The sequence below is a fragment of the Mugil cephalus genome, chromosome 23, assembly GCF_022458985.1.
Source record: "Mugil cephalus isolate CIBA_MC_2020 chromosome 23, CIBA_Mcephalus_1.1, whole genome shotgun sequence".
NCBI classification, from domain to species: domain Eukaryota; kingdom Metazoa; phylum Chordata; class Actinopteri; order Mugiliformes; family Mugilidae; genus Mugil; species Mugil cephalus.
Genome location: NC_061792.1, coordinates 9,782,745 through 10,043,445, shown reverse-complemented (window position 1 = coordinate 10,043,445; position 260,701 = coordinate 9,782,745). Strand labels below are relative to the sequence as shown.

The following is a 260,701-nucleotide window of genomic DNA, read 5'->3' as shown; positions in this document are numbered from 1 at the left end:
GTTTACAAGCTATAGTACTTGAAATGCTTAGCCTCCAGTTAAGCCCCGCCCCTCAGAAAACGTCACACTGTTTACAAGTTGTGAAGGGGTCAATAGCAGCATAAGCAGTTAATGAGTGCGTTAGCAATTGTTGCAACGCTGAACTAAATGGTAAAAAGCAATATTACATAAAATGCCATGCTAGTTTGCATTATGTTATAAAACTGAATTTCAAAATGGATATAAATTAAATATTGATGAAGTTACATTACATACTAATGACTTAAAATGAACACAGTAACTAATGTTTCATATCATTGTTTTATTCTTATATATTTACACAATTTGTTTGCGTGGCCATTTAAATGAAAAAGAAAGAATGTCTGAAGGCATCTTCGGGGGGCTATTTCTCATGTTGACCACTAGATGGCGGTATATCCTTATGTATCACGGTTCACACATTTTCTTTCCTATTACTATTTATTTTCTACAGTCTATGTCTATATCTTTCACAGAGTCTTAGATTAATTGCAAAAGTGTAAACATTTAATCTTGTCTTGTGTAGTCCCAAAAAATATTTCTTACTCGAGGACTTCATAAAGTTATTATGATTTTCCAAATGGACAAATCAGATTGAGTAATATCACGTTAGATTTAGTGTCCGCCCAACAGAGCCAGCCTTGATGTCTTTTACTTCTAGTGTTTATGCTAAGATATGCAAGTTGGGGAAGCTGGAAAGTGGAATGTGAACAGGTGCCTCAGTGAGGAATAATGGTGTGAGATTCATCACCTGTCTCAGCCACATGAGAGCACTATAGGTTCAGTTTAGATAAATGATTAAAGTCCATAAATGTGCAGAAGCACAGAATTTAAAAATATATGTACAAGAGTATGGATTCCAGCATAAAAGGTTGATCATCAGAGTTAATATGATCGCAAAAACCTGTTGAATCGTCCCCACCGCAGATTAACATGCTGTCCACATCCAGACAGACGGATGGTTCCAGCAGCGGGTTTGTCAGTTATAGTAGTTTGACAGCAATTTCCTCTATGTTGCTTTGCCATTTCATGCGGCCTCCCACAGCAGAGCTCTCATAACTCCTACTCATTTTTCCCTTTTCTCTGAACCACAGATCAACTGACCTGACATTTCCTGTTCTCGTGGGGTCTATTTTACTGCCAAGGCTGCAAGACATTTGCACAGGGGCTGGCCAAAGAGGAGACACTTATTGAGCCCCGAGCTCTTCTTATACCAATAATTTGAGAAATTCCAAAATGTGTCTTCAATGTATTAAATGTATAGCCCCTAAAGTTAAGAGCACTGCAGCTGTATGCCAGCACAGCACATGCACATCAGACAGAATATACTGCACGCATGCAGTTTTCTTCCTTTCAGTTAGCTTTTGTATAATATTAGCAAGTTTTTGAAATTATATATATATATTTTTTATTTCTTTCATTTACCAAGTACTTTTTAGCTATTTCAACCACATCTGTGACTGGAACAGATTCTTTATTACCTTTAGCAAACTATTAAATCTAATATCAGTTAATAGTCAGCTATTATATTTTATCCATTATACATTAGTCACATTTCAGCTATTAGCCAACATCTCAGCAGTTTGTAAATTACCCTAAGTAATAGCTACTTTAACCGTGTGTATTATATGCATATTAATATGTTTAATATCTATTGCCTCATTTTGCTTTAGCTTATAGGTCTTCAACATGGGGTCCGCGACCTCTAGGTGGTCCAGAGGCACTGCAGAGGGGTCGCAAAATCTTTGGTTGATTAGACATTTTTATATATATTTTCCCCTACAAATTTAGATTTCTCTGAACACATGTTAACGTGATATCGTTATTAGGGATAAGGGATGGCTTAATATTGGATGCAAAATAATAATAACAATAATAATAATGATGTATATTTATGAATAGCACTAGCTTAATATGAACACATATAATCCCTATTTAATTTCTCCATAAATTTAGGGGTCCTTGCCCCCCCAAAAAAGACCCATGCTTTAGCTGATTCTTGCTCATTCAAAATGGCCCTTGATACCCCCGAATCTCCACTCCATTAGTACCAGGTTGCACAGTTTCATGCTAACAAGTAGCTATACGACATACATTAAATTAGCATGAACTGTGTTGCAAAAACACGATGTCCACTTCATAAAAAAATTAAGCAAATCACGTTCATACTTTTTCCTCTTCCTTTTTATTCCTCAGTCACAAAAACATATGCGTGGACTTCAGCCGCTTGTGTTTTTATTGAGCAGCCACCGCTAACCAACACCGCAGAGACCCGTCTGCGTTCTCCCTGTCACACGCTCAAATGAGCGAGATGCCAGCCTCCCTCCCACATCTCTGCTGCCCGCTCTCCTCCACCGTCTCACTCTATTTATTGAACAAACTGGCATTCAAACTCGCTCTGAAATGGTCCAGCGACTTGACACCGTCGGCCAAAACACCATCCACCCCGCACGCAGGTTCGTATGCACCGGAGGCCAGACGGCAGCAGGAAGTTGAAAGGGGCGGCTAAAAAAAAAAAAAAAAAAAAACTGGCAAGATGCATTTGTTGTTGCTGCTGCCTCGGGGAGAACAGAATAGGGATTGCCATTGTGCACCTTTTAGACGTTTGACATAAGAGGGAAGGAGAATAATGTGTTTACATGCTCCTTTTAGTCTGATGGAGAAGCACAAACAAGGCGCTACACAAACTAACATGCACACACAGCGGCGCGATGACTCTGCATTCTTAACCTGCGCCCCCTGGACACACGTGTCACCTCCCATCCATCTTGTGCAGTCCGTCGAAAAACACAAGCTCTCGCGGCCATTGCGTTTCTCGACGCGAGGCGAGGCCGCCGCATCTCGTGAAAACCACATTAAATTTTAACGCCGCCATATGAGTTTCTTCACACGTGTGCCGCAGCGTTTTGAAAAATAGTCCGGGGTGTTGGGGTTTTCTAAAGGGAGAAGCTGCGTGGGAGCAAATTAAAGCCAAGGAAATAAGAAACAAGAGCCAATTGGCAACGTGTCAGCGCAGCAAATACAATGTGGCTTTTTTTGAGTTATGGCTATCAAGCCTCAATTATGTCGTGACGGTGCCACACATTTGTTGTGTATAGTGGCTGAAACTTATTATATAGTTAAAGGGAAGGTTTAGAGCATAGGTCTCCAACAGGGGGTCCGCAGCCCCTAGGGGGTCCGCGGAGGTACTGCAGAAGGGTCGCAAAATTTTTGGTTGATTGCATATTTTTTATATATGTTTTTTAATTTTCCCCAAAAATTTAAATTTCTTCAAATACACATTAACATGAATCCAACATAGTTTAGCAAAGAATGCAAAATGATATTGTATCTGTATGTAATTCCTACATATTTATCGTTTCATAGCAGGTAAAGACTCAGATACATGGATGAAGTGAGTTTAATGAAAGGAGGCAAGCCCTGGGGGTCCTGGTCAATCTGAATGTCCATGCAATAACCTGACACTAAGCCAAGGAAGGGAGTGATGTAGGAAGCACACAAATCATTGCTCTCTTTCTTTTTCTTTTTTTTTTCTTGTGTTCAAGAATCTGTAAAATAGTCACAAATGCCAGATGGCATGCGAGATGCTCCCGGCATTTAGCAGATATCACTCTTCTTCTAGCTGTTTTTTTTTTTACACTCTTTGCATCCGTATTTTTTAAGAGTTTCACCGCATGAATCATTCATAAACACACACGTGTAAAGTCCCATCTCTTCCTTTCCTTTACAAATGTCTTTGAAGTTAACATTCTGCAAATAAAAAAATCAACACTGCTGTGGTTAAATAATGAAATCCCTGTGCCCTTTTGTTTAATTAAATCCAATATGACCATCATCTGAGGGGAAAGCACATCTCAGCGTTAAGAAGCCGACCACTAAAAAATCACAATGCAGACACACAGCAAAATATATACATTGTAAAGGTCAGCCACAAATCACAACTTTATTTGTGCTGGTGATGATTTTCCAGGGTGACATTTGATTTAATTAGCAGCAGGCAGGATGTAAATTTATATATATATATATATATATATATATATATATATATATATATATATGTATATATACACACACGTTGTGGAGAGCTGTAAGTATTTAGTGAAGGAGCCAACAGGTTGGTTATGACTCACCGCCACTTTAACAATTCCTCAGAGGGAAATAATGTGAAAAAATGTTTCCAAAGTAGCACAGGAAAAGTGCGAAAATTAAATTTATGCATTCGTGTGATTATGCTAAGTAACGGCGGCAACACAGCTGCACAAACACACACGTGTCGAAATCATCGCGTCGCTCCCACACAGGACATCCAGCCGTGTGGAACCCAGGGCGAGCCGGCGGTCTGATTACCTGGAGGGAGAGGAGAAATGAGGCTGTAAGGAACACTTAAAACCCTAGAGCAGACCGACACACATTGATTATAATCAGGGAGGTGCTGAAGCGTGGAGAGAGTGGAGGGAAGTGTTTGTTGTGGAGAGAGGAGAACAAAGCCCCAGAATGCATGTAAAAACAATGCTTGTATGCACATTTGTGAGTCAAGTAGCTCTTCTGAATCACAACCTCATTTCAGCATTTATTTATTTATTTTTTCCTAGAAAGCTTTCAGTGTGAGTTTAAACAGGAGTACGCATTTGACTTCCTCGACAACCATGACATCTTCTCCATATAACTGCTGCAGGTGAATTATCCATTATTCTCGAAATAATTAGAATTTCCTTCCCGGTGCTAAAAATGTATCTACAAATCGACTCCTTTGGCCTTGAGGCAGATGGAGGAGGTTGGTTTTAAACTGCAAAATAGCTGCTGCATCCTTTTTTTGGCGCTGCCAAATTGTTCGTATTTTCACTTTAATCACACAGACAGAGCCGTCACCTCTGAAGTGGGTCAATATAAACTTGGGGGGTTTTGGATTAATGGTGTGCAACAGGAAATGAGAATGGCAAGATCTGAGCAGTTTACCGGATTATGCTTTATCAAATCATTACTGACTGGAAATAAATGCATTGTGTCGCCTTATTGTGACGTCACAACATTAGCTGGCAAAACTGAGGGAAGCTGGAGGCGAACGCTATCACTTTCAGCCATGAAAATGACGTCTTACTGTATTTTTGGGGCCAAAACTGAAAAATAAAAAACACTAACTTGAAGTTTTATCACTGCCAGCCTGTATTACCCTATGGCTTAGACTAAATTGTGACTGATATTACCTTAAGTTAATCATTATTTGGAGGCTTATCGTTACAGGTTAATGCTAATGCTAATCGCTAGGCTAGCTAACACAACATTAGTTGTATGTTTCAGGGTTGTCCAAGCAGAAGTTCCTGTAATATCTTTGTTATGCGTTTTCCTCGTCCATTCTTGCCAAAACAATCCGTTGAAATATGCTAACCAGCGTTTACAAGCTATAGTTCTTAAGATCTTTTGCCTCCAGCTAAGCCCCGCCCCTCATAAAACGTCACATTGATTACAAGCCGTATTGGGGTCTATAGCTGCCTTGGCCCACGTTTTCACTAGTTTGAACGTTGATTGGTGGTCCCTCCTGTAACCAATCCTGCATTGTTCTCTGTATTTAGCCCATTCGTTCGTACACACAAAGAGTTGTGAGCACGATAGTGGTCAGCCACACGTGGTGATTTGGTTTCTTGGTCAAAAGTACTTCAAGTGTGTTGAGGAGATTTCAACTGCATGATCCCAAGTCTGTTTCTCTCACAAACCAGGTCACAGCTTCCTATATTATATTATTCCTATCTTATATCAGATGCAGTCAGTGAGTTGACGCCTCCTCTATGCCCATAAACTAAATACACAGCTGCTGGAATTTAAATTCAAGACAGGTGCCTTGGGAGAGAGAGGCTGGCCTGTCTTTGCTTAAAGCTAAAACCTACCAGCGCCTCTAATAAAAATAACACTAATTACCAGCATGCATTTTGTTTAATCCTTCCAAAAATGCAAACAGGTTGAGGTTTAACTGTGTGGGATGTTACTAGCCCTCCCGGCCTAGTGCCGCCTCTTGCTTCATATTTACAAAGAAAACGTGTTTTTCTTTGCTTCAAGTGAATATCAGGTTCACAGTCTGCTTGGTTTGGAGTACTCCTGCAATACGAATGCAGGTGAAGAGGTTGAGAGGAAGGCAGGTAGCTGAGGGTGATAGACATATTTAGCTAGATGTGCCCTGTATACCATGCTTTAGCTTGGTGTAGTTCAGAAGTGAGGCCCTCTGGGAACTGTTATTCTTCCTTAGAATAACAGAGAGAGCATATAAGACACAGACAGTAAAAATAGATTAGCAAGAATGTGGAAAGTCAATTTACAGGATGAATAAATTGTAATTAGTCTCCTTGCGTGAGCTAGACGATCACTGGGCAATAAACTGTGTCGGTAAAACGTCTGAGTTTTCCTCAAGTGATGAAATATTACTCCCACGTCTTCAGAATGTGCTCGTCCTGCCAGTCAGACACTTTGAAGAGGCAAACAGAAAATACTTCAACTGAAAGTTTCTTAAGCCTTATGACTCTATCAAAATTCTTTCTTTCCCAGAAGAATATAATTCATTCACCCTCAACTCTCAGACCGTAATCCTTCACGGTTAAGGATGGAGGGGGGAAAAAATGACTAATTTTAAAAAAAGGGGCTATTCTTCAGAGCAGAGTGAATATGTTTACGAAAAAGCAGGGGGAAAAAGTCCCGTCTGTCCTCAAAGTATTGAACGTTTGTTGCGTTAAATGTGTTAGCAGAGGTGACTTCCAAAACATTAAAACTGTGCGAGAAAATTTATAGCCATTAGTTGGTGAAGGCCAAGAGATTTGACAGTCAGAACATCAGCTTGATTCATCCCTTTTGGAGCTCGGCCTCAAGGACGCAACATTTGTCTGCAGTGAAGTGTGGCCTGGCGTAGCTTCTGTTAGCATTAAGATGAACTGTCTTTGCTTCGTTGAGGTTGCCATAGCGAAACTGGACAGAGCCGTATATTACAGAGAGTTTGTCCAACTCTGAGCTATCTGAGCTATCCCGCTGTGCTGATTGGTTCTGAGCTGGTCACATGTTTCATGGGCGCCTCGTTAGATGTATCTAACCAATATTCACCCATGGAGAAGTGGCAATAATAGAGAATAAAGTTGGATTAAAGATTAAAATATGTCACAGTGCTAGCGTTACGGCTCCAGCACAGGATCAGGAAAACACAGAGGAAACTCCACCGTTTCCTCAGTGAACAAAATCAGAGCAGAAGATGAAAAGGAAGAACTGGATGTCAACTGATGTGAGGTAAATGTCAAGGTTTCTCTTTGTGAACGTTGATCTCAAAAACGCCCAACAACGCTTTACAAATGAATGAAGCTTGATGTTAACCAAGCCTTATGCAAGCAGCTAGCATAAGGCTTGGTTAACTTTGAACTTAGCTGCTATTTTTAGATAACTAGCTAGCAGCTAGCTAGTTACTTAACATATATACTGTGAAACCAACGTGTGCATGTGATTAATGTCCATGTACATAGACAAGTTTAACTGATACGTAACTTTACCTTAGTTACTACTAAGTTATGTCTAGTGTGCTAATGTTATAATGGATAATACTAATGATAACAGTAAATTTGTAATTTTTCTGATTAATTTCAAACTTTTAACAGTGATAGATGAACACATTTTACAGGCTTGTTTAAGATATTTACAGTAAGTAGACTCTGGGATATTTTGAGTGAGGACCTTTTACATAATGACAAACGTTAGCAGTAACATTTATAGACCCGTGAATGGTGAAAATAAGACATTTATTTCAACATAGCACATCCACCCCATAAGGTTGAACTGTAGAATCTTCCCTCCGATGGATCCAACATGGCGCCATGAATTGAGTTGAGCAGACTCTGAAATTGACAACACAGCCCCCTGGTGGCTGGTTGCAGTATAGCTCTAATGTGCTGTCAGAATGTACATAGCCAGAATAAATATAGTGCTAAGTTGTCATTGACTTGCCTCCTTTCATTACTGCAGAGTTGAAAAAAGTTCAACTCGGATCTTAAGCATGTCATGTGTTGGCCTTCAGTTTAGCTAAAAAAAAAATACTTTGCAGGCTAAACAACTAGCAATAAGGCTACTAATCTTATACTGAACAAAGACATTGCGAATATTGAAGGTTGAACTTGTAGCCAGCAAGAATTAAGTAGCATGTGATCTGAGAGTGAAAACACAATGCTGCGTAGGACTGAAACTGTAACGTAAGAATGAATAAAATATGGCGACAAACACACTAAAAACACGCGGGACGGTTGCAAATAATGTAATAATGCCCAAAGCTATAGTCGCACACGGAGCAGATGGCGACACCGTTTACTGTAATTACACCTCAAGCCCTGTTTGCACGTCTTTGTCAGGAAATTCCTCCTCCAGATGGTTTGGGCTGGTTGGGGATAGGTGTTAAAACTGTGTGTGTGAATGAATGAATGGGAAGGAAGTCAGCTCACGTCGCGTGCAACATTTTGCACTGTAAAGAAAAAAATGAACAGTTGAATTTTATTTTTACTAATAATAGCGCCACACTATAACCTCTCTGTGTTCACATTTTGCAGAATGAAATCGTCTATTCTCCCTAAAGAATCCAAAAGAAGCTTTAAAGTTTTCAGTTCATACTGTGCCTCTTTCACAAAAGCGTGACATGTCACCCAAGTGACAGTCAAACAAAAAGCCTCTGCTCTCTGCTTTGTTTCCGCCCGCTGGATGATTACAATACAGTAAGTTTTATCAAAGATGCACAGGAAAAACAAGTCAAAGAAGGAAAAGAGCACATTGCGTCGGGGGCCACTTAATCCAAAGAGCAGTGGAAATGTTTTGAGGATGCTCATTTGCAAGGCCGCGAAAAAGGCCCCGTCTGCTTCCGAGAAATGTCGTGTAAACATTTCAAACCATTATCTCCTCTTTGAAATGACAAAAAAAAAAAAACATTTCTTTGAACTTAGAAAGGAAATATTATTTTTTTTTGGAGCATTTTCTTTTCTTTCAGAGCACTTAAACTGAGTCAGACATGCAGTAGCTCCTGTACATATGGCGCTCCCATCTGGAGGTTTGATCTCGTCCGAGGCGACTGATGCACATAGAACAGGCAAATCTGGACATGACCGCGTGGAAGATGGATTATTTCTTACAATGCAAAGGACATTAGAATATTCTGTTATTCTCCACTGGTGTGCAGCCTCCACATGCATGATCTAACTGTCTAATATACAAGTTTATTGCCTCAATTTTCTTCACGGTGCCCGCACAGGGAGCATTAATCTTATTCTTTTCGGCTGCATAATGAGCAAATTAAAAAAAAAAAAAACACTTCACACTTCATTGTTCTCTGATTGATCTCCTTTATTAGGACACGCATCTGTATAACTGCCAAAACTCACTCTTTTACACTTAAAACCTAATGATGCATGAGCTCATTTTAAGCCTAACCTTGACTCATCTGGAGAGGCCCCTGTGCAACTCTTAAAAGACTTAGTGACGCTTGTTTCCACTGGACAGAAATGGAGAAGGGTTAATTTCAGGAGAGCATTAAAAGGAAGCAGATCCTCGGCCTCCTCACAGTCATTAAAACTGTTATTTGTCAAGCACGTGTGTTGACACCTGATGAGTTAGGAAGTCTGCGACGAAGATATCCTGTACTGTACTGTTCTCTGCCGTGCTTGTTTAAGAAAAAGAAAGGGAAAAAAATGGACGGAGCAAATCTTTAAAGCAAACCATACCTATTGACTTAAGACATGTACCTGTTATTTGACTTGCCGAATAATAAACAAAGTCAAATGTTTGTCGATTCCTTGCTCACCTTTAGCGTGATAGCGCTTACAAAACATTTGCACAGGGAAATAAGAGCAGCGGCATGTGACTCGGCATGTGTTGAACAGAGAGATGTATATATATAAGTGTTTTCTTTAAAAGCACTGGTTTGATATTAACACTGGAGCTGTTAGCTTAGCTTAGCTTAGCTTACCTACAAGCTAAGCAGTGACCTTCTGGAAGGTTCTGCGTGAGGTTGCCAAATAAAGATCTAAGATCTACTGTTGCCAGATGTTTTTCACCCCTGGTTTGGGCACCAACACCAACAACTTAGGCTGTAGTCCAATGAAATCCTCCTCCTCCTCCTCTCTTGCACGTAGCATCCGTTAGACTGACAAAGCTCAGCGGCTCAGCTCTGCACGCCGTGCCTGATAAATGGTGACTGTCAAAAACCAAATGTCACACCAGTTTGTTCTTTTTTTTTAATAAGTAAGCTGAAACTTTCTCCCAAAAAAACATAGAGAGCTGTGACAAAGAGATCATAGCGGTGATATATTGACAGATACACAAAACAACTGACAGAAAGTTACGAATTAACCATCTTTCATGTCATGACTCAGTAAAAATCTAATTAAGATGCGTTTTTAGGGTCTGTGTGGATTTATTTTAGAGTGAGACTCTAGCTCTTGCTCTAGCCCAGGGATGTCAAACATAAGGCCCGGGGGCCAAAACTGGCCCGCCAGAGGGTTCAATCTGGCCCGCGGGATGAATTTGCAAAAATTACACTGAAGAAATTAGCTGAAAATTTATTGACAAAAGAAATTTCACAGTTGTTCATTACATGTACCTGTACCTTTTTTGCACTAAAGCAAAGGGAACCATTTGGAGTTGTCGTTATTTACCAGGTAATAAGCTATTGGGTAACAGGTCCCGCCCCCTTGAAGTCAAATCGGGCTGTATGTGGCCCCTGAACTAAAATGAGTTTGATGCCCCTGCTCTAGCCTCTTAGCAACAACGACGACAACAAAAAATGAAATTATAAAAGTTGCTGAAATCGATGGGTCAGGTCGCTACGCTATGAACTCGTCCAGCCTCACCCTTTTCGCTCCTCCTCACTTTCTGTCCCCAGGGCCCCGTGTCTGTCGGGATGACTGACAGCATCTCTCCAGGCAACTCGAGTCACGGCCACTTTGCCGTATCCGTCACAGAATGATGTTTTCCCCCGGAGGAGTTCAACTCCATTTCATATTTCACGAGCCACTCGGAGAAAAGAGGGGGTTCATTTAGACACGGTGAATTATTACAGTACGTGTTTTAATTTATTTTATATTTTTTTTACATTTTAGGCAGCGACCGATCAAGGCCTGTGTTGGGAAGAATGAGAGGGGAGTTGCTGTTACCACGGCAACCACTTTTCTGCCAAACTTTGACGAAACAAACTTCATTTAAGTGCCTCTTGCTCTGCTTCTTTTTCTTCTCTCTATCGCCTCCAGAGTCTCACTTCTACCAGAGAATGTGGACGTTTTGAGAGTGGAAGTAGCAGAGTTAATCATGCTAATAGCTAGCATTAAACTAATAAGGAATAACTACCTGTCCGCCCCCCGGTGAGACCGGAGAAAATGTGGAATATCAGATCAAATTAAGAACAATTGGACTCGACAATAATGCGTACGAACTAGTATGGATTTGGAGAAGTGGATTAACCTCAGTTTCAGTTAGTTTTATGATGAATGTAGCTAAATGCTAAGAGTGAACCACAGCACCAGGTTTCTGAGCCTGGAGTCCGGTTGTTTCTTCTAATGCAGCGATCCACTTACTTCTCTTTTCTTTGCTACAGTCAATCGCACAACAGCTCTTCACCTTTTTTTAAATTAATTTCACAATTTATACGCTATTAAAGCCATATTATTCAAGCTAATGCTGCTAATCTCCATGGCCGTAACCATGGAGACTAAAGCTTGCTGTGACATCACGTGCATACCCTCTATGTGCAGGAGTAATATGGTTAATGCTAATGTTTTGCAAGCTAATAAACTGCTAACATATTTATTAATTGCCAGTTTAAACCAGCACCCTTCTGGGTTAAGGAGATTAGTCTTAAAACTTTAAGTTATGGCTAACGCTGTGCTGCTGATCACCTGTCCTTCATCTCATACTCGTGTGCTACTACTGCATGTTATCAGCTGAGAGTCCTTCACTTCATCTCCAAGGCTCTTTAAAAAAAAAAAAGAAAGCACCGTCTCTCCTTGGGGCTTGCTTTGGCAGTTTCAAGGTCTCGTTTCTGTAAAAACATCTGGAGACACTTTGAATAGTTATTGAAATAAAATTGATTTGGGCTTTTTTTTTTTACGACTTTGGAAATCACTTATGAGAAGAAGAAGAATTTATTACTCAAAGCGGTCTCTTTCTACGCAATATCAATCCGCTCTCCTCAAAAAAAAAAAAAATCACGCTGCACAAACACCACCAGTATGTTTCTATCGGCGTCTTTATCTCTGGAGTCTGTGGCATCAGAGAGCTGTGAAGGGCTCAGGCCGAAGCTTCTTTTCTCTGTTTATGTTGAGCTTAATCAACCCCTAATCCCGCTGCTTTGATGTCACTCTGAAGGGCACATTCATCTCCGGGGGGAAAAGTAAGCAATCTGAACCCAAAGAGGCTGCATTAAAGTCGATCTGAGAAATCCTTTCGGAAGAAGCTGAGGGGGCATGTGCGGTATTTTCAGCCTCTGCTCTTAACCGCTGACTGTTTCTGTTTGTGGGTAGAAACCTCATCTTTTCGGGGTGATTTATTGTGTGTAAGTTCTGCGCGTTCACCTTTGCTGTCTTTTCTGTTTTCCGACACACATCCTCCGGCTTAGCCGAGGCCAGGGCAGCATCCTCTAACCGCCACCCCTTATATAGAGCGCCTCGGTGAGCGGAGCCAGCAGCAGACGGCCTCGTGCCACCGTGCCATGTGGCGTGCCCCCGGAGATCACCGTTTTCATAATGAGGTGTCAACGAGCATGACGGATGATGCCTCGGCCGGGGCTCCAAGGTGCGGCGACTTGGCAAACGGCGGCAAACCGCGAGGGCGAATCAGGAAGCGGTGGAAACGTGGGAGATGTGGGCGGCGTGACTGGACGTTTTTTTTTTTCTCCAAGTCTCCAGTTAACGGGGCGGTGACGCAACCGCGGAGAGGAGCCAGGAATCAGTCTGATCCGCTGGTCTTAATAATTCCATTCCCACCGAGACATTGCCTTTGATCAACACTTTGAAAATTGCGTTATGGTCATTTTGTTCTGCAGCTCCACTTTAAATGTGGAATGGATTGTGTTATCACTCCTGCCTGCACCTGCTTCACTCCCATGTGTTTCAGCTACAGGTGCGTGTTGCCTATACAGATCTCCCTTTATGAAACAGGACCTATAGCCCTCGAGATAACGTGGATGCTTTGGATTCACCTTGAAGGCCTCTGTGGAGGCGTGATGTGTACAAGGAGAATAGTTGTTTACAAAGGTGCAGAAGGACTTGTAGGAGAATATGTAGAGAACAACTGAGCTCAGACGGAAAGCAAAGTGAATGTTACATGGTTATTCACGAAGCTTTATAAATCTTGCGTTGTTTCATATTCTCATCCACCACAAAGAGCAACATCTAACGCTAGCTGTTAGCTAGCTAGCAAGCTCTTCTGTCGACAAGACGGCCTCCAGGTTGATTTATTTAAATTTAGCCCCTGGGATTTTATGTTTTGTTTGTTATTTCGGCACAGCAGGAAGTGGCGTTGAGGCCAGTGATACAAACACTAATCCAAATGTGCAATGAGCTTCACAAACCCAGAAGCAATGAAGTCTGTGTGGCTCGTTGCTATCCAAGTGCATCCATGGCAACCTGGTTGCTTCAGCATTCAGGGGGCTGGTTCAGACAGTGTTTCAAGGTTTCTCGTGGATATTCAGATAACAGATATATTATGGGCCAAGGCTTCCTAATCATTGCACTTGTCTTGTACGCAGTTGGGTAGACGCAACATGTGAGACCAAGTCTGAACTTTTACATCATACTCTTCTTTGAGCCTTATGAGTTGGATCATCCCACACATACTTGATAAGTTTGGGATCTAGTGAATTTGGAGGTCAGGTCAACAACTTGTGATGTTTTTTGAGCTGTTCTTAAGTCAATTTTGTGGCTGCTGCCTTTAAGGAGTTTTCATTGCTGTGTGGTTGGGGGGCGCCTGGTTTGGTCTAGGTGGGTGGTACATGTCCACATGAATGAATAAACTGACAGTCGGAATCTCGCCATGCCCCTGCGACTAATTATTACTTTACTTCCAGCGCAATAATCAAAATGAGGCGAAACTTAATCAAATTACTGACCAGCGTGTGGAAGCCCGAGGTGTTCCCTGTGTGAACTGCGCAGGAGCCGGAGTTGTTTGATGTGGGCTCAGCCTCTCGGGCAGATTTCTAATAGAGTTCAGAGTACAGCTGGGTTCGGTAATTATTTTACCCAGTCGAGCATTCCTAATTAGCAGATCGCTCTGATGTTAATTTTAGTTTGTCTCACACACACACGAGCCTGAAAAGCTTATATTTGTGTGTCGCAGGTCGCGCACGGAGGACACGCTACGCCTGCACCTTACACACGGGGTGTTTGTATGAACAAATTAAAGAGAGGATTATGTGAACAAGACCTCTGATGTGTCGCTGGTGCCGTTATGATCAATTTAATGAAGGTCCTTGTGATGACGCTCATTACCAATCACTGGGGAAAATAGACCCTTAATGTGTTACAGCTACATTAAGATACTTTCACCGGTGCAACCGCAGAATGAATCTGTTTGTTCTTATGAAGAATTTCTTCTGTTGGCTACAGACTTAGTTCATTGTGTCTCCAGTGAGTGTGTTTTTCATTAAAGATTGGATCTGACCAAACCTTATACATTTCTCATGACCGAGCATCAGCACGAACCAAATACTGATGTCATAGCTCCATGAGATACTCAGGACTGTGTCATCACTCTGTTCAATGAAAAGTAAAAAATTGCAATCATTCTTCTTTGCTGTGTGAAATTGCAACTTGTTGTTAGCATAGCACCGTTCTGCCTAATTGCTCATGCAGATCATCAACGTGCCAAATTTACCCAAGAGACAACAATCTTAGTCATGAAGTGCAGATTTATTTTGACAGCGAACTGATGGCATTTCTAATCACAAAGTCATCAGACAGCAGAGGGTTTCTGCTAAGTATTTTCCATTTTTTCTCTCTCTCTTTCCTTCTGTCCCATTTGAATACATATTTATGGATGAGGCTGTTGATGGATCCGTGTATGTCTTGGTCATTGTATTTACCATTGAGAAAAATTATATTAACAAAAAAACATTTTAAAATTCAAGGTACTTTTCTTTCAACTTTAAAATTGGGTCCATTTTCATTTGCTGTTTCTAAAAATAAAAATCGCTAGAAGACAAACAAAAACGTCATTTTTTTTTCATATTTTGCAACCGGAAGTTGCCGTTTTCGAATTAAGAGCACGTACGAGGACGGTACTGTGCTCCTGCCCAAATTTATGACTTATGTGTGGTTTCCCTAGCTAGCCCAGGCTAAAATGTCTTTGACGTGATTTCTGACATTGCAAAACAAAGCTTGTCATCTGCAGAAATCTCTGCACGAACATCACGCAGAGCATCACATTACGCAGAGTAATGCTAGCTAGTAGCTAACCTGATATTGTTATTATATATCTTATATTGTTTCGAAAAACATTGTTCTGATCCATGTCCATCAACTAGTTTCACAGTACCACCATCATACGTGCTCTTACTTTGAAAACGACAACTTCCGGTCACACAATATCAAAAAGAGCGGTTTTATTTTTTAGTTTTACAAAACTAAAGTTAAATTCTCGAATGCCTTGAATTGCAATTTTAATTTATTTTGGATTTTTAAAACGAAAATCAAACAACCACTCATTTTGTTTCTTTATATCCTAATATCCTTTCCTGAACGTAAAATCCAATGACGAAAACATACTACATGACCCTGATGCAACATGTGACAAGTTCATGTGAAACATTCTTAAAGAAAAACATAGTCATTTTCACTGAGGTTCATTTAGACTCTTATTGGGTTCCCATGGCTGTCGCTGGTTTTAAGATCCAAGCTTGAAGTCACAGAAATAGTTTTTCTCAAGAGGGCATCCCCCATCTGCGACGCACCGTCTCGCGGTAACTGTGGTTAAAGTGTGATTCTTGAAGGTTCAAGTGTCTGTTGGGGGTTTGGACTGAATCTGTATGAAAGAAAAAAAAAACGAGGGCACAAACCTGTTATAATGACACTTCTTCTTCACACTTCCCTTTGGTGTAGAAAATGAATGCACATCCCTTGCCAAATGCAACAAACTGTTAGCCACAGCTTGGAGATGGCCAGGGAGGACAACACAAACGCCAAATGATTAAGGTGAAATCTAACCCCATTTCAATTAGAACTTACAACACAGGCCAAGTCATTTCTTTCTGCAGATTAACACAACAATGCACCAATCCTATTTCCAAGCAGAGATTCTCACAACTTATTTTCAGAGATGGTGTGTGGTTGGGTTATAGTAACATGGGAAAATGTATGTGTGCACGCTATAGGTTTCATTCCCATGCACTCCAGGCCACACGCTCCAAATTTACCCCGTCACATATAGACTGTTCTTTTCACTTCAGCAAATGTATTCAGAAGTGGTCGCAAGGAAAAACGAAAAACTTCAGAAAGCAGAAGGACACGACAGTGACAGCAAATTTATCTCCAATGGGCCGACGGGCATTTGAGGTGGGAGTGGAGACCTTGAGGTTTTCCGCCCACGGTGACAAATTAGCGCCGTCATTCTCCGCTAACAGAAGCGATTAAAGCCACCCAAGAATGACAACCGGGCTGTCAGAACTTAATTTAGGCATCTTCAGATGACACTCGGGCTGCGCGTCATGTCACCAGCAGCAGACTTGGGTGCAGGAATGTGGTTTGACAGGCTTTGTTGTTGTTGTTGCTCGCTACAGTTTCCTGTGGGCCAACATCCCGGTCTCCTCCTTTGCTAACGAGCACCGCCTTAACTTCTTCATAGGGGTAAAATCACAATAAGCCTCAATTAGGACGACAGGGGAAGTTCTCCTGGTTGACATTTAGGCATTTTTCCAGCCCTGGTTTGGAGAATTCTGCACACATAATAAAATAATGATGAACCTATCACAGTGCCCACTCACCCTTTGGATATATTACACACTAATAAATTGAAAGGTCCTTATTAGGTCTGAACTAGCCACCCAGGACACAGTGGGTTTTCTAGCACCTTTCATCTGCACGCTGTGTTTTGCTCACAGTGATAGATGTGAGTATAACAAGGGAAAAAGAAATAATAATTCATGCCCTGAAGGCTTTTATCGCTCTCTTTGGCTTTCTTTTGTAGAATCGAATTGAGTCACCAATGCAGAAATGTGCAGAGCAGCTCGTGGTGCACAAAAAGGAATGTAATGTAAATGTGACCTTTAGCTACTGATGACACTTTATGTTAAAAAATGAAAAACCCCGCCTGTGGAGGTAATATGGTTACTTTCTATATCTGTATCATTCTCTCTTTTTTTTGCAGTTTGATTCAACGTGAGAATACAAGGAGATAAAGCGGAGGAGAAGAAGAAGAAGAGAAAAATGCCAGCGGTGGAGTTAGGTCATTAGGAATACCTGTTACAGAGTTAGAAAGAAGATAAATTAGCTGTCTGTGCTGCTCGGTCGGGTGGAGGGGGTTGAGGGAGAAGGAGAAGCTGCATCCATTTGCTAGACGCTCTGCTGTTGACTTCCATCACCGAGCCCCGTGGCGTAAAGCAGACATGACAAATAAGGTAGGAATCGGCAGGCTAATGGCAAACGGAAACCCGGATGGCCACCTGCAGCTTGCAAAGTCATTGACAGGAATTGCAGACGACTGCTTCACAGGTGTAACAGGGCCGAGTCTGACACCTCCTAGGATGCATCCTTCAGTCTGTTATGAATCCCACTTTATGGAAAACATTTTTTTTTTTTTTTCCCCTTTAAGAATTCCAAATAAGCTCATTTGTTGTGGAAATGCTCCTGGGACAATTTGCGAGTTTCGTACGCTGTATGTGAGCATAATAAATGGTAATGGTGTCCAATTTCACAAATGAGTCGCACAGAGCGAAATAAGGCCTCGAGGTCTTGGCTCCTGGAAATTGAGCTTACTTTTTTATTATTAACAGACTCTGGAGACGCTAATTCAGACAGTATGCGTAATGCCCATTTGTAGCAGCGGGAAACAGTTTAAGGATTTTGCTGCTGTAAGCTCGAAATGTTGTGTTGTTATTGTCGTAGTGGTGTTGCTCTCACTCTAATGCTAGTTTGGGGAATAAAAGGGTCAAAGAGGGAAACTAATGTTCTTTGCTTTGCTGTAACATACTGCAGTTGGATTATGCATCCTGTTACTGCATTAAGAAAATGTCGATACTGTAGACAGGGACATGCATGAACTTTGTACACCCGTCCTCCACCCCGACCACCTCCTGCAGCCTGCTGAGAATTTAAATGCAACTGTGGCATATCATCAATTCTTATGAAAGCCTGTATATGCATCTTGTTAACATAAACACATCTTTAAGGCTCATGTTAAATGTTAATTTGAAACATGGCGGCATGTTTCACTGCGACTCCCTGGCCGTGTGAAATATTTAATGAGCCCACTCGGTCTTTAAGAAAAAACCAATGTGTTTCTGTTTTTACACAGAGCAACATCCACGTCTCTAAGGGATAGCTTTAAAAATAAATAAAAAAGTGTATTTTCTCAGTTTCCCGCTCCAAGACGATAACAGTGAAGTTGTGGCTGGGCTCGTTGCTATGGCGATGACTTCCGAGCATTCAGCCTCGTCTCCTTCCCGGTGCCTGAAATGCGAGTTTGAACTTCCTGAGGGCTTCTCTTCCTCTATGGACTTTGATTCGCACCAGAGTGTATTCACTGGGGATTTGTTTTTATATGGCTGTTCGCCCTTTGCCGTGTATTTAACGCTGAATTTTTATTCACTGTCCGACTGTGCTGCGTGTTTCAAGTGACTGATTCAGGTGAGTTCATTTAGCAAGACAACAGGAGCGCACGTTGTTAATCATCAAACTAGAAAGATGTACGAGTCTGTAGAGTCTGTGCCGTCGGTTTGTTATAGCAGCAGAGCAAGTGAGTGGTTGTGGCTGAGGAGGAAACACAGTAGCCTGGGAGCATACTGGTTTTAGTAGTTAGTAGTAGGGCTAAGCTAATATCTTGGTTGAAAGTAACAAGGTTGTGTGGTGGCAGCATTGAAGAAGGTGACTCAAGGATGCTGGAACTCATGGTTAAGTCTTTTTCACGTGTCGTGGGCCTAACTTAACGTTTGTTTTATCATTTTTGGAGGGATGTGCTGCATACTGCCTACTCCTGCTGGCTAGGCTAGTCCCCCCTACTGTCAAGGCAGTTGAAATGCTGGCATTTCCCACTCACACTGGGGGACGAGATAACGTGGGCCTACTGCCATTGGCTGGGCTAGTTAGCTGGTGTCTTCTTGTTGGTTGCAAGCTGGTAGCTGACTGCTAGCCTGCTGGTTGGTTTTTCCAGTTGGACTCGGCTTCTAACTGTGTTTTGCTTCAGATCTTGGCACAAGTGTGTCATAATGAATGCTTGTTATGGATTGTCTCAATCTGATGTGCGCAGACACGAAAAAAAAAACATAACTGTAACTGGACCCAGATGTGCAAATACTTCCCAAGAAAGAGGATGGTGAGATGGTGGGACTCTAATAAAAGTTTTAACTCAAACTCAGTGGTTTTGCACCAAATGCACCACAGATAATTTAACCTAACTACACATCCTTTATTTGTATTCGGGTACATTTCATTTCAGTGCCACTACTTATGATATTGTGCATGAGAATTTGATTTGCAGCCATGTTTGTTTTTTTTGTGTGTCATTTCCAGCTGCACCACTAACAGTCGTCTTGATGGTCTGACCTTTGCACGTGATATTTTTAATAAGTGGTGGGAGCAGAGCAGGATAGGCTGGGGGGTCACGGGGGTGAAGGAAACTGGTTTCTGTGCCCAAAGGGAGCTTTATTCTGAACATTATAAGTTGGACTCTTGTTACCATACCAACGCTGACGAAGCATAATCCTCACAGTGGTGTTGCTCCGTCGTATCGCGACTCCAATCAGTGTTTCAAGTCAAACATGTCAACGTTTTAATGACTTCACACCTTTAAGGGTTCAAGTTGACCTGCTCTTTTCATTATCACTTATTGGTTGGCGTTTGGAAAGTCCACATTTCTCACAGCCACCACTTCACGGTGGAGTCACACCGTACCCGATTGACACAGCTTTTCTAAAGCTGCCTCGATAACTGAACTGAGGTTGTGCGGAACATACAAAACGCACCGTGGACACGTGACCAGACCCGAGAGTGGCATATAGATGATGATAGGTGCTAAATATATGGTCATCACCTCCTCATTGGGAGGCCTCTACAGGCCTCTGTTTAACTGTAGAGTCTGTTGGAGGCTTTACCCTGACACACACATGTGAAGGTATTAAAGAGCGTCTTGAAAAGAACAACTCTCATCTTTCTGAAGCCTTTGAGTTTGAGGGCTGTGCAAAAAAATAAAAAAAATCAAACATGAAAAGGAACAGATGAGAGAGTCAGTTCTGTGGCAGCTTAACACGCAGGTTGCAGTACCTGCACAGCTAAATATTTCATCCTGCACGAGCCCGGGGTGGAAAACTACAAAAACTGCTCTTTGCAATTATGAATTATTCTGCAGAAAGAAAATCCATCGGAGGCTCATTTCACTCGCTCCACGAAGGCGAATAACAGAGAAACAACTTGTGCTAATTTACTTATACGGCTGCTCTGTCAGTGTTGGTCATGGATGGGGGGGATTGTGTAACTTTTTCCAGCATGTGCGAGGTCTTAATTAAAATACATATATAGTCCTATCTTACGCAGAATTATCCGTATCCTCAGATCTGCTAATCTCTCAATTAAAAGGAAAATAAAAATCCTTCCCAGTTAACTGGGGGCGAAATCATAATGAATAGCTTAAAGAGCAAAAGAGGCTTCTGTTTATACCCTGACCGAAAGAAATTTGTTCCGCGCATTATGTGCAGAACTAAAGACTCAAATTATGTTTGCTTATTTATTTATTTATCCTTATTCTTCCCTTCCTCCTGCGCCGCCTGGACCAGCCTAATGGGGTTTCTTTTTTGTTTTTTTGTTGTTGTTGAGGAAGGTAGACGAAAGAGAGGAACTGTCCCGTGCCTCGGACTCATTTCACTTTCAATTTGCGTCAGGCATTTTTCTGGGGAAAGGGGTCAGAATTGGATTTCTCACCCCTGAAGGGACTTTTTTTTTCTGTTAACCTTGTTTTATGTGGTTTGGCTGCCACACTTTTTGAGCAGAGGCCTTCGAGGAACTCCAGGAAATACACCTGTTGAGGGCTAAGAAGCAAATAACATTGTTTGGGGCTGATGGAGAGATTAAGTAGGGACCCTCTACCTTTTATATGGTATTTGGTATGTGGACCACATCCCAAACAGGTTCGCTTAGCTCTGTCTGTACCCCACCCTCCTGTGACAAATGCGATCTTAAAAGTTTTTTGCCACTTTCATCCATAATGCACATGATTGCGAAGTTGCTAATCTAATCGGCGAGGTACAAAACAAAGCTAACATTATCAGAAGCCTTTCTTTCATTACTCATAATCTCCTGTGGTCATTTACAGTACGTCATTAGGCCACAGTTTCATCATCTCAGATATTGTGCGTTACTGGAAGAAGGAACAGTGAAATAAATCCTCAAGGTTCTCCAGTGCATCGTTCATTGTCTGGGACCTTAATTGCAAACACACACACGCACAAACACAGAGTGTGCAGGTTTCTCTCCGTCGAGGATTTTTAGATCTCAGCTGTTGAACCCGCTGCCTGTGAACTGCCCTCGTCTGCAGATCTCAGCCGTCGCCCACATGCTTTTGTCATTCATGAATTCATACGCCTCTGCTGCAAAGCGGACAGAAAGCTGGGTGGTGGGTGGGTGGCCGGGGGGCGGCGGGGACTCGGTGTACTTAGCTAACCGGAGGGACGTGAAGAAGGCCCGAACTTGATGGCGACACAAAGCTGTCCGCACACACGTTATTACATCACGCCGCTTAACGCCGATGAGGTTATTTCTGTTCCTCAGAGTGATACAATTCGACTTATACCGATGCAGTGTTAAATTATTCACTGTAACAATATCTATATTTTGGCATGAGGGATTGAATTCATGAATGTAGCTGTGAATCATTTGGAAGGTTTGTCACTGGAGAAACAATTATTTTCCGGTTCGTACGGTGAGTTTTGGGAGTGCAAAATCTAGAAAAAGGTAAACCTTTACATCTTTTTGGTTTCCCTGGCTGTCGCGAAACCATGCAAATTAACTTGTGTTGCACCCTTGATAAGCCACTTTCTTTAAAGCCCAGCAACTACATAAAAAAAGCAGAATTCACCACTTTCTATTGCTTTTACGCTACAATTTTTGTCTATTGTCGTCGATTCTTCTCATTTTCACCCATACTTTGTGCGAAGCCTCTTTTAGATCTAGTCTGTCGTTATTATAAAAAGGCCCGATGGCTCACATGTGGCGTGTTAGCGGAGCCATTTGTCGCCGGCTTCGCGGAGGCACGCAATTTGCTCCACGGGAGAGGAGCCTCCGAGAAACACCTCGTTAGACGGAGGCCTGGAAACGGGCGCTTTGTACTTAGGTAATGCTTAGAGTAATTGGCAGCGCTGCGGCGGGGAAGGCAGAGAGAGAGGCCGCGGAAGACATCAGAGATAATTGAGCAGAAAAGGTGAGTTTGACTATAGCGCTTCTCCGCGGCATTTGAAGCAAGGGCAAGCAAGAGCAACGAGGAGCTGCAATCAGCCCTCCCCAGATTGACTATCTGCACCTCTTCTTCTAATTCCCATCCCTCCGTAATGATACGGCGCACATTAGTATTCAGCGTACATTTGCAGCAGCACCGACTGCAGATTCAAATTCAGAAACCACACCCCTCTGGTTCCGCAGGGCGACTCAAAGAAAAGTGGCTCATTCTCTTCACCTGGCTCTCTTCATTCACCATTTCAGTCCTTTTGTGGAAGGGCGCACCTGCCTTATCGGCTTTAATTAAGAGCAACGCCGCGAAAGAGTCAAGAGCATCCAGAATAATCTCATTTTGCCGGTGAATTCCTGCAGGAAGTGTGAAAAACTTGTCAGTAAGCCACCTAATACACCTAAACCCTCACAGGTTTTTAGATTTCTCAGGAGATCGACTCTAGTTAAAGGGTTTACTGGCAATTACTGAAGCGGTATTCACAGGATTCATTCGGCGCAGACCTAATTAGGAAAAATTATACATAGTGCAGAGTAGAGATTGCAACTGGAAATGTAAATGTGTTATAACTGGCTCCAGGAGACCCAGCGACAGGGTTACTCTGAAGCAGCTTTCGCACACAACGGCTTATTTTTTCCACAATAAGTTGAATTCAAGGAAGTGTGAATGTTTTTCTTTTTTGTTCCATTTTCACTCTTGTGCCGAGTGATAAAGGAGGCAGGACTCAAATGCAGACGTGCACACGTTGAAGGTTTAATTCTGACTTGAAAATGTAACAAAAAAAGCAAAGTTCAGAACACAGTGATGCACAAAGAATCGAAACAACTGCACAGACGATTTAACAAAGAGAAAGGCACGGCTTTATATACACACACACACGCGGGCAGAGGGGTTGACGAGACACAGGTGAGACCGACACACAGGGAGAAACTAATCATAATCAGGGGCAAAAACACCAAACACCAAAGATGAGGATACAATATGCAAAACCCCGATGGCGTGACATTCACTGTAGAAACCAAAAACAGAAAAAAAAAGAAAAAAAAAACTGCTCCGGACTCGGGGTTGTGGGCATCTTCTTCAAAAGACTTTTTCTTTAATTGATTTCTCAGTTGAGGACAAAACAGCGTACAGAGTACAATACAACACTGAACAAACAGTCGTCTAGAGTAATTCCAACAGTCCACACCCTGCGTTTCTTCATTTATCTGCACTCGTGTAATTCATTCACTTAAGACTAAATATCTTCCTCCTTTTACATTATCCCAGAAAAGGCTTCAGGGGACATCTAGCATCACTGCGTTATTCGCATTTTACACCATTCTTCATCTACAGTCTTCCCATTTGATGATATCCCCCAGCTACAATATGAACTATACCTTTCATATCACATTTAATACATACACAAAGAGTCTAATATATTCTATTAGACAAATGTCCATTTACCTTAATTCTGGCACTCTCTTCTTATATATATGTTTTTAATGCACTAAATTCTGCTTTGGTTGTGGACATTTTTTTTCCGTCGCTCTTCCTGACATTCCATGAAAAAAAAAGAATAATAAATAAAATATGAAAATAATCAAACGTAACATTAAAATCAAATAAATGCTCGTAGACCAACAGAAGAATAATTCTCATCAAAGAACGGAAGAACAAAAAGAAGAGAGATAAACACCTGAATGAATAAAGAAGAAATAAAATGAACAAAATTCTTATTCACAAGTTCAACAGTATTTCTCTGTCAGAACATTTACCTTTGGCACACAACACAGAGACAGTATTTATATGTACACAGGACTTTCTGATGTCCCCCCTAAAGTGTCCACCAGCTAGTGAACGAAGCGTCATGACAAACGAAGCCACACAAAGAGCACAGGCACTTGATGTTTTCTTCGGGATGCAACAAAGCGGATGCTGCCAAATTTAAACAGAATGAAAAGAATGTCACTAAACTGAAAAAAAAAAGAGTTTTGTTTCCCCCGCTTGCAACCATGCACACAGAATATGAAGGAGGGGCAGGAACATTACTCAGCACGTGACTCAAAGCTTATTAGGCCGCAGAGTGACAAACAGAAGATTGAAAAAAACAAAAAAAACAGATGGTACGCACAGTAACGCCCGACAGCCACTGACGCGACCACCCCCACCCCGGCTCTCTGCGAGGCTCAGCATGTGCCGGTGGTGCTGACGGTGGTGTAGCTGAACTTGGACATGGAGGTTGCCATGGATGTGGCCATGGAGGTGGCAGTGGCGCCGTCTTCTCCTCCCTCCCGCCTCCTGTACCAACAGCACTTGCGGCAGAAGCGGTTGTGGCAGCAGCAGGAGAAGGTGGAGAGCAGGGCCTTGCGGAAGCGCGTGTTCATGAAGCAGTAAATGATGGGGTTGACGCAAGCCGAGGTGTACGACAGCAGGTGGATGAAGGAGATGGGCGCCCCCGAGAGAGCTCTGGCAGCGGACCTCAGGTCAAAGGCCTTCCAGGTGTTGACTGAATACAGGGGCATCCAGCAGATGAAGAAGAGGGCTACGATCACCATCAGCATGCGGATGACTCGCTTCTTGGCCTGCAGCTTGGCTTCGGAGGTGTTGCTGCGGGCACGCTCGGTCTTGGCTTGGGTCGCACCCGACGAGGCGGACAGGGTGGGGAGCTCCACAGAGGAGGCGGGCTTTTTGGACACCTGGACATAGCAGCCATCATCATCGTCATTCGCTGCCGCCGCTGCTGCAGCTCTGCCTACACCATTCTTCTGGCCTGTGGAGGATCAGAAAGAAGGTGTTTTAGGATTGTTGTCAAGGCAAACACATTAAGCTATAATCTCATCATAGCGCATACAACAAATAAATAAAATGTTGCCAAGTGGGAATATTTAGTAAACTAAAAACAAGAGGACCAAGAGCTGAGCCATTTTGGAACCCCGAGAAAAGTTCTAGTTGTTAGTTTCATCAACCTAAAGTATCTTGAACAACTGCAGCCAAGCCACAATGAACAATTCAGGTTAAAGTTGATTTGGTGGATAAAAAACAATCTGAATTGTCAGAAAATAGGTGCCACATAGAAGTAAATTCACAGCGGTTTGTGTTTCATTGGTCAAGGACGAGTATTAAAAGAATAAAACCCTGAACATTGAAGGACAGTATCTCTTAATTTGCTGCATCACAGATGAAATGAAAAACTATGTGTCGGTTACAGTCACTTCCGAAGGATACTTCACATGTTCTCAACCTTGATGAATCACACACAAGGCTCGACGCCATGGAAACTGGAGCCCTGGCACACATAGTTAATCTGTACCTGATGCATTTATTTAATTTCTATGGGAAATATCAGCTGTAAAGAACAGATATGTTCCACACTGACAGGAAAAGAAGGAGACAAGATATTACGAACAAGTGGGAAGCGGTATATTTTTGTACATAACAGGTGCAGGGCCTGCAGGTAAAAACAAAATATGTCATCCTCCGCTTGAAACAAAAAAGACAGCGGCTTATAGAAAGCCGAATAGGTATTTTCACCACAACTATAAGGTGGAGCAAGGTAAACTAGAAGCCCTTTGCAGTTTGAATTCGATTTATGACGGATCTCACCAGTGGTCTCTTTGCTCTGGTCCATTTCAAACTGCATGCCTCGATAGAGCTCTCTGGAGATCAGACCATAGGCTATAATCATCACCACTCCCGGGACGAAGAATAGAGTGAACATCAGGAGCACATACCTGAAAAACAACCACAATGGGAAGAGAGTGCTGTAAAATATAAAACCCAGAAGTAAAGAGTCACATCTGAATCTGAGATGAATCTTTTAGCTGGGAAACTGGCTGCAGAACTTCAAACAGTTTCCCCGGATACATGCGCTGGAGCTGTGCTAGAGGGGCTGCAGATGGTTGTAACCTCCCCGCAGCTCTTTTTTACCCCCATGCATTTTGGAAAAAGGCACAGCATCATCACGGTCCAGCACTGCAGAATCCCACTGCAGGCACTCAGTCTCCCCGGCACCCCGCGGTTTAACCCGTTTTAGAGATTTGTTTATTTACCACTCTGTGCTTACTTGCTGATGCAACGTTTGCATATGTCTACATATTTTATATGTGTCCGCAGCTTTGGCAGGAGAATTTTTTTTTAAAGAACGATAACATGCAGCTCTGTTCTTGTTGTTGTTAGTGTGAGCCAGTCTACTTCTTTCACATTGTACAAAGTGATGAAGCCATTATTCCACTGAGGTGGAAAGAACAGGACATGATGATTGCTTGCAGAGTCTGTTCAGTGAAAGTTCGTCATGACATTTAAAAATCAGACTGCACTCAAACCGGAAACTCATGATGCTTCAGCCTCAGCTACATTACGATATGGCAGAACGAAAGAGGGTGGAATACTTTCGTCTTCTCATAATTCAGCTGAGATCAAAGACAGACTGTAGCCTATACGTTTAGATTTAGCTGGAAATAAAAGTCGAAAAGAGACGTGCGTACAGAGTTATGTCGTCTGTATAAAAACATATTGTATGCATCTAATCAAATTTAGCGTAGATCAACTTTAATCCATTTCAGTTTGTAAACAATGTGACGTTTTTTGAGGGGCGGGGCTTAACTGGAGGCAAAAAACTCAACACTTGATACCTTGATAATTGTCTCACTCCAATCCTTTATTTTAATCGCCAAACCCAAAAGTTGTGATAAAACTTCAAGTTAGTGTTGTTTTTGCTTTTTTGGTTTTGGCACCAAAAGTACTTCAATACAACATTTTCACTGTGACAGCGTTTGCCTCCAGCTTCCTTTTGTTTTGCCTCCAGCTAACATTGTGACATCGCAGTGATGTAGGCCATGAAAGGGGTCCATACTAATAAAAATGCACAGAATAAGTGTACGATTCTAAAGCTATTCTGTTTGAATCCTCAAATTTGCATTAAGAAAAAAGAAGGTTTATCCTTAATGGTTCCTTGTGATATTTTACAACCTGTCACAGCAATTTGTGTATTAGACACAAGCATTGTACAAAACCCGACATCCGCTGCGGGAGGGAGGCCTCGATGTGATTTAAGCAGACAGCCTTGACAAAATGTACACTGTGTATACTACCGGCGGCAAAAACAGCAGAGGTGTGTCTCACCTGCAAGATGTCTGACTGAAATGGAGCAGGTTTTTGGGATTCCCAGCAGCTCTGCTGGCGTCGCAGGCTGACGTGCTGTCACATGAATAATTGAAAGCGCTGGATGCTGCATCTTTATCTCACAGCACCATAGTTCACCCGCTCACATCTCAGTGGAGCCGGTGTGATAAGTGAGCACAAGTGGGCGACTTTGCCAGCTGTCACTCCAAGATCGAACGTTGGTAGTCAACAACGAGGCTATGATTCAGTCGACTTGTGAAATAAATACCCGGATTACTGCTGATCTCTAACATGTGGAAGGATTTAGGACATTTTTATTCACTTTATGGTGATTTTGAAACCTGATTTGCACCTGTATAGACTTTCATTCATAAATTGTTCAGAGAACCTGTGACTTAAACTTGAACTTAAACTAACCTGGAGCTGCAGGAAATTGATTCCAGTTGTTGTGACTTTTTTTCCTAATTTTGCAGAAAAAACAAGATTTTAGAAAGTTGGCAAATAATCGAATCGAAAATGGAGCATCATGAGTGCTGGCGCTGATTGTTGTCCTGTGGTTAATGTACCGGTGTTCTGTATATCTGCTCCGGGAAGCGCCTGCATTTGGGCTGAGGCAATCCTTTTTAACCGGGCTCAAATTGGATCATTTGTTTCTGAGTGTGATTGCTGTGTTCACACAAGAACAAACAAAACAACCTGAGGGATAAACGCTCCTGGCTTCCGAACAACAACCTGGAACGGAAAGGAAAGGAAAGCACCCTAAGTTCATTTGTCCAACTTCTTCCTCACTGTTTGTAAAATTGGGCTAAAGCAAATATTCATCATAGAAGCTCCACATCCATATATCTTTTCATTTTCAAATCACTGGCTGTCGATGGAGGTGAAAGATAAAGACTTTCACAAGTGGCTGAAATTAGCTATGGACCAATACCGGGCTGTAGACTTACATGAACGTCTACGGGAATTGACTCAGTCTTGAAGCCAGCCTCAAGTGGCCATTTGAGCAACTGCAATTTTTCATTTTTGTTAGCCTCGGAGGTTACCACTTGGTTAAAACTGGTAGTCCTCAATCATGGCTTCAAGTGGCAGCACTGGAGGACATTTTCATGACTACGCACAGCTCCCACAGGAGACGCACTGGAGTTCCCATTAGCTGATGTAGTCAAATTAAAGACATGCTCTATCCCGCAGGAAGCAAAAACAATGCCAGCACCTTTAATTATAGCATGACACTCCTTGGCAGCTGCTGATAGTTACATGCAAACTCAGTTCGGGATCAGCAGAAAACACTTAGCAAATCACCTGCTTGATACGCACCCAAAGTCAAACAATGTCATTTCCGACACGAGGTCTCCGTATAGGAGCCAGTTGGACCAGTCGAACCAGCTAGTTCCTGCACATCTAACAAGGCAGCACATTGTTGGAGAAGGCCGGCAGGCATCCTGTTTAATCCACGCAAGGTTTTCAACACAACCTTAGAAAACCACTGAGCCGACATATTGACAGTGTGTATATTGACATGTGGTTACAGCAGGGCCTTAGACATCTTCTACTCTTTTCAGGAGCAGCAGTAGATTCACAGCAGTTGAAATAGGACAGGTTTTCTGGTGATTTTCTGATGACTTTCTCACACACAAAGGATAACAATCATGGCTCCCTCGGGTGTCAGGATTGATGACATCAAAGGGAAAGTTGTGAAGTATATCGTACAAAAAAAAAAAAAAAAAACCTTGAGAATTTATGAGCAGCGTATAAAACTCAAACACCTCAGTCATGATCTGCAGCAGAGCTACAAAAAAGCTGGGATGAGGGTGATAAAAGAGAGGAGGAGGGGACAATCAATGTAAAACAAACCTAGAAAGAAACTGCACAGATGTCACTTTGATCAATGTAAATCTTTACCGATCCGCAGCCTTCCTTTTAAAGTGGTGGTAATGAGAGAACGCTCTTCTTAAGCACCGATGTCTGCGGCTCAAATCAGGCAGCACATAAAAGAGACGGCGTTCGTTCTCTGATATTCTAATGTCTTCCTGGGCAACTCTCTGAACTCCTCACAGTCCCTTTCTTTCAGAGAATAATAATAATAAAAAAAGAAAAACAGCTGGTTGTTTGATACCAAAGAAAATCTGTCTGACAAAAGCTGTGTGGAAATGAACAGTGTGGAAACAGCATTGAAAAAAAATGCAGCAGCGGATATTAGTGGTTGTTTCTCCTGGAGGGGTTGGAAGCCCAGATGGAGCCGAAAACCTGATGAACGCATGAACATGTTGAATATTCATAGATACCTCTTTGGACTGCTTCCATATCACCTTAACACATTTCAGCCAGAGTTTGGCCATCTTCAATCATGCATGAAAATGCCATGCAGATGTTTTTACTGCTTTGAATTTCCCTTCACTTCCACACCTGTTCACAAAACTCATGAGATGGAAAGCAGCGCGGAGAGGCCATCACTATACCGGTATTTTTTTCGCATTTCGAATTTGATCACAAAGCGATCAGAAAGTTTTCGCCAAGATACACTGTTTCCGACCGGACCACTTTCAATGTAACACACGGTGCGACTGCGTCACTGCCCAGCGTGGTGAAGATGCTAAGGTCCAAAAATATGAAGAGGATTTATGCCACAATGTCAGCTGTTTGTTTCTTTTTTTTTTTTTTTTAGGGTGACCAGACGTCCCCGATTTCTGGGGACAGTCCCCGAAAATGTCCGTCCCCAATTTTAGCTTTTTATGAATGAGAAAAAAATGTTGCGCGCACCCTACAGCTATTACGGTAGTGTGTCGCGCTGCGATTGACATTACAACAGTTTAAATATGTTTAAATCTGAATAAAATAAATATGTCAAAATAAATGAAACCGGTTTCTTTTCTCATCTCGATAACATTTCTTTTTCTTTCTTTTTTTTTTATCTCCGAGCTGTAACTGTCCCCAGATTTCCACGTTAGCAGGCAGTGCTATCCCGTTTTACTGCAAGTGTGGAATATTATTCTACTCATCATCACAGTAAAATAATCCATCCTTAAGTCAATCTACTGCATTAATTGTGTGAACACGTGATAATGTATGAACAAAATTACCGTAATATATCGTGATACCTTCAGAATTTTTAAAAATCCGTAACATACATCTCTGGTCATACCGTCCAGCCCTATTACAAAGTATCTTTATTTTTGTTGTATCAAGTTGGGCAGAGTTGCAGCTGAGATAGATTTTTTGGCATCAGCGTCTACCGCCTCATTGCTCATTGTTGTGAAGCTGTTTGTCGTTTTTCATTAGGCGGAAGAAGAAATAATCTGGCTTGGTGAGGAGTCTGTGGAGCTAGTACGTGCAAAAACTCTTTTTAACCCCACATTTTATTAATCAACCACTAGGGAAGGAGAGTTTTTTTTATTTTTTGATGATGATCGAGCCTGTCTTTTTAAAGCAAATCCTCACACTGAAATTTATCCATCATTCGGCTCATTTCCTTCAATAAATGAGATCTGATCTGAAGATTGTCTCATTTTATGTCTCTTTTGTGCCAGGTTTTTACCCGCTCCCCTTGCTGTACTTTAAAGGAAGGTCAGGACAGGTGTCATCGTATTAAAACTTGAAAGGTACTCTGTGACACGGGAACGTTTGACATCCGCGCCTCCACTTTCCTCCTCCTCCTCCTCCTCCTCCTCCTCACAGAGCAGACTAATTAACTGGTCTCCCACTGCCTCCTGTCTCCCCGTGAGAGGAGAGAGTTATTTCACCATGTGGAGCGTCGGCAGAAGTTGTTTTTGGACACATTTGAGAAAAAAACAACCCCAGTAGTTTATCAAAAGACACGCCTTGTCTGTGACTAACCTCCTGCACTTTAATCGAAAAAGCATTTCATTGATTCTCAGCAGGCGTGTAGATGGATGGATGAATTTCCTTACCCGTCTGCAATAATCACTTCTCCTGACCTTTTCCCTGAGCTTTGCTCTCACCTCGTTCGCAGCAAACATTAATTTAAAAGGACGGTAAAACGTTAATACCGAGGGCAGACACATTATATGTCTTTGTCTAGCGAAGTACAGTAGATTCCTTCGCTACATTTCGAGTTGAACAAAAGTGAGAAGGGAAATCAAGTCTGTTATGAACTTTTAACTAGGAAAACAAAAACTTTCCATCTTCAGATTTTGCAATAAAAATCAAATTATTTTTTCATTCCTATAATTGCAGTTGCTTTGAGAGCACGGGTTTACAATTTAGCTTTGATCATTATTCTCACGAGGAAGAATGTAAATAATAAAAACAAGTGAAATGAAAAGTAACCTCAGAGGTGTGGATTGTTCGTTTTGTTGTTCTTCCGCTGGCATCAAGAAAGTTGCTCTGATCTTTTGACTTGAATTGAGCGTATTACAGTGAGCCGCAACTGTCAGTCATTCATTTTATTCTCATTATGATGAATAAAAACAGAAATCCTTGGCATAATTCATCAAAAATCTCTTTTTTTAGAGGAGTTCATGTTCAGCCTGGCTCCTCTGTTTAGTTGAGTTACATGACATAGACAAATAATTTATGTAGATTAAAAACAATTAAGGGCCCAGGATTGATCCCTGAGGGACACCAAACACGATTGTAGATTTCTTAGATGGAAAACCATTCAGATGCACATATTTCTCTCTGTTAAGAAGGTAGTTCGTAAACCCTTTCAGGTAAGTGTCCTCCACTCCATATCATGACTTACCATATCAAAGGCTCAGGTCCAGAAAAACTCCAAGGGCAAATTTCTTACTATCAAGAGCTGACGATATATAATTTACAAGCTGTATAATTGAATGCTCAGTAGAATAATTTTTACATGATATTTTTACAAAAAAAATCAACAAAACTAAAAATTCGGAGCAATTTGTGAAGTATGAACTTGCACCAAACTCTTCAAGACCACCCTTTTTTTAATTATTTTGTAGGCACATTTATTTATGTCAAAAGGAAGAAAATTTCTCTCCATAGCTTAAAGACACTTAAAGCTATAAATTACAGTGTCTTTAATTTTCCCCGTGAACACATAAACTCACTGAACAGAATCACCTTCCCACACTCAGAGACGAACATTACTGGCGCTACACTCTCTGGCTCTATTCAGACCTTATTGTTTGAGTAATCTGATCGCAAGCTTAAAATATAGGTGTGAACACACCCAGAATACACTGAGGATTCATATAATGGATCCGATTTCAGCCCACATTTAGAGGTGGTCTTTTAACTGCATTCCTTCGGCGGCGTACGTACACATTGCATCATCCTGGGTTACGTCAAGCAGTGATGCCTGTTCAAGAGTAAGATCTGTTTCTCAACTTGGTATTTATAAACGAGTTTGTCTGCCTCTAGCGGCACCTGTGCTTACTTCTTTGGACCATGACAGTGAAGATGTCGTCTTGCTGTATTTTTGGCTGCCAAAACATTTTCAGCCTCAATAACGTTAATAACGCAACATTATTTGTATGTTTCAGGGGGTGTCCAAGCAGAAGTTACATTTGCTACATTCCCCTCCACAGTGTTTCCACTTACTTCTTGTAATATCTTTGTTGGAGAGGTTTCACCTGATAAAGACAGACCAGACTTCGTCCCCTCTGTGTCCTCCCTTGGTCAAATTGTCCATCCAGTGAGAGTCAACTTTTTAAAGACACTCACGGTTTCGGAGAGTGAATGTATTAGTATATTTTCTAAAATATTATTTTTCCTCGTCCTTTGTTGTGAAAAAACAGTACGTTGAAATATGCTAACCACCGTTTACAAGCTACAGTGTTTGAGCTCTTTTGCCTCCAGCTAAGCCCCGCCCCTCAAAAAAACGTCACTGTTTTCAGACTCTGAAGGCGTCTATATCTCTCTAGTGGAACGTGATGTTACGTGCGAAGGGTCAATATGCTACGACTACTCTGTCTTTTGCTGATGGTAAAATGCAAATTTATTCCCAAATAACTGGCTTCACAAATTCTTCTTTTTATATTAAAACATTTTCTGCCACAGTCGAGGATTAGGTGGCACAATTCAACCCCCGAGCCTTTATCAATTGGCTGCTCCGCGAGTAATGAGCAGCTGAAGGTTTGAAGCAGGAAATGTGACCCCATATTACCAAAATGACCCAATCAGCATGCGACTTCGTCTCCAGCTGTGAGCAATCAGTAGAAAGTGGCCTGATTGCACCGCTTCAGAAATGAAGCTATTGGTAACCCATATGTAAATTACTCAATTACTGCGAATGAAAATCAGAGTTTCTCCACACACTCGGGAGCACGGCCGAGCAGACTGTGTTCAATTCACTTTCACCCTTACTCACTTATCCATGTCGTGGCTGTGGAGGCACGTCCGGCAAATGAGTGTCATATGACATGTTGACTTTCACAGACTGTGCTGTTCCCTCAGAATGACAGAAGTAATTACTTGTCGCCCAACAAGCAGTCATGCCGCCAATACAGATTTTCTCTAATGTGAATTTTCTTCGTCTGTCTATGTTTTTCCCCCCCAATGCTGCCTCGCCTCCGTGCACTTACCAGGCCTGCTCAGCTTGCTGACTGGGCCAGTCCAGGCGACACATGCGTCCCACCGTGTGGTTGCCCTTTGGGAAAGTCCTGATGACGCTGAACACCGGGTAGGGCACCATGATCACGAGCGACACTGCCCAGGTGGTGGCGATGACGCGGTAGGCGTGGGACCGGGTCTGCCACGCGCGGGACTTCAGAGGGTTACAGATGGCGCTGTAGCGCTCGATGGCGATGGCCACCAGGCTGAATGTGGAGATGCTGACCGAGACCCCTGGAGGAGAGAGGAGACATTTATACAGCTGCTGCACCCAGGTATGAAATTGTTATTCATGATATTCATGGTCCCCAGCAGATAATTACAAATATGGGTGACCCCTTGACCACTCTCCTAACGATATCATCTCATTTCTAAAACTCAATAGCTCTAACTGATGGTCTACACCCACACTTCACTGGGTTAAAAACTCCTTTTGGACTATCCACAAGATTTCAAAGATCCTACCCAAACAATAATCCATCAAACCAACGGAAGTCAATAGTGACTGTGGATATAAACATCCATCTCCACAGGCCGCAGCCTTTTTCCATTATTTTACAGCCGCCCTCTCTACGTTTAATCACACATCGCTCCAGTCCTCCAACTTGAAGGAGGCCCTAGGGAGCCGGGACCAGGAGGTCACCCTCGAGGAAAAAAAAAAAAAAAAAAAAAAAGAAGATAACGGAAACGTTTATTGAAAATCTTTCTGGGATTGAACGCTGCAGCCGAACGGACGACACTTGTCTCCTAATTTCCTGTCTCCTCAATGATACAGATAATGATTTTTAATAAATGCTTGCACTGTAAATTTGCTGTTTTTTCTTGTCTCTACCAACACCTGGTGGAAATCATGAACCCCAAAATTAAAGTCCAACCATTTTTTAATACAAACGTATTGACTGCAGCTTCTTAACTAGCGCTGCTATTTACAAAAGAGATTATGGTGCTAATGAACACGCCCTTGCTATACAGTGACTCCCAGTTAAAAACAAAAACAAATAAAGGCCTAACCCCTTTCACTTTCACGTCAGACTGACAAGACAAAGGGACTATTATTTAATATATACAGTAATTAATCCATATCTTGTCAACGTCGTGCTAAGACTCCTGACTTTCAAGAATGCTGGTTTTATAGGGATTAACAGGAGGATAAATGTTTGACAATCCAAGGGCAAGCGCACATCCTGTATGAATATGCATATTCTGCGGTAGGGGTGCGAGATCAGTCAGCGCGTAGCCTGTGTACTGATGCTGAGGCAGAGTGAGACAAATAGCATTAATTTACCCCATAAAGAAGAAGCCCCACCCTGCAGGAACAAATTCCCCCTCACAGATCCTCTGTTGCTGGGAAGCAGCATCCACATTAATCCCCCAATCATTGTTCAGTCACCGCGGAAGAATGTATCCTGTCTAAACCATAGCTTTATATTATCATTCAAGAGAGGAAGTCATTATGCATACATCGGCGAGCATGCAATTCAATTTACGGGGGAACAGTATTAAGCTTTTTGAGTGTGGGGGGGTGCTCTCGGTTAGTCAAAAACTATATCAATTTGTCCTTTGATGCCGATCGCTCCTGCAAAGCAGTGATCCTTTCTATTGTGACGAGCTTTGTTATCACAAGCCAATATATTGCTGACTAAACCATTTTTCAAAAACAACAAACGCAAGGAGCGGAAAACCTAGAGAGACAAAGAGCAGCATTAACCTATTCCTGCAGCTGTATAGATTCCCAAGAACAAAGAGCATTAGCGTCACAAAAAGACGTCCGAATGCCTTTTCGGCTCCGAGACTTGTGTTGTGCATTATTAAAAGCATTACAGCTCCATGCGAGAGGGCACATTTTTTTTGATTGCTGCTACACTGACATGAAAGCCGACAGGATACTACATCAAACCGGAGCCGCTGCTGCTGCACGGAGCTGGAGAATGATGGTTACCCAGCGTAGCTCCAGTTGCATGAGTCTTTGACACGCTCCTTCACGCGGCCTTTCTTTCTGGCTTTGCCCCGCGTCCACAGTCCTGACTGGTCATTTGATGGCCTCCTTTCCTTCCACCTCCACCTCTGCTGGGCAGAATGAGGTGGGTGGGCGAAGAGAAAGAGTCGTCTCGCGCAATAACTCTCTCACACCCACTCTTCCTTTTTTAAGTGCAGACACACAGAAAAGACCCGGCCTGGCTGACACTGATAGTGTGTAGGTTTTTATTTTTTTAAAAAGGAAAGAGGAGTACATCAATTTCGCCAACACATTTGCACAGATTATCTTTTTCATTGTTGTACATTAGTCAGGCCGTATTAACTTCCCACGAGGTCAAACACAATGCCTTCTTATATTTGTCAGAAAACGTGCCTAGATGCAATTTTCAGTGCATGGATACATGGATATAAGTGTTGTAGGACACACAGTAACGAGGGAAGCCTGCGTGAAATAGGGCCATCCATTCAAATGAGTGATGTCTTATACACTTAGAGGCTGGTAGCTGGGAGGTTGTGCAGATCGCAGGTACACCGACAGATAAGAGAAATCCCGAGCGGACTCATCTGATCTGTCGTCTGAGGGATTAGATTCTCTTCTGGGGGCACGGGACCCAAATTCATCAACATTTCAGTCCAGGACCAATTGACCGCGTGTTTTATCGCAGCCATTAAAGTCAGCACTGACGTGAGATCAACGCCTCTACTGGCAATTTCTCGGACTCCCACAGAAGAGCCATGAAACGCGATTGGAAACACTTTAATAAACTGCAATGAACTCCTCCTCTGTGCATTAAAGAGCATTTGAATTTCATCTTGTTTCCTGACAACCGAAACCCATAAACCTCACATTTATTTTAAATATCCCATTTAAATTCTAGGGCCATACTGTTCCCTGTCCTCGCTATCCCTGCATCTTTTTATTGCCGCATTCTCTGTATTAGCCGGAGTGGACACTTTTCTATTCATTGCATGCGTGTCTCATGTGGGTTTGAGGATTCAGACGGGCGCGCTGATCAAAGCTTCGCTCCCCGGCATGTGGCGGCATTGTGAGGGTTTTTCGGGGAGAAGATCCCTCAACGATTCGGCGCAGGGCGAGTGCCAAGTTAATTACCAGACAACTAACGGAGCCGAGCGCTTACATTTTTCCCCCCACGCGCCGTATCTTCGCTCCTGGAAACGACGACGCTCTAATCCCTTTTCTTGTTCATTAAAGTCGAGCCGGGGCTCACGGTAGTCCACCTGATAACTGGCTTTTGAGGGGAGGCGGTGAAATTTAAAGTCTCTCGGCAACACCTCGACCTGGCGGAGGAAGGAGATTTACATTCATAGCTTAATTCTTCGCTGAACGTTGTCCCATTCAAAAAAATTAAAATAAAAGAACTTTACAAATGGAATTAAAGGTGCCAGTTAATAGATAGAGGTTATCTTACCAGCTCCGTAAGTTGTTCGGTAATTGAATCACAGGACCAGAGAGAAATACACAAACATGAGTATATGGATGTTGATGACTGAAAACAGCACTCACCCATAATATTACAACATCGATCTCATAACTGTCGCCAAAACAGTGCTTTGGCTATGATTCACATGATTATCGAGCTGGGAGCTGATGGATGGATGTACGGGCGAAAGGGCGAGTGCAAGGATGGATGGTGTATTGGATGTCTAATGAGCACGCGCTGCCAGATGACTCTGTTAAGGGTAGATGAGTTTGTTGAGCCCATATGCCACAAAATCAATAGCCCAGGATGGTCTCAATGGTCCGGCTTATTGATCGGCTTCGGCTGACAGAAGGTCCTGCTTAAGGGAGGCTCCGGTCAGACACTCCCACGTTTGTCGATGATCGTTTACGCGATACAGTCCCTATAATCATGTCACAAGTCACAAGGCAGATAGATGGAGGAGGGAAAAAGAAACGAGGCTCACATTTTGGCAAACGAGATCAACCAAGAATCAAAAAAAAAAAAAAAAAAGCTGCACCATCAGTGAGACTGTTCCAGCCACGAGTCCATAAATAAAGGTCCCTTGTTGGTCATTCTTTTCCACGGCTGCCCGGGAGTTCATTTCTCAATTTGTGCTCTCATATAACAGGAACTCTTACCTGACTTTTCAATGAGGTTATATCACAGACTTAAGGAAGATCTTCACAGATATACAATCACCAGCCGCTTAACTCTTCGTGGCGTATCTTCAACAAGGTGTTGGAAACATTCCTCAGAGATTTTGGTCCATATTGACATGATAGCATCACATAGTTGCTGCAGATTTGTCTGCTGCACATCTATGATGAGAATCTCTTGTTCCACCGCATCTCAAAGGTGTAATACTGGATTGAGATCTGGTGAACTCACTCTCATGTTCAAGAAACCAGTTTGAGATGATATGAGCTTTGTGACATGGTGCATTATCCTGCTGGAAGTAGCCGTCAGAAGATTGTTCACTGTGTTTATAAAGGGATGTACATGGTCAGCAACAATACTCAGGTAGGCTGTGACATTTAAACCATGATCAGTTTGTACTAAGGGGCCCAAAGTGTGCCAAGAAAATATCCTCCACACCATTACACCACCACCAGCCTGAACCGTTGATACGAGGCAGGATGGATCCATGCTTTTATGTTGTTTGTTTTGTTGCCAAATTCTGACCCTGAAATCGAGATTCGTCAGACCAGGCAACGTTTTTCCAATCTTCTATTGTCTCAGTTTCCTGTTCTTAGCTGACAGGAGTGGCCCCCGGTGTGGTCTTCTGCTGCTGTAGCCCATCTTCTTCAAGGTTTGACGTGTTGTGCGTTCAGAGATGGTATTCTGCATTCCTTGGTTGTAACCAGTGGTTATTTGAGTTACTGTTGCCTTTCTATCATCTCCAACCAGTCTGCCCATTCTCCTCTGACCTCTCACTGGATGTTTTCTCTTTTTCGGACCATTCTCTGTAAACCCTAGAGATATTTGTGTATGAAAATCCCAGTAGATCAGTAGTTTCTGAAACTGATTTTGCACTATATCACATTCTAAGTCATTTAAATCCCATTTCTTCCACATTCTGATGCTCGGTTTGAACTTCATGGAGTTGTCTTGATCACCTCTACATGAATAAATACATTCAATTGTAGACATGTGATTGGCTGATTAGCTCTCTGTGTTAACAAGCAATTGAACGGGTGTACCTAATAAAGTGGCAATTGAGTGTACAGCATTTATTTAAAAAGAAAATCACATCTCTGTGCAAGAAAATGTTAAAATGGACAGACTGGGAATATTTTTGACACTGTACCAATGTTTGACCAATAGTTCTAGTTAAATAAAGAAATAAATATATAAATACCATCTCACACTAGACAGTTTTTAGATCATGGTGCCCGATCTGGGAGCATTGAACGCACCACCTCACATCATGAACTCCAACATCTTGCTCCAACGGTCCGTAGTGGTAACTAATGAGACAGCAGGAGGATTTGCAAACGCCAGTCAAACCAAAGGGGGAAAAGGAGCAGCGAGCAACAAAAAACAACAAAGGGAAGAAGAAGAAGGGATGAGAAACTGGTCTGGAAGCCGTTAAACATGGTCCTTGCAGACACATGTCTCATCGGGTAAGTTTAGAAGTAGCCAATGTGTCAAACACATTCAATATTAAATGGGGAAATCATCCCGAACCTCTTGAAGACTGAGCTCAGTTATTAAATTGGGCTATTGTACTATGTCAAAAAGTTCCAGAGAATCAGCCGCCTAACAAAGGAGACCAGACAGGATTTTGACTGGTCTTTGGCTGCTGTAAGGACCAGCTCACGTACATTTACAGTGAAGATAATGACTACAGGTTTAGTGAACTTTATATAATTGACCACCTGCTGAACCTTAGAGAGAAAGTCATTGCTACAGAATGTCCAATGGTACAAATACATCTATTTAATAAAATGGGCTCTAAGGGTCCATTAGCAGCTGAGTTAAGCAGCTTGGTAACTTACCTGAGAACTAAATACAAAGTAGAATTAATTAGTGGACTGACTTAAGCCGTGACTTTATCATCAGTTAAGGCCTTTAATAATTGTTTCGCATATGGCAGTTTTGAGATAAGTGAAGTCAGGAAGGAGCATTTATCACATCTGCAGAGGAAGACATCCTGGTCATTAATCACCGTTGCATAAAAGGTCAATACTCCCCAGATTAATTCATTTCTCAATGAATCGTAATCAGCTGAATTGCATAGTAGATCTCACCCGGACTGAAACAACAAGGGTAAGATATTAAAAACGGCCAAAAAAAACAAAAAAAAAGAGAGAAGTTTGTATTTAAAGTCCGAGGCAGTCGGCTCTCCTCTTCTCCTTATCACAGCTCAGAGAGTCCAGTAATTGAAAAGGAGCTTCGGCGAGCCCGTTCCCACAGACGCTGCATCGCATTTCTGAGAATAATAGGATTGTGAGCCTCACCATTCAATAGCTTCTCTCAACCATTCAACGCTCACGGCGAGGTGGAGAAACAAAGTCCCGCAGCGGGTCTCGGTTTTCTTCGCCCGCCTCTTTTTGCTCCGGTCTGACTCAGGCCTCACGTGGAGCCTCGACTCCGGGAGCCAGCTCATCGGCAAGTCACACTACTGAAGACGTGTGATGGTTATATTTCTGACAGGCAAAAAGATTAATAAGACACATATGAGCCCAGTCACAGATCGACCTCAATCAGTCGATCTCTCCCTCTGTGCTGATTCCCTCTGTAAGATTCCTTGCACGTCATATATTATTTCATCTCAGCATTTACCGCACTTTTAGGCCACTCCACCATGGCGCGTGTTTTTTTTTTAACTGAGCTTGGCGACTTCTGACTTTTCACTTGAGAGGATGTTCCCTTCAAAATTATAAAAGAAGGCGATTCTAGTTAGTCGGCTCTGCAGAATATCTCCCTTAAGTTCCCAGTTTTATTGAGGAGGAAGGTTATGTGCTGACATTTGCAACAATGGTTACCGCCCACCGAATTTTTTGTTGGGGAATTATGGCCGTTTATATCAAATTGTTTGGGGTGGGCTTTATGTGATGACAGAAGAGTAACAGCAACGTCTCTGATTGGTTGTAGGACTATCCATCTGGATGCAGATGTTTATTTATTTACTAACCCAGGCGTCTTCAATGTTTTTCAGGCCAAGGACCCCAAACTAATGGAGAGATTAAGTAGGGACCCCCTACCTACTATATGTGGTATATATATTTATATATATATTGGGTTTATATGTGTATTTAAAGAAACTTAAAAAAAAAAATAAAAAAAATGTATAAAAAATGTCTAATCAACCAAAAATTTTGCAATGCCCCTTTACTAAAATATATTGGATTTATATTAATGTGTATTTAAAGAAACTTAAATTTGTGGGGGAAATTTAAAAAAAAATGTATAAAAAATGTCCAATCAACCAAATTTTTTTGCAATGCCCCCTGCTGAAGACCTATGTACTAACCCGTCCGTCTAAATAACGGCCAACAACGAGCTCGCTACCCACTCACCCATTAAGTATGTGACGATCTTGCACATGGCTGCTCCAAAGATGAAGTCCTCCAGGATGTTGGGGATGAGGGTGAAGGGCATGCAGAAGATGGCCATCATCAGGTCGCTGACCGCCAGCGACAACAGGAAGCAGTTGGTGACGGTCCGCATGCGCTTGTTGAGTATCAGGACCACAATGATCAGCAGGTTGCCAAAGGCGCTGAGCAGGAAGATGAGTGTGTAGAGCAGGATACGGAGCGAGTCCATCTCTGACAGAGACAAAAGAAGACAAAGGGCGTCACCGGTTATATTGAATGAACATATCCGGTAGTTTAGATAAAATCTCTCCGTGCAAGAGTAGGTTGTTTTTCTTGCAGTAATGAGAAATAAAATTTGTTTAATGTCACTAATAGCTGTGAAATGGTTGGTGGATTAAAAAACTTTTAAATGCTAAATGACTTCAACCGTTATTTCTTTTCATCTGTTTCCAAATATGAGTTCATTCACGTAACCAGATTGGTAAATGAAACATGAAATAATAAAAATGAAAGAGATGAGAAATGGCCACACATGAAGAGAACGAGCTGGTTGTCCACATGGGAAATAAGACTTGGGGCACATTAAAAACAAACAAACAAACAAAAAAACACACAGCAAAGTCTATCACGAGATAGAATTACTCTGCATAATCAACACATTAAATTGCGCTGGTGTCAATATTTTCCTGCTTGCCCCGTGAGCAAAAACAGTAATTGTAATAATCTGCATGGAAAAAAAAAAAAGACGAAGACAAATAACATCCTCTCGGCCGACTGCGTCAGGTGGTTCAACTGGGAAAACAGCTCGAGACTGGAAAAACAAGATCAATTTTAGATTTTCTGTTCTTTGTGTCAACATCCCTCTTGTGGGACGAATGATTAAGTGATTGAAAATAAATGCAAGGTGAATACTAAGACATTGATAATGCGGAAGCGCCATCACTGTGAAAAGAAGCAATGCAACTACAAAGAGACTCATTATGGCTACAAAGAGACAAGATACAACTACAAAGAGACTCAATGTGGTTACAAAGAGACACAACATGACTACAAAGAGACACAATATTACTAGAAAGAGACTCAACGTGGCTACAAAGAGACAAAATACGACTACAAAGAGACTCAATGTGGCTACAAAGAGACGAGACATAACTACAAAGAGACAAAATATGACTACAAAGAGACAAAATATGACTAGAAAGAGACATAATGTGGCTACAAAGAGACAAGATATAAATACAAAGAGGCTCAATGTGACTACAAAGAGACAAGATACAACTACAAAGAGACAAAGTGTGACTACGAAGAGACACAATATGACTAGAAAGACATAATGTGGCTACAAAGAGACAAGATACAACTACAAAGAGGCTCAATGTGGCTACAAAGAGACAAGATACAACTACAAAGAGACAAAGTGTGACTACAAAGAGACACAATATGACTAGAAAGAGACATAATGTGGCTACAAAGAGACAAGATACAACTACAAAGAGACTCAATGTGACTACAAAGAGACACAATATGGATAGAAAGAGAAGCAGTATGGCCACAAAAACACAAAGTATGACTACAAATAGACGCAATACTGATACAAAGAGACACAATATTGATACAAAGAGATACATTATGACTACAAAGACATTCAATATGGCTACAAAGAGACAAGATACCACTACAAAGAGAAGCAATATGTTTGCAAAAAGACGCAAAATTATTAAAAATTGAAAACAGCTATAAAATGATGCAAAACCGAGTTGAATTAAGACAAAAAGCAAAGCAACAGTCTTCTACAGTTTTCATATGTGTTCCTTCTTTCAGCGCTGCCACACAGCCTGAGCATCAGTCAGAGCAGGACGGCCCAGCCAGGGGGTTTTTGGGATGCTCCCTTCACTCACACTGGCCTGTCACTGTGCGTCGGTTTGAGAATGAGAGTATCTGACAAGACAAGGTCGGGGGCGGGCCATGTGCTGCGCTGACAGAGTTCTCTGATTAAAGACGGAGACATGGGCGAGGTCTAAAGGTCTGCAGCGGGACCTGCAGACGGAGCGCTGTGCATCACCTTGAAGGCAAGCAGGATCGGGAACAGGACATGGGCAGTACACGGCATGTGGGATTCAAAGTGATTCATTGTGGCACGGTCGAATGGTGGAACACATGAAATCACTTGTTGAAGATGCAACAGTAGGACACTGATTTGGTTTTTCATCACCAGAACAGATCGCAATTTTTAAATCAATATAACCAGCCAGGATAAAATTGCAATAAATTGGCACTTATTGGACAGTTGTATACGTCCCAGAAAGAGAAGATGAAAGCAGGACTCGAACCCACACTGAACTCTCCAAGATGCATGCTAATCAACTCCGCAGCCTCAGAGACCTACAACTACAAATACGAATTATTCTTTTGATGAGGGAATTCTCGGATGACTTTCAGGGAGCTATTCCAGTCAGAACCGTCAATTTGTTTCAGTCACCGAAAGATGCACTTGACAAGTCCGACAGCGGAGACGTGCATAATCAGCATTATCCTCTGGGACTTCCTGCAACATGTAGGGAGCTCCCACTGGCTCAGCCACTGTTGTGTTACATTCGGTGTGATCCAGTTGAGTGAAAATGAAATTAAGTATTCACTGAGCACCAGCGGTGTGCTGGCTCCCCTGAGCTTAATGACTGCAGGACAATTCACTCTGGTTCCTTTGACTCCCTCAAGCGTGACAGCTGCGTTCAAATTGTCTGAAAATGCAAGGCGGATTAAAAATACAGCGTTGGCGTCCGCGGTGCTCAGAGAAGCAGGAGTTGTTGACATGGAATATTTTCGGCTTGACCCAGAGCTCAACGATCAACGCTGCTGCTCAGACGGGATTTTTCCTGTTTATTTAACCCCTGTTTGCTCCAATAGCCACATCCCATCAGCTGGAGCAATGCAAGCTGTGATTATGTTTCCCCACTGGGTTCATTAAAGTTTCATCACATCACTTCACTTTGTCTTATATTTAGCAGGCCGCTTGAAAGCTTCGTCAGTCGTTGCGGAGAAAGAGAAAGAGGATTTACTATGACTTGACTGACAGGCTGAATCTCATCATGGAATGTGAATAAAACATCTCAAAGATCATGAATAATGAGCAGTAATAACCTCGGAGGTGATACCGCTTCAAGAAATAGATGTGTGAACCGTCTGTTTAATCACTGTGTAGCCATGAGGCTTGCCCCATGCAGCAAGCCTCCGTGGGATAATGAGACGTGCCAGATTGTTAGAAATGACAGCTCCTTCTAATCACAAGTGATGTGAACCTGAGGAGCAACAGGCATGAGTCAGGAAGTGAGTTCTGAACTTGTGGGAGTCCACAGCTGATTTCTCATATTTCTCAAATTTGAAACTTCTATTCGTCAACTTATGCAACAGGTGCAAAAATAAAGTTTCTTCAAGGTCATGAATAAGCTTTCAGTGAATGTTTGACAGATTTGCTTAATGAATGGCCCGCCATATTTATTGAGCATTAAATGAGTTAATTAACTTAGTGCTGATCAATTACTGGGCTAATCTGCCCTGCACTCATTTAACTTCTCCACATGCTGCCTGAAAGCTGTGGCCTCGTGGTTAGAGAAGCAGCTTTGTGACTGTGGTGTCACTCGTTTCATCTCCTCTACGTCCGTGCACCGAATGCATCTAAAATCCCCTGCAGGGTGGATCACTTGCAGGGGTTAAATGTAGAGAACAAATCCTTTGCATATGTTTACATAATGCATATACAAGGGATTTGATTATAAATTCAGCGTGCATCAAAAATGTCAGCATCCTTTATTTAATGATATGCCCCCTTTAACCAGTAGTGGCATTATTGACTGGCATCACTGCATCACTGACTCTATATAAAGAACCGTCGGTTTCTGGAAGGAAAAGAAGGGAAGCAACTACCAAGAGACACAACATCTCTACAAAGAGGCGCAGTATGGCAACAGAGAGACAAGATATAACTACAAAGAGACAAGATATAACTACAAAGAGACAAGATATAACTACAAAGAAACAAGGTACAACTACAAAGAGACAAGACATGACTACAAGGAGACGCAATATGGCTACAAAAAACAAGATACGACTACAAAGAGAAGCAGTATGGCTACAAAGAGATAAGACACGACTGCAAAGAGACAAGATACAACTACAAAGAGACAAGGAACGACTACAAAAAGACAAGATATGACTGCAAAGAGATGCAATATGGCTACAAAGAGACAAAATACGACTACAAGGAGACAAGACACGACTACAAAGACACAAGAAACGACTACAAAGAGACAAGACATGACTACAAAGAGATGCAATATGGCTACAAAGAGACAAAATACGACTACAAAGAGACAAGACATGACTACAAAGAGACAAGATATGACTACAAAGAGACAAGATATGACTACAAAGAGACAAGACATGACTACAAAGAGATGCAATATGGCTACAATGAGACAAGATACGACTATAAAGAGACACAGTATGACTACAAAGAGGCTCAACATGGCCACAAAGAGACAAGATACGACTACAAAGACGTTGGACTGGGGAGAGGTTTTAAAGCTCAGTGTTTTGGCTCTGGCTGTCTCCGTCTCAGCAACTTAACATTAAACCACTGACTGACAGTTGCAAATGTTTCATCCAGAAGAAAAACGCTCTCAACATGTTCGTTGGGCATCAAGGCCACACATAATCCTGTCAGGGAACGCGTTTCTGTGAGAAAAGGTGAGCGGAAACTGTTGGTTTGAAAAACGTCACATGGTTGTTTCGCCTAAAGAGATGAATGTAACTCATTTATATATGTTGATGGATTTGGACTGCGCTGTGTTGAGACACTTCCAAGCCATTTAAATCTGCCAAACTGAGCAAAACCCACACTGTTTTTATGGTCTCTTAAATTTATTTATTTTTCTAAGAGAAGGATTCTTCATCTCATCCCACCTCATTTTGGCAGAAGGGCAGACACAACCCCTGTAACTTTAGCTCGTAATAATAACCCTGTCTCCATTCTTTGCTACCATCTATGGTGCTCATCTCCAAACGAGAAACTGAATTGGCTGAATTCAAGTCGGACCAGACAGTGTTTTCAAATTGATCCCGTTTTTATTTTCTGATAGGCTTTCCAAGCAGAAGACCCTGCTGATTATAGAGTCAGACACTCTAAATTGTGAATAAGCCACTACAAACACGCCTGGAGTGAAAAGCTTGCTGTAATATCTCCTCATTTGTACCCACACCGTCAAAAAAGTCAGTGTGTCACATCAAAAAGACTCCCTGTCTCTCTTATCCATATCACTCCTTTGCAGGTTGTCACGGCTTATCAGATGCTGCCTTTTTTTTTTTTTAGAGAGAGAAAATCGCGAGGGTATGTTCAGAGATGCATGCCCCGTGTCTTAAAAGATTCAATCAAGAGATAGGAATCAGGGCATGTTGTATATGACCTCTTCGTGTTCGGATTGCTGGCGGAGAAAAATCACCTGATTACCAACGACAGATTTCACCTCGCGTTAGATATATGGATTTATTTTAGACTTGTCAGAAAGGATAAAAATGAAACGGTGGGCTTTTTGTGCACAACATGTGGTGGAGTGGCCGGCAATTTAGCCTGATGCGCAATATGCAGAGCTGAAGTCCATCGCTCTATCGCATTTTATTATTCTAATGAGTCTGGTTACAGTAACAGTCAGCACAATTCTACTCAATTAGTCTTCCCACCATGCCTCCCCATGAGAGGTTAATATTGATCCTACATTAACTCTGAATTTTTGGGGAAGTTGGACAGAGCTTGTTTGTCGCGCACTAACAAGCTCAGTACATATTCAATTCCCCACCAGGCGTGCTCGGACATTAGTGTCTGAGGCCATTAATTCCTCTCTCCTCTTCTTCATCAACATATTTTAGCACACTAAAAAAATGAATGTTAAACTAAGCTTGATGGCACATGTGCAGTAGGTGGGAGCTTGTGTCTATTTAAAGCAATGCATTTAGCACAAATAGAGGCACACTTACTGCATTGCAGCCTCTCTGGAGGGTGACAAATTCAGTGAATCCATGTCCACTCTGCTGCCTCTGCAAACACAATGACAGGAAGACCTGCCAATGTTCGACACCCAGGCCGGCTCCGAAATGTAATTTATACACCCATGGAGTCCGCGGACACAAAGAGTCTGCATGTCAGCGAGGATCAGGATCACGACTGTCCAACAGTAATGGCTTCATGACAGCTGCTCTCAAACACCAGGCTCCACTTCAGATCCATTTCCAAGTCCGTAAAACACCTTAAGCTCTGGAATCCAGTCAACCCCTCATTGAAGCTTTCGATTGCATTCCCCGTTTTGTCTCTTCTGCCTCTCCACAAGCATCGGCATCTGCTCAGCGCAGATTACGGAAACCGCAAGATGATGTGTTCATTTGCACTGGTTGGCCCATTGTGTTCGTTTTTTGACAGATGAGCTGTTTTCCTGCTCTGAGGAAAAAGGATAAACCTCCGACTAGAAGTCAGTGTGAAGGCGCCAGAAACAGCTCCTTCAGTAGACACCTGAAGCTAGAGGCCATCCCCATGGAGCTCCCTTTAAATGCAGAAATTGACATTCCTCTAGTGCATCAATGAGCCACGTATGAACACATCAATGAACCTGATCAGCTGAGAAATCCCAAACTAAAACCGGGCTTCGTATAAGCAGTCGGGTTAGCTTACTGACTGCTCGTACAAGGGTCTAATTATTTGTCAAGATTTAAAATTCAGTGCCTTCACAGGTTGCCAGGTCTCCGCGTGGAGTTCACCCACCTGTCTCCATCTCTTGGCTCATTTGAATTAGCCAGTTAAAGATTGAGTCAGGCTCTGCCAAGTTGGCAGCGGCCAGAGTTTGTCTATGCTCGTATGCAGCCAATGTTGACGGCTGCCTCTTCGGTGTCGACTCAACTCGATCTTTCTCTTGTGTTTCTTTTGTCAACCCTGGTTTCAGTAAGCAAACAGCCATGAAATACCCACATGCGGCATTAGCACACCAACGTCCGATCATAAGCCAAAGGATTAGACTCTCAGCATCGCAATCAAACTCAAATATAGCGACGCTACTTGCTCAAACTTTACATTTGATGCACGCGAAAGACCATTTACTCGTCTGTCTGCGCACAAGAAGGAAGATGGGAATAAATCTGTCATCTGAGATGCTGTCAATCAACGCAGCCTCAGACGAACCCCCGGGAGTCTCAATAATTATTTAATGGAGAATTAATTTTCAAAACCGGGGTCGAAATACTGATTAAAAGAAGCCAAATGTCGTGCCAGTTGTTACCCCCCAACATCTGACTCCCTGCATTCCTCCTTCACTGCAGCTGTAGTCTAATTGGAGCCAACGCCTCTTAGCTATTAGAAAAGCTGCCTCTTAAGGGAATGCCGTAGTATTGAATTAAACATTCGGCCGAGGTGTTTGCCACTTGAATCCCATGAATCACTATTTAAACTAAGCTCAAAGGCAAGGCACCGGTTCCAGTCACTAATTGGACTTTCTCTTGGACTGCAGAGAGAGAGAGGGACCCCAAAGTTCAGACGTAAGAATCGATCGACGCCTAATGCCGCATGGCTGCTTCGTCACTTACACTAAGGGTTAACCGACAGCGAAATTAGCCGCCCATCATATACACCGAGCATATTATGAATCTGCCTCCAAGTATTACAGAGCGTTAGGGATCAATACAGCCATTCCATGGTTGACGGACTGCGGCACACGTTTGGGGTGATCTTTATTAAGATCTGTGATATGCAGTGGTGTATCCTTGCACACCAACATGTCAGCCTCTGACTGGCTGAAGAAAATGAAGACTTTTGAATGGCTTAGTCGAAGACCTGAAAGTCCTGCTGAGATGATGTGGCCTTAAAAAGGTGCATGAAAACCCTCCAACGTGGATGAATTACAACAATTCTGCAAAGATGAGTGGACCAAGATTCCTGCACACGGCTGGAAAAGACTCATTACACGTTATCACAAACGCTCGGTTGCAGTTGTGGCCATTAAGGGTGACCCAGCCAGTTATTAGGTCACTTTTTCACACGGTGCCTTGTAGGTATGGATTTCGCTTTTCCTTCCTTGCGTTATCTTTGACTAATACTTAAATCTGTGTGACAAACATGCAAAAAGAGAATAAGAAATCAGGAAGGGGGCAGCACTTTTTCACACCGCCGCACGTACTCTTCCGTGGAGTGAGCTGATGAGATAAAAAGCCATAATCCCTTATTGATTTTCCTCATTAAATGAACACTAACTCACAAGCCTCGGTGAATTGGATTGTACACAAGAGGCAGCAGCTCATTATCAGGGAGGGGGATGCGTCGAATACTTTACTCTCATCGCCTGTGCGCTGATTGTTCCGCCTTACCAGGTCGCTTCAGAATTTTCCAATTATTTGATCTGATTACCGGGGATCATGTTATGACAGCCTTCATCACCGTGTAAATACCCGTAGGGAACAACATGCTAATTCCTTCCACAAGACACCTCGTTGCAGAAACTGGTTAGATATTAGAAACTCAAGAGCCGCCACGCCATTACCAAGGCAGCACACTGCTTCTCTATAAGCATTATTTTTTTTTTTTTTGTTCTTTTTTCTTTTGCTCAGTGCCTCGGGCGACTGCTTAGCTCCCCTCTGAAAAACTGTCTTCATTTAATGCTTATGAGATTCGCTTCATGATAGCTCGCGTCCCGTGAGATCGAAGGGACAAGGTGAGCTCAGCGAAAGTGCCACTCGGAATCAGCGAGGGGGAACGAGCGGCGTCCGAGCCACGAGACGAGGCGCTACGGATGTTGCTCCACATAATCAGAGCCCCCGACTGCGCTGGACTGTCTGCAGTGATTACCTTGTGGTAATGCATGTCAGACGCCGTTTCATTTCGGTGATGGAGCGTCAGGCAGCATATGGAACATACTTTTTTTCCCCATATACTGACGCTGATGCCGAAACCAGTCCATTACCATCTCTTATCCCAAACAATTAAGTTGTCACTGCGCACTAAATTTGAGGTGTTGGAAGTCTCCGACGTTGCTGACAGCCCTGCTCGACTTTTCTTCTTCTTCTTCTTCTCCTTCTCCTTCTTCTTCTTCCTTGAGCTCAAAATAACTCAACTGACGAGATGACAGAGGTGCTGACAGGTTTCACTCAGCGTCCTACCGCTGCTGTTCACTTGACACACGCTGCTCATTTGACACGTCTCTCTTTACGACGCGTTGCGCACACATAGTGAAGTCGTGGTGAGATGTACACACTCGCTGTTTTTTTTAGTGTGGGAGCTGCACGGGGGAATATAGTCCGAGATTAATGCAGCACATATAAGAAAATACGGACGGGTCATTTGCATTCATCAGCCAGGAAGGACCGGGTGAAGACAACCCTTCAGAAAAAAAGAAAAAAAAACAGCCTCCTGACCTCTGAATCACTTAGTCACATTGGGGAAGTCTCAAACAGTGCAAGATGATTCAATGAAAGTCTGCGCCCATTAATATCACATGAGACGAGGTATGCAAACTTCTTCCACCTCGGTATTCCCTTGGCGTGTGCACCAATTGTCATATTTTATCTTGAATGCCTTTAAATTATCAAATATCGTGCACCACGTCAAGAATGTAAATTTATGTGCCGCCGGAACTGTACGTCCCGTGCAAGAAGTTTGCAAACTCTGCGAGCTATTGGTTTAGTGTAGGGTTCGCTTGAGCAATGTAGTTCTCAAAACCGGAGGTGCGATGTGTGAAAGAAAAGCACTCACAAATCTGGAGAAGTGACTATGAATAAGACAAAAACCGAGAGCCATAAAATACAGTTGCCCACGGCTGGCTGATCAGGAAGAACACTTTGAGTTTATGCTTAAAGTTACATGCAGCTGCAGCTTAAAATCCTGTTTTAATCAGCCCTCTGGGGTAGACAAACACACCAGCATGTTTAATTTAAGACTACATTTGGGATAACAAGGAGTAGAAATATGCCAGAATCTATACGGCCTCAACTTGAAAAGTTCTTACTCTCACGATATTTATTGTAAATGACTCACATCCGGAGCTACGAGGCCGAGAGAAGAGCTTGATAAAGACGTCTGGTGGGTTCAAGTGTCCGTCTATATTTCTGTTTCTTCACTTTATATCAAACTGTGCTCTGTGGTAAACCTCTCCGCGCGGCTCCTTCCTGGCCTATCGCTGATGTCTGTGCAGAAGACCCCAGCATGAGGGCCCCCACGGGGAGGAGGGAGTGTGAACGTTACCGGGGCCTGCTAAAGGACACACTGTGTGGCATTGCAGAGAGTGTGATGTTACCCTGTGAGTGCCGTTGGACAGAAACTGTTCTCAGACAAAATACATGGCAATGTAGTCGGATTGTTTTTAAAGCATTTGTGAAGTCATTTGCACATCTCTCTTTTACGTGCATCGGTCTCACATTTGGTAAAAGTTGAATTTATTATGCATTTATTCGGATATTTTAGACCAAAGAAGATAATGCCGAAACCCGGGATCGAACCAGGGACATTTAGAACTTCAGTCTAACGCTCTCCCAACTGAGCTATTTCAGCACAAAACATGCCTCACAATGTACTCCGAACAGACAGGCCCCTCTGAGCATCAATTTCTCTGACCTAATGGTTGTGATACTCCAACGCAACGCAACCCCGAGAAGACATGTAAACTGCTGCTAAAGCCAGACAATTGAAACAGAGACGCCAACAATGTTGTTTTGTACATCACAACTCGGGCTCTGAGCCGGCATGCTACATGAAAGCAAACACACATATAGACACACACACACAGGGGCGGCTTTAAGGCAGCTTTGTTTGGTTCAGTGCGAACGTGCAAAGGCGGCATAATGAAGGGACACACTCCAGCAGGATTACAGCGTGAAGGGGATTCACCACCATCCAACACACTCTTACAGTATGAAGACTTTCAACTGGGCGTCTATGATATATCTATAAAAATATTTGATATTTTGAATCTAACGACTGACAAACATGTTAAAGAGCAAAGGAAAGTCAAGATAAATGAGTGTGGGAGAAAGTCTCTGAATTCACAGATGAGATTTCAAATGAATGTTGAAAAGAAAAGGAGTCGATTCTGCCGAAACCCGGGATCGAACCAGGGACCTTCAGATCTTCAGTCTAACGCTCTCCCAACTGAGCTATTTCGGCCTGTGTCAACCTCATTATGTACTTAAAAATTTTTTTTTTTGATAATTATTTCGAGATTAGCCGCATATTAATACATAGCGGCCATGAACCGTTGCATTTTGACCCTTAAGGCCACCATAGATAGTAGTTTCAGTTTGCAGTGCGACCATGGCTAACAGATCAGATCCGCTTATAATACAAACCTTGACAATGTCTATACGCCGAGACACGTACATTATCTGGGTGGGAAAAAAATATCGATAGGGCAATATATCGCAATACCTTTTCTTCCAATACAGTATCGATTTTTAATATCTTAATATAGATTTTTTTTAAAAAGAAGAAAAAGTCAGATCATTTTTTAAAAAAATTCTCAATGAACTGTGTAATATTGCAATATGTCGCAATATCATAATATTGCAACAATGTATCGTATTGTGACTCAAGTATCGTGACTCAAGTATCGTGCTACGTATTGTATCGCGACTCAAGTATCGTGATATATTGTATCGTGAACTACTGAGAAACGTGTTAAAGAGCGAAGGAAAGTCAAGATAAATGAGTGTGGGAGAAAGTCTCTGAATTCACAGATGAGATTTCAAATAAATGTTGAAATGAAAAGGAACCAATCCTGCCGAAACCCAGGATCGAACCAGGGACCTTCAGATCTTCAGTCTAACGCTCTCCCAACTGAGCTATTTCGGCCTGTGTCAACCTCATTACTTATTAAAAAAATTTTTTTTTTGATAATTATTTCGAGATTAGCTGCATATTAATACATAGTGGCCATGAACTGTTGCATTTTGACCATTAAGGCCACCATAGATATTAGTTCCAGTTTGCAGTGCGACCATGGCTAACAGATCAGATCCGCTTATAATACAAACCTTGACAATGTCTATACGCCGAGACACGTACATTATCTGGGTGGGATAAAAATATCGATAGGGCAATATATCGTTATACCTTTTCTTCCAATACAGTATAAATTTTTAATGTCTTAATAAAGATTTTTTTTAAAAAGAAGAAAAAGTCAGATCATTTTTAAAAAAAATTCTCAATGAACTGTGTAATATTGCAATATGTCGCAATATCATATCGCAACAATGTATCGTATCGTGACTCAAGTATCGTGCTATGTATCGTATCGCGACTCAAGTATCGTGATATGTATTGTATCGTGAACTACTGAGAAACGTGTTAAAGAGCGAAGGAAAGTCAAGATAAATGAGTGTGGGAGAAAGTCTCTGAATTCACAGATGAGATTTCAAATGAATGTTGAAAAGAAAAGGAGTCGATTCTGCCGAAACCCGGGATCGAACCAGGGACCTTCAGATCTTCAGTCTAACGCTCTCCCAACTGAGCTATTTCGGCCTGTGTCAACCTCATTATGTATTTTAAAAAAAATTTTTTTTGATAATTATTTTGAGATTAGCTGCATATTAATACATAGCGGCCATGAACTGTTGCATTTTGACCCTTAAGGCCACCATAGATAGGAGTTCCAGTTTGCAGTGCGACCATGGCTAACAGATCAGATCCGCTTATAATACAAACCTTGACAATGTCTATACGCCGAGACACGTACATTATCTGGGTGGGAAAAAAATATCGATAGGGCAATATATCGCAATACCTTTTCTTCCAATACAGTATAAATTTTTAATGTCTTAATATCGATTTTTTTAAAAAAGTCCGATCATTTTAAAAAAAAATTGTCAATGAACTTTGTAATATTGCAGTATGTCACAATATCATAATATCAACAATGCAACGTATCGTGACTCAAGTATTGTGATATGTATCGTATCGTGACCCAAGTATCGTGATACGTATCGTATTGTGACCCCAGTATCGTGATGCGTATCGTATTATGACCCCAGTATCGTGATACATATGGTATCGTGACTCAAGTATCGTGATGCGTATCACATCGTGACTCAAGTATCGTGATACGTATCGTATCGTGACTCAAGTATCGTGACTCAAGTATCGTGACTCAAGTATCGTGATACGTATCGTATCGTGAAGTCCTTGCCAATAGCCACCCCTGGTACATTATATTCAAAAGGTGTTTAATTTTGCACCTTTAAAGAGAGAACAAAGCCAACATCCAGTACTGTAGTTGCACAATATGGAAGAAATCCCCGTTTGAACCCATGTACTGTACATTTACAGCAGGGATTTTAGAAATTAGGCCACAAAAAAAACAACTTGGGATTAAAGCAGGGACGTTTAGATCACCTGACTTCACGCTCTCCTGGCTGAGCTGTCACAACAAAATATCCAAAGTAAATAACAACCGAGTGTGATTATGGACACAAATACTACCAGCCTAACTTAGCTCTTTTTACCTTTCCAGTATCTTTGCCTCTCTTGTTTCAATTCTCCCATGCCTCCGCATAGAGACACGCCCTGACAGTTTAAAAACCTCCTATAGTATCTACAGGAACTGAAAGAGAAAGAACAACTCATGTAAAGGCGGCACTTCTGACACGGTAATTGTTTGAAATCTGATCTCAAGTCTTAGGCTGGCTCTCTTAACAAGACAAAGTGGAAAGGTCTAAACTTGAGGAGCCACCGCCGATAGTTTTTTGATTGTTGCCCGGTGAAAACAAGCCACTTAAAAATGCAAACTCGGGCTGTGGAAAAGAAACTGGGCTCAAAATAGAGTATAAATGAAGTTTTCTTCCACATGAGAAACTGCAGTTCCACAAGTGGTGGGATAGGGCTTTAATTTCCTGCCCCAGAGGTGGAATAAAACATCCGAGAGCCACAATACACATGCTTAATCAAGCTCCATCGGTCTCCCTTGGCCTGAAGTGCAATTGCAAATGTGCACAGAAGAAGGAGAATGTGAATAAAGCCAGACTGTTGGTGTTTCTCCTCACAGACTTTTCAGAAACAGAGAGGCGGGGATGAGATGAAAGCAGGGATATGCATATTTCTTGGTCAAACACCGAACATGGCCCACAGCGCTTGATTGCTCTCCGGGTATTTGAGCCCATACTGCTGCTGATGCTCATGCCTAAGGTCAATAGAAGTAATGCAGCGCAGGAGGAGGAGGAGCGCCTGTGAATTATTTAGAGGGGAAAGATTTGAAATGTTTTCGATACTGCACCAGGGACTGCGGGGGGGAAAAATAAAAAAATAAAAAATAAAAAATTAGAAATAAGTCTTGCCCATGTTGAGACCTCCCTACCAAATCAGATCAACCGGGGTCCTGATAGAAGACGTAGCTCGCGGGGGTGTTATCTCCTCCGCTGGAGGGGCCGTATCTCCGTCGGTGAGTTATTAGGCAGGAAGGACAAACTGAATTAAAACTGCGCTTTCCGTGCTGCTAATGCTCATTCTGCAGGGCGTTATTGATGGAGGAGGAGGCAGCTGTAAATTGGGCTGCTCTCTGATTGATTGCGCACAGTGAAGCAATGGGGAAGTTGGCAGCAAATCATTTTCAGGTGAAAACACAAGAGGACTGATGAAGCTCGGAAGTCAGATTAGGTGATCATACATACAGGGGGTCCGCGGAGGGACTGCAGGAGGGTCGCACAATCTTTGGTTGATTACACATTTTTTATATATATTTTTTTTAATTGTCCACCACAAATTTAAATTTGAATCCAACATATTTTAGTAAAGGGATAATAATAATAATGTATATTTATAAATAGCACAAGTTTAATATAGAAAATATATAGTAGGTACCTGAATTAAAGTGCAATTACAGTGCTTTTATTTTGTAGAATCATTTCTAAGTGGCATGATACGATTGAGCGCATCTATAAACAAACAAATGTTGCACGATGGCTCTTGGACGCCACCTGAAGCACCTCAGCTTGGACGGTGCACTGAACAGTTTGAGGCGCAGAAGGAGAGACCTGGAGGGTACTTACCTTTGGGTCTGCTGGAGGGTCTAGGGAGGACGGACACGTTGCCGCAGCTCATGCTGTAGTTGCCAACTTCCACGCTGAGGTTCCCCAGCTCCGCGCAGCGCGCCAACACCTCCACCGCGCTCCCGTTCTCCGCCCGCGGATCCATCCTCTCTGGCCACAGGAACAATTATCTGTGCGACTAATGTGCAGGGCTGTTCAGACTGGAGCCGGGATCAACTTGCCATCGTCGGCCCTTTCCTTCATAACAGCCGGGGGGGGAAACTTGGAGGGAGCCCAAAGTCTGAAAGGCAATGGATGTCAAAGTCGTGGCGGGAGCCCGGTGGAGAGCTCTCTGCGGACTGAAGCGCGACTGTGGAGGAATGAGACGGCGCTGCTAAGGAAACTGAGAAGCTCTCTCCCTCACACACACACTTTCTCACACTCCCTCCCTCCCTCCTTTTTCTCTCTCCATCTACTTAACTCACGACTGTCGCTGCTCACTCACTCAACTCAGATATGAATAATCTGCCTCTCCATAACTTCAGGTTTGCACCGCCTTCAGGATCTGACAAAGACCAATTGTCATTTATTTTCTGACTGAGCCTAACGTGCAATTAAGATTTCACACACTAACAGTGAATATTTGTGTAACAATATATATATATTTTGCAGCTTATAAATCAGTGTTTGTTTTTTTACACATTAAAACCCGTAGCATACCAGCTGTGTTGTGTCAAGGTCTGATTACCTGGTGACATCGCGCGTTTCCTCATACCTGCACCCAAACTACCCATGACTTCAAATGGGGTTGTATTTAAGGTGCTCCTTATGAACTGCGCCCTCTAGTGGTGTGATGCTGCCTTCAAACGACAGCGAAAGGAAAAGCGTTGCTAAATTATGCGCTAACAATGAAAACACACAGATAATAATTTCCTTTTAAAACGAAACAAAAAACAACAACATCATTTTAGTATCACACAACGTTTAACTATTTGCTTACCTGTTGCATTTGCCCCTTACCTGAACCTGAACTCAACCTGCGGATCGATATTGAAATGTGGATACGCCCGATACCAGATATGCACGCTCTAAAATCGATCATCAATTCAAAATATCGATACTTTCGATACTCCAGTCATTGGAGGTAAAGTAGGAACTCAGTGGAAAGTGACTAAACCATTGAGTTGTGGCAACACTACAAACCTTGTTAAACCACAACACAGAATATGAGGCATTTATGATGAGGAGGACAGAAGAGGAGAGCACAGAGTCAGAATTAAGATACAAGTTTTCATTTTATAGTAGTTCTTAATAGTTAAACAATAATTTATTTTAATGGTCCTATTATCTCACTGTTTTTTTTAGTGTTTGAAATCAATTTTCAGATATTTCATATGATTGTGTTCTCTGTTGTTTTTTTTTCTGTTATATTTCAGCGATATATAGTAAATGAGGCCACTACCTCAATAGTTTAAAATAAACAAATACATCACTCTGATGTCTTGTGTTCTTTATGAAGCTATGATTTGGGTGTATTTACTCAAAGTATCGGTATCGGATTGGTATCGCGGATACCACCCTGAATTTTACTCAGTATCGGACCGGAAAGAAAATCGGTGGTATCGAACATCACCGGCGTCTACAACTTATTAACAAATAATTAAATTTTTGTCCGTTAACTATTAAACTCAATTGCGCCCTCTTGTGGTTTTCACAACTTCTGTGACGTGCCAGCTGGTTGATACTGTGAGAAATTATTAACATTTTCAGTTTCCTTCATACATTTATTGTAGGTTTGTGATGCGTTCAAATACCGAGAAAAAAATGTAAAAGTAACAATACCACCATCCACCAATACTCTCACTAGAAACTCCTGTTCAAGAAGTCAGAATTACTGTAATTCAGTATTAAATTAATCCTTGTGAAAATAATATTTGTAAGCAGTAATTGGTTTAGAAATAGTTCAGTAGTTAAGCTTTCCAACTTAGTCAAGCCAAGATTTATTGGAGAGACAATTAAAGTGTCAGTAAACACACTATTTTGTAATTTCTTTCATGTTGTTCTTAACCGAGCGGACGTAGCGGACAAAATAAAAGTGTTTTCTCAAAGTATTGTTAAATGAAAACATCCGAGGAATGATTTGAAAAGCGTCTCGGCCCTCAAGCTGAGTGCCATTTATTTTCCTAAGGGTTCATGGACAATGAGCCACAATTCAGGAAGGTTTACAGAAGACTCCTTTTCTTAAACCGTCTGCAGATTTATGGCCGCGAACGGAGCCAAGGTTTCAGAGCAAACAGATATTGCACATCCTGTGTTTCTGATGGAAGCATTTTACTCGAATGCCACCGACTCCACCGCTTCAAAATGATTTATTTAAAACTGGAGAATGCGCTGGAAATTTTCCATAGCCGGTGGAATAACTTCTAAATTTTTCCATTTTGTTATTTGGGTGACCTGCAGGAACGAGGTGAGTGGCTGTGGGACTCCTGATGTGCAGCATGATGGCTTTGTTTATGGTGAACAATCTGACAGCGCCTCAGGGTTTACTTCAGTTCATGTGTTACCGCTTGCGAAATGATGCTTTGAAAAGTGTCCAGCGGCAGCACGGGAGGACTTAGGAGATGGGGGGGTGGGGAGGCGGGGAGGTGGGAGGGGGCTAGTTTGCACTGTGGGGGAGGAAGGCTGTATTATTTGTGTTTGTTTCGGCGGTTGTTGTCAGTCCTGGTGATGGTTTTACAAGTACTGTTATCGCTTTTATACTGCTCTTATGTGTGGGAGGTGTGTGCGTGTTGTGCTCCAGCTTGGCTAACATGTGCTGGTGGGGTTGTTTTCCGAGCATTTTCCAGAATAACGCCTTATTAAAGTAATGCCAAAAGTCTCTCCACTCCTCTTCCTCTCAAGCATTCAGTGTTGAAAGTTTGGCAGCTGCACCACATTGATTTTTACTGTATCAAGGTCTTCACACAGGCCGTGGCCAGCATACTTGATGAGACGGGGAATTTGTCCTCTGATACTTAAGGGTGTGAGAACATCCTGCTCCATCCTGCTCCGCTAATTTTGTTGGCAATTATACTTTTGGACAGGCAAAATCCATTGTGTGAAAGCCCAGTGTAAAAAAAAAAAAAAAAAAAGCTGCTAATGTGCATAAAAGGGAATGCCGTTTCGCCCGTTTTAAGACTTTACATTCGCCTCAGGACAGCTCAGCTGAGGGTCATGCGCAAAAAACAATGTATCCTGAAGCTAAAAACTGACATTTGACTTTGCGAAATGACCGACTGCTGCACAGACAGTGTAAATGTTCACAATTACGACGTGTTAACCAACCCTAGGGTGTAATAACGACAACATGAATTGTGTCTAATGACAATGAATTATGTACTCTCCAATGACAGATCTATTGACAACTGTTCCATATAATAAAACCATCTAATTGGTTTTAACAACTCTATATAATAAAGTGCACTCTATTGCAGGGGCGTCACTAGGTTTTAATGACAGGGGAGGCTTGGCCCCCCCGGGGGGGGGGGGGGGGGTGGGGGGGGGGTCACAGGATGTGAGCGAACGTAGCGCGTGAGCACAACATTTCACAAAACATCTAACAGAGACTGAGAATTGATTTACCGTTATTATTTCAGTCTGTTTTTAAACAACGACAAACACAAATTCTAACAGCAACTAATAATAACTGATCAACACGGAGGCGTGAGTGCGGCTCGCAACACAATTAATGTTTGCTCTCAAATATTTTGAAGCGGCACAGATTACACGTGTGACTGAAATGGTTGCAATTACAAGCCAATTGCCAAGGACGCACCTTATACAACAGATTTATGATCTGGCCATTTTGTATTGAATTTGCAATAAATAAATAAATAAAACAACACAAAATTATTTAATTATTCAGCCCCTGTGAAATAGTCGTAACGACGCCAGCGCTCTGTTGCCTGTGGTAACTTAATTGCTAAGCCGGTTAAATCATATTGAAGTCATTAGCAAGCATATTAGCCGCATCTTATTAAAGTACGGTGCTCCACATGGATCAGTTTTAAAACCTCCTGATATATGTCAACGATCAGAATGTGCAGCTGATTGTGAGCTCTCCTGTTCCTGCGCCGAACTACTCAGCTCTGCTGGAAGCTGCCAGCAAATACTAATCCAAATCCCTCAAGTAGGCGACGGCCAACGGTTGGAACACCTTCAAATGCATCAACTCAAATGGTAAAATGAGGTGTTTTGTCTGCTGATTGTGTGTGTGTAGGGGTTCCTGGCATAAGCGCAGCCAGGAAACCCAGTGACAGATGATGTGAAATGCATCACGAGCAGCAATGCTTCTCACATACAGTAGATGGGACGGCCGATGCCTCGCTGAAATGTAAAGTTTCATAACGTCAAATGGTTCGTGGGTCTGTTTAAATGACTTCTTAAATATTGTCCGAGTTAATCACCGGTCTTTGGATCTCCTCAAGCGTAAGCTGACAAGAAGAAAAGCTCTCTAATGGGTGCACACTGCCGTAGGGGTGGAAACTGAGACGTTACTGACATAAGAATATTTGACGTTTTCCTCTCCGGGGTTTCTTTAGCATCTTAGGTTATTTACCTATAATCATAATTGCGTTAAATTTGCATAAACACAGAAAGCAGAAAGGAAACAGACTGGTTCGGTCAAAGGTTTATGAAACGCCTCACGTACTCCTGGACATGTTGTTTTGAACCTCCACCTGTTCAGAGAGGAGCTTTCCAGCTTGACACGGACGGAGGTGGAGTGAGACATAAACTGCCGTCACTTTACAACGCAGTCTTAACATCTGTTCCTATAAAGTCTCGCACCTGTTTACATCTGGAGGCTGGAGTCTGGAGGCCGGGAATGGGTCGCACCATTTACTGGGGAACGAAAAGGGAAACAGTTTCCTTAAAACTAGAGCCAAGTTTGTGGTTGTTAACAGACGCTTGTCATGCGAGTTCCTGATGTTAAACCCCAGCAGCCCATCGGTCCTTTTTTTTTGTTTTTCAAACTCGGCCTAGTGCTATTTATAAACATTATTTTGCACTCAATATTAAGCTATCCTTGATCCCTTTAGTAAAATAGGTTGGATTCATATTAACGTGTATTTAAAGAAATTTAAATTTGTGGAGGAAAATCTTAAAAATGTATGAAAAATGTCTAATCAACCAAAAATTTTGCGAAACCCCTACAGTACCTCCGCTTTATAGTAGGGGTATTCAACATTTTTCTGGTCAAGGACCCCAAACTGATGGAGAGATTAAGTAGGGACCCCCTACCTACTCCATGTGTTATATATTAAACTAGTGCTAGTTATAAATATACATTATTATTATCATTTTGCATTCAGTAGTAAGCTAATCAAATAATACACAGGTTCAAATATTCATTTTTTGTTTCAAACATGTGCAATAATATGGTGTGTGAGGGGGAAAATTGTGGTTGAAAATTAAAAAATAATAATAATAAAAAATATATAAAAAATAATAATCAACCAAAAAATTTTGCATCCCCCCTGCAGTACCTCCGCAGACCCTCTAGGGGTCGCAGACCTATGAAATAGAGGAAGATGGATGAAACGTCTTGTGGAAACTCTACCTGTTGCCCTTGCTCCAACAAATTTTTTAATTTTACCACGACCTCTAACAAAGTATAAGTTAACTTAAACACTTCGAACTAACTGAACTAACAACAACGCCTCCAAAAACTCATTGGCACTTTCATCTCTGCAGTCAGTCCAGATGTTAGCACAGCTTTTCTTAGTTGACTGCACCTCATTAAACACACTGAAATAAACTGTCGGAGTGATTAGAAAGTCTCTTCCTTCTAATGATAACGGTACAAAATGGCATTTCAGCCTCGATTCCCAAGAATAACAGGTTGTGCACATTCCCCAAAATCAAACCGTGAGACGCTATCTGAAGGATTAAGACATGATTACGTGTTTCCACACACAGATACAGTTTAAGAAATGGCGTAAGCTCGTGAGGCACCGGGGCGGCCTGCCTCTCTCATCCAAAAGCATTAGTACTTTCATCCATCATTATGAAGAAAGAGACCGTGATGGGTGCTTTGATTCCAAATCTGGGACACACACACACACACACACACAGGCGAAGCTCAGACAGGTCTCGTCTCTTGTATCTTATGAGCGGCTCACAAACAGGCACAATGCACATGTCAGCAAAGGAGTGGGAACAAAGGCTGCCGAGGCGTTGCCAACACGCGAGCGTTTTACTGTCAGCGTCTGACCACGCAGCAGCTACACGGAGACGCTCAGAAAGAAGAGATAGGACTCCCACACTAATTAATCTCAAGGGGCTTCAAAAAATAAAAACCAAGAAAAAAAAACAGTGTGAACGCTGGTGTGAAAAGGTAACATGAGGTCTTTAATGAAAACACAGAAACTTATGCTCGTCCTGTTTGAATAAACTTTTGCTTCTCGGCCGCATGGACAGGTGTAATCCTTGGAAAGCACTCTGGTCAGATATGAGCCTGTGTTCGGCTCATACACTTTGTGCTATACTAAGCATTGTACTGACCTCTGCTGGTCTTCTTTTACATATAAGAGTTAAAAGTAGAATGGGAAATGTGGATTTAATTTTCTTGAACAAATCTAAAATAAAAATGAATGAATTTAACCTGTATGCCTGGAGAAGAGGTAAGATTTTTCACTGCATTAGATTAATAAAGGTATAGCTCATCAAATAATAAATATACATTATTATTTTGCATTTTGCATTCAATATTAAGCTATCCCTTTACTAAAATATGTTGGAATCATATTAAAAAAATAAATAAAAAAATGTCTAATCAACTAAATATTTCAAAATGTTGCCATGCATCAAGGGTCTGCTACAAGTATGTAAACTGATGCATGACGTGCACCATTACCGGATCAGTGTTACTAATGAGGATAAAAAGTTGTCATTATGTAAAGTTCATGGTCCGCATAGAACATATAGCAGCACTTAATGAAAATTACACTGCTAAGTATCATGGGAAATTGAAAAACTTTTTTTTACCCAGTTATTTACAACGTTCACGTGGCATCAGCTGCAAGAACCTGTTTGAAATAAACAGAAAATTCAGATTAAAAAGCCCATTACAACCATTTAGTACAAATAAATAAACCAAACGTGATCACAAACGAGGACTCTTCAGGGGCACTCCGGGGATACGGCGTTATTCTAATAACGGAAAAAACTCAATCAGATTCAATCAAGTCCACCTGAGCAGCTTCATTCTAGACATGAATTAAAATGTTTTCTACGTCTGTGGTGAATGAGGACGACTGGAATCTAATGCATCTTTAATGGTAACGAACCATTCAGGGATTTTTAAACACATAATAACTTTCTGTCAATGAAAAGAGTTGAAATACTACCTACGTTGCTATCTCCTTCCTAATTTAAAAAAAAAACTTACGTATGCAGCACATGCCGTTTATGACCCAGGACCGTGCAGGCCTTGTAATGTTCCCTATCTTATCTTCTCCCCGATAAAGATCATAAAATAAAACAATGATAATAAAAAAAAAAATATCCTGTATCAATAAACAGCTACTTTCAAATACCACTTTTCCAGCTTGCGCCAAGGAAGTTATCAATGAATATAAGACGACGGGAGTTTATTTTGTTCTCCTGATGAATATTTTAACAGACAGGACTCAGATATAACATAAGAAGTTTTGTTAATCTGTTAAAAAAAAGGCCACACACTTTGAGGTTGAAGACAAGATAGCGAGAAGCTTACACAGCATTTCAGAAGGACACATTGTGGACCTACTCCTTGGTTTATGGCTATGTTTTTTGCAAATGTCAGTCATTTGACCCTGGTAAATGCAAGCACAAGACAGTAACGTTAGAGGATTATACATAACTGTGTATAAACAAATGTTTTTTCCATTCTAAGAGATATCGGCTCTGGTTAAACATCGACCAGCTGAGTGATAGCAAGCGTTTCATCCTCTGGTCTCCGACGCAGACAAAGGTGTAACTAGCCCCTTATATGACTCTATAAGACTTCAGTGAAGCAGACAGTTGCAAACATTTCTTTTTTTTGTTTCACACAACGGGACTATGCTTAGCTGTGCGGGACTGAGCTTTGTGGTGCTGCTCTCGGCCGTGGGAGCAGCAACAGTAGAGAGGTGAGTTTTATGGGTAAAATGATCCACCATTGGATTTTCCAATTTAAATATATGTATAGCATTAATCAAAAATAGTGTGACAGTAGTATTATATATTGTATTACTGAGCCGTTAGAGCTGATAAAGTAACCTGAGCATCTTGTGCAAATGGACAAAATATTTAATTATGTCAACTTTTTAAGACATTTTTTCATCTTTTTGGAACAAAGTTGGAAATAAGTTAATTTTTGAGAATATAACCAATGTATGTGTGTGACATTAAACATTCCTCCTAAAAGGGATCAATAAAGGTACCTTATCTTAGCTTACCCTACCTTGGCTTAATTTAGCTTAACTTAGCTTAGCTTAGCATGGGAGCTTTGAAAACATCAAGCCTGCCTACAAGAAGGACCTCCGAATACATCGGTCCATTCAGCACCTCAGAAACTCGCCTGTTCTCGCGTTCTCTTTGGCGGCCTCTGTAGGTGTTAGTGGAAACTGCAAGCTAACATTACCTCCACCTATGAGTATATTCTCATCAGCAGGCCACGGATGCCTCAGCCTTCTTTCAATATCGATGAAGCAGTAGTAGTGAAATATTTAAAATAAAACCATGTATTCTCATGTATTTCCTGTGCAACAGAGCGGAGTATGACTACTACAAGTACCACCCCATGCAAGAGGTGAGAAGGCCTGACCACTGCTCTCACACGCAGATCACTTTAAACACATCCCTGCAAACACACACCTCCTAATTCATGATCACGTTCCATCTAACAGATCAGTGACTGGATGAATCAGATGGTAAAGGAGCATCCCGATCTTGTGACCATAGTGGACTATGGAAAGACTTACGAAAACAGAAAGATCAGCTTGCTCAAGGTAAATCAAATATATAATATTTAATATAGAACACATATAGTAGGCAGGAGGTCCTTGGAATGAAAAAAAAACATTGGATGTGTGTTGATGTTTTTACAGATTGGCTTTAATACCGGAGAGAAAAAGAAAGGTATCTGGATGGACTGTGGCATACATGCCCGAGAATGGATCGCCCCAGCCTTCTGTCAGTACTTCGTCAAACAAGTAAGACATCTGCACGCATCCGAATACGTCCTAAATATATTGGTATTCAAGGGTTCGTCAACATTTGAACGTGGTGTTTTTATTCGCCCAGATTCTGCAAACCTACAAAACAGACGCCAAGATGGAAAACATGCTGTGGAACATGGACTTCTACGTCACTCCGGTGCTCAACGTGGACGGCTACATCTTCTCCTGGACCAAGGTCAGAGCCTCTTGATGGATAATTATCAAATTACTTTTCCTGGGTTCTGCGCACAAACCACAGATGATGCGAGGAGGATATGAGAGGATGATTGTCTAGTTGGGGAATGTGCCTCAAGTACATAATCATCTAATTTTCCACATAAGATGAATCACAGCGGCCAAGGATGTTCTTAATGTTACCTGATAACTTTTATTTATCACTAAATTTATTTATGTCTGTTGGACATTTTGACATATTCAGGACCGGTTGTGGAGGAAGAACAGGTCGCCAGGACCTTCCCCCAGCAGCTGTTTCGGCGTCGATCTGAACCGCAACTTTGATGCCAACTGGGGCAGTGAGTGTTGTTACGGCTCTCCAATGATATCTCCAATTAAATCAGCATCCGTATCATTGATGCTGATCATTATCAGCATCAAGCAACAACCTCTGGCTGCTACATCAAACTGCAGTTGCTCAAATGACCACTTGAGGCTGGATAAGATTAAAACCCGATGGACCAGCATGTTAAAATACCCAACGTTACAGTTAAAATAAAAGGGTTTACAGTAAGTAATGTTTAAATAGGGTGTAGTTGATTTGAGTCTCAGGTTGCTAGCTGTCCGTCTAGCTCACCTCCACTCGCGCTCCATCTCTCTGACCTTTTTTCCTGACCACCATCAACTGCTTTTCTGCTTATTGCTGCTAATGTTGAATAACCGAGTGAGTCTGTGGAAAAAGCAAAAAACAAACAAATTGTAAGTTGCATGTTCAGTTGCCACAAGTAAGACACCAGATACCGGTGCTGCTTTTTCAGATTTTCATGAATTTAGAGTTAAAGGACCAATGTATAGAAATTAGTGACATCTAGGGGTGAGACTGCAAACTGCAGCCCTTTGCTCCACCCTTGGTTTGTCCATTCTTAGCAACAATAGAAACACAGCAACTCTTTGAACGTTTCTGTAGAGATAAAGAGCTCATTTTTACACACTTTTCTTATTTTTTGCACCCAATGAAAACAAAAAGTATTATAAAATTCCATGTATTTCAAGGTTGAAATTGAGAGTAAAGCTGACTAATTTCACAGATATATTCAGCAAAGTCAGCAAACAGAACAAATGTTTGATTTATGCCAACATAATCCCCCAAAATCATAAACCCTCCTCATTTTTGTGTAGATTTTTGATTAAAAAACAACATTTATAAAGTGAGCCTGAGAAAACTTTAGTTACTGCCATATCTGAATCTATTTGTGTTAATGCTTTCACAGCGGTCGGAGTGTCGTTTAACTGCAGCTCCAACATCTACTGCGGGACCAAACCGGCGTCCGAGCCGGAGACCCAGGCCGTGACTGATTTCGTGGGAAGCCGAAAGGACGACTTCCTGTGTTTCCTCACCATCCACTCCTACAGCCAGCTGCTCCTCGTTCCCTATGGACACCCCGACTTCACCGCCTCCAACTACTACGAGCTGGTATTTACCACAAACACAAGTGATGTCCGATGCTCACACATCATTCAGGACAAATGCATTGCTGCGGCCTTGTTGGTATAATCGCTGCATTCCTGCATATTGCCATAGAAACTGAGCTTGTGCAGATCACAAAACGTGCATTAACTGTCCACAGTATCAGGGGGTGAATGGTGCACGGCTGAACGCATTAAGGCTTATCAATCACACTCATCAGAGAATGACAGATGTCGATAGCACACTTCAAAAACGGCCAGATCAGAACAGGAGGACGCTGCAAAACCCTGAGAGAGGGAAACTTAAGGCTTGTTTGTTGTTAAGGAGGGAGCTGATGCTGGAAATGACCCACCGGAGCCATCTCACAGAGAGAATTATGCAAAACAGGATTTATTTCCATTTGCTTTGGCCCTGCAGAGGCTTCCGATTATGAAGCTCGAATGAATGAGCCTTAACCTCCTGAGACCCGGTGTCCTCATATGGGGACATTACGTTTTAGGTTTGTTGCAGCTTATTCTGCTTCATTTAGACCTTTTGTCCTCATAAGGAGACACTTTTGTCTGCCATATCCTGGCAGCAAAGGGCCGACAGACTTGTTTATTTATGCTTATTAACTCTTCTAGTTTGATAAATTTAACAAATCCGCAAGTGCACGTTTGGGGACGTTGGGATTTCATTGTTTCCAATTCTGCTTTTGGATTAAAATGAACAGTTTTATATTTTGGTTTACATTGGTGACTTAAATTGTAACATACAGTGAATGAATCCCTGTATTCATTCAAAAACAACTTCCAGTTCAAAGATGATCCTTATTTTTTATACTTCTATGTTGTACTAATCCCAAATACCTGAAGGTTGTGGGTCTCTTGGGTCTCAGGAGGTTAAGGATGACAGGTTAATCAACGCAGAGACTTCAAACGTGATGGTCTTATTGGTTAGCCGATGGTTAGCCAGTCTTAATTAACTTAATTTATTCCTAATTGTAAAAAAAATACAGTTTTAACTCTTATAAACTCATAATACCGCAAATATGGAAGTACAATAAAATACATGTGGCTGAATCCATTATGAAACATAGCGGGGGGGAGAAAAAAATAACACCTAATGACTGAAACACGTTGATATATGTGGAATTACACTGATGCGATGCAGTGTTTCTTCACCGTGTTTCCACACTCCCCCACATCAGTGTTAGCGCAGCGCATCAAAGATGCCGTCATACCCTACAACCAGCGCGCACCCAGTTCCACCCATGTCCATCACGGCCGAGCGTAAATCTCTGCTTATTTTGATGCACTCCATCAATCACAGGACTGATGACAAATCGCGCCATTGCACAATAATGACGTCAAAGGAGGTAAAACTCCCTGGTGTTTCCAAACCACCTGTTTCATCACATCATCATCGATTCTCTTTAGATCACTTGGAGGTGAAGGGCCCACACGTTTAGCCTGATGTCACTAAAACTGCTAAAAACAGAAGCACAGCAAGATTATGTGGATACACTGGAGCAACACCTCAAGGCACCAGCCTGCAAATGGGTCTTCCAGATGGATAATAACGAGAAAAATGTAACTGGCTTTGTCATAAACCCATGCATGCTGATGTGGTTTCTCAGATGATAGTGGGACTGGGTGCAGCTGAAGCCATTTGGAAGGTCCACGGGATGAAATATCAGGTTGGAACCTCACCAGATGTATTATGTAAGTTTACACTAAATCACTTTTCTTTTATCTGCAAATGAATTTAAACTGATAAATAAGAAAAAAAAACTCTATCCTCAGACCCAAACTCCGGCTCATCCAGAGACTGGGCTCGGATGCAGGGGATCCCCTACTCCTACACGTTCGAGCTGAGGGATAACGGCACGTACGGCTTCGAGCTCCCCGAGGACCAGATCCAGCCAAGCTGCGAGGAGGCCTACAGCGGCGCCCTGCACATCATCACCTACGCCCACGACAAGACCTTTAGCGGCGCGGTGGCCACAGCCGCCGCAACCCTTTGGACCATGCTGTTAGCAGTGGGTGTCACAGGAACCTCCCTGATGTGAAGCGGGAAGTTCTTGCATCATAGGGCACTGGTATTTAGTTATTTAGCTCGGAGCCTGAGCTTTAAAGATCCTCACTGGATGTACAATTTTTTGTATTCATAAATAAAATGACAATGTATGTATGAATGTGAACCAAGATCCATAAAGTCACATTAAAGTTTCTATTACTATCCTCGAATATCACAACATTCAGTTCAACTGGATATCACATAGAGGTTTTAATGAGGTTTTATTTGTTGCACTGTTTGCTTCATTGTTGCTAGCGATCTGAATGTCTGGAAATATTTGTAATTGCAGTGTGTACTGTAAGATGTGATGTGTGAGGACAAGGCAGAGGCTGAGGTTTGTCTGTTTTACCCTGTGGGGGGGAGGGAGGTAAAGAGTTCTCAATTTAAAGGGGGTTTCAGGGTCGAGTTTCTGTGTCTCTGAACGGCTGGAAGCCTTGTTGCCTCAGACAGGCCAGCGGCAGGAAAAGCTGCTGCTCCGGTGGAAACTCATCCCAGCGTGTCCATGTCCAGCCTGCAAAAAAAAAAAAGTTTTCGTCTCAGGTGCACGGCTTCTAATGCGGACAAAAAGGACACCTCCCATACCTTCGTTCTTCTCGGGTTCCAGGTTCTCGGGCTCTCCCGACTGCTCCCGGTCCAGTTCTCCCTGCATGAATATGGTGACGTAGTGGTACTGCTCCTCCAGTCTGATGGAGTTCACCACTGAGGCGAAGCGGACGTTCACCAAACGCACCCCTGCTTCCTCCAGCACCTCTCTGTGAGCGCAGTCCTCCCACGTCTCCCTGTGGATGACATAAAAATGGGTGTCACATTATGCACTGGAGGGCATCACGTCCCATCTTTCTGCTACTCACATGTTAGGAAAGCTCATATGTTCTTAACACAGACATGATGTTTCTTCTGACCCTCAATTATTGAATTAGACTTGCTATCTTTATTGAGAAACACTTTTCCTTACCGCACACCAAACTGCATTCAAAAATACTGTAAATTAATATTTGAGCGCTTTGATTTAATTTCAAATGGAGGCACTTGCAACAGTATAAGTTCAGAACATGCCTGAGGAGTTTCTGAACACATCGGGACAAGACTAGTGTTTTTATGTCCACGAATGAACCAGAGTTTATGCTGTCAGTCATGTTTATGAATGCAGCATGCTAGTAGCCTGTTACCTACCCAAACTCCAGGTGACCACCGGGGAGCTGGTACATCCCTTTGCCCACAACACTCTTTCGTTTTCCCACGAGAACACAACCTGGGTGGTTCGAGTCTGTAACCAGCACCCCGACCCCTACCCCCGGACGTTTAACCGGTTTATTTGACATTTAAAATAACTTAAAACGACTCTTAAATGAAGCTTAACGAAGCTAAACGAAGTTAGCTTGACGGACAGAACGCGCTCATTCAAGACAAGATTTTTCCCTGCTGTGTACTTCCGGGTTGGTCTAAAAAGTTCTTGCCCTCCTTTTTATCCAGTGACTTATTTGTATTTATTTATTTATTTTTTATTGTGTCAAACAGCGTGGCAACACTCATAACGCATTTATAAGTCGTATATAAGCTGATATATATATTTATGTAGATAAATTGTCCCTATTTAACTGGTTTCGGGAGTACAGGAACGCTCTCTTGACAATAAAATACTCTTTGGCAATCTGGCTCCTCACTATTATTTTTCTTTTAAGTGAAGATTTCTTCATAATTAATTATTTAAATAGATTAGATTAGACTGTATTACCTGATACTAAAAAGAAAAGCAACACTGGCATCTAGTGACTATTCAGTTGTCTATAATAGTCTATATTCCAATAAAAGACCTAAAGGATGATGCTAATGGCTAAAAGTTAGCTGTAATCAGATCTATCAGCAACTGCTTATTGTTTAAACAAAATTAGACAAAATGTGCAGTCATTAATAGAATGCATTAAACATAAGTAATTTAAATATAATTGATTCATCTTAAAACTGCTGCTCAGTAGAAGTGATGACAAAGTGAGGAAAAATAACTGGATGTGTAAGACAGGCTATTAAAAATAATCAAAACATTAAGGTATCATGTGGATATATCTGAACAATAATATCTCATTCTGACTGGTCATTTGAATGCTGTCACGTGTTATTTGTATTTATTATTTTTTGTTATATGTATAATCTCGTGACCTCTCAGATATTACTGGTTTTACTTCTCAATGAATCGTCTACGTTGATACTGTTGCATTTGAGTGTACATTGTAGGACATGAGCACCTCTCCACCTCTCTTTTGATGGAAACGATTAGTCCATTTATGCCTTGAATCTCCTGGCATTCAGCCGTTTTCCACCAACACCCGTTCTCCCCGCTAGACCTGCCTGGCGGCTCTGGCCCCACCCAGTTCATCTCTACCTGCTCTCACCTGAGAGTCAAGCATTTCCTCCTGTGAAGCCAGGCTACACTCTTCCTCCCCGTATCTCTGGATCTTTCTCAGTTTTTTATTCTTTTTAAACCTGAGTGCTGTGACTCCAGACCGTTTCTATCTTCTTCTTGTTTGACATCATCACCATGAGTGCGAAGCTGTGGACAGAGGAGCAGTTTAACTGCCCCGTGTGTCTGGATCTCCCAAATGATCCAGTCACCATCCCCTGTGGTCACAGCTACTGCATGGCCTGCATTAAGGACTACTGGAGCAAGGACGACCCCAAAGGGATCTACAGCTGCCCCCAGTGCCGACAGACCTTCTGCCCAAAGCCCTCCTTGTCCAGGAACACCATGCTGGCTGAGGCTGTGGAGCAGCTCCGCAAAGGGGCCCTCGCATCCGAGGTACGCGAATCCATGCGAAGCGCCCGTGGCAAGGCCTCCTCCTCATCTAAATCCAAAGGCAAGCTGCCCTCTTCTGCCGTGCCCTGCGACATGTGCAAAGGCGAACGGAAAGCAGCGGTGAAGAGCTGCCTCGTGTGCATGAGCTCCTACTGCGACGCCCACCTGAAGCCCCACCAGACCCAGAGGGACCTGAAGCCGCACGAGCTCATCGCTCCCACGGGCAATCTGCCCGACAAGATCTGCACCCAGCACAAGTATCTGCAGGAGTTCTTCTGTCGCCAGTGCAAGATGTTCGTGTGCTGGCTGTGCACCAGCAACCAGCACAAAGGTCATGAGTGTGTGTCCACCAAGGCCGAGCGAATGGAGAAACAGGTACTTGAAGGGTGAAAGGAATGAGGATCCCAGAGCCTGTTTCTGTTCATCGACTCAGTATTTCGTTTGGGTGAAAGTGTTGTACAAAAGAAATGACTTGTCTACAAGACTTTAGGTCCTTGATGTGTCTGGCTTATACTGACCTAATGTGACTTATGTTTTCTTTAACTGATCAGCTACTTTTACCTGTTAAATGTGAGATGCTATTGTCTAACTGTTAATGCGCACTCAGTGACGTGTTTCTGTTTAAAGTGTCGTCCTCTGTCCCTTTGTGTGTCGCTGTATCTCCGGCCAGACTGTAAACATTCCTAACTACATTCCTATCCACTCACAAAGCTCCACCCTCTTGTGTTGCCTTCTCTGTCACCTGTGCGGCCGCTTCCTTGTGCTCGTGTTCATCCGCGTCCATTGAGGTCTTCCGCTGGATTGTTGTTGATGTCACCTGACGTCTCTGTGTGTCTTCCTGCAGAAATTGCTGTCGGAGATGCAGACGGAGAACCACCAGAGGCTGAAAGAAAGACAGCAGGAGCTGAAAGACTTGAAGAAGATGATGGAGGTGGTGAAGGTTGGTCAGCAACTTTATTATTTTCTGAAACTGTAAGACAATTCATCATGGTTTTGTGTGCACATTGTGACATGGCCATCACCGTTCCCACAGCGTTCTTCAGACAAGGTGCACGACGATGTGGACCTGGTACTGTCGGAGCTGCGTCGCTCGGTGGAGCGTCTGCAGGAGCTGCTGGAGGAGGCGCTGGACCAGGCCAGCATGGAGAAGATGGGCCAAGCCCAGGAGGTGGCCGACAGCTTGACGGCTGAGATTAAGGTGCTCAAGAGGAGGGACGCTGAGATGAAGGACATGATACGCTGTGAGGACCACATCTACTACCTGCAGGTCGGTTGGAATATGAAGACCACAGATTCTGTTGTCTGTTCTCTCTAAAGTTTATAACAATTTTACAGATGCAGTTTTACTGCTTATGCCAAGCTCACACTACACTGTAGGCCCCCTAGCGGGTGCATGGAGGTACTGCAGAGGGGTCGCAAAATCTTTGGTTGATTAGACATTTTTTATATATTTTCCCCAACATATTTAAACATCTTTAAATACACATTAACATGAATCCAGCATATTTTAGTAAAGGGATGTGGGTAGCTTAATACTGAATGCAAAATAATAATGTTTACTTATAAATAGCACTAGGCCGAGTTTAATATAGAACACACATAGTTGGTAGTCTCTCCATCAGTTTGGGGTCCTTGGCCTGAAAAACTTTGAAGTTACAGCATTTTCTGTACCCTGTGTGTTGGTGACACAACACTCATTTCATTCACCCAGACATCCGAGGTCAATAATGATGCTCCCCTGACACCAGTGTTTTTTTTTTTTCTTTCTGGGGGGATAGCTGGGCAGTCTGGAATCTGTTGGGAACTGATTATTCTTGTTCCCAAATGAGCAGCTTTACACCACAAATAAAAATTGTTTTGAATTCCAGCCTGAACATATACTTTAGATTTTTAGCATCTCCACATATTCAGATGCTACTTGAAGATGATTTTTATGCAGCAGCTAACAACTGATTAATCTCCATTCTCCCAGACATACGAGTCCATTTGCAGTCCTCTTGAGTCCGGGGACCTGCCTCCTGTGCAGGTTAATCCTGAAGCTTCTTTTGAGCCTGTGCGAGACGCCATCTTGGACCTAAGGGAGCGAGTGGAGGATCTGTGCAACCAGGAGCTCGGCAAGATCACCAAACAAGGTCTGTCACAACGGTCCCTTCTCATGAAGCCTCTTGTTGTTTAGATACGTTCTTTTCTTTTTTTATGTAATGCTCTTTATTCATCCTATTCTCTCTGATGTTCTCTTCCAGTCAACGATACGACTCTGTTCACTTTGGGAGACGGTAAGTTCTATATTTTTATTTTCAGCATAACAAAAGTTGTGGTTTTTACTTAAGTTATCCTCCTCTTATTTAGCCAACCGGAACGCAGGACAGAAAGGAGGAATCTTTAAATGTGAGTTGTTAAATGTTTTTTTTTTTAATAAAATCTTTTACCATAAGAGGAAAGAAAAATACTGATTATCACTTGTCTGCAGTGTTTTCTGGTTTGGGTGCCCGCAACACAAACACTCGTTCACCAGGTACGTTCAGTGTCTTTCTCCTAAATATTTCAACCATGTCGTTGTTGTATAACTATTTTTAATACTTGGTTCTGTTCGTTTCCCACAGCTCCTGTACCCTCCATCTCAATTGGAGCGCGGAGTACAGACAGGAGAGGACTCGGTACTGGACACTGACGTTTGTTACACCACATATGTCAGTTTCAATATGATTTCAAAGATAGTGACGGTTGCGTTTTCTTGTTCAGGTATCGGCCTCAAGAGTCAGGATGTGAGGAGCAGAGACACTCCACGAGGTGAGATGTACACTGTTGAATTTAAAGGAAAAAGATGTGTGCTAACAGCCTTAAAGCCCAGATGAATGATGTAGTAGTAGTAATGTGTGTGCATGTTCTGAAACTGTGTGTCTTTCTTTGTTGTAGACAGAGGTAACACAAGCTCACCCAGACTACGGGACAGACAGAGGAGAGAGGAGCCAGGTAAGTCAGCACTGACTGCAATTTAACGTTCTTTCTTTAAGATGTTTTCTTTTTTCCACTTAAATGTCAATGTTTTTCTTTTTTTTTTACATTGGACATTAGATCTGCTCAGTGTTTAGTGCTTACAAGCAGACATTAGCATGTTAGCCCGCTAAACTAAAAGTCATTTATGCACTTCCGTCCAGTGGGGTGCCCCAAGGCTCTATTCTGGGTCCTCAAAAGTTTGCTTTGTTAGTGCTTTCTCTTGTGCAGAAAAATCTTTTATTATTATTTTAATTTATTTATTCATTCTTTACATGAAAGCGGACAACAGAATTTGTACATAACTACCCCCTACTTGAACACCACATAAAGTTGATTTTCAGTAGCCTACTACGCCAACAACAATCTCAAAACAATTCATTAACATCAAGTTTCAGGTGCATATTGACCTTTTTTTGTTTGTCTGTTTTACATTTTTCTAAATTAATGTATGTATGTTCCAATAGGCCCTATGTAATAAATAAACTATCGGTATCTTCTCTAAATTTAACCATTTGACAGTGGTGATATCACCTGGCTGTTATCTTAACCAACATTCATTGTATAATCCAAATAGCGAGAGAAGCCAACCCCAGATCTAGTCCCACTCCAAGCCGCAGAGAGTCTCAGTCTCTCTGGAGCAGGTCCAACTCCGTTGTCTCCACTGCATCGATGGCTCCGAGTCTCGCCCCATCATCTGCAACTCCTACTCCCACTCCCGCTCCTACTCCTGCTCCTACAGCTGCTGCTGCATCAAGTGGACGTACGTAAAAACTATTGTTAGCATTTGCTGCCACCAGGTGACAAACCTTGCGTAGAGCAGCTTCGTCAAGACTTTCTTGTTTTAATCAGCTTTCAGTCGGATGGCGTCGATCAGCAGCATCTTCCGCTCCCGCCGTGGCACCAACCAGGCCACCCCGGCTACTCCAGCTGCCCCTGGCAACAACACGCTGTCTGCAGGAGGAAACCCATGTAAGACTACAACTCCCACACTCTCTATCTAATAACTGAACCAGCACAGGTGTCTGGTTGACTTGGTGCACAAGCTAGAAAATGAACACTTCTTGTTAATATCTTACAAAACAGAAAAGTTTGTGGTTCAGCTAAACTTCATACTAGACAGAAATTACTTCAAGGGTTTGAATTACAAGACGACGTCAGGGGAAGTGTCAGCTAGTTGGAGTAAGAAGAGCCTGATTTAAGGAATCATTCGACATGTTAGGGGTGAATGCAGCTGAAATGTCTTTTTTTTTTTTTACTAACTGAACTCTGCATGCCAGCCTGCACCTGTCTTGTGTAGCTACTGTCATAAATTGCACATACAGTAGGAAACTTTCAGCCAAAGCAGATTTAACACGGCTGACATTCTCTTTATCTCAACAGGGGGGATGGCTGCTCTGTCCGAAACACCAACAGAAAGTAAGTTGACTGCCTCTTTCTACATACAATGAATCCCACTACTTATACAACCTCACACTGTACACGTACGTCTAACGCTGTTTTCTCACGTGTCAGTTGACCCCAGCCTCTTCTTGGACTCGCCAACTCCGGACACCATGAATCATGCACCTGCTTTCCCCGCACGTGAGTGGACGCAGCTTCTTGAGACAAGAAAGATGAAGGTTCATGAACGAAGTTCATTTTTATTTATTTATTTTTTTTTATTTCCAGTGAGAGAGATCAGCCTTGACAGCATCCAGGCCCCGGAGCCGAGGAGCAGAGAGGAGTTCCTGCAGTGTGAGTCTCAGTATTACTATTACAGTGAGCAGGTTAAAGCCACTGACTTAGCATAGTGACAGATGTGTCTCCATGGCAACTGAACAAACTGCAAATGAAGATATTTTTTGAGTGTGTGTTGTTCTACAAATCTCTTCTCCAGATGCGGTGACCCTGACCCTTGACCCCAACACAGCCCACAAACGTCTGGCTCTGTCCGAGGGCAACACCAAAGCCACCCTGCAGGTGGCGGCGCAGCCTTACGCCGACACCCCGCAGCGCTTCGACGGCTGGACCCAGGTGATGTGCCAGAGCCCGATGTACGCCCAGCGCTGCTACTGGGAGGTGGAGTGGAGAGGGCGGGGCTCCTCGATGGGCGTGGCCTACGCGGCTCTGAACAGGAAGGGCTCGGACGCCAGGTCCGGGCTCGGGTACAACGCCCAGTCGTGGACCATGGAGCTGTCGGACACCTGCTGCTCGGCCATGCACGACAACCAGAAGAAGGACATACCGGTCGCCTACTCCCCCCGTCTGGGCATCTACCTGGACATGACGGCGGGGACGCTGACGTTCTACAGCGTGGAAGTGAGCATGACGCACCTCCACACCTTCCGGGCCAACTTCACCCAGCCAGTGTACGCTGCCTTCGGGGTCGGGAGCGGAGTCGGGGTGGGTTTGGACTTCGCCCTCGGCCAGTTCAACTCCAGCTCTGACAGCATCAAGATCTGTCCCCTGTGAGGCTGCAGCCTGGAGGACTGACCAGACTCGCTGGGACAAAATGACTGAAAGTGTTTGTGTCGTGTAGTTGCAGCTGATTCCTTCCTTTTTTTTTTTTTCCTGAATGAATTTAAATGCACTTTGTGAAAGAAAACTAACCCTTCTAAACTTCTCAAAAGGCAAATATTGTATTATATCTGGAAAAAGAAACGCATGGATTACTTTGTTTGTTTTGAGATCGTGACCCATTTTCCATAAAGTCCGAGTCATAAACACACACACAGACAGTCACTTTGTTTCCATTGCTTTATTTTAAAAAAAAAGAGGCAACCTATAATAGCCATGAGAGGATCGAGAACTCAGAGGGGAGGATATGAAGAAGTCACGGGACATTTTCTATTTCAGCCAAAGACAAAAAAACCTGAACTTCCTGCTCGGCAGGGACAGATATGACGGCTAATCTGAACATTTTATGACCAGAACTGAATGTGCTTTCCTTCTTCTCTCCAATCCCATGAATCCCGCTCTTCTACCTTTTATTTTGAAATATCGCCAATAACCTTAGAATACATCACATGATACATTATGTCTAAATAAAATAAAAAACACCTTTAGCTTAATTTGGATTCCCTTCATATGGAAAGCAAAAAACAAAAAACATACATATATTAAAATCTTTACAACTAAATGTTAGCTGACATCGTTACAACAGGCACGCCGTTACGCTAAATGTTCTCGTTAATATGTTAGAGTCTATAATTCAAACAGTGCCGTCAGTAAAAGAAAAAGGTTAAATACAAAAGGAAAAGTGCAGTTACTAAGTGGGAGGGTTGTGGGTGGACGTTAGGGACAGTAGCACGGAGGGCTGAATGGTCACGGGGGTCGTAATCAAGATCATAATCATAGTAGCATGTGGAATTAACTGACGGGTGTTTTCCTAAAGCAACACTCCCATCTGGTGGCCACTGTGTGAACCGCGCATGTCCTTGAGGAAAGCTAATTTTAAACTGAACAACCTGGGTGTGATATGCAACTAAAATAAGTGGTTATTCCCCTCTTAACCGACTGAACCTGAATGTCACACGGGCCTGAGACAAGCAAATAAATCCTCTTTTTTACGAGCCGTGGTGAAACGTTTTCGACCAAGCGGTGATCCCCCAAAATGAACACGACCTATATACAAACATGGCTTCGCTGGAACTCAACTCAGAACAGTGCTGGCTTCTACTTAAGGCCTCATACCATTTAGAAAAAAAAAAAACACACGCACACACACGCACAAATCACAACCTGAAGGGAAAGGCTTTCATCTTCCCCTACCTCGATTTGGTTTTGACCTCACCTTCAGCCTGGCCCCACCCGTCTGCAGACAGGTGCATGCTGGGACTTTGTAGGCAAAGTTGTTTTCCATGCACGCGCTGGCGCACGCCACGTGGACGGTTACCGGACATGCGTGCACATCACTGTAAAATCGTTCTAATGTTAATACTGGCGTGTTTCAAGGCTCTCAGGTTAGCCTGGCAGTACGCTATTAACCCAGCAAGCACTTAAAAGCCTCACAGCTCGCCCTCAAGTCATAAAACCACCTCGGACTCTAAAAGGTTTCGCTGAAGATGGTGCCGTTTAAGAATTTGCTGCGTTACGGGTTGGTGTGATACCGTCACAGACTAGCTTATCCAACCCTCAAGCCCTTGAAATAGCAAAACCCCGGATGCTCAATTGTTCGTATCTCTTCACCGTCCTTCTCTTCTGACTCAAACTAACATGCAAAGACCTCTCTTTACGCCGCTGCAAACACTTCCCTCACTCTTTTCTAATCCACTTTCTCAAACCCTCATACACTTACACTTTGTCTCATCTTTCCCCTCCCCAGCTGAACATCCGGAGCCTCGCCGGGGAACCCTATTTATCACACGACTGAGAAGCGGAGAACCCGCCCGGGCAATGCTAAGGCCTTATTAACAAGCGTCATGGCGGACATCTACACAGACACTGCGGTATCACTAAAAACAGTCAGTATAGTTCAATTGTGCTTTAAAATGAAGTCATAAAAAGGAGGGATTGTTCTGCTCACTGATGCCCTGACGTCTCTCTCCGAAGGCGGAAAGGAGAAGAGATGGTGGGGGTGGAGTTATAAAGGAGGCTTCCCTCAGCGTTTGGCTGAACTCGGAGGGGGGTGGGAGACGGGGGCAAGGTGCCGACGGCGTTCCTTGAGGTTCCCCCATGATGGTGGGGGGAGAGCCAGGGACGTGGGGTGAGGAGGAGGAGGAGGAGGTGCGGGGTTAGCGGTCGACCTTCCCGCCCGGGCGCCGATCATCGCCGGGAGGCTCTGGTTGCGCCTCAGGCCGTCCAGCAGGCTCCCCCCGCCCGCGGACACGAACGTGGCGGAATCCTGGCGCGGCGCCGAAGCGTCGGACTCCGAGCCGTGCAGCACCTTGGCGAAGCCCAGGCGCCGCAGCTTCTCCACGAGGCCGACGCTGACCGCGTCGGGCCTCACTCGGACCGGCCTGTGGGAGGGGGCGAGGGCCGGGGTTTCCTGGGAGGAGCTCGGCAGGTCGGGGTGGGGGGCGCGGCCGAGGTTCAGGCCGTAAACGTCCTGGAGGAAGAGCTCTGCGGGGCGTGAAGCCAGGAAATTGTCAGCAGCTTGCTTGCGGGGCTCCATAGGCACGGGGGAGGGACAGGGGGAGTGGGTGGGGGAGTTAGGGGGTGTGCTGGGTAGGAGGTTGAAGAGGGGACGACGGGGGACGGGTTTAGGAGAGGAGCGGGGTTTGTCAGTGGACACTTGTGCAGAGATGCCCTTTTCCAGGACCAGCTTGGCCAGGCCGCAGGGGGCCGCGGGGGGGCGCCGAGGGGGGAAGGAATCACCCAGACTCAGTCTGCAGGGAGTCACGGGGGTGCTGGGACCCGTCCTCATGGAGCTGGGCGTGTTGGCCAACTGGGACGACTGAGCGCTGATGAACGAGGTTAAAAAAAGGAACGAGCGGTTACGTAAACAGAACTCAGAAGATGGACGAGGAACGAGTGCGTGGGATTTGAACTTACCTCGAGGTGACCTGCGTGACGTCACTGGGGTGCAGGATGCGGCAGGTCGTGAACGTGTATGTGGAGAAGGTGGAGCTCAGACACTTCCCTGGGTTTGGAACTGAACCAGAAATCAGAAAAACAAAGTCATGAACACCGGCAAAATGAGAGGTAACGCGTCGGGAGTCATTCATATATTTACCAGATGAAGACGCTGTTGTTGTCGTTGTCGTTGTCGTCGTGGTGCACATCTGACTTGATTGGACCGTTGCTGTGGAGACTCCTGGAATGGGCTGAGGTGGCAGGCTGGACGTCTCTACGGCGTAACGCGGTGTCAGATCCGATTGGACTGCGGAGGAAGTGGCAGGCGTCCCAGACGACGCGTCCAGGGAGGAGGACACAGATTGCTTCCTGTCCTTTCTGTCTTCGGGCGTAGACGAAGAGCGCACCTTGAAGGTGATGCCGCCTTCGTCCTCTTCCTCGTCCTCCTCGGCCTTACCCTGCTCGGCCGCACCCTTCTCCAGGGCGGCGATTTCTCGGAGCTCTACGTCCTCCTCGTCTTCCTCCATGTCGGACAGGTGGTACACGGCATCCTGAGCCAGTGGGCGGAAACCTTTAGTCACTACCCCTGGGTGCGGGTCCAGGATGGTGGCCAGGTGAGGCTGGGCCAGTTGCTGCCAGTGGTGGAGTGTCAGTGAGCCTGGGAAACAGTCGTCATGTGTTATATTTCTACTCTTTTATCCTAAAATAAATGATATTTCACAGATGACAAGGTCACAAATGCAAATCTCACCTTCCATGGGTTTGACGATCTGAAGCTTCTCGGGCAGGAAGGTCTTAAAAACGCTGATGGAGAGGTCGGACAGGTTGGAGAAAGAGTGCGCGCTGCCCATCGGCGAGCTGTAGCCGCTGCCCTCCCCGTCGGCGTCCAGGCCCGACAGGCCCTGCAGCTTCCTCTCGCGCTCCGTCTGAAAGAACTGCCGCTCGGACAGGAAGTTCTGGCGCCGCAGAGACAGGCGGTGAATCGCTTTGGTGAGGTCGTTCCCTCCCGACGAGCCCGGCGGAGCCGCTCGACCCTCGTCCCTGCAAGACACAGACGCGACGTTAGCGGGAATCCAAAATGAAATTTATAATATACATGAGGCGTATATTATTTAGAACTCACGTGGGAGTGGACTGGAAAGGCTGTGCAGTCATCACCAGGGAGCTCTGCCTGGAGCCAGGGATGGGAGGAGTGGCTGAGGCCGCCCGTGATGCGTTGATAGATCGGACTGTTTGGAAGACGCGCTTCTGGGAAATTCTGCAGGGAGATGAGGCCAAAGGTCAGAAAGGACGATAATGACCTGATGCTCACGAATCTTAAAGCATCTTGTGATTTAGGTCTTTAACCTTTGGTCCTGAACAGCAGTCTCTTCATCCACGCTGAGCTCTCTCCTCATGGTGCCCTCGATCTCTGCAGCCAGGGAGTCCTGTACACAAACACGATTAACAATGCAACCTTATTCTCTGAGAGGTTGCATGAAAACCCCCGGGATGTGTTTCCCCCCTCACCATCGGGTAGAGACCGTAGGAAAGGTGCCGGCGCATCCCGGCGGTCGGGGTGTTTTTGCTGCGAAGCTCCTTGATCTCCTCCTGCGACTCGTGGAGCATCTCCACGCACTCGGCGTTCCTCTCCGCCAGCTCGTTCAGCTGCAACGCACGCAAACACACGCGGCCCTTTTATCACAACCGCTGGTTTCTTCATTTTACAATTAAGGATGAAATTACGGTCGTTTAAATTAGGCTTGAATTCAGAGCCACAAGTGTGTAATTTAATTTGTCAGTGGAAAGGTTCTCAATTAAAGTAATTCCCAAAGATATTAAGGAATTTGTTGAATTAATATAATTACTAATTTAATTATGTTATTTATTTATTTCTTTATTTTGCTACAAGTGGACAGTAAAATACCAAATATGAGATAGGATACACTAGAAATCGACCCATATGACTTTTTTTTTTTTTTTTTTAAGGGCCAATACCAATTTTAATTCACCAGCAGCGATTTTTTTGAGCCTATGTATGGGCTGCACGGGTCTGCACCGTCTCTAGCAGCATAGGGCTGCCTGTGGATGCGCCTGTCTGTAAATCTCTACTGTATCGATATATGTGTATCGATACCAGTAAGTATCGATGTGTATCGACACCAGTAAGAAACGCAGATATCGGCCGATATATCGATCGATCTCTAGGACATACGAATGTTTACATGTACAGGGACAAATGTAAACCAGTGCAGGTGTGTTGTACCTCTGCCGTTAGCTGCCTCTGAGCATCTTTGGAGGCCTGCAGGTGGATCCTGAACTCCTCCTTCTCCAGAGCCAGCTACAGAAAAAAACAACAATCAGCCCCGCGTCCAAACACAAACACAGGGGAAGGGATCTGCAACGGCGGTAAAGCCCGCCCACCTCTTTCACTCTGTGCTGCAGCTCGACTATCTGCGAGAGCAGCTGAGCGATTTCCTCCTGGTGCCTGAGCAGCTCCTCGTTCTTCTGAGACAGTTCATCCGTCAGAGACACAATCTGACCGTTGGACTCGCCTGAGGAAACGTAGGAGAAACGCAACATTAGATTCCCAGACCTGTGAATGTCACTTTTGAGGATGTCGGCGTCAGGGTGCGCGTCCGACTCACGGAGCTCCTTGACGCAGTCGCTCACGAGCTGCTGCTCCTTCTCCTCGTAGCAAATGGTGTCTCTCTTCAGTTGGCAAGCCTGGACGAGACGCGCATTAAAACGTAAATTACAACAGCGGTGATTAAAACTCTCAAAATGTCATCTTGTGTTAGCTCTTCTCCGTACCTCAGACCTCAGCGTCAGGTTCTCCTCCTCCAGCTCCTGCAGCTTGCACTGCAGAGTCTCCAGCTGGCTGAGTGCGACGGCGGTGGCGGCGGCGGCGGCGGCCCCCGGCGGGTGGGGCAGCGGGGTGGACACGCTGGAGTCGGTCTCGCTCTCCTCGGAGGCGCTGGCCACCATCCGCAGCAACTCGTCCTTCTTGTTGAGCTCATGCTGCAGTTGGTGCACCTAGTAAAAAGAGGGCATTTACTTACAGCACGGCGCGTTAAGGACCCTTTAAACGAACGAAGTCTTGTACTGGAGCAGCTACCTGGTCCAGGGCCTGCGCTATCTGCTCCTCCAAGGCCTCGTTGCGTTCCTGCAGCAGGTGGTTCCTCTGCAGGAGCGACTGCCCGATCCGAGCCGCCAACTCCAAGTCTCTGTCCCTCTGTTCAGGCAGCTCAACGTCAATCACACCATTCTTTGACGGTAAACAAACTCCGACCAATGAGGGAGCGCCACCTACCTCAGCCAGGAGATGAGTGACCACTTCGATGTCATTGTAGGTCCTGCTCATCTGCTCCACCCGGTCGGCGCTGAGGACTGGCCAGAGGGGAAAACGGGAAACTTTAAGGTGCAGGCTAAACTCGATCTGTGGCGCGTTCATGCAAAAACGTGCATCCAAGCAACTTCACACAAAAACTAATTAAAATCAAACCACTCCAGACTAGTGGGCACACATCTTCAGCATGCTGGGGATGTTTGCTACGGGGATAAAACGACCACAAGCAACGTGAGCAGCCATGTGCGCGTGCTAGACACAAACTTGTGTGATTCGACTGCACGTCGGGTGTAAAACTACGATAAAGCCAGCGTGGGTCGTTTAATAAATCCAAAGCATGTGGCTAAGTGGTTGCTCGTGGTCTCGATGCAAGAGCAAGACTAGATTTATGAAAACATAAGAGGACACGCGCACTACGATTTGCGCTACAAGCCGTCTATTATTAGGCAGCAGACCTATATGGTACAGATGTGCTGTCGACTATGTGCAAAAAGCAGACTCACACCGGCACTAAAAGAGGAAGATGAGCAGAGCAGAGCTGAACAGGCAGGCAGCAGGTAAGGATTGAAAGATACCTTTGGAGAGGCTCTGAGAGCCGGGGTGGGAATAAGAGGAGGGCTCCAAAGCAAGGTACGCTAGTGAGAGATGGGAAGAGAGAGAAGATGGGAAAGGTTCACAAAGTGTGGAAGAGACCGGCCTGTTTAAAGACAAGGAGGAAAGAGATAAGAAAGAAGACGACACACACAGATGAGAAGCGGAGTAAAAAGCCGAAGCTTGAATCGAATGAGCTTCACGTGGAAACATTAGTTTGACAGTCGGAGGATCTACACATCTATTAGTTCCGTCCACTTTTAGCACCTGAGCGGGTGTCGCCAGCGCCGCACGGCTCCCACTTCCACCTGTTCAAAGAAAAGTGGCATCTCTAATCAGTGAGCCATCTCACTTGACTTGGGAACCCAGTTTCGCAAAACACTGGCACGACAGCATCATTGATCATTCACCTCGTAAACCGAGAAATAGGGCAAAGATTAAATTATACGACTCTTATGACCCAGTTGTGTAATACATTGGATCAGTGAGGGATCATCAGGTGAGCTGCGGGAAATTATCCAATTTCATGTTATTGGTCAAAAAAAGTATTATTTATTTACTGCAAATAATGAGTCTTTATTCGTCCATGACAGCGACGTATAGTGACAGGCAGAACAATTAACTACTCCTCCACTAGGGGGCAGATGGTGGATAACTAACCTGTCAATCTACCTGCTGCCATTCAAAAACAGAATAAATGGATTTCGGATTTACTTTAACTGGGGGATCGACTGTAACAGGTCACAAAAGGCAGATACAGTTCACACCAGTATGTAACAAACGGCTCAGATATTATTATAATTATTATTATTATTAGTTTATTATATTGGGACAATGCGCATTAACCAACATTGATGCGTTAGTCATCAGCGTAAATGTTCCGGACTAAGCACAAATGCTAATTTTCGGTCCAAAGCGAGGCACACAACACAGACAGAGAAGACTTTAGAACAACAATCACACAATAGAGTATTACAGAACCAGACACAGACAGACAATGTCAAAACAATTCAAATAGGACACAGTCAGACATGGACAAAGAACCAAATAATATGTGTCAGATTAAGAGAAGTATTTAGTGAGTACACGTCTGATTCTAATCAGTTTTCACTCTGATATTTACAATATGTAGCTCAATAGCAGCTGAATCATTTTACTGTAACTGATCGACAAATCATTTCAGCACTAAACAAACGAACACTGTGGTCATTGTGACTAAACCGAGTGCTGCGGTAAAATGCAATCAAACCACCAGCAAACCACAACAGAGTTGACTTTTCGCCCCCGTAATACGCTGGCGTCTGCATCCGTTTCTTTCGCCGTTTTATCTTAACACAACAATCTACATTTCAGAGGGGATTAAATGGCAGCAGAGTTAGACAGCTGCTTAAGCAGATGAGAGCATTTGTCTAGTAATCTGAGGCCCTGGGTGACCTCTGGATCTGGACACTGCACTCTCCTCCAACAACCAGCGGGTAAAAATAACCTCTGCCCTGTGCAGCTATCTTTGTTGCTCACAGGAAGACGGTACAGACGCTACATATACACAAATCACACACAGTCTAGTGTTACTGCTCAGCTCATACACGTATCCCTTTACCTTCTTGGTGGAGCATGGCGTCACTGTATGGATTGCGTGGCCCGTGGTCGGTTCTTATCATGATTTCTCAAAAAGAGCTCGAAAACAGAAAAGACTTTCGCGTCCTCACGCATGTCGCACACTTCTACGTTTAGTCAAAAGAGAAAGTGTGTCCCGACCTGTGTCCACACACCCGCAAAGTCCAACAAAGTGGGCGATGTCATTTTGGTATGACATGATATAACATGACTCACGATAATCAATGCGGGGCTTGTTATGAAACACTACTTAGTCACGGCCGGTTGGACCTTTAACACCAATAAACGCCGGCTGCAACCGACTGCATTTGACAAAAGAATAAGAGGTAACCCATAGAAACATGCCACAAAAAAGAGAAAACTTCTAAAAATAAAAGATCAGCTTGATAACCAGTGAATAAACTAATAAAGCATCGTTACACTAACGTCTGTCAGGAAGCTCCCTCTTCCAGTTTCACAACATCACGCAAAAAGAGGGACAACTGATATTTGAGATGTTATGTGACGTGAATCGGAAACGCTGTCAGGATTGTCTGAATACTGTAAAATATAAAAAACACACACACTTCTCCAAACGTTCTCACACTTCTCATGTGCTACGCCTGTTAGAGGAGAACCAGGCCAGTTGAATATTAACGCGCCGTGCGAGCGCATCGTCCTCTATTAATAGGCCGAGTCTGAGTTTACACTGCGGAAGTGGAGCAAACAGAAACGTGAGACCCAGACCCCCTCAGTGTCCCCCTCCGTTCACACGTGCACACTTTATTTCATGTTATTTTTAGGTTAATAGTCAGCGTTTTGTTATTCGTCTTATTACTGCTACTTGTTCGTCCGTATTTATCTGTTGTGCACATCACTCTCGAATGGATCTACTCTGAAAGTTTTTGGAGAAGCTTAACCTTTAAAATAAATACATGGGAAAAAAAATACAAACAAAAACAAAAAGAGAAGCGAAGTTTGATTGCAGCTGTGCATGTGCGAGAAAAACAGGAAGTGGTGCCTATTCTGACTCCGCTCCCGCATACCATGAATTTTTGAATGTAAACGCAGCTCAAGATTTGCCCACTTCCTGTCTTTCAGCGAGCGACTTTCCCCTCCGCCCCGTCACGTTCTGCCTGACCTTGCCCGGAAAGACTGTGGCTGCTCCTGCAAGTTCAAACGCTTCTGTCTGTCTGTCACAAACTGTACGACGCCGAAGCCTGCTCTCACCTTCAACCGCAAAGTTATCGTACGCCTCCTCATTGTGGATGTTAAAGAACGGCATGATCCTCCTCTTCCCTCTGCTGTCCTTTCTTCATCCTCTGTTTTTCCACTCTGCAACTCCCCCCCCACCTCCACCGAACACACACACTCTCCCTCGTTACTGTCTGTCCCGTGACGCCGGCCCGGGATTTGAACTTGGCTGCGCTCAACTCTTACTTGATCACTGATTCCTCTCTCTCTCTCTCTATCTCTATATCTATCTTACATAAACACACAGTGTCACACAGAGTGTCACACACACACAGGCAGAAACAAATAGACACAAAGACAATCCCTGTGACAAATAATATCCACAGTAAAGTGATTTCACATGATTTCAAACGAATCCCCTCACGTGCCCTAATGCGCTCGGACGCACCATCTGCTCGCTGACGTCGCCGCCGCCCGGCTCAACCGCTCGAAATGCGCGCACTTACTCATGTAGCGGAAGGTCTCTTCGGCCAGCATGGGGGAGATGGCGTTGAGCTGGGCCGGGCCTTCGTCCGGGGAGCAGCTCGGGGAGACCACCCAGTCCTGGCTGTCGGACAGGTACACGGAGCCGGAGCCGACCGAGCCGGAGCCCAGCGAGCCGGAGCCGTAGTGCCTCCCGCTGCTGCCCAGCCCTTCATCTGGAAGACACACATTTAACACTTCAGGGTCTTGTAGCTACTGTCATTATTGATACACTTTTAAATGCCAAAGGTAGCACAGGACATGTTTAGCTTAGCACAGAATAGCAAAGCATGGTTCCTTGCCTGCAGCATTATGCTATCAATTATTAAACTATTGATTTAGTTTCCTGTAGCTGTCAATAAAGCAGAAAATCTTCATTTGTTATTTGACATGTGCCTTGATTCTGCATAATTTTGTAAAATTAATCATGTGGTGATTGGTAAAAATAAAAAAGTCTGATGCACAATAAGGTTATCGTGCAACAAAATAAAAATCTTAAATGATGCTTTTATTTTGTTAAACCAGTGCAGCCCTGCTGGAGCATTCGACTGTGTGTTCTTTTGGCTCAGGCGCTATATCAGCCAATGCCCTTCCACTTGAGCAAATATGTGGTTTACTGGGACAGACGGAGCTAACTATAGCTCCACGCTTTAGGACTCAGGATGCTACACCTCGGGGAAGCTTGGCATCGGCAGCGCTGCATCTCAACGTGAACACAAAGCTCGCAGACGCGGAGCTATTTCACATCGCGTCCGCAAACAACCCACCTGTCTCCGTGCTCGACTCTTTCTTCTCCACCGCCCGGGGTTTGACTTCAAACATGTCCAGCCCTCCGAGCGGGAGGCGGGGCGCTCCCCACTCAGGAAAAAAAGGAAAAGGCAGAAAGCTGGACAGAATACGGGAGCTGCTGCGGCTGCGACATCACATCCTGGCGCCCGCGTTCGACGTGTGGCGCCCACACACACACACACACACACACACCTTTACCTGCGACAGGAGAGAAAAGCACATGGTGTTAAAGGGCTCATATGCTGTGGTTGACTTGGTGGTGTTTACGAGCCGAATTAGAGGCAGTAAAGGCATCAAGTTAATCTGGGCAGGAGCTAATGAAGCAAATTGGAACACCTCTGACTCCAGGCTGCTGCTGGCAACATCTACTTCTTGCTTGATTAATGAGAATACAAAGCTCTACAGTAGAAGCACATGAATACATGGATAGCTAGAGTGAAAAACTGGTATATACGATGGAGGAGGACAGGTGCTCATTGCATCACAGGAAGTCACCAAGCAGCCCGGACCTTTAGCACCAACTATGGGATGGTTCAGGTTCACCTGACCAAGCCTTTCGTGTGAACTATTGGCAGAGTTCCTCTTTAAACATACAAGGTGTGGCTGTGCTATTCTGTATGAACACACAAACTGACCAGCTTTAAAGAGACAATGCCGGTGCCAGCTCCGTCTCTACACATGCATGTCAGTTTGAGTGCATGTGCGTCCGTGAGATGTCTGTGGAAGGAGTCCTTCGGCAAAAACCAGCCATCCTCCGCTTACATAACAGTGTTGGCTCCGTGAAGGAGATTAAATGAGATGTGATGCACACGAAATATCCTGTGCGGATATCCTGTGCTGACCTACTAATAACGCTGCCACAGAATGGCAGTAATACTCACATTACGCATTAACGTGAGGCTTCTGGGAGATTCTGTGCACATAATATTGTAAGTATGAATCAATAAGTGTCTGGAGGTTCTGCTTCCATTATGTTTTATTTGTCTTAGCAACAAACGCTTGCTTCTTCTTTTCCATGATTTAAAATGCCAGGGCTGTGAGTCACGTCATGAGTAAGCCTGTAAGAGGCTACACATTACCTTCTTGGCCACAATAAAACCAGAAATTAAACAGGAATATGCGGTTTGCGCTTTAACGGCCGCGCAAACGCACCATCCACCGGCTTGAAAAGGCTGAACAAAGATGTCTCGACACAATCCGGAGATCGCCACTTAATAGTGGGCAGCAGTGAGCGAGCAGCCCTGGAAGTAACACCGTGAAACACAGACAGCGCAGCAGCATTACACGCAGCCCGGGCCTGTCACAGCTGTCCCACAGGGGCCGTCTGCTTACATCAGCTTTTTACAGACTTCACCTCCTTTCACGTCCAGTCAACTGGACTCGCGACAGAGGAAACCTACAACCTGCGCAGCAACTGAAATGACAGCATCTAAATACCGTATTCAAATAAGACCTGTATTAACAATGAGATGTGAAACTGATTTCCCCTCAGGCCTGCTGCCTGATTTATTTTTCCAGATGTTTGCCTTGTCTTTTCAATGCGGCATCTGCACTGAAGTTATCCCACACAAAACTGGAGAAGGCCTGAGGGGTTACTTTAAAGCTTCAAAGGCATCAGTACATGAGGAGCAGCATGTGACCCTGACCAGGATCAGATGCCTTTCATTGTATAACTAGAAATCTGTGACTGGAACATCAGCAAACATTATTGCCAAAGGCATGATAAGGAATTTACACCAACAACATTGTGAAATATCCATGTCATCTGGCGGCCAACCAACATCCAATCAGCTAATGACCACCATAACAATTTACTACTGTATTTTAGAGATGCTTTCCTAGTAAGTAAACACACACCATTTCACATAAAATTATCTCCAATTCGGAGGAACAACGACTAATCAATGCTAATGCTAAATTGTTCAGATTTGTTTATGAGTTCCTATGACAAGACGTCAAACTGTGTAGCAGAGGTTGATATTGAGTCTTCTTAGCAAACAGACATTTATTTTCATGTGTCCCTAAGCTACAATTTATGTTATAATTTATATATGTATATATTTAGCTATTGCAGCTAGTTTGTGAAGGCTACACGAAGACGACGACGACATTTGAATAAATTATGTTAGCGAAAGTTAACGAAACATGTTCAACAGGCCGGGTGATATATAAACCCCGCGAATTAGTTAGGTTTAATATTGCTACTCTGAATTTATTGCTAATTTAAAAACATTTCTATGAAATGATACATGCTAATACTGCTGCTAATACTTAATACTCTGGCTGTCTACGGTGAGGTCGATGACAGCTTCACCGTTGCTTAGCATTGCCTTAACGTTAGCTAACGGCAGAGACAGATATGGCTAACGGTGCTCAACCGCACACAGCATCCCTCGGGCGGCTGGTCCCGCACATTATAGGTACTAAATAAAACCTGTTAATATTTTAAAGCTTACCCTATGTCAATTTTGTTCCCCCGCATTGACAATTCCTGCGGTCCATGCGGACGACCGTCAATCTGTTCACAAAAGCCTCAAACAAACAATGGAGGTAGTGATGTGTGGATCGATACTGAAACGTCGATATATCCAATACCAGATCCAACCGCTCTTAAAATCGATTCTCAAATCAAAACCGATACCTTTGATATATATATAATCATTTCAGGTAATATAACACTAACGAAAACACGATGGAAAGTAAATATACTGTTGAGATGTCGTCTACGTGGTGCGCGGTCGGTGGGACCTACTTTTTCTTCCGCCTGGGTAATACACCACTTTTGTTTAAATTTACCAGGTTACTTGCACAAAGTATCGCCGATACCAGCCCTAAATTTCACTCAGTGGCGGACCGCAAAGGAAATCGGTGGTATCGATCATCACTAAAAAGGTGGGGAAGGAGGGAGCTCATCAAAGGGCGACGCTCAGCCCGGTGACGTATCTATTATGCGCCACTTATCTGTGTCAAATTAAAAGTCCCCCTCCGAAGATTACATTTACGCTTGGGGGTTATTCTGCGGTTTGTTTTTGAAAGTAATAGTTTCCCCGCAGCGCTTATCGTTTACGTTTTTGACACGGATCGGCCGAATATGAACAGTTTGGAGGCTGTGTCGCGCAGGATATCGGACTCTCGTTCGTATTTTTAACTTGTTTACGTCGAAGCGCCGGAGCTGCTGTCGAGGGGAGAAGGTAAACAGCAAACTAATATGACTGACAGAAAATTACAGCTACGCGAAATATTGTCAACTCCCCAGCGAAACATATTTGAATCGGCAGCCTTAGCGAAAGATGTAGTATTGCTTAGCCTGTCGCTTAATTTCTCATGCTTAAATTACCGAGCAATGTCAGCTAAAATATGATCAGTGCACACTTTAGCCGTGTGTTTGAATGATGCTTTGATTTCCCTGAAATGGCTGCAGCTAAACGAACCAGTGCACGCTGTGATTGCGTTGCGAATTATTTCTGGACGTTTTTTTTTAGCGCAGCCTTGTTATCATTTATAGCACACAACAAGCAAAGGCTGCAGTAAACGATATTAAAAAAAAAACAAAAACGCTCAACTCAACAGGAATCACCCACGTTTTTCACATCCCGATGCGAACGCCGCCGAGTCGCCTCTGGATCAGCTGATTGCAGCCAGGTGAGCTGCAGGCGGATGGATGAAAGCCCGTGGCTGGTCGGATGCTGGATGCTGGATGCTTTCTAGTCTAGCGGGGGATCCTCCGTGCGTCTCGTATTACAACGCATCGCAACGCAGTCCTCCCTCCTCTGCCTCCATCGCGACCGGTCCCCTGCGCGCCCGTGAGCGGATGAATGCCTGTAAAGTCTGTGATCTCACAGTCGCCAAAGGGACTCCATGTCTTTCTTGGTAAGGATTTCACGCCGCATGGCTTTCGCTTCGATGCCTCCGCGTCGCTGAATTGTGACCTGGCTGGTGGATGTAAATGTAGTTATAGTCACGAAGCAGTTGGTTCATGCTGATGGTGGGATATGATCAGATCAAGCCAGATAAGATATTATTATTATTATTATTATTATTATGAGTTATATGAGTGTTTATATATAGCAATGCAAAGTGGAAAATATCAGATACTAATGTAGCCTCTCTATAAATCTCGCACATGTAATGGGCTCATCTAATTATGTATGCAGCTCTTACTTTGCTCTGCTGGGACACATCAGTCAGTCAGTTACCTCTTATCATCGCTCTAATCCACTCACCATTTCCGATAAAATGCCCTGTGAGTGCCTTCACAGCCCATCTTTCCCGATGCTTGCTCCTCTGCCTCCATCCCTGACCCCCCTCCTCCCTTTCAAGTCGCTCCACAGCCTCCACTCCCAATCTCCATGTTTCCTTTCCCCTTTCCTTTCCTTTCCCCTGGGCCCGTCTCACCTGTGCTCCCTCCCCCCCTTCCACCAGGACTGTTCCTGCATTTCCCACACTCAGGTCCAGCCCATGGACATAGAGGAACCCTATGAGGACATCAGCCACCAGTTCCTGGTCAGTAGCCGAGACGCTGTCAGCATGCAGACAGGTGTCACACTGATGCTCTTCCCTCATATCATCACTCTTCATGTATGTGGAGCTCCTCAAGACTTGACTTAAAGTGCGTACTGGAAAAAAAATAAAAAATTCCAGCTCTGACTTTCCAAAAAATTGGGAGATTTGATTAAAAGCGGGCTTACTACAAGCCCCACAATGCAACAGTAGCATTTATTCTATTAAATCCTGATGACTTCCCTATGATGTCATCAGCCTAGACGGAACCCCTCCACCCCACACCCTAAAATATATTCTTAATGCAGTACTTCATATTGGTTATTATGAAGTACTACTTGAGAATATATATATATTACTATTATTATTATTACTGCTTATGTGTGACATCATTTATTTCCTCCTGGTGATACAGGTAAGATGCTGAGGCGGTAAGAATGTGCACGCTTAAAGTCAGCGAAACACATTCCGCAAGTGTCGCTGTAAAACTACTGTAGCCAAAAAAATAAAATAAATAAATAAATCTGTCTGCATCACCGAACACTGCAAGCATCCTCCTCCTCCTCCCCTCCTCCTCCTCCTCCACTCCCTCCCTCCCTCCCTTTGCTCTGCTCTGTGTCGAAGTGCCACCTGCTGGATGCACTTATCACCTCAGCGCGGCGACACCAGAGCAGAGCAGACTCGACTGAAACTCACACCGTCACACTTCGGCTCCCGGAGTGCCTGGAGATATGCAGCGAAGAGACCGAAAGGGCTGCACCAGAAATATCACACAACAAATAATACATTGCAGTCACATATAGCTATATATAACAGAATCAAATAGTTATCACATGGCATAAAACTGTAGTTTTCACAGGGTTCAAATGTGTGTACATATATACATACATATATATATGTGTATGTGTATATATATGTATGTATATATAATCATTATTTAGTGGGTCTACAACTTTGGAGTCAAATACCTCCTTTGCTCATTAACAGAGACTGATTAGACTAATTAGAGGAGCCATTGATTTAATGTTCTGTATCATGTTTATTGACCGGATGAGCCTGACCTCCCGTTCTGATTTATCTCATATGTGCCGCGTGCAGAGTTGTGACGGCTCCGAGTACACCCTGCAAGGCCCGGCGGGCGGCGATGACGTCACTGGGCTGTCGGCCGAGCCGGCCCACTACCAGCTGCTGTGCGAGCTGGGTGAGAACGCCACGGTTTAGAAGTTGCGTTGCCTCGTTCGCCGTCCGAGCGTTCGCAGCAATTTCACTGTGTGCTGATTCACTGTGTCCCTCCCAGGGAGGGGCTTCAACAACCTGAGCAAGGTGAACATGGCGCGCCACATCCCCACCGGGCAGCTGGTGGCCGTCAAGCAAACCAACCTGGACGAGTGCACGGAGGAGGAGCTGCTGCAGCTCATGGTGAGCTGGCGTTTAAGGGACGAGCTTTTCTCCATCTGGTTTTGCTCCAGTTTTACTGATTGTGTCTCCCACTGCAGAACGAGGTTCTGAGGTCCCGGCTCTTCCGTCACCCCAACCTGCTCACGTCCCGCCTGGTCTTCAGCCCCTGCTGCCAGCTGTGGGTCCTGACACCACTCATGGCTTATGGTGATTCAGTGGCGACTTTTAATCCCTAAAAAGCATTTGTGCCAAATCATGCCCTCGTTTTCAGGGATTTTTCTCCGAGGTGATTCATGAGTTACTTCCTGCCTCTCCTTTCGCCTGCAGGCTCTGCGGACACCTTACTGAGGACATATTTTCCAGATGGAATGAGTGAATCCCTGATCGCGTACCTGCTGTATGGCGTGCTGAAAGCATTGGAATACCTGCACCGCATGGGCTACGTCCACCGGTCAGCTGGACACACACACACAAAAAAAAATATAATAGTGGTATCTAAGCAATGAGATAATTAAAATCTTCTCGTCTCCTGTCAGGGGCGTGAAGGCCAGTCACATCTTGCTGTCGGGAGAGGGGCGTGTCTACCTCTCGGGGCTGCACAGTGTTTACAGCATGATGCGCGAGGGGAAGAGGGTGAGGGCCGTGTTCGACATGCCTCACCACAGCCCCGCGCTGCTGCCCTGGCTCAGCCCGGAGCTGCTGCGACAGGTCAGGACTCACCGGGGTTGGTGCGTTATTTCCAAATGTGTCACGGCCGCACGTTTCAGCCTCACTGCGTCTGCCCCCTCCCTTCCTCTCCCCCTCCCTTCCTCCTCCCCTCCCTGCGCTGTTGTCCTCAGTAGGACCTGCACGGCTACGGAGTGAAGTCAGACATCTACAGTCTGGGAATCGTGGCCTGCGAGCTGGTCAGTGGAAGGGTGCCTTTCCAGGACATGCCTCCCACTCAGGTAATGGTCTAATCTAGAGGTGTTCAAACGGGGGATCCGCTACCCCCTAGTGGCCCACAGAGGTACTGCAGGGGGAGGTCGCAAATTCTTTGGTTGATTAGACTTTTTTCATATATTTTTTTTTTAAATTCCTCACAAATTTAAATTTCTTTAACAACACATTAACATGAATCCAACATATTTTAGTAAAGGGATAAATGATAGCTTAATATTGAATGAATATTTATAAATAGCACTAGTTTGGGGTCTACTTACGTAGCTTTTCAAATTACAAAAGTTGCTTCGTCCGCTCAGATGCTCCTCCAGAAGCTTCGCGGCTCCCACTGCTGCCTGCTGGACGTGGCACCCTTCCCCCTGGGCGAGCTGGGGGGGCTGAAGGTGTCGCGGTCCGGCGTGGACTCCGGCATCGGGGAGAGCGTGGCCACGGGAAGCCTGACGCACAGCGCCACCGCGCCGCCCACCGACCGGCCGCAGAGCCCCGCCCCCAAAAACCACTCGGCCACACTGCACAACCTGGTCCAGCTGTGTCTGCAGCAGCAGCCTGAGCGCAGGTCATTACAAGAAAAATGTGCATTTGACAGTTTTAATGCGACTCACACTCGCAGATTTTAATGCTGGGTTCGTTTTTGTCTTCCGCAGGCCGTCTGCATCCGAGCTGCTGACCCACGCCTTCTTCAAGCAGGTGGGTTCGCCGCACAAAAGTGTGTGTGAATGGGAGGTGTGGATTATTAAACTGCTGTTTTTGCAGGTGAAGAGGCACACCAGAGACTCCTTCCTCAGTCTCATGTACCCAGCAGTACCCCTCACCAGCCCCGAGGACCCTCCAGTGTCCAGCCCCCCGGCCCCCTCCTCCTGCCACGCCCCACCACCACCACCACCCTCCACCCCGGACACCACAGAAGCAGTGTGGGACTTCTCCTAACCCCCCTTCCACAAAACCCCCGACTAGCAAACCAAACACGAGACAATCAAAGAAAAGCAATGAGGCCAAATCCTACTGTGCTTTTATTTTTATTTTATATCACCATTAACCCCCGACTCTCTGAGCCTTTTTAAAAACAGTTTTGTAGTTGTTGTTTTTTTTGTCATGTTTGTCTGATATATAATGGGATTTTTGAGTCAGGTGACTGTGAAAGTGCTGGAATCGAAGAAGCTGCTCCACTCGTACACGGATCCATACTAATAATAACGGACTGGATACGAGTGGTAGGACATAACACTAATAATCAAACACTTCCTCTTTAAGTCGCAACTTAAAGGAAAAAAAAATAAATCACCCTGGAAATACGACGGTATGTCTGGTAACTTCCATTCATACCAGTCACATTCAGTTCAGGGTGGTGACTATAGTAGCTGCTTTTATGCTGCAATGCCACTAACTGTACCTGAAATAAGGAAGTGAATACACCGAGAAGTTGTATCTTAATAGGTACTAAAAAAAAAAAAAAAAGTGAAGTAAGAGAGTACATGAAGGTGGATTTTATCTTTTTAACCTGCTATTACGCGTTCAGACTGTGAATAACGAATACTGAGATACATAAAAGGTCATATGTGCAGTTTTTCAAATTAAGAGCTTAGTATTTTCTTTGGCGTCTTCAGTGAGAAAATATGCTCTTTATAACTCCTATAACTCGTTTATCAGTATTGAGGTAACTCGGAACGAGTTGTCTTTGAATGCATCGGTACACTACAAAGTGGAGGAACGGTCAAAATAAAATATGACTCCTTTTTAACGGCGACTTTTGCCAAAATTTAAACAAATACTGTATAGGCTGTAAATGCTAACTACCTGACTCCATGGCAGCTTTATACTATAATTAGACTTGATTTTTTTTTGTACCACACTATCCCTGTACAACGACGTTCATTAATCTACCCGTAATCACCTGTAAATATGTCTCTGCTGTATGTTTGAACAAGTATGAACACAGTGTTCATGTGTAGGAATTTTAAAACTTGCCATCGTGCCCGAGGGACAAACTGTGCAGTGAGCAATAGACTATATCTCCATGTAGCGGTTAGAAAATAGAGGAAAATCTTTCCCCGTCCTGGTCATCGGTGACTCTCCAAGAGAGTGTTTCTACTGTGCCCCCCTGTGCCCACCTATCCAGCAATGCCTTTATGTTTGAATGAAACCTGCATTCAGAATATGACGATATCTCTGTAACTGTGATTACGTGTACTTTGTGTGAGAACTGTGACTTGCAGTACATATCAAACATGATAGCTGTGTGAGCCTTATATATAAATATATACACACATATTATAAATGATATGATACAAAACTGGATTTCCAAACTTCCTGTTGGCTTTTAGTTTTGTTTTTGTGGAAAGTGGTGCAGTTCATGTGTGAATTCTTCTTCTTCTTCTTACTATTATTATTAGTAGTAGTATTTATTTGACTGACCATGATAAATAGCAGTTCTCTTCTTCTCCACTACGCGGCATCACACCATCACTCTCATGAGGCTCTGCAACAGTGCCCAGCCCTTAGCAACCACGTAGGTCCACATCGACAACGTAAAGTAGAGAAACTGTCGCAAACTCACTTTAACATTATGACGAACGTTTGAACGCGCATTTTGACCGCTGTTTTATTTTTATTTATTTATTTTATTTTTTCCTTATAAAAAGTGATACAAAAGAAACTCGTAGACTTTCCTAACACGAAAGCAGTTTAATCCGGAACATGGCTGGAAGCGGTGTTGTGCTTGAACTGCATCCGGTTTACGTAATCCTATAAAATAAGAGCCGTCCTTATTGTTTTCCTTTGAATTTCTTTAACTTAAAAGTTTCACACCTACTTTTGAAATAATTATAATTGAATATTACATATGCTGCAAAGAAGAAGTGTAGTCTTTTAATGCACCCGGAAAATTAAATAGGATTGCAGCAACAACAAAGATAGTGGTGATGATCACGGACTACAGAGTCCTTTCCTGGGCACCATCATATCCCAAATGGGTGCAACTTCCTGTGGCAGCTGAATAAATTTAACCTGCCAAAGACAATGATGGTGCACTTCTTCGCTTTCATCAGTGAGCCCATCCTCGCCAACTCAGTCACCAAATGGAATGCTGCAGCGTGCCATTCGCTCTGCAGAGAAGCTGATCAGCTGCAGTCTGAAGTCTCCCGATGAGCTGTTCGCTTCCAGGACTCTGAAGCGTACAGCTAAGATTGTGGTTGATCGCTCTCTCCTTGCACACAGACTATTTAACAGACTCGTCTCGGTTTATGTTTTGTGTGTGTATACATACTAAAGTCATCCAGGTCATGGTATATCCAAAAAGCATTTTTAAAAAAGGCAGCTGAACTTGTACAGTTAGTTTCTTCACTTCTAAGGGACTAGTGGGAAGTTCAAGCTTTAAATAGGAAAATCTGTGGGTATAACCCATCAAAAACTTGCTTGACTTGTAACTGGTGCACCTAATGTCCAACAACGGCTAAAACCACAACATATGTCAACAATAATACACAACAAAAAGTAAAAAGAACAGAAAAAAGAAAGAAAATGGCAGTTATAGAATAAGTAGAAGAAAATAGATGAAATAAATATGGCTGCAAAAATGACAGAGTTATAAACAAGAGGTAACTGTGGATATGATGAGACGGTGCAAAACATCCTATTATCCGGACTCTTATTCTGAAATAAATCCGTGAAGTTGCTTCCCGGCGCATGCGCGTTGTCGTCATCGAGGCTAGTTTTGACACAGTGAGAGGAACTCTGGAAAACGGCGTCAGTGACAGCTGCTCGCTCGGCTTCACAGGTGAGTGGTCTTCCAAGTCCTCGACGGTTTCGAGGTTTTGCTTTTTTTTTGTCATCGCAATTTTGCGCGCGTCGGTCGCTTTTACAACGAGCCTCCTGTATCCGGACGGGCTCGCGCGGACGAGGCGTTTCTGTCACATGAGGAGGTGGAGGAGGAGGAGGAGGAGGAGAAAAGGGGGGCTTAAAAAATAGAAATGGTCTCTTTTTTTTTTTTTTGACAGCTAGTCTTTAGCACAGTAGTGTTTATCGAGGGTGAGCGAGGGCGTTGTGCAGCTTTCACGGCGCGGAGCGAGGCTTGTTTGCAGAGAGACACACGTTAACGACTGTGTTTGCTTGCGGTTGTGTAGTTAAAGCGACTCGGTGCGTCCAGCTCAAAGTGCACGGGGAGCAACGTTTGTGGAGGTGTTTTGTTGCAGTGAAAAAAAAAAGCTTCGCCATTTGACTCACCGTGACCAAACATCCGCCTACCGCGATATGTAATCGCCTGTGTTGTTATTCTTGATAGCGCAAACACTGCTGGGAATACCTCCAAGAGGAACTGGGGGAGAAGAAGGAAAGAAAAAAAAAAAGAGGAGTGGAAGACCAAGGCCCAGCTGATCCAAGACCTCTGCCATGGAATAATTTTGGGAAACTTTTCTTTGCTTTCTTTTTGGTGCATTTTTTTATTATTATTATTTAATTTTGAAAGGATTATTATTATTATTAGTTGGGACGACCATGCAGTTGAGCAGTGAAGCCGAGGCGAAGGGGTTCAGCTCGTGACTGGAGACCATGAAGCTGCCAGGGAAGTGACCTCGGTGGGACACCGCAGCCTGACGGGGGTGCCACCTCCCGAGGCACCATGGCCTCCAAGGAGAGACTGTATGAGGTCTGGATGCTCTACTGCACCAAGGTAAAGTGTATTCCTGCACACACACACACACACACACACACACACACACACACACACACACACACATGTTTTGCCTCATGTGCAAGAGCCAGGGAAATGTCAGAGGGTGAAGTCATGGGCAGTGTGATGGCATTTCCTCCTTGTAAAAGGGCTTATTCTTCGCGTATTTATAGCAGATTATTGGGCATATCTGCATCACCGGGTCGCGGTTAGTTAATGCAGTGATAATGTCACTTTTCCGGGTGCAAAAACCTCTGAAGTCCCTCGTAAAAGCTAGTATAAACCACTGCGGTAAAACTGCAGACTAATGAAACCGCTTACAACATCACGAAGCTCCTTATTGGCAGGGGGGCACTTTAGGTTTATAAATGAATAATTAATTAGAGCGACGCTGCAACGTGATGTCTGCTGCGAATGTTTCATATCGTGGCTCACTAAGTAGTATTTCGAACGCCACCACCTCAAGGGATGCTGGTAACGTGATGACGCTGCGTTGGCTTTACGGCGGGGGTGAATGAATGACACTGTAGCGCGGACAGTTGGCTGTTGGCTAGATTTAATTCACTCGGCCTGAGCCGCTCCTCACGCGAGCCTGGCTGCAGCCACACACTCGCTCCTGATGGTAATCCTCCACAATAACACACGGTCCTCTCACCCCGGTGGATGCATCACATCTGACAGGACAGGACAGGACAGGACAGGACAGGGATGGAGCTTCTTGCACCAGTGTTTGCGGTTGTGTTTTGGTCTTTCTCCTTTAACGGGAGCGTTCAGCCACACACACTTGTCACAGTCACCTGTGAAAATGCCAGCAATTACTGCGAGTGTACACATAGCAGGGCTGCGTATTTGCATTGACTGAGTTTTATTCTGCCCAGGGAGGATCATTTCATTTCATTATGGCTTTGAGCCAGGGTGCACCAGTGTTTATGTCTGCGTGGAGTGAAAGATGCTGAGACGTCAGGTCGTCTCTACGCTACATGTGTGTGTTATTGTTGCCGTTATATGTCGCCTGTAGGGAGAACCTGCAGTCACGTGGCCTAAATCGGATGAGGAATGTTTGTGCGTGAGGCCAGATTCTTGTCTGACCCCCCCCGTGTCCCACCGAAGGGTTAATTATTCCACAACCCACCTACCTCATTGTTCAAAACTATTTTCTTATCTTTGCGTGCGCAGGGAAATGCCCGTTTGCACATCACGCGCGACACCGTTAACAGCATCTCTGCGTTTTTTCCGGCGTTTCAAGTCATTAAATTGGGACGAGAGCCGCTCGTAACGACTCGGAAGGTGTTTGTTTTATTATTTCCCCTCCCTCGTGGCCTCCGACCGTTTAATGATTTACATTACAAACACGACATTGCTGCAATTCCTCTCAGAGGTCAACACTCGTTCCGTCTGAGGAGACGCTTTTTTTTTTTTTTTTTTACAATACACCAGCCGCCCTGCGCTTCGCTGTGGGAAACCAGCTCGTCCGGTTCTGCGCGGCGGCCGCCTGACTGATTGTTTATCTCTCGGCCGACATTACCATTCACCTGATCGTCGCCCAGTTCCTCGGTGCGAAAAGAGAAAGAGGCCGAGTTTGCGTTCAGACAGACTCTTGTAAAGAGTAAAAGCAGAACTTTGTACATTGTAAAGTCACATTTTTTTGCTTTTAACCTGTAATATAATATCTGTGTATGGAGGATCATGCTGTAACTTCAAAGCTGCACTTCTGATTTAGTATATGATGATACACCGATCAGCCATAACATTAAAACCACCGACAGTTGAGTTAAAGATGGAGACGTTCTCCAGGCATTCGTGTGTGACACGTACCACCCACCTAAACATTGTTGCTGACTGAACGCACCCGCCACCCGTAGCAACAGACACCCCCCCCCCCCCCCCCGCCCCCCCCTCCCCTCCTCCTCGCTCGACACCAGCCACCTCCCCCCCCTCCCAGTAGGATAATACTCCCTGCCGTACTGCAGCTAAGAAACGGCTCAAGGAACGCTGCGAAAGGCTTTAAAGCGCTGATCTGGCCTTCAGACTACCCCCAATCCGACCTGGCATCTGCAGGCCGCGCCGCAGAGACCCCCACACTGCAAAACCGCCGGACCCAAGGGATCCATCCCTGAGACACCACAGGAAGTCCGTCGTCCGTCCCCCTGACGATGCATCACGAGAATTGTTTTGGCTGTCGGGGGTATTTATGAGGCCATAAAAGACACATGCGCTGCTCGCTATCCCCTCTTAAATATTGGATTTGTGGAGATGCAGGGTTTCGTGTAGGTTTCTGATCGTGGCAGTGAGAATATGCAGGGGTTGACTCCGGCTTGTGGAGTTGTAGAGGGCTAAGAGGTCGAGACGACAGCTAAGACCGTTATGTAACCTACTATCCTCTTAGTTGCCTGTCATTGGTTCATGCCTCAGCAGACGGTGCCGCCGGTCGGTACAGTGTCCACTGTCAACAACACTCCACTGCAGAGCCTGCTCTCCTTTCCCCGGTATATTATCCACTTCTCTTGGCGGAGAAAGCGGTGGATTTAGCAGACTTCTGAATAATGCCGGTTATATTTCTTAAAGCCTTTGTCTGCTGCGGCAAAAGCCCCGTTAATTCGCAGCCACGGGGCACATGCCTCGACAGCCAGGGGCATGATTTCACCCTTCAAGGGCTTTAAAGTTGAGCCCCGGTATCTTAATTCTAGAGGAGAAATCCACACTCCCTTTTAGCTGTCCACAAAACCAGGGATTTTCTTTTTAACGCTCGCAGAACCCGTCATCCCGTCATCCGTTGTCACCCCCGCCCCGCCCTCGTCGGTGAGTTTCATTTTGGCTAGACCGGAGAAAACGTCGGTAATTTGCATATTACCCAACCTCTGTGCAAATGTCAGTGCGCTTACTGGAGGAGGAAGCGTGGAAACAGTCTGAGGAAGAAGTGGGAAAATGAATTTTAGCAGTCGAGGAGGAGAAAGTGCAGTAGATTACTTGGATCTTTTTTTTTTTTACGGCTTTGCTGCTTGTTTCCTTGTTGCTCTCTAATCTCCGCTGTTCACCACACTCCGCAAAGTTAGTTCCCTCAGGCTAGCTTTCTTTCTCACTCTTAAAACCTCCTCTTTTTCCTCCGCCGCGCTATGAATATATCTGGAACAGCGCTGATGTCACCGACGCAACGTATCAGACATGCCTCTTGTGGTTTTAACCCCTCCCGCCGCCCTCTATAAATACATCTCTGCCGGCGACGTCATGGCCTGTCGCTTGGCAGTGATGCCGGCCAGCAGAAGCAGGCAGACCGCGGACGTCCTTTAAAGCTGCAGGGAGGAGACCTTTGTGGTTGCAGTGACTTTGTGCCAGGTCGCCCTGAGATGAGCAAGCAGCCGGCTGACCGCGCCTGTCTGGGCGGCTCGGGCATCTACGTACAAGCGCTTCGCACACTGGCACCTGATAACAAGTCGATCAAGTAAATCAAACTATGCAACCAGTTCTACGGTGGCTGCATTGAATTGGCACCGATACCTCGCTGTGATATGGTTGTGGGATTAATTGATGTAGGTGTGCATTTGAGACTCTCTTTTAATGGGTAGTTATTGTGTTGACAGCTGTGTAACCAAGAGGCAATGCAGGTGTCCTCATTTGACTGTTTTAGAAACGTTGTGTGCACTTGCTTCCTCAATCAGAAATAGCGAACATATGCAAATTCCACCTCTGTGTATGACAGAGAAAGCGTTTTCATTGCATTTATTGATGAGAAAAACTAGTGACTAGTGGATATTTGAATGTTCATATTAGAGATATTTGCGTTTTTTTTACTGGTATCTGTACCCCCTGTCTGTATCGGTGTCTGTATCGGTATCGGTATGCATAAGAGCGTTAAATATTCTGTGAGTTCAATAAATGTTTTTGGTTAAATCGAGACTTGAGACTTTGTTATCGTTGTGTCATTTTTATTATGTAAAAGGGAGAAAAAGCAGAACCAGCTCCAAGTATTGGCTCAGAAAAGCCGGCAGCATCGGCCAGTATCAGTATCGGCTCTAAAAAAAAATCTATATTGGTCGATCTGTAGTTTCTCTGCAGCTTTATTTGACTCTGAGCAATCGTTGTACATAAAAATAACAATCACAGTTTTGCACGGATGGATTAGAGGTGGATATCGGCACGATACGTATCATGATTTTCTTTTAAAATTGATATTGTATCAGAAGAAAACGTATATTACCACATCTGTATTTATTCCCACCCCTAAGCCAGATGCAAGTCTTCCAATACAGCGAGTATAGTGTGACAAGAAAACCTGCTAACGCTCTCATTCAGCCATCAGGCAGCAGGACTGATCTGTCTTTTTTAGAGCGTAACAAAAATGAATGAGAGCTGTCAATAGACCCTGAGCCTCAATCAGCGCTCTCACCGAGTGCAACCTAACAGCGCGAGTCAATGGGGGGGATCTCGGTTTCAAGATGGGAGCGCATCGACCTTGTTTGATTTACAGAGGTCGGCTCAAACAGATCTTCGACAATGCGATGTAGCAGTTTGGCGCAGGGCCTAATATGATAATGAGAGGCATGCGATGCTCTCACGGGAAACGTTTGGATCCACTTTCGAGACACAAGATGATTGTGAGGGCTGGGACAAGGTGACTGTTGTTGAGTCAGGATTGCTACTTGTAAGCCTCTAGATCATTGTGTGTGTGTGTGGGTGGGTTTGCCCGGTGGCCCGGTGATGAAGGCCAAGGATAAACAGAGCCATTGGAGAGCAGGGTGTGCCCCTGCCTGCCTCCGTCCAAACCCTCAATGGGCATCTGTGCTCCCAAGCTGCTGCCGAAAAAAGAGGACATTCTTTCGGAGGTTCGCACACCGCAGTCATTCAGTTAACTGCAGCCAAGAGGGAAGCTGTTGGTTTAAATCATCCTTCTTCTAATTTAATTATTTAATTTTTTTCGCGCTAACTGCTCGAGCTTAAAAAGCGGCGTTGGCAGGAGACGGTAATGAGTGGTTTTCTCTCATTGTTGTCAGCAGTCTGAGTGATGATTAATGTTCTCCCAAAATTCACACATGTGGCTGATTCTTATTCCGTCTTCCCCTCTTTTCCCGATTCCTCACACACACACACACACACACACGCATGCAGGCCGGCGTCGCCGAATTGTTCTGATGACTTCACTAGGAATAGCACAGCGCTGGCTTCCTGCTTTGTTCTGGCTGAGTCCCACTCTGACACGCAGACAGAAGCAGCCTCAGCCCCTCTCCCACACTTCAGGCAGACTGCAGTCCTCAGAAACCCCCAATTTTTTTTTTATTTTTCTTCCCAGTGGTTTGTTCCTTCTTCAATTTTCAGCAATAATCCACAAATTCTTTCTTACTTAGGCAATAACCTGGTGGCTAACTGAGTAAATTGCCCTTTTAGTTCTCATGTCAGTCTTCATATCTATCTACTGTTGGCACCGTGGGATGTTTTCACAGTCGTACTTTTCACATGGCCGCACAACAATGTGTATTTCTGGCCGTGAACCTCATTTGGGTAGCGTCAGATAGGGTAATGAACACTTCGCTGAAAACTAACCTAGTTACCTCTAAATTATTGCTCTGGGAAATGTGTTGGCTCATTTACAACTGGTGTTATCGTAATCTGCTATCATCACCTCTTCAGCCCTCCTTGACCTAGATTGCACCCTCCAGATGGTCCGAATTTCCTTGTACGGGATCCGTTGATCCCATATGATGAATTGATGATGGGGGGCAAAGCTTTGCGTGGCCAAACCACATCCCATAACCCTGCATGTAGCGGAAATGAGCCAAATATTTACCTGTTCAAGCTTCAAATGTGAAAACTTAATAGTTGTGTTCGTAGATCCATACTACATTGTGTGACTACTTGTAATCATTAATGAGATCAGGTATGAACACTCCTAGTAGCAGGTGGTAGGGAGGTATCTGATAAAATTAAAAGACATATTTACTAGAGATCAAGCGATATATATCAGCCGGCCGATATTTGTGTTTTTATTGGTATCTGCCGATATGCGGGTGCATTCGCTGATACATATATATTATTTTTTACCCCGGCAAGATTTACAGACAGGCGCAACATCAGGCAGCCCTGTGCTGCTGGAGGCCCCGTGCAGCCCATACATTGCCCCTCTACTGACGTGTCGAGCACCACTCGACGCACTTTGTTTTTTTTTTTAACGGTTATCAAACGAAGATCGATTTACTTTATCGCTCAGCACCAACACATTAGTCATTAGCAACGGTCCTTACTTTTACTGTTGTTGTTAAGTAGGAGTTTGCTCGCTGATGTTTGTTTTTCTCTCTCTGGGAAGCTAATAGTGCAGTTTGTTGTTTTTAGTTAAATTGAGACACGTAACATCTGTTATCATTGTATTATTTTTATCGCGGTGGGAGAAAAAGCAGTATCAGCTCCAGATATCGGCAGCACGTATCGACCAAATGCTGACGTAAAAAACAAAAATCATTATCGGCCCTAAAACATCCATATCGGTCCATCTCTAATCTTTACAGTCCCAGGACCTTTTTCTGTCTGGTTTCCTTTGTGTTTGCTCCTGTTGCTAAGGCTAGTCCAGCCCTCCTCTCTCATGTTGTCATATCGCTGATGTCACCGTCCAATCCTCCTCGGGGCATTGTTCCAGGAATTTAGGAAATGCTGATCAGCCGTCCGTTAGAAACTCGGCCTGAGAATGCAGCCGGGCCTGTTTTCCACAGCAACAGGTGCGCCGTGGGAAGACTAAGACGCTTACCCACCCTGAAACATTCCTGCCCTCGTGTGTGTTGATAAAATATGTGTTCTTACAGTGCATACAACATCTCGTCTCTCTCGTCCTGTAATTGGCGCCTGAGGATAAGAAACTGGCATGTTTACATATTGAAGTTGATGAAGCGATGAAAACGTAGCTTTAAAAGATCCGCTGTCTGTATCCGTCTGAATTACAGAGAGTTAAAAAAGTTTGCGGCGTATTGTTGTCTGGGAGTGGAAGTGACACAAACCACACGACGACACAGAAAACAAAACATTTATTAAAATTTAAGACGCCGCTGTCAGACATTTCTTTATTTTAAGGATGACAGCTTTTGTCAACAAAGGAAATTAACTATATTGTCTCCTATCTCTTTATTTCTTTTTCCCCTCCTCCTCTATCTCCTCTTTCCCGTCTCTCTCAGAGGGATCCGGACTACTTGAAGCTATGGCTGGAGATTTTCATCAGCTCCTATGAGCGATGCCTCGACGTGGACTTCGAAAAGCCACCTTCAAGGTAACTTGTTTTCAGTCGCAATCACTTGACGCCCCGATGATAACAACCATGGGAGTAGACCAAAACTTTGCTCAGTTTTCGAGCTGCTCGCAGCCCTGGAGCTTCTACAATGACACAGTCTGACAGGCAGGTACATCAACGTCATTGTGTAAATTAGCGGGTTGGCGCGGCATTCCTGTTCACATCGAAGCCAAGCCAATAAAATCCCACAGTGCAGTTTTCTCCTCATGAGGAGTGGGTTAAAAACCACCTATTACAGTACGCGTCATCCACAGCACGAACCAAAATAGCACCACAACAGATGCTTCTGTGCAGAGCTGTTACTTTTCTGTTGCAGGTGATGCTCTGACTTGTGTTGCTCATCCAAAAAGCCTGTATCGTGTGTTTAAATTGTTTGCCGACACCACAGCGTCGGTGCTGCCAGTCGCATTTTATAACATGTGAACGGGTGGAGGAATTTGGCCGGTTAAATCTTCTTCCTCCTATATCCTCTCCTGCGTTTTATCTAATTCCCTCCTTCAGCTGTGTCTTTGTCCTCCGCCTTCCACTGCAGCTGCCACATGTGTCCTTCTTTCCCGCTGACTCTCGCTGCACGGATTTGGCTACGTGCTCGCTTTCTCATCTCTGTTGATGCAGCATACATGCAGTTATTCTTTCCGAGTATTGAGTGCCTGAATTCACCAGGGATTCATGTGACTGATTGTCTGCTCCTTCAAATGAACCTGTCTTTATATACGCTGCAGTGCCTCCATTATAAACTCCTATGCCTGTGGTGTGAGCTATATGCTTCTGTGCCTCCAGGCCAGAGGAGCTCCCCCCGGTGTTAACGCTCCTCCCAGACAACATCCTGCAGGTTTTGCGCCACCAGCTGCTGCAGTGCGTCCAGAAAGCCTCCGATGGCCTGGAGCCTGAGCAGCAAAACCTGGCGCTGCTGCTACTAAAGTTCCTCATCATCATCTGCAGGTCAGGTTTGGTAAACACACACACACATATGTTATATTCAGGATTAATTAATGTAAGTGATGGAGAAATTAACAGTTGACTTGCTTCTTAAAGGAACCTGTCCAACGTGGAAGAAATTGGCACTTGCTCGTACATCAATCACATCATCACCATGACAACACTTTATATTCAGCAGGTCAGACTCTGTAAAAATGTTCTGTAAAATTTAGTTTCCAGTCCACTGGATGCACAAAATATACACGTTAAAGTGACGTCTCAATGAGACGCATTGGGGGTAATTTCTCTGTGTGTCGTGTTACAGCTGAAGAGTAAGACCAAAGAGAAGGAGATGGCCGACCAGAGTCAGGCGGAAGAGTTCGTCCGTCATGCGCTGGCGTTCTGCGAGAGCCTCTACGACCCGTACCGCAACTGGAGACATCGAACATGCGGGTAAAAACGCCCAAGCATTTCTTACCACAACAGCACAAGCACATATCTAAGTAGGCGATGTGTTTTCATCTGCCAAACAGCCCATGGTTTGAAAAAAAAAAATCTATAAACAATAGCTCCTCTGAACGTGCTTGCTTTAAACAGTTAACACCCTTTAGGCTGTGTTTGAGGTTTTCCTTTAGTGTTTGCTGACTTTAAAGTAGGAAGGAAGTGGCAGTGAGACTAAAGTAGGATGTAATAGAAGTACTGTATGTCAGTGTTAAACATCTTTTCATTATTTGGAGATGTGGGTGTTTCAGAGCACACTGATGCCACATCATCAAAATTAAAAAAGCTTAGTTATAGACCCCTTCATGGCCTACGTCACTGTGACGTCACGACGTTAGCTGGAGGCAAAACAGAGGGAATTTAGTCAGTTTCAACCATGAAAATGTCGTCTTGTTGTATTTTTGGTGCCAAAACCGAAAAAATCAAAAACACTAACTTTAAGTTTTATCACATACCAGCCACTGCCAGTCGTAGACAACTTTGGTTTGGCTTTGGGGATTAAAAGAAAGGACAGGAGTGAGACAACAACACGCACACATCATATCAGATAAGATTAATATGTAATACATCATCAGTTTCAGTCTTGATAATGTTATGTGTTAGAATAAATTGACTGAAATTACATTAAGTTAATCATTTTTTGGGGGATTATTGTTAGATGTTAATGCTAATGCTAACCGCTAGCTAACACAACATTAGTTGTATGTTGCAGGGGTTCTCTAAGCAGAAGTTGCATTTACTATGTTACCCTCCACAGTGGTTCCACTTACTTCTTGTAATATCTTTGTTGGAGAGGCTTCATTTGATAAAGACAGACCAGACTTTGTCCCCTCTGTGTCCTCCTTTGGTCAAATCATCCATCCAGTGCGTCAGAGGGATAGGGATTAATATGGTCCCATCTTTTTAAAATAACCCTCACAGTCTCAGGGAGTGAGTGTATTAGTATATTCTCTAAAATATGCGTTTTCCTCGTCCATTCTTGCCAAAACAGTCCATTGAATTATGCTAACCCCTGTTTACAAGCTATAGTGTTTGAGATGTTTTGCCTCCAGTTAAGCCCCGCCCCTTTAAAAACGTTACACTGTTTAAAAGCTGTGAACTTTACCTCTACTCTGCAGTAGATCATTCTATATTTTTTTTTCTCCTGTTTGACTGGCAGTAGTCATCCCCGTCCAAAATGGTCCACACTCCGCAGACACAAACCGTTACTGTGTTTTCTGTAAATTTACTCCACTCTCCCCCCGGGGCGACCCACACACTCTCGCTCACATTTACATTCTCGTCTTCCTGCAACAACTGGCGCCCCCCGGGACGTCAGAGTGCTGATGTTGGCCGCTCCAATGTCTCGCTCGGGATCCTTTCGAATAATGTCAAACTTTTGGTTTTTTATTGAAGATGCAGATTTCCACCATCCAGGATCACATTGCTGGAGTTTCCACATATAACACCAGTCTCACTGAATTATTTATACCCAAATACATGGGAAATCCCCAAATTATAGTTCATGTTTGTCCAAGAAAGAAAGTTAAGAAGATTAATTGCCCTTCACTTTTTGCTGTATGTGTTTTTTTTTTAATTTTTCCAGGGAACAGCTGGGTACAGTAGAGAGGAGCAGGCAGAAGTACAAAGCAGCGCCACTCACTGTTGAGTTTGTTCCTTTCTTTTACCGTAAGTCTCTTTTTTGTTTTTCACCAATCTGTTATTACTTTACATGTAACACTATTGTGGTCCGGTCTCCTGCTGTTTCCCAAAGATTACAGAACAACCCGTTCTTTCCTCTTCCATCCACCATCTTTTCTCTAAGATCTCCCCTTTTTGCAGTCACTCTCTATCCCGCTGCCTCCCTCTCTGGTTCCCCTTCAATCCACTCTTTGTGTCCCTTTTTTTTTTTTTTTTCCTGTTTGCCAGGCGTCGGGATGAGCAGACAGCGAATGGTGTCTGTAAAGCTACTTCAGCTGGCGGCCATTTTGAACAAATACTCTCTTCTGTCCTATGTCTTGTGTGTGGCTGCTGTGGTTTGGCACTAAAGATAACACGCGAGGAGCAGCCAGAAAGACTGTGTGTGTCTTTTCGTGTGTGTTTGTGTGCGTTCCGTATGTTAATTTTATAGTAGTTAAAGAGTCTAGTTTGGTATTTGCATGATTGGATTAAAGGACGTAGACGTAACGGAGCCAAAATGCCAAAATGTCAGATTCCTTCCCTCCAGTCGGACGTGTTGACAGATGAGTTAATGGATGACTGGGACCACCATGACCCAGAGGTTACCAGCAGGGCTGCTACATACCTGTGTGTCTTTGTGCGTGATAACTGAAGTCCTATCTCTGCTGTCATGTCAGTTTGTACATAACAAATAAAGCTGTTTTGTTTTTTTGTGTGTATGTGTTTGCATTGTCAGATTATAGATAGTGAGGGAACTTTGAGGAAAGTTTCCTGCGAGCTGATAGCTTGTTTGGCGGTGATATTTGCATAAATGACATAATCCCGTCATAACATTTATGCTGTGTTTGTGTGTTACAGAGTGCTTCCAGGAGAGCGAACACCTGAAGGAGAGTTTGAAATGCTGCCTGCTGCACCTGTTTGGAGCCATAGTGGCTGGTGATCAGGTGAGAGGACCCTCTAACTCACAGGTCACAAGCGGCAATCGGGCCTTTTAACTTTCTCACCGGGCTCACTTTCCTCCCTTTCATCTCCCCCCTTCTTCCCCCCGCCAGAGGAACGCCCTCCTTGCCATCTCCCCGGCCACCATGGAGGTGCTGATGCGGGTGCTGGCCGACTGCTCCATGGGCAGCTGCTCGTCGGACGAGGGCGAGGACTGGGACAGCGAGGCCCCCGACCGCAAGGCCCTGCTGACCCTGGGCTGCCTGAGGGAGGTGGTGCAGCGCCTCCTGGCCTCCAGCTCCGACCAGCGGCAGGTGGAGATCGCCTCCGTGCTGGAGAACTACTTCAAGCTGCTCAACTCGGACCCGGCGGCCGTCGTCGCCGCCCGGCAGCAGCAGCAGCAGCAAGCCAAGGGGCGAGTGCAGACGCTGGGTCGACACTGGGAGACTCGTTTCGTGGCGCTGCAAGTAAACATGCTAGGTAACGGTTTCTTTTCGGGTTTTTTCGTGCGGTTCTCCGCGTCTTCGCCGGTCTCTTACGGTTTCTCCTCCCGCCCTTTCAGACACTATCAGGGACATGTTCCTGTGTTCGGACAGGCCAGTACTCCAAGCCATCTTCCTCAACAGCAACTGCTTCGAGCATTTGACGCGGCTGCTGCAGAACAGCAAGGTAAAAGCACGGGCCTTTATTTCCACGCCTCAGATATGATAAGCTCTAACCTCACTCCCAAGTCTTTGGTTGTACTTGATCGTATCTTGAATCTCATCCAAGATCCTGGGGCTGTTTGTTTTTTATAATCTGATAAGGAGGAACTGCTGTGTAGTAGTGTGGTACAGCTCGCTGCTCTTCTGCAGTTGTTTTATTCCGGTTGTGTAAAGGAGAAATGTAGCAATCGTGTTTTTTGACGACGGGCTTCTTTTATAGAAGGCTGGTTTCAGATCTTGCCAGATCTTAAAGTCATACGCCACCCCTGTGTGAAATTTAGTTAGCTGGATAAGTGAGAAAAAAAAGCATGTCACGGTGCAGCTGTTAGCTTTAGCTAAGCATAGACGCTGTAATGTAGTGTTGCAGTGTTGTCGTTCGCAAAAGTGATAAATAAACTCAAGAATTTCCCTACTTGCTTGAAAGCCCCCAACTTCCATCAACACAAAACACACACACATGCGTGACTGGTTTTCAGGTGCTGTGTGGTGTCTTTGCGCCTGGCAGCAGTGTTTTCCTGGTGCTTTGCCAGAATATAGTCCCATCTGCCCTAAACAATCCCTTCATGTTAAATACACTGACATTTGTGCTCGATGTGAATGCACAGGTCACAAGAAGTAATTAGGACAATTCTTGAGTTTGTTTTTCAAACGGCAACTCTACATTACAGCGCCTATGCTAAGCTAAAGCTAACAGCTGCCGGATTAGGACAATGTCTGGACCAGTTTAAAAACGCTTTTTCTCACTTATTCAACTCTGGGGAAAACGACAAGTAACTGAATAACACGTTTTTCAGGCCAAACCAGTGGAGAGATTAAGTAGGGATCCCGTTACTGCTGTAAACATACATAAACATAACTGGTGTGGTTTGTTGACAGATAAAGAAAATAACTGACTGAAATTCAAGTTTTAACTTTAAATACGGCTAAAAGTAGTAGGGACACAGTGGGATTTCACTGGATTCACGTTAATGTGTATTTATAGATATATACATTTGTGATGGAAAAATTGTAGCGGGAAATTATACGTGTATATATATATAAAAAAATGTCTAATCAACCAAATATTATTACTGATGTGTATAAGCAGCATTTTACTCTATAGACCACATTTGATTGTATGTCTTTATTATTAAATCTGCAGTAGTTATATGTTCTGTAGTTAGGTCATTTGGAAACACATTTGGTTTATCTCGTGTGTCATGTTCTTCCAGTGTCAGTGTGAGAAAGAGCATTTTGCCACCTTGCATGTTTGCCTCCCCACAGCAAGGCTGGATCACCAACACGCCTCCTCCACGCAGCGCGACGCCCCTCGCCGAGGGTCATGGCTTTTAACCTCTCAATCCCCCCGTTCCCACCGTCCCGTCCCCCCCGTCACTTACAACATCTTTCGTCCCTCCTGCACTGTCCTCCTCTGTCTGTCCCCTCGTCTCCACGTTCTCTTTCGACAAAGCCTCCCCACGTGCTATGTTGACATGTTGCCTGTTGTGTGTGTCAGCTGGTTAATGCTAGGTGCACGGCGGCAGACAAGGACCAGAAAGATATAACCAACAACAGGTTACTGACAGGAGAGAGGGACACTCAGGTACCACGAGAAAGACCCACCCGTTCCCCACCTGAACCTACCCCCCCTCAACCCCTTCCTTCCACCAAAATCCACCTCCCTGCCATCCTCATCCTCATCCTCATCTGCTGCTGCTGCCAAGTCCCACAACCTTCACCTCACCAGAGCCGCTCCACAGCAAGACCCTCTCGATGCCTCGTCTCGGATAATAAATTGGATCCCAATTTTAAAACTTTTATCCAAGTTATTATTAGAGATGCGATAATCTCCTTTCACCGATCTGACCCAGCAGGTTATAAGTTAAATTACGACTCTTGTCAAGCTCATTTCATTGGATCATCTCGCACACAGAGAGGTTACTTGTTCCCCTTCGGGAGTAAACCCTCTTCCATTCTAGTCTTTGTGCGCTCTTTTTCTATTCACAGAGCAACCTTTTATAAGGTATAATCCCTCCATTGATCAGGATAATGCGAGTACAGGTGGACAAACCTGCACACACAGATGTGCCTTTGTTTTTATAGCAGCTGTAACTTGATGCTACAAGCTGCTCGTTGTGTTTAAAGCATTAAGCTTTTGTTATTTCCAGGGTGAGCGCCTATATGAAAAAAAAAATTGTCAAGTAGTGGCCCGTTCAGAGTGCAACTTTTGGTGTCTTGCTGTGGAGCGACTTCTTTACCTCCTTCACAGCTTTTGTCGTTTATTTTATTGCCATTTTCCAGTTTCCTCCTCACACTTCCCCGGCCCTCCCTTCTCTTCCCCCTCCACATCGTCCTGGTTTTGGTTTTCTGCGGTATATACTGCCTGTGGGCTCTGCTGGAATGCTATCACAATGGCCTTGTGTGTGTGCTCTCACAGAGTTCAGCGGTGTTGAGGTGATCTGGACTCCGTGATGATCATGATGATGATGATGATCTGAGTTTTTTTTTTATATCATTATTTTAATTTGTTTTGCCACAGTACCTCTCCAGCCGGTCCGAGACTCTCTGTCGGAAACACCAGTCCAAAGCTGCATGTTAATTTCTGTCTGACCCAGAACATGGTGGACATGAGCAGGACGGAGCTGGATAGAGATGTGTTTGTGTTTTTTTTACGGTCACGGTTTCGCTTGTGTTCATGGGTTGCATGCCTTTGTGTGTTTGTGTGTGAGAGTAATAAGTTAAAAAATAAATAAATAAAAGAGAAGAGAGCTTCCTGTTCCAGTGACATCTTCATGCTATTAAAAGGATTGCTTTTTACCTGGAGCAGAAAGACAACACTTTCTTTATCTTCGCTTTCACATCTGCAGTAGAGGCTTTGAAGCCAGCCTCTACTGCAGTGAAACACAGGGTCCTAACCATCATCAGCGATTTTACTCACTTTTCACTAATTGAATCAATACCCGTATCGATCTATATATTTTACGGCCTTTAATACCTTGACTATTTTAGCGTTGTGGCTTCAAATTGATTGCATGCTTTGAAAAAAGAGCAACTTTGACGTGTGACCAATCATCTTTTACTACCAATCTGGTTTGCTAAAAGGTTAAATGATCAGCTGTAGTTTGTTAATTTTTCAATATTTTTTTTTTCCAGGTGTTTCAAGGGCGACTAGACTCCCTTGCTGTAGCAACCATCAAAGCCCTGACGACAGTCATGCACAAATCTCCAGCTGCAAAGGTAATGTTGACGTTTGCTGTTATTTGCTTATTTGATTAATTAATTCGATTGAAAATACAACAAAAGTTTAAAAAATCACATTTCATGCTGACTAGAGAAGAAGAGTTTAGTTTTAAGAGTGAATAAAATTACAGGAGTCATACATTTTTCCAGATCAGAAGACAAATAGTTTAATTTTAAGCAAGTAAATTGGGAAAACCATAGGGCCTGAAACTGAGCCTTGAGGTACACCACAATTAAGTGGGTTAAGATTTTAACCATGTCCCTTTAAACTGTGCACTCTGACCAGAAGTTAGATTATTTATCCTCCTTTTTTGCCACCCTGTAGGAGGTTTTTAAGGAAAGGATTGGTTACAATCACCTGTACGAAGTGCTCATCTCTCTCGGGCAGCCATCCCGACACCTTCTTAAAGAGCTGATGAACATGGTGAGATTGATTTCCTCCATTATTTGTTGTTGTAGACTTGTCTACCATGTTAATTATTATTGATCAATTTTAAATAATATATGTAGTTACCTCATCCTCTAACCCGCAGTGCTAGCTCTCGTTATTCTGGGTGTCTATAATGTTTCCTGTGTGCATACATCCAGGCAGTGGAGGGTGAGCACTCCTCAGTCGGCCTCCTGGGCATTAGCAACGTGGAGCCTTTGCTGCTGCTCGTCCAGTGGCTCCCAGAGTTGGAGTCATCAGAGCTGCAGCTCTTCACGGCCGATTGGCTGCGCCGCCTCAGCTGCCTCAACCGCCAGACCCGCGCCACCTGTGTCAACGCCGCCATGGTCATGCAGGCTCTGGCAGTGCTGGATCGCCACGAACGACTCCACCGAGCTTGCGCCGAAAGCCTGCTGGGACTCGTGGGCTCGCTCGGCTCCCAGTCCCTGAGCGCCAGGGAACTGCTGGGACTCCTGCGCCTCCTCAGGCCTCCGGAGCCGAGCCAAGCGCATCCGCACGTAGGTCCCGCCTTGAGAGCCCTCCTGGCCATGGTACGCAAGCAGGGCCTGGAGTGTGCCATGCAGTACTTCGACTTGTCACCGAGCATGGCGGGAATTGTAGTTCCAACAGTGCAGCGTTGGCCGGGGTCTGCGTTCAGCTTCCTCGCTTGGTTGTCGCTGGACCAGGACCAGCTGGGCCCACTCAGTAAAGACAAGAGGAAACAGCTCTACAGGTGGGAGGAGTGTTCGCTTTCACCACACTCTCAATTCAATACATGATGAGATCGTGTTCGTGTTAATCATGTTAAACTCTACATTTAATTCTGTGCAGCTTTTTTACCCCTGGTGGGACGGGGTTTGAGGCCTTTATTAGCTCCGCTGGTGTGCTGGTGGTGGCAGTGTGCACAAAGAAGGAGTACGTCACCGTCATGCTACCCGACTACTGCTTCTGTGACTCACTCTGGGTGAGTCAAGTGACACACTCGATTAATTTTAATTGGTTGAAAGGGAGGCACCACTGAAATATTAACATGTTGACAATATAAAAAAACCTTCTTCTTGGGCTAAATGTCTGAATTTCTGTCTACAGCACAGCATCGGTGTGGTGCACGTACCTGGAAAGAGGCCGTTCGGCCAGAGTCTTGTCTACATTTATGTGGATGGACAACAGAAACTGTCTGCCCCCCTCAAGTACCCCACCATGACCGAGGTGAGGCCCCCAGTTTCTTGGCAGCTTGGATTAATTCACCAATCCAATGACATTTTCCTCCTTCTAATGTATTTTTGTGTCGTTCTTATCTCCTCTCCGCTCGCAGCCGTTTACCTCCTGCTGCATCGGCTCGGCCGGCCACCGCACCACCACCCCTCCGCCCTCCCAGATCCCCGACCCTCCCTTCTCCTCCGCCACCACGCCCACCACCCGCTCCTCGCTGGGCGGCATCCTGTCGCCGCAGACCTGGGGAGGGCTGCTCGGGGGGAAGCCCGAGTCCGTGACTAAGCTGATTTCGGCGGGGACCCAAGACAGCGAGTGGGGAAGCCCCACGTCCCTGCAGGGCCAGCTGGGAAGCGTGATGGTGTTTCACGAGCCCCTGCAGCAAAACCACATAAAAGCCATCTGTAGCGCCGGTAAGCACGGGGAGGAGGAGATGAAGAGATTTTAAAAGAAAAGTGTAGCGGGATGAGACTAGATCCAAGCTTGTTTTTTCTTCCCTCTCATACAGGTCCAAACTGTATCTCCCCATTTAAAACCCAGGAATCAGAACTCGGTGATCTATCCACCAAACTGCTGCTGCACTACTCACCTAAGGCAGGTTTAGCTCACTAAAACGTTGTTTCCCCCACGCTGATAACTGCTCACTAAAGTCGACCATTCTGGTTCCAGGCGTGCAGAAACCCCATCTGTCTGGATCTGTCTCCGAACATGCTGCACGGACGCCTGACGGGGAACAAAGTCGTCAACTGGGACATCAAGGTGGGTGCAGCTCACGGCTGCCGATCGCTCAGGTGGACGTATTTACACGTAAAGCATTTATTTGAATGTGTATCGATCTGTGGCAGGACATGATTAACTGCGTGGGCGGCCTGCCGGTGCTCTTCCCCATCCTGGAGCAGCTGGCTCTGGTGACTCCGGACCAACAGGGCAGCGACCCTGCAGCCGGGTCAGACTTCATCACCCCTGATGTGACCACACCTGCTGATGGAGACTGGGTCATCCTCCCATCTAACAGGGCTTCAGGTGTGTTGTGCCACATAAATACGTTTTTTTCGTGTGTGTGTGCAGCATGTTCGAACAAATGTTTGTTTATTTCTTGTCTCAGAGGCTCGTCTGGAGAAGAATCTAGTGGCCACTTTCCTGTTAGTGTTGAAGCATTTCCTGCAGAGGCACCCGATCAACCAGGAGACTCTGCTCCACTCGCACGGCGTCGGGACTCTGGGAGCTCTGCTGCAGAAGGTCTGTGTTTAACTCCAACTGATTTACACACAGCTCGTATGAGCGGGGAGGAATAATGGACACTGTGCAGAGAAATTACTCTCTGGGAGCTCAAACACTTATTTCTGTCCGCTCGACTCACCCAGAAGTATTTAAAACCGCACTCAGGCCTCATCCTGACATTGTCATACAGAGTATTATCCTGCATGAATCACGCTAATGAACGTTAGCCTATATGTCTTTTTTTTTCAGTGCTTTCAGAGAACATATGGTTTCCTGTTTTCCTTCCTGCACTTATATATAAATGTAGAAGTGAGTGGAAGTGTTTTATTAACACTTTTCACTCGTATGCACGAACAGCATTGGCCGTTTTCTACACAACGAAATGTATTTCGCTAATACTTTCGTTACCAAAAGGCTTACGTCCCATAAGCCTTTTGTTTTCCTCCCTGTTCAAACTGGATTATTCCGACTATGAGAGAGCTTGTAGTGGATTAATTATGAGTCCCCGATTTACTGTTTTTGTTTTTATGCATCCACTTTGACCCCCGTCTGAAGTTGCGTCCGCGTTCGTCCGTTTCCTCCGCGAGCTCGCACTTTAATCCTCCGATCCCCTCCTTCCTTTCTTCTTCTGCCTTTTGTCTGCTGCGAGTGCCTCCGCGTTTGTTTGTGTAGCGAGGTACTTGGAAGTGTCTCAGTCAGCATTTACACCACGGGGGAGAATAAAAGCCTCCGCAGAGACCCAGATAAGCAATGTAAATGTTTTAGATGTGGTCGCGGTGGCTCTAGGCAAAGTAACCACGCCCCGTAACTGGTAAATGCCCAAATAAACCACAGTGTTTCCTCAGTCCTACATGTTATCTTATTCATGGGTGTCACAATATCTTATTCGTGCTTGTTAACGAGCCTGTTTGTGGTGGATGTGTGTCTTTTTCGTCTCGTTTTCATATCACCTGACCCTGTGTCACCGTCTGTGTGTATTTGAAAGGAATCGGTCGTGTCATAAATCCGTGTTTGTGTGCGTTTAGCTGCCGGCAGGTCACGCGGACGTCAGCGTGCTGGTTGCCATGCAGCTGCTGATAGAGCAGGTGACGTACGAGAAGAACCAGGCGCTGCTGCAGCAGCTTCACACACATCTGCTGTTCAACTTCAACATCTGGAACAAGGGAGACTTCCCTCTGCGCATAGGTTCGATCTTATTTGTGTCTTCGAGAGCGTCTTTGATTGTAGTTTTAGGCAAAACAGTAATGGATCTTTTTTGTAAACTAATTTTTAGGTCACATCCAGTACATGTCCACTGTCATCAAGGACAACCGGAAGCAGTTCAGGAAAAAATATGGGGTTCAGTTTCTGTTGGACACCATGCGCCTTTACTATGGGTACGACTCCTATTTCCACACCTGTTTTTATGTCGTCAAATGTTTTCAGGCTAAACTCAAAAGTTCGCCGTCTACTCTGCACTTTAGGAAGAACACTAGCAAGGAGGGAGACCTGAGCGAGGACGACATTCGCACCATCCGCGCGTCCTTGTGCGGCCTCATCAAGTACTACATCAGCAAGGGCATGTCCCATGAGGAGATGCAGAGCATTCTGGGATACATCGCCGCCATCGGGGATGAAGACCAGGTACGTTACAGATACGTCGCAGACGAGGCACAGAGGAAGACATGAGCATGCTTGTTCTGGACCACAGGAATCCAACATTCACCTGGAACAAAATGTTAATTAATTTTCACGGAGCCAAGATTAAGATGTGTGAGGCTATCAAATATGGAGTAGGTCAAGTTATTATTAGTGTATGCAGATGACCCATTTATTGTAAAACTGGTTAATCCGTGATAACAACAAGCCATTAGAGGATTGTAAAAAAGAAAAAAAGCGGAGATGACCTTTCACTACAGGATTTCCATTGGAGTGAGGAAGCTGCCTGCTCATTTCCCGCCTGGCAGCTGTTTTGCCATCCTCTCGTATCCCCTTAGTTATTTTTAAATATTTTCCTCGCTGTAAGCAATATCCACGAGTGGCTGAAAAAAAAGGACTTTTTTTGTTTTTTGTCAGTTACTTTGCAGTAGTCTCTTTGTATATCCTCTTAAACTCTACATATGCCCACCCACTATGAACATGTGGTCAATACAATCACCTTATCCTCATACGTTTAATGTATGAGAATCAATTAACAGAGCATCATAATTGCTGCTACACTTGCAGGAAAACTGCTGAATTTCTGATTCACATGGTGCTTGATGTGGATAATAAGTCATTTTCATGGCTCTTTAAAAAAGTCAGAATAAACACCTTTGGGAATAATATCTGTGGTTGTGTGTGTTGCAGCTTTGTGGGGTCCTGGAGTTGTTACTCAGCCTTCTTCAGACCTGTCCGACCAGAGACCAGCTCGTCCTGCTCCTCTTCGAGCCCGCCGCCGCCGACTCGAGTTACGCGCTCCTTCTGAATAACAAACACTCGGATCGTCTCCGGGAGCTCGTCTTCAAGGTGAGTTGCGCCGAATTGATGCCGTCAGTCACGTCGTCCGTCATAGGTGCATTCGCCTGAATTCTGCTCACCTCTGTGCAGCTGTTTGAGCGGATGTTGCGCTGCGACCGCGTCTACGAGAAGAACAAGCAGCGGCTGCGGCTGAGGGAGGCGGGCTACGCCGGGCTCTCGCTGCTCTTCTCCGAGCTTCTCATCACTCCCACCCTGATCCGCTGCCTCCTCAACCAGGTCCTCCACACAGGTCAGAACCTCCATCAGGTTCATCCAGACTTAGGAATAATTATTTCCAACCGTACGGGTTGGTTTATACCAGGGGTCTTCAACGTTTTTCAGGCCAAGGACCTCCAATGCTAATGGGGACTGAACAGACTCTCGGCCAATTGCAGGGAACTTGACAGAGTCGGTGTGTAATATACGGCCTCGTGATTGGCTCAGCAGCGATGGGGGCGGAGCCTACTGTGTACAGGAACCTTAGATTGACAGGTCTAGTGTGGCGCTCTGTGTGAAGTGAAGTGCAGTGCTGATAACGTCTTCAGCCTCCATTTATCCCTTTACTAAAATATGTTGGATTCATGTTAATGTGTATTTAAAGGAATTTAAATTTTGGGGGAAAAATTAAAAAAAAAATAAAATAAAATGTATGAAAAATGTCTGATCAACCAAAGATTTTGTGATCCCTCTGCAGTACCTTCCCCTGTTGAAATTTGTGGATGCTTTAGTCTGCCATTTAGTGGTAGCAAAGTGGTAGCAGCATTTACCATGTTAATGTGCATTTAAAGAAATTTTAATTTGTGGGGAAAATTTTAAAAATATATTAAAAAAAAAAAGTCTAGTCAACCAAATATTTTGCGACCAACCCCCCCCCCGCAGTACCTCTAATTTATAAAGTAGCCTCCTGTATCTTGCATATATTAAATGTATTCAGTCAATGACTATCAAAATGAATAGGGGTCCGTTGATTTTTTTATTTATTTATTTATTTTTTTTCCGTGGTCCATTATGCTGAGTGCCATTACGTGATTACACCCTGAATTAATGGAATCAATTTTGTCAAGCCAGTACATTTTTCTTCAACAGAGAAGCAGCAGCACTCGCCAGTACACAAAAACACCATAAACATATAATGTGTATGTATATATATATATGTGTGTGTGTGTGTGTGTGTCTGCAGATCACGTGGTGAACTACAAGGACCTGATGGCTCTGGTCCAGATCACTCATCGAACCGGACCGAACGTACGCCTCATCGTCTGCAAGAGGGTGAGAGAGCGGCTGCAGGCTGTTGCACTATTAATTACACGTATCGAACTGTAGCAGACACAGGAAGAAGAGAGTCCCAACAATCGATTTGTATCCACTTTGCTTTCCATTTCCTCTCTTCTCGTTATGCTGTATTATTACAATCACACCGACCTGCAACTCTTTAATTAGTTTAATATTTTTCCTTCCTTGTCTTCAGGTGTACCAGCTGCTACAGTCCCAACAGGAGGCTGCCGTCCAGATCTCAAGGCAGCAGTGTTGGCAGGACACCCTCATGCGTCTCTACCTGAGGGGCGACGGCGCGTTGCCGCTGCGCAACTCCGACAGCATCAGCACATGCAGCCTGGAGCTGAGCCGAACCAGCGTCGGCAGCACCAACAACCGGCTCGAGCTCCCGCTGGAGAGGAGGACGCGGGCCGGCAGCTCGGGCCGCTTGGACCGGCTGGACGACGACCGGATCAGCATCGGCGACACCCGCTCCGTGGACAGCCTGGATAACGGCGACGTCATCTCGCTGCTGGACACGCCGTCGTCCTCCGCCTCCACCGAGCCGCCGCCGCCGCCGCCACCGCAGCAGCAGCAGCACGTCAAGCCCTGGGTGGTGGGAAAGTCGGGCGGCTTGACGCTGGATCTGTCCCACCTTCAGGCCTATGAGGGCGTGGATAGCGGGAGCCAGACTCCCGGGAGCGGGCCCAGCACGCCTTCGCCGCTGGAGAACTCGAAGCCTTTCCCGGGGAGCTCAGGGGATCGAGATGCGACCTCCTCCCTGGCTGAGGACAGCTTTCTCTTCAGTGACAACATCTCACTGGGAGAGTCCTTCAACAACGCTGAGGTGAGATGGGAGATATTGAACCGTTAAATATTCACTACTAGCGGGCGGTCCCACTGCCTTAATGCTACTAAACAGCAGGAGCTTCCGACTGACTCAGTGAAATGTCATCGCCACCTCAGGGATTCGAGCACTGGCTTTCATCTATTGCACTCTTTTCATTATTTCAGTGTCTCACTGGAGGAGAGAGGTTGAAGACAGAGACAACCTGTCTCCTCCTACAGCAGGAATCTGTTAGTTACATCGTGTACTGTTTGAGTTTGAGTTGTTAGGATGTAAACGTCCCCGTCATTCAAGAGACACGTTGTGTGACGAGCCTTTTTTTTGGTGTTGTGTCGCCCCCTAGCGGGCGGAGGAGGAGCTGTGCAACATGCTGCTGGAGATCATCCTGTGTGTGATGTGGCGAGGAGTCGAGGGGTCTGATGATTCTGCGTGGCTCGAACGTGGTCAAGTCTTCTCCGCTCTCACCAAACTGGGAACCGCCAACGAGCTGCTGCTTCCTGTCGACCAAATAAAGCTCAGGTCTGCTCTCCACTCAAGGGATAAATTTAAAGTTTTAAAGTCTGGAGTTTCAGTAACTAACCGTGCCTCGTTCCTCCTTTAGTTTAATGGAGCGTATGTTGGAGTGGGCGGTGAGTGATAACCGGGAGGCGTCAGCTGCTACTTTGCCACAGCACACGGAGAACGCGGTGCGGCTGCTTCACATGGTACAAGACTTCCTGCAGGCGGAGGGCCTGGTCAACCCGGCGCTGTGGACGGAGAAGGTGCTGGAAGAGACTGTGACGTTGATGGACAGTCTCATGGTGTGGTACTCTTCAGGCACGCAGTGGTTCCAGCTCTCCCAAGTTGGACTGAGACTGCTCCTGGGCTTCATGGCGCAGGAAGACCCCGAGGTGAACTTTTATTTACAGTGGTGATTTGGTTTGATACCACAGATTTTTGTTTTGATTTGAGAATCGATTTTTAGAGCATAAACACCTGGTATCGAAAGTATCATTATTTTGATTTGAGAAGCGGTTTTAGAGCATAAACACCTGGTATCGATTTTAGAGCTTAAAGACCTGGTATCGATTTTAGAGCAGAAAGACCTGGTATCGAAAGTATCGATGCTTTAATTTCAAAATCGATTTTAGAGCATGAAGACTTGGTATCGGCAGTATCAATATTTTGATTTGAGAATCGAAATCAGAGCATAAAGATCTGGTAACGAAAGTATCGATATTTTGATTTGAGAATCAAATTTAGAGCATAAAGATCTGGTATTGATTTTAGAGCACAAAGATCTGGTATCGATTTTAGAGCATAAACACATGGTATCGATTTTAGAGAATAAACACCTGGTATCGATTTTAGAGCATAAACACCTGGTATTGATTTTAGAGCATAAAGACCTGGTATCGAATTTAGAGAATAAAGATCTGGTATCGAAAGTATCAATATTTTGATTTGAGAATCGATTTTAGAGCATAAAGATCTGGTATCAGAAGTATCACTAATTTCCAGTTATCCTCAATTTCTTCATACCATGCACACAAAATAATAAATTAACTCTGTCCCAGGTGTGCGCCATGGCCACTGCCAAGCTAAACGGCATCCTGCAGACCAAAGAGATCTCCAGCCAGGACGAGGCCTGCTACCTGCTGGGGAAGGTGGAGGGGATCCTGCGGCGCTCTGTTCAGGAGCAAACAGAGGAGACGTACTCCTTCCTGGTTCCACTGCTGCGAACGCTGCTCTCTAAAGTCCACCGCCTCCTCTACATGGAGCTGCACCTGCCGCAACTCCCCGACACCAACGGAAGTCCGTCCTTCTTCGAGGACTTCCAGCTGTACTGCAACTCACCTGAGTGGCGCGTCTACCTCGACAAATACGTAAGAGACTAACAATCACGGTTGCTTTTGTTAGAATTTAAAACGATAAAAGTAAAACGATTGATTATTTACTTGTTTTTGGTCTTTAGATTATCCCATACATGAAGCAATACGAAATCGAGATGTTCAGCCAGGGTCACGAGACCATGGCTCTGTATTGGAAAGAGTGCTACGAGGCCTTTATGGTCAGCTTGCACAAGAGAGAGCGTGAGCGGGGCGAGAGCAAGATCCGCTTCCAGGTTAGTTGATTCTGCAACACCTATAATAACTACTGTGAAGCTAATCTGTATCAGGAAATAACTCGAGTGACACCTCTTGTCCTGTTTTTTTATTTCTCAGGAGCAATTTGTGGAGCCTTTCTCCCGCCGCAGCCGCCAGGAAAACCTGCGCTACAACAGCATGTTAAAGCAGCAGCACAGCCAGAACAGCGCCATCATCAGGCAGTGGAAGGCAGCGCGGCGGGGTCTGGTGTGTGAGAGAGGGCCCTGGGCTGACAGGTACTGGCTTTATCTAATATCTTCTGCATATCTGTGCAATTTAGGGATTTAGTTAAGTTAACGTAGGTCAAATTTGATTACAGGAACGATGTATGTATAGATATATCACAATGTGTTCTGTAACCGTTCCTAACAGGCAGCAGGATGAGATGCACTGGAGGGTGTCGAGTGCTGAGAACTACTCCCGAATGAGGCTGAAGCTGGTCCGTAATTACAACTTTGATCCACACCGGGAGGCGAGCGCTCTGAGAGACAACCTGGGTAAGACGACGCTAATTCAGTGGTCTCTGAAACTGTCTTGGTGCTAGTTTAGACTAACACCTGGCTCCTTCGCGGAAAACTAATTAATAGTTGTACTATTGACCAGTGTTTTGCATTTAATATTAAGCTATCCCTTATCAATTTACTAAAATATGTTGGATTCATGTTAATGTGCAATTTAAGAAATATAAATTTGGGGGGGAGAAGTAAAAAAATATATAAAAAATGTCTAATCAACCAAAGATTTTGCGCCCCAAATGCAGTACCCCCTTCTTGTTGAAGCCCTATGTTTTAGACTTTTTGGTGGTACCCCAGCAGATGTATTCAGAGGACGGTGGTGGTGATTATAAGTGTGTCACGAATGCAGCCGTCCAACCTCCCCCCCCTTGATAAACAGATTAAAAAGGACTGACCTTGAAAATCCTCTTTAAGCCGAACCCATGTCGTCCTCCTCCATTTACTTTATAAGGATGAGCCACTCAGCGTGGAATTTCCTAATTAAGTGTTCTCCATGTTGCCCTTTTTTTTCTTTTTTTTTAATCTGTACTCATTTCAAGTTTCAAAAGACAACATCTTAGAAATGCACGTTGACTGTCGGACACATCACGAGTGTGTAAAGCTTCTATTAATGAAAGAAAAACACTGAAGAGAGCTGGATATGCATGATGGTTCGCTCCTGCCAGGTGCATTTTTCATAGTTTGTCAGCCCTCAACGAGCGTGCTCAGAAGTTAATTTTCACCGCTGCCGTATGATATTAACCACTCCACCGTCTCTGGATGCTGCGTCACAGTTTTTAATCCCCTCTTGTCTGTCTTGCTCTCCTCAGGTGTCCATCAGCAGCGTGTAAACCCAGAGTCTCTGCTGCTGGAGGCTGTGAAGCAAGTCAAAGTCAGCGACCTGGAAGATGACATCCTGGAGCTCCCAGAGGAGGACCCTGCTGCTGCCAGCAACCAGTCAGTCTCCAAACACAGAACAACCCACCGTGTTCACATAATACAATACATGTGATGAATTATTTAGATATTTCGTGAAACTGTCTCCATAAATCTTTGCGTCCTGCAGGGTTGAAGCGGACGATGCGGGCCAGAAGGAGAAACTGGTGTTGTTGGAGGACTGTGAGCTGGTGACGGTGGTGGACGTAGTCCTTGGACGCCTGGAAGTCACCACGCAACACATCTACTTCTACGACAGCAGCCAGGAGAAAGAGGAGGGTGAGGAGACACTAGTAGATAATACAGGGATGGAAAAAGTGCCTCATTATCGTGTCGCTTAAATAAATGCTCCTTTTTCTCCTGAAGGTGTGGGACACGACTTCAAATGGCCCCTGTCTCAGATTCGAGAGGTCCACCTCAGACGGTACAACCTGCGGCGCTCTGCTCTGGAGATCTTCCTCATCGACCAGACCAATTATTTCCTCAACTTTAAAAAAGAGGTGATGAGCCACCAGCATAACACTGCTACTGCGCTGAACGATGTTATGTTTCCCGAGAATGTGGTCGCAAGAAAAGTCACCATTAATCCCAAATTTTTCCCTGGAAAATAAGAGTAAAGAGGCCCAGTGATGTGACCATTCACACTAGTTACATAATATTGATATAAGTTATAGGAGACACTCTATTCTTTCATTTTAAAACTTTAATTAGCTACATTAAGTCAAACTAACACTTCAAAAGCTTCCAAAAGGTTAAAAAAAAAACTATTGTTGCCAGTGGGATTAAACAGCTTAACAACACCCTCGTTATATTTATTCTTACCCTCCTGAGACCCTGCGTCCTCATATGGGGACGTTAAGTTTTAGGTTATATTGCAGCTTATTCTGCTCCATTTAAACCCGTTGTCCTCGTTTGTGGACGCTTTAGTCATCAGCCATCTAGTGGTAGCAAAGTGTTAAAACTTATTTATTTATGCTCATTAACTTTTCTAGTTTGATACAAGGCGCAAATTTAACAAATTAGCAGTTTTTGCAAATAAGCAAGTACTCGTTTGAGGACGTTGAGACTTCATTGTCTGCAATTGTGTCATTGTACAGCCATGTTCAGGTATTAAAATGAACAGTTTTACATTTTGTCACACATTGGGTGACTTTATTATAATATAAATAATGAAATAATCCCAGCATCCACATATGAGGACATTGTTTTTGTTCAAAAACTACTACTTCCTGGTCAAAGATGAAGAAATTAAAAATGCGTACCAAATAAAAGCTTGGCTCTCAGGAGGTTAAATATTTGGTGTGTAGTTTCAGATGCTTATGACATGTTTTTAATCACAGGTGAGGAACAAGGTGTACAGCCGCATGTTGATGCTACGTTCCCTCAGCCTCTATGGAACCCGTTCTCCCCAGGAGCTGCTCAAGGCCTCCGGACTCACACAGGTCATTATTATATACGTTTCTGTTCATTAGTGACTTTAAATGTCTTCAGCTTCAGAGAATATTGTGTTCATTCTGATTTCCGTCACAGAAATGGGTGAACCGGGAGATTTCCAACTTCGACTACTTGATGCAGCTCAACACCATCGCAGGCAGAACGTACAACGACCTGGCTCAGTATCCAGTGGTGGGTTCACGGCTGAACTGGACAACTTATTTGATTTATTTAATTTTTTTAGAGAATTAATACGCTTGAGCTTGTGTGTTCAGTTTCCCTGGATTCTGGCCGACTACACCTCAGAGGAGCTGGACCTGTCTGATCCGAGGGTATTCAGGGACTTGTCGAAGCCGGTGGCCGTGCTTAACGAGCGCAATGCCAAAGCCGTTAGAGAGAAGTATGTTCCATTCAGCTGTAAAGTGACGTTTTTTTTTTCGTCAAAAGCTCAGATTGACCTTTTTGAAATGTGTCCTGCAGGTATGAGAGTTTCGAAGATCCAACAGGCACTATTGACCGGTTCCATTACGGCACCCACTACTCGAATGCTGCAGGGGTCATGCACTACCTGATCAGAGTGGAGCCCTTCACCTCGCTGCACATCCAGCTGCAGAGTGGACGGTAAGGACCATCAGATCCTGCAATGTCTTCGTAGCGTCTGTGCTGTAGGTCAGAGCCGTCCGCTTAACTTCCTGCCTCGACCCAGATTTGACTGCGCCGACCGGCAGTTTCACTCCATCCCAGCGACTTGGCAGACCCTCATGGACAACCCCAACGACGTCAAGGAGCTCATCCCCGAGTTCTTCTACTTCCCAGAGTTTCTGGAGAACCAAAACGGTGAGAAAACCCTTTAATTTTACCTCAGTGGGGTAATTGCATTCATCGGTTCATGCTGAGGTTTTAAATAGACCAGATTTGTATCCATTTAGTCGTCAGGCAGTTTCACAAATAGCAGTTTTGGCCTGATTTAAGTTACTGCATGGAAAACATTTAAAAAATAGGTTGTCAACATGGGGTCCGCAGTCGTAAAATCTTTGGTTGATTAGACATTTTTCTATATTTATATATATTTTATATTTTTATTTTTCCCAACAAATTAAAATTTCTTTAAATAGACATTAACATGAATCCAGTGAATTCCCAGATGCATGCTGCAATATCAGCAGATGAGAAGCTAACCGTGCAGCTCGCTAACATCAGTCCCTACTACTTTTAGCTGTGTTTAAAGTTAAAACTTGGATCCGTTAAATTATTTTCTTTATCTGTCAGTGCACCCGTTAGGTATGTTTATGTTGCACAGTGTTCCTACTTAATCTCCCCTTCAGTTTGGGGGCCTGAAAAACTGGTTTAAAAGATTAGCAACACACCTGAATTCAGATTTTACATGTTTTAAGAGGAGAGACTCTGACTATATTGAAGAATGAATGTTTATTTTGAACAAAAAATTAAGTAAAAAAGTTCGAAAAGGAGCAGGGAGAAGTATAAACTTGTAAACTCCTACCTTCTTATCACCCTATTTATAATGAGTGGATTAATTATGCTAAATGTATTGACATATAATTAATTAACTTCACCAATATACATTTAATCGTCCCAGTTCCCGTCCTCACTTGTTCTTAATGATTCTCGCTGTAATTTTAGGTTTCGATCTGGGCCGCCTGCAGATCTCCAAGGAAAGGGTTAATGATGTTGTTCTGCCTAAATGGGCCAAGTCCCCCGAGGACTTCATCTACAAGCACCGCAAAGCTCTGGTGAGATGCAGTTAGAAGGATTACTCTCACCCTGAGAGAAAACTGTGAAGTAACAAGTCAGCTGTTACCTCTGATTAAAACCTGAACCTGAACAGACTGAAACTGTGGTGGGGTATTTATTACTTGTATGTGTGTGTGATTTTTCTGTAACAGGAGTCGGAGAACGTGTCGGCCCACCTTCACGAGTGGATCGATCTGATCTTCGGTTACAAACAGAAGGGCCCTGCAGCGGTTGAGGCTCTCAACGTCTTCTACTACTGCACGTATGAAGGTAAAGAAGCATCGCAGGCTGCATTCACACCGTCATGTCACATCATAGTTTTATACATATATATACATATATATATATACACATATAAATCTGTTTGGTGTTGCAGGGGCGGTGGACTTGGACGCCATCACCGACGAAAAGGAGCGTAAAGCTGTCGAAGGCATGATCAACAACTTCGGTCAGACGCCGTGCCAGTTACTCAAGGTGCACCTAAAGCAAGACTCAGTGAAACTCTGTTGTTTCTGTTTTCATGCCTAGTTACACATGTTTCAGGCTAAGGAGCCCAAACTGATGGAGAGATACTATATGTGCTCTATATTAAACCAGTGCTACTTATAAATATACATCATTATTATCAGTTTGTATTCAATATTAAGCTGTAAAAATAATACACAGGTTCAAATATTAATTTTTTTTGTTTCAAACATGTGCAACAGTGGTGTGGCCGACCTAAACATACCTCCAGGTCATTCCCTTGATTTGACTTTGTGCATATGTGCCTCTAGGAGCCCCACCCGGTGCGTCTGTCTCAGGAAGAAGTGGAGAAGAGGAAGGCTCAGCTGGACTCGTGTCCTTTCAGCATGTTCGAACACCTCAGCGATCTCAAGTCCTTCTTCGTTGAGGTTTCATCTCTCTTCTTCCAGTTAATGAAAATCACTTCTAACTAACTTGTATGAAAACTATAACTTGTTGCCGTTGGCGTTGCAGGGCATCAGCGACAACATCCCGCTGGTAAAGGTGGTGGTGCCTAAGAATCAGTCCCATTCTTTCATCACTCAGGGGAGCCCTGACACCATGGTGAGCCCTTGCTAATATTTAAATATCCCACCGTTAATAATTGGGCTTTTAATAATGTGTAATATGTATTTTTGTTAGGTGACAGTGAGTCAGAACTGCCTGGTCGGGACCCATGGGTGGCTCCCTTACAACAAGAACATCTCCAACTACTTCACCTTCATTAAAGACCCCACGGTTTCCAACACCAAGTAAGAACCGAGCAACCAAACGGCAGCACGTTCAGAGCAATAAGGCTGGGAAACGAACGTCCTGTTTCTTTGTCCGTCTTCACCTAGAACTCAGCGTCTCCTGTCGGGACCCTTCGCCCCAGGCGTGGAGGTCACGGCGGGGCTGTTCGTGGCCTCGCACGACGGGAAGCTGCTCTTCAGCGGCGGCCACTGGGACAACAGCATTCGCGTCACGTCGCTGGTCAAGGGCAAGACTGTGGGACAGCACATCAGACACATGGGTAAAGAAAAGACTTCACGCCGCATCCGAAAAGCAGAAGCGTGTAGGTGGCTGAAAAATATTTATTTTTATTATTCTCTCCCTCAGACATCGTGACCTGCTTATCAACAGACCACTGCGGCATCCACCTGATCTCTGGCTCCAGAGACACAACCTGCATGGTGTGGCAGGTTCTGCAGCAGGTTAGGACAAAAAAATACACATTAACACACACTGACATACATATTTACTCTTTACAGGGCAACAATTCTCATCGCATTTGCTACTTAGAATCATTCTGTGCCAAGAGAAAAGCACACGTCTTCTCTGAGAAGGAGGGGAAACTTTTTACGTTGTGCGACGCTGCACTTGTGCTTTGTTGTTGTCTTTTTAGCGCGTTAATGTTAGCGACTCCAACCAACACAAATAATGCAGTGTATTTGGTTTAAAGGAATTTATGATTCATTAGATTAATATACTAATACATTATCTTTAAACACACTTCACTCTTAAAAAAAAAAGTCACTCCAAGTTAAGTTTAACACTTGAGAGCTCTGCGTATTTAAACGTAGCAATGTTTGTGTGCGCTACTAATTTTTTCTTTATGCGACTAAAATTTTTAACTTGGCATACGACGAGTCTCAACCGGAGGGATCTGTTCAAGAATATAACCTTGCAACAAATTAAATTAAAAGCATAAAAGCAAATAAAACACATGTTTAGGTAGTATAGGGGTTAAAAGAATCAGACTTGTCACGTGCATTGCGTTAGTAGTCTGATGTTTCAGTATATGTGAAGTGATGTGATGGAATGAATTCAGCGCGTCTCCGTTCTGTCCTCTGCCTGCAGGGTGGAGCTCCCGTGGGTCTCCATCCCAAACCGGTCCAGGTCTTGTACGGACACACGGATGAGGTGGTGAGCGTGAGCATCAGCTCGGAGCTGGATATGGCTGTGTCCGGATCACGGGTGAGAGAGCGCGCACACATGCACTCCCTGTAGACGTAGTTGTGTTGATCTGCGTAGAAATGAGTCATGGTGGAAAACTCTGCCTCTGTCTGTGCTGCAGGACGGGACAGTGATCATCCACACGGTGCGTCGGGGTCAGTACATGCGCTGCTTGCGGCCGCCGTGCGACAGCTCCCTGCCGCTTTCCATCCTTCACCTGGCCGTGTCCTGGGAGGGACACCTGCTGGTTCACACCTGCGTGGAGGGCAAAGCGACTCTTAAGGTGCGTGCACAGACCATGACGCACGGAGGGAGGGGAGTCTGAACTGTAGCTGGTGGGTTTTATGTTTTTTTTTTCTTTCTTCCCAGGATAAAAACGCCCTCCACCTTTACTCTGTGAACGGGAAGCACCTCCGCAGTGAGCCTCTGAAGGAGCAGGTCACAGATATGTGCGTGTCGGGGGAGTACGTCGTCATCGGCAGCGAGCAGGGATACCTGTCCATCCGGGACCTCTACAGGTTTGTGCAGGAAAAGCTGACTGTGCATTTAATTTGTTTTTTTCACCCGCTGATCAATTTTGAGATTTTTTGCTATTTTGCTTCATTAACATGTCTTATATCTAAATAATTTTAAAACTAAATCGATCAAAATGCACATTTATGTGCTCGTTTCACTGCACTTTGTCTGTGTTGTGTCTCTAATTTACTCCTAAATTCTCTTATTCTTTCCACCCCGACATATGAGGTAACGTTGTGAAGCTTTTTTTCTCCTGCAAAAGTCAGTCACATCCAAATATGGTCATATCTTTTGTATTGGCAGTCAATCATGAAAGTGGAAAGGCTGATCTGAAGCTAAACTCTCACTGGTTGGTGTCGATTTCTGACAACGTGATTCATTCAAAAGTGTCACATGACTCTAGTCTGTGTTTATCTGTGAGGGACATTTAAAAAATGCCTCTAAGAAGAAAATTACAGCTGAAATTAGCAAGAAAAGTCAAAGAAAAGGCAGACGAAGGAGAGGAGAGGGGAAGTCTGATTAGAAACTTAATCTGATATTTTGATATTATGTGTTAATATGATTATAAGATATGTTTTAAAGGATCTGGTTTTGGTCCATAGTGGTTTCCAATAAAATCATGATTTTAACGAATCCATTGTAAAATCATGATTTTACAATGTAAAACTTCTCAAAATTACTTTTTCTACATAATCTGAGCCTGATTTATTGAACATTTTACCCCTAAAAACATGGCAAAAATGGGTTTATTTTAGACTGCTGACAGTATATAAAGTGATAAAAAGAAAGAAATCCAAAATTCTCTCTTTAAATACCTGTAAATATAACATGTTAACAAAATTAAACAAGAATTTTGAACCTCACTTTAGAAGTAATTCAGATTTATGTTCTGGAAATCTATGCAAATTAGCGCATATTTAAGTACAAAGGTCCTCATTTGCATATTTAAATATAAATTCACAGAAAACTTGCAATACAAAAAGTTATTATATTTATATAAGTGATCACCTGGAGAAGTTTGATGGTGATACCTGTTAGTTAAAGATTTTACCCTATTCCCCTGTAGCGTCTTTGCCTTTAAAGTTTTCCTCGTTTCCTCCCGTTGCAGCCTGTCTCTGTGCGCCGAGCCCATGGCCATGCGCGTCCCGGTGCGCTGCGTCTCCGTCACCAAGGAGCAGAGCCACGTCCTGGTGGGCCTGGAGGACGGCAAGCTGATCATCGTGGGCGTGGGCAAGCCGGCGGAGGTAAAGAACTCGCTGCGGAACTACATCGCTCAGAGCCTGGAGGGATCGCCGCTCATGGCCTCCCCCCTGCTGGCGCCACTCCGAGCCCGCTCGCCGACGCGCCTCCTCCACCAGCGCGACCAGCTGGTGTTCAGCCCCACCTCCAGCTCCCACAAACCCTAACAGCTCTTTCCTTTCCATTTGCTGTAGCTCCGACACACACATAAATATATATACATATAAATATATTTAAATATCCCGTATAGCCCGGTGTTCTCAGGGATGGTCGTCGCCCGCACCCATTCGGCTTCACTCCCCCCTTTATCAAACACAAACGTCTGAGCCACACAGATTTTTAACACATTCCTTCAGCACACGGCTGAGCAGACACGACTGTGACGTGGAGCCGACAGCCTTGTGCTTTTACCTCATTCCGTCCCCCCCCCCCCCACGAACGCATTCGGCATCTGTGCAATATTTGACTCGATTAGGCCGCCCAGTGCTGTTTTACCTGAAGTGTCATTACGTTCTGTGTCTTGCCCTTTCGAACCGTTAACGAATATGCTGTGAAACTAATCGACGCTTCTGCAAAACCCAAGCCATAATAAGCTATTAGGTGTAGCTACACAGACTAATAACCTTAACGTTAGACTTAAATGTGAATCGTGTGGTAGTTCCTCTGAATAGTTTGCTCTGAATCACTGCATCGTCCTTATTTATTTATTATTTATTTATTATTTTATATTGACTCACGCTTTGTTTGCCTCACAAGTCAATCAAGCTCCAGTGAACTAATCAACCACTCATGAATCATATCCCTCCTCCTTCCCTCCCCTCCCTCTCTCCTCTTTTGTTTCCTTTTGACTTCACACTTTTCTTTATCCCACCTCCTCCGTCCTCCTCCTTTCCCTCCGCTCTTCCCAGATGCGTTCGGGCCAGATCACACGGAAGCTGTGGGGCTCCAGCAAGAGGCTGACTCAGATCTCCTCGGGGGAGACGGTGTACGACACGACCACAGCCGACCCGTCCCAGTCCCTGAGCCCCTGAACCGTCCCCCTGCATTCTTCACCTCCCCCACCCCCCACAGTTCACCCTTCAGTTTGTCATTTTTTTATTTTTTATTTTTTTGATGCAATATCCTAAATCCCCTCGTGTCCATGTTTGTGTTTTCTGTTTTCTGGGTGTGTGTGTTCTGCTTTGGATCGATCGGACGGTGCTGGCGCCGTTGTCCCAATGCAGACGTTACCACCACCACATCTGTCCCCAAAACTCTTCCTTTACACATCATGTTAACGTCTTGTGCGGATAAATGGATGGATGGATGTGTGTGCATGTGCAGTGTAATGCCGTGCGCTATCTGAAAATATAGTTTCAAGTGGCCTTTTTGTCCCTTCCTCCTCCTCCTCCTCCTCCTCTCCTTGGTTCGTCCTCGGTGCAGACAGGCCGGCCTGTGCTCCCTGGGCCTTTCATGGTTGCCTCAACGCTGCCCCCTGGCAGCCTTATGCAGTAAGACAGCTCCACCACTCACAAGACCAAACTCTCTACCTTTTCTATGTGTTTTTTTTATAAACGTACGTGCGTGTGTTGTTTTCATGTTTTTATTTGATGAATTAATGCATGTGTGCAGCCACTCTCTGTCAGCCCATATGCATGGCATGTTGATTCACTTTGAGATTACGTAGGGGAACAGTTATGAAGTGCGGTAGTCATGCAGTTTCTTTCTTTTTTTTTTATTTTATTGTGAATTTTTACAGTTTTCTGGCTTGTTTAGTTTGAGAACCATTTTACTCACTCAACGTAAGATATCATCTGTCTTTAAAGTTTTTTTTTATTATTATTTAAGAGAAAACAAAACACTACTTTCTCAAACAGACTTCCACGTGGAGATTAATCGCAGCAGCGCGGAGGGAAAAAAAGCAGCATCTCTCTTCATTGAGCTTCATTGAATGTTCTTGAGTTACTTGAATCCGTGTTTATTTATAAGTAAAAGTAGCATTATATTTAAAAAAACAACAACAAATGGCATAAACTCTTCTGACTGTTCAGATTAACCTGTAATAGAAGGACAAAGAAGAAATCCTCAAGGGCTTTATGAGATGTCAGTGTTAAAACAGCAATACGGCTCCTTTCTTCCCGTTTCTCGCGTGCGTTTGCTCGGCCGGCCCTCGATCTCCAGTCTTCCTGTAGTTTAAAACAAAAAAGAAAAAAAAAAAAAATAGATCTAGCTCTCATCACTGCCTCAAGCCACCCTCTGTTGTTTCCTCATCCGTGCTGATTTCTTTACTAATCGGATCACAAAGTAGGAAGCTGCTGCCTGGATGAGACTGTGCGGCTGAGTTTGAACCATATCTGTATCTCTGAGTGTGTGTGTGTGTGTGTGTGTGTGTGTGTGTGTGTGAGGATCATGGCAGCCTCTGATTGTCGAGGCCCGTCCATGTGTTCTGCATCGGTTCTCCTTATTTTATTGTCGTCTTTGTGTTTAGTTTTATATTTAAATGTCACAGCGAGGCCGAGTGCAAAGACCAAACTGTGTCCTTCTTGAAGAGATTTCTGTGAAAGGTGCGTGAACTGTTTTCTAAATGCAGTTTATGTTGTTGTTTTTTTGTTTTTTGTTCGTTTTTTTTTCCATTTCAACCACATTTGTCATTCAGACAAAAAAAAAAGACCACTGTTTGATTTGACTGCAACAAACAGACAGAGTGCCTTTATTCCAGAGCGGTGTTAACATAGATTTCTCTCATCGTCGCCCCCGACTTCTTTAGCCTAAATAAAAAAAAAAAACGGAAGCAGCATTCCTACAAGATAAACCTCGACGACAGGAACCAAGAAAAATCAAAAAAGTACTATTTTGTGTCTTAGCTACGTTCTCTGTGACTGTCACCAAAATGGATGTGTGTGTATATCTGTGATTATTTATGAATACAGTATATAATGTACAGCCTGATTTTTATTTCTTTGAAATGTTCTTTTGCACTTTCCAGGTACTAAATTGTAACAAATTGTTTTAACTTGGCTCCCTAATCTGTACAAACTGCTTTGTATACACAAGTGGAAAATGATCATTAAAGTCTTGTCTAAATTTAACATCTGTCTCGCCGTGCAAATGAATGAATGAATGAATGAAAGGAGAGGAAACGTGGTGTTTGCCAAGTTTTATTCAAGGAGAGGTCGTCGATAATGTTTCTCTCATGTTTCTCTGTGGTTTTCATGCAGCGATCGGGTACGAGCAGATGGACGCTCTCTTCAGGTCGCAGTCGGCGGCCGTCCACCAGCTCTGATCTGCAGCAGTGGGTAGGGACAGATAAGACAGGTGACCTGAATGCAAATTCACTTTCTATCGCCTTATCTAGTTTCTGTGACGCATCCGCTCAGTTATCTAGACTCTGATCCACGGAGCTTCAAATTAGGCACACGCCTCACAATGGTGCGTATCTCACCTATCCTGAACATCTCCACACAGACAGGTTTGGTGGTATGAATGTTAGGGTGACCCGGCATCCAGTCGCTGTACGTCCACTCTGAACCGTCGACCCACGACCCCTGCTGGTTCTGTTACATGCAGCAAACACACAATATGTTTTTTTTTTAAAAAAAATGTATATATATATGATCAGAAATGTTAATGGTACTCGTATTTTGTCGCAAAATTTTTGGTTGATTAGACATTTTTTATACATATTTTTTAAAATTTTCCCCCACAAATTTATACTTCTTTAAAAACATGAAACCAACACATTTTAATAATCAAAATCTCTCCAACCTAAGCCTCCTGTACAAACTAGGCCCCGCCCCCCTATCGCTGCTGAGCCGTCCAGACATTACACGCCGACTCTGTCCTTGGCCTGAAAAGCGTTGAAGACTCTAAAAGTCAAAGACCAGTGCCTCTAAAGATTTATTACGTTCTGGCCTCACTTACAGACGGGACAGAGACAGATGGAACATTTTCAAACAGGAGTTCAAAGGTCAATGTTTTCACCAAGGTGAGAATAACACTATATTATCTCCTGTTGATAACGTATCTGATGACGCTCTCCTTGGCCTCCACGCAGTGCCGCAGTGCAAGACCAGACTGCTGGCGTCACCGTCGGGAAGCAGTTGAGTAAAATTCCCTGTGTTAGATGTGATAAAGTCTAAAGCGACAATTATAATGCCTTTGTTTTTTTTAAAATATGAGCTGCTGCCTGGTGAGAGGAACTTGCCTTGACCGTGGCTCCCAGCCACGTCAACACAGGATTTCTCTCGCCACCCCTGGTCACCAGGGAAACCAGGCGGGATTGCAGGTCGCTGTTGGTTACAGACGCAAGCTCAGCGTTTTTGGCGCTAGCTCTGCAAAGGTCCTGTAGAAAGACAAATGAGTTTAACCACAGACACTCCAAAAGAAAAATCTTCTTCTGTTCCTCTTCTCACCTGAGCGTCCTGGAAGGCCAGAGGTACGGGGTTGAACTCGTAGCAGTTCCCGTTGATGACCTCTCCTAAACATGTCTCTGTCTGGGTGTGGATGCTGCCAGTGGAGGGTTCGGTTCCCTGTCTAAATCCATGTAGTATTTTAAGAATAGGTTCAGTTCCCTGACTGAAACCATCTGGAATAGACTTGAAGGTTCCCTGTCTGAAGTCCTCTGGGATGTTAAGAGAAGGTTCGGTTCCCTGTCTAAAACCATCTGGGTTTGACATGATGGGTTCGGTTCCCTGTCTAAAACCATCTGGGTTCGACATCACAGGTTCAGTTCCCTGTCTGAAACCCTCTGGGATGGAAATTAAGGGTTCGGTTCCCTGTCTAAAGCCCTCTGGGATGTTAAAAGAGGGTTCAGTTCCCTGCCTGAAACCATCTGGGATGGAAATTAAGGGTTCAGTTCCCTGCCTGAAACCATCTGAGTTTGACATGATGGGTTCGGTTCCCTGCCTGAAACCATCTGAGTTTGACATGATGGGTTCGGTTCCCTGCCTGAAACCATCTGGGATCAACAACATGGGTTCGGTTCCCTGCCTGAAACCATCTGGGATCAACAACATGGGTTCGGTTCCCTGTCTGAAACCATCTGGGATGGAAATCATGGGTTCGGTTCCCTGTCTAAAGCCCTCTGGGATGTTAAGAGAGGGTTCGGTTCCCTGTCTGAAACCATCAAGGTTTGACATGATGGGTTCGGTTCCCTGTCTAAAACCATCTGGGTTGGACACCATGGGCTCGGTTCCCTGTCTGAAACCATCTGGGATGGAAATTAAGGGTTCGGTTCCCTGTCTAAAGCCCTCTGGGATGTTAAGAGAGGGTTCAGTTCCCTGCTTGAAACCATCTGGGATCGACAACATGGGTTCGGTTCCCTGTCTGAAACCATCTGGGATCGACAACATGGGTTCGGTTCCCTGTCTGAAACCATCTGGGATCGACAACATGGGTTCGGTTCCCTGTCTAAAGCCCTCTGGGATGTTAAGAGAGGGTTCAGTTCCCTGCTTGAAACCATCTGGGATCGACATCACAGGTTCAGTTCCCTGCCTGAAACCATCTGGTATCGACAACATGGGTTCGGTTCCCTGTCTGAAACCATTAGGGATGGAAATCATGGGTTCGGTTCCCTGTCTAAAGCCCTCTGGGTTGGACACCATGGGCTCGGTTCCCTGCTTGAAACCATCTGGTATCGACAACATGGGTTCGGTTCCCTGTCTGAAACCATCTGGGAGCTCAGGAGTAGAAGGTTCCTCCACACGGACCCAACCACCATCCCCATTCCTCTGGGCTGGAACATCCACAGAGACTGGAAGACAGACCCACTCTCAGTTAGACAGGTTTGTTCAGCTTTAGGGGAACTGACAAATTTTACTGTACTTTATTATTTATTGGTTTGAGCTGAAAGTAGTGTTTATGACTTCTTACTGTCATCTATCAACCAGTGTCTTCTGTCCATCTCTCCAAATCCACTGTTGGAAACTAGTAGATGGAAAAAAAAAAGTTAAGTCAATCCAGCTAATAAACTCAAACTGGATGCTACATTTGCACATTATGCAAAATCCCACATAGTTTCGATAATTAGTCGACAGGTTGTGTGTGTCTCTACTCACTGTACACCTCATTGTCGTGTTCCTTCGCCACGTCGGCCTGGACATCAACAAGCTGGTTGACTGGAGGTGACTTGTTCAAGCCTGTGGGAGCTGCCAGTGAGGCGGCTATGAGGCCTGTGAAGACCAAACATGTAAAGTTAAGAGTTAAACTTCCTTTAGATTAAATCTATACCCTATCTTTGATCTATTATATCGATGATTAACTATTTTGCCAGAGAAACATATAGGCCACAGCTTTTCTTTAAGAGTGTAAAAAAATCAATAAATGTCAAAGTCCATCACTGTTTTTTATTATTTTCTCAATTGTTCCAACTCAGAAGATTTTTATTTGGGTTGAAATGTCTATATATTCCAAGTAATACAGTGTTTTATGAACCCTGCTGTCTCCTCGTGCCAGAATAATTAATTTTTGAAAACATGATCTCAAGAAAATCGTGATTATCATGTCTAGACTTTGAGAAACACATCATCTGAAAACAGAAATTAACCTTCCAGACTTTCTCCTGCTGAACATATTATATATCAAGTGAAAGGTGAAGACTGTGAGATCTTACCTGACAGCGTCAGGACCAGCAGCACCAACTTGGACATCCTGTAAACAATCAGAGCAACGTTTATTTTTACCATATTTTTAACCAGTTCAACTGGTCGGCGAATCTTTTCTTCTTAACAGTAGTGAGTGTAGGTCGCTGTGCCTTACCTGAGACGGCTGTGGTGAACAGTGAGCGACTCAGGAAGTAGAGGGGGCCTATTAATATGTCCCCATCTTGGTGATAAACCTCAGTCTTTGAAGGAGATTACTGGTTAATGTGCGTCACCTATAGAGTGATGATTATTGATTTTTTGATGAACTTTGCCTCCAGGTGTGACACAACCCTGCAACACAATGCTGATATATATATTTACATACGTTGAGCTCCTAAAGAGCTGCTGACCTCTGACACGAACCCACCGGGACAGTTTTCCTTGTCGTGCTGTTACGCTGCACGCATCCTGTTTTCAGGGGGATTGCAAACACGCGAAGGGGTGAATGGCACTCGGTTTAATCGAGGGTGGCTCGATCGATATTTGTGGACATAGGATTGGAGGAGGTTACAACAGATGGTGGAGGTAACTGTGGAGGTCACTGAAGGTTGTTTTGGTGGTAACGGGGAAACTTTTGACGTAGTTGTTGTGCACGTTTAACTGACCTAAAGACGTGGTTGTGGTAATATTTTAAGCAAATATACCTAATTCTTTAGGAAAATGGGTTATGTATTGTGGTACAGCTCTGGCTCCACCTGGTGCATGTGTACATTAACCTACACACTACTGTGTGTTATGAATAAGAGAGGTTGCCACACATAAGTTACTCAACCTACTCCTATTACCTAAAGTGTGTGCTGGTTTTAAACAGTTCTAAAGTTCAAGGTTGCCCGTGACATATTATTTCTTTACCCTGTGATAATTTTTATCAAAAAAATTTAAACTTTTAGGCGTTAATCGAGCAAATCTTTGACCATTTTTAGGTTTTAAATGCTCGGAGGGGCGGCTACACAGAGCAAACTGTTAACTCCGCTCCCCCGGCTGACGCTGTAAGTCAAAACGAGCACGCATGCGCGGAGCGTATTCAAGTGTTAAGTTAACGGAAGTTAAGGCCGAAGCACAGCGCAGCCTCAGCCTTCAAAATAAGAGTGAGACCTAAATAGTCCCGAGTGTGATTAAAAAAAACAAGCAGCCCCAGTGTTGTTATATTTACCTAGATTATGATAACTATTCCTAGCCGTTAACATTGGTGGTTAAAAACGCTACATAAATGTTTAGATGGTGTATGTTTGCTCCACATTAGCTGTTCGAGCTTTTATGTTGAAATGGAGGCAGGAAGTTTCTAGTACGCATTACGCTATGTTTTGTTTGTCAGGAAGTACGGTCAAGGGTTTCGTTTGAAGAGTGACCGAATAAACCCGCACAGTGACATTATTCAGAGTCACCATTAGTGCTCGTCTTGTCAGTGAACCAGTTGTTTATTTTTATTTTTCTGTTTTTTAGGGGGGGAAAGCGAACAAATGCCGCTACCTTATGTTACACGTTACGCAATGAGCGCGACAGTGACAAAGTGACTTGTGGCAGCTAAAAGAAGCTAGCCTTAGCCTAAGTAGCTCTAGCTCGGAGACAACTTTGCCTGAGTGTGTCTCTCTCTCTCTGTCGGTCCTCGCCACAAGTGTGCCAAACAGGTCCGGACTAAGTGACCGTCCTCCCTGCAGCTCGTTTTAGCTTCTCCTCTCCACTTCCAGCCTCTCGCCTCTTCCTCAAATGGCGTTTGTATCCGCTTTAAGGCGACTCGCTTACGTTAAAGTCCGAGAATATTCTCTGAGGACGGCGGCGGTGAGTTGGAGCAGCCCACTGACTGGACAGAGGAGTTTCACCACCGGAACACAGCCACTCAGGTATGTCAACCCACTGGAAGACGTGGAAATAATAACGCAAGGCAGTGTTTAAATGTTGAGTCTTGGACGAGCAGCCGCGCCAAACTCCATTCAGAAAACGAGCGTTTTAAATGTGACCTTTTCTTCCTACGTGCCTCAGGTGGTGGGACGTAAATGTCCACCTTTCCCCTATTGTCTTAACAGTTTCCTTCTCTACGGGCATTTATTTTGTAATAGTTCATATAGAAAATGGAAAATACTAGTGCATTTACATTCAAATTTTAACGAGGACTTTATTTGCAGAGTAAAGAACAACGTGTTTAGTTGAAATGTAGTTAAATGTAATGTTTTCCCAAGGTTGCCTTTATTTGCAACATAAGAACACCACACTTTTCACTACTATTCAGGCCACTAACTATCTGCTGGAGTGATGACACACAAATGACTACCCCAGGAAAATGTACAAGCTCAGACAGAGTTGGCAGATTTTTTTGTTTTTTTGCAGAGTTTGCAGCAGAGAAAGATCAGACTGACTTGTCCACAAGGCTAAAGTGATCCATCTCTCCCGGGCCATGTGCAAGGCTCTGACCACAGCTGGTCATCCCAAGGCCAAACAGGCTTGTTTAATTGCATAATAACTTAACCGCAGAGCTGCCACTCAGGTTGAAGGTTCGGTTTTTCCGGGGCTGGCCTCAAACTGGCCCGCGGTGTGTGTCCCTGGATGACTCTGGACGCCCGCGGTGGCTGCCTGTCTTTTCCAGAAATCCGGTTTCATGTGGCTATAAGCAAATTAAACACGTGTTGGTCTTAAAAGGTCGCGTAGTGTGGGAGAGGGTGTAGAGTTAACCATAGTAAGAGGATTACTCTGGTTCCCACTAGTTTCCAAAAGGTCATTGAGTTGAATATTAATGGTCTGTCCGTAGAGACTCGATGTAGGTTAATAGTGCAGCCGATCTACACTGATGCACGATTAAAATCACTTAAATGCTAATCATCTTACTGTGTAATGAGAGCTCATCAGCACAGACGCAACATTAAATAAGTTAATTTGAAGTGTTGCTGACGAATCAAAGGCGACTTATGGTCATTTAAATGTTGTTTTTCTTTTCAGACCTTGGCCACTCGGTTCACACGCTACTGAGTTATTCAAGCATGTGCTGGGTGTGAATGCATTATTGAAGGAGATGCGGTGACTTTATTTATACTAAAGGTCAACGTGAGCGTTAATTTGTGAACTGTGCTCCTTTGTGGCGGAACAGAAACCGTCATAATCCCGTATAAATAAGAAATAAATCGAATCGTTTAGGAAATGCACCAAAAATTCATATTTCTGTTGAGTTTACTTCTGTATTTATTTAGTGTCCCAGTTTAATGTGTTTTATTTATTATTTGCTCCCTTTATTTGGAGGTCACGCGGTCAACTCTGTTTGGAGGAAATAAATAAAAGACTTGGGAAGTGCAAACACACAAGGAAATGAATACAAAAGTTCAACAAAAATGGGAGCAAAGTTAAACAAAGTTGAGTAAATGTGCTTTAAATACAATCAGTTAATGAATACGTTTAGTATTGATGTTATTTTACTACATTTAATGTCATAATTCATTGATTTATGTATAATTATGCCCTCAAAACTTTAGAGGCATAAATGACCAATGGTGGTAAAGAAAGTCAGTTGATCAGATGGTTTCCAGTAACCTCGTTGTTACCTTGTGTCAAACTCAGCTTTGTTGTGTTTGTGCGTTTTAGGTCAGACAACAAGGTGACGGTCCACTTCATCAACCGGGACGGGGAGAAGATAACAGTGAAGGGTTCGCCCGGAGACTCGCTGCTAGACGTCGTCATCAACGAAGACCTCGACTTCGACGGCTTCGGTACGTAAACACACGGGCTGCACGGGTCCCAACTTGTCGTGTCAGATGCCCCGGAGCTAGATCTCCTCCGTCGGACGCGAGTGATTAAGACGTGTCTGCGTGTGCCGCAGGAGCCTGCGAGGGAACCCTGGCGTGCTCCACGTGCCACCTGATCTTCGACGAGGAGGTGTACAAGAAGCTGGGACCAGTCACAGACGAGGAGATGGACATGTTAGACTTAGCCTACGGCCTGACCGACACGTAAGCATTTAAAAAAACAACACAAACACATCTAAACCTTAATGTGGGAAAACATAGATAACACGTTACTGGGGTGAAAGGACTGATTGGTTTGTCCGTTTGCCGAGTGCAATGATTAAAAAGGATAAACTGTTCCAGTTTTAATCTTTTTAGTTGGTGGCTGTGCCGCACTGCTCGGTGCTGATGAGAAACTTCTGTTCAGATAATGAGATTAGTCAGGAAGTGGGTGTCCTTCCAGGACTGCAGAGAAACGCCTTTCAAATAGGTTCAAAATACTTATTAAATGTACAAAGAACAGTTTTTTCTTTTAAAATTGTTAGTGTGAAATCATCAACTCTTTATTTTTATTTGTTTTTTTTGTGTACAGATGTTAAACTCTGACTAATAACCTTTCACTCTGTCATAACTTTTTATTTTTATCTTATCAGACCTTAGCTCACATGTCATATCACACTTTATATTGTATTAGTTGCATTTTATTTAAAGGAACAGTTAATCATTAATGATGTACTTCCTCTCCCCACCAGGGGTCGCTGTTTCTGTTGCCACTTTATTCATGATGTGTGAGTGGGCCCTTAAAATGTGTCTCAAAAAGGAAATTTAAACCAACACTTGTGGTTTAAAGTAGCAGCGACTGTGTTTTAACCATTGACTCAAATATACAAGAACTTAAACTCATTAATAGAATAAAAAGAAAAGACTTCTTCTTCTCTTGTTGCTCACATGTGCCATCTTGTGGTAGAAAGCAGCACTATTACTTACTTTTTTTTTTTTACTGACCTTACATATTGCCAATTTAAAATAGATTTAACTTCTTTACGCACTTTGTGGGAAATGACATTACACGTAATCGGGTTATTTGACAACTTTTGTAACGTTTTTAACGTGCGTCCCCTCTCGTTTCCTCCCAGATCCCGCTTGGGTTGCCAGATCTGCCTGACGAAGGCTCTGGAGGGCATGGAGGCCAGGGTACCAGAGAGCGTAGCGGACATCCGGCAAAGCAAAGACGAAGCTTCTTAACTGAGGACACGCGTCCCGAGAATCACGGATGTAGAAAGTGAGGGTATGACGTATGCACGGGGGACGATGGTAGGAGGCCACTGTCTCCTACTGTTGTTTTTTTTATATAATTATATATATATATACACATATATATGTGTAAAACATCCAAATCATAGCAGAGCTAGGGTCAATAACCAGGAAACAACAGTAGGATTATCCAGAAAGTAAATCAGCAGCAGAGCCCTGCCACCCTAGTCCTGAACCGTGTAGTATTTATGAGATATAAACCTGTGTTAACACATAATCACGTTTGTTTATTTTAACCCCCGTCAGAAATAATGGTACATTTCTAGTTTGTGGATGTGCCGTCCATCATCATGATGTAAGAAAATTGTCTTACTGTCCTGCGGCGAAAGCAGAGCTGGACATTTGAAATGATCCCCCCCCCAGCACCACTTAGCCGACTGAATGAAAGTTAAAGAGGAGATGCTAATAACGACACCCTCCCTCCCTCTTGTTTTATTTTATTTACAACATGTGTATACCTCTAGTGGTTCGATTGACTCCTTCATGTAACTGTATAATTTCATCATGTGATTGCACATAGCTCGAACAGAGAGAAAAACTAATAAAAAAATGGACCCTTCTGATACCGAACTGTCCGTTTACATCTATTTCTATTACTTAAAATATAAAAAAACACACATTAAATCAGATTTTAGCACAAAAAAAGTCAATTTATTTGCAAATGCACAGTAACAATGAGGCAAAGCACGGAAGCAACAATCCTACTTCAAACGCGTTAATTAAAATTCAGCACAGGCGTGTGTGGAAAAACCGCGTCGTTGGCAACGGATACAAATCGAGGAGAGCGGGTCTAAACTAGAGGCGTCGTTCAAGACCTCCAGCGCCGTCTAACCAAATATTTAAAGAGCTTAAGTGGTCGCGTCTAGAAACGTTTGCTCAGTAATAATATTCCCTCCGTAAGACGAGCACAGTTGGCAAAAAAAGCAGCGCAGGTGTCACTTCAACAGCATAAATAGTGAAAACTGCAAAATTCACAAACCGTTTCTTTAAGCGAAGCTTCCAGCAGCAACATCGAGTGGATTTCTAACTGTGTGAGCTTTTATTGTGAAATGGCCGCTCCGATAAAGACGACATGAAGGAAAAAAAAATAAATTAATAAAAGCACAATGTAGTTCTATGTAATACCACCCAGGCTGTATTTACACTACTGCTAATTTTAACTGTGTTATGTAGCGGCTGGATGTTTAACCCTCATACTCCGATAGGGACAAAAACTTTTTTGTACTTTTTTTTTTTTTTTTTAATAATTTAGAACCTAAATTGTTCCCGTTAAGGAACGAATCAATCTAAATTTACTGTTGCTTCTCATCCCGTCCAGAAGAGAAATTAACTCCGCATTTGGATTATTACATTTTTCAATATTTTTGTTTTTTTGAGATAAAATTTGCGACGCCGTCACAAACACTGGCACGTGAAGGGTTAAGATTCGGAAATATTTTTGTCCCTTAATGGTGATTACGAGGGTTAAATCCGGACCAAAAAAATGTAAAAGCAGAAACAATGTACCTTCATGGCATGAAAGAGGTTCAGTATTCAAACATAGTGCAGCTATGAGATGAGCCAGTGAAATAAAATGTGCGTAAAGGAAGGCAACACTGGATAGTTTTAAATTGGCAGGTTTTAACTTTGGCCTAATGCTCGTATTTCTAAAAAAAAAAAACAAAAAAACAAAAAAAATGTTTTGCACACAAAAAGACCAAGAGAACTGCACTCAATGGATTATTGCTGTGTAGCGTCCTCTACGCATGTACAAAACCAATCACGTTCCCTTAACGCTAATTAGCATATGTAAATCTAGACATATACCGATCAGGCATAACATTACGACCACCTTGGTTCAAATGTTACTTCTATGAGTGGTCATAATGTTGTGGCTGGTCAGCTTATGTAGTTTTCCATGTCATTAAAACAAATCCGACGAGTTGCTCTAATTGTAGTTGAATTCCAGGTGGCGTTTGCCGCGAGACTGCGTGAGATAAGAGCGTAGTGTTTGTTTGTGGTGTCCGTCGTGCTGTTGTCGTGTTTACCTACAGTCGCGATCAGACAAAGGATTCTTCAGCAAACAGGAGCTGGTCGAAGTCCGGCTCTTTCGTGGGGTCGCTGCATCTCTTCAGCCACTCCCTGCGACTCTCCACCAGGGCGAGCGCCACCTGCTGGCTGCTCTGGGGGTTGCTGCGCGGGTGCGAGGAGAAGTAGTCCTTCACCGCTTTGGCGGCGAAAGGCGAGAGGCAGAAGCGGGACTCCGCCGGCGCCTGTCCCCGCGAGTCCACCTCGGACACCTTCAGCCCGGGGTCGCTGGGCAGCCGGGCTCTGGTGAAGGTCCTTTCCACCACCTGGCGCCCCGGCTCGGACCCCCGGCGCTGGAAGAGCCGGGCGTTGCCCTGCTCCTCCGCGCACTGAGGCTTGTTCCTCCTGAACAGAGACAGAGACGGACCGCTCTGCTTGTAGAACAGAGACGGCTGCTTCGGCTCGCCCTGGACGTCGCCGTGGACGTCGCCGTGGACGTCCCCGAGCTGCCTCGCGCTCGGCGGCGTCTCTGAGGGATGTGAGCAGGTGGATTTGGTGAAGTGGAGGCTCCCTGTGGAGCGGTGGTGGGAGGGGGGGCTGGAGGAGGAGCCCTGTTTAAGGTGGTGGAGGTTGTCGGGCTCCTGACTCGGCCTGTGTTTGCCTCCTCCGTCTCTGGAGCCTCGGCGGGACGTCTTGTGCTTGGTTTGGCTGCTGGACTTTCCTTTCTCGGGGACGTTCTTATCACCGGTTCCTCCCTGTTAGCGGAAAAAAAGATCAGATCAGGTTTTTGTTTTTTTATGCGTCCATGCAGGATGCTCACAACCTGTGCGGCGCGTATTTTTAGCATCTTTGTTCGCCGAGACAAAAGCCACTTGTTGAATTAATTGAGTTCATGTGACAACACACGAAGATAAAGAATCACAGGTCACCACGAATCCTCTTAAATAGTTGCTACTAACACATTTACTCTAATACCAGTCACATCTTTTTGATAAAAAGTAACTTTTTCACTCACCCCCGTCTTGTCCTTCTCTTCTTTCTCCATGTTGTCCTGTTGGGTCAGGGACAGCCTCCGTCCTTTCCTCAGCCAGGAGTTTGGGTGGAGGCCCCTGCAGCTTTTTAGTGCCCCCCAGTTGAGCGGTTCTTTAGGTGGGGAGAGTTTTTTGGAGCAGCCCCTTCATCGGAGGGGTAGTTGGAGGGCGTCTGTATCTGGGTTGGGTGACGCCCCGTTCTGGTGGCTGACGTTTGGTCGCTGCTCAGGGAGTCGAGGGAGTCGAGGGAGGAGCGGGTGGGTGCAGGGGAGACGGGGGTGGAGGAGAGGCTGGAGGAACTTGCTTCCAGAGCGGCCGACCTCCCACCAGACTCACCTCTCCGGGCCTGACTCCTGGAGTGGGTGAGTGTGCGGCTGCTCTGCTTCTTATGAGGCTCTTCTTCTTCTTCTTCTTCTTCTTCTCCCTCCTCGTCCTCGCCCGTCAGGCCGTCCGTGCTCCCCGAGACGCACGGCCGAAACTTGGCCACGTACGCGATAGCCGGCTCCGAGCGCCGCCGCTGCGTGTGCCGACCCCCCAGGGACAGCGAGTCGAGGGCGGAGGAGGCGTCCGCGACGGCCGCGTCCCGCGTCCCGGGGCCGGACAGGTCGAGGCCCTGTCTCCTGCGTCTCTCCAGCGGGTGCAGCCTGAGGCCGTGCAGGCCGTCCGTCCGGTTGTGGGGCACGTCGGGGTCGGTGTCCTGGTCGTAGTCGCTGTACGTGAGGATGGAGTCCAGGCTGCCTTGCAGCAGTTTGGGTCGGATCAGTCCTCTGCTGCAGAAACCGGGCGACCCCCCGCTGCTGTTGTCCAACTCGTTCTCCAGGCTGTCGTAGGACGAGTCCGTCAGAGGGGACACCCAGGACTCTAGTGACCCAGAGAAAAGAAAGATTCGCAACTTCTAAATTGAACCGTTTCATAGTAAACATGTTAATCATTGATCTTCATTAAGTAGGAACCTCCTACCTACGATATGTGTCCACAAACTGCTATAAAAACTTAACAGATTAATATTTATTCAGCATAAATGTCTTAAAACATTTCAGCACTTTACAAAACTACCAAAACATCTGTCATTTAGAGGAATAGAAGCTCAGTGACACAAGCACAAAAACGAATGAGATAAACATTTTATGAATAGACCCTATAATGATGAAGTAGCTGATTTTAGTAATAAACACTAAAAATAACAAATTTGACCATTTTTCTCCTAAATGAACCACTAATACTGCAGAAAGAATGATTTTATTGGATGAGAGATCAAAAAATACAGTTTTAATGGAAGTCAATGGGACAAGCTACACAAAAACTAATAACCCAGTCAAGTCAATATTTTAAATAATCTTGGTTATACCTAAGACTGATCTGAGAAAATACCCGTCTCCCAACATTAGTTTGATAGAAAATAGCAAATTTTTCACGTTTTTGTTTTCATAATAACAACAGTTACTATAAATAATTAAACTGGCATTTAAAGGGTTTGGATTCCTCAAAATTACTGAATTTTTGGTAGTTTTGTAGAGTTCTGAAGTGGTTTAAGAAATTTATGCAGAAAGAAATATTAACCTGTTAAGTTTTTTATGGCAGTTTTTGAACATGGACATTTTTATCCACTATGGTTGCAAGAGGGTGGTAGAATTAATTTTGTTTTATTTCAAAATTTCTGTAGAGATGGGTTTTGTTACAACAAATTGTGCCATATGCGCCAAAATAGCAGCCAAATGAAGAGGAACATTTTGCCCAAATGGACAAAAATGTCCCCAAGGTTTAAACTTTGCCTAATACTATTTATAAATATACATTATTATTATCATTTTCATTCGTGATCAAGTTATCCCTTTACTAAAATATGTTGGATTGATGTTAATGTGTATTTAAAGACATGTAAATTTGTGGGGAAAATTTAATATATATGTATATGTATATGTGTATATATATATATATATATATATATATATATATATATATACATATATGAAAAAAATGTTGAATCAACTGAAGCCCTATGGTGTTGATTATAACTGTCATTATTACCTGATCCCTGCTCCTCACTGTTGAGTCTTTGTGGCGGTCCTCCATACAGAGACACGGGGTCCTCTCTGAGGATCTGCTCACAGTGTTCGATCATGAACTTCACCAACTCACAGACCTGCAGCACAAAATAATACTAATTCATTCATATGAGTCATTTCTGTGCAGCTACTCAAAAAAAACAAAAAACTTTAAGTCTCAAGAAAGTAGCCAGAGAACCTCAGGGATTAACATATTAAACACAAACATTCAACTCTTTAAGCCGGTCAGTTTACTGCTAACTCAAATCTGATGTAAAGCATTTTTTCTTTCTGTAATAAGCTCTTTAAATAACACAATAAAGACACATTTAGTCCTCCATTGTTTCCTCTCCTGAGCTGCTACTCTCTGCTTTTACGGCACAAACCTAACAAACTCCTCTTTGTTGCTCGGCTGTGAGAGGGCTCAGAGAGATTTAATTTATTTGTGTTGCACCATTTTAACAATCCCAAATGTCAAAGTCATCATAGCGGCGGGAATGGCCAACTCAGTTTAAGGTCAAATTCCTCAACGTATTAGCATTAGCTAAATCGATATTTGCCCTAAAAATCTGTTTCGCGACTCCTCCGCGGTTACGTAACGACACCGAATCCTACCTTTTTAGTTCCTTCCCCCTCCACCTCGGGGCTGCACGGGGCCCCGGGAGGCCAAAGCATGCTGGGGGCGATGCACACGGACAGGTTAAAAGTCGTCATCTGGTTCTCGAGGGCGTTGCCTTGGATACCGTGCAGCATGGCTAGCAGGTAGCGCAGAAGGAGGCCGTTCTCTTTAGGCAGACGACTTATCATCCTGCAGCAAAGACGCGGATTTTAAACCGTTTCACCTCCTCAGGTCGACATTAAACTATTTTTAGCGTTTCGTTACCTCTGAACGTCCTGCACCTGCTCGTCCTCCTCGTCCTCTTCCTCCAGCACGTCCATCCATTCCTCATGCAGCTCGCAGCACAGCAGGCTCCCCGGGATGCTGCGTAGGAAATCCTGCGACGACGAATAAACGTCAGCTTTCAAAGAACTGTTTGTCGTTCCCATTCATTGCATATAGCCAGAAATCACCTGACGCATGCTTTAAACGCTCGTGCACAGAAGCCGTTATCCCTCCAGATAATGAGAGATCATAATCCAGATTACATTAACGAGCCCTGTGAAGGCGGCTCTGCTGTGAACAGCTTGTCCCGCTACGCGCTGAGGCTTGAGTAGGAAAGAAGCAGATTAGCGTGCTCGCAGATGTGGGTCAATGAGACGCGGCACACGACGGACGCACCTTAAAGACTCCGGCGATGATGAAGACGTGGTCCCTCGTCAGAGGGAGGTGAAACTCCCCCGAGTCCAGGGAGTCCCGCAGCTCCCTGACGGCCCGGGCCCCCGCCGGACGACGGAAGATCCCCCGCGTCCACGAACCCTCGTGGTACAGGAACGCCAGCATGTCCTAAACAGAATGTTTCTATATCAAATAATTGGATGTAAATGTGGTCTGTAGCCCGCGGAGACTATTTATAGACGGTCAAACAGACCCGGGATGACAAAGGTTGCATATATGAGGGTTAACAAGGGGAAAAAAAAACATTTCCGCGAATTCTATGCAAAATGTTTTTTTCTGTGCATGATTAACAGCAGGTGACGAGGTGAAGCAGGTGAAAACAAAAGAGCTCTGAAAGAGCAAACACCGTAAACTGGATATTGAGTTCACAGATCAGCCCTGCTAGTTTTTCAACAAGAATCAGACCCTGTGACATACGTAGTGAGGTCACTGTGAAGCTGACCTTGCACCTTTTAGACGTCCATTACTCTACTTTCTGTGTTTGAAATTGTGTCATAATTATAACAAGAACGTGAAAGTCACAGCTAGGGCTGGACCGGACCATTTTCAGGATGTGGTGAAGACGGGAATGTCCGACAAACGAGGTGGCAGAGGGAGAAGAGCCGTGTCAGATGTTTCTTTTGGGTTTTTTTTAGACCAGATGTCCCCGTTTTGGACGACCTGTTCACCGGCTAAAGCTGTCTAGGTAAATGTCCCCGTTTTAGATTTATGAATGAGAAAAAAAACAAGTTGCGCCCACACTACGATTATTACGGTAGCAGCTATTAACAGTTTAAATATGAATAAATACGTAAAAATAAATGATTTTTTTTTATATCTAAGCTGTAAATGTCCCCGCAGCGGGGATTAATTCCTCTCTCAACTAGTAGAAAATGTTGTGAACATGTGATTATGCATGAAAAAAAAATTACCGTAATATACTGTAATACCGTCAGAATTTTGAAAAATACACATTGTGACCCTCCGTCTAACCAACAAGGCTTTTTAACCAACTTTAATCAGAGTGCACAGATGTCACTCTCACCATGACCGGCTTGGGCAAAGCGTCCTCCACGCACACGGAGCTGAGCGGCTGCCCGAACAGGCAGCCTCGGGACGCCCCGGAGAGCGACAGCTCGTTCAGATGAGAGGAGGAGCCTCTCCAGAAGGCCCAGGCGATGAGCGAACGCCGCCTCTTGAACGACTTCTGGGGCAAATCTGAGGGGACGACACAGACACAGTGTGTGAGCGCGGGCATTTAAGGACATGTAAGCTTCGGTGCTTCCAGGGCGCGGGTGGCGGGTTGTTTCACCTGCAGATATTTGGTGCTGCAGCAGCTCAACGGGTCGCGGCTTCAGGATGAACTGACACTGCTTGTACACCTGCATCTGCTCCACCTGCATGGCCTTCTGTCTGTCTTCAGGTGGCGTACCAGCATCCCCTCCTCCTCCACCTCCTCCTCCTCCTCCCTGACACGTCGAGTGTCTCACATGACTCATCTGGATACTGAAGGGAAACTCATGACCTGGGACAGAAGACGCAGAGACCATATTTCCCTCTGGAGGCCTGATAAGAGTTGCTACAGCGCGCGCACACACACACTAACACACACACGCGCCTCCTCTCTGCAGGAGCTGCATCACAGTAGCGCTAGTGTGCTCCAAAAAAAAAAAAAACATCTCACCCCTGTGTCAAGGCTTAAAGGTTCATGTGGACAGAGATGGTGTGGATGAAACTCACTGACCAATGAGAGGGTAGGGCGTGTTGTCCCTCTTGGAGATGACCCACAGCTGGAAGTCCTTCACATTTCCCTGTGTAAAAAGCGAGAGGTGAACGGTTACATGTCGAAACCCCGAGAGAAAACCGCAGAGACGTCCTTTAGGATGCTGAGACGGGACAAAGGGTCGCATTGAGTTTCAGTTTTCACATGCTGTTTGTGCTCTTTGCTGCTGTTAATGCTGCAGGGCGTCAGCGGAGATCTTTTTTTTTTATACTGAAACTTTGTGCCTGAAATACACCTAATAAATCCCGACGCTCCAAATACATGGCTCGCATCCAGTCGCTAAAACACCACTCTGGTATCCGGGCAACAGCGAAGCAGCTACTATTTAAAAGTGATGTCTGCGCATCAGAAAATTATTCCCTCTTAGAAACGTCAAAGGTTTGTGTACAAAGTTCGCTTTTGCAACTCACTATGATGCCAAACTGCTGCAGGGCCAGGCGGATCACCTCGTTGCTGGAGTCCCAGTTGCTGACCGGGAGCGTCTTGGTCTAATCGGAGGAGCGCACACACACATAAGGGAGATAATAATGACAAAATACCGGGCAAAGGAGGCATCAAATAAGACAAACGCATCGACTCACAACAGCGAAGGTGTTTATTCCCTTCCCGTACACTCTCAGCGGGATCGTCTTGGGCTCTTCGTTCTCCTTCTCCTCTTTGATCCGGCTGCACAGAAAACAAACAGGAAACGCCGCTCGTGAGATTCGCCTTCTCTCGCAACAACGACAAGTCTTTGTGTCGACTCTCGGAGGTGTTTTTTACCTCTTGAGGACGGAGAGCCACTTCTCCTTCTGTTCCGACGAGCTGAGGGGAAGCGTCAAAACCGTGTCAGATTATCAGATAATGCTCCTACAGAAGACTTGTTTACGCCTCATCCTTAAAACCAGGACCGAAGCGAGTGACTGTCAGTATTTTGCCTGGTCAGGGGTCAGCACTTGATAAATACAAGCCCTCATGTGTTTGTCGACGCATGCTGGTGGGACATGTTTTCCATTTCTTTGGCCTTTAAGGTCAAGTTTACATGATCACCGGCATATTTTCTGTTGAAACACAAACACATTTACGAGGCTGCGATATATCTGCTGGGTTCGCGTTCGCAACCCGTTACCTGAACGTGGCGACGCAGTTGCAGGTGGGCCACCCCATGACGAAGCTCCTCTCGGGGCTCGTGCTGCCCTCGCACACCTCGTCCATGCACCCCGCCGTCCACATCTCGCACACGCACACCTGGGCCTTCTGCTTGAAGTGGTTGGCCGACCTGGGAACGAAGAGGGGGGGGTCAGTCAGCGAGACTTCCGGACGTTCGGGGACGCAGAAGCACACCCCACTTACTTGGCTTTGGCGATCACCAGGATGTCGGTGAAGAGGAAGAGGTGCCTGTCCTGCGTCTGCATCCCCGTCTTCAACTGAGAGTGTCCGTGGAGGAGGAACGAGCGGTCGCCGTCGGCGAGGAAGGACTGCACCAAAGGACAGGTCTCTGGACTCACTGGAACCAGGAAGCTCTCTCTGGAGTATTCACAAAGGAATCGGAAAAATGGATTAGAAATTGATTAGAATTGGGTTTAGCGGCTCACAAGACACTTTTTTGCGCTTTTACTTTGAAATCTGGCAGAAAGGCAGCAGCAAAGTGGAAGCTGTTCTGTCCCAATCACCATCAATCAGCTCCCGAGTCCCTAGAACTTTGATAAGGCACGTTGTTTTTGAAGCAGCGCGACTGACTCATTGGTCTCATGAGGAGATTCTTTGAGGTTAGTGTATGTGAAGGCATATTCAGAGAGTCAGCCCACTGGGTGTCTCTGATATTAGATTTCAGATCTGTGTCCCTCTTGTCTCTCGTCGTCGTCGCCGCCCTTCAACACTAAACACAAGATACTGAATATGTACATTTAATTTGGATCTCACTCGCATGCGGTTTTGGGTTCGTGAAATCGTGGAAGCCTGTTACGTATAAATCCACTTTGCTGCATGAGCTGGACGATCCGTTTCATCAGACACTTTCACTCGTGTACCTAATGATGTGGCACCGCTGTCGTTAAACAGGGATATAAAAGCAGGAGCTTTTAACAAGGTTACAACTTCTTCACTTTCCCCGTCCATATGTCCAGAGACGGAGACTATTAATAGGCGGCTGATCCTCTGATGAGTCTCACAACAGGAGGATTATCTACCCCAGTGGATCCAACACCTCATCAGGGTTGTGTCTCAACCAAGAGAGCGTGCGTGGGTGTGTGTGTGTGTGTTTTTTTTTGTAGCCTAACCTAAGGTGACGCTGAACCGATTTAAAACAGCACATGCTCGATAAAAAAAAAGGGAGATTTCTTCAATTTAATGGATGATTTTGATCAAAACGTAACCTTTTACATTAAGGTTAAATAATGATCTAATAGGATACATGTGTTTACATGACCCAGAACAGCAGTTATTTGTCTTAGCAACATCCTGGTGAAGGCTTCATTCATTCATCGATGAGTCATACAGTACCTGGAGAGTGTCTTGGACCTGGTGAGGGCCTTGGTGATGACCAGAGACGGAGCGGACTGTCTGCGATAACTCTGAGACTTGAGTCGCTGGAAAACAATAAGACAAAGAAGGAGATTGATAACGTGAATCTATGAAGGAGTATTTATCTGTAGTGGGGAGCAGAAGCCTGCCACCAGTTGTTAGCCTCCATATTTCCATCCTATTATTCTTTGCTGGATCCTATTATGTTTTGTTTCCCCATGCGGATCATTAAAGTTTCCTTCGGTCTAATTGGAGGAGGATCGGTGTGTGGGAAGCAAGGTGACTTACAGACATTACATCACGACTGTTTCTTTTATTGTGTGTCAGATTAGCACACTTGAAGACACCGAACATGCTACAGATTCTTGCGTAAATGCTGAAATGCTAATGGCAGCATGCTAACAAGGTCACATGACAATGCTGAGAGGTTGTTGTTTACAATGAAATGGCTCTGGCTGGGGCTCCATCCCACCATCCTACAACCACAACTACACATTTGTGACTTTTCACAATGTAATATGACTGGTTTAGTTGGGTCACAGCACGGTGAAACATTCCCTGCACTGCAGCAGTGTTACCTTTAAGTCCTTATCTCTATATATAGTATATATATGGGGGTGGATGTGGGATGAATTAGGGGATGTACAGTGTTTTCTGTATCTTTTTAAATCAGAGCAAACACATGAGAAGCTGGAGGCGATTTGTGCCGATCATTAATAAAAGGACAAAGTCTGTGCACATGGAAGTAGAAGAATCGTCCCTGTATTAGCAGGAGTTCTTAAAAGACCAGAGACTTTGTTAATAAATTAATTACATCAGCAAAGACACAGAAAGTCAGACTGGAATCAAGTTGTGTGCTACTAATAGATTATTTTAGAATATATTTTCATTCAAAGATTGTTAGTACATGGGCAAATTTTGAAATGCTCCTTTATATTAAATTATTGGCTGGATGATCACTGGAATTTACAATTTACTCCCTTAAAACGCTTTTATTCAAACGCGAGATTTCTTTATTTTTCATTTTCCTGCTGCGCCGCCGTAATCCACCCCGTGTTTGTGGTTGGCGAAGTGTACACCGACATCCCTGAAATTCCGAGGACTGCTCCGGCTGTTTGACTTGTCTTTACGGGGGCGGGTGACACTCAGGTAAAAGCTCTGAACTCTGAACTGACCTCCAGCTCCACCGCACCGCGTTCAACAACACAACCATTCATGTGTCAGTTGTAAATAATGTGGCACGGAGACGAGGTGTCGCTCCGATGCGCGCGGCGAGTTTTGAGCCAATCAAGCCAAAAACACAAGACGATAATTTATATGATATTAATCGTCTGGTACGATTAAATTAATAATCGTTAAGAATTCAAGAAATAGTAAACGGCAACCTGGGCACGTACCCGTTTGCTTTCCGGCAGCCCGCCGCCTCTGTTGAGACTGTCCTGTTGCTGCTGTGGAGACATGTTGTCCATCCAACCTCCAGACGCCCTCCGGCTCACTGTCCAAGAGTCCTCAGGTGATGCAGAGGAGAAGGAAATCCCATTAACAGCCTCCCTCTCAGGGACACCATTTCAACACAAGCGAGGTGGAGTTTCCCGGGAAACTTTTCTTTTTCTTCTTTTTTTTTTGTCGGCGCGTAAAGAGGAAATCTGAGGAGGAAAATTTAAAAAAGTTAAAAAGAAGAAGAAGAAGAAAAGTTCTGAGGCGCTCAGCTGATCAAACTCTCACTCGCCATCAGTGAAAGGCTGCGCTGCGACCTAAAGCGCCTCCTGTCTGGATTATCAGCCGCGCTGCCACTTCTTAATGCGTCTTTACGCACGGAGCAGAGGCGGCGTCAAAACGCTGCAAAAATAGGTCTGGCTATTTTTAACCGAGCTGTTCCATTCATCGGACAGACAATCAGATTTAGCCTAAAAACAAACAAAGACACATGTAGGCGTCTTAGATAATGAGAAATGTTTGTTTGGAAGATCAGGGAAATTTGAGACAAATTGGTTTAAACAAACAAAAAAAGAGTTATTATCAACTATTGCAATATTAGTGACACATTAACTGTTTATTATACAGTATAGTATTATTCATACTTCCTAAAACTTATCTGAGTCACATGCAAATATAAACGGCTAAAATTTAAAGATGAAACTTGTTTGTTTGGCCTCTAAATGCCACATGTCTAAAGGTCATAAGGTTATAATTGAAGGCTCATTCAAGACTTAATCATTAAGACTCAACTCAACATTAATTTGATTTATAATCAAGACATTCATTATATTAGAAATGTTTGGAGAAAAGGAAAATGACTATTGGCCCAAAGATTGATTGTTCTTCCAGAAGAAGAAGTGGGCCACAAACTGGGCTAAAGAAGAACGAGGCCACCAAGTCAAGAAAAGAGACACGGAGTTTTCATTCCCCAAATTGGGCGCAATCAGCCCCGTTAAAAGTGGATCATTTCAATGATTACCTTCCCTCCTGTTGATAATGAACAGCCCGGGGCACGGCGAAGAAAAGCAACGCGGCCCCCCTACTCCCCCCTCCGTCGACTCCCGACCTCGGCGCATCCACACCCTCGGAGCATCAATCAGCTGCTCCCGCCGAGACACAGAGACAAAAGTAGCACCGCACATGCAACTTGTGTCGAGAGGAAAAGTGAAACTGTCAAAGATCAGGACACAATGTAACAGTCTCAAATATTTTATGTAGTCAAAATCGGCAGAAATCAGAGTCACCGACCACAACGGTTTTTAAATGATCTTTATTTGGTGTAGATACAACATTGTGGGAAATGTACCTGTGGAGCCACACATTTCAATGCTTGGACAACAAAAATATTCTAATATTACTAAAAATCTGAAGCTTCCAGGAGATTATTATGGTTTAAAGCAAACCAAGGACCGCAAACTGATGGAGAGATTAAGTCGGGACATTATTGCATTTAATATTAAGCTCTTTTATCCCTTTACTTAAAATATGTTGGATTCATGTTAATGTGCATTTAAAGAAATTTAAATTTGTGGGTGGAAAATTAAAAATATATATAAAAAATGTCTAATCAACCAAAGATTTTGCGACGCCCTCCATCTGCAGTACCTCCGCCGAACCCCTAGGGGTCCCAGTGTCCCAGCTAAAGGCCTATGCTTTACAGCTTTCAATTAAACATACACGTTAAAATGATTTGCAGTTTTTAATTGACTTATTTTGAAGCTAAAATACTTAATTCTCTGCATCTTATGTTGAAAGGTCAATCTTAAACGTTGTAAAATGTGTACTCTAATTTACCTGCCGCTTGGTCGCATCACAGGACACAACGCACCACCAGAACCTGTAAAAGCTGAGAAAGACGACAACTTAGAACAAATCTGGCACTAAACATTCAACTGTATTATCTCATGTAGGATGTGGACATAGAGTCCTTTGAAATAATGGAGTAATTTGTGTGTGCTTTACAACTCAGATACACGAGAGGCAACATTTACATAATTTATCTTGAATCTCGCACGAACACTACGGGAAAAACTACGTAATATATTTATGAACCAGTCAGTGAGGTTTTACATGTTGTACGGGTTTGGTTCATTTGTATTTGGACACGTGTTTTTATTATTTGCATGAATTTGCCCGTTAGGTAAAAAGGTATTTCTAGTGTCTAGTGTGCGGACACATTGTGACACCATAGTTTCACGCGTTACAAATAAATACAGTGAAATAGTGACTAAATAAAGGAACCAATATAATCTTAACTAAACGTTAAATATTGCTCTTTCCATTACAGCTTTGTTAACCCGGCAATGTTGATTAATTCCCACTGACCCATATTAATAATTGAATGAAATTAACTGTATAATTAAAAAGAACAAATATGTTGTAGAGAATATATATATATATATATATATATATATATATATATATATATATATATATAAAAAAAGATGAATCTTGACTGTAAGTCACTGTCCAACACAGGAATTTTTAGAGGAAATCAGTCTGGATCCACTTCAGCAGAAACTAGGTCTAAAATAAAACTTATTTTCCTCCAAAAACTCCATATTTGTGGGTAGTTTATAAACGTTGAGGACCTTTGGAGTGGGAAGTGCAGGCGCTCTCTTAGTATCTGAGTACTCGCAGCATTTCACCCCACAGTAACTTTTGCTCGCTACCATTTTGGGTATTTGGAATGCACTTTGCTACTCAGGCTCCAGCTCTCACCCTCCATGACCCCGAGTCCAAAGCAGCAAATCAACAGCAACACTGCCCGGACCTCCTCCCTATTTACTGTTTGTGCAGAGCAACAGTGACGCTTGTTTAATGTGCCGTTGCTGTTGTCGGTCTTGTTTATTACTGACATCTAGTGGACAGTTGCGGAATTGCAAAAATAAAAATAATAATTGCGCTTTTAACCCATGATGTCACTAATTTACATACACAACAAGTGAGCTCAGGAACCATTTTTAGTTTATGGATCAAAGTACTTGAGGTTACTTAGGATGGAAAAGTGGCATATGGGATGTGGAAAGTATTTCAAATCAAAAACGAAGACAAATTCCTACAAATATTTTTTTATTTCTCTTGATCATGACATACAAGATGAACTGAAGCTGCAGAAATATTCATTCACACAAAATAGTCTTGACACCTAAAAAGCAAAGATAGACAGAATGTGAAGAGAAAAGGACAGAAAGGTAAAGAAACTACGAACCACCGGTTTATTAATAAATTACTATTTTTTTTTAATCCAAGTTATTTTCAGCTCTGAGAAGAAGGGACGTCATGAAAACCAATACAATAGGACCAAGTTGATGGCAAAAATGAGGAAAACGTGATGTTACTTGCACTGGAAGTGTAGACAGTGAATGCCGTGCACACATAAAGAAATGTACATACAGAAATTTGAGTCACATGATCAAATATGGTGGATGTACCTGTAACTAAACCCTCCCCATAAAGGTCAAAATAGTGTCTTCCCGACAACAGCAGCTGTGGTGCAACATCTGCAAAGTTAATTATGCACAGAGGGATCCCTGAACATGCTGTGAACCATTTCATTCAGACGACAGAGGGAGAGAATAAACATATTCTGCGTAAAATACGTGGAGTCATGCAAAGAAGTACAAAGCACTGACTGGCAATTTTCAATCAGACAGTAAATGATAAAAACAAAAATATATCAGATTTCTTCAAATGCACAGGAACATGGTTGGTCAACGAGGGAGAGGAAATAGTCCTGAGTCACAGATCCATGAGAACCACAAGTGGTTATTTATCTTCGTCGGCTGTCACTTAGCCCAACACAAAATTCCCAAGTCCTGGGGAAGGTCCAGCCCAACGGTTTTATTAGCAAAGAGACAAGGGAAGAGGTGGGACAGCAAGTGAGTCAATGTAAAAACACTCTACTAACCGATGGTGGTTAGTATCTTCGACGCTTGTTATTTGGCCCGTCAAACATTGCCCCAACTGGACTTCCTCTGCCAAATCCTGGGGGCGGTCCAACCTGGGGGCCCAATGGCGGCTGTTGCTGCTGCTGCTGCTGCTGCGGTGGTTGTTGATGTTGCTGCTGTGGTTGTTGATGTTGCTGCTGCTGTTGTTGTTGCTGCTGCTGCTTTGGGGACTCAACTTCTGGTCGGCCTCCCATTGATGCAGCCTGCGGGTACCGGTCATTTCGCTGTGGTTTTATGAGGTCGGATTAAAAACGCACGTGACAAACGATGACCAACCACAGGATTTTCAAGAATGCGTTTCCAACGTTCATCCGGTAAAGGTTTAGTTGATCCGTATATCCAACAGTGAACCACGTAGACAGAGGGAAAGAGAGGGATAGGTCCATTAGATATTGGGAAATATTTTTATTGGAAATGTTTGAATCAAATGTTTGGGTTTTAGGCCAAGATTGACTTTTGATTTTTTCCCCATATACGTTACCGTGGCTCCATTCTCTGACATCAATGGCGTCCCCATATTTGCCGTTCCCTCGGGGCCAATGGCTCCTCCCCTTCCACTCATGCCCATCATTTGACCCTGGTTAGCACCGGGCCCCGCAGAGGCCGGGTTATAGCCATCTACACGCAAAACAACGAAGCACGGCTTGGTCATCTGGTATTTCAGTGGCTGAAAGCTACAGCGTTTTTAATTTACTACTTAACGTTGGCTTTTAGTCAGAAACTAAAATGTTTAGGAACCTCTCCCCATTCATGACGACAGGGTTTGGATATTCTGAACAAACGGGACATATCGCATCAATGTTTAGACAAGATTTCATGGTAATATATGTATCCTTAGTGGTGAAGAACCACAGAATAAAAATGTCTTACTGGTATAAAAACATAAACTTACAACATAGATCAGACCTGTGCACCCCCCCCCCCCCCACACTAAAAACCAACGTTAATCTATAAAAGTCTGATGGAAAACTGTATAAAAGATCTAGAAGAAGGAGTCTAAACAGAAAGACCAGGCAAAAGTGGAAGATGACGAATGAAATAACAAGCACCGCTAAAATTTGAGGACACTCATGAACTGCACATCACCTTATATATAAATAGAGACCCACTGTCCTCATAAGTGGACGCCTTTATCTACAATAGCCAGTGTAAAAAAAGAAATAAATATATCTATATATATATATGACAGTATTTATTTTATTTTTATGGTTGAAACTTGTCTATGTTTATGCTTTATATTTTAAATATAAAGCATAAACATATAGTTTTATATGAAACGCAGGTTTAATAAATTCAATCAGTAGTAACGAGCTGCAGCGTCGCTAATTAGCAAGTAGCCGTTTGCGGCGGTTGGGATTAGAACCCTTTAAAACCGAACGGTTAAAGCCGTTAGAGCACGTGGTTTCTGAATTACCGTCACTCTCAGTAGTTTGCGCAAAGTGTGCAAGAGCTAACTAACCTCAGTTTTACCGACAAATTCCTCCAAACAACTCTCTCCGGTCCTTCGCCCCCCAAGTCAAACAGCAGCGGTACGTTATCGTTACCGTAATGGCAGCAACAGCTCGTTCAGCCACACTTTGAATTATGTACATCGGGGACTTACGGTAATTTAAATATCGCAAGCATTTTATTTATTTATTTATTTATTTTTACCCGCGGGTGTTGAGGTGTTACAGGGTTAAACGTCGTGCTCAAAGATGACGCTTAGTTTTTATAATTCTTAGGTTCTTGGAGAAATTAACAACACAACCAATAAAAGGGTCTCGGGAGGTTAATGGTGGTTAAGGTAATGCAAAATGTAAAAAACAAAAAAGAATATGGAACTGATAATCATAAACGTTTTGCAGAAAGAACAGTTAAGACGTACAACTGTGCACAAGTGAAATATTACGCTACATATAATGCACTGTTCTGACGTTAAACAACGACACAACCTTTGCAGAGGCCCACACAAACAAGGTGTTTATAAAAGGTGATGTGCAATCCTAGGTTACAATCTTAATATAATAGACTCAAATGTCGGCCCCCAGCCTCTCATCCTGCACTTAACAGACCAATATATACATATTTATACTTAATTTGCGTTCCTGATCCATCCTCCAGTCTTTAATTATTTCCCGCCAATAATGAACCATGATCATGAGACGGCTACAGCTCATAAAATCATACAGACTGGTTAAAAGGGAAAAGTGTCAGATCTGCACACAGCTCAGGATGAAAGCTCAGGGACCAAATATTAGTCTATAAATCCCCAACCAAATAAAAAAAAGACCTCATCTGGTACATACATTACTACACAACTGCATGTTGTCATGTGAAATATTGTCTCTACCTCTGTGCATTGCATCCCAAGTGACTCAGTTTGGGAAGTAAAAAAAGAGAATTATGGAGAAAAGGAGTCACTCGGGATGCAAGACAAAAAGACTTGTAGGAGAAAATAATTCACTTATCATCATTTTATCCGTCTTTTTTTTCTATCAGTCAGTCCTGAACACAATCATCGTGCCCGTACCTCCCATATTAATGGCTCCACGAGGGCCCAGCTCACCCCCTCTCATTTCCTGTTCTCTCTGAAAGAAGCAAAGAAGAGCCTTAACCATGTACATGACCTCACATGATAATATGGATGTGACGGAAAACACGGGCTTCAATTTCAGCTTGAATGCACCTTCATATCCTCCAGGCCTCACAGAAAAGTAGAAAGAGAATCTGAAAAACTGTTATATAATAAACCGCAGATAAGCTTCACTTATATAATGATTGAATGTTGCTGCATGGACGATACATTTAACGGAGGAATAAGCCCTAAATGTATGAACTACATTAGTGATACAGCAGGCGTGCAGATTTCATTCACACACAAGTATGGAGTTAAAGCTAAGCCACCACACAATCCTCTCTCAGTCTCAATCACATAATCCTGCAAACACAGAAAGTCAAAAGGGTTCAGTGACAAATTTATCTCATAAAACATAAAATAAAACCAGAAACATCATATAGCAGTGTGAAGTTGCATAAGAGAAGACTGCACATTGTGCTAAATACATGTTTTCTATCGAGTGCTAGAGGCAAAACCACATGAACTATGACATTTAGTTTTCTTTATGTACTTCCCTTTTAAATGGCCAACATGCTGCCATTACAATAAGTAAAATATACCGGTTAAATATGCTTTAAAAGAATGTGATTAAACAGTACTTGTAACTTGTACCTTTAAAGCATCAAGACTGATAATTAAAGTGGAGCTAATTGACCACTAGATGGCAGCATTTAATTTTACACTTAAAATAAAATATCTGATTTTGTTTTTGTACATAATCTCTACCACTCTACAGATGGGACCTCTAAACGAAGCAAAGGATTTGAAAAGTTGTAACACAGTAAACAGTCAAATACAGCATCACAATACACACACACTCAATTAAATAGCCAGAACTGACCTAAACTTTGACTTTGATAGAATAAAACTTTATGATTTTTTTTGAAAAATACACGTTTATCCCGCTAACTTTCACAGGAATTCAGAGGTAAGGACCAAAAGAAGAAATAAAGGTGTAAATCTGGTGGAAAAGACTAAAAATAGTGTTGTTCTTGTCGTTTTTGTCTATAAATTACACTCGTAAACTGTCGTGTGCCGCTGACCCTCTGGATCCAACATGTGAGCTGAGTCACTGTATTGTTGTCAACTGTGCAGGAAGCAACAAAACAGTCCCACAACACCGTGCAACCCTGCAGCATATGCAACTGTGGGAATTGTAGTTTTAGGGTTGAAAGTCCCTCAGCATGTGTGTCCCTGAAGGGCTCCACTTTTCACTCATTAGATCAAAGTCAAAGACTTAAAAACCCAAATCCTGTGTTTTAAATGGCCACTGGAAAGTTTCACTCGACTACGCTTTGATGTGTCAGTACAAGAGCTACAGAGTTTTAGGCAATGAGCACTATTTTAGAAATGTTTAGGATTTTTAGTTTTAAATGTGAAGCCTAAAAAAAATGGCAGTATAGTTTATGAATGACGTCTGAAACGCTCCCATGGACTCACGTTTTCTACGTAGTTTGGTTTGAAGCCATCTGGTTGCCGTCTCAGGTCCTCCTGCTCTCTGTGTCTCATCATCTCTTCCTCTCGTCTCCTTCTCTCCTCCTCATGCCTAGAGACAAGAGGAAAGATGAACCCTTGCAGTGCGATACATATTACATCACAGAGCCCAATCTCACACACATACACACACCTCATCTCTATCTGCTTTCGTCTCTGCAGCTCCTGATTTCGAAGCTCTTCCAGTCGTCTCAGCTCCTCCTGGCGTCTCATTAAATCTGTAGGGAACAAGGAAGTTCAGTACAGAAGGGAATAAGCGGTGTTTCCTGCAGCTAAAGCAGTCACAGCCCTCACCGTGTCTCATTAACATAAGCTGGTGTTCATGTTTGGCCGACTCCAGCTCCGCCTCCAGTTTCTCTTTGGCCTCTTTAATGTTCTTGTCCACCTGCTCTCTTTGCTGTTTCTCCATCTCATCCAGGGCTTTCCAACGTGACGAGTACTCGAACTCGAACGTGCCCGGCTGGGCGTACCGAGGCTTCTGCTCTCGCTCCCTGGGGAGAAAAGCAACAAGTATAAACGACAATTCCAGTAGACAAAGAGTTATTGTATCATGGTGTAAAACCACTTCACTTACTTATAATACTTTGGGGTCTTTGGCAGCAGTTTTTCAGGCAGGCCTTCCTCGTCATCAAAATGCTCCGAGGGCTCAACAATAGCAGGACAAGGCGTGCTGTATAAATAACAGTAACATCAGTGGACAATGTGAGTCAGTGATGCTCAGACTTGTGTTCCACCCATCAAACGTCCCCGACTCCTCACGTTGTCAGCAGCAGCGCTCCCTCCGTGCAGCGCTCCAAGGCTTTGCGCGCCGCCACTTTGTTCGCAAACTCCACGATGCCTCTCCCGGTGGGCCGGCCGCGGTCGTCCGTCACAACGATGGCACGTTCAACGGGCCCGAACTGAGAAAAGGCCTGAGGACACAAGGTGATTTTCAGACACAAACGGACAAACGTGTGATTGTTTCTGAAGTTTTGAGATTTTATTTCCCGCACCTGCTCCAGTAGTTCATTCGTCACTGCGGGCAGCAGATTGCGCACCGTCAGCGCGGCACCGTGAGTAGCAAAGCGGACCCTGATGGCTCGGTTGTTCACGATCGTCCCATCAAGCTCAGCCTTAGCGATCTCGGCCAGTGTCCGAGTTTCCTGAGAGACAAAGGGAAGAGGAGGAACGGGACAATGACACTCCAGGAGGTAGGGAGGCTGCAGTGTGACATAAAACCTGTCAACGAGCTGTCTGTCCTCATTTTATTTTAATCTTGAACTGAATAAGCAAAAGATTAAAAGTGCAAATCATGCTTTGTGTTTTGAGGGGTGGCAGCAGATTTAAAATGAATGAATACTGACAGAGGACAACTGTTTAAGACAGTCATGTATTGGTGAGTGTAAATGCTAAATGCTGCAGAAACTAGACTGGAAAAAGAAGGACACTAAGGGGACAGAAATATCAGTTTAAACCTGGCAACCATTCACTAATTCTAATAAAATGATCAGTTCATGATGTAAACACAGCACCTTCTCCTAATGCTAATGCTAACATTGCACCTTGCTAATCTCACTTAACCCACGCATTTTGGTACACGCACTTCAAAATAACAAACAGAAATAGAAATAGCTTTATAAATATAATTATTAACCGAGAAATGCATTTTAAACGTAATAAGTTTTTGACGTACTAAGCGAATGAAGCCGAAGCCCCGTTCTCTGTTGATGAACACCTCGTTGACGTTTCCATATTTCGCAAACATGTTTTTGAACTCCTCCTCCGAAATATCCACGGGGAGACTCCCCACGAACAGACGACAGCGCTGCGTGAACGTCTTCTCGCCCGGTTTCCGAAAGCTCGTGATGTCCAGGGTCATTTCTGCGGGGCCTTCGCCGCTTCCTTCCGCGGCTCCTTCGCTTTGCTCGGCCGCGGGGGATGGATGAGACGCCGGTGCCGGACTGTCTTTGTTCCCCGGCGACTGCTCCGTGGCCGGCGACTCGGTCCCGCGTCTCCCCGGTTGAGGAGAAGAACTGCTGCTGTGCGTGGTCGGTTGTTGCATATTCCGGTTAGCCATGTATTAAACGCTGTGGAAATTAAACTTAGTTTGTAGAAAGGACCACAACACCGGGGATGCTCGAACACACCTCCTGTGAATTTCCAAGATGGCGGCGGATGCGCACGCAGCTTGTTGTTAGTTTTTATGACAGATTAAAGGCAGCGAAGGCGCGGTGCTGCCCCCACAGGCCATTTATGTTATTACACCGACTAAACTAAATGTAGTGTACCTGCTGTTTTTCTTTCTTTTCTTTTTTTTAAATCAACATTATTCAGATTCAACGATACAAATACAATTCCACAATATTGATTAATCTATTTATTAATTTTCTATAACAATAATGCATAGGTCTTAAACAGGGGGTCCGCGGAGGTACTGCAGTCGGGTTGTAACATCACAACATCTTTGGTTGATTAGACATTTTTATTTATTTATTTATTTATTTTTAGTTTCACCCCACAAATCCGTCAGTTTGTGGGTCCTTGGCCTGAAAAACATTGAAGACCCCTGCGGTAATGCAGTGGTGTTTAAGTCCAGATAGGGCTCAGAGTTGAGCAGATGGGTGGCATGAGGATAGAAACTCTTCTTCAGTCCCTCAGTCTTTGTCTTCAGACAGTGGAAACGTGCTCAAGGTAGCGGGGCTTTGCCAGGACCTTCTTGGCCCGTAACCTGAATGAAATGTTACAAGCAAAGGGGTTACTTCATTGTGCATGAGCCCCAACTGAGACAGCTTTTGCCCTCTTGCTCCTCTCCCATACACACAGTGAATGATTTGTCACAGTTTGTGCAACGCAGATCTAACGTTTTAAGCATTCTCTACTTGTCATTTGAGCAGTGCACATTTGCGTGGAGTTGCCGTTGAAAGCTTTTTCCACGGTGGACTGGCCATCTGTCCAGACATTGTAGCACATCTGTGTGCACAAACTAAAGCAAATTCCTGTGTCTGACAAGGATCTGAAGGCCTGCTATCTCCCTCCTTGCTTTTCATGCCAGAGATCACATATCCATTCAGGTCAGAGAGCTGCGCCCACTCATTGATGAGTACGTGTATGAGTCTGTAGCAGCATACCATGTCTTTCAGTGCAGGAATGTGAACAAGGAGGCAATTTGTAGGGTATGTAAGAAAAAGCGTGAGGGCTGACTGAAAATATTTCTGAACAAAGCTTAAATCAGTGCAGTTTAATGTGCTTCGGTTGCAAACAGGAGTCAGCGATTAGTTAAAACGGTTTCCACATACCTCCAACCAGTGAAATGTAACAGGTAAATGTATGCACCGTTTAGTACAGGGGTCTTCAATGTTTTTCAGGCCAAAGACCCACAAACTGATTAGAGAGATTAAGTAGGGACCCCCTACCTATTATATGTGTTCTATATTAAACTCAGTCAAGTGCTATTTACATTATTATTATCATTTTGCATTCAATATTATTATTGTTATTTCAAACATGTGGCTGTGCCAGAAACCCATTGGGAAAATAAATAAATATATATATATATCTATAGTCTAAATATTTTGCGGACCCCCTGCAGTAACTCCGCGGACCGCTTAGGGGTCGCGGACCTCCTGTTGAAGACCTATGGTTCAGTAGTTTCACCAAAAGAGTACATTATATGTTGTAATCCAGCACAAATTGTGATTCTGAACTAACATCTTACAGAATTATATAGAGGAGTTAAAAGTGGATATTCTTCTGAAATTTGTTGAAACTATTATTCTATACATACGTAGGATAAATGTATTAAATCCATGGTGGGATTCAAATTTAGATTATTTTTATATATTTTTTTTTCGTAAATAAAAATGTACTAATATCTAAATTTAATTTAATAATTAATTAAGTATTTATTTAATGTCTAACATGTAGAAAAATGTGTAAATTCAGTTAAAGGGTGGTTAAAAAAAAGGTGTATTATTTAAAAAATAATAAATAAAGCCTAGACAAAAAAAAAAATGTATAACCACATGAGGAAAATTATATAATTTTTCATTTTTAAGAATATTTTTAAGAACTACACTAAGAATACACACAGTTTGAGTGATATTACCGTATTTTATGTCATTATTTTCATTGTAAGCTGCTGCTGATGGGAGTGGTGATGACGTCCCTGTGACGGTGCAGCGCCCTCCTTCAACCTCGGAGCACCAGCGGCGCAGTTTCTGATCATTTCACCCCAGACGAGTCGAGTCTCCTCCGGCTTCATCAAGAAACTAGAGTCGGTAAGTTTTTTTTTATCTCACTGTTGCATGTCAGCCGTGTGATAGCATGACCACTTTTAAGTCAGCTGCAAAGCTTTTTTTCTTTTTTAGTTCAGCCGAGCTTTGACGGCGCCAATTAAAAAGATGAATATGAGAAAAAAAAAAACACTGTGATGTTGGGATTTAATCTGACTGCATCAGATAAGATCAGCCAACATAGAGTTTTTCAGAGGATTTTGAACATCACGTGAAGGAATGTAAGAGACATGATAAAAGTTGGGTCAGTGGACTGTAATTACACTTTTATAGCTGTGCTGCCACATGTGTTGTGGTTCTGCGTGAAGACTGTGTGTAACAGGGATGTTCATTAAGAGGAATGTGACTAAGTATATTCACTCAAATACTGCACTTAAGCACAATTTGGACACGTTTATGCTCTGATTTGACTTATAGTTTTTTGCAGACTCTTGTACCATAATTCCCTATAATCAGTGTTTTGCTCTGGTCCTCTTTGGGGTTTGGGGTTTTTTTCATTGTAAGATTGCGGGATGAGGAGTTGGGTTTTAGCAAGTTCAGTAAACAACTACGTAAAAACACACAAACGTGAGTTTGTTGGAATTTATGTTGATGGGTTGGAATCAAGGCCACTATCTATCTCCAGATGAAGGGACAAAATCGCGGTCCACCCTTTGACACATAATAAACGTGACTTAATTCACTTAATTCCACTTAAAAATGGCTGATTTATCCCATGAATTCTCAAGTCTATTAGTTAATTTTATTTAAATAATCACATAATAAAGCAGATATCATGTGTCAAATCCTTGAAAACGAAGCCCGAAGTGGGCGGAGCCCGCGGTCGCCATATTGGATAACAGGTAACTCTCGCTACCTGTTAGCTCAGGCTACCGCCCGTCACTCACAGCGGGAACGCCCTTAATTAGACCGAATTTTAGACCTTAATAAAAAATAAACTATTGAGACCGAAACTATTTTTTTGTACCAGGTTGTAAGCTTGTTTAATGCTAATGCTGTAACAATGGGCTTTTGCTCCCCTTTGGAGCCTCAAGTGGCCACTCGATGAACTGCAGTTTTTTGCACTTACCAGGTTTGATGTGCCTGAATAGACTGACATGTTCACCATTGTTCCTCCAAAAAACAAAACAAAACAAAACAAAAAAACAAGATGACGACTGCCAAATAACAACCTCAAGTCTTCAAAACAATAGGCATTGATGCACTGATCATAAGGACTTGTAAGGGGGGGCTGGTTTTAATGATAAAGTCAACGAGAGCGTGGTTTTAAGGCAGGAACTCTTACAACTACAGGGTTCATTAAGACGTACTGGCGACCTTCTTCATTGGTATTAAACAGTCCAGTTAAGATGTTTTATGAGACGCACAACTCTGCAAGAACCTCATAAAACTCCTACAGTCATGTAGTGACTCAGTAAAACCCGGATGGAAATGCCTGGGAACAGCGTCAACATTTGAGCAGCTTACAAAAAAACGAGACACGCGAATCCAGCTGTAGTTTTCCAGGCTGGAGTCTCTGACCCGAGCGAGGAGAAGGAAGAAGGAAAACACAGAAGTTAAGCCCTGCCACATGTGTCTGGTCGACGGAGGCGAGCTGCTGAACTTCAAAGCCAGCCCCGGTGGTCTGAACGCTGATCAAGTATTCCTTTGACACACATGACCAGTGTGGAGCAATTAGCCTTCACCCCAGACCACTGAGAGAGCTGCACGTTGGATCACATGCTTGTTCTTAATCATTTTTAACATTCACTCAACATAATTAATATGGCTTTATGGCAATTTATTGTTCAACCACGCAGAGGTGCCTCAGAGTATTTAAACCCTTGTAAGAAATGCTGCTTTCATGTAGTTTACTCCTTCACATATTATCTAGTGCAAAGGACTTCAACAGGGGGTCCCCCTAGGGGCTCTGTGGAGATACTGCAAGGGGAGGGGTCGCAAAATCTTTGGTTGATTAGACATTTTTTTATACATTTTTAAAAATTTTCCCCCACAAAATTAAATTTCTTTCCATACATTTAACATGAATCCAACATATTTTAGTAAAGGGATAATGAATAGCTTAATATTGAACATAAAATGATAATAATAATGTATATTTATAAATAGCACTAGTTTATTATAGAATACATATAGTAGGTAATAGTAGGTCCTTGGCCTGAAAAACACTGAAGACCCCTGATCTGTACATTTCTGCACATTGAACAGAGTTCTGTTACAAATTCAACTTTTTCTGCAGAGAAAGAAACACACAAAGCATGAAGTTAATGATGCAATGACAGAGTATCAGTACTGGATAGAGGGTTTTACTAGGATTTACAAGCTTTGGGGGTCATGCGTGGTTTTCAGTCATAAATAATGTATTTGTGAACTGACATTTTTACAACTTAACCTCTGACCTAACGATGGCTGATTCATACACTTGGACTTACAGTGCGATTATCAGCAGCAGTTGATTGATGCGACTTTTTACAAAATCTGCAAACTTTATCGCCCGCTGTGAAGGGAGGCCGACACTTTTAAAACCTGCTCTCCTTCAGATTCTTTCAGCCTTCTTTCACCCAGGACCCGGAGGAGTTGGTCGGTGCTGAGTGAACCCCGAGTGATACAAACCCTCTCCATCCCCCTCCAGTTGTAACAGGGAGCCATTGTACCTAATCCTGCCCTCTCCTTCTTCTTCTTCTTCTCCTTAGACTCGAACCAAATTTTACTGCGGTTCGAGGCCTGGCATTCATCACACAGCTCAAAGTCGGAGACCTAATCTCGAGTTCTCCTTTCAGCGTACAGCATATCATTATGAACTCTACAGTAGTGCAAGTGCTCTGAAGAGCTTGATGAATTCAAGTGCATGGACTGGGAGACTCTCTGGGAGCCTTTCAAATAATCATTAAGTCCGGTGTCCACATCTTAACCCCGCTTTTGTGGTGGAAGCTAACCGTACGCTAATGCTATTATGGCACAAGCTTTTTTGTGTGTGTGTTGGTTGGTTTCTCACATGCTGAAAAGGAAAATCGAGAGGAGAGGCTTTAATTATTTTAAAAACACACAAAAACAGGTGCATGGTAAGTAGGGCCACAGTAAACCTGCACATCTAACACGAGAATCTAGTTTTGCTTAAATATTAAGCAAATATTTAACTTAATATCACATATAACCAAGAAATTCCCAATATGCTTTTGATGCAAAGCATAAGAGTGTGCGACTGTTTGCGTGTAGTGCGCAGGGATCTTGATGCATTTTACTGGAGCATGCATAATGCAAAGAAAACAAGCATTTACTACCGCGCCGCCTGCACAGCGCCCGGGGACGAAACGCGAAACAGTGTCAGAAGCATCCGAAGTGAGAGCCTGCCGATCTCACACTGACGTGCTGATCTCAATTCAGGAGGAAAAAGCAGGTCATCTGGTGGTTAATTCATTGACTGACGTCTCGGTGAATCCGAGAACAGTGTTCGTTGGGAGGGTTTTCAGCCTGCGAAATTCTTATGATTTATTTCAGGCAATGAAGCCTGGACAAGAAATAACTAAAACAAAAAACGCAGAAAAAAAACACTGTAACACAACTAATTTTTAATGCGAGTTGTTTAATAGTGATGGAGACGGTAGCTGATTAATTGATGCAGAGTGTGGTTCGTGTCACTGAATCTAAACTAACAAATAGTTTCCCACTGCATAAACACAGAGCGCAGAGAAGGGGAAATATTCAGAGGCATGACATAGATGCTCAGAGGAGATTTTTTGCCTTTAAATGCCAGTTTGATCACAAAAACCTGAAATATTTTCCATGAAACTAATGTCAGGTGGCTTTTCAGAGCAGTCTTGGTTGTTTCATTACTCGAATCTGTTCCCAGTCGTCTCTAATAAGGTTGGAAATAATGTTTTTGCTTAAAAGTTAACATTTTTTATTACTATTTAAAGGTAGATTTTAAAAAATGCTTATGATGATGATACTATTTTCTTGCAAAAAGGTGAAAATTATTCAAATTTGGAGTGCAAAGCAGCTATGAACTACAACATAAGAAATAATAATAATAAAAAAAATCCTGCTTACAATTCGCATTGTTTAAAAATGACTAGAAAGAAGACTAGAGACTGTGAGTGAATCAATATGAATGTCTAAGTCCCCAGAGGGCATCTGGGGCTTTAATTAAAACACTCCTCATGTTAAAAGTGACATGGTTAATGGTTGTAATAGATGTCCTTATTGTGTGAAATTCAGCTTCAAGGCATATCAAAATATCAGCTATTTTTCATATCCATGGACGGGTGCTGAGAATTGAAGCTCGGAGCTCGACTCTCAGGGTTCCTTTGACATTTAATTAATGAAGCAGACTCACAGCAGGCGAGAGGAGCAGCTGATCACCTTCATGGACTGAATCCTTCTGTTACCATCCCGTTTTAGCCTTTTGGTAATTTCATATCAATGCACAGATCTAATGAGAAAGATCTAAATCATCTCATTTCATCAGTGTCTGAAGTGCATGAAGATACGTGGGGCGGATGATGGAGGCCTGGCCAACGGTGGCCTGGGTCCTGCTGCTGACCACCATCGCCGACTGGTTTAAAACTGTCCAGACGCGGGACTTCACCATGGAGGACATCATCCTGCTGCATCCCTCCAGTAAGACCACGCTATCACCGTTGTACAAGTAAATGAAGCAAAATGAAGCATTAGGTCCCATCATTTCTTATCAAATGCTGGTGGCGAGGCTAATTAGCTGGTGTTTTCCAGTGTTTTACTTCCGTGGCTAGGCTAATTAGCTGGTGGTAGTGTTCTATTTCTGATCCTAGCAGAAGGGAGCGGTGTTGGTTGAAGTGTAGTCGCATGTGCCACCACCTCTCTAGGCTAGGCTATGTAGCTGGTGTCTTATTTCTGATATTGGCAGAAGGGAGAGATGTTTGGTTGGAGTGTAGTCGCTGCTGGCTAGGCTAGTTAGTAGCTGACTGCTGGTCTGCTGGTCGGTTGGACTGGCTTCTAAAGGAATTTTGCCTCAGATTATGGCACAAAGGATTGTGACATCTAGTCCTGTGTATTAATGAATATGCATAGGTCTTCAACAGGGCGTCCGCAGCCCCCATGTGGTGCGTGGAGGTACTGCAGGGGAGTCGCAAAATCTTTGGTTGATTAGACATTTTTTATGTATTTTCCCCCACAAATTTAAATTTCTCTAAATACACATGAACATGAATCCAACATATTTTAGTAAAGGGATAAATGGAAGCAGAAGATGATGTCAGACCAGTGAAACGACATATCCGTGTCTCCTCCACAGCCACGCCTCACCCCGGCGGCTTCAAGTGCTTCACGTGTCAGGACGCTGCAGATAACTACGAGTGCAACCGCTGGGCCCCAGACGTCTACTGTCCAAAGGGTACAACACGGCTAGCTAACACAAACACTGCAGACAAAGCAGAAGCATCTAGAAGACTTTGAAACAGTGCATAGACCTCAGAGTGCTGCAATGGATAATGGCGTGGTTCATTTTTTATAAATCCATTACCATGTCTTCCAGAGACCAGATACTGCTACACGCTCCACATGATGGACAACGGCGGGGACAGCGTGTCCGTCAGCAAGCGCTGCGCCACCCTCACCGACTGTCAGTTCACCGGCTGCGCTCGGGTCGCTCACGAGGGCCACCAGGTCGGTGTCGAGCTGCAGCTTCCAGCTCCCAATCATTTCCTTCCCTAACGTCTGCCCCCTCCTCCCTCCTACCCCCTCAGGTGTGCTCGTCCTGCTGCGAGGGCAACATCTGCAACGTGCTGGTGCCGAGGAACGAGAGCAGCGCCACCTTCTCCGTCACCTCTCCCCTGGGCGGCTCGGCCAGGAGGCTCCACCCCGCAGCGCTCATTTACACCGTCATCACCAGCGGCATCTTCTCAGCAGGACACATTTGCGGCATCTAATAAATGATTCAGCGATTGGCACAGATGGTGCACGCGCAGACAAATTCATCTTCCTTCCTCCGGTCAGACATTTTTATATTAATTTATTTTTTCTTAAATGTTCAGCATTTCTTTTAGGAGGTTGTTTCAGTATCAACATGGTTGTTAAATTGATTTTAATGACATATGCAATAAAAGGTGAACATGTCTAATTTGAACGTTATTAGCATCGACAAAGCCGCGTTTTCAACCTTTTCACCCACAGGCTTCTTTAATCTTATCAGACTTGTTTGAGCAACGTATAGATTTACTGCCTTTTTACGTTTCTGCGCTTCCTGGAAACTCGCCACGTGATGTTTACCCCACATGGGGCAAACATGTGCAGAATGGATGTTATTTACTACCAGCAGCAGAGCTGAAAAATTCAGGAAGTAGTCTGTTCCGGCTGGTAAGAAGTCTCTTTATTTGCTCTGTAGTGTTTCAACAGAAACAGTATTCATCATTTCTCACCTTCTGTGTAGCAGATTAGACAAAAAATAAAACAATACTGTGTAAGTCTGTGTGAAAAGTTTTGAACCTGGTCGTAACGTGTGACACGATGCGAGCTAGCACCAGCTGCCAGTGGAGGTCACGGGGAAGGTTTTTAGATAAATACACACATCAACTCTATTAAAATATTCTTTATTTCATCACACCGTGTTTAGTTCCTTTGCTAAAGTGTAGGATGGGATCTTGTGCCACTCGGACGGCGCGGAAGTCCGATTAGAGTCCCAGTCGAGTCATTTTGCGTTACAGTGACACAAACTTCACACACGTCCTCCCCTCTAACACAACACAACTCTAAGCACGGATCAAGTTTCAAGCTTCTTCAAAACATAAATAGGGGCCTTCTGTTCGGTCTGGATTCGGTTCCACACGACGTCGAAAAGCCTATTCCTCCTCGTCGAGTGCGTTTGAGAGTCCTTGTAGTCTGGCGATGGCGGCGCTGTGAGCGGGCGCGTTGGTGAAAACGGTCCCCACGAACAGCGGCGTCCCCCTGAGGACGTGGCGGATCACCGTGCAGGAGCCCGACGCCTCGATGTGGAAGCCCAAGTGTCTGAGCTGCTCGTCCGCCTGCAGCGTCGTTTGACTTGACGGAGACGCGAAAAACTGCCGGGGCAACAAGAGGTGTAATTAATTATACGCCTGCTTCCACTGCGTCCATAACTCGTCTCACTACCAGACACAGAATGACTTACGGCTGCTCCTGTTGATGGGTCGATGAAGTCTGCCCAGTATCCCGCCGTCCACAGAGCGAAACACATCTCCTTCGCACCGTTCACAAACTGCAGCAAGGATGAACCGCGGTTACGGGTTGCTTCATGTTTTTCCAAACTTGACAGTAAAGTTTAAAGGACTCACTTTGTGTAGTAGCTGGTCTCTGTCCTGCTCTGCCTCCACCTGACTGTTCTTCTGTGTGACCGTCACGACTGTGATGGAGGAGGCGGGGGCCGCGGGGAACAACACCTCCAGATCTAAAAAAACACACAAAAACACACGCTGCTTATTAAAGGCTCTAAATGCCTTATACTGTTTTATTTAATGCCCGATCGCCTTTGTTTACCTTTTTTTAACAGCTCAGGACAGGAATTTACGGAGCAGTCTGTGTCTGTTTGATGAAAATACTGCTCTGCTTTGTGGACTCTCATGGACACAGGGCCCAGTTTCCCCTGATAAATCAGACAAACACACATTACTACAGCACTGAAATTGAATTGTTAATTTATGGGCAAGTATTACTGCATGTTTAGTACTTCAGCGTACACAGGTCAGAGTATGAATTTGTATTTTTTCTGATTGAAAGTATGTCAGAATTTTGAGTACCTTAACGGAATTAGAGCCAATTAACCACTTTTTCATTTTAAACCATGATGCATTTCATCTGATTTAGCCTAAACAAGACCGAGGGGACGAGCTGCAGCTGTGCTCGTTAGCGAGATGAGTTAAAAACTAATCAAATTTACCTGGAACTCATTTACAAACTGGGCAAGTACGAAGTGGTGTCTCTCCGTGCTGCTCGGAGCCGTGAGCACATCGGGCACCGTCTTGTGGACCGGCGTCTTCTTTTGGTCCTCTGTGCCTTCCAAGTGGCAGTCAAAGCCGACGTTTCCCGGCAGCTGGAAGCGCTGGTCTTGAGGGCCGAATGGTCCCATGTTCTCGTCAGGCCACACGGTTCTGGGGCCTGCAAGGACGCGACGATGATTATTTGAGAAAGTGCAAAGGGACAACAAAGTGAAATGCAGTATAAGAGTCACTTTTACTCCTTAACGCACCTGAGTCTGTGTGTGAAGTAGCTATGTAAGGCTCATCGGAGCTTGCAGCAGAGAAGGTCCGGGTTCTTCCAACCCTGAGGGAAGTCAACACTTGGCAGCCAGCAGCATGAGACAGGACGAACCTGCTTCGGCCACACAGCACCTACGAACGAGACAAGATTATCTGTTAATAGTAAGCAACACATCTTACTGAAACAATCACACATTACAGTCATCACAATGTGGGGATCAGTTCCTGACAGCATTAAAAAAAAAAAAATCCATATTAATTTTACTTTATTTGTATTTTAATAAGTTAGCCGAAATAAATAACTTAAAGTTTAATTAATTTTGTTATTTAATAAAACGTAACACAGTAAGAGGAGGTGTAACTAACTCTATAAAGGAAAAATAAATAACAAGACTAGTGATGTAAAGCCTACATATGTGGCGGAATACCACGCAAGGTCATAACGATGTAAAAAGACCCTAAGTAATTTTATTCCATGTGTAAAATTGACTCTAAAAGTGAAATCCTTCTAAATTGCCCTAATTTTGCATTGAGTTTGGCGAGTGAGTTTTTTTTTCTTTTAATAAAAACGAGCACGGATGCTACAGGGAGCTAACACGAGGACGTTACATCACTTACACTGCTGGACATCGTGGCTCGCCCCCTTCACCTTTCAACTAGTTACCTGTTGGAAAAACAACAACATGCACATGAGTTGCTATAGCGGTGACCTCACAGGGCGTTTAAACTACAACAAAGGAAGAGTTAACTCCGCTAACAGAGCCAGGTTAACATGGCTGACATGATGCAACAGCCACTTTACGTATCCTTCATGCGGCCGCGAAAGTCGCAAAGGTCGCAGCGGTACTTGCTTTCTAAACGAAATTAAAGCAGACACAAAACTTTCACAGTATGAGAAGGATTCAACCCAAGCAACTAGCGAGGAAGCTAACAAAGCAGCTAATGCTACATTTAGCTGAAACGCCCGGTCAGCTGATTCCTTGTTTTGACACTTTCTCCTTTTCGAACAGCAATAAAACACTCTCTAGTTAGAAATCACCTTAGACACGACAAATGCCATACTCCACTCTTGATATTCTTTGCAAAAAGAGTGCACATGAAAATCCTAGGATCGTATTATATTATGTTAAAGTACATATTGTTCTCACCTGTCAACCCGCACGTATGCTTTCACAAACAACGACGGGTAGCGACGAGGGACAATTTACTCATACGCCGTTTGCGTAAGGTCTTCTTCTCCTTCTTCTTAATCTTCACCTTAAATGATGTTATTGCCGAGCGCCCTCTTCTGTGCCGTCGGCAAATGGCTTTATAGACGCTTTAACATCTTTTACGATGGACTTCATACACTAACTTAGCAAAAAAAGGCAGAATTTAACTACTAACTTTCAGCTGGAAACACGTTATTTAACCGCAGCTGATGCAATGAATAGCTTCTCATTTCTTAAACAAAGACTGTTTTGTAAAAGACAGTTGAAATCATTGTCATGCATCAACAAAAGAAAACATCTAAGGAGAAAGAAGCACGAGTTAAGAACAGGTTAAACAACGCATTAATAAAAACTGGAAGGATAGTCTTCGTGAAACAAAACTGAAGAAAAACAACAGTAGAGCTCAGGGCTATGTCTAATAGTTAAGGTAAGAGCATTTCCACATGCACAAAGGAAACGAGGAAAGAAGGGCTTCAATTTGCTAAAGGGGCTTTTTAAATTCAATTTTATATTTAGGCAAAATAAACGAATGAACTAATTGGTTAAAAAGAAAAGAAAGAAAAACAAGTATTATGTGTTTTCTGTATACTGTATTTGATTGCCCTCTTCATTTCTTCCGATACATCATCACATTTTTGTTTTTTCTTTATCGGAATACTTAGTGCAAAACGTCACAGTATTTACACGCCTTTAAAACTCTCCATATTCCGCATGGCAGCTAATGTTGAACCACATCAAACCAGACTCTTTTGCTTTAGTACTTATTCACATGTCGCCACAAGATGGCAGCAAATCCCAATTTATCAGAATTTCGATTTAACACAGTCACTGTTTCACTTTTACTTACTAAGTGACCTTTATGTAAGGCATTAGTTTGAATTTCTTCCTGTTATTTTTTTATTAATGTCTTAATTATACTATAGTATTTTTTTCCCTTTATTGTTTTTAAATACTAGATAGATAGATAGATAGATAGATAGATAGTAATGCATAATGAATAATTGTATTGGTTTGCAGCATAATGACAAGTCTTTGGTTTTGCCTTAATGTTGCACGGCCTCTTTCACACAATCAGAACCCACTGACTCTGAAGGTCATGTAAACAACTTACGTAGAAAAGTGCACTAATTGTACTTTCACTGAATACATGCTACCCGTCCTTTCTTTCTGCTGAGCCTTTTCAATTTATGAATAATGTCTAGAATAAAAAAAAAAGTGTTTGTACTGCAGGCTACACACGCTCGCCACAGCGTTTGCTCCCTTGATCGATTTTAGTTTAAATAGTAGAATAAAAGGTTTTTCCTGGCGAGAACGGTGTTATTCGCTGTCAAAAGTGGCGAAAGGACAAGGGCAGTTAGTATTTGCTGGAGTAGACACATCCCTTTAGCTGACTTGGACACACTGATTGACACTTTCTCTGAGCTGACTGGATATGCAGTGGGAGTGTACCCTGGGACCAACATGCTTCACTCACTGTGGGCAGCTGCAGCAACGTGATGTTCGAGTGTTGTTGTTGTTGGCGCGTGGTTGTGTGTGTGTGTGTGTTTGTGTGTGTGAGAGTGGGAGAACTGCCTCGGCTGTCAGTGAGTCTCCCACAGGATCATTTGTAACAGCATCCACCCTAGATGGAGCCCCAGTGGGGTGTACGCACACACACAAACAGACAGAGCGTGTGTGTGTGTGTGTGTGATGGAGGAGTGGGGTTAAACATGCAGCAGCGTCCACAAGGAGCCAGCAAATGAATTCTTCACCTCAGGCTCTGCACACACTGTTATTATTTGGAGGTGAAGACGAGTGAAGAAAAGGCGGAATGAAGACCAGCCAGGACCGGCTTGACTGACTGGAGATTCAATAGTGTGTAAATTACAGTTAGAGGCATCTTCAGCTGGCTTTTGTTTGGCCACAACTGGGCGCATTCAAGTACGTTTAACGATGTGCAAACGAGAAGCGTTTTCTGAATGTTTTTCAGGGAAAGGAGCCCCAAACTGATCGACAGAGTCCCTTTTTATTTCAAACATGCAACAGTACGATGGCCGTGAAACTTCCATAAACATACTTGATATAAACATGCTATATATATATATATATATTACTAGTACTTCTGCATTTCACCTGGGGACTGAATAGGCTCTTGGCCAATTGCAGGGAACCTGATAGAGTCACTGTGTAATATGCAGCCTCGTGATTGGCTCAGCACTGATAGGGGCGGGGCCTACTGTGTACAGGAAGCTTAGACTGACAGGTGTAAGACAGGACAGGACATGAGTGAAAGGCTGAACTATTTTAAAAATGTATTTTAAAATATATATATATATATGTGTGTGTGTGTGTGTGTGTGTGTAAAAACTGTCTAATCAACCAAAGACCCCCTCTTGAAGACCTGTGTTAGGGTAATAAAATACACATTCCTTTCAACAAAATCCAACTAAAACATTAGGCGAGCATCACTACATAAACTCGCACTTGAAATTAATGCTTAAATATTTGCCTTCACATCCAAAAGTGCTGAGCTCTGGGCAACATCCATTCATTGCCGAGCTACACTTGTTAGCTACAAGCTAAGCTAAATCTATTGACACACAGTGAATCACCTTTCCTGGATAGCAGCGCGAGAGGAAACTCCTAAGTGCGGCAAAGCCTTGAAAAGTCCAGACAAAGCCGTGAGTCACTCGAGGTCTGTGCATTGCTGCGGCGTCAGGCCGCGCCGGCTCTTATCCGGAATCAGCAGTTTTTCTGTTGCCTTTTCATCCACTGTCAAAAGACCATATTCTCGCCAGTCGTGAACTGCCTGCCCGTGTCAGCACACCCTTAACTGCTCTCACTCCTTAACTAATGACAAAGCAAGGGCTGTTAAGGGTCGATCTCCCATCTACTCAGCATGTGTGGAAGACAAACATGTCGGGTCGCCCTCCGAAGCCCGACTGTTTGGCCACGCTTACTTGGACTATATTTAAACCCTCTTTTCCTCCAGGCCCCCCAGGGTAGTTTTCTTTTCCACAGCTACAAACCCATATGTAGTCACCTAAATGTTGCAACCAAAACCAGTCGGTAGAAAGCATTAAGTAAACACAGAATAGAATAGAAAGCAGTTTCAATGCGAAACATTATCATGTATGTATGTTACACAAGAACCTGCGTGTATTTCTATGGGTCAGATTAGGAAGATTGAAGAGAGATTAGCTGCTTGTTAGCTTAGTTTAGCAGAAAGCAGTGACTCATATTTTACATATTAAAACCAAATCATGTATGATTAATGCTCCTTAACATGAAAAACTGCTCCTTTATGCAGCAACCGTCTCTAGATCAGAGGTCCTCAACGTTTTTCAGGCCAAAATATAAATAAATATACAATTACTATTATCATTTTGCATTTAATATTGAGCTATCCCTTATCCTTTTACTAAAATATGTTGGATTCATGTTAATGTGCATTGAAATAAATTTAAATTTGTGGGGGAAATTTAAAAAAAATATATAAAAACGGTCTAATCAACCAAAGATTTTGTTAACCCCCTGCAGTACCTCCACGAACCCCCTGTTGAAGACCTATGCTCCAGAGATTTCTATTCAATGTTTCAATTCAATATTCATATTGAATAAGGCGCAACCAAAAAGCACCAGTAAAAACTACAGACTGTTTCTTGGTTTGTCTAACTGGGATATTTGAAACGTGATCGCAGACTTTCTAGTGTTCTTAACCTTATTAACTGATTTCTTTGATCGGGTCAATCAATTTAAAATTTAAAACCAACTCCCTAACTTCGTGAACAATGCCACAGCGGGCTCATATAAAACGCAAAAACACCTCCTAAAGCGTACATAAGTATACGGTGGTACTTCATTAGTGACAGTAAACCCTCGGCTTGCACTTGGGAAATAACTGAGCGCTACCGCCAACTTAGCTCAGAGCATTTTAGAATCCATTTAAGAAAAGAGGCGCCAGGTGCAAGTTTGGAGGGCAGTAAATCGTAGAATAGTAATAAGAAGCTCCAGAAAGCGCAAAAGTGAGGAGATGATCTTTGGTTTTAATGTCTTTCTGCAACAACCTGAAGGAACACAGCTGGTAACACAGATGCTGTGACCTAGCCACGGGAAATGCTAATTTTTGATCCGTACAACACATGTCTCAATTAACATACTAAAATATCCTGCTTTAAATGGACAGCTGGTCCATTTCACCAGAACATTGTGTCATAGCTCAAGAGGGAACTGGCTGACACTCTGCCCCACATAATTCAGAAATGATTATAGCTGTTAGCATTTCTGAACGAATACACGGTAATAAAAGCTGTTTTGTTTTGTTTTCACAGCTAAGCTCACTGCTCCTAATTCAAATAATGCAGCGGATGTTAAATCAGACGGCGAACTTTCATTATCACAGGGTGAAACACAGCTAAACCTGCTAATTAAACATCCCCTTGTTTGTGTTGCTTTGAATACAGAGCGTGTCGTTTGAGTCTGTAAGCTAAGTTAGGGGCCTAGCGCTGTGAAACGCATCACATCCACCTCGTCACGCTTTCACACCGGCGGAAGAACATAAAGCTCAACATCCACGCTGCTTGCATAGCTAAACAGAAAGTGGAGCTGCACAAACGCCTACGGTGCAGCGCAGTCCAAACTTATCAATCATCCGTCTGAAAGGACATCTTAAACACACACGGGGGTTTTGCTCTGAGCCCACTCCGTCTAACCTTTTCTCTCCACTTATTTGTCTTGTCCATTAGGGGTGCGGAAAGTTACGGCGGCGCTCTGTGAGCTCAACCTGGCAGCAACTACCGTGACGGGGAGGGGTCAGAAATAACAGAATATCACTGTAGGTGCTTGCACCTGATGCTCATTTGTCGAAGTCTTTTTCCAAAAAAAAAAAAAAACGCTCCGAGCGCTGTCAGTCCTGCTGAACTGTGCAATTAGGTCTTTTCCCAGTTGCAGGCCTCGGGGCTGCAGTCGCTAATGAGGTAGCTGTGTGTGAGTGTTGCACTGCACGCATAAAATTATGTATATGTATAGAGAGCCTTGAGGCAGGAAGCTGCAGCCCCGGCGATGCTTGTGATAGGTTCTAATATTCAGGTAACTCCCCACACATCTCTGATCGCTGTGTTCCCTTGTTTTACATGAAAAAAAAAGCTCCTTTATTCAGCAGAGATGGTCATTAAAATTCAGGTGAATAGTAATTATGAGGAAGATAATTACTACATAGTTTGCATATGAGAACGCTCAGGCATGCGGCGCCCTGATCATTTACGCCTCTCTACATATCTTTACATATCATAAATGCAAGTCTGCGCCAGGCTCCCAGAATCCTCCAGTAGTATTCTCTTTCAAATGAACACTCCCAGCATCGCTTTCCTGAAGTATTAGCTAAAAATAAAAATACGATTACGCGTCTATTTCTGAATGTCCCAGTAAAAGATGAATAAAAGAGAAAAAAGCCTTGTGCTTACAGTGTTTCTCCGAGTTCAGCCGCTTTCCTGCCAGGTTCCCTTCTGTAAAATCTTAATGCTTCAAAAGACTGCAGGCAGCACTCACTGGGAGTTTTAGTATTAGCCACATGAATGGGTTTTTGGAGAGAAATACGCATACAGTAGGAAAAGTAATCTTCTGGTGCAGCTTCATCATCCCCGTCTTAAATTTGTGAATATCCTCCACAAAGGAAAGTTGGATTTTTAGAAGGTAGCTTGTGTCTTTTGTGTTTCTTTTTTTTCCTTTTTTTTTTAATTCTTGAATGAAAATGTGACAAATTTGAGAAATTCTCAAAAGTGTGCTGGCGAATGGTAACGGTGATTTCACTCTCCACTGAATTCAAGTAACGGCAAAAGGGCAGAAATTTGCATTTTCTTTTTTATGGTTTTCTTGAAATTTAAATAAAGTGCGTGTGTGACATTTGCACGGAGCCCCGGTTTTAATTAAAACGTGCCGTATTTACTGTTCGACAGACCTTTAAAAGGGATATTTGAAAAGATTGAAATGATTCATCAATGCAGAACAACATTTTTCAGGCCAAAGACCCCCAACTGATGGAGATATTAATCAGAGACCCCCTACCTACTGTATGTGTTCTATATTAAACTAGTGCTATTTATAAATATGCATTATTATTTTAATTTTGCATTAAATCTTAAGCTATTCCTTATCCCTTTACTAAAATATGTTGGGTTCATGTTTATTTGCATTTAAAGAAATTAAAATTTGTGGTGGGAAATAAAAAAAAAAAAAATATAAAAATTGTCTAATCAACCAAAGATTTTGCGATCCCCCTGCAGTACCTCTACAGACCCTCTAGGGGCAGCGGACCCCCTGTTGAAGACCCTAAATTACAACATTAACGCTTATGCATAAATAAGGGCCACAGACACATATGGCCTATAGGCATTAGCGTCCTTCCCCACATCCACTCATGCACAAATTTTTGAATTAGCCATGAGTTAGCCAAGCTAATAAATTGCAATAATAACCCAAACAATCGCACTTTAAGAGCTTGAGACAGGAATACTTTCAGGGCAACACGCACACAATTATGTTTCATCTAAATATGATTAGAAACATAAATGCAGTGATTTCCCACATTAGCCTCGGTACAGGAAGGGTGGTTTGTTCACTAGATCTACGAGCTGCTGCAGTTAGATGAAACTTTGAAGGTCAGCCAGCGGGAAAGAATATATCACAGTATTATTTTCTCTTTGAGGCAACGGCGTTGAGATTCAGTCTATCGCATCCTCGTGTGCCCTTTCCGTTTTAACCGGGCCTCCGTGTGAGATTCTTAGAAAGAAACCGCGGCTCAGTCCTGCCCACTGACATTTACCTCGACCAATGAATTAACTTGTGCCAAACCTGCAAGAAAATCCAACTTGGTTCCTCGTGTACAACCGCGAGTCGACACTCATCGCTTTTCAGGGACCAGAGGCGAGGTGGGGGTGACATTTCTCGAGGCACGTAAAACCTTGCCACTGTCTCTCAGCCCTGTCTGTTTGGATTACAGCGTCGCCGTCGTCAGGGGGGGAAAAAAAGAAGAAAAATATCCAGCTTCTGTCACGTCTAATGCACAGAAAATGAAAATAGACAACTTCACTTCGGCGAGTTTTTAGAAGCAGCTGGAGAGGACCGGCTTATGTTAAACTGCCTGTGCGTTTTACACTCTCTCAGCGAAGGCTGGAATACTAATGAAGTTATTATCCAATTTGACAGGCAAGACATATTTAAGTACATAAAAGCACACTCTTTTAGATAATAACTAGTTGGAAGCTTCTTTACTCACAGGTCCAGGTTGAGCCTTTTCCTTCTTTTTTTCAAACAAGATGTCTGCCCCTGCTAAGCTGCCCCCGGGGATATCAGAAGGAGAACTGTAAACAGAAAGTCCCTTTTCTCCAAGATCTACAATCAGCTTTTGTCATTTGTTGTCCCTCAGGATGGTAAAACCCCCCTTCTTTCCTTCCACCTCCAAACATCTTAATTTGCACGATGCCGGCTCTAAGTTAGAGGACAATCCAACCACATCTAAAAACGGGAAGGCAACTGGATGTTGATGTTTGAAATCTACACTCTTTAATACAGAAATTACAGCACAAACATAACCGCCTGCACAGGGAGTCGTGTATGCGCCATTGTTCGACGATGAGAAACCCGCGCACACCTTCGGGCTGAGCCGCACAAGACGGCATTGTGATGACAGCGCGGAGCACAAAGGGTGTCGGAGTTCACCCGGCGATGCCTTGCCTCGTAATTCCCCGCTAATCTGCACGTTCAGTTTCAGTCCGCAGCGCTCGTCGGATGTGGGAGGGTGGCATCGGAGCGCGAGAGGCGACAATCCCATGACGGTGACTCAGTTTGATAGAGGGGATGGGTTTGTACACTCAGTGCCTGGAGGTGATGTATTATCTCAGCGTACAATGCCACTGTTTGAATTAGGGAATGAAGCATGACTTTCTGATAGAGCCGCGCCACAGAAGCTGTTTTCTCCAGACAATAGTAGGAGGATGGAGTCAGTTGGTGGATCCACCTTTTAAAGCAAAGAAACTAAATAAGTTGCGAAGCTTAATGTGTATTGATGTGTTCATGCCGGCTGTCTCTGCAGCTTTATCACACGCTCTGATGAACCTGCCCAGGACTCACCTTCTCAGACCACATGGGGCTTTGATAGCCAACACACGCAGCATATAGACAAGATGGAAGCCATGGTTTTGTTGTTTTTTTCATCAATAAATGTCAGTGCAGGAAGATCTATAATGTCTATATTACGGGCCTCAGGAAGGATGTTGACGTATCACCATCACTCAGCTTTACAAATAGTGCTGTACACCACTAACATGTAGCAAAACTAACCAGCTTTAATACATTTTACCAGTAACTGCAACACTGATTTTAGCTTTTTGTCGCTTCTTTATGCCGTCATACAAACACATCCTTTTAGCACAATTTTGTCCCTGAACCTTAAGAAAATATAAGCATTTCTCCCTCTGAACATCTACATTCAACCCATGTGAAGTCATGTCAAGTCACCAAATTATCAATTAAGACACGGCCGCCATCTTGCGTCGTTGCTGTCAATTGGAGCTACCGAACTCTGCTATTAATTGTACACTTTCAAAGTTTCCATTACTTTACATTTTCTACTGTTAATTTCATTTAGTGAACCCCAGAAAAGCTTTAAATGGCCTTAGATATAAATTGCTAGTGTTGAGGGTAACGCTTTGAAAAAGTAACGCGTTACCGTAATATATTACGTTTAGGCAGTAACGGAGTAATGTAACGCGTTACTAAATATATTTTTGGTAATATTATTGCAGTTACTGAGTCCGGTAATGCGTTACTATCGGATCTGTCACACAGGTGGAGGTTTCGACAAAGCAACACAGCCGTAAATAAAGAGGAGAAGAAGAAGACGGTTTTAAATCCACAGAAGAAGAAGACGGCAAGATGGCGACAACGATTCAACGGTTTCTAAGTGGTTATACTCGCACTAGTCTATGTTGAATTTGCCGCAGAAACAGATAAAAACTTCACAGTAAGGTGAACTTTATTTGCTGGTAAGAGGCCGAGGGAACTGTTTACGGCTAAAAATAGTACAAGCAACGTGAAGAAACACCTGCAGTTGGAGGCTAAACGACCTGTTGCTAGCAAACAGACGGAAAGATGGCGGCGCAAGCAAATCTAACGTTAAACAACGGAAGCTCTATTTCTCCAGACCAGAGGTGAAGATGTTTGACCCAGGAGAAGTGAGGAGGCTGGTGGCTGAGTGTGTCGTGGAGGATGTGCTGCCTCTTTCTACACTTGTCGGCAAAATCCCTGCTCGATCAAGTGACGAGGTAAAAACAAATCTCTAATGATATAACGTTGGTCCTGTTGTTAAGGTGTAAACACATGTCCACAGAAAGTTAATTTAAGATGAGACACTACAGGTGGTGTTAGAGGTGATTCAATGATTACAAATTGTTTTTATTTGTTAAATCGGTTGTGTTTGCAGAAGGATTTTCATGGTTGTCATTGTCACATCACCTCAGAATACTTTCACAGTGAAGTAAAACAACAATACATCTCCATGTTTTACAGTATTCATAAACGAGACTGTGTTTGGTAATGAACAAAGCGCCAACAAAGAAAAAATATGGATAGAAACATATAAAGTTGTGAGTCACTAGAGATTTGTGTCTCAGTGTCTGAAGAAAAGTCATTCACGGAAGACAACCTTTAAAACTATGCAGTGTAAATTGCAGTTCATATACTTGTAGTAGATTAAAAGAATACAATTAAAAATATTTAAAGGACTATTCGCCATGACAAAATATTGAACATTTTGTAATGCCTTGTCCTAAATGTATATTTTGGTGAAAGTAACTAAAAAGTAACTTTTTACTCTACACAGAAGGTAATATTGTAAAGAAACTTATTACTTTCAAATGCAAGTAACTTGTACTATGAAATATATCACATTTTGGAAGTAACTTGCCCAACACTGGTTGCTTCCAGTTAACAACCATTACTAACCTGTTTTGCAACAGAAAAAGTTAATTGATGTTCTCAAACTCGGGTAAACTCCCCCTGGCGGTGAAACTTGAGAGCTACAACTTAGCTACACTTCATAAAAAAACAAACAAACAAACAAAAAACAAACAATCATAACCACACGTGACCATACATTTATAGGCACCACATCTACTGTATGAAATGCATCTGAGCTAAACACCAACAGAGGTGGTGCTTAAACAATTAAAAGCACCAACGAGCCTCCGGGAAGACGACCAGCGTTGTCAGAGAGGGAGGCAGTTAATGCTACCAGACAACTGGAGGTGTTCATCACACATCACACGCCGCGGGGCTGATTTAACTCCTTCATGGTTGGATTACACTCGGCAGCATGACACCGCCGCGCCACGAGGCAGAGCACCTTTGAGAAGCGTGTATCCCTCAAAGGTCACGGGCCGCAAGGACTTTTTCGGAAGCGTTTCCGGTCAAGCGAACGGTCTAATGTGCAGAAATAATTATGTAGCTCCTTTACTGACAACTGTAGAATGTGTACTTGATAAAATTACTCCTGTCAAGCAGGGCCGTCACAAACTAGGCAATTGCCCAGGGCCCCGAGCTGGAAGGGGGCCCCCCAGAGAGTCTGATATTTGTTGAATTTTCTATCCTACAATAAACAAAATGCTAACATGAAGCATTGAAGGTTCTCGCCCTGCTGTAAAGTATAGATTCTGACATTATTTATGCTAATTTGCTTCATGCAGGTGCGTCCCATCAACAGAAACCCAAACAAGTGCGCGAAGGCTTTATTTTTGGATTCACTCTTGGAGAAAATTGCTTCATGGCCGAAGAAATTTAATTGTCTCATTTGTTTTTCTCGCAACAAAGCGATGCTGAAAGATTTCAAATTGCTCCAAGAGTTGAGGGAAACTGTTGAGTGGGTTGATCATTTTTTCGAGGGCGCGTCAATACGAGCGAGACGTCTTGTGTGATGAATCCATTGTTAATATAAAAGTATCGATTATAGCAGCTTTAACGCAGCTCCACCTTAATCTCTGCAGCTGTTTTAATCTGTTCCGAGCGTTTCTCTATTTCCCGCGCTGCAGTGTCGATAACCTATGCTTTGCAGAAACATTAAATAAAAGCCCTGTGACATATTGAAGTGTACACAGGCCATTTCCTCTTTTAATGACTCACACTCTATAACTCAGAACACCGACACACTTCGCTTGGTTTTGTGTTTTCCAGTTTGCAGGCAAGACTGCAGCGGCGTGCACCGGAGCGTGACCGTTTTGTTCCCTGACTTTCTCTCCTGGCTTCGTGCCCGCGCGCCGCGCACCGACGCATATGTGCGAGGCGAGCCAGACAAGGTGAGAGCGCTGACCTCTCTCAGATCAGACAGGAGCGATGATCCGACCAGCGCTGACCTAATTTGGTGGGGTATCTCTGATCCGGTCACGTTACCGTCAGAAATAAAATCCCCGCAGCACCAAAAGGTCCCAATTAGGCACATTTGCAGTGAAATGTAACTTTCTCATTTGTCTGAGACGCACCTGATCCTTCTAGAGTTGGTCCCCGTCTAAAAAAACGAGCTGCAAATATCTCCAAAAGCTGCCTAAATTTGCAGAGCTGCAGATAATTTTCAGCATCGGCACAAGCAAAACATCCAAATGTGGTGCAATATCACGCAAGGATTTTACCTCGGCTCCCTGGGCCAACTCATGAATATGAAAAGAGACGCACTGTATCTTTTGCGGTATTGATTGACCAGCCATTTCCAAAGGTCAAAACAATCCATCTAGATCAGGAGCCACACTGGGTGACTAAATTAAAGAAATATATACGCCTTTAAGTGATGTGTGATAGTATATAAAGGAGCTGATTCTGATTGTTTACACAGCTACACAGAAATTATTAATAAAAACGAATATTTTTTAGGATAAAAATGATAAAATAAATGATCCAAATAGAGGAATAAACCAGGGAAACACTCGATTCAGGATAATGAGTGAAATAGAGCATATTTCTCTCACTCGTTGTTTCCTTCTCCCACTGGATTAACGACGATTGATTCACCCAGTCCACTTCGAGGTCAAGAATCGGCTGTTTTCCCAATCAATGGCCACCTTACCGCTGTCTGTCTGTCTGCCAATCAATAGGCCCTACCTGCTTTAATCTTTGCACAGCGCCCCCCCCCCCAACATGCAACCCCAACATCCAGCGGATGCACCGCCGACGTGGCCCCCGCGTCCTCTCCGGGAGCGCACAACTCATAACGGAGCCCAAATTGGTCAGAGATCTCCTGAGGAGCATGTTAAAAATCAATACTGAGAGAGATGATCCGCATCTCATCGCTGCTGTGGACGTAATGACTGTGGGTGTAATTTCTCATTTTAGACAAGACTGGTGGTGAAAAAAAAAAAAAAACGTTCCATAGCGACGGCAAATTTTATTTTGAGACGTACCGACCACTTGAACTCTGTAAGACGCCTTTATCGTCTAAAGTCTGTAAATGATGAGACAGATACAATAGCCAGGATATTGAGCAGCGACACTGTTAAGGTTAGAGAAACTGCTGTGGGGGAACAAGGTCACCTGGGGGACACTCGTTTCTACCGAGAACCATTAATCAAGTGTCCATACAGCTAACCGTCAGTGGTTGGCAAAAATGAACTGAAAGACGCTAAGCTAACAGTGGTATATTGAGATATCTGCCAGATATCTGTTCTCTAGCTAGCGACCAGGATAATAAGAGTTGAATCAATACAGTAAATTTAAAAGCACTGACACCAAAATTCTTTATATATATATATATACGTAATAATATATATTTACGATCTTAAAAATGAGAAAAGACCCATTCAATCCATATTCAAATTCACCACAAGGGGAAGAAACAACTAAAGATAGTGTAGTTGGAAATAAAACAGTTAAAAAACATTATCACATTATTCTAAAAATACAAGATTTTTGCCGTTATTGACCACACAGTTGTCAAAATTAGAGCAGAAATTGTGAATTAATGTACTTTTGGTTAGGGCTGGGTGGTATATCGGTACATACCGAATACTGGTATTTTTTTCCCGTTATGATATGAATTTTTAATATACCAGTAAACCGATGTATTTGATTACAAAGCGTTCGGAACATTGCGCTCGGCCATTTTCAATTTAGCGACGGTGTCACTGAGAGGCGTGGTGAAGACGGAAAGGTCAGAAAAATGAAGCAGCAGAAACAAGAAGACTTGTGCATGTTAATAGTTTTTTTTTTTTATTTTTTTTTTTTTTATGGTGACCTGACATCTCCTATTTCTGGGGACAGTCCCCATTTTGGATGACCTGTCCATCGGCTAAAGGTGTCCCCGGAAAATGTCCCTAATTTTAGCTTTTTGTGAATGCGGAAAAAAACGTTGCACGCTGACTATAGTTATTACGGTAGCAGGTCGTGCTACTATTGACATTACAGACATAGCAGTTTAAATATCAATAAATATGTCAAAATAAATTAAACATAAATTAAACGGTAATTGTCCCTGTTTTTTCACTTCATCGTCATAACATTTAACTCTTTTTTTTATATATTTTTTTATGTCCAAGCTGCAAATGTCCCCATATTTCCACATTAGCAGGCAGTGTTAATACAGGGCCATTTAAACCTGTTTTACTACTAGTGTGGGATTATTCTACAATATTTACTCATCATCACAGTAAAATAGTCCATCCTTAGCCAATCTACGGCATTAATTCCTCTCTCAACCATAAGAAAATGTTGTGAACATGTGATTATGCATGAAAATAAATACCGTAATACACTGTGATACCATCAGAATTTTGAAAAATACCGTGATATACATTTCCCGTCATACTGCCCAGCTCTACTTTTCGTAACGTTGAGTTGATAATTTTTGGTGATATTCTTGTTCTCACACTTTCAAATAAAAGAAATGGTCTTTTCATGCAGGTTAGGCTTCTCGTCTATTTTGACCCAATATTGGAACTAAAATATAAACTTCAAGGTTCCTTCAGTGGATGGAATCACAACAAAAGGACGGGTTTTGTTTGGAAGAAATGGGAGAAAGAATCAGCCACAGACGTTCAAACTGAATTCATTTAACTTGATAAGAGCTCTCTGGGAAACAAAACGCCAGAAAACGTGAAGAAGAAAAAAAAAAATCATGTGGATTAGCACACAGTAAGAGGCATTGACAGATAGCACCAAACCCCACCACCCCTACTGTGCAGTCATGGTGCAGCACATGGGCCACATGACAGAAATAAATAGGTTCTGACAGCGCATTACAAAGCCTCTTGGCTTAGCTGGGCAGTGGCAGCGTGTCTCGTAAAGGATGGTGGAGGACGCACAACACACAGAGACCTGAACCCCTGGAGGAATATTTGGCATCGGAATTCTTACAGAATTTCCCATTTTTATTCTCCGGGTTTTCAATTTCGATTAAATTTTTGTAATTGTCAAACTATTCCTGGCAATGTCGTGTCGTTTAACTGGCATTTTAACAACACGATACACAATAAAATGCTCAATTTCTCTTTATTTTCTAACCGTTGTTAGTCATTCAATTTGTACGATACACAAATTTGCTCATTTATGGTGTGAACACATTATATATACAAGTATCTAATATCTAAATATCTACTTTTTGAGACCGAAATATGGAAAATACGATATATATTGATATTTAATCGCGATTAATCGTATTTCTTAGTGTGGAAGTCAATGGGCTAAGACGCAAATAAAACGTTTCTTTACAATAACACTTATTATGACACCACGTGTTGTGATAAAAGTCACAAATGATCGAAAAACATTTCTACTGGAGACAAATCTTTTACTCCATCAAGGTCACGCCCATCGTACCCCCCCAACTCATGGGCTCGGAGCGTATTAAGCCGACCGTCTGGATGTGCAGGCATGTGTGGAATCTATGTAATTATCTTCTTCTCTGAGGAACCTTAACTGATTGTTGGTGTGTGGTGGAGTTGTGCTTCGGCTGCTGTGCAAAGGTTGGAAAAAAAAGACCTCACCCTTTACCTCAAACATGCTGTCACCCTCAATTGCTTATTCATACGCACACACAGGCGAGCAAACACACACCCCCACCAGCAGCAGCAGAAGAAGAAGATGAGGGTCAAGGACAGGTGCGACCTCGCAGAGACGTTGTGAAAGCCCATGGCCTTTCGAAAAAAACAAATCCAGCGCCCGGGATGCAGAGGGGGGAGAAATGAAAGAAAGTTATCAGAAAGAGGCAGCTGGATTGGTTGTGACAAGGCACTGATGGGATAGAGAGGCTCCGCAAATATAGAAAGCCCTGCCGTCAGCAGTCCTGCGCCTTCAGGTAATGGGCGAATAACATGAATCCACTTCCTAGCCGATGCACTTACTGCGACAGCGCTGGCGCTGTGATTCCTGCGAGAGTGCTTTCCTTTGTCGCCCCGCGGAGCGACAAGGGTTCGCGGGGATGAGGCGTCCGCATCTGGTCGCGACATTCCTCCCGGCAGATAAACTTCCATTTTAGTCCGGAGCTGTTGCCTTTCATGTTTATGCTGAGCACCCAAAAACGGACGGGAAAGGGGAAGAGAATTGCATTTCCCCGCCACATAAAGCCTCACATGAACTCGCCGCGGTTCACTTCTTTCTCCTTCTTTCGCCTGAGATTCACTCAATTACCCGGTGGCATTTTTGTGACCTTGCACAAGATAGTAACGATCCACCCCCCCGTCCTGCCGAGCTCCTCTTTTTGTTTTTTCTACGCCTTTTTTTCCCCCCAGGGGGACGGCAAATCTTCCATCACGGCACGATCTGATTGATGCCCCTTATAGGTACACGACCTCATGTTTAACACGGAGACGACAGGAAATCCATTCTTCAGTCTCGGCACCTTTTGTTTTAGCCTCTCGTGTCGGAATCAAGTTTTCGGCCTCAACCCCTAAATCCACTAGCTGTACAAATTCAACGCGACCTCATGCGAGGGCAGCTAGCGCGAATGTTAGCACCCTGCATGCATTATTTATGTTCCTGCTGGGTGTTTATTGTAACACGGGGAAAAGTGTGTCACACACCGAGCCGCCGACCTTAATGAGATAACAAGAAACAAACACATTTACTGGGATCCACATCGGAGGCGCCTCCGAATAAAACTGATTAACAGAGGTCAAGGCAGGACAAATAGTCTCCTCGTCGTCATGTTTATTTGTTCAAAAGGGCTTTTTTTTCTTCTTTTTTTTGATAAATCAATAGGTATAAAGGGTATGTTTTGGTCACCGAATTTTCTGTTCAGAAAAGGGTGTTAAAAAAACAAACAAAAAAATTAGTGGTTATTTGATTTTCATTTTAAAATTCAAAAGCTAAAATTGAAATTCAAGGAAATTTTTTAAATTTCTCTTTCTCAAAACAAAACAAACAACAAAAAAACTGTTTTTGACACATTGTGCCTCCGGAAGTTGTCGCTTTTCAAAGTAAGAGCACGTATGACGACGGCGCTTTTTAACAGAAGTTGATGGACATGTTGAACACAACAAGTTCGTTGATTATGCAGAAAAACAAACCCCAGTCTCAGGAAAAAAAAGACTACAATACGGAATGTCAGAAAAACATAAGACCTGATATTTACAGATTGAAAAACTAAAAATAATAAATAACATTTTAACCTCGGTAAGTGTAAACCACAGATATAAGTCATATATTTGAGCATTGTTGCCAGAAACATAGTACCGTCCTAATACATGCTCTTATTTTGAAAACAACAACTTCCTGTTGCAAAATGTGGAAAAAAATGGGTGATTTTTTGTTTCTTTTTCTTTATTTTTAGAAACAGAAAATTAAAAAAGACCATTTTTTTTTTAAAGTTTTGTTTATCAATTCTCAATAAAGAAAAACACCTTAAGTGAAAATCATAATCATATCATCATAATATCCTTTTCTGAACGGAAGTTAACTTTTTTTTATGTTTGTTGTTTTACTATAATAAATCTAAAACCTGAGAGCCACAAGTGAAAGTTGTTTTCAGAAAATGACGCTCAATAATAATGTTTTGGAACCTCTTCCTTAATGAGTTCTCTCAGTCGGTTCACATTAGCACCGCGAGATGCTCTTCGCTACTCCCTCATCCTCCTCACATTACTGCGCCCCCCCCCCCCCCAAATAGCTCCAGGCTGCACCAAAGCTATAAACGCCCTGATGGGTGGTGACAGCGACATCTGATTAAAACACACACCTAAGTGACGGGCAGTGATGTGAGCAGCGGCAGTCGATGCTGCTGTCTTTGTGTAATGAACTGCGGTGGCTCCGCTGCATATTTAATATGTCAGCTACGCGCGTGTCCTTCTGGTATTAAACCGTTGTGACGCTGAACGAGGCTTTGACGGAGCAGCTTCTGGTCGGCGGTGCTACACTGACACCCTGAGGCCTGCCAGTCAGTCATCCTGTAAGATGATGAAGTCATTCCCACACAGAGCCAGCTACCCCCCAAAAGCGTGCGTATTTCAAAAACAAAACGCAATTATGAGTAATTTGCACACCGATATCGCGTAACATTTGGTACAAGCGAGATTATATTTGCCGCACGTGCACCAAATTTTCCTTCTGCGGCGATGAAACAAATTCATTTAAAGGCAAAGCGGCCTTATCAACATTTCACAGAGTCGGCAAAAAAACGTTGGCGCGGCGAGATATCATTTTCAGCTTCCAGGGGGAATACGGCGCTGTGAATTTAATCTGTGGCTCCCTGCGACACCTCCCTCAAAGAGGAGGAAAACAAAGGGAGCCCGAGAGAAAGAGAAACACAACTCGTAGTTCATTAAATCAGTGGGAAAGCAGAAAGCAATCAGCGCGACTTTGCTTTTCTTATCCGCGGATGCAGAAACGGGAGGACGGAGAGAGGCGACTGAGCGCTCGCTATTAAATTTAAGTGACAGCTGTAGATTTTTATATTCATTCTTATTGCTATCAGAAGTGAAATCGGAGTAAAGAGGCGGCCGTTCTCAGATGGAAATTGCTGAGTGGAACTGGATAGAATTGGAGATGATGAGACATAATGGGTTTGCCCAGGGGTAGCGAAGTAGTGGGAGTGTCTGGAGAAGGAGATGTTTGTGGAGACTGAAATAAAAAACAAAAAAATAAAAAAAGCAAAACCCTTTTATTCATTAGAATCTTCAGGGGGCGAAGTTATCATTTAAAACCCACTCAGGGGGTCGACTATACATACGGGGTGGTGACGCTTTCAAAGACATCTCCGTTTTGCAGCGTCCACTGAGTGTCACAGGATGTGACAGTGGGCCGTGGAGACCACTGCGCTCTGCTCTGACACTCTGTCCACTCGCATCAACGCCGACGGCCCCCGCCGCCGACTTGTCACCATTCCGCCTTCAGCCACCTGCTCAGACGGGCAAAAATAAAGCGGCCGCGGCCCGACACCTGCCCACATCTGGCACCTCCGCGCGCTGGTTTTATGGGTCACGGAGCGATGGCCGCTCATCAGGAGCCCCACTTTTGATCTTTAATTTTACGATTTTCGCAGATGCGCCCGAAGGTTGAGACCAAAACGGAGGAAAAAACGAACGCACATATCGACGTCAAAAACCACCCGCACTGATAGAAACATAAAACCCGGCTTTAAAGTCTGTGGTTGTAATTATCATCTGCTTTAAGACAACTCTATTATCAAACATCTGAGATGATAAATCTTTTCTCCCCCTCCCCTCCCGTCGCGAGCCTCTTTGATGATGCCTGATAAGCCTCTGGTTCATGTCTGAGGGGCCGCGGCGCGCGCGATGGTGATTAAATCACAGCGGTTATCTTCACTGTTGTCACAGCTGGGATTTGCATTCATCGCAAGATCGCGTATATAAATCGGAAAATGCGATAGCACGACGCGGCTGCAGGGAGATCAGCTGGGGGGGGCCGAAAAAAAGCGTAAAATGAAGTGATTTACTTTGGATCGAAGTGGGACAAATGGAGAGCGGGGAGTAAAACGCAACTGAATCTTTAGCAAGATGTGCAAATATCTGAAAGGACCTGAAGAAGAAATGAGTGCATGTACTGGTGGGGGGGTTCATTATTCATCTGAGCATGCAGATTAGGCTTTGCATGCAGACTTGTGTGGATGGAAGACTTGGACTGACACATATCAAGTATATGATGCAAAGACTATATATATATAATATGCAAAATAAGTTTGCAGTCAGAAACTGCAGCAGCATGTTTAATTAAATACTTCTTCGTTTGCAGGATGTGAGCAAATACTGAGCTCTGGAAGAACTAGAGACAAATCTTATTGCAGATATTGTGCAGCACAAATTTCAATTAACGTACCCCCCCAAAATACCACGAGACTACGAGCAAGTGGGAATTTTGCATTGTGCAATTTCACACATTATTTGCCCGAAAAAGGAAAAAATCCCGAAATCTCATTTCCCAATCTAATTCCCCCCACGGTGCTTAACTCGCTGGCAATAAGAAAAGATTAGAGGGAGCCAAAGCAGATGTGGGGAAAGGGAAAATAAATAAATAAATAAATAAAAGCAGCAGATTAAATTTCCTCCTAAAGTTCCGCAAATTGCTTTAAAACTGCGAATCTTTCCATACGCCAAATTGATCGAAACAGAACTAATTTTAAAGTGGATTAAAATTCACTTAGCCCAGGAATCTGCACATACAGTAACTATTTAGATGTGTTTGCGTGTTTAGGCAAATTTAGTTTGGTTTCTGCTATTTGCTCCACTTGCCAGTTCATTAGGTACACGAGTGGGAACGAATACATCCTAATATGGTAGAAATTCCCCTTCACATATCTTCTAATGTTCAGTGTGGTGTACTATCAGTTTCTGAAGTTCCTCTTGGTGTTGCTGTGTCTTCTCTCTAAGGATCTCCTCCCTGTTTTATTTCTTCCTTCCTGCAGGACGCGCTGGCACGGTTTTAATGTGCAGCCCTGACGCTCAGCAGGACGTTCATGAGCCCAGAGACGGCGAACAGCTTCCTCTGCAGAGCTGCAGGAGAGTAAGAGGCGAGTGGAGACTAATCTGCAGCAAAATGTCATCGCGTTTTAGGAGAGACTCGTTTAAAGGTCTCGTATAATTAGATTGCCACTGTTGTGCTTTCCGTATGCTTTTTTTTTTTTTTCTTCCCTCTGCACATATATTGTCATCGTATCAGACTCCAGATGCCAAAACAAAGCTGGAGGTTAAAAAGCGCCGAGACGTAGGAAATCTGCAAAATAGTGAACACCCACACAGCACCTGTTGTTTTAGTCTGAGCCGCAGACAGTCTGTTTGCTCGGTTTCTTCTGCGTGAGGCAGTGATGTTTGATAACACAGATTTCCTTATCAGTCCGATACTGAGGCTGATATTGGCGATCCGATACCGATATTTTCTTTCATCCTAATGCATTAGTCTTCTATATGTGTTCTACAGCCCAGTGCTATTTAGAAATATACATTATTATTATAATTTTGCATTCAATATTAAGCTTTTTAAATAATACACAGGTTCAAATATTAATTTTTTTATTTCAAACATGTGCAGGTGTAGCCTCCATTTATCGCTTCACTAAAATATGTTGCATTCATGTTAATGTGTATTTAAACAAATTTAAATTTGTATGTATTACTTATACGTTATTATATATAACAATATATAAAAAAAATGTCTAATCAACCAAAGATTTTGCGACCCCCCCTGCAGTACCTCCACGGACCCCCAGGGGGTGTTCCTACACTACCTCTAATCCCTGAAGTATCGAAAGTATCGATATTTTGATTTGAGACTCGATTTTAGAGCGTGAAGACCTGGTATCGGAAGTATCGATATTTCGGTGTCGATGCGATATTTTGGCATCGATTTGGTATCGATCCGAGCTGTGGAGGTGTTTATTCCCACAGAAAGTGGCGAACCCTCCTCTCTGACTTAATCCTGACTGGTTTGCCTCACAGAAAACAAACCTCTCTGTCGACTCTGCGTGTGAAAGATATGCAGCTCGCTTTTGTTAAACCTCTATCCTCTGGCTGCAAGAGAAGAAGAAGAAGAAGAAGTGATATTTACAACAAAACAAAACATCCAAAAGAGAAAGGAAAGCACAAAGAGCTGGAGGCGTCAGCCTGGTTCCTTTTATCATGAAATAGCCACGGCTGGACTCCAAGCTGCACACACACGAGACGTTACATTTTCATTTATCATGACGGATGACAACTTAAGTGTGTTTTCGCTTTCTACTGATGTCCGCACCATGTGCCGTGGCTGATTCCAGCCTCCCATTGTCCTCTAATTAGTAAGCAGTAATTCGCGGCGACGTTACTTGCCATCATTGTCTCCGTGTGCATGCCTTGAAGTAATTAAATCAAAAACTCTTCCAAAACAAAAAAAAACCTCACCCTCACATTGCATCATCGCAGAGAAAATTACCCCCTCGAGAGAGAGAGAGAGAGAGAGCAGGAGATAAGCTTGTGCAATCTCTCCTCTTGTGGTTGTCCCGTGGTTAACAAAACATCACATTTACCGAAAATGTTACATCTGGTGCTGGTGAATAAATTATGAAACAATGGGCCCTGGGGTCCAGACACCACGCATCGCCTTCAGTCATTCTGTTGGTGCTGTTGTGCAGGTTGAAAATTGAGACTTGAGCGTTTTGTTCACGCTGGGGGTAAAGAGACGGAGATATTCGATGTTATGTTAGAGGAACAGGCAATGGATTTAGGTATTAGCAAATCCCACGATAAAAGCTTCCAGCCAGATGTGAGACCACATCAGTGTTTTTGCAAATCTGCAAAAGATTCTTTCCAGTCCGGTCATTGAGTTAATTCAAAAACTAGCCATAATGTGTTTTTCACAAAATGCCATTAAAAGAAGTCAGAGCTGAAGAAGCTTCTCGGATGAGACGTCTATGAGAAAATCTACACGTTCAGTCCTCGGCTTTGTTTTTTTTTGGAGTAGAACATAACAAAGATAAATGAATGTTTTGCTCAATCCCAGTGAGGAAACTAAAGTGGGGATACTAAAATATGTTGCAGTCATGGTTTTAAACAGATGTAAATTCATGGGGGAAAACTAAAAATATATATAAAAAATGACTAATCAACCAAAGATTTTGCGACGCCCCCCTGCAGTACCTCTGCACATCCACTAGGGGTTGTTTGGAGACCAATGCCACAGAGGATTCTCGTTAGTGTCCGTCTCAGCCGAGCTTGTACATTTGTAGAATCCTTCATGTTTAGGTAGCTGCGTTTTTGCTGTAACGTTACACTAATAAAATAATGTAATCAAAGGTTCCTGCTATAGTCTCACATAATATTATTGTGCAGCAGGGATCGAATTCTAATAATTGTCATTTTGCAAGTCATTTTATTTTTATTTTTTTAGGGCGGTTGCGTGATGAATGCATGGCTGCACAGTTTAACGACGCTTCCTGGAGGCCTGGGTTGTTTCACATCCATGAGCTGCAGCCGTACTTACAGTTAAAAAAATAAATAAATAAAAAAAAAAAAGCAGAGCGAGTAAATTTGCATTATTCATCGCGTAGTATCCCAACTCCCAGCCGTTTGAGTAGCTCCAAATTTATTAATGGTTTCATCCTGCTGGAGGACAGAATGAGGGAACTTTTAATGAATAAAATGTCGCAGATTAAAATCAGACTTAAATTTTTTGCCAACATATAAGAGCAGATGCAAACTTTATTGGAGTAACGTAACGTGGCCTCAATAAATGTCTCATCTTCTCATGTACGACACACAAACGCACACAAACGCCGACATCTCAGGTCCTTCCAATGACATTGTTGCTAATAACCAGAGGGCAAAGTGTGTCTATGCGCGCACGCCGCCGTGTGCATACGTGCTAGTGCAGTCGCGCGAGGAGAGGAGGACGTCATGTTTACCCAATCTGACAAGCACATCTATAACGGGAGGAGAAGATGAAGAAAAAAGAAAAAAAAGGAAAAGGGAAAAACGCTCAGCTACTGGAGTAAAAAGTCTGCAGCCTCAGAATTTGAAAAGATAAGTCTTCTGTAAAGCGCATCACAGATATGACATATCTGGGTCTCCACCAGCGTGGAAAAAGTGTCCCGAACTCATACATGTGAAGTCACAACAACAACTCGTATTTCTGCAGTGAGTCACTTGGCGTTGGGAGGATTTTCAGGTTTAAATTAGTCAAGCTGCTCCCGCTGCGTCGCAACGGTTTCACAAATAACACGTTACGACTGTTAAAGCTTTCGAAACTTTGCCTCCTCTGATTCTTTCTTTAGCTTCTTCTGGAAAAGTGCTTATTTACAACCTTTTTGCTCATTGTCAACACCTTCCTGCGGCAGGATTATGTGTGTGCATGTGTGTGGACTGTATATTCTCACAAAGACAGAGGAAGGGACGACGTATTTATACATAAAGTAAAAGCTGAATCCAGCATATTTTAGTAAAGGGATAAAGAAAAGCTTAATATTAAATGCAATTAAATGATAATAATAATGTATATTTATAAAGAGCATTTTTTTTTTCTTTTAAAAATCTTAATAAATCTGAACATATTCCTGTAATAAGCTTCATGGCACATACAAGTAGTAAAAATGAAATATATTATGTCTAAATAATTCTGAAATAAGTAAAACACAGACGTCTGGGAAACGCACCAAGGACATGACCTAATGTGTTTACCGGGGGTGTGAAGTGAGCAGTCGTGGACAAGATACCCATGGTGTGATATTGTTATTGATTTTCATTTCGCGTTTACGAGAACACGAGATTTATATGCTGACGGAGAGTCCAGGGCTCCGCTGGTCAGTGGTCCAAAACGACGGCCGGCATATATTAAATCACTTTATGGTTTATTCAGTCCCGTTTTTCGAACTGCTGACTCCAGCTGAACGACCTCCGCTCTGCGAACGCTAATGAGGCCCTGGACAAAGTCTTTCCATGTCAAAAAACGTTTTTGAAAAAATACCGGTTGACCTAGATGATGTAGACACTAAAGTAAAGTGGTTGGAGTTCTGATTTCACACCACAGCGAGTGTGGTCAGCCATGAACCAATATCTGAAAGCACAACAAACTTGCCTTTTTTTTTTTTTTCGCATCTTCTTAGGAAAACCAGGAAATTCCAGCTGAAGTGGCCTTTTAACTTGTTGAAAACACTTCAAAAACAACAAGTGAGCTCATGAGTGGCTTAAAATACAAACAAATGCACAACTCTCTCCTATTTCAGTACAACAGTTTTGGCTAGTGATGTGCCAATCGATACGGAATGTCGATACTTCCGATACCAAGTCTCCAAAATCGATTCTCAAATCAAAACATCGATACTTTCGATATAGGAATATCGATACTTTCGATACTAGGTCTTTATGCTCTAAAATTGATTCTCAACTAAAAATATCGATACTTTCGATACTTCAGTCATCGGAAGTAATGTAGGAACACAGTGGAAAGTAACTAAACTTCGTAATAGTTAAACAATAATTAATTTTGATGGTCTTATTATTTTAAATATTTCCTCTTTTTGATTTTACTGTTGTAAATGAGGCCTCTACCTCAATATACTTCTGAATTTAAAATAAATCCCTTTAGTAAAATGTGTTGGATTCACGTTAGTGTGTATTTAAAGATTAAATTAAAGAAAAAATACATAAAAATTTTACATCAACCAAAGTTTTTGTGACTCCCCCTGCAGCAGGACCCCCTGTTGAAGACCCATGCATGAGCGGGTATTTACACAGAGTATCGGTATCAGATTGATATCGCAGAATTTTACTCAGTATCGGATCGGATTGATCATCACTAGTTTCGTCTTTTCTTAGACGGGATTTTAAGACCATAACTCTGTTGCTGGTTTAGATCTTTTCATTGGATCTATATTAAAAAAATAAATAAATAAAACCAGTCATTAGCAATTCATTACAACTCATTAGAAATTAGAAAAGGATTGGATTGGCATACTGTCTTGCCTTCAAGATTCCCTTTGTTCTTTTTGCTCCGCTAAATCGCGCCTTTCTCTCACGTCAGCGAGTTTGTCCATCACCCGTCTGCAGGGACTCACTTGAAAGGAGTGACTCTCCCCGCTGTGAGCCTCCCCGTTAGCCTCCCACCGCCGTCCCCTGGCCTTCACAGGGGCGTAGGAAGTCTGCGGAAAACACGGAGGAGATAATAAGTAACGTGTCAAACCTGGAGGGAGATCAAAGAAGAAAACTTCCCGCTAATATGAGCGGTTGTGGGCGCGGTGGGGAGGAATATACGTGTTATGCAATGGCGGTGGCTGTCGTATTAACACTCCCAAGGAAGTTCTCAATGAAATCTTCCCCTAAAACCCTTCCACTGTGGTGATTCAGCCCCCCGTGTCAAAACAAAGAGCGAATCCCACGCACGGCTCTATCTGCTAACCGTGCTATGAGATATTGTTATGCCGCTTCCACTCTAGAGTCCACCGTGGTCCAGACATCTCCCTTTAATTGAATTAAAAACACCGTCGTTTTCGGCGACCGAATTGTGTTTTTTCGCGGCGCGAGGGGATGAGCGACGAGGAACGGCTGGACCTGCAGCGTTTTTTAATTAGTCGAGCTCCTGAGGTAAAGGGATGCATCTACGGAGAGAAGAGTCTCTTGGTGTTTATCTCCTCGCGCCCACGCCGGCTTAGAATATGAGGACAATAAGCTGCGAGAGAATGACAACAGACTCGATGTTTTTCTTCTTTCCTTTGACGGCTTTTCTACATTTTTTTCCTATTCAGCCTCGTGTTATGTTCCCCAACGTTTTGGTGCGTGTAACAGATATAGTAGAAAGCATTCGTTGGCTGCAAACTGGAAGGTGAAGGAAAGTGAATCAGAGATATGAAATGACCTCGATCAAACAGGCTCACAGATCCATATCATGCACGGAGAACAAAGGGCGGCTGTATTCGCCTTGTTGTCGCTGACTCCTGCGCCGGGTTGCTACGCTTGAAGAAAGTCAGAAAATACACACGAATGACGATTGCTGCATGTTCTACCTTTATAAAAGATTAATTCGATTTCGTCCGAAATGACACGCTTTTAAAAAACCCCGCCCCGCAGCAGCACCCTAACCACACACGTTGTAGACGATGCAAAAAAAATAACCCCCAAAGGAAGCATCTGCCTCACTCCCAGTAAAAATAGCTGACTCACATTTTTAGCAACATGCACGGAAAGATTTATTCCGAATCGGAGCCTCTCGAATCCAACCACCTGCTTGTTTTTTTTTTGTTTTTTTTTTTTATGCAGCTGCACTTTAAACAGGCCTGAAAATAAGATGTGATTTCCAACGCGTGTGATGTAACCGGCGCTCTTTTAACGAGGTCATCTGGCTGCGGCCTCTTCTTCTTCTGCAGGGTGAGGGCGAGCGCTCCTAACATTTGCATATTAGTGATTAGCGACGTTCCTGTTTGCTGGTTTTCTTGTTAGCATTCGGTGTTTAAGGTCAAGTGAAGGATAGCCAATGTGTAAAAATACAGAATAGTCCTAATTAATGCTAATATCCGACTATTACATCAAACATACACTATGTACTGTGAAGCCTGCTATGTGCATGCAACATCAGATGAGTTCAGCGCCCCGCTGGGAGCATTCGCACATTCAAACGCGCTGCTTGTTAAAGGGAAGTTAGCTACCAGGATGTCTCCTCTTCCTCCTCGTATCGCTCTTTCCTCGTTTCTCCCTCTTCCTCCTCCTCCCGTTCCCACTTTGAACTCCGCCAGCCCCAGCTCCAGCTGAGGGGAAGGACAGGGGAGGAAACGAGAGATGGCGGAGATACACTTCCTGCTAAACCCGCAGCTTTAAAGGATGTGACACACGCGCGCACAGCTGCAAAATCCTATTAACAGTTAAGGTCAGAGGACCAATGCAAAACAGGTACATTTCAACGGCCGCTCTTCCCTTCCCACCGAATCATTAATCAGTATTTTATTGGCGTCTGATCTAATTACAGTAAACTGCTTTTCTCATTATTATGTGACAAATGAATTGGTTTTATTATTAGATCATTTTTCCCTCACAGGGAACAATTATTGACCATATGCTTCAGCAGAGAGGAGAGGGAGATGAGAGGATGCGGTCGAGCTCCTGTCATCCAATACGGGCGGATGTGATTGGAGGAAAAGCGTCGTATTGATCCCGAGAGTGTGCGCCCGCTTCTCCGAGTGGCACTCCTCGCTTTAGGTTCTCCCCCAAAGACAACACCGAAGAACCTTATACGAAAATCAATGTGTTATTAAATACTCGAGATAATTCTGAAATCCATTAAGGTGGAAGCTCGGCTTTGGCTTTTCCTGCTGAACAGATCGGTCGCATTGATATTACAAAACAGCTGGGTGCATCGGTGCAAACGCATTGGATCATAATTGGCAGTGTCAGGTGTATCATATGCATTTTTATTGGATTTGAATTGTTTGTTTTGGAAAATTGCTTTAACAACCGTCACTGACAGACAGACAGTTATTGAATAACTTTATACTACCTGCACTGAGACGTAAATCAAGCTAATATGTATTGTTTTTGGTAAGTTTAAGAACAAGGACCCCCAAACTGCTACCTACTATATGTGCTCTATATTAAACTCAGTCTAGTGCTATTTATAAATATACATTATTAATATAATTTTTGCATTCAAAATTAAGCTATTCAAATAATACACAGGTTCAAATATTCATACGTGCAACAGTAGGGTGGGTGTGCAACTGCCGTAAACGTAATAAATAAATGTAAAATATACATTATATATTGTGCCTTACTGAAATATGTTGGATTCGTATTAATGTGCATTTAAAGAAATTTAAATTTGTGAGGAAATTAAAAAATAAAAAATAAATAAATATATATAAAAAATGTTTAATCAACCAAAGATTTTGCGACCCCGTCTGCAGTACCTCTGTGGACCCACTAGGGGTTTGAAGACCTATGATGATCCTTGTGATTTTATCATAAAATCCAAAGGCAAACTACTAATAAATCCAGCTGCTGTTCAAACATCTGTCTTATAATCACCGTGAGAAAAAAGGTGCTAACTCAAAGCGCCAAAAACTGCAGTTCCCCTAACGACCACTTGAGGCTGACGCCGAAAATGAGTTGACGACCTTCGTGTTAAAATTTATTTCCACATTTTTATACAGCTGACCCATGTAAGCTACACCGTGAATGCATTATTAACGACTCGGCCACCTTGAGTGACACTTGGGTCGTTAGCCGTCTCCTCGTCCGCGAGCTCAGTGTGTAAATTGCTTGGTAACCGCGGTAACCTGTACGCATGTCACCGTGTGCATTGTGGGATTTGACCCCAATCAGCTGCTATTTGTGTTTGTGTACTGATATCACCGAGCTTATCTGTATCTCTTTGTCACACGTCACTTTTTTTAGTTTAATTTTTATTTCTAGTCCGGTGCATTTAAAAAACATCCTTAACAGATCATGGATGATTGTTTTTATTTTTCCCATCCAGACTACGATGTAACATGTAGAAGGCACTTTATGTGGATCAATGCAAGGCCAGCACGGATGACTGCCTGCCTGGTTACATGGCCAGCTTTGATTTATTATTAATAATGCTCAAGTATTGCCTTGTGGTGTGTTTTGTCAGGAGATAGAAACTAATTCCTCAGAGGTACACATCATGTATTAGCAGCGGTATCCATGAGAGAAGCTGGGTTTTGGCAAACCTCCTGGAGAACCTTTCCGAGACATAATCTTGGCTTCTTCTTAAGAATAATATTGCAGCAATAATCATTATTATCGTCAGCTTCACCTTGGGTGGGGGTGGGTATTTTATCAACTGCCAGTTACAATGAAGCAAGAATCTGTCCTCTCTGGTTCACTCGAGCTCTTTGGAATTAGCTGCGCTATTGAAAATCTGCCAACGCTCTTTAAAATAAAAAAAACCTTGAGTCGAATCCAGGCTCCGGTTACTCTCGGTCTCGCACAAAGGAATCTCTGCTAATAACCAAGCGCGACTCCACAAAACGTTTTCAAGTCTCACACATAGATTGGCTCGCAACAGTTGTAAAGGATAAATAAATAACTGCGCGGAGACAAAAGGAAACCCTGACAACTTCATCCTCCTGAATGAAAGCAGGTAAACACAAGCCCGTGAATCAGTGTCTTGGGGAAACAATGACCAAGGGTTAGCTTGAGGAGGAGTCGGGATTTAGCTCAAAATATACACTCAGTATACACAGCCGACAAATCTGCAGCAGCTGTGTGACGCTAACGTGTCAATTTGAACCTTTACTAGCAAGGTGTACCTAATAAAGTGGCTGGTTAGTGTAAATCGGCCTCTAATTTCTAGTCATGTGAACAGCTATTGCTTGGAGAGATGATAGCTACCGTGCTAGCTAATTAGCACTCATTAATTGCATCGTATAAATACCATTTACAGCTGGTTGTAAAATGAGAACATAACAAAATATGAGAGGTGCTTGTCTATTCTGTCTTGACACAAAGGGTGAAGCACATCTTTTCCAGGCGTGGTGGCCAAGTGGTAAGGCGTTGGTCTCGTAAACCAAAAATCGTGGGTTCAATTCCCATCCACGCCTTCATACTCACAAAGATGCTAACTGTTTCTGGCAACAAACGTCCTCCGATTAAATCCGTTCACTTTTAAAGTGGTGGATTCCTCAGAAACAGAGCAGGAGGATCGTCGTGTCTTCCACTCTCTTCTCTTTCTCTTTGCTAATGTTAAAGATATCCTATAATTTCACACTGGAACTAATCGACTCTGAACACAACAGCTTGGAAATTATATATAGGCTACAATTTAAATAGATCAAAAAAAAAACATTCTGCTTTTTCCCAAGCTGGCATCCAGTCATTGATAGCCAACGAGGTAACCACACAGAAACAGCATTTTTCATTTTAATGGCACTATTAAGGGATCTCTTAAGGGACCCCTCTGAATGTCTGACATTAAAGCAACGCGAGGCAATTTCACATACTAGAAGCCGCAAATGGAAGCGAGCGATAAGTGCCTGAAATGTAATGAGTTTAGTCGGCGGGAATACAATCATGTGACTTCAGTAAATTGCACTCGAACCAATGGAGTATCAAAGGAACAATCCAGGAGAAAAGGTCGAGGCTTCGTCCGGCCTTCATTTCCTATTGTTGTATTTTATCGTAGGCTTTGGTGGGCACCTTCCCAATCTTTCTTTCTTTTGTTTTTTTTTTTTTTCTTTCTAAACGACCTACACATGATCTTTCAGGTGGTTTTAAAACACCTGATTAGATGATGACCGATGTTCCGAGATGCCTCCCGTAGTTTCTCGTTGGGCTACCTCTCGGTTTTCCAGATGGTTCGGGGAACTCCCGAGAGCTCGCCGGTGAAATATCAAGAGTGACAGAGGAGGCTCGGCCCTCCCCTTGTTTAATTGAGATTCGTGGGGGGGGGGGCCCACCCCCCCACCTCATGGGGGCTTTGAGTCATCCGTAACCTCGGTGTATTTTAATTGCTTTTGGCTGCGGAGCACCTCGAGGGAGAAAACTGGCAGCTGCACAGGATTCCTGCGCTAGGAGGTACTCAGGCGCACTTCGGCTCGGCTAAAAAGGCTTCATTTCACTCATCACGCGGCGAATTAGTTGGTTTCTAAACAGAGCGCGCCACGGATACACCAATGTCAAATGTGGTAATTATTGCCATTTGAGAGAGTGCTCTCCAGCCCTGCCTCTGTGTCTGCTCTCTGCTGTTTGCAACAACAAATTAACAAGACAGTTACGTTCCCACCTCGTGATTACAAAGCAGAAAACTACGCGCGCTCGCTCACACAAGGCGCACTTTCTCCTTTTATCGAGTAGCTGCTCGATAAAAGAAGCTGCTTGACTCGTTCTTACACCAGGGGCATCTCCTCCAGTGCACAAAGGGGCGCCGTCGCAGTTTTTTTTTTTTTTCCTCGTTTCACCTTGAGTCGAAAGGCTTGCCGCAAACAGACTTCAACTTCGGTGGGGGAAAAAGCGAAAGGTGGCTCTCGGCTCTGAGAGCTGCCGGCTGCTCTTTGGTGCGGCGTTCTCGAGGAAGGTTTCTAATAATAGTGTTGCTCCTTCCATCTGCGATCCATCCTCAATCTGTGGCTTTGCTCGGAGATGACTGATAGGTGAAGAGTCAGTTGGCTGCACGCGGCTGATAAGCCGAGCCTGCGCAACCCTGTGGACTCACCTCTAATCTTCACACTCAGTTTGAATCCAGACGCTTCTGTGGGTTTTTTTGTGTGTGTGCATATTGGGCCAGATAACCTTGATTTTTTTTTTTTTTTTTTTTACACAAGGATGAAAAGATGCTATCGTTTTAGAGATTAAAGGCAGATTGACTGAGTTTAAACTCCGACCCCTGAAACTCTAACAAGCTGTAAACAAGAAGATCAGAAGGCTTCCTGTCAGTTTTTCTCTGTCTCTAAACTTTCATTGAAAAATGTTTGTATTCTTAAGAGATCTTACGACAGCAGTGGGCGTTATAAACCAAGGAATTCTCTTTGTACCAGGCTGCAGAGGTGTTTATTCCCTCTGTAAACGTAGAGCTCTACAGAGATTTAGAGCTTTTAGAGCTTTTAGAACAGCCTCCAGTGGCCGTCGGAGGAACTGCAGGTTGTGGCAGATTGCCGCTTGGCGCGGACAGGACGAGGATTCAGCTGTGGATGTTTCTCTCTGCAAGCCCAGAGAGTTGAACTGGTGGTCCTTCCGGTCTCAAGCCACAAATCAGAATTAAGTTAAATTACAGCTGCACTGATGATGAGGGCTGCAGAATAAATTTAGGAAGACTCTTTAGTCTGATTTAGAAGGCGAACCGTAGCTGCTAACACAGACTTCAGGACTCCACCCTCTCCCTTGCCTTGAGCGCAAATGAATGTTTGATTAGTCAACAGTGAAAGATTTCAGGGAATGATTAAGCCGTCGCTACAGTATTTGTGGACATCTGTTCTAACTGAGCAGCTGGACGAACATTAGAGAATAAGACTGAAGAAAAAACATGCAGGTAAACATCTGATTTCTGTTCATAAATGTTCATGAATCTGTCACAATGTGTAGTTACTTGTTTGGGGGCGTACACATTACATAGGGTATGGAGCTGTGGTGTAGACGTGACACAAGATGGAAAAAAAAAGAGTCACCAAGATATTTTGGCCTAATTTCTGTGGCTGCCGTGTCCTATCTAATCTCGTAGAGTCTATAAAAAGACAACACCTTCATATCTACCTCTGGTATCTGATCACATATCTGACTTGATAAGAGAGTTAAGGGATTAACTTTTAATTTGGATTATGAATGTTTGCAAAAAAAAAAAAAAAAAAAAAAAAAAAACGTTTTTCAGGCCAAACTAATTCATTTTTTATTTCAAACATGTGAAACATTAGGCTGTTTGAGGGGGAAATTAAAAAAAAAATATATAAAAATGTCTAATCAACCAAAGATTTGGCGACACCCCCCTGCAGTACCTCCGCGGACCCTCTAGGGGGTGATCACCCCTGGAAACAAGTATTCTAATGATGCTGCATTAATGCACCAACAGATTAGGAGCAAGTTAAGATTTTACTACTTGTGTTTGTTTTTCTTTTTCATATTAAATTCTTTCCCTTTGTTGCTTTCTTCCATCTCCCACATCGTACGAGTCTTTTCTGTCCCGCCCCCGCACAGAAAACTCTCCGAGAGGCTCTCTGCTGGGATAATGCATCTGAATGCATTAGAGCCCATTAACAAACAGCAGCAGCAGGGATGTAATTGTGATTTAATAGTGTGAGACAGGAGACCCGACAAATGGAAGTTTGATCAAGAAGGTGATCATTAACTGCGAACCATCTGTAATGTATACTGTAAGAGCACGTGAAAGTGACATGTAGACATTCATCTCACGGTGCATCTGCGGTTATTTATACATCGCGGCGATTGTTCAGTCTCATTAAAGCCTGAAAGTTTTCACGTGATTATTTCTGTTGAAGGCGCCGCGTGTTTGCACAGTGGCCTTGTTAGCGCGGGCAAAGCGATGAACAAAAAATTCCCACAGCTTCTTCTTTTGCACGGCGTTCTTAAGACGTGTCCGGGAGATTTTTTTTAAGCAAATACAGTTACAGCTCAGCAAAACAAAACACACCGCAGGGTTGCTGCGGCACGCCGGGAGCGGCTGACAACTGATAAGAGTCTTTGGCTCATTGTAGCGTCGGTGGCGTGGCAGGGGGCTTGGGTGGGGAGGTGTCAGAGTGTGCTGGGGTGGCGAGCCAAGGACTCATCTGGAGCTGATTCATGCTAATCAGGGCAGGTGGGAGCCCTGCATGCTTTTTTTTTTTCTTTTTTTTGTTATTGGTGAAGTAAACACACTCAGCAGGAGGTGGGAGGGGGTCGTCTTTTTCTCACACCTAAAAACACAAGTGATCTGTGTGACGCTTTAGCTTCTCTAATCTATGGGGGGTCCTCAGCTCATGGAGTCACTGTAAATGAACTAAGAAATAAACAAACACGGCCTTTTCTGGCGTTCATTAAGAACGGCTGGAATTCGGATTAGCCCAAATGCACGTGTGTGTGTGTGTCTGGGAGACTCTCAGACAGGAAGTGGGGACGCCTGAGGTTAGCGGGGCTGTAGCCTGGAGGAGAGGAAGATGGATAGAGGAGGGAAGAGAAGAATTCATTTCGTTATACAAAGCTGTTGTGTTACCTTTGACCACATGAGCAATCAATCGTATGAGGAAAAAAAGTTGTGTGGACAGTATGTGGATTTGGGACGCTACTAAACTGAGCTAAATGCTAATTCATGCATGCTCACAATGACAGCTGCCTGATTTTGGATGCTAGCATTTGCTAATTAGCGCTAAACATAAAGCACTTTTGGGGCTTTTTTGGGGTTTTGTCATAAGGTGTTGCAGACAAGGAAAAGGAGAGATTAAGTAGGGACCCCCTACCTACTATATGTGCTCTATATTAAACTAGTGCTATTTATAAATATACATTATCATTTTGCATTCAATATTAAGCTATTCACATACAACCTCCGTTTAAGCCTGGTACTAAAATATGTTGGATTCATGTGTATTTAATGTAATTTAAGATATATAAAAAATATCTAATCAACCAAAAGTTTGCGGCCTCCCTGCAGTGCCCCCGCGGGGGTCGTGGACCCCCTGTTGAAGACCTGTGCCCTAGAGAGACACGAATGCCTTCACAGAAATGTGCAGCTCCAACAGCTGTCGAGAGTCAGGAGGAATCATCGGCTCGGAACCAGGAATGTCTGCATGATGATCTTTATTTGCATTTCAGCCGAAACCAAAGTGGCACAAAGTGTGTCTGACTAACACTCAACCATCGATGTGTCTCCAGTAGATGATTAGTAAGTGGGATTGCTATGAAGAGGATGCATTTAGAGCTAAAACAGGCCAGGGGGACCCTCTTCTGACTGCATGCTCAGACATGTGTCGAGTCAGTCAACATTTGGCCCCGGACCAAAAAGGCCAAGGCGGGGAGCAGATGGCAAGGAGAGGAGGCATGCGGGAGGTCAGTGGTCTGGATGTGAAGCCCATGGTGAGGATCGGGCATATGGCAAACCAGATCAGAGAGGAGAGGAGGGGAGCAGAGGGCGTCGGATGAGGCCGAGGGAATCCAGCTCGCCAGAACATATATATATATAAAAGAAAAATCTGCTGTGGAGCAAAACAAATATTAAAAAAAAAAAAAAAAAGGAATTTAATGTTAAATGTCAAAATGACTCCAAGCTTTGAAGCTGAAGCCCACTTCTTGCCAAGTTCCTCTGAAAAATCTGGCTCAAGCCGTCTCGTTGGCAAACTACGAACCCAATAAAACACGAGTCGGGAACTTTCTCCGCAAAAAAAAAAAAAAAAAAAAAAAATTCCAGCAAGGAGCATGAAAAAGGTTTTGCTCTTGTTCCCACAGTCCTCCCTCCGAACACAGTCCCCCGCGGAGGGCGGCGGGGGAGCCAACAAGTTGCGTTGAGATATGAGCTAATTGGTGGATTGCATGAATTCTGAAGTGGAGAAGCCTAATTAGCAAAATGTCTACAACACACACATTCAACTAACACATTTTACTTACAAGTTCTTTGGGAGTAATGGGAAACAGCTGCAGTAAATTTGATCACAGCAATAACTAAAAGTTGGATCACTTGAACATTGATACATTTGTGTTCACAGTGATATTGCATTTCATTGTTTAGTTGAGTTTCTGAATAGCATTTAAAAGATGAAATATAACACTATTATTCTCATGAATAGAGAGTTAAACCACCACAAGCAACACAACACACTTTTACTCGCTTCACCCGAGCTAACAAGGCTAATGGTGCTAATTCTCCAGCTGCAAAAAATGCTGCAGAAGAAGTAGTTTAACCTCAGTCATGCAAAAATGATGCAAAAAACCGAAAGGAAAAGTGACATTTACATCATAAATTATTCGCCAGTTCCATTTAACAGATGCACATTTCCATCTTAGCCAACACAGAAGAGGTTTTGGCTTCGGTTTCCACTTGTGTCCCTAAATCACTTTTCTCGATATGCGGACAGAATGTGTTTTTTTTTTTACTTTTTCTAAAAAGCTGAAGCGGTGCTACAGCTATTGTCACTTTTTTTTTAGGTCGGGGCTTGTGGTCACCTTGTGCAAAATATTCTCGAAATTGCTTCACTAAACTTAGCCCATGCATCATCTGAGTGAAACCACTCTCGCATTCCCCAGCTGCCACGCCGTTACTTTGCCTCGCACTGTATCAACAATTTAGATTAAGCCCCATGTTGCACCATTCTGCTCATAATGAACTAAAGGCTTGTCATTAAGCCCAAGCCGTCTGCACGCCCCACAGCCGCAGGGAACACGTCCCTCTCTTCATCCTCTTTTCTCAAGACCTCCAGAGTCCACCAGCAGCTTTTTTTCTGTAAAAACAAACAAAAAAAAAAGAAGCCCATTGTTTCGCTTTCAGTCTGCTTCTATATTACAGCTGTGCATGACTGATTGTCTGAGGCAGGAGGACAATACGCCACCAGTTTAGACCTATTGATCTACACTCTCCCAGTCTGTGTCCGTCCCAGCTGGTCCTGGAAACTGTGAGTGTGTGTGGGTGGGTGGGTTTTGGTGGAAGGGGGTTCATCTCACACGTACGCCAACAACTCGGGGGAAGCCGGAAGATTTAAATCCAGCGATCTAAAAAGAGCTCTCTGATTTATTGAGCTGTTGGATCCAACGTAACTCACTTCCACCTCCGCCTCAGCTTCGCCCGGTTTAATATAGACAGTCGATTGCGCAAATAAAAAAGCAATATGTGGGTGATTGATTAGCGTTCCTGCTCAATTGAGTTGTTACTTTCGCCATAACGGTTCATCTATGTAATTTTATTTTTCAATCAAGCAGAGAAAAAGGGATCCTTTAGCCCTAGAAAGATGGTGATGTATATTGTCGGCCTCTTTCTCTAAGCCTGTTACTTCTGACAGATTAAGAAATTTATCCTGTTTCCCTCTGGTGAGTGTGGAAAGGATCTTTAGCTACATATTAAAACAGTTTATCAAAACTGTGTATGTGGCAGAGCATGAACGGTTACGATTCTCGGCTCGAACTGCAGCTGTGAAAGTAAGATAAATAGGTCACTCTGTGCAAAAGTCCAACACCTTCCAGCCACAGTTCAGGGCCCGCAGGTTGCCACCTGCCAGATTGACGAAACACAAGTCAGGTGTAAACAAAAGAATATGACGACGAGATTCGCTAATCTCTTTTCCTCCAAGTGATTTTCTGCCACTTGGGACCGAGCTGCCAGAGGCTACAATGCAGCTCAACCTTTTCCCTGCCGGAGAGGAGTGGCCTCTTGTCACATTTCTCACGCGTAAATGCCACCACTGTGTGTGTTTGTGTGTGTGAGTCATGAGGGTGTCACACTGGTGTGTCACTGGGAGGTCTGTATGGCAAAAGCCTCTGTGTGCTGAGGGCTAAAAGTACCCACATCGTCATAACTCTAACCAATCCTCATAAAACTAACACATGATCATGATCCTAACCCATCGTCATGATCCTAACCCGTCGTCATGATCCTAGTCTATTGTTGTGATCCTAGCCTGTCGTAACAATCCTAGATCTCCGTCATGATCCTAACCCATCGTCATGATTCTAGCCCGTCGTCATGATCCTAGCCCATCATCATGATCCTAGTCTGTTGTGGTGATCCTAGCCTGTTGTAACGATCCTAGCCTGTCGTGACGGTCCTAGCCCGTCGTCATGATTCTAGCCCATTGTCATGATCCTAACCCATGATCATGATCCTGACCAGTGGTTGTGATCCTAGCCTGTCATCATGATTCTAGCCCATCATCATGATCCTAGTCTACTGTTGTGATCCTAGTCTGTTGTAACGATCCTAGCCCGTCGTCATGATCCTATCCCATCATCATGATCCCACCCATCATCATGATCCTAGTCTATTGTCATGACCCTAGCCTGTCGTAACCGTCCTAGCCCGTCATCATGATCCTAACCCGTCATCATGATCCTGACCAGTGGTTGTGATCCTAGCCCATCATCATGATCCTAGTCTATTGTTGTGATCCTAGCCCGTTGTAACGATCCTAGCCCGTCGTCATGATCCTATCCCGTCGTCATGATCCTAACCCATTGTCATGATCCAACCCATCATCATGATCCTAACTCATCGTCATGATCCTAGCCCATCGTCCTTACCCATAATCCTAGCCTGTCATCACGATCCTAATCCATCGTCATGATAACCTTAACCCCTAACCCAGTGATTGTTTCAAATAAAAATAACAGTAAATGTAAAAGCTCAGATTAAGTTATTTATCCTCTGGAGAGCATGAGTATCTGCACCACCCAATGACTGTCAGAAGATTGAACTTAAATCCATAAATGTGACTGCTGGGGGGGCCGTGAATGTATTGAATTTCATCATAACACATGTGGATTTTGACTTTTAGATATTTAATTTTGGACCCGTCGACACTAACCTCCCAAGAGCCCCAGTTTGTGAGCATTTCTGGACGGCTGCAAATCATAAGAGTACGACGTCGGGAGAAAAGTGGAAATTACCCGCAGCACATCTGCAATCAATGCATTAGCTCACTTCACCTTGTGTAAAAACGAGGCGTCGCGGGACATGTGCAGTACGGGACAGGACAGGGTGGGCTGGAGACTTGTTAAAAGACTGATTTTCTGCCAGTTGAGTCCACCCAGAGGGAGTGTGCAGTACCAGAGCGATCAGGCGCTCTGCTTTACTGGGATTCCTCACTTATTAGCGTATCTGGGTCAGGCTAAATACCGTTACAAACGATAACCAGGCTAAAAAATTAAGGTTAAACGTTGTGTGCTTTGTTAGGGTCACTGTCATGTCTGCTTTTCAAGGGGAAAATGCAATAATGAACGATGTAGAAGTTGCTTGGAGATGAGTGTTGAAATTCAGTTTGTGGTTTTCCTGTTCTCAACCCTGTCTCATTCTAGCCACAGTGCATTCCTGGCTGTTATTGGGCGTACATTACTCCTCCCGTGTCTCACAATGCTGAGTGTTTACCGTTTAAGTCATGCATTACTGAAACTTATTATAACTAGAAGGTTGTGGCTGGAGCCTTTCTGTGTGGAGTTTGCATGTTCTCCCTGTGTCAAAGACGTCCCAAAACCACATTTGCACGGTTACTTTGTGGTTCTAAATTGGTTTTTAGGCCTTTTTCCATATAATATAACAAAGGAATGACTCTAACTTCGCAAATGAAACTCAAATCTAGTATTAATGTGTGTTCTTTGGAAAAACCATTGGTCCATGCAGCCGTAAGGAGCTCAGTTGTGCGTCTTTCATCTCCTGGCGTTTATTTTTCACCTGACAGGCCTGTTTTCCTGCCCCCCGACAACCCAATACATCTCAGTTCTTATGCATGCGATGAAGTCATTACATGATATATAGGCTTGCTGTGTGAGGGAAAGCAGTTTCCATGCTCGGTGGCCCGGTGGGAATTAACCACGGCCTGCACAATGATGTCTGCTTCCAGTGATACTGTAGACGAGACGGTTCAGCCTGACTCACAGAGAGCTTTTTGTTGCATTTAGCTCGTACAAAACCTGCTTTTCACTGAGATGTCAAGGTCCAGCCTGTGTTTTTTTTTTCTGAAATGAAACAAACAAACTGAAGGGCTGAAAAGGTTTATGTGAACACTGTTGAGTAAATGCTTTTCTATTTTAACCCATTCAAGTCATTTTAGATTTTCCAGCATGTTTCCTGCGTTTACAAGCTCGGGGGTTTTCCCTACATGGAGGATTTTTTGGCCCCACCAAAGGGGGATTTAACCAGCGCCACAATGAATGCGTTTAACAATTTATCAAACAACTGTTGAACAAGCGGAGCATACATACATCTTTGATTTGAAGCAGACAACTCCCCTCGGCTCATCCACCACTGCTGTTTTACACATGAAGCTGGATCTGGATGAGCCTGCTAAGCTACATTGCCATTTACACAATCAGGCTGTGCAGCTCTTTGTTCTTAGACAGGAGCTAAAAGTCAGTGATGGAAATGAAATTCAGATAGTTTGTTAATTTATAGTAAATTCTTGCCATCTTAACCTCCTGAGACCTGAGCTTTTATGCATTTTTAATTTCTCCAAGGTAGTTGGGATCAGAAAGACCTAAAAAGTATAAAAACTTAATATCATCTTTCAATGTTTTTTTTTTTTTAAAAGAAAAAAACAACAACAATGTCCTCATAGGTGGACACTGGGATTATTTCATTATTTATATTACTATAAAGACAAATTATGAAGTATCGTCCTAAAATGAGTCCTCAAACGAGTACTTGCTAATTAGCGAGGTTGTAGCTCATTGGTATTGATAAAATGTGTTAAATTTGCATGTCAAATTAGAAATGCTAATAAGCATAAATAAGTTTTAACCATAGCATTTGATGGGGTTGTGTTCCTCGTCCACTTTTGTCCTGTGACCGTCTGTAGAAATAATCCGCTATCATGTTTTTACCGAATAGTGTATTGACACTTTGCTACCACTAGATGGCAGACCAAAGTGTCCACTTACGAGGACAATGGGTTTAAGTTAAGCAGAATAAGCTGCAATAAAACCTAGAACTTAATGTCCCCATATGAGGACGCAGGGTCCCAGGAGGTTAAAATTGGTGCTCTTTAACCTCACATGAACAGCGCCCTCTTGTGGCATCCACAGTCTCGAGAGGTCAGAGTTCACAATTTATGTGTTCACTGACGTTTTCAGACAAGTTTGGAAATACATTTCAATTTGATCATAAAGTGTTGGCATATAGCTTCACCCTTCAGTATTTGGTGCAAAAAGTTAGCTACTGGTTAGCTTGGTAACCTCTTAGCCGCCTTGAAGGTTTCGAAATGCCAACATTTTTCGCACATGACGAACTGGAATCCCCGGAAATCCAGTCCAGCTGGAGCATGAGTTTGTCATCTAAACGTTTACCCAATTAAAAAGGACGATTACCTCGTTAAAAGATTAAACGGGGACAAAAGTCAAGTTTACTTTATACACCATGAATGCCCATAGCTAAAGGAAAAATAAGCTACGGGCTCTTAAGGGATCTGACTCCAGGCCTTTCTGTGTGTTTCACATATAAAAAGCCTTTGTGAGAGACAGCAAACAAAGACTCGAAACCACCGCTGCGTTTCAGCTGCGTGGCTTTGTCTGAGGATTACAGATTCAGGGAAGAAGCAGCTCTTTTTATAGGCCACACCTGTGCAATCATGACAACGGTTCACAGGTGTGTCCTTAGTGAGTAAAATTTAACAGGGCTGTCACACTGATCCAAGTTCACATGAATAGAATTCGCCTTATTTTACAATTCACAACTTTTACGTCACCAGACTTCAGCCGCTGCATAAAACTACAAATGTGTTAAGAGGTGTGGTTGAGAATCAAAGCACAGCTCAGAGTGAAACCTGGAAACTCACTGATGTAACGTCGGAGCTGTCAGGTTGTGTGTTTCTTTTCTCTCTTTCTAAACCTGATCTGAAAAAACCTGATTCAGGGTGTTAGTTGTATATTTGTACATAAACGGCTTGTAAAGGCAGCACGACTAAAGATTCGTGCACAACCGGAGAGCACAAGTAAAGCTATTTTTATATTTCTATCGAGGATGCAGACATCTTGTTTTCCTTCCTGTGGCAGATTTGACTGACTGCCACGGGAGGCGTTCGTCCCACAAATCTACTTTTACCACTCAATAAACAGAAAACACACTTCGCTTCAATTCCATTGGCATTTATTCTAAAGGGAAAATATATAATTCAATAAATATCGTGGCGACAACATTGGCAAAGACATTTTGAAGGTGACATCGACATTCAAGCAAACATGACACGGGCGGGGGGGACGACGAGGGAATGAACACAGGCGCCGGCATTTGAACAAGCTAATCGGAAAGTTACATTAAAAGTGCATCAATGCCATTGATATTTAAACAGCTTCTTAATTGCAACGTCGTTCGAGGAAAACCCCAGAAAATTAAAAAAACAAACAAAACACTTCAGTCGAGCATTGAATAACAATTTAAACCATGTAGGACAAATACAATCATCCAATTTGAGTTAAGGCCTGGTCACAGCTGAGTCATTGTGAATTAGGAGGTGAAGCTCTGCAGTCCGTGCACCAATAACTAAGTATTTGGGCTCAAGCTGAACTCCCTATACCAACTGTTTAGTATTTCCTTCATTAAGAAGCTACAGAAGGAGGGTAAATATAACTGGATGCTGCAACACAGCCAATATGCTACATATTTCATTGACTATCTGTTGCCTCCCTTAAGGTCAGGGTTGCAAATTCCCCAAATTTGAACCTCCGAATCCACTAATCGCAGCTAAATCCTTTTGCATGAACTGATACGCCGCTTTAAATGCAGAGGGTTTTTCAACTCAACCCAATCACAGGAGGTTTTTGGATCCTAATAAACAAGCTTTAATTGTTGCCTTTTCCATTCACTCCCCCTTGAAACGGGATTCGTGGCTCAGGGCGGCTGCAATTAGTCAAATTTTCCACTTTCTCATTAGGTCACTCAGGTTCCATTAAGGGTTTAAAGATTTTTTTTTCTTCTTAACAGTCAAATAGCATCTCTTGGCCGACCCATGAACCCGTCAAGTGTGTGAAACGGCGCCTATAATCTGCCTTCAGAGAGTCCTTATGTGCCTATAGCGGTAGAGGTGACAGAATGGGACCGTGGCATTGTTCAGCTCCTGCAGGATCAGCTGTTCAGAGTCGGGTTCCCATCCGGATGAAGCCGAAAATAAAACAATGACGCAGTTACACACCAATTCACATTACACCGACAACATATCAGATTAGAGACGGAGGGGTGGGGGTGGGGGGGGGCAAACAGCATCAGGTTTCCGTTGCGGGAGGTGGGGAGGTGGGGAGCAGGGGTGAGAGCGAATCGGTTCCAAAACACAGTGATGAGTAGTTGTACGAGCCCTCTGAGCAAAAAAGTCTTGGATCCAGCACAAACAACAGCAGCTCCTCTTTTTTCCTCCGAGGCAGCAGAGTAGACCACCCCCCCCCACTACTACTACTACTACCACCACCACCACCACCGCTGGCTTTGGCTCTCATTCAAATGACCGCATGTTCTTAAACCCTTCATTTATGAATGAGCATCTCCTAATGACATCACTCCTCCTGCTCATTTCCTGTTGGCGTGGAAAGCTTCAACTGCATCCGCTTTGCCCTCCCAGAGGAAGTAGGTCACTTCCCAAGGCAGGTAGCCCACTGATAGATAGCTTCCTCGACTGGTGGGGCAGCAGGGGCGGGGGCCACGCTGATTGGGATGCTACTACGTATCGTTTTCATTGGTGCAGAGTATTCCAGTAACATGTACATGAGTTGAAGCTTATAAAACTCCTTTCCAGACAAATAAGGGATCTTTCGCATGCAGGAGAGAGCGTTGCCCCATAGCTTCCTGTCTGCACTGTGCTCCGTCCTCCTCAGTCTGATCCCCAGCACCCTGAACGGTCACATGACCGAGCAGCTTTTGGCTTTGTCCTTCCGGAGGTCCGAGGCCACGGCGGCCAGGTCGGGCCTGCCGGGCATGTGTGAAATCCTCTTGGTGGCGCGGGCGGCCTTGCTGCGCTTCATGTTTTTGCTGTTTTTGTTGATGCAGGCCAGCGTGGCCACGTGGAAAATGTCTCTGACGCTGTTCTCGGACTGCTGAGCCGAGCACTCGATGTAGGGCGCCGAGATCTGCTTGGCCATGCTGGAGCCCTGAGGAGGGGAAGACGGCAAATATGGTCAGCACTGAAAAAATGTACATGAAACTATATGGTTCATTCTCATATTTTTGTATCTGCTTACCTGGTCATAAGAGACCGGTGCCTGTCGATGGTTGGAAAGCTCCACAAGTGTGCTCAGATCAGTGCGCAAGTCTGACTTGCAGCCGACCAGCAGCATCTTAGTGTTGGGACAGAACTCTTGGATTTCTCCTTTCCACTGCGGAAGAAGACAAAACACTTTGGATCAGATGAGGAAAACAATCATGAGTCGCCTCTGCTCCATTAGCCCCATCTTCCCAAGAGCTCTAACATCAATATACACCAGATTTCTATTTAAAATTCAAAAGTCTTAACATGCACACACGTCAGCCGTAACGACCTGACGAGAAATCCCACGAGGATCAACTCCCCCTCCCAGTCACCTGCCCTCTAAGTACAAAAGGTTAAAGCTGCCACTTCCTGCAGCCAATCACGCTTTGAACCCTGGAAAGGAACAACAAATAATCCCCATGTTCCCTCCCTGACAACAATAAATGCTCTGTGATCAATGGTATTTCTCTTGGGGCTTTAATCCAAGGCTAATGTGCCTCAGGGCTGGCTGGCTGGCTGACTGGTCAGGGGATCAAGTTCATTGACATCTGAAGAGGAAGTTGTTTGTGTGTGTGTGTGTGTGGGCAAAGATCGCTTCGACCGATGCTACGTCTGCAGCGCTCATTGTCTGAAACGTGACCTCTGACAAAAACGACGTTAAGTCACCACATAGTTTGATTGCCACCATCTTAATTACACGTGATGAATACCAAAAGACATAATGGTTAACCAGCATCAGCCTCATTGGTGTCACATTTCTGACAACAAACTATTTTAATGCAGACCTAAAACTAGCATGAACTAGAGATCGACCGATATGGATTTTTTAGGGCCGATATCGATACTTTTTACACCAGCAATGATGGCTGATACGTGCTGCCGATTTTTCCGAGCTGATATTTGGAGCCGATAGTGCTTTTTTCCCTCCATTTACATGATGTAAATGACAATAATAAAGGTGATAACAAATAGGAGGGGCCATGTATGGGCTGCACGGGTCCACAGCGCCTCCAGCAGCACAGGGCTGCCTGTGGATGCGCCTGTCTGTAAATCTTGCTGGGAAAATATATATATATATACATATATATATATATATATGTATCATGAATGCACCACCGTGTCGTTGATACCGATACCAGTGAAAAACGCAAATATCAACCCAGTATATTGACCGGCCGATATATCGGTCGATCTATACTGAGAACCATGAGGTTTATCAGTATTTAATAGGATTCTTGACCGTGGAGGAGATTATGTTTTACAGATAAAAGACCCATTGTATTTATATTTGAAGCCAAATGAACAAGACTTCCACCCATGAAATGCCCCTGGTTCCAGAGCAGGAAGTGTACCATCAGAAGCTATCGCCAGATGGACAAAGAGCCTTAGAAACCCTATATCCTCATACCATTTAATAGTTGTGTCTGATAACTGTGGCAGACACAAAACCGTCTTTGTGGGTTCGTGAGAAAACCTGGAGCTCATGTCTGGTTGGGTCTTAATTCGTTTAAGTCATCAGGGTCTGGTTCTAGATTAGATCTCAAGCTTGACCACTAATTTGTGGCAAATGCGATTGGGCTTCTGCCAGAACAAAACAAAAAACAGGAAGTGGCACCAGGTGCATTTTTCTGTAAGACAACAGTTTTTTGTTTTTTTTTGACTGATCTGCTACCGGATGACAGATGCCTGATTTATGTTTAGTTTGTGGTAGGACATGTGGGAGTCATTCAGCACAACTAAAGTCATCAGACCAAGCGGCTCCATGCGAGTAGCTGGTGGTTCGGTCACATTTCAGGGCCTCCTCCGTCTGGGAGCCACCGGGTTTTAACCCAGTGCCCTTCAAGTCGCACTACATTTTCACAAGAACCGACATGACTCAGACCGCAGAGGAATCTCTTAATAGAAGCTTAACTTTTGATCCTCTAAAACGTCCCCAGTCAGCAGAACATCTAAAATCAATCTGAGGTGACGTTAGAGGGATGTTTAGACTTCTTGCTGAGCTTAGTGAATCGACGTGTTGATGAGTAGGCGACAAACCTTTTTTAGTACGCTGTCGAGCGTTTCAGGGCGGCTGATGTCGAAACAGATGAGGACGGCGTCAGAGTCTGGATAGGACAGGGGCCTCACATTGTCGTAGTATGGAGATCCTGCAAGAAAACATAAAAAAAGAACTGTTAAACAAGAACAGATCGACACGATGCCGCTCTCCTCGTGACAAGCAGCTTCTTTTGCTGCCGCTAACATCCACAGAGCAGGTGGCTAGCTGAACCTGAGAATTTTTTACCGATTCAATTAGCAGTTCAGCTATTTTTGGGGTCGTCTAAACAGGGATTCAGCTCCAGGGACGCTGGGGAAAAAAAATTTGCTAAAAGTTGCAAATCTGGTCAGCACATGCTTTCCTACTTAAGACCTGAGCGGTGGAAGGTACTTTCTTTACTGAGAGACCTAAAAGAGTCGTCAGACATTTGGAATTTGGGCTTCGGAGGACAGGAAATACCAGTGCTGAAGCGAGGCCGGAGCCGAGTCTCCAGAAAACCCTCAAATATTGTCTCTCGAATGCATAAAGAAAGACAAATTATCGCTTTGAACTCTCGAGCGTTTCTAACAGTCGCTCTCATATGACATGATTGCAGCTCAGGCATAATCCATAGCAACCGGGCAAGAAAAACAAATAATGCCGCATCAGTAGAAAAATGTGCTGAGTACAAGAGGATCACTTTTGAGAAGAAAAAAAAAAAAAAAGTAAAAATTCTTCTCCGGAGAAACAGAGAACTTCAGAGCGAGGAAATGACTCCCCCCTCAAATTGAAACCATGTGCGAGGGAGACGCCCATGTCTCTCTGCCAGACTGAAACATCTCCTGAGAGGAAGGGCAAGGACGGGAGGGGAGGGGAGGGGGAGGCGTCATGTCAAGGTGAGTCAAGATCACATGACAAAAAAAAAAAAAGAGGTGACCACACACAACCAGCTGCCAAGAATCTGAAAAATTTTGTTTTGGGAAAATGGAGGCTCCCATGGGAGGTCCTTTCTAAACACTGGAAAAAGAAGCCAGGAATGCACGGTCACATGCACACACACACACCGCACACATGCATACATACACCCATTTGGAGCTGGTGTTGCTAATCTAAACAGTCTGGATGGGGGACGACACCATTTTAAACAAGGCTTTCGGGCCCGGGCCTAGCACAACAAATCACGACATCGACTGATGTGAGCGCACAGAAATCTGAAATGGATCTCCCCAACCGGTTTCAACCTAAACAAATCATTGAAAGCTTCGTGACATTTAGGATGTAAAGTGAAGCGGGGACTGCTGCGTTCGACTGCACAAGTCTTTGCATGGGGATCTGCCCAGAATACCAGATTAGTTTCATCGTAGTGGCCACATTTCTTGGTATTTAATGCATTTTTTATTACGCTAGCGAATACATTAAAATGTGAAACTGTGTCTGCTATCGCCGGGTCAATCTGGAACGGGACCGACTGGCTTTCGACATCCCTGGACACAGCTAAAGTTAGGCATCGATGCTGGTGCGATGTGTTTGCGTCAGCTACTTTGGTTGCCACTTCCCATGAATCGTAGCTCAACTTTCTCAACTTTCAACAGAAACCAGTTTGGTTCTATTTTTGTGAAAACGATAAAACTGCCAAGGCTGCAAAAATGTTTTGCTTCTGCTTTATGTTTTAGAAGCAAAACACTAGGTGCAGAGAGATTGCAGTGACAGGACATTTTAAGTCGCACCGGCAGGCTTGGCTCAAACTCTGCATTCCTAAGTATCCCTTGCACGACTGTTGGTATAAATGAGCCATTCAGGACGCAGCTAATTTGCGCGTCTTAACGATCATTGCCGTCAAAAAGTGTGCGCGCCGGGAAGTTCACAGCATAACCCATCTTGATGAATTGCAGATGGTGCGTTTCTTGTTTCGTGTTCTTGCTCCCCGAGAATCTTTTGGAAAGCTCTCCGATAGGTGACCACCGCCCAAACAACGGGCTATCATCGGCGTAGGGCAGGAAACACTAGGCGGCGGCGAAGGAGGAATGTGGGATCCCACACAAGAATTTATCGCAGATTTTTCATGGCTAGTCAATCATGGCTGCGTTGCATTGTTTGAAGGGATTTCTTGTCTTCGGCGATCGCTGCCTGGAACAAATCACTGGAAAAATAAAGCCCTGCAACTGAAAGGGGGAGAGCTGCAGCCAGTCTGATGACATTTTACAGTCGATTGCTTTTATCAATCAAGAAAAACAACAGGCGCATTCCTGTGAGTTTACCTTGAGATTAAAGTATTTATAGAAGTTTTTTTTTTCCCCTTCCCTTTCTTGTTTGTTGATTATAGTGGTCTAGGATATAGTCCTGCATCTGAGACCAACCTCTGCTTTGAGGTCAATTTCCTGTCAACCGGAAAGATAAGAGGAAAAACCCAGGGCTGAGACACACAAAAAGACCTGGTGGCTGTCATCTAATTAGCTCCTGTCATTGTTCTCCCACAGGATCTCTAAATCCGGAAGGAAGACACACGCCCTGTCCTCCCCCTCTGTCCTTTTAAACACAGCCAGCCCCTCTTAAATATATGCTCTCTTGCGTCGTCTTGCCTGCGAACTGACTCAGGATGATACAGCACAACGCGACCCGACGATGCCGCACAACCGGCTGGAACCTCATCCTCGCTAATGTGCTTTTTCAGGCTGCTTTCCACCACAGCTGGGGATGAAAAGCACCACAGTAAATATACATAAAAGGAATTGGAAATTACACTCTCCGGTCTAATCATATCATGCGAATCATTCTTCAACTTCCCCAGATGTTTCCACCAAATAAAAAAAAAAAAAAGCCTGTCTAGGACACGACCCCGAAATATTTCACGATGTTCAAGACATTTCCTTTACACAACGATGGCTTGCTGACATGGGAATTTGCTTTATCTTACACAAACACATGCAGACTTGAGGTAAGACAGCTGCGTCTGACAGTCTGGAGGTAGGCAACAGGTCCGCAGGCCTCGCTGATTTATGGCATAGCTCACATAGCTGAGCAGAACCAGAACTGATGGGCGGCGGCGGCGGTGGTGGTGCTTGTGGTGGTTTTAGTGTGTGCGTATATATATGTGTGTGTGTGGAAAAACCTTCTGGGACACCTGTGGAAACAACAAACGGCACATCCAACACTCCTGCGCCGCGCGGGCTTAAACATATAACTTCTCACCAGCCAGGCACACTCAACACAAACAGAGGCGAGGACAAAGAGCAATAACCTCGGCCGATGTCTGCTGCGGTTGCCGTGGCGACCAAGACTGCTGTAAACACCAAACCGGGAAAAGAAGCAGAAGAAGCGATGTAATGTCACAATTCCTCATTGTGCAACAGGGCTCTTATATAATACACACTATTATTATCATTTTGCATTCAATAGTGAGCCATGCAAGTAATACACAGGTACAAATATTCATATTTTTTATTTCAAACATGTCGGAAAATTGTGCATGAAGTGTATAAAAAATGTCTAATCAACCAAAGATTTTGCGGCCCCCCCTGCAGTACCTTCGCAGACCCCCTAGGGGTCGCGGACTCCTCTCCTCTGTTGAAGATCTATGCTATATGATATAGGTCTTCAACAACAAGAAGGTACCACAGGGGAGGTCACAAAATCTTTGGTTGATTAGACATTTTTTATACACTTTTTATTTTTCTCCCACAAATTGAAATTTCTTTAAAATTGAATGCATAATAATAATAATATGTCCTTTAAAAATCCTGTTATGATACGATATAATGATATATATGCTATAATAATACAATCCTACACTGCTTTACATTAAACAGTGTTGTGCTACACACTTAACCGAGCTCCTGATGTACTGTTAATGACACTCAAGGCCACGTTAACAACGCGGTGTGAATCCAGCGTGAAGAACAGATATAGGCCGGTCACGTGCGTTAAAGATGGACCGGCATGGACACTTGTAAACGGAGAGCCAGGAATGCAGAGTGCCCCAGTGTGTGAAGGCCGGGCACAGATGTCAGGTGTAAGATCACAAGGAAAAGTCCCCGCATGACATGAGAGGACAGGAAGTCTATTAATCTCTCCTAGGATTCCCGCGACCCAAGTTCATACACCGCATCACTACTACCACGACCGGCAAATTCCACCAACTCCCCCCCACCCCTTCTGAAACGAGGTAGGGCTTTGGTGACCCACGCCACTTCTCTTTCACCGGCTGAAGAGGATCTGGGCCTGCCGCTTACAATAGGGGTCTTTGTAGAGGAGGAAGTAGAAACCTTTAGTCTGAGGAATGCCAGACATGCGGCTCCAATTCGCTGAGCCCAGAAATGTGATCTAGTTCAACAATGGCCGCCGACAGAAGAATGGAGGAAGGGGGAGGAGGCGGGGGGGAGTTACCATGTGTGAGTGAGGAGCTTACTGAGAGCATGGAAAAGTCCCATAGCTGAGCTGAACAGCATCACAGAGGGGAAGCAGCACATGTGCCACGCTCTAGAAACTATAGAAGGAAATTCATCTGGGCTGTTCCTCGCACCGACTCTGACATCATCCCTCTTCCATTACAACTCCTTTACCCGTAAATCATAGTAGAACGCGCGCACGTCGGCCAATTCTGAAGTTCATTCCGGCATAAGTGCATCATGAATATTTTAAGTGTACAAAAGGTGCAACAGCTGTTTAAATCAATCTTCTACGAGCAGGAGATTAGGACCGAAATGGTTTACAGGAAATGAAATGACTGTTGTTTTCTTCTTTTTAATCGAATCTGCAGTTTCCTTCAGGTCTACTCTGCATTTGTGCATCTTTTAGCTCAGTGCCCTAAGGCTAGCATGATAAATTAGCTGATGGAAAGACAGTAGAGTGGTAAGAAAAACAAAATTAGGAGTAAATATAAAGTATAAGTCTTCAACAGGGGGGTCTACGAAGGTATTGCAGGGAGGTCGCAAAATCTTTGGTTGATTGGACATTTTTTATACACTCTTGCACAAAAAATGAATATTAGGACCTGTGTATTATTTGAATAGCTTAATAAATAGAACTAGTTTAATACAGGACACATTGAAGACCCCTGATACAAAGTATATTATTTGCCATTTATCAGAACGCCTGAAACTAATCTTCAAATAAATGCTAATATTCCTTTGTAGTGGAACTGGAAGGGCTTTGTTTACAGCTTGTTGTGCTAACCCCCCAGGGGCAAAAAAACAAAAATCAATACGCGCCACATGAGAATAGCAACCGCTTGCCAATTCGCAGCACTCCAGGAAAAAAAAAAAAAAAGTTTCTTTTTGACATTCTCCTTTGATTACCCTACTCTGAAATGTTCCTCGTTTCTATTCCATAAGGTGAGAACGCGCCTCAGGCGACGCGGGGCGCTGAGCCACCCAAGGGTTGGTCTGTTTACACTCTTCCCATCATCCTGTTTGAGTCCCAAACAAACACCTTTGCCGCTCATGGAGACGCGCAGGCAGACAGCGTAAACCGCTTCCTCTGCCCGTGAAAGAAGGGAGAAGCATCAAAGGCTGCACCCGGCAGACCTCAAACTAGGCAGAGCTGGTGCAGACAAGCTGGGTGGAGTGTGTGTGTGTGTGTGTGGGGTGGGAGTGGGGCAAAATGGGAGGCTACGTAACTGGCAGGCATTTACCTTAATGATCTGAATTAGTCCCATCACCCTCCCTTTTAAACGCGCTCACACGTACACACAGCAGGCTGCTCATTAGGCCACTCATCACGGCAGAACAAAGACGGTGTGTGTGTGTGTGTGTGTGTGTGTTTGTAGGTGTGTTTTTGTGTGAGGAATGTTTGTCTTCGTGTCTGCGGGCTGGTCTTTGTCCGAGCGCATCCTTGGGACACACATGCACACACACCCCTCCCCAGCACACCTCAGGAGATAAGGGATCGATTTGGATTGGCCGCGGCCCGATCTCTACAAAGGGACCAGTCAAGCCGAAAGCTGTATCAATCGGTCACCCGTTGTGTTTGTGTGTCTGTGTGTGTGCGGGCCTGTGTGTTGGGTGGGGGTTAAGATTGAAGGTGGGGGTATCTGGCTAAGATCCACTGATCTAATAGGAAACGCAACCCCCCCCCCCTCCCTCCCGTCTCCCTGTTTCTGTTTTATGAAGCAGAGAGAAAAAAGAAAAATGGCTCCAGGCGGATGGCCAACACACAGCAATAAAACAAAATTCTCACTCTTTCATTTCTTCACCTTTCCAGTTCCACAGTACAAACACACACAAACACACACACACAACCCAGAGGGGTGGAGGAATCTGAAATTTGAGCTCTTGTTTTGCTTTCTGGTTGCGTTACCAGGCCTGGAAATTAGGTGTTTTTTTTGTTTTTTTTCCGCTGGTGCTTTTATTTTCACTTTCTATAAAGTACGAGGCACAACAAAAGGTCAAAAAATTTTACTTTAAGATGAAGCTGTTTTCCTGCTCGGAGGAGGAGGAGGAGGAAGTGCAGCAGCTCAGATGTTGCGAATCAATTCTGCAGTTGTGTGTTTTTTTTTTTTTCAAGAAAGAAAAAAGCTTCAAGCTGATTGTGACATTCGAGAAAGTTACTTAAACGTTGCTCAGGAATTCCAGGCCAGAGACCCGCAACAGCTGGCTGTCTTCTTCTACCCGCCCATCACTCCCACACACACACACACACACACACAACACACACAACACATGCTCGCACACATGCAACATACGCCTCGCTCACGCCTCACTGCTGTGCTATTCAGTGCCGGGGCATTGATGGATGGGCACGGTGGTTTGTTTACACACTCGCACTCTGAGCACACACACACACACACACACACACACGCTGGGGTTCGCAGCAGCTGGCTCGGACCCTGAACACAAAGTCCAACCAACAAGTGATAAAATGTGAAAAAAAAAGCGAGAACTTGTGTTGCACAACTTTTCCAAAAAAAAAAAGGGGGATGTCGGGTGAATTTTTGCGAAGTGTGTTCACCAGATGTATGAATGTGAGCTCCATTCGGGCCGATCATTACGCTTCCCCCTTTCCTGTTTCTGCCTCCTCAGCTGGGAGGAATTCATAAATCAAATCCATCCCCCCCCCCCTCCTCGGCATTAATAGCGAATAACTCTGAAGGGCTAAATGTTTCCACGTAGGTAAGAGGTGAGGCCCGCTTTAACCGCAGGGGAAATGTGCGCAGGAACAAAAAAAGAGAGAAAGGATTAACCCCGGTGTTAGTCGTTAAAAGAGGTCGCAGATTAATTTCATTATTGGGGGGAAAAAAACTAAACTAATCTGACCGGCTGTAGAAAAGTTGACACATTAATCTAATCAGCAACTCCCTGTTGACAAAGAGGGTTTGTGCGAGTGACCTGTGTGTTCGGACATGTCTGGACACTTGTCTGCAGCTGATATAAAGCCACACACACACACACATATATATATATATATACACACACACACAACATGAGGAAGACAGATTACCTGAGGTGTCCCACAAACTGAGCTCGATCCTCTGCGTGTCAATTTCAAAACTGGCCGTGTAGTTTTCAAACACTGTGGGGACGTAGCTCTGCAGAAATGATAATAATATAATAAAAAAAGAAGAATGTTAAGGAGGTTAAAGTTTGACACAAACGCACGCATCACGTTAACTAACACACGTCTAGATGTGTCGCCATCGCGTCCCCGTTAATTAGGATCATGTCCTGCCCCTCGGCGGGGACTCACCTCTGGGAAACAGTCCTTGGCGAACACGTGAAGCAGCGCGGTCTTCCCGCACTGGCTGTCCCCGACCACCACTATCTTACACTTCACACTCTGACTGGGATCCATGCCGGATTTCAGAGATAACTTCTGACACGAGCGTCTCTCCTTCATTGATTTCAGCTTGAAACGAGATGAGAAAAAAAATGTCCCAAATCCTGGATGTGCGCGTCGAAGACGTGCGGGGGGGAAGAAAAAAAAAAAGGCGACAGATGCCGCCGCGGTGCGTCCCGAGTCTTCCTGCCTCGCTCGTCTGTCTCCCCCCTCCGTGCGTCTCCGCCTGCTCTGAGCCGGTAAATGCCATTTGCTTGTATTTATAACGTCGCAGGAGCCAATGGCAGCGGATCTCCTCCCCCGTCGGGATGAGGCTCGTCCCACAGCATCCACACACACACACGCACACACACACACACACAGGTTTATCCACCGAGATGGCGCCCCCGCTTGGACAGGGCAGACAACTTTTACATCAAATCAATACATACGCAAATAAAATAAATAACAAATTTAAGAAACTATATGCCAACTTCTCTCAAATTGTGTAGAGTTTTCAAAACTAATATTATAACATAAATAATATAATTGGATCACGTGCAATGATTTTAGCTCCAAAAACATTAGAAATTGGTGTAATTTCACTTTTATATCACATTAACAGCAACATTTATGGATTTTTACATATTTAGGGTTCTTGTTAAGTAAATATTGTATGTTAAAGTTGTAATGTTTGATGTTTGTCGTAGATTGTAGGTAAACTAGCTTAGCTTAGCTCAGCAGATATGTTTTACATTTAGTAAAAACGTGGAAATTTACATAATCACACAAATTATTATTATTATTATTGATGGGAGCCACATGGTAAATATCAAATGTTTAAATTTAAATTATAATCTAAATGTTTGATGTTTGTCATTCAAACTAGCGTAGCATGTGTAGATTGTAGGTAAACTAGCTTAGCTTAGCTCAGCGGATATGCTTTACATTTAGTGGAAATTTACATAATCACACAAATTTTTATTATTATTATTATTATTATTATTATTGATGGGAGCCACATGGTAAATATCAAATGTTTAAATTATAATCTAAATGTTTGATGTTTGTCGTTCAAACTAGCGTAGCATGTGTAGATTGTAGGTAAACTAGCTTAGCCTAGCTCGGCAGATATGTTTTACATTCAGTGGAAATTTACATAATCACACAAATTATTAATATTATTATTGATGGGAGCCACATTGTAAATATGAAATGTTTAAATTAAAATTGTAATCTAAATGTTTGATGTTTGTCGTCCAAACTAGCGTGTGTGGCTTGTAGGTAAAACTAGCTTAGCTTAGCTCAGCAGATGTAGCCGACTCTTGTGTCTATGTTATGAATCACACAAATTATTATGATTATCATTGATGCATTTACGTGGGATCCAAATTTTAAATATTAAATGTTTAAATTAAATGTAATCTAAATGTTTGATGTTTGTCGCCAAACTAGCGTAGCATGTGTAGCTTGTTGGTAAAACTAGCTTAACTCAGCAGATGTAGCCGACTCTTGTGTCTATGTTCTATGAATCACACAAATTCTAATTATTATAAAAAATGCCTTTAGGTGGCATTGTAAATAATTAATATTAAAATTGCTATCTAAATGTAATTGTAATCTAAGTGTTTGATGTTTGTCATCCAAACTAGCGTAGCTTGTGTAGCTTGTAGGTAAAACTAACTTAGCTTAGCTCAGCAGATGTAGCCGATGTGTCTATGTCCTATTTTTACATTAAGTGGAAACTTGTGGAGGTTTACACACAAATTATTATAATTATTATTGATGCATTTGAGCCGAAGCTGCATTTCAATAGTGGAACGGGTAATTTTTAGCTATATTCATTTAGAAAAATGCATCACATCTTACAACTAATTTTACTAATAGTCAGATAAATGCACTAATAGAGAAGGCATATCTTTCTGTTCCCTGAAATCAATATAATACATTTACATTTACATTTAAATCTGCTACTCTAGGCACCTTTAGCATGAGTTTAACTTTTATTTTTAGGCCTATCACAAAACCCATTAAGCCGTTGTAATCGCTAATTGTACAGAATAACAAACTGAATCAGAAAAATGTTGATTCATTACATGTTATTTTCCATTTAGGTAGATGTTAAAGTACTTGCTCCCACCGAATATAATGAAAGCCAAGCGTTTTTAATTACTCATGCCAATCTTGTGTTTAAAATTAATACTAAAATTAAGGTTGTTTAATCCATTTATAAAGCTACTGAGGTGCTGCTCACCAAAGGGAGAAATCGTCTGGCCCACAACCTTTAAACAATGGTTAAAATCAGTTTATAAAACCGTGTTTAAAAGGTTTACGTTGAAGCAGTAACACTCTTTGGTCTCACCTCCTGTTAATGTTACATACATTTTTCTCTCTGCCCTTCCAGAGAAGAGGTATTCAAAAAAAAAAAAAAAACAACAAACCCACTGAACCCAGAACCAGATGCTGCTCATTCCCAGTGAGTGGCATTAGCACTTTCCAGTGAGGATTCCCCTCATTATCTCTGAGTAATGCCGGCACTTATTGTGTCGTAGACAGCCAGAGAAAACACATAAGCTTTCACCCGGATCCTTATGAGAAGACAGAGAAAAAAGGCTCAAAGTGGAATACGAATTTCCCTGCGGGGTCGATAATGCACCGCGTTCACATTTTTCCTTGTTTTTCACAGTGAGAACAGGAACCCTTCTGGTCTCAAGGCCTCGTCCCTCAGCCCTCGGGCTACTCATTCTCCGACACAGCATCGCCGCTAATTTTCGCACAAAAAATGGGAAAGCAGCAGCGTTCTGCATCAGCTCTCCCCTCTGCGACAGTGATTGGACTCTCAGAGTCGCTGGCAGCGTCTTTGCAGTGAGACAGCTCCACCCTGCAGGCTGTGTGGTGGGAGTCCCGTCTGTTGTGTGGGAGCTCTGCCTCCAGGACACAGCATTGCCAGGAGAGAAGGGACGGGGGGGGACGGGGACATATCTTAACACACCGTAGCTCCTTTGCTAACTCTGTGCAATAAGCATTTGACCTCATTCGAATTCTGTTCAGGAGATTACAGAGATTTCACCTGCCTGTCTGGATCGCAGTCATTTGTTGTGTTTGCGTAGCGGCTCCCTAGCTAGTTTTTCCTTCCACTGCTCTTTATGTGCGTCGAAATAAATCCGGAGATTGCAGGGGCAGTTGGAGAGGAGACGGCGAACAAAAAACCACATTACCTGAGTTGTTTACACACCATGTCCCTGTGCCCTTCTCCAGGTTTATTCAGGCTGTGTGTGTGTGCTGCACTCTGCCATAGCCTGCAGCGTTGCCAAGCTCACTTGGGTGTAGCCACACATTTGGGACACTGATATTATTCAGAATTCGGGAGGCTGATATATAAAATATAACCGGTATCAAGTGGTGGATGCATTTCAAAATGCTATTTCCTTGAATGCCACACACACTAGTTTACACTTATTTTATTTAATCTTGCGTTGAGTGGTGCTAGCTTCTATTTTTTTTTGGTTTATTCTGTATGAATGTCACCAAAGAGGACACTAAATAAATGACAAAATGGCCCCTGAAGCTCAAACAGCGCAGTAAACTGGGGCTCTGTTAATGGAGTTGGCAGATAAGTACAGTTGCCCAAACACTGTACATGGTTCCCAGAATAGAAATGAGGGTACCACCTGTTTCTGGTCAGATGGCGCTGTCAACATCCTGCAGATCTTGTAAATTTCCACGAGGATAACAAATTCGGAACAGATTTTCGACAACCGTCGCAGATTTTTTCTAATTTCACTTTCGATGCGGCGTCTTTAGCTGAACCGGTGTGAATGAACGTAGCGGTGATCTTGAGCTATCCTTGGTTGAAACAGCATTAAACTCAAAAACTGTCTCTCCTTCTCTCTTTCTTTCTTTTTTTTTTTCCACCTTTGGGAATTCCTGTGCTGCACATATAGCCACGTCCACCCTGACAATTCCCTGAAAAGTGATATTAGCTCTCTGAATGTACGTGACAAGAATTTGAATCGCAGACATCCACAAATCAAGAAAAAAAAAACACAATAACAAAATAATGATTTGCTGAGCATTTTAATGAACGTGATTAATAAACCTCGGAGCAAACGTAGTGTTATAGATAATGACCTTGGTCTGTGTACCATAATGCTTTATTGAACAACTAGGTCAGCTCATGTCGACCGTGCACTATTTTCTTTTTATTCATACTGTAAAATACCTCAGAGCAGCAACACTGTAGTTTCTACTGATAAAACTAATTCTGATATACAACTTAGTTCAGATCTGCGTCACGTTCTGTTACACGTCATTACACCTCTTTGTAAAAATTTCCTGACTGAGAGGGATTTGCCCTATTGCGGCAATTATTTGCAGAAATGTTAGGCAATCGCAGGTGGAATGGTGATGATAAAAAATAAACAGGGTTGCGAAACGGTAAGAACCGAGAGAATTTGACCCAGGTCTAAAGTGGCTGTGGTTTTTTAACCAGCAGGCCGGAAGTGCTGGAGGTGTGTGACGAGTCTAGGTCACTGGGTCTCCCTGCCTCTGCCCTGATGGCATGCTGCCCCACAGTTATCTCTGTCGACGTGCATTCAATCAAAGGAGCGCTGACATTTACTGCCGGGGCAAATTCAGCGCACACTGGCTCGCTTCGGCTTGAAAGGGGTTTCCTCGATGGTTAGTCACCGTGACTGGGGGAATTAAGGGCAGATTCGGGAAGATATAGCAACGGACATGTCTTTGCTCTTTATTCAGAAAAACAAGAGAGAGCGCAGTAGGTACCTCTTTTAAGTAAAGACACATCATATAAGATCATTCTCATCTTTTTAGTCTACATCAGTGGAGTTTGTGCTACAGGCCACAATAAAATCCTCAAAGGGCCTCTTTAAAATAAAGAGTATTTTGCTAAACAGGAGATGTCAGAGACCTCCTCAACCTCGCACAGTTACTTCAACTACAACCATCAGTTCTCAGCCTTGATCTGGGGCTGAGAGCGGCAGGGGGCCGCAACCTGAAAGCGCTCCAGTTTCAGGACAACGGGAGATGTTATTTCACACCAGCTGAGCGAGTGAGTGACCCTCGATGACATGTGTGTGCAAGTGTGAGTTGCGCTTGTGTGAGTAATGGCGTTTTCGCGCAGATGTGTTCAGTATTTTTTTGTCTGCATGTAAAGCGTGAAGAGCGTGTGCTGAAGGCAAAGGTTGTCCTTTGTTGTTCCACCTCAGTAATATGATTAAAAAGACGGAGGTATAATAACCGGCCCTGTGTGGTGGCCCTTTGTCATCTGACCTCTTGAGACCCGGCATCCTCATATGGGGACATTAAGTTTAAGGCTTGTTACAGCTTAAGCTCTATTTCCACAGAATTATTTTTTCCTGAGGACGTCCTGTGCTTCATGTGGCGCATTCACACAGGATAAACAAAATTGATGTTATACTGAAATTTGTGTTCTGTTGTTATGGCTCTGCTACTTCCCCCTCACTCCACTGCATGTGAGAGACAGTTTTAATTACTTTATAAATTACAGATGAACACATTAATGATTTCATCCGTATAAACGGGCAAATATTTCAGCGATATCTCGACTTTGTGCACTAACATCTGTCCAAACTTTGAATTATAGCCCATCTTTCATAATTCTTAAGTGACAAGAGGCAGAAAAATTGCGACAAAGTAAACACTCATGTAAAAAAAATCACAGAGATGTTGATTCGCACTGGATCCGTTTCATCAGAGGATCTCTGTGTTGTGAGAATTATGGCAGGTAATTTGCGGTGTAATTTTTATTTTACAAGTCACGGACATGGAAGATTCGCGCGGGATTAACATCACAGACGACCTCCGTGATTACTAGAAATTACCAGAGGTCCCCAGGTGAAACTAATCCCTTCTTATTGTGCTTCATTTAGACATGTTGTCCTCATAACTAATTAACGAGAACTCCTTTGAGGAGGTTGGGATTTCATTGTTTGCAATTCTGTCTTTGCACAGTCATGTTCGGCATTAAAATAAACAGTTTTACCTTGGCTGTATTGTAAAATGCAGTAAACTAATCCCCGTGTCCACATGTGAGGACATATTTTTCTTATACTTCTTAAATCCTTGCTTATCCCAAATACCTTGGAGAAATTACAAATGCATAGCAAACAAAAGGCTCAGGCCTCAGCAGGTTAAAGAGGTAGCAGCTAGCAAGCTAAATGAGCTAAATAGCTGTAGCTACAAAGGGCCTTAAATCAAATATGCACATTTTTACCATAAAAAATAAGGAAAATGAGGCCAAAGCTAACAGAACTGATGCTAGTCAGTATCCAGACCAAAAAAAAAGTCACCCTTGTGGATTTCATTTGGCATTAACCTCCAACTATTAGCATGCTATCTCCATGTGGCCTTGGACATAACATTAGGGAATTAGCTGGACATACATATACGGTAACGCTGTTAAAATCCAATATTTGACTGAATCCACTTCACTTTTTCCAGTGAACAAGGCTGAACTTCTCCTTCGTGGTTGTCGACATCCAGGATCCTTGAACTTTCCAGTTTGTTGTTTATGCTGCGACAACACACTTAAAGTGTGGCTATATTTAGTGCGATGCCGCGTACACAATGAGATTTCATCATTCTGAATTTGCCGCGCTGACGTCACTGTGCTCTTCATTTTCTCAGTGTGCGATGACGACTGCACTGAGGAGAAGAGGAGGGAAGCGAACGCACTCCCGGGAAGATTTCCAACATTCCTTCAGGTATGACACATTTTCTGAAGGATTGTTTTTCTCCTCGTGTTCCCAGAAAGTTGTTCATTTTTTTTTATCTTAATCGCCTTTTCCAGGAGTTATGAGTAACTTTTACCGTAGATTAAGCCTAAATCATCTAAAACACGACCATAAGGGCACGTTTCATCATATACGGGATAGTCTTTTACTCCATGTAAAATACACAAAATGACAAAAAGAGCCATTGTTGGAGTTTCTAGTGCATGAAACAGTGCTAATTGACTGGAACTTCCTAATGAATCCTAACAAGCTTCAGCTCCCCTTTCCTCCCTCTTTGGCTTGCCAACACGTGACGTTTTACTTTAGTAAACCATTAGCTTAATATCCTCGTCTGGATGTACTGTAGGGCGGCGAGGGGCACGACACACACACCGTGACGGGAACACACACGGCCACATGTTACACCGAGTACAGTGAGTCTGTGGAGTGTGTCCCGTCAGTCGTTAGGTCCGTTCAGGCATGGATACACACACGGATGTAATGATGTGGAGTGAATGCGTTCAGTTTGTGTGTGTGTGTGTGTGTGTGTGTGTGTGTGTTTAACAGATTGAAGGATGAATCATTCAAGAGATGACCTGATTCTTCAGGGAAGTTTGAGTGTGTGTGTGTGTGTGCGCGTAAGGGGGTATGTGTTTGGGGGAGTTAATGGCGCATGAAATTATGGCTTCATTAGCATAAACCACATGATGGGAAAATAATCATATCTGTCAGTTACATGACGGGAACAAAAGATATTAGTGGTATTAATCATTAGGTGGCGACAGTGGAAGGATCATTACCATGTTACGTATTGGTTTTTAACCTGTACATAGATTGATTTAGGTACAATAAGCCAACACCTGGCTATTTTGGTGATTTATAAGATTGTGCTCATATTCAGTGTACACACAGTTTTACTATTTTATCCTTATAGGTCGTGTTAACACTTAACATTATATTAGCCTATCTTCACATAATTCCTTAGTGAACACATTTAAACCTTATTTGACAGTGAGTTTTAATCATTAAGTGATGACGGCGTAAAGATAATCAAAATGTTTAAATCCTTAAATATGAAACCTGCCGCGTTTGTTAGCGTTGCCCCCACCTGCTGCATGGCTCCTAATAAAGGAAAAGGCTTACATTTTTATAAATATCAGTGCTTGTTTTTGCGATTAGTCATCGTTTTTTATGTGTGATATTTTCTTTTACGAGATTCTGCACATATTTAATGTACATAAATGTTTTGTGTTCCAGGAAAGTGGACACATTATGCGACTGACGTACACCACGTCCAGCATTATGATACTGACACAGATACATAATGTTTTAACTTTCCCCCGTTTCTTTAAATACACATTAACATGATACCGCCAGACCCACACTGCTATGTTTATGTTAGGTATGTTTAGGTTTATGGTAGTTGGCCACCCTATTGTTGCACATGTTACATGAATATCTTACTATTGAATGCAAAATGATAATAATTATGTATATTTATAAATAGCACTAGTTTAATATAGAACACATATAGTAGTATAGGGGGTCCCTACTTAGTCTCTCATCAGTTTTGGGTCCTTGGCCTGAAAAACATTGAAGACTGCCTTAATTAGCACATACAAACCTTATTTTTAGAGCAAGAAATGAAATTTGCCAGTGTGATGACAGTGAAAACACAAATAAAATGTTGCGCATTGGTTTTTAAGTGTATGCTAGTGTTACTGCCACCTATTGTGTGATAATGAAACTAGTTTACCTTATTTTTGTGAATATCACTGTTGTCAGAAGGTGAAAATGTAAGCTAACGGTAACAGCATGGTGATATTACTGAAATAAATGCTGTGCATTAAAGAGCTCTGCCTGTATCTGGCAGCCATCTACTCCAGTGCCTGCTGTATTTCTTCACGACCCTCGGAAATGTGCGGCTGCTGTGCACGGATGTGGCTTTTTTTCTTTTTTTATTTACTTTTTTTATTGTGCAAGACCCACCACAGCGAAATCGGATGACTCACATCACATCATAGAGCTGAGGCGGCGTTTTATACGTGTGTGTGTAAAATGTGTGAGATGAAGATGAGGGTGGCAGCGAGGCAACAGTCAGCCACGGGTGTCAACCAGCTCTTTATCACAGTATTGACAAATGAAACGCTCCACGTGTGCGGTAATGAATTTAACGTCAGGACCCGAATTTGCCCTCAGCTCCCAGACACACAGAAGAACACAATAAAGACAATGCAACCACTTCACTCATCAATGTCAGGCTAATCAAAAGTTATTAGATGGTAATTACCATTGACTGATGTTACATTTTCAAATAATGGGTCCTCGGCTGTTAAAGAAGCCAGGAGCTGATTGTATTTTGGACTGTAGCCAACAGGGGCATCATACATTCAATATTTTTGAGTCTTAATCTCAACAATTAATCTATTACACATAATTAAACTATTTAACATTGATCTCACAGGTACAGTTTAGTATTGTGGTGGGGTTTAGGCGTATTAATACCTTCTCTTGAAAATAACCCTGTATTTCGGGAGTTTTTAAAGGTAAAGAATAAGAACAAAGAATACGCAAGCACTATTTGAGTTTGGAACAATTAAAAATCACTGGTGCAAGTCCAGTGCTAATGTGTCTCTAATTACTGGGGCGTCATTATTTATATAGCACTTGTAATTGCCTTTATGTTTATGCATTCGACATTGTCTTCAAGGTGTTTATACTGAGTGCACTACAGGTTTAAGGGGGCTGGATTATTTATTTATTTTACTGCTAGCTAAACTTTAGCTATTTAGTTAACTGTAGGTAGCTAAATAGCTAACGTCAACGGCAAGTATTTAGATATCTATAGTTAGCTATTCAGCTAAATAGCAAAATGTCCATTAGCTTTACATTCAACATTCGTTAGCTAAATAGCTAAACACTGACGTTAGCTGGCTGTGAAAAAGCTATTTGGATAAATAGCTAACGTCACCAGTAGCTATTTAGCTACTACCATTAGCTATTAGCTAATGTCAACAGTGGCTATTTAGCTAACGAAAATGTAAGCTATCAACTACGGGGAATGTAGAGCCAATGGACTTTTTTTGTACTGTGTTGTCAGCTCCTCAGGAAGGGAAATAGCTAAAAGCAGCCAGAAGTCGCTAAATGGCGTCACGACGTCATGGCGTCATCATGCCGAATTTGCATAATTGACCACCTGGATGTAATTAACGCTGTTGGAGAGTATCGTCGATGTGGGAGAGACATAAAGTGAGTAAATACACCCTAAATATATGTATAAGTACCATGAACTTTATTCTTTTGATTCTTGCATTGATTGTTTTTATTTATTTAACCTTAATTACATGTTTTTTTGCCAATGAAATAGGCCAATTGACCAATTAACCATCTGGGTGTAGCTAATTAACGCTGTTGGAGAGTCGCCGACGTGGGAGAGACAAAAAAGTGAGTCAAAACACCCTAAATATATGTATAAGTAACATGAACCATATTCTTGCTTTATTTTATTTTATTTTACTATTTATTTTAATGTTTTGCCATTGAAGTAGGCCATCATATCTCATAATAACAAATTTTTCCGGGACCGGAAAAAGTCGCTAGATTTGTCGCTAGTCGCTTTTCAAAATAAAAGTCGGCAGATTTAGCCAGAAAGTCGCCAAGTTAGCGACACTGTTTGTGTTTCGTTTTCTATTTAATCTTTGTAATTAACTTTATTTTTGAGAAAACTATGGTGATAAGTGATAATAGGATATTAGCTTAGCTTCTCACAAACATTTATGTGATAACATGAGTATTTATGCGTGTGTCACACAGTTCTATTGCTTATTTGTTTGTATATATAATGAGATATATAGCTGGCTGTAAAAAAGCTATTTAGATAAATAGCTAACGTCAACGGTAGCTATTTAGCTACCTACAGTTAGCTATTTAGCTAAATAGCTATTTAGGATTTATTTATTTATTTTTGTATTTAGCTATTTAAATAGCTAACGTCAATGGTAGCTATTATATAAAATGTTAATGGACCTTTTGTGTTTCATTTTCTATTCAATCTTTGTAACTCGAAATTCATTTTTGAGAAAACTAAGCTAATCAGTGACAATACAATATTAGCCTAGCTTCTCACAAACATCTGTGTGATAACATGAGTATTTAAGCATGTGTCACAGCGGTTGTATTGCTTTTTTTTCTACATTCTTTTTTAAAATATATATTTAGTATTTATATATTTTATATAACAACATATAACCCCATTTAATCCCATTTTTATATATTTTTTTTGTATTAAATTTATTCCACTGTGAATATAACTTTATTATGTTGCTTTAATGTCGTACCACTGCTTCAAAAATACAAAATAAAAACTAACAAAACAAAACTATTTTCATCCAAAAGCCTGGAAACATATTTCTCAGCTATGTGGAGGAGATATCATCTTTTTTTTAGGGCTATCTCTGTAACTGTAACCTGCAGTTAGCGAATCAGCATGAACTTGCTTTGGCACATTTCATTTCAAAGATTTCTAATGACGCATAAAGCAAAGCATTAGAGCTGATACCATCCTGGCACTACAAATGAGATCTCTGCTTTCATTCTCCATCTGGCTAAATATAGCTAACAACCAGGCCATCTCTTTGGCCCATATACAGTATGTGCTCTGTCTCCTGCAGACCTATATGAAAGTGCTAGACGTGACTGTCGCGAGGTTTGAGATACTTGACAGTGCAGCGATCTGCTAAAGTACACCGTGTCTTGTTAATATTAAAGCGTCAGCCGAGAGACTCTCTAAATTATCAAATTGCGTGCACTGTTACTTGCACGCTATGCTTTGAGAAAAGCACAGGCGTGAATAATAAAATTACTAATGGCTGAATTCTATTGAGCTGCTCCACTTCAAATTTCCTGACATTTTGGGGCGAGGTAAAGGGACATGTTTGTCTCAGAGCATCACATAAGCAGAGTGACACATCACCTGACAGTAATCGGTCGTCCCACGAGGCCTAATCAGTCGGGCAGGGCAACCAAAATGTGTATCACTGTATTTTTCAAAATTCTGACGGTATCACGATATTTTTATTACATTCTCTACTGGTTGAGAGAGGAATTAATGCAGTAGATTGACTAAGGATGGACTGTTTTACTGTGATGATGAGTAAATGTTGTAGAATAATCCCACACTAGTCGTAAAACAGGTTAGCTTGGCCCCGTGTTAGCACTGAATGCTAATGTGGAAATCTGTGGACATTTACAGCTCGGAAATAAATAAACTAAAATAAAATATTATCAACATGAAATGAAGAAACAGGGACAATAACGATTTTGTTCATTTTGACGCATTTATTCATATTTAAATATATTTAAACTGCTACGTCTGTAATGTCAATAGCAGCGCAACCGGCTACCGTAATAACTGTAGTCTGCGCGCAACATTTTTTTTTTTCCTTATTCATAAAAAGCTAAAATTGGGGACAATTTCGGGGACAGCTTTAGCCGGGGGACAGGTCATCCAAATCGGGGACCGTCCCCAGAAATTGGGGACGTCTAGACACCTTAAAAAATCCCAAATCCCACAACAGTATTCGGTATGAGCTGAGTTTCTAGCTTCTTTTTACACGATTTTGATCATTTGCAGCACAAAACGAGAGAAATTTGCAAAAGAAGAAGAAAGAAGTGGTGAGGTTAATGACTTAAAAACATAATAAGTCATTATATGTGTCATATGTGTCATATATTGTGAAATCACAGATGCCCAAAACCTTATCCAAACACCCAGGCACTCATTTGCGTAAGAATTTACACATGTGGCGAAGGACAGATTTGTTCCGTTTGAGTATCATCTGAGCACCATATTGTTCTAAAATCAAAATCTTGAAACTGTAAGCGAAGGCCACGACTGACGGTAATCGGTTACTCCCCATATAATTGTTCCAGCGCTCGGTAAATCTTAGCAGCACCTCTGTCGTTTCGGTGACTCCCTATGGCGCGCCACACAGTCAGATGAGAGCCTCCTCGTAGTTCAGAGCTCCCCTTCTCTTTGTCGGTATCATCGCGGTGATGTTCATGCAATCTCTGGAGCTCAGCCTGCACCCCCCCCACACCCCTCCCACCCCCGCCAACTGGCAAGCCTCTGCTCTGTGGCCTGGAAATCAGCAGCAGACATGGCGAGGACGCCGCGTGGCGAGCCAAGCCGCTAACGCTGCCCAAAACCGATGGGAGGGGGAATCAGGAAGGGGTGGGGGGAGGGTGTGATTGTGTCAGCATCTGCGAGCGTGCATTTATCTGCAGGAATATGGAAAACCCTCAGCGCAGATATGGGAGCATTTGGACGCCTGGGCATCGCCAGACGAGAATGAAAAGCACGGTGGAAACCTTTCGGGCCCTCCAGACATGGAGAGTTTAAAAAGAAGTGTGTTACTTTGAGCCGCCGGGATTGTGCTCGTGGGATTTTGAGGTTTTTAAGGAGGCAGGGGTTCATACCAGCACGTCTTTGATCTGCTGAAGTGGCCTGAGGTCTGTGCGGCCTGCTGTGAGTGGGGCGGATGGGGTGGAGGTGTGTACGTGTGTGTGTGTGTGTGTAATAGAAGACATAAAACCAAGGTTACCCACGAAGACGCCGCAGTGCACAGGATCGCGTTGTTTTAATGAGATTATGTGCCAGGTGAGATTAATACGAGAGGCGGTTCAGTTCATAAATCATACGTTCCGCACGCTAAACGCACGCGGTTTGTGCGATTCTCTGCTCCACGAGACGACGTGCACCATTATATTGTGAGGTATAGTTCAAGAGACAATCGCACAAAACCAGTCGGCGCATGAAAGAGACAAAGAAAGAGTTTAATTAAAATGGAACGTGCTAGCTTGCAACATGTAGCCTGCAAGGTGCAATTTAATCCAGCTATTGTGCATTTATTTATGGGCAGCTAAACCAAGTTATATACAAAAAATTAACAAAGCAAAGTAAATAAATCAACAGTCATTTTAAAACCTCAGTGTTTTGGTCAAAGCAATAATCTGCCAGGCGCACGTAAACAAACACGCAGCGTAACTCCGTTCAGCCCGAGCAAATAAAGGAGGAATTTCTTGTAAAACAAGGGTGATATCGGTGCACGGATCACATGTGACATACTTCCAAATGCGGCAGAGGGTTGGTGGGCTGAGGGCGTAGCCGAAAGGGGGAAAATGTCACTTGTCTCTCCTGTTTTTTTTCGGGGGGCCTGTCTCCACTTATAAAACTCCCATAAAAACCAATAACGCTGCGCACATGCAGACGTTTTGCCCGTGAGCCAGCGATATAGAAGGCGCAGTATGCCGAGAATGCCTTTGATCAAGGCTTTATGAAGGAGACGGAGGCTTTGATGATTTCGCTGACATTTCCAGGAGGCTTTAAAGAGTCGAGAGGGGCTAATCAAATCAACGTGCTCCTTCCCGCATTCGAGGTTAGGTAGCGTGGATGCGGGCGGCCACTTAGGAGTTCGGCTGCATGGCGGTTTGGAGACGTGTAAGTGCTTTAGGAAGAGATGTTTACGTTTTCTGTACGGATAGATGTTGCTCTTTGCACAGATTGCAAATACGGGGTGAGGGTGTAGTTTATGCTACTTATAATAAAGAATTAGCATAAAAAAACGCAGCATGAGTATGAAAAATTTGAAGTGCATCGACACTGCTGCACCGGTGCATTAATTGTGGCTGCATTTAGTGCATGCTGGTTCGCTGTCATGTCTCTCCAGGACACTAAATGCACCACCATTAATTTCCACCTGTGCTTCCTTGTACGGCGACAAGTCAAAATGTGAAAAAGATCTACTGGGAAAAGCCAGAGGAGGTCACGCCGCGTGTTTGGCCTTAAAGCTGCCGAGGTCACAGCTGCAGAAAAAATGAAAACCCGCTAATTTTATGCACGTTACAGCGCACGTGCAATTAAAATGTTTGCATTTGTAGCCGTGATTCACCTCATTCAACGCGGGTTCTGAATGATCTGTTTTCTTTTTAAGGCTTCGTACACACAACGCGTCCGTCCTTTGTCAGCGCATTAACATTTCACATAAAGGCCGCTCTATTCATCTCCACCTCTCCGCTGATTTCAGATGCAGACAGAATACAAATGCGCTCATCACAAACACACCTGCGCGTGCAAACAGAACCGCGCTGACACATGCTATCAGCTCCGTGTCAGCTCCACAACCTCGTATGTCGTCACGTCTGTCCTTTTAGTCTTTGACCGTTTAAGTCCAGACAAGATGAGAATAGATGAAAACGTCTTCTTCATCTAACGCAGCTGAATTCAATTCAGTACAGTTTTTATTGTCACCCTTGGGTCCTGTCGTGTGTGTGTGTGTGTAGTATCGGCAGACGTAGTAATTGATGCAGCCACTCATGCCATTTCTGTGTTGGGTGCAATTTCACAACTGTACAGGCCGTTAAGTCGTGCAGGTGCTTTCACACAAATCAGACCTATTCCCGGACACGTCCGCGTACAGTTTAAAATAAGACAGAGTGCCTCGTGCGATCTTGAAGACCGACAATTTATTTGACGCCGCGAGGAGCCACCTGAGAAATGGGCTCCTCTTTCTCTCCGTCTTCTTCTGTGGTGTCTTTGGTCGGTTAATGGAGCAGAGAGGTGTGGGATGAAATTGCATCTGAGACCAGATGAAGCAAGTTTTTATTTTTCATGCGTCAAAACAAATGTAGCCAATTTGGCTACATGCAGCTATTGATAAGCTAACTGCTAACCTGTAATTAGCATGCATTAGGTTGCGTTACCTCCTCAAGCCTTAAACATCACCTTAGTACCTCACAATCATTAGCTCAGTTCGGCATAGAGTTACTTTAGTGCATAGGTCTTCAACAGGGCGTCCGCTGCCCCTAGGGGTCTGTAGAGGTACTGCAGGGGGGGTCGCAAAATCTTTGGTTGATTCGACATTTTTTATATATTTTTAATTTTCCCCACAAATTTAAATTTATTTTAGCTTAATATTTAATGCTAAATGCTAATAACAATAAGTAGCATTAGTTTAATATAGAACATATATAGTAGGTAGGAGGTCCCCACTTAATCTGTCCATCAGTTTGGGGTGTAATGTCCATTAGCATGCGTTAGCCGTGTTGCTAATGGGACGTATCAGTCGTTCTTCCTCTCTAGTTTTACACCTTCAGCACTGACTTGCTAGAGACCGTCCATCTTTAGCCTTCGACTGTCGGACTCATCTCCAAATAAGTGCAAAATTTATGGGGGGGGGTCCACATGTGGCGTCCGTGTGTTGAGCCTCGCGGAGTCTCGAGGTTTAACAGGCAATCACGTTTCTTCTTCACACCCCACTAACTGCGACTTTTTTTTTTTGGAGACGGTCAGAGGAGAGAGAATGGTAATTACACCGACACTTCCTGGACCGACTCGTAGGCGAGGACGAACAGCTGGGGGGGGGGGGATGTGAGGAGGGAGGAAGATGGAGCAGATGATCCTGATCCTGTACTAAAACAAGAGATTGCGAAAAAGGGTAATGATGTGTCCTATGGAAGGAAAGAAAGAAGGCAGGTTTCTTTTCTTCAATATCACATTAAGGGATTAAAGGATAAGCCCCCCCTTCCCCCCCCCCTCCCCCCCCCGCAGGGACGCTAGTGTTCATGTAAAGGTACTAAATTACCAACTACGTGTTCCCGATGACATTGCAGGAACCCAAATTGAATTAAGATGAAATATCATTAAATTATCTGCAGTTGAAAAGATCAGTCTCCCTCAGGGACGCCAGGGAAAATGTCTGGCCTAGGTCGTCACGGTGACCCCCAAGTCCCGGCTAGTTTTTGTCCTTTAAACGTGGACGGGGGTAATAGTGGGACAGGTAGGAGCAAGATCAGCTGCTAAAGGAGGGAAAGATGCAACAACAGATAAGTGTGTGCGCGCTAAGCACCGGCCATCGGTCACACTTATGTTATCAAAACTCGTACGTCGTGAGACCAATTAAACACCAGCTAACGCACACAAACCATTTTCCTGCTCCGTTGCCCCCGACGTCTGCCTCAGCGGCTCCTCCATCACGCCTCCCTAATACCCACGCAAACGTTTGGACATTTAGACGGAGGACCCGAGAAGTGTCCCCGCGTCCCTCCTCCGAGGCAGCGTGATGATCTGTAAAGAGAATCATTAAGATGCAATTTGTGACACGGACACACACGCGCACATCGCCTGGAGACGGCTATCCATCACCGGCAGCCCCCCCATCCATCACCGTGGAGACGGAAGGAGGAGGGGCGGGGGTCCTCGCTGCTTGTCTGCCTGACCCCCGACCTCCAAGATGTGTGTGTCTGAACATGACCAGGGCCTCGTCTAGGTGGAGGCATGTGTTTTGTTTGTCTTTTTGTGCAAATCTGAAGGTTGTTTGGCATCTTTGTGTCTCCTTTGTGCGTTTTCTCCAGTTTCCGTAGACCTCTCACACTTCTCTTTGTGATCTTTTTGCATCCTGATGTCGGTATTTTCACGAGACTCGATCGTTTTAGATATTTTTGTGGTGATTTTGTGGGTCTGTGGTTATTTTTTTTAAGCCTTTGTGATCATTTTGTGCTCATTTTGTATGTATTTGCCACAATTTTGTGTACCTTAGGGCCATTGTGCATGTATTTTATCGTCATTTTGGGTCTTTGCCACCATTTTGCGTGTCCTCACGGCCATTGTGTGTGTATTTTGTGGTCATTTTGCATGTATTTGTGGTCATGCTCTGTGTGTATTTGCAGTCACTGCAGATCTTTGCAGCTGTTTGGCATCTTTACGTTTGTTTCCATGTATTTCTGGTCATTATGTGTAATTCTTTTGTCATTATGTGTGTCTTTACGGCCATTGTGTATGTATTTTGTGGTCATTTTGAATCATTGCCATCATTTTGCATGTATTTGCCACTGTTTTGTGTGTCTTTATGGCCATTGTGTATGTGTTTTGTATCTTTGCCATCACTTTGTGCTAATTTTGCATGCATTTGTTGTCATTTTGTGTAGCCTTACGGCCATTGTGAATGTATTTGTGTTCATTTGGCATGTTAATGTCTTGATTTAGGGTAGTTTTATGGCCAGTGTGCATGTATTTGTGGTTATTCCAGGTCTTCGCCACTATTTTGTGTATCTTATGGCCACTGTGCATGTATTTTGTGATCATTTTGTATGTTTTTGTCTTTGTTTTGTGTATCTCTTTGGTCAGTATGCATGTATTTGTGGTTATTCCAGGTCTTTGCCACTATTTTGTTAATATTTGCCACTACTTATGGCCACTGTGCATGTATTTTGTCATCATTTTGTGTATCTCTGTGGCCAGTGTGCATGTATTTGTGGGTCTGCGGTCACTTTTGTGTCGTGCCGCTCGTTCTACATGTAATTACAGTTGTTTGCCCACGACACGTGTACTTGTTGACTGGCTTCCTGACACTAAATGTTCCCAGTAAAATCAGAGGCGGGGGCTCGGGGGCCCCGGGGGTCTGTGGAGTGATCCAGCCTTAGTCCAATTACAGGTTTTTGAGCTGCAGCAGACCTCGTCCTTGAGAAGACACTCGAGCTTCCTTTTCTGGTCTGCTGCTGATTTTGACCTCCATCATCAAAGTCATCACGCCTAATATATTCACAAATGCTGTCACCTAATTATGCTTTATGCATAATGAGGGGAAAGAGTGGAGAAAGTAATTCACGCTTCCTGCTTGTTGACCCCCCTATATTATAACGGGTCATTGTTAAAGCTGCGTTATCTGGGTGTTAAGAGACCACGTCGTCCCCTCTGAGTCGACCATGGAGGCTTCTTCTGCTGGAACTCCTTTTATTTATTTTTTTTTATTGTGTCGGAGGGCTAACGACGCCCCGTCGCTGCAGCTCGGCAACCTCTTCCACTACGTTCCTATGGTAACAAGTCAGAGAGAGGGGAGCGCGTATCTGGGAGATGAGTGATTGTCTGTGTTTGTGTGCGTTCGTTACGGCCGCGCCGCTTATTTTTACATAATGAATCAATTATTGAGGCTTGAGAAAAGAAAAAAAATATATATATATAAAAAAATAAATAAATACTGAGCATCTGGACATATCTACTGATCTGTGTTTTCCTTGGAAAAGGTGCAACTCTCCCTCTGTCTGTCTCCTCGTATGCATGTGTGTGAGTGTGTGTGTTTGTGTAGTGAGGAGGGGAGAGGGTGTATAATGGGACGTCCAACTGACATCATTTGCCTGCCAATCTGCGCCCTGCTTGCCAAACCCAGCCTCCATAATTGCTTTAGTGAAGCAAGTCATGGCTGCTACAGTCTCTATTTTTAACCGGCGCACCGTGTGAAGGACAGTGTTACACCGCCCCCTGCTGGCAGGAGATACACTAAGACATGAGAAGTCACAACAGCAAAGAAAACATAAAGTTTTTGCTTCGTTAAAGCAAGTGGATGCAGCTTTATATACATATATATTAGTGAAAATATATTTAAAATAGCTTTAATTCTGCATTGGCTGGATTAGAATCTAGTTTTAAACCCACACATCAAATATAAATCATTTATAGTCACGTATGTGCAAACTCCTGAGAGACAAACTGGAAATAAAGTGATTGGCACCTGTTTTGTTTTTGTAATGAAGACGTGAGGGGGTTAATTAAGACTTAACCCTGCTGCTGCTCGAATTAAGAGGCCTAATTATTAATTCATGCATAAATTAAAATGAAGATTCACATGGAAACAAAGAGAGAGCGACAACCAGTTTTATTCTGATTAGTCTGGTACATATTATCTGACAGCAATTAAAACTATATATATTATAAAACTATAAATTAATATGATTTCAGTACCTTTTTTTTTGTGAAAGCACAACTGCTCCACCTTGTGGTCACAGATATAATTACATCTCTTAAATCTCAAGGTTTTACAACCATTCCTTTGAGTATACGGATTTTTATTTTCACCATCTCACAGAAGAGGTGACTTGACCAAGAAGGGCCGACGACTCTGATGCAAGAATCCTCAAATGTGTAAAGAACGTCTTTATGATGCAAACTGTCACAGATTCGAGCCAGTTCCCGTTCGTCGGGGAACTCTGCCTTGCTGTAAGGCACCTCGTGAACTCTTAGCTTCGACTGCCACGAATCCATTAAATCCTTGAGGTTTTCCAAGGATTCCCGGAGCCTGGACGCGGAACGGGACGTTTGACTTCCGGTCAACGCGATCCGCGTGAGGTCTCTTCCTTCGACGACGTACGCGTTTTTTAAACATCCGTCTAACTGCGTCTTGTGAAACGTTTGGAGGTATCTGAAGGTGCACGAGTCCACCCAGATGTCCTCCACATCCTTGGGATCGTCCTGGATGGATGTTGAGGTATTTTTAAGTCTGTTCACCGATGAGCTGCTCAGGTTTTCCAGAAAGTCGTAGCGGGAGCTGGTGTGGTTTTGTGAAACCGCCTCCTCTTCTGGCTTCATGGCTGATGTTTCCAGGCCTGATAAGGAAGATATGATCCCTGCGTCCACTCCACTGGCCTTCATTTGCTCCCTCGTATATTCACTGAACATTTCTACCCTGGGCACAGCTCCGTTTTCATAGCTTCCTCCCCGAGCCACGCTCTCATCTAAAACTTTTTGCCTCCGAGGAGCGGTTTGAGCTTTTGCTTTTGAGCGCCGGCTTTGGACTTCACTCGCCTCACCCGTGCTCTGCTGCGGCGGCGGCGGCGATAAGCCGCTCGACCCCAGCGGCTCCCGCTCGGCTTTAGAGAGACCGTGGCTCACAGGGGGAGATATTACCCTCGGATTAGGAGGAGTACCTCTGAGTTTGGAGGATTTAAGGCGTCCGGCTCTGCGGATGAGGTCGTGTCTTAGAGCCCGGACGGCGGAGAAAGGCCCCTCGATGAGGGCTTTCCTCTCTTGAGGCAAAGGCCGGAAACGTATCGACCTATGAGCTGAACGCAGACTCTCAATCAGCGTCGCTTGATCGCTGCCAAATATTAAGAGGTCGACTGTAGCGCTGGAGACGTAGCAAAAAACCTGCAGCAAAAACACAGCATCAGGATTGTGTGATATTTATTTATTTATTTTTTTCTGCATGTTACGGATACTTACGTCTCTGCTGAAGAGAAACACGGTGAGATCGTAGTCTTCAGGAAACTCGCTGTCCGCCATGATGTGTCGCTCCTTTCTCACCACCCTCTCTGCATCTGTCAAGAGTTTGTACTGTTCAGCTGTGGCCTCCACAGAAGGTCACCGTTATAACGATGCCGCGTGAACTCGCAAAGTCCGTCCGCTTCATCTTGTCAAAGAGAGAAAGTGCGCGACGCCCAACTCTGCTCATTATCCACCGGCCTAATGTCTCCTTCCATTTGACGGAACGTGACTATGATAATATGACAAATTAAACCATTCATCAGCCAGGCACACATCAATGCAGCACTTCATGTCAATAAACGCTTCGTTTATACCAGTGTGTAAGTGGCTCCCCGGGGAACTGAAATTGGTTCCCATGGGGACCAATTATGGTGTGAAACAGGAGATATGTTTAACGGTGATAGAAGAGTTTGTGTCTCTCGCACGTTACACTCACGTCGGAAATTAAATATAAAAAATTTACAAACTAAGTTAACTTCAAAAAGTCAAGTTGGAACTTGCTTTTAGTTTTATATATAAAAAAGGAAACTAGAAATGTGTTTTATTAAATTAAGATATAAAGCATTTTTTTTCTTGTTGCTACTATAGTGTCAGAATAATGTTTCTAAATCTGTTGAAGGTGCAAAGATTGTGCTTGGTTTAAGTCTTTACAGAGCTACAGAAATAAAATATGAAAATGAACAGATTTTTTTTTTTAACAACTTCTACCCCAAAATTTTTTTTAATTTTTTTTTATTTTTTCTATTTTATTTAAAATATGAAGCATTCACTTCCTCTTGAACTTAGTTTTCTTCTTGTCATTTTAATGGTCAGAATTAAGTTTATAAATCTGTAAAGTTGTTTTCGTTTTAAATCTGGGCTCGTGCGGAACCAGGAAGTGACCTCACAAGAAGAAAAAACAATACTAACGTTTCCATTTTTTTTTTATAAAGGTCAAGCTGTGGGTATACTATAGAATATATAATAAAAAATAAAAATACAGACAAATAAGTATTTGCCATACGTTTCAAGATGTGTATAGATGTGGCCTTTAAATTGTGCAAATTGGTTAAGAAATGACACTTTCTGCCACCGTCTTTGTTTAGATTAGGCCAAAGTGGTGCATCTTGGGAAACACCTTAAAATATTTTAAAACGTACTTTAATTTTGTTGTTTAGAAAAGTAAGTAAAGAGGCGGATGTTTATTTATTTTTCTTAAATAAATTAAGCAACATACATACAATTAATTAATACGTAGAGGCACAAACCTGGGGAACTATATGAGGAAGTGAACTCTAAAAACTGCACATTTTTGAATGGACTTCTGCGTGTTGACAGTAAACAACCGCTTAGCTGCGGCTACATGCTACTAATTAGCTTTAGGCCGATGTGAACCTGACAAATTTACCTTCTTCCCTGTAAAAGGTGACAAACGCGACTCCGCTCATGCTGGTGGGATACTCGACCACCTCCACGTCCCCTCCGTGGCTCCTCCGGCGGGTTTGGAAGTGAATAGTCAGCTTGTCCGTCATCCTGCTGGGGGGCAACACGTCGGGGACCCCGGACACCACCACCGTCCTGCGCTCAGTCTCCATCACGGCTACACAGGTAAAGCTCGGCTAACATCACAGCTAGCTGCTACCGCGCCAATCACGCCTCTGGTTGCTATACACAAACTCCTCAAACTGTTTTTATCTGCTTCTAGTTTCACTTTCTACCCGCCCGCTGTGTGCGTTTTATTAGCTGTAGTGGCAGCGTTTGTCCGCTGGGTGTCTCCGTTTCTCCAACTTTCATCCAAGAGGAAAAAATGGCTCATTAACTCAGCTGGAAACAAAACAAAAAAAATCTTCTCAATGCCTAAAAGGCACAAACACAAACCTGATGGCAACATTTTTCCAAAAGAGTTGCCTCATCTGCTGTTTTTCTTCTCACACCGGAGACGCATTTCAATTAGAGCCTCGATTTGTGGACCGTTGCTAATTGCTCGTCTTATACTTTGGGAAAAAGTTATGTCAACACATATGGTGCAAACATTTATTAGAGTCAAACGAGAAAGAGAAAAGAAAAAAAGAAAAAAGCCTCTCAAGATTCACACAAACACAGATCCAAACAAAGGAAGTCAAGCAGAGTGACAAGTGCATTTTTCTTGTGCATATAAACATTTTAATTTAATATATAAAACAAAGTGCCCTGGCCGAGTGCAACAAACAGGTAATTGGGGGGTTAATAAAAGAAAATCCAGGCCCGGGCTGATACCAGTCAAATCTCCATCTTGATCATCACTTCAGTGCAAATGCAACATTCACTGTGTTTGACGGTGACTTTAAATAATTAAGGTAGTACATCTGTCATTCAGTGTTTCTTATTGTACAGACTCACACTGTGACTCACACATCTGCCGCGGTGCGTTGACGTGAGATAAATACTGCTGCGTTTCAAGAAGTCGGTCGCTGGAGTCGAGCTCGAGTCCAGCCGCTGGAAATTATCGAACAGAACTTAATGAAACTGAAAACACTTGCTATTTAAATGTGAAATGAAACCGTCTAATTTTCGAAAAACGAAAAGAAAAAAAAAAAAGGGCACAAAAACATTCGAGTCATACACCTGCTGTCAAAGTGGATACGCAAACATTTTTATCTGGCAAATAAATCCCAAAGCTCTCCAAACAGTTTCACCTTAGAACAGCAAACTAGATGTTTAGACTAGAGCGGGGGCGTCGAGTCCACCCTGCGTCGTCCTGTCGGGCCAGAAGAAACTAAAAGATAAAATGAACTAAAACTAAATAAAAGTGAACATTCATTCTTCAAACGTTTGATATTGTTGTGTTGTTTTTGATGCGGAGGGAGTCTGGGAGACGGTCCAGACTGAGGCAGCAGAGGCAGGTGGTTTGGATGTGCGTTCACGTGGCTCCTCCTCAGATGCACCGACGCCTTAGCGGCTGTGAGCCGGGCCTTGTCCGAGTCGCACGGCTTCCCCTTTGTGTCTGGCGCTATAGTTCGAGGTTTATAGGTGGCCGGGGGGGCCGCTGTGGCCGGTGTATCTGGAGGGGAGCAGCGTAAAGACAGAGTACGATGTGGCCAGGTCTCTGCCGGGAGCGTCTCTGGTGGCGCCGCAGAGCCGACGGTCCGACAGCCGCTGCATCAGTTCGCTCCTTTTGCACAGCTCTGCCAGGAGATGGTTGGAGTCTGCACAGCCGATCCCCTCCGGAGGATGTGTCACTTCCAGAGTCTGACTGCTCACTGCAGACACACAAAGACACACAGCGCTGTGAGCGGTGGAGCCAGTAAATAAAGCAACTGTCACAAGTGAGGAGAAAAATCAGACCTGCACCATCGGGAGGCTTCAATAAACTGCTGCTGTCAGCCTGAAAGCTTTGAGCTAGAGCGACGGTCAAACCAATCAAAAAAACCTGACTTGAGACTTTTGGTGGGTTAAACTATCAAAATCCACATTTGTCAGTCTTAATTTCCTGTAAAAAAAAAAGGCTGCACATTGAGCTGCCTGCTTGTTGACTGTCCTCATGGGATTGTTGACACCTGAATAATGGAAAAAATAAAAGAAATCTCAGCGAGTGCAAAAAAAATATATAAAAAAATATATAAAAAATAAAAAATCCAGCGCCTTATTCGAAATAATCAGCACATTTCTGTCTGCGCATTTCTGCCGGGAATGCAGGTTCCACTGCCAGGTGTGAATTCTGCCCCGTCTGTAATTTATTCTGCTTACACTCACAAACAGATGCTTTTTCCACGGCTACGCGGAAAAAGCATATTTTGACACAATAAAAAAGGTGAAGTTATTTCACTTAATCTGCTAAATAGGCTGCACAGCAGCTACGGTTTTATCGCGAGGTGAATCTCAGCGTGAGGTTCTGCTTCCGATTGACATTTAAAAGGCTTCAGTCGGCGGCTCGTCTGAATCACGTCCACACCGACCGCAAATAATTAACGCTTCATCATTTACCGTTTTCTCTCCGAGGTCAAGCTTCGGTCAAAAACCTCTGATGAGTGAAAAATGACTGCTGCTAGGTTCACTACACTCAAGCCTCCCTCTGGACTTCCTATTACCTGCTTCACCTACACTGAGATCTGAAGACAGAGATTTTCTGTTGGCCTTCCTCCCATGACCGCTGCTACGCCAAACCCCCAGTGGACCCTGAGGAGACAGAGGGAGGACGGGACGGAGAAAGGAGGAGCGTAAACAAGAGCTCACAAGATAATTTGAAAGAAAACCTTTTTAAGACGTGTGTGTGTGTGTGTGTGTGTCTGACCTGGTGTTTAACCACCATGTGTGCAGTGTTGATCAGCGGAGGTCTGATGGAGGGTTTGTACTGCAGAGGTTGGCCCAGTAGAGAGAAGTGTCCTTCACCTGGTCACACAAGACAAAAGGAACTCTGTTTGGTCTCACAAACACAAAATTGACCACGAGCTCCTTTTATAAACAGTTCATTTACAAGAGAAAATCAAAAATTTTCAAAGATCAAGAATCAAAGATTTTTTTTAATTTTTTTAAATTTAGCTCGTCTGTAGTTTATTATTTAACCTAACCCTCCTGACTAATGTAGCTACTTTGATAATTAAACTGCACATTTACCATTTATCATTTAATCGTAAGCTCACACTGTTCACATTGTGCCAAATCTTGTTTCAAAAACATGCACGTAGCTAAGCTAATTGATCAGGCTAACGCGAATCGTACTTCCTGTAAAGAAAAACTAACACAGTACAGATGCCATAGATCTGTATAAATATATAATGCGTTATTGACTATTTGATGTCAGCACCTTGTGACACGCTAACAGGAAACAACAACAAGCTTAGCTTAACATAAGCTAGGTTATTAACAAAAAAGGTTAAATCATAGGTCTTCAACTGCAAAATCTTTGGTTGATTAGACATTTTTTTTTCCTATTTTCCCCCACAAATTTAAATTAAATAAATTTAAAGCTTAATAATGAGTGCAAAATGATAATAATAATGTATATTTATAAAAAGCACTAGTTTAATATAGTAGGTAGGGGGTCCCTACTTAATCTCTCCATCAAACTTTGAAGACCCCTGAGTTAAACCTTAATGAAACATATAATTAAATACCATCAAAACTGTTATTCCGTATGTTCAGGCTTGAGACACTCATGAGTCTGACCTTGTCCACTGTGGCAGAAGGCTGTAGGGAGCTGAGGGTGGTGGTGGTGGTGCGGGTGGTGGGCCATGACAGGGATGGGTGAGATGCCTGACGGGAGGCCCTTGACGCTGGGCGGCTGTCCTGGCGAAGGAGACGAGGGCAGGCTGCTCTACACACAACACACCGACGTTGCAGAGAGAGAGAGACGGAGGCGGAGAGGAGGAACACAAACACTTTCATTCAAAAAAAGCAAACCCCCGTCTGCGTCTTCCATCCGCAATGTCATTCTGTCGTTCGAGTGGCTGCTTTAATGTACCATTCAAATCCACATTAGTCCCACTAATGTACCATTACACCCTAATGCTGAGGACTATTTTCTCCTCATTTCCAGGTTACGGCAGCTCTGACTTCATTTGCGGAGCCTATTTACTCCGACATTTAACCTGCCCGGAACGGCGGGAACGGCTCAGTCTGGCTCAAGGCGGCAATTCTCGCGTCACTGTCAGACTCAGACAACCAAACCAAATTGCCTTTCAAATTGCTTTCCCGCGACCGTCTTAACTTTCTGACACGTTACTGTATTGTCCTAAATGGCAAACAGCTGCACAGATTTATAATTCAATTTAGACGCATTTTTGAAGTCGCTGCTTTCATCTCAAAACCTCTGGGTGACTGAGCTAATTTCACGCCGTACGACAAAGGGGAGATAAATACAATGAGAGCACTTTAAAACCATTATCTGACATGTCCCACTGTTTCCCTGTGATTGTCTCGGACCGATCGATGCGCTCGGGCAGCATTTGTACCTGTGTGTTGTCTGGATGTGGCGGGAGCTCAGCAGGCCTGCGGCTGCGCTGGTACTCGGGCCCCGAGTGTTTGTGGCTGGGCTGTTTCCTCTGACACGGGGAGGGGGCCCGGGGCTGCTGGCAGGGGGGCGCCGCCATTTGCAGCATCACCATCCCGCTGCTGGGGGGCGGGTGGAGCAGCCCTGGACACAAGACGGAGTCAAAACAACAAGATGGGACGGTGCTGATACGTTCAAATCAGGTCAACTCCGCTTATTTAATTCAGCTCATCAGCTCATCTTTTCGGCATCAAAGTAAATGTGTTTTCGCCACAAAGCTCCTTTCCAGCACTTTTGTTCAGCTACACACCTCATCAGTGGAAACACAGCTCTCACACTGTGAGCCGCTGAGCAATTAGGTTTTAAGTGCCTTGATTATAACGGAGTCCATTCCCCTTTCCTGCTAAATCCTCTGCAGTGATCCACAAGATCCACTTATCTAATTACTTTCTGGCACATGAACGCGGGAAAAAAATAAATAACGCAATCAAGCCCCCCCCCCCCCCGCTCATGAAACCCCAACACATACAATATTTCCATGTAATTAATTTCTGTTTACATTGAGCTCGCGTGAGGTGGAAATCACACCGCAAACTAATAAACAGCCGCTGTTGATTTATGAAATAATGCCTCGCAACAACAGCAAGGACGGTTGATATTTGGATTTAATCTGCAGATTATCTCCGGCCCCGGCCCGGCCAATTAAAAGTGTTTGCCGGTCACGCCGTCGGTAAGGCCGCAGTGAAACCTTCATCTGACCTCATTACCGATGGCACCCTCCATTGTGCTCCCATAATAATCAGACATGAATAATAAAGGTCGTTAGTAAGGAGACTGCCCCACCTGGGCCTCTGGACATCGAGTCAAAGACGTAACGGGCAGAAAATGTACATGAAAAGATGGATTACTATACTCATTTTCAAAGGCAATTTAATTTTATAGTTTTTTTTTAAAATGAAAGTTAATTAAATTTCATCTGTTTTTTTTTTAAAAAAGTTTCATCTGTCTGTCAAGTGGCCTATTGTCGATAATTAACGCTGCAATACATCATCTGTCCACCAGGGGCCAGTAAAAGTTAGTCGCAGCTGCAAAATGCTAAAAACTAACTGATAAATGTGAGGGACCCACATCGTAGGCCAGTTATAAAATATATTATATTTGGATCAGAACTGTAAAATACTGATATAAGTCAAACTAAATATGATTTATAGTGAGAGCTCGTCACTGGTGTCGTTAAGCCTATTTTAGGAGGGTTGAAGCCTCAACACTTT

At 43.6% G+C, this 260,701-nt stretch overlaps 16 protein-coding genes and 5 non-coding genes across 45 annotated transcripts in view; 7 read left to right on the top strand and 14 right to left on the bottom strand.

Annotated features, from left to right (window-relative positions):
* Window positions 1-23,384: 23,384 nt before the first annotated feature.
* cckbra (cholecystokinin B receptor a) lies at window positions 23,385-57,318 on the bottom strand. The gene is made up of 5 exons (XM_047576477.1): window positions 56,831-57,318; window positions 41,756-42,004; window positions 34,266-34,527; window positions 26,239-26,366; window positions 23,385-25,405 (listed from the first exon to the last, which is right to left on the bottom strand). Exons 1-5 carry the CDS (start codon window positions 56,973-56,975, stop codon window positions 24,822-24,824), a joined length of 1,368 nt encoding a protein of 455 aa, XP_047432433.1. The 5' UTR covers window positions 56,976-57,318; the 3' UTR covers window positions 23,385-24,821.
* Window positions 52,274-52,346, bottom strand: trnaf-gaa. The gene has a single exon. It is a non-coding gene; the product is annotated as a tRNA-Phe (tRNA).
* Window positions 52,886-52,958, bottom strand: trnaf-gaa. The gene has a single exon. It is a non-coding gene; the product is annotated as a tRNA-Phe (tRNA).
* trnaf-gaa lies at window positions 53,570-53,642 on the bottom strand. Its single transcript has one exon. It is a non-coding gene; the product is annotated as a tRNA-Phe (tRNA).
* Window positions 54,239-54,311, bottom strand: trnaf-gaa. The gene has a single exon. It is a non-coding gene; the product is annotated as a tRNA-Phe (tRNA).
* A 7,471-nt stretch (window positions 57,319-64,789) lies between the features above and the next one.
* Window positions 64,790-69,900, top strand: cpo (carboxypeptidase O). Its single transcript, XM_047576492.1, has 9 exons — window positions 64,790-64,959; window positions 65,582-65,621; window positions 65,719-65,820; window positions 65,920-66,024; window positions 66,116-66,226; window positions 66,470-66,563; window positions 67,476-67,678; window positions 69,291-69,375; window positions 69,457-69,900. The coding sequence occupies exons 1-9, from the start codon at window positions 64,892-64,894 to the stop codon at window positions 69,720-69,722; spliced, it is 1,074 nt and encodes a 357-aa protein (XP_047432448.1). The 5' UTR covers window positions 64,790-64,891; the 3' UTR covers window positions 69,723-69,900.
* nudt15 (nudix (nucleoside diphosphate linked moiety X)-type motif 15) lies at window positions 66,580-71,365 on the bottom strand. Of its 3 annotated transcripts, XM_047576511.1 has the most exons (4): window positions 70,904-71,352; window positions 70,313-70,509; window positions 70,080-70,241; window positions 66,580-66,934 (listed from the first exon to the last, which is right to left on the bottom strand). In XM_047576511.1, exons 1-3 carry the CDS (start codon window positions 71,050-71,052, stop codon window positions 70,126-70,128), a joined length of 462 nt encoding a protein of 153 aa, XP_047432467.1. In that variant the 5' UTR covers window positions 71,053-71,352; the 3' UTR covers window positions 66,580-66,934; window positions 70,080-70,125. The 3 variants fall into 3 exon arrangements, with proteins under 3 accessions (XP_047432467.1, XP_047432466.1, XP_047432465.1); XM_047576510.1 differs by lacking the exon at window positions 66,580-66,934 and having other exon boundaries at window positions 69,935-70,241; window positions 70,904-71,351; XM_047576509.1 differs by lacking the exon at window positions 66,580-66,934 and having other exon boundaries at window positions 69,935-70,509; window positions 70,904-71,365.
* A 789-nt stretch (window positions 71,366-72,154) lies between these two features.
* trim25l (tripartite motif containing 25, like) lies at window positions 72,155-78,239 on the top strand. The gene is made up of 16 exons (XM_047576463.1): window positions 72,155-72,896; window positions 73,366-73,461; window positions 73,555-73,788; window positions 74,494-74,653; window positions 74,765-74,797; window positions 74,871-74,909; window positions 74,992-75,036; window positions 75,125-75,178; window positions 75,264-75,311; window positions 75,438-75,494; window positions 76,093-76,278; window positions 76,368-76,487; window positions 76,899-76,934; window positions 77,031-77,099; window positions 77,187-77,252; window positions 77,395-78,239. The coding sequence occupies exons 1-16, from the start codon at window positions 72,267-72,269 to the stop codon at window positions 77,967-77,969; spliced, it is 2,448 nt and encodes an 815-aa protein (XP_047432419.1). The 5' UTR covers window positions 72,155-72,266; the 3' UTR covers window positions 77,970-78,239.
* Window position 78,240: 1 nt separating this feature from the next.
* On the bottom strand, window positions 78,241-91,839 carry trak2 (trafficking protein, kinesin binding 2). Of its 6 annotated transcripts, XM_047576450.1 has the most exons (17): window positions 91,488-91,839; window positions 89,010-89,229; window positions 88,227-88,418; window positions 84,915-84,974; window positions 84,304-84,380; window positions 84,109-84,225; window positions 83,805-84,026; window positions 83,639-83,717; window positions 83,415-83,545; window positions 83,257-83,331; window positions 82,521-82,658; window positions 82,359-82,438; window positions 82,135-82,269; window positions 81,763-82,052; window positions 81,172-81,669; window positions 80,991-81,090; window positions 78,241-80,899 (listed from the first exon to the last, which is right to left on the bottom strand). In XM_047576450.1, the coding sequence occupies exons 2-17, from the start codon at window positions 89,062-89,064 to the stop codon at window positions 80,098-80,100; spliced, it is 3,051 nt and encodes a 1,016-aa protein (XP_047432406.1). In that variant the 5' UTR covers window positions 89,065-89,229; window positions 91,488-91,839; the 3' UTR covers window positions 78,241-80,097. The 6 variants fall into 6 exon arrangements, with proteins under 6 accessions (XP_047432406.1, XP_047432407.1, XP_047432411.1 ...); XM_047576451.1 differs by lacking the exon at window positions 84,915-84,974; XM_047576455.1 differs by lacking the exons at window positions 84,915-84,974; window positions 89,010-89,229; window positions 91,488-91,839 and adding an exon at window positions 85,198-85,238 and having other exon boundaries at window positions 88,227-88,414.
* Window positions 91,840-91,964: 125 nt separating this feature from the next.
* On the top strand, window positions 91,965-98,179 carry stradb (STE20 related adaptor beta). Of its 3 annotated transcripts, none has more exons than XM_047576431.1 (12): window positions 91,965-92,222; window positions 92,602-92,901; window positions 93,454-93,534; window positions 94,630-94,732; window positions 94,829-94,950; window positions 95,028-95,136; window positions 95,257-95,380; window positions 95,466-95,637; window positions 95,772-95,876; window positions 96,171-96,427; window positions 96,516-96,558; window positions 96,625-98,179. In XM_047576431.1, exons 2-12 carry the CDS (start codon window positions 92,890-92,892, stop codon window positions 96,796-96,798), a joined length of 1,302 nt encoding a protein of 433 aa, XP_047432387.1. In that variant the 5' UTR covers window positions 91,965-92,222; window positions 92,602-92,889; the 3' UTR covers window positions 96,799-98,179. The 3 variants fall into 3 exon arrangements, with proteins under 3 accessions (XP_047432387.1, XP_047432388.1, XP_047432389.1); XM_047576433.1 differs by having other exon boundaries at window positions 91,966-92,222; window positions 93,454-93,640; XM_047576432.1 differs by lacking the exon at window positions 93,454-93,534.
* A 1,349-nt stretch (window positions 98,180-99,528) lies between these two features.
* Window positions 99,529-137,181, top strand: nbeal1 (neurobeachin-like 1). 6 transcript variants are annotated; one of them, XM_047576560.1, is made up of 55 exons: window positions 99,529-99,643; window positions 100,148-100,534; window positions 107,686-107,777; window positions 108,579-108,740; window positions 108,834-108,915; window positions 109,042-109,169; window positions 110,803-110,885; window positions 111,735-111,820; window positions 111,929-112,295; window positions 112,378-112,484; window positions 114,015-114,101; window positions 115,652-115,735; window positions 116,064-116,162; window positions 116,327-116,898; window positions 116,997-117,129; window positions 117,255-117,374; window positions 117,481-117,790; window positions 117,886-117,971; window positions 118,047-118,136; window positions 118,223-118,400; window positions 118,483-118,616; window positions 119,624-119,783; window positions 119,872-119,974; window positions 120,062-120,221; window positions 120,927-121,085; window positions 121,167-121,326; window positions 122,257-122,345; window positions 122,545-123,177; window positions 123,521-123,696; window positions 123,779-124,067; window positions 124,734-125,042; window positions 125,132-125,281; window positions 125,382-125,539; window positions 125,676-125,800; window positions 126,628-126,754; window positions 126,864-127,012; window positions 127,100-127,233; window positions 128,074-128,175; window positions 128,264-128,359; window positions 128,443-128,567; window positions 128,648-128,788; window positions 128,874-129,004; window positions 129,809-129,918; window positions 130,072-130,189; window positions 130,296-130,393; window positions 130,696-130,812; window positions 130,898-130,987; window positions 131,066-131,175; window positions 131,263-131,435; window positions 131,522-131,616; window positions 132,263-132,379; window positions 132,480-132,641; window positions 132,728-132,876; window positions 133,983-134,118; window positions 135,022-137,181. In XM_047576560.1, exons 2-55 carry the CDS (start codon window positions 100,484-100,486, stop codon window positions 135,142-135,144), a joined length of 8,325 nt encoding a protein of 2,774 aa, XP_047432516.1. In that variant the 5' UTR covers window positions 99,529-99,643; window positions 100,148-100,483; the 3' UTR covers window positions 135,145-137,181. The 6 variants fall into 6 exon arrangements, with proteins under 6 accessions (XP_047432516.1, XP_047432513.1, XP_047432517.1 ...); XM_047576557.1 differs by lacking the exon at window positions 135,022-137,181 and having other exon boundaries at window positions 133,983-135,014; XM_047576559.1 differs by lacking the exon at window positions 135,022-137,181 and having other exon boundaries at window positions 99,602-99,643; window positions 100,349-100,534; window positions 133,983-135,014.
* A 53-nt stretch (window positions 137,182-137,234) lies between these two features.
* Window positions 137,235-140,921, bottom strand: LOC125000852. Its single transcript, XM_047576563.1, has 9 exons — window positions 140,849-140,921; window positions 140,703-140,740; window positions 140,149-140,262; window positions 139,964-140,017; window positions 138,956-139,844; window positions 138,505-138,913; window positions 138,297-138,434; window positions 137,535-137,646; window positions 137,235-137,376 (listed from the first exon to the last, which is right to left on the bottom strand). Exons 2-9 carry the CDS (start codon window positions 140,737-140,739, stop codon window positions 137,303-137,305), a joined length of 1,827 nt encoding a protein of 608 aa, XP_047432519.1. The 5' UTR covers window position 140,740; window positions 140,849-140,921; the 3' UTR covers window positions 137,235-137,302.
* Window positions 140,922-142,027: 1,106 nt separating this feature from the next.
* Window positions 142,028-146,319, top strand: fdx1 (ferredoxin 1). The gene is made up of 4 exons (XM_047576703.1): window positions 142,028-142,574; window positions 144,301-144,425; window positions 144,536-144,665; window positions 145,577-146,319. Exons 1-4 carry the CDS (start codon window positions 142,441-142,443, stop codon window positions 145,683-145,685), a joined length of 498 nt encoding a protein of 165 aa, XP_047432659.1. The 5' UTR covers window positions 142,028-142,440; the 3' UTR covers window positions 145,686-146,319.
* Window positions 146,320-146,383: 64 nt separating this feature from the next.
* LOC125001210 (rho GTPase-activating protein 20-like) lies at window positions 146,384-158,305 on the bottom strand. Its single transcript, XM_047577134.1, is given in 17 exon segments — window positions 146,384-148,516; window positions 148,777-148,891; window positions 148,894-149,653; window positions 150,821-150,935; window positions 151,453-151,645; window positions 151,721-151,833; window positions 152,117-152,281; window positions 153,198-153,370; window positions 153,465-153,677; window positions 153,897-153,963; window positions 154,346-154,423; window positions 154,517-154,601; window positions 154,698-154,739; window positions 155,044-155,193; window positions 155,268-155,441; window positions 156,417-156,502; window positions 157,835-158,305. Coding segments are annotated over 17 exon segments (3,315 nt in total). The 5' UTR covers window positions 157,898-158,305; the 3' UTR covers window positions 146,384-147,793.
* A 2,666-nt stretch (window positions 158,306-160,971) lies between these two features.
* On the bottom strand, window positions 160,972-168,203 carry pspc1 (paraspeckle component 1). 2 transcript variants are annotated; one of them, XM_047576659.1, is made up of 10 exons: window positions 167,632-168,136; window positions 166,952-167,101; window positions 166,719-166,870; window positions 166,534-166,629; window positions 166,254-166,450; window positions 166,093-166,177; window positions 165,906-166,011; window positions 164,379-164,436; window positions 162,348-162,484; window positions 160,972-162,090 (listed from the first exon to the last, which is right to left on the bottom strand). In XM_047576659.1, the coding sequence occupies exons 1-10, from the start codon at window positions 168,013-168,015 to the stop codon at window positions 161,836-161,838; spliced, it is 1,620 nt and encodes a 539-aa protein (XP_047432615.1). In that variant the 5' UTR covers window positions 168,016-168,136; the 3' UTR covers window positions 160,972-161,835. The 2 variants fall into 2 exon arrangements, 1 of the variants encoding a protein (XP_047432615.1); XR_007111413.1 differs by lacking the exon at window positions 164,379-164,436 and having other exon boundaries at window positions 161,942-162,090; window positions 167,632-168,203.
* lypd6 (LY6/PLAUR domain containing 6) lies at window positions 167,024-176,323 on the top strand. The gene is made up of 6 exons (XM_047576661.1): window positions 167,024-167,149; window positions 170,074-170,215; window positions 174,699-174,850; window positions 175,503-175,601; window positions 175,743-175,873; window positions 175,954-176,323. The coding sequence occupies exons 3-6, from the start codon at window positions 174,730-174,732 to the stop codon at window positions 176,134-176,136; spliced, it is 534 nt and encodes a 177-aa protein (XP_047432617.1). The 5' UTR covers window positions 167,024-167,149; window positions 170,074-170,215; window positions 174,699-174,729; the 3' UTR covers window positions 176,137-176,323.
* Window positions 176,324-176,554: 231 nt separating this feature from the next.
* Window positions 176,555-179,691, bottom strand: mmadhca (metabolism of cobalamin associated Da). The gene is made up of 8 exons (XM_047576660.1): window positions 179,586-179,691; window positions 179,056-179,101; window positions 178,428-178,569; window positions 178,119-178,336; window positions 177,719-177,824; window positions 177,517-177,629; window positions 177,354-177,440; window positions 176,555-177,264 (listed from the first exon to the last, which is right to left on the bottom strand). Exons 2-8 carry the CDS (start codon window positions 179,065-179,067, stop codon window positions 177,046-177,048), a joined length of 897 nt encoding a protein of 298 aa, XP_047432616.1. The 5' UTR covers window positions 179,068-179,101; window positions 179,586-179,691; the 3' UTR covers window positions 176,555-177,045.
* A 29,364-nt stretch (window positions 179,692-209,055) lies between these two features.
* Window positions 209,056-209,127, top strand: trnat-cgu. Its single transcript has one exon. It is a non-coding gene; the product is annotated as a tRNA-Thr (tRNA).
* Window positions 209,128-220,767: 11,640 nt separating this feature from the next.
* rnd3a (Rho family GTPase 3a) lies at window positions 220,768-232,905 on the bottom strand. Its single transcript, XM_047576668.1, has 5 exons — window positions 232,568-232,905; window positions 232,322-232,409; window positions 224,908-225,017; window positions 222,863-222,997; window positions 220,768-222,772 (listed from the first exon to the last, which is right to left on the bottom strand). Exons 1-5 carry the CDS (start codon window positions 232,715-232,717, stop codon window positions 222,524-222,526), a joined length of 732 nt encoding a protein of 243 aa, XP_047432624.1. The 5' UTR covers window positions 232,718-232,905; the 3' UTR covers window positions 220,768-222,523.
* A 19,166-nt stretch (window positions 232,906-252,071) lies between these two features.
* Window positions 252,072-255,451, bottom strand: LOC125001174. Of its 2 annotated transcripts, none has more exons than XM_047577077.1 (3): window positions 254,871-255,451; window positions 253,442-253,536; window positions 252,072-253,366 (listed from the first exon to the last, which is right to left on the bottom strand). In XM_047577077.1, the coding sequence occupies exons 1-3, from the start codon at window positions 255,055-255,057 to the stop codon at window positions 252,251-252,253; spliced, it is 1,398 nt and encodes a 465-aa protein (XP_047433033.1). In that variant the 5' UTR covers window positions 255,058-255,451; the 3' UTR covers window positions 252,072-252,250. The 2 variants fall into 2 exon arrangements, with proteins under 2 accessions (XP_047433033.1, XP_047433034.1); XM_047577078.1 differs by having other exon boundaries at window positions 253,442-253,712; window positions 254,871-254,995.
* Window positions 255,452-255,602: 151 nt separating this feature from the next.
* LOC125001173 (R3H domain-containing protein 1) overlaps window positions 255,603-260,701 on the bottom strand; it is a 36,171-nt gene continuing 31,072 nt past the window's right edge. For 7 of the 9 annotated variants that reach the window (XM_047577069.1, XM_047577068.1, XM_047577070.1 and 4 more), the window contains 5 exons: window positions 259,393-259,574; window positions 258,608-258,755; window positions 257,733-257,830; window positions 257,530-257,617; window positions 255,603-256,701 (listed from right to left, as the gene is read on the bottom strand). In XM_047577069.1, the coding sequence (XP_047433025.1) occupies window positions 256,466-256,701; window positions 257,530-257,617; window positions 257,733-257,830; window positions 258,608-258,755; window positions 259,393-259,574 (752 nt within the window). In that variant the 3' untranslated portion in view covers window positions 255,603-256,465. Of the gene's footprint in view, window positions 256,702-257,529; window positions 257,618-257,732; window positions 257,831-258,607; window positions 258,756-259,392; window positions 259,575-260,701 lie in introns of those variants that run through there. The other 2 variants (XM_047577076.1, XR_007111531.1) reach the window with 2 other exon arrangements.

Coding starts and splice junctions, on each gene's coding strand:
- cpo (XM_047576492.1), top strand. CDS start 64,892: ATGCTTAGCTGTGCGGGACTGAGCTTTGTGGTGCTGCTCTCGGCCGTG. Junction 64,960..65,581: donor GGAGCAGCAACAGTAGAGAG/GTGAGTTTTATG, acceptor CCTGTGCAACAG/AGCGGAGTATGACTACTACA. Junction 69,376..69,456: donor AACCTCACCAGATGTATTAT/GTAAGTTTACAC, acceptor CTCTATCCTCAG/ACCCAAACTCCGGCTCATCC.
- stradb (XM_047576431.1), top strand. Junction 95,638..95,771: donor GCCCGGAGCTGCTGCGACAG/GTCAGGACTCAC, acceptor TGTCCTCAGTAG/GACCTGCACGGCTACGGAGT. Junction 96,559..96,624: donor CCCACGCCTTCTTCAAGCAG/GTGGGTTCGCCG, acceptor CTGTTTTTGCAG/GTGAAGAGGCACACCAGAGA.
- lypd6 (XM_047576661.1), top strand. CDS start 174,730: ATGATGGAGGCCTGGCCAACGGTGGCCTGGGTCCTGCTGCTGACCACC. Junction 174,851..175,502: donor CATCCTGCTGCATCCCTCCA/GTAAGACCACGC, acceptor TCTCCTCCACAG/CCACGCCTCACCCCGGCGGC. Junction 175,874..175,953: donor TCGCTCACGAGGGCCACCAG/GTCGGTGTCGAG, acceptor CTACCCCCTCAG/GTGTGCTCGTCCTGCTGCGA.
- trim25l (XM_047576463.1), top strand. CDS start 72,267: ATGAGTGCGAAGCTGTGGACAGAGGAGCAGTTTAACTGCCCCGTGTGT. Junction 73,789..74,493: donor ACCACATCTACTACCTGCAG/GTCGGTTGGAAT, acceptor CCATTCTCCCAG/ACATACGAGTCCATTTGCAG. Junction 77,100..77,186: donor TGCACCTGCTTTCCCCGCAC/GTGAGTGGACGC, acceptor TTTTATTTCCAG/TGAGAGAGATCAGCCTTGAC.
- mmadhca (XM_047576660.1), bottom strand. Junction 178,337..178,427: donor TACTTCACACACAGACTCAG/GTGCGTTAAGGA, acceptor GCGTCCTTGCAG/GCCCCAGAACCGTGTGGCCT. Junction 177,441..177,516: donor GAGACCAGCTACTACACAAA/GTGAGTCCTTTA, acceptor TCCTTGCTGCAG/TTTGTGAACGGTGCGAAGGA.
- cckbra (XM_047576477.1), bottom strand. CDS start 56,975: ATGGATCCGCGGGCGGAGAACGGGAGCGCGGTGGAGGTGTTGGCGCGC. Junction 42,005..56,830: donor ACCCTCCAGCAGACCCAAAG/GTAAGTACCCTC, acceptor TGTCTCTGTCAG/AGATGGACTCGCTCCGTATC. Junction 26,367..34,265: donor CAGCAAGCTGAGCAGGCCTG/GTAAGTGCACGG, acceptor GTTGTTTTTCAG/GTATGTGCTCCTGATGTTCA.
- nudt15 (XM_047576509.1), bottom strand. CDS start 71,052: ATGTCAAATAAACCGGTTAAACGTCCGGGGGTAGGGGTCGGGGTGCTG. Junction 70,510..70,903: donor GGTGGTCACCTGGAGTTTGG/GTAGGTAACAGG, acceptor TGTCATCCACAG/GGAGACGTGGGAGGACTGCG.
- LOC125000852 (XM_047576563.1), bottom strand. CDS start 140,739: ATGTCCAAGTTGGTGCTGCTGGTCCTGACGCTGTCAG. Junction 140,263..140,702: donor GCTGGTCCTGACGCTGTCAG/GTAAGATCTCAC, acceptor TGGTCTTCACAG/GCCTCATAGCCGCCTCACTG. Junction 137,377..137,534: donor TGTGGAGATGTTCAGGATAG/GTGAGATACGCA, acceptor CCACTGCTGCAG/ATCAGAGCTGGTGGACGGCC.
- trak2 (XM_047576450.1), bottom strand. CDS start 89,064: ATGTTTGAAGTCAAACCCCGGGCGGTGGAGAAGAAAGAGTCGAGCACG. Junction 84,975..88,226: donor AGAGACCTTCCGCTACATGA/GTAAGTGCGCGC, acceptor ATCTCTCACTAG/CGTACCTTGCTTTGGAGCCC. Junction 83,332..83,414: donor TGCAGCACAGAGTGAAAGAG/GTGGGCGGGCTT, acceptor TTTTTTCTGTAG/CTGGCTCTGGAGAAGGAGGA.
- LOC125001174 (XM_047577077.1), bottom strand. CDS start 255,057: ATGGAGACTGAGCGCAGGACGGTGGTGGTGTCCGGGGTCCCCGACGTG. Junction 253,537..254,870: donor CACCTTTTACAGGGAAGAAG/GTAAATTTGTCA, acceptor AACTCTTGACAG/ATGCAGAGAGGGTGGTGAGA. Junction 253,367..253,441: donor TGTTTCTCTTCAGCAGAGAC/GTAAGTATCCGT, acceptor TTTTTGCTGCAG/GTTTTTTGCTACGTCTCCAG.
- fdx1 (XM_047576703.1), top strand. CDS start 142,441: ATGGCGTTTGTATCCGCTTTAAGGCGACTCGCTTACGTTAAAGTCCGA. Junction 144,426..144,535: donor CCTCGACTTCGACGGCTTCG/GTACGTAAACAC, acceptor CGTGTGCCGCAG/GAGCCTGCGAGGGAACCCTG. Junction 144,666..145,576: donor GCCTACGGCCTGACCGACAC/GTAAGCATTTAA, acceptor GTTTCCTCCCAG/ATCCCGCTTGGGTTGCCAGA.
- nbeal1 (XM_047576557.1), top strand. CDS start 100,484: ATGGCCTCCAAGGAGAGACTGTATGAGGTCTGGATGCTCTACTGCACC. Junction 121,086..121,166: donor TCCGGGAGCTCGTCTTCAAG/GTGAGTTGCGCC, acceptor ACCTCTGTGCAG/CTGTTTGAGCGGATGTTGCG. Junction 131,176..131,262: donor CCCACGGTTTCCAACACCAA/GTAAGAACCGAG, acceptor GTCTTCACCTAG/AACTCAGCGTCTCCTGTCGG.
- rnd3a (XM_047576668.1), bottom strand. CDS start 232,717: ATGAAGGAGAGACGCTCGTGTCAGAAGTTATCTCTGAAATCCGGCATG. Junction 225,018..232,321: donor CAGTTTGTGGGACACCTCAG/GTAATCTGTCTT, acceptor GTTTTCTTGCAG/GATCTCCATACTACGACAAT. Junction 222,773..222,862: donor CACCGGTCTCTTATGACCAG/GTAAGCAGATAC, acceptor TCCCCTCCTCAG/GGCTCCAGCATGGCCAAGCA.
- pspc1 (XM_047576659.1), bottom strand. CDS start 168,015: ATGGCTAACCGGAATATGCAACAACCGACCACGCACAGCAGCAGTTCT. Junction 164,437..165,905: donor AACCAAACTACGTAGAAAAC/GTGAGTCCATGG, acceptor TGCTTCTTTCAG/AGAGAACAGGAAATGAGAGG. Junction 162,485..164,378: donor TGGAGCCATTAATATGGGAG/GTACGGGCACGA, acceptor TTTTGCGTGTAG/ATGGCTATAACCCGGCCTCT.